The 288,358-nt window shown below is 49.7% G+C and overlaps 1 protein-coding gene across 2 annotated transcripts; it reads right to left on the reverse strand.

Moving 5' to 3' along the window:
- Positions 1 to 45,481: 45,481 nt before the first annotated feature.
- Positions 45,482 to 212,038, reverse strand: Mvb12b (multivesicular body subunit 12B). Of its 2 annotated transcripts, none has more exons than XM_077108808.1 (10): positions 211,908 to 212,038; positions 199,638 to 199,760; positions 152,557 to 152,664; positions 147,703 to 147,799; positions 140,332 to 140,461; positions 136,653 to 136,775; positions 113,537 to 113,631; positions 66,096 to 66,151; positions 63,423 to 63,482; positions 45,482 to 49,112 (listed from the first exon to the last, which is right to left on the reverse strand). In XM_077108808.1, the coding sequence occupies exons 1-10, from the start codon at positions 211,989 to 211,991 to the stop codon at positions 49,026 to 49,028; spliced, it is 963 nt and encodes a 320-aa protein (XP_076964923.1). In that variant the 5' UTR covers positions 211,992 to 212,038; the 3' UTR covers positions 45,482 to 49,025. The 2 variants fall into 2 exon arrangements, 1 of the variants encoding a protein (XP_076964923.1); XR_013155328.1 differs by lacking the exons at positions 45,482 to 49,112; positions 63,423 to 63,482; positions 66,096 to 66,151 and adding exons at positions 76,429 to 77,238; positions 77,806 to 77,938; positions 84,190 to 84,356.
- Positions 212,039 to 288,358: the final 76,320 nt, after the last annotated feature.

Here is a 288,358-nt window from a genome sequence, read left to right on the forward strand (position 1 = left end):
CAGAGCCACTTGCAGGTCACCTGGAATGAGGCATGAACAGAGGCTGGGAGAGGGCAGTATTCAGCTCCCCCAGCTCTAGGGTCAGCTCTAGGGTCAGCTCTAGGGCCTTTCTCGGGCTTCCTGAGGCTCCCTGGTGGCCTCTGCAGCACCCCTCTGAAATGCGGGGCTGTGGGACCAAGGTGAGCCCCCACACTGTGGCCAGCCAGTGAGGTGGGGCTTGCCTTCCGCTCCATTGCATGGGGACATTGACCACTCAGAGCCATAAACTCCATCCCCGGGCAAGGGCTGGCCAGCCAGTGCTGCGGAGCCCAGACCTGGAGAGGTGGGGGTCAACAAACAGTGCCCGGGGACAGGGGACAGTGCCGGTGCACTCCTTGGTGATGGGCATGAGTCTCAACTAGACCGGGACCGAGTGAATGTGGCTGAGGATGTGGCGGGACGGTGGTTTATGATGGCAGGACGGGACTCCTGCAGTGGGACAGTGCTTGGGGACATAGTGGGACAAAGCTCCGGGGAGCCTGACCTGGAGCTGTCCCTGGTCCCCTCTGCAGTCTTGGGCCCTCCCCACCCCCTGCCCGGGCTGCTGCGCTGCCTAGCTCTCCTTTGAAATCTTATCTCCCATCTTGTTCTCTGCTTCCTCCTGCTCAGGCCCGGCCTGGCTCCCGCCCCACCCCCGCTGCTTCCCATCTGTGCCCTCCCCACTCCCTGCTGGCCACTGCTCCTCCCGTCCTGTCTTGTGCTGTCCTGTGCTGTCTCCTGGCTCCTCCAGGGACCCTCTGCCAGGCAGCCTTGCTGACCCTCCCAGAAAAACCACCTCCCTTTCCCCCAGCTGGCCCCGCAGAGACCTCCCGCCTCACGCCTGCCTCACCGAGAGACAGACGCGCTCCCTCGTCCTCCCAGCGGCTGGTCTGTGTCCCCAGGGGTAAGGACTCCCCAGCTTCCTGCCCCTCACTGAGGCCAGGAGGCCCAGACCCTTCCCCTGGCCCAGGGGATCCTCCCTCCCATGCAGTCAGACTCCTGGTGCAGACCCAGCCTGCCAGGCTTGAGGTCCAGCTCTGCCACCTCGTAGCTGAGAGATCTTGGGCGGGTCCTTCTCCCCAGTCCTCCGTGTCCACACCTGTGAATCACGGAGGCTCGTGAGGATGTCAGGCTTGGGAGTTAAATGAGTTAATGCACTTTAGGACCTCGCTGCAGATCCTGGCATATAGTAGTCACTCAATGAACAGCCCTCCCATTCCCAGTGTGGGCACCGTGACAGCCACAGAGCAGCAGGACAATCAGGCCCCCAGACAGGAAGCTCACCCCTGCAGGACATTAACAATAATAATGGGATCTCAGACCCCCACTCCCCTCTTCCACACAAGCAGCCCAGGATGCCTGGACTCATCCGGATCCCACGAGCCTCCTGTCCACAGCCCAGTCTGCCCCGAGTCTGGCAGGAGCAGGGGCATGGAGACCAGTGGGGTTTGGGGCTGTGGGATCTCAGGCCTGATGTGGCTCGGGCTCTTCCCACAGAGAGCCCTGGGCAAGTCACGCTCCCTCTCAGCCTCAGCTTCACAGTCTGTAAAGTGGGGACCAAGGCCTCACCGAGCCACAGTGGGAATTCTACAGGCTTCCTCAGTGATCCCTTGAAGGACAGTGGCTGACCACAGAGGCTCCCGGCTGGGCCTGAAGCCCTGTCCACTCCGAGCCTGAGCACCCCCACTCCTTGGCTGCTGCAGTTGGGCCTGGAATGTCCCCAAAGGCCCACATGATAAAGGCTCACTCCCCACAGTGGCTCTCTCGGAAGGTGGCGGTATCTTTACAAGGCGGAGTCTCGTGGGGCCTTCTGGTCATGGCTGCTTTCAAAGGGGATGGTGGGATCTGGGCCCCTTCCTTCTTTTTCTTGTTCCCGACCATGAGGTGAGCAGCTTTGCTCTACCACACCTTGATGTGTCACCATAGGCCCAAAGCAATGGATCCAGTTGGTCATGGACTAAAACCTCCAGACTGTGAGCCAAAACCAACCTTTTTTTCTTTATAAGTTGATTTGTATGGGTAATTGTTATAATAATGGAAAACTGACTAACACAACGGCTCAGTCTTCTAAGAATGCATAGAGCCCCTTCCTGCTCTGCCAGGGACCCTCAGGCCCCTGAAACTTGCTAATGTAGTCTAGGAGTTTTGAGGAAGACACCCACAGCCCCATTGTGATATGATACAATTGGGGTCTGAGTCTCTTGGGCTTCCAACCCTTATTGAATCTACCTGAGACATTTTTATCTTGTAAAGCTGAGCAAAAAGGGAGGGCCCCTAAGGGGAGGCCTCCAAGGTCTTTGGGTGTTTTCCTGTCCACTCAGATAGTTTTGCTTGGAGGTGCATCACAGCCTGACCGCTCACTGGTGAGATGGCACAGGTGAGTTTCTGGGCATATGCCTGCTACCTCCCTGGTGGAATCTCCCCGTCGCCCCGCGGTCTGCTTTCCCCTCTAAAGATGAGAATCTGAGGCACGGGGGTGGGCAGAGGCAGCGTGCCCGGGGTCTCCTGAGGTGGAGGCGCTCACCCTGCAGCCCAAGAGCGGGTCAGCGTGACCATGCTGTCCTGCGGTGGGGGCCCCGGGGTGGCCAGTCCTGGCAGTCCTTCCCTGCACTCACCATCTTGCCCTGGGTGCAGAGCCGGGGGGGATGGGTGGAGGTGGCGGGGGGTGAGGTGGGAGAGGGCCGCTGTGGTCCCGGAGGATCTGAGACCTCAGCCCGCCTGCTCCAGCTTTGGTCCCCAGACTTTCACCCACCCAGGCCCCCGTGTTGCCCTGCACTGTGTCCTTGGATGAGTAAAGTCACCTCCTGGGCTTCTGTTGCCTTGCCTAGCCCAGGGCGGGCGGCATCACGGAGGGGAACCTAGCAAGAATTCTCTAAGGGTCCGGTGGGGCGACCCCCAGAGGGCCAGACAGGGGTCCTGCTCTAGTGAGGGCGCAGCTTATAATGAATAAGAAAAATGTGATTTGAAAACTGTTTCCCTCTAGGAGCCCACAAAGTCCTCACTACTCCCTTCTTTGAGAAGTGGCTGTGGTTCTGTCATTTTCCAGATGGGGAAACTGAGGGAGTGGCCCCAGGTTGTCACAGGGAGCTAGGAGGGGACTGGGAAGCCAGGCTGGGGGAGCAGACAAGCAGCAGAGCCGTTGGTCCCCCCCACGGCCATTCAGCCTGTCGCCCACCTCATCCTGTGCCCAGCACAGAGTGTGTCCTGTGGCCCCGTCCTTCTGCCCAGCGGCTCCATTCCCCGCCCTCTGCATGGTTTCTGGTTTGTTTTTATTGTCCTTACACTCGTGGAAATCAAATGAATGGTTTTCTTGCTTATTATTCATTTCTCCCATATGAATGGCAGCTCTCAGGGGACAAGAACTTTGTATTTTATACTTACTGCAACATCCCCCGTGCCCAAGGAGGTCCTCAGGAAATATTTATCCGATGATTTGATCATTTTCTAGCGAATGGAAGCACAACTGTGGGGCCAGCTGTGATGCAGTGCCCCGTTCCACCCAGCAGATGGCAGCAGAGAACAAGGCACCTGCCAGCCGGAGCCAGGTGAAGGTCCAGGTTTGACCTTCCAGGTTGGCGAGAGGGAGCCACCGGCAGAATGTGGGCCGGTGTTTATGCATCTTCTACCACCTCCTCTCCCTAAGTGCAGGCCAGGCCCGAGGGCCGGATAATACTATGCAGCTGTCATTGAGAAGGCTCAAAAGCAGTGTGTGCCCGGCACAGTTCAAGGGCTTTCATTGATATGTCACAACAGCCTTATTATAAGTCTCATTGTGCAGACAGGAAGCTGTGTTGCAATAACAGCCCCAGGTTACACGCCAGCGGGGTGCCAGGCCTGGAAGGGGACCCGGGACCCACTTCCTTAACCACCACGAGATAAGGTCTCTATGTTCTGTTGTCCCTCTGTGGACTCAATGAAGTGCGTCCCCTTGGTGGAGGTGACAAGCTGAGCCAGGCAAGCTCCTGGGGGCGGGGGGGGGGGGGGCGGCAGGAGACACTCCGCCTGGCCAGCCAGGGCCAAGAGCAAAAGGAGAAGGTGGGACCCCCTGCTCAAAGTAGTTAAGAATTTGAAGAATTAAGAATTTGAAGAATAACAGTAGAGCGGGCAGAGCGCGAGGTCCTCGGGAGGCTGGGGCTCCGGGTGACCACACAGGTCGCGGGTCCTGGAAGCCAGACCCTCTTGGTCTGGGGCGGGTATTTGAGGAACGGATCTCAGGGTCATCCCAAGGCTAAGGGCCTTGTAAATGGAGTGGGACGGAGACAGAGCGACCTGCCCTGGAGTCCAGTCGGGTCTAAGCCAAGCAGCCCGCTCCGCGGGAGCACAGGGCCTGGGCCTCTCAGTCTCTTCCCTAAGATCGGCCTGCATCCCACACCTTTTATCTTCCTGCCCTGGCTGTGATTTATCTCCAAGGCAAAAGGCCCTTTTGATGGGCCATGAATCTTCCCTTTGCGGATCCTCCGGCCCCTCTGCACGGTTGGGCGGACCTACCACTTCCTCTCTGCCAAGTGAGGATTAGGAAGCCATAAAACAAGGACCCCAAATCCCTGGCCAGGAGAGCTCACACATGGGCCTCAGATGCTCCGGACAGAGGAAGATGAGGGCTGCCAGATCTCAAATCCCCGAGGGGACCCTTTCCTTGGGAGCCCCCATTTCCAGCTCCCTGCCCCATGTGGAGCGGGGAGGGGGACATCCTGGTCAAGCTGGAACAAAAGCTGCTCAGGGCATCCCCGAATGGAGAAGGGATCCCAGCTGAAGCCAGGACTAAAAGTGCTCCCTCGAATATGCAGGGATCGAGGGAGCCCAGGCTGGACTGAGAGTGAGAGTGGCCCCGGTCAAGGCTGTGGGGAAAGCAGAGCACTTAGTACATGTGCATTCTTTTTATCCCAGGGCCGCGCTTGTCCACATCAAATAGGAGGACGACCTGGGGCTCAGAGGTGTGAGGTCACTGGGTAAGGCTACTTGCCAAAGTCACACAGCCAGAAAGTGATAGGGTTGGGATTCGAAGCCAGTGAACATTTAACAAACCCTTTCTCCAGAGAGCAACTTTAAAACCATCTTGTTTGAAGAACAGTTTATTTCTTAAATGCTACCTTTTTATTTTTAAAAAGTCATCTGTAAAAGGAATGTGGTACAGAATTCAGAAGAGCGTAAAATAAGAAGACTCTGCGGGTCTCTCCTCCCCAGCTGGCCGCAGGCCCTGGCTCAGTCCCAAGAAGCAGCCTCGGCGGCCAGGGATGGTGGCTGTCCAGAGACAGCGTGGACTAGAGATACCCGGGACTTCTTCCTCCTCCATTCAGATGGTGCATTCTGTGCACAATATCTGGACCTTGCTTTTCTACCTTAACATGACTTAGAGACTTCTCCCCATCAAGGGCTGCCTCCCTCTTTTTAATGGCTGTATTTGTGCCACTGTGTAGATGGGGTGTTTCAGTGAGTGTCGCCGAGTGACAAACAACCCAACAGCTAGTGGCTTCCTACTCGCCCTGTACTATCTCACACACCTAAGAGCTGCTGAGCAAATCTGCTGGTCTTGGCTGGGCGCACTTGGGTATGTCTATCAGTGGCTGGTTGGCTGGGGGCTGGCCAGCTGGGGTGACCTCAGCTGAGCATCCCAGCTCTCTTCCTTGTGTCTCCCACATCTCTGCATTTTCTAATAGTGAGGTTGGCAATGCAGGAGCGATGGCAGCCATGCTGGGGGCAAGAGGAACTGGGCAATGCTTTCCAGTCCTCCTATTGTGTCCCATCTGCCAACAAGCCACTGGCCTAGGAAAGCCACATGGGGAGGGCAAGCTCAGGTTGGGAGGGTGTCATAGAGGTACGGGGCAAAGGTGAGAGGCTATTAATTCAGGCCGTCGTGGTGACCAGTCTCCCACACGGAGCTTGATTCACTAGGCCTTAACAACACTGTGAATGGGCTGCACAGCACCCAGCACCCCCCACACTCCCTCCCCCAGGGACGACAGGTCCTGGCCTCTCCAATGTGGCCACTCCACCCTGACCAGAGCAAGGTCAGGGAGGGGCCCAGGACCACCCAGTGGTGCAGCCTGCCACCCCCAGTTGCAGGGCAGAGACGTGGGGAATGGCTGTCCTGCCCCTGGAGGTAGGTGGTGGCCAGAGCTAATGACAAGACCTTGTTCCCCACATAAGCTGAATGAGCCTGGCCAGCCTCACAGCCACTCAAGGTCCCAGGGAAATGGTCTGTCTCCCTTACTGTCTGCCCTGAGGGCTCTGGGGGCAGGCTCTGAGCTGGCCCAGGGAGGCCTGGACCCATGGGGGAGACGAATCAGATGACAGAGGACCAGGGGCCTCCCAAAGGAGGAGTGAGTGACACTCCTATCCTGGAGGGGCGTCTGGGAAGACTTCCTTAGGAGAGGGCGGTAGCTCTGGGCTTTGAAGGATGAATAGGAGTTCACTGCCAGGCCAAGGGAGGGAGGAGAGGGAATTCCAGACGGAGAGCCAGCCAGGGCGAGCGAGTGGAGGCGTGGAGTGGTCAAGAGGCCGCGGAGTGCAGGCGCCTCGAGGCTGGACGGGACAGCACCAAGGGCAGGAAAGGACAGAAGCCCTAGAACACCATGCCCAGTGTCCAAGGAGCATTTCACAGATGCGCAGGCAGAGGCCGATGGAGTGGGGCTTCCTCCAGGAGCCCGCCCCGACCCCGCGGAGAGCCCCGAGGGTCCAGCGCAGCCTGTTCCACTCTCGGGGTTCAGGCTCCTGAGCCTGTGCTGCCTACGGCCCACCTCCTCCCCTGGACGTGGAGGGTCCTGAGAGCCGGTGGGGGTCTGCACCAGGGGTGTCCCTGCTCCACGGTTCCCAGTGAATGGATGGGTGAGCAGGGAGGTGACAGGAGGAGCTGATCCAAGGGAGCGCCATCCTGGGTGAGCCAGCGCTCACGTCACCATCTCTGTCCTTGACATGGTTCGCCCTGATGGTATTTTATAATCGAGTAAAAATCTTTCCTGAGAGGATCTGAGATGTGGCCGCGGTGCCCAGCAGAGACCGGGAGGAGGCTGCAGGAGGCCGGGGGCGGGACCGACCGACACGAAATGATACTTAAGTGACCATCTCAAATGAGAGCCGCGTCACTGATGGCAGTGGCCCTACTGTCTTCTCTAATACCCCCCTTCCCCAGGGGAGGACCATCGTCTCTATTTTCTGGGTGGGGAGACTGAGGCTGGTGTCCGTTCAAGTCCAACCTCGGACATAATCAAGCTGCGTGATCCCCGTTGATTGTGATCCTCACTGCTCCTGCCCTAAAGTGGGGTGCTGTGGGGGGTCCGTAGAACTGTAGCATGAGGCAGGATAGGTGGGCACATGTGAGCTGACGTCCTAGGGTCGCTCTGCAGGATCCCGCCCAGGGCTCTTCCTGGTTCCTGGGGTGGGAGGCTCTCCCGCCCGACAAGGGCTCCGGGTGGCAGAAGCCTGGCACATGGCGGGGCTGGGGGAGGGGGCCCGGCCCAGAGTCCCTCCCTGGTGGTGCGGCATGGAAGGGGAAGGGTCAGGGATGCCAGCCCCGCGGGGGTTCGGGGCCCATGTGTCCTCGAAGGCAAGTGGCTTCCCGGCAGCCGTCCCAGAGCTAGGGGGCTCCCTCCATGACAATCTATTATGACAGATTTAATTAAAAAAGAGCTCGCACCCCCCACGGGACGGCAGCCCAGGGTGTGGGGCACCCCTGCAGGATGGCAGCAGCACAGGGCGTGGGGCCTGCCGCGAAAACAGCTCTGTGAAGTCAGGGCTCAGGCGCGGGTGACGGGGCCGCGGGTTTACTAAACAGAACCCCGACACCACCTCGTTATTTATTGAGTTAATTATGTCCCCTGGCCGCAGCTCGAACCAGCTCCAAGACCTTGGGCCCCAGTGCCCACTCTGGCTCCCAGGCTGTGCCGGGCACACACACCCCTGTACCCAGGGGCGAGGGCGGCGATGCCAGCTCTGAGCCAGGAAGACCAGGAGGGGCTCCCTGTGGCTTCGAGAGGTGGACAAGTGACATTCCTCTTGGATCTTCTCTTTGGGCCTCCAGAAGTGGCACAGAGCTGAAGCTGCCCCTGGAGGGTTGGCAAGGCCCAAAGGAGACAATGAGGACTGGCCTCAGCCCTGTGGGCACTCGGAGCATGGTGGCCACTGCTACCGTCATCGTCAGTGTTGTGACCACTAGTCAGGGGCACTGAGCGCAGGAGGCCATGGTGAAAGGGCTGGCAGGATGGTTGGGGAGGCCCAGCAGTTAAGAGTGGACACTTGGTCCCAGGGCTCAGGAGCCGGAGGCAGGAGGATCATGAGTTCAAAGCCAACCTCAGCGACGTAGCGAGGCCCCCAGCGACTCAGCGAGACCCTGTCTCTAAATAAAATATTAAAAAAAGGCGGTGGCTGGGGCTCAGTGGTGAAGCCCCGACTCAGTCCTGTTTTCTCATCTGTGAAATGGGGACAACGGCAGAACCTTCCTCACAGGGCTGTGGCCTGAGAAACCTGATCAAGGCACAACCCGGGACCAAGGGCAAGCTCAGAGGGGGTGGCCAGGAGAGCAGTGGCCCACAAGGATGACTCTGCCTGGCTCCCGCCTGGTTCCGGAGAGGTTCCCCAGAGGCCAGCAGCCGGAAGGGGACCTCCCACATGTTCACTCCCAGGTGTCTGCCCTGTCAGGCTGCGGATGGAGGTGGCCTCCTTGTGGCCAGATAGGTGGCCTGATAGCAGGGCCGTGGGGACAAAGCTATCGGAGGTGGCGACGGATACTGAATGGGCTTCTCTGAGCGGGTGCAGAATTGCGTTCAGCTTGGATTTAATTAAAAAGACTCAAATCTTCCTGATAATCCTCCCGGCAACGGCGGAGCGGGGCCTGAAGCCGGCTCCCTGGCAACGGCGCATCCTGCTGATAAAGGACTTGGGGGGGCCCAGTGAGGCCCCACGGCTGGCCCAGCACCCGCTGCTATCAGCCCTGCCCATCGCCCGTGGCCCAGCAAGGGGGGTCGGGAGGCAGCTGCGGCCCCTTCTCCACGGCCAACCCGCCCGCCTCGGCCCCGCTCGGGCGCACCGTGGATGTCTTTGTTCGCCATGAGCCCTCGGCCTGGCACCTTGGCATCTGGCTCTCCTCCCAGGCAGCTGCCCAGCCTGCCTCGCCCTGGCCCCGGGCACCCCCATCTTGGTGTTGTGGACGGGGCAGGAGGAAGCCAAGCACTCGTGTCCTCACCTGTCCCCACGTCCCAGCCTTTGCCTGGGCCCAGCCTCTCCTTCGAGGGGTTCCCACCTGTCCTGACCCCCAGCCCCGGGTCCCTCCCTGCCTCCCTCCCTCTGAGGTACCCACAGAGCCCCACAGAGGGCAAGAGCCTGGCAGAGGGCAGGGCTTACGGGCATCTGGCGGCCGGCTGACCGGTAGAAGGAGGGAATGGGGACGAGTCTGCCTCGGGAAGGCCCCCCAGCACCCCTGCCCACCAGAGCCTGGCAGGGAAGCCACTCACCCCACCCCGAGCCGTCACCGTCGTCACTGTGGGTCCCTTAACTGACTCCAGGAGGCCTCCACCCCTGGGTGACCCTGGAGAGTCGCTTGGTGCGCCTGCTGTGTGCCGTGGGCCCCGCAGGGCTGTGCTGGATACTGGCTCTGGGGTGCCCATCGCCGTGGAGCCCTGTGGCCCGGGAGAACTTGCCAGCTCTCTGGCCTGCCTCATCTACCAAACAAGGACGCCCATGTTCGAATCTGACCTATTTCCAGCTCGTGGTGAGCACCGGGGCCAGCCCCATCGCAGGGCTGACTGAGCCCACGGTACCTTCCAGGGGCGTGGATCCACCCTCCAGGGCAGAAACGGGGCCCAGGAGGCCGGGTTGGGTTGAGAGCAGCACTGGGGGCCAGCGTCCTTACCCTCCATCCCGACCTCTCTGGCCTCCCGGGGGTCACCTGCCCAGTGCTGCCCCCTCTGCCCACCAGGATGCCTTTGCCAGCCTGCCCTCGGGTCCCTCCCCCAGACCCTTCCCTTCTCTGGACCAGGAACTGCTCTAGTGCCCAGGAGGCAGCGGGCAGCAGGGAGGATATTGCTGTGACCAGCTGACGGTGCCACGGGACCAGGGAGCCGAGGGACAGCCTCACAAGGACCTGGTGGGATCCAAGTGCCCCCCAGAGTCAGGGGCCGTGGGGTCCTGGGGCGGGGGGAGAAGAGGCAGAGCCCGAGCTGGGCCTGAGGAGAGGGGAGGAGGGGCGGGAGGGGTCCAAGGACCTGAGCAGGGGACAGGCTAAGGGGACATGGTCAAAGGGAGCACAGGGGAGGGGTGGCCCTGTGATGGGGCCTGTGACTGCCAGGAGGGACTCTCACTCTGGATGGCCTGGTCACATGGCTGGCTCCAGGGGGCGCAGGAGGGGCAGAGGGGAGGACGGAGGGTCCAGGGATCAAGGCTCCCCCTCAGGGACCAGGGCAGAGGAATGGAGGCTGACGGGCCTCGGTGACTGGCCTCCCAGACCTGGACCCCACTGAGCTCCCTCATCTCCAGGGCCGGGGCCAGACTCTGCTCTATCCCACCCTTCGGCCGCCCTCCCGCCCCACGTACTCCCCGGGGAAGGTCATCTCCAGGGTAGGAGCCAGGGAACGGGTTTCAGAGACCTCAGACTACTGCTGCGACTGCCAATCATTAGTACTGTAAAGGGTGGGGCCAGCGAGGGGACAGGGAGGGTTCCTGTGCTCCGCACCAGCTGGAGCCAGCATCTACGTGGACATCTCAGTGAACCCACAGCATAGCCCAGCGGTGTGGACATGACCATTATGCCCAGGTAGAGGAGGAAACAGGTTCAGAGAGGTTGGGAGTTTGCCCGAAGCCACACAGCAGAGGAGCCTGTCCTTGGCAGAGGCCAGGTGTTGGACGGGCTTCCTTCATCCAAAACAGAATCAAGAGCGTCCCTCCTGTGGGAGCCCTGCCACACAGTCTCGTTCACTCCGACTTCGCGTTTGGCGCTGGAGTCTCAGGGGAAGTCAGGAGCCCCCCACCCAAGGGGACAGTCACCGAAGCTCCCCTGGACATTCTGTGGCTGTGCCCATTGCTGACGTCAGGACCACTCTCCCGCCTCTCTCCCAGGTGCTAGGCCTGGGCCATCAGATGCCCTGAGACCAAAACCAGAGGGACAGAGGGTGAGGGAGACCCAGGGTCAGGATCGTGCCACCGGTTCAGCTCACCCCCCCGCCCCGTGCCCAGAGGGGCCGTCCTGCCGTGTTGTGCACACGCAAGGCCATGCTCCAGCGGGTCCCACAGGAGCCCACGCCAGCCCTTGGGTCCTTCATCGGCCTCAGCTGACAAACGTCACCCTTTCTTCTGGTCCCCGTCACCAGGACATCTGGGGCTGGGCCTTCCTGCTGGGAGAGAGGGGCCGTGGGGAGAGGCTGGAGGATGCAGGCAGGTGCCAGGGCCCTGTCTGTAGGGTGCCGTCTGCCCAGCCAACCTGGAGGAGGGCCAGGGGAGGGCCAGTCCCCAAGGGCCAGGACCAGGCTCCTGGGTGGTCTGAGCTCTGTGAGGAATGGGCCCCCTCGAGCTGGCGGGGGGTGCGCCAGAGTCACCTGCTCAGGGGGTCAGGATAGTGCCACCAGGTTTAGCTCACCCCAACCAGGTGCTCCGGTCGCTCTGCCCCGATGGGGCGGGGCCGGGCATCTCGGGGGACTGTGAGGCACAGTGAGGTGGGAGGGGACAGCCTGTGCCTGGAGTGAGCCGGTTAGTAGGACCCCCTCAGACCCCAGGGTCCTCAGCCACCGCCAGGGGAGAGGCCGCGCTGGGCGGGTAGCCGGGGTGTTTCCCGCGGGCTTCCGGGGGGACCCGAGGCTTGTTCAGGACGAAGAGGACGAGACGGTGGGGAGGCTGCAGGGAGGGGTCCTCACAGGGTGCGTCCTGGGCTGGCTGGGCCATGGGACACCTGGCCCCTCCTAATAGGAAAATGTATTAAGTAAAGCACCTGAGACCTCCTGAGAAGCCGTAGGGAAATGACCACAGAGAAAATGGAAAGCTTCCAGAAGCCTGTCCCCTGCGGCCACAGCAAGTGTCACTGACCCAGCTGGTGTGGGGGCAGGGTGAAGGCATGAGAGGCAGGCCCCGCACTCACACACACACAGCCACACACACTCACAGCCACACACACTTTCACATACACACAGCCACACAAACACACGCACCATATAAACACTAGAACACACAGACACTCACACAGACACACTCTTACACACAACACTCACACAAGCCACACACTCTCACACACACTCATGCAGTTACAGTCTCACACACACTCTCACACACACATTTATACACACTCGCAATTGCACATCACCCCACCAGAGTTACACACTCACACACAAGTGAACTCATATACATATACAGTCTCTCACATAAAATCACACGTGAAAACACTCACGTAGACCCTCACACTCTCACATTTACACACATCATAACAGCCACACACTCAACCACACATTTACACACTCTCACCCTCCACACATACATACACACTCAGACACACAATCTCTCTCTTTTTAAAGATATTTTTAGTTGTGGATGGACGCAATACCTTTGTTTGATTTGTTTAGTTTTATGTGTTGTTGAGGTGAACCCAGTGCCTCACGCACGTGTGCTAGGCAAGCGCTCTACCATTGAGCTATATCCCCAGCCCTCACACAATCCCTCAAATGCACACTCACATAATCATACACCAGTACACACCTCACAGCCCCACACACATACACACAACACAGTCACACTCACATATGTACATAAACGCACACACATATACAACACCCCTACACCACAGGCACACACATACACTCACACACACACACACACAACCTTATACTCCTCTAATCAGACTCCCAGCTTACATGTACACAATCACATACAACTGCAATACACACACACTTACAAGTCACATATGCCCAGATACATGCAAATACACTCACACAAATATACACACTCAACACACACATCCACACAACCACACACACCTACATTCAGACATACACACTCACACTCATATTCTCACAGCCATATATAGTCTCATGCACCAATGCACTCACATGTGTACACACTCACATAGTATCACCTAATCACACACCCACTCACACACACATATGCACCATCACTCACACTCACACCCGCCAGCCTGTGCATGTGGCCCCCTCGGCTGCCTCTCCTGCGCCCCGGCACCCTCGGGTGTGCTGCCTCTGACTTGTGCCCAGGGGCAGAGTACAAATAATAACGTACAAAACTGTCTGCCTCTGGGTGTTGGTGAGATGGCCTCTCTTCCTACACGCATGGGCCATTTTGATTTCTTTCGCAAATGGCGTCTGTCACACTTGCCTTTCTGGATGTGCAAGAGCTACCCACCCGGGCTGCGTTCCCTCCCGCCTGTCGCGCAGCCAGCCGCAGCCCTGCCTCAGCTCGGAGCTGTCTGTCCATGTGCTCATTTCGAATGCTCTCAGACATCCAATAGCTGCTCATTTTATTTAAGAAACACATAAGCATTAACATTTAACTTTTTATTTAATAATCGATAGCAATCAAAACACTGGGTTCTCATCTTGGAGCTGCTCTGGGAGTCTTCCCGACCTCAAGATCACATAAATATTCACCAGTATATTTTCCAGTAATTAAAAAAATTTCTTCTAAAGCCTCGAACCTTGGAGCAATCTGGAATTTATTTTCACAAAAGCTAGAAATCTATCTTTTCCCAATGTTTTCCTAATGTCGCCACATTATTCAGTCAAAATTCCATTATTATTTCCCTACTGAATTGAAACCCGCCTTTGACTGGAGTCAGTTTGCTGCGTCTTTGGGTTGCTGTCTTCCGCGCTCTCCGCCAGCATCTGCCTGATTTAGGTCCTGCAGTTTTAAAACAGGCTTTGCTATCTTATGGGCAAAACTTCTCACTAATTCCTTCTTTTAAGAACTTTCATGGTGCAGCTCAGGAGGCTGAGACAGGAGGATCGCGAGTTTGAAGCCAGCCTCAGCAACGGCAAGGCGCGAAGCAGCTCAATGAGACCCTGTGTCCAAATAAAATACAAAACAGCGGGGGGATGGGGCTCAGTGGCTGAGTGCTCCTGGGTTTGATCCTCGGCACCAAAAAAAAAAAAAAAAAAAAAAAAGAAAGAAAAAGAAATTTCATGGTAATTCTAATATATTTGTATTTCCAGGTAAACTGTAGATTTAATTTAACAATTTGCTGATGTTTTCTTTGTGCTTGTGTTAAATTTGTAGATGACTTTGGAGAAGATGGTCATTGATACAGTAATCAATTTTCCCGTCCAGGAAAACGCTCAGTTTGAAATGATTTCTGCTTAGCTCTTTAGCAAACTCTCTTTTGGTCCTAATATATTTTCCCCCAAGCATTCTACCCCCGAGCGACACCCCCTTAGCCCCTTCTGATAATCTCCCATTTGCCTGTCTTGAGTTTTGTGGGCAAACCACCTCTTCATCTGCAAATAACGGTTCTTTGTTTTCTGCCATTTTTATGTCATCATAGATCCCTGGCATGTCATGATTATTTGAGCTGGTGGGTTACAGTCTGTGGTCCTGGAGCCACAGATAAGCTCAGGTTGGCTTGGTCACGTGCAGCGCCCCCTGTGACATCAGGGAGGAGAGGAGAATGTGAACCTGGGATTGTGCGGCGGAGACCACAGGTAGAGGACAGCCGAGTGAGTCAGCAGAGCCAGGGCCACATTACGTGGTAGCTGCCACCTCGGCATCCCTGGACTCCTCCGCCTCAGCTGGGGTTCCCACTCTTCTGCACAAAGTCCCTGTACTCTTGACCTTGGGAATGGACACTCAGTGTCATGAATCATACAAGCAGATTTTCCTCAACTGGACCCTCTTTCCTGAAGTGTGATTTATCACAGTATATCATACACTTAGTGTTCTCCTGGACTCTCTTGGATAGTATTTCGTTTTGTGTTTCCCAACAACAACTTATTTACAGAGGAACTTAATCTATACGGTGGACAGCACTGTTCTGTTAGGTTTGTACCAAACTCCTAAAATTATAAATGAAACGTCCCATCTTTTCCATTTCTTTGGAAAATTATAAATTACATGTGTATTATCTATTCTTTGAGAAAACTCATACAACCATTTGGGCCTGGTGCCATTTTAGGGTCATCATTTTTAGAATGGAATTTGACGATGTCACATGCTTTCGATAGCTTCTCCCCAATCACAGGATGAAATGCAAAAAGAATACATTTTTTGGTGTGTGTGTGTGTGTGTGTGTGTGTGTGGTACTAGGAATTGAACCGAGGGGTTCTCTACCACTGAGCTCCATCCAAAGCCCCTTTTATTGTGAGACAGGGTCTTGCTAAGTGGCTGAGCTGGCCTCAACTTTGCAATTCTCCTGCCTCAGCCTCCAGAGTAGCTGGGATTATAGACATGCACCTCCACACCCAGAAAAATGCAAATGCTTCATCATGACATTTCAGGGACACTATGATTAGCTGCATCAGCTCTCGTGACCCCCAGACCCTCTCCCCATACTCCAGACACACGCGGCTCCTGGACCCAAGAGGCCAAGAACCACACTGTTCAGTTCACTACAAATTCTCGGGCACCTTTGGCAGGAGTTGGCTGAGTTCTCGTGAAAGGCATCACTCCACTCTCATGGTTATCCTCATGCGCGTTCACTGGTCATCCCTCCTGGGCCTGGTCACATGCTGGCCCTGGGGATAAAGAATACCACCCCCCACTTTCAGTATCCTGCTCTCTGGCTACTGGGGAGGCAGGTGAGTGAATGAAGCCTTGAACACAGAGGAGACTGCTGGAGGGGACGCTCCTGGGCGTGCGGGAGCACCTGGAGGCCACCTGACCTAACCTGGGAGGGAGAGGACACACTTACCAAGAGACTCCCTTGCAAGCTACAGCTTCCCGGAGGAGGTGACCCCATTTAGTCTACATGATAAGGAGCTGGGGGTGGGGGGCAGGTCACTCCATGCTAGGGGGACCCGAACCAAAGACCAGAAAGGAAGAACCAGCATGGTGTCTGCCATGTCCACTGGGGGTGATTGCCAGTGACCCCAGGATGTGTCCTGGGTCTGCCCAGGACCCCACCAGCGCAGCAGGCAGAGTGAAGGTGTGATGTGTCTATCCCATCCGCGCTGTCTTCAGATGAAAGCCAGAGCCCGAAGCACGAGGAACAAGATGCTGCCTGGCCTGGTCCCTGTGTCCTTCTGAATTCGCCTGGTCACTGTTCCAGCCATTGTCCTTCCTGGGATTGGCCAGACCTCCCAGCTCAGGACCTCGACCAGCTATTCCCTCTGCCTGGAGCCCCACACCTGCACTTTCTCAGGTCTCCCCAAAGGTCACCAATAGGGAGGCTGACCTTGACTCCTGTCTGACACAGCCACTCCCTGTGGGGATCTCGTTGTCCTTAGTCTGCTTTATATTTCTCATATTAATGATGCTACCCAAGACAGACAGACAGACAGACAGACACAGACACACACACACACACACACACAGAGATTTGAATTTTGTTATATTTATTTTACCTACTAGAATGGGAACCTCAAAAGAACAGGGATTTTGCCTCTTTCTGTCTTGTAGCCCCAGTACCAGGCCCACATCTAGGAGAACATGCTCAGTAGCCCTCAGCAGCTGGGTGTGGCTGGGCACCAGCAGCAGAGAGCCACATAGCTCAGCAGAGCCTCCAGGATGGAGGAGGAGCTGGGGACGGTGACAGTGCCCACCAGGAGGAGGATGGGACAGATTGACAACCAGTGAGAAGAAGGGCCCAGTTCAGGCAGGAAACAGTGGAGGACTGGCTATGGGGCTGGGTGGAGTGGCCAGGCGGACCTACGTCCAGGCTGCTGGCCATGGAGGAAGACGAGGCCATTCCCTGGCCTGGGGAGTCCTTGAAGGGGAGATCCTGGTTTGGACATGTCAAAGCCTGGGCATCCCACTGCAGGTATGTGGAAGGTGAGGGCCAGGGGGAATTGGGGCCCAGGAAAGAGGCCTGGGCTGGAGAGAGAGGTCTCTGGTGGGAACATGGGCCATTCTGTACGTCACTCACTCATCACCTTGGTCAAAACAAGCTTTCGTTGAGTGCTTTGTATGGCCCAGGCCTTGGGCTCGGAGCGGAGGCAGAGTTGGACTTGTTCTGTGGTCCAGGGGCTCTCCACCGCTGAGCTCCACCTCCAACCCTTTAATTTTTAGTTTGAGACAAAATCTGGCTAGGTTACCCAGGCTGGCCTCGGATGTGCTCTCCTCCAGCATCTGGCCTACACCACCGTGCCCCACCATGATGGGTTCTTAGTGGTGCTTCTGTATGATCCAGTGATGCTCTGCTCCACGTCTCACTAACAGCTCTCTGGAGAAAAACGTCCTGATCTGTAGAGTTTGCCAGTTTCAGGCTACTGACATGATGTCACCACGGAGCTGGGAGATGTGTGACCATCTGCTGTAGTTTGGATCTTCAGGGCCCCCCACAGTTCCCTGTGATAAAGGCTCTGCCTCAGTGTGGCTCTCCTGGGAGCTGGTGGGGCCCCGAGGAGATGGGGCCTAGGTGACTAGGAGGTATTTTGGTCACTGGGTGTGTGTCCTTGGAGGGGACTGGGGGCCCCAGTCTTTCCTTTCTCTTTGCCTCCCTGGCTGCAAGGGGAGCAGTTTTGCTCTGCCAAGCACTTTCCCCGTGATGAGCTGTGTGGCCACAGGCCAAAAAGCCATGGGGCCAGTTGATCAGGAACTGAAACCTCCAAAACTATAAGCCCCAATAAAGCTTTTTTCTTTTTTTTTTCTTTTAAAGAGGGAGAGAGAGAGAGAACTTCAACATTTATTTTTTAGTATTTGGCGGACACAACATCTTTGTCTGTACGCGGTGCTGAGGTTCGAACCCGGGCCGCACGCATGCCAGGCGAGCGCGCTACCGCTTGAGCCACATTCCCAGCCCCAAGCTTTTTTCTTTATAAGTTGATTATGTCAGGTATTTGTTACAGCAGCAGAAAGTTGGCTATCACACTCCATCACACAGCATTTCCACCCCAGGAAAAACAGACATAGGCCCAAGAGCTTAGGTGACAGTGAAAGGAAGTACATCCTCAGGAATGGCCGAATTTGAAGTATTTATTACTTTTGATTTGAATATGACTTACTGGATTGTGAATTTAAACCTTGAACCATGCCTGTGTTGGATAACCAGCCCACAGAATTGATTCCTGAAACAAAAGGTTTACAAAAGGCTCTCTTGAAAGCCGGTACGACCATCCCAAGATGTAGATGCTATCATCAGGGAGACGAAGTGAGGACACCCAGATAGTGAATGGTACAGCTGGGTATTCTTTTTTTTTTTTTTTTTTTTGGGAGAGACAGGGTCTCGCTGAGTTGCTTAGGGCCTTGATAAGTTGCTGAGGCTGGCTTTGAACTTGCGATCCTCCCTCAGCCTCCGGAGCCACTGGGATTACAGGTGTGCACCACTGTATCAGGTCAGCTAATTACTTCTTGAGCAAGTAATTCCTCTCCGAGGGCCTCAGTTTCCTCATCCGTGAAGTGGAAACGGGGAAACGCACCTCCCAGCATGCCACTGGAGATTGGATGACCTGATCCTCATACAGCCATTAGCCTTTGGTCACTGCTCGGCAAACGGGCGCCCGAGTTGGTGGAGCCCCGAGGAGATGGGGCCTAGGTCACTAGGAGGGCACTGCTGTGATGGTGATGATAATCGGGAGCTTGGACCCTGCCCCACAGGTATTCATGGGCTAGCGAGTGAGGAGGATGGCGGTAAGTGTGTGCATATTCGTAGGATTCGGATTCAGAAGGACCCTGCGTGGAGGCTGCATTTGAACAGGACTAGCCTGGGAGAAGGCGGTCCGTGGGGTCTGGGCGCGGCTGAGGGTCCTCAATAAGCAGAGGAGGAGGCATAGGGGCATCTGGAGCTCAGGCTGCCTGGAGATGAGGCGGGAGCTGACTGGAAGCCTGCTGAGTGCTGGCTGGGGCCTGGACTTTCTTCTGAGGGCAGTAGGGAGCCACGGCAGACTGCCGGGCAGACTGTGTGGCAGACGCAGATGGGCCTCTTGGAACACCAGTGGGACTGCAGTGGGGGGGAGGCCAGGAGGGGCAAGAGTGGCCGAAGCGGCCATCCAGGGAGCCTGGCTGGGGCTGAGGGTGTCCAAAGACACAGGCTCCCTGGCCCCTCCCTTCGGGCACCTATTGGAAAGGCAGCCGGACTCCCTCCCCTTCTGCCCCTGCCCAGTCCCAGCAGCTAATCCTAGTGACACTGGGTCCTGGGGCTGGGGCGGGGCGGCCGGGCAGCTGGCCTCAATTAGCTGGGGAGCCGGGTCTGGACAGTGTCATTAGGAGAAAACCAGAGCCCGGTCATAAACTCTAATGAATGCATTAATGGAAGGCTTGTGCGCCTCAAAGCGGGGAAAAAAAAGGGTCTAAATAAAGTTATTAACACAGCCCACCTGTGTTCGGCCCTCGGCCTCTATTGTTCAACTAGCCCATTAGCTCCCGAGGCAGCCGGCCTTGGAAGGCAGCCTCCTCTCTGAAGCAGACTTTTAACTGCGTTCATATAATTCAGTCAGGTCCCTGATCCAGAGGCATCGCTGGGCTTTCATCTTGGTAATGGCCTGCAGGCTGGAGCGGGGCGCAGGGGGCTAAAAAGCCGGGCGGGAACCTGCCTGTGGCCCGACTTACCCCTGCACCCAGAGGGGCCTCAAGTGAGGTTCCCGGGGCAGCGCCCCGCATCCCGCCCACCTGCTCACGGATGCTCGCCCCTGCCTGGGATTCGCACTCAGACCCCCTCGTGCATTCTCCACCAGGTATGGGGCCTGTCACCCCCATTCCATCCATCCCCCTTGTCCGAGGGCCCAGCGTGCCGTGGCCCCCGACTCCACTCAGCCAGCCCTATTAATAAAGAGTTAAGAAAATTCATTAGGAAGTGGGCCTTTTATAGATTCTGTTAAAGCCTTCTTCCTACTTCTGTCACTGAGAAAGGATAAAAATCCTTTTATCACTCTACAACTTGTTAATGTCCCGCCCCGGGAGCACTTCATCTGTAATAAACATCTTCACAAAATATGCATCCCCGGGGAGCAGCGTTAATTTCCTCAAGGCCTCACACATGTGAGGGATTTTATTGCCTGCAGGTGCTTCACGATATTGCGTGGGCTTCTAATAATCGGCCAGTAAACCGCAGGTAGCGCCTCTGAGAGCGATGGCTCTGTGCACCTGTCCACAAAGGGCCTCCACACACCGCACCTCCACCTCCAAGGCCCAGCCCTGGCCCGGCCGCTCGAGAGCCTGACCTGCCCCCCACCTGCCCCTCAGGACGCTGACAGGTAAGTTCTCAAAGTCTCTCGCCTCCTTGACCCACTCCCAGAACGTTGGGGGAGCCGGGATTTGCTTCCCTTAGTGCCAGGAAAATCCCCCCCGGAGCCTGCAGGCTCGGCAGGGAGGGCAAACCCGGGGCACGGGACCTGCTCTCTCCAGCATTTCTTGGGTCTCTTCCCTCACTCGTCCCGAGTCCCTCCCGTTCTGCTCTGCCGAGGAAATGTGATTATCGACAGATTTAACTTCCCATTTTCTTAATAACTGAGATGGAGGGAAAAGCGAGCTTGCCTCTCTCCTAAGTGCGATTCAGACAAAATGGGTTTTGCATATCTTAAGGGCAATTTTCCGAATGTTAAAAATAATTGCTAGAAAAACGCGTCGTATAGCTCAGTCAGGAGGAAAAAAATCACTCAAGGAGTAATTAGAAGTTTGCATTTAATAAATATCTTTCTACTCTCTGGGATTCACTCCAAGTTTTGATCATCAGATGAATCTCGAGGTCCATGCTGGGTGTCGGTCTGCGGTCGTGGTACATGGCCAGGAGCTGGGGTGTCACTGGGACAACTGGGGACCAAGCTGCAGGCTCCTGGGGCATCTCAGTGGGTGGGGGTGGAGGGGCTGCTCAGGTGGGAGAGAGGACTGACAAGATGACCTCTCCAGCTCCCCCTGGGAGAGGTGGCTCTGAGGACCAGGGCTTGGGACAGTGCGATCACTTCTAACCAAAGGCAGCTTATGCTGTCTCTGGACACTAAACACGGGGCATTTCCAGGTCACCTCCAGGCTGGTGGGTCTCTGAGAAACAGGACCTGAGGTTGGGAGGTGGCGGGAGCGCCTGGGAGCTTGGTTCTTTGTTCAGATCTGTGACCCCAAGCGTGGGTGTTACGTCCCCTGGCCTTGTCAGCTGGGTACCCACGGTGACTTGGGCCATGCACATGCCACCCTGGGGAAGCCTGGGAAGGGAGAGGCCACTGGACTCAGCCCTCTCGTGGCTGGCAGGGACACCACACGGGTCCACTGAGACTTCCAGGAAGAGCCCTCAGATGGACCCGGGGAGCGCCGAGGGGGAAGCGCCAGCCTGGCAGGCCCCTCCTCCCGAGCCAGGGGTGTGGAATCCGCCAGGCCCAGCGTCCAGGGCTCCAGGGTAGAGCAAGCCCAGACAGGCCTGCACATGGCTGGCCCGGGTTGAGGAACGGTGACGCAGCCGCACTGTCCTCTGCGCGGCGCCAGTGAGGAGGTGGGTCAGGCCGAGCCTCGGGCTGTGTGTCTGGAATCTTCTTAAGTACACCTGACAGTGAGGGGCTGAGGTCTAATAGGAGAGGTCATTTGCCAAGGTCACCGAGGAGAGCCGAGATGTTGAGGATGGCCTAGGACCGAAGCAGAGGGCTCCACCTGAGTCCCCTCCTGGCCTCTCCACCGAGCCCCCCAGGGATGTGATAGTCCCCATTCTCCAGACGACAAGCTGAGGCTCAGCCGGCAAAGGTGGGGGCCTGGCTTGGCCCTGACAGTGGCCTCCTTTCCCTACACGGCTGCTCCTCCCCCACCTCCCTGGCTGGGAAGGGAGAGGGGTCATCCACCACCGGCCCACCTCCACTGGTCAGCCTGGCCTGGCCCTGCAGAGTCGTAGGAGGGCTGGGGAGCCTGGAGCAGCTTCAGAGTCACCGTGGACATGATGAAAGCGCTAGATCGTGGGGCCCAGCTGAAAGGTTAGAGGAAGCGGGATTATTCTGCCCAGGGAGCGGAAGGCCCAGGGGGCAGGGGCCCTGGCTAATGGAGAGCACCAGATGCTGGCCAGCTGTGCTCTGTCTCCCTGGAGGCCCAGCAGGACCAAAGGGCTTGTCCTACAGCAGGAGGGAGTTGGGAGGGATAAGAGAAAGAACTGGCTGAAGGAGTGATTAGGGTTGAAAGAGTGACGGAGCCTCACTCTGAGGAGCTCCTAGCTGGCTCTTGGGAGCTGAGGGGGTCCGTAGGCCAGGAAGGCAAATGGTGATGATAGGTGGCTTTTTGGCGGAGGGCCACTGGGAGAGTTAGCCTTGAGAAACTTGCTCTCGTCTTCTAAGTTCCCCCCACGCCCACCCACCTGCCATGTGGACCAGAGGCCGAGTCCCCGGGCAGGGCTGGTGAGCCTCTGAGGCCGTCTCCCAAGTTTGGTGCCGCCAATAAGAAGTCAGGGAAGCCAGAGGCTCAGAGGCCGGACCCCAGCGGGCTGGCGACAGGGGCCCACAAGTCATGTCAAGACCTTCAGTGGCCAAAGCCCCTAGAATGTCATGTGCCCTCACCCTCAGAGTCGTTAAAATAAGTGGCACTGCTCTGTGAGGCGAGTTTTAGGGAGGCCTGCGAGCTCTGGTCCCTCCACCAGGAATAGTCGGTGCTTTCAGCCTCAGCACCTCGCAAGCCCCCGACTCGGAACAAGAAAATACCAAGGGCTGGGACGTGGCTCAGTGGTAAAGCGCCTCTGGGTTCAGTCCCAGCACCACACGGTGCCCCTGTTCCGCTGGGGGCCTGAGCCCACTGCCATTTGTGGGGTGCCCAGCCCGGCCAGGGACGGGGTCTCTAAGCTGTGAGGCTGGTGGACAGAGGTGTGAGGAGACCTGGAAAGGCCCCTCGAGGCTGGCACAGGGCGACCCCCTGCCCTTCCTCTAGGTCTCGGGCCTCATCCCAAACCTCAACTGGTGGGTGCAGAGCGAGGAGGTGAGAGGCCCTTCACAGCAGCCCGCGGCCCGCCAGCCTTGGTTCCCAGCCAGACACAGCGGCTGTTTCTTCATGGACTCAGTTTAGCTTCTAGAAGAAAAAATGCGATGTCACTGCTCGGCTTCCTCAGCCCCATCTAGAGCCCAAGGCTAGGGCTCTCCGATAAAACCCAGGATGCGCCATTAAACGTGAATATCAGATAGAACAGCAGGACTCATTTTTAGCCTGAGTATGTCCCATGTAATTTTTGGGATACTTACACTAAAAAAAAAAATCACTTGTGTATCTGAAATTATAATTTAATGGGGCACCCTTATTTTTATTTGCCAAATTTGGCAACCCTCCCCAGAGCCCCTTCTTCACTGGGTGGCCCCATCCCCTCATCAGGGGAACCTTCTGGGCTCCTTCTCTGGCAGCTGAAACCCGGTCAGAGCCACTTGCTCTCAGCTGGTGGAGACTCTAGGAGGCTGTGACCGTCCCCTTTCTGCTGCAAAAGAGCAGAAAATGCATTTCCTTATGACATTGTTCTCGTGATATATATTTTTGGAGGAGAATTGCTCACGAGGGGAATGACTTTTCAGGGAAATGAGCCATTTTTGAGCTTGCCGTGTGCAGAGAGCTCGGCGGTGCCGGCCAGCGCTGCCTCTCTGACCTCGGGTTTCTTTGGAAGGATGTGGAAACCAGTGGAAGGGAAGCTTTCCGTCTGGTGCCTCTGGGATCGTCTCGATTTACAGTTTGCTAGGATACAGGTGGATTTTTAAGGGTTAAAATGGAAGGAAAAAAAAAATTGCCCCCAAGAGTCCCTGAGTGGCCCTGGGAATATGGTTTCTGGGATCAAGGGGATTTCATTTTTCAAATTGTTGAGGGCTTTTTTTTTTTTTTCTCTCCAAAAAATTATTTCCAAAAGGGCCATTGCAATTGCATAAGATATTCAGAAAGGCTTTTTCTTTCTGGACAAAGATGTTAAAGACAAATTGAATGGAACAAAAAAGGAATAAAACATTTGCAGCGTCAAATATCAACTGACCACGAAAAAGGGAAACACAAAAAGAAACAAAATTGCACACTAGACACAGCCCTGGCATTAGATTTTCTTAAAGGTATTTTAATGTTTGAATTTCTACTTTGGGATGCTAGTTTACAATCATATTTAGCTTCAAAAATGCCATAACTGAAACTTCAACCCTGGACTACTTTCTCTTACTTTTTCCAAGCATTTGATGGCTTTTTAAAAATTATTTTGAAAAATTAAAAAAAAATATATATATATTTTAGTTATAGACACAATACCTTTATTTTGTTTGTTTATTTTTATGTGATGCTGAGGATCAAACCCAGGGTGTCATATGTGCAAGGCAAACACTCTACTGCTGAGCCACAGTCTCAACCCCCAAATTTTCAAAAAAAATTTTGAAATTTTTAATGGATTAAAACTCATAAAGTTTGTAAATATTAATGGGGTACCATGTTTGATGTAAGTATCACATAATGTTTAAATCATTTATGTCCTCAAACACTTATCATTTCTTTGTGGTGAACACTTTCAAAATCCTTTGTTCTCTGTTTTGAAATGCACGGTACATGTTGGCCTGTATAGTCGGCCTTCTGTGCAACTCCTGTGCCTGACTATAACTTTGTCCCCATCAACCAACCCTTACCCAGTGTCCCCTGGTCACGACTGTTGTACTCTCAATCTCTACGAGATCAACTTTTCTAGATTCCACGAGTGAGATTTCCAGTATTTGTCTTTCTGCCCCGACTTTTTTTTTTTTTTTAACATCTTCCTGGACCAAGAGAAATATTCCAATGTGGGGAGATCATGTACTCAGATATTTCCTTTCTAGAATGGTCTTCAAAGGCAATCAGGTTCCGCTCTCAAGACGGCACGTTTTGCAAAGGCCAACAAAACAAAACAAAACAAAAACCTAAAAAAAAATTCCCAGTCCCAGTTTCCACCAGAATCCAAACCAGAGGTGTTTCTTCAGACTTGGCAAGGTCTCAACCATGGGACCTGTCACTGAGGGCAGAGCCCTGCCGAAACCCAAGGGATCAAAACCGGAGCCTGTACCCCACTTCCCGTCCCTCTTCCCTCTCGGAGCATAGACCCCAGATGGATGCTCAGCCCCAGCCCGGAGCTGGGAGGTGCCGCTGGATGTCAATTACAGCCCAATTCCAGAGGTGCCATCAAAGAGTTAACCAGGATGTCCCAGTGCGCAAATGTGGGATAATTGGGAAACAAATTCTACAAACATCTTGAAAGGGGCAAAAGACCTTTGATCTTGCCATGGAGGGGGGACATTGCCATGCTGTCTGCCTCTGGGGCCTGCACACTTCTCAGGCCGGCCTGGAGGATGGCATCTTTCGGAGAAATCAGCCGACACCTAATTCCATCGAACCTTAATTATCCTAACTGGTTTCGTATGGCCCAAGGCATTTTCCCCAAAGATTAGAGGAGAAGGAGGGACTGACAAAATAATTAAATATGCAATTTGCCAAGCGTGGACAATATGGCTTTGAAATCACCTTTTCAGGAAGTTTTACCGCTTGTTCATTGACATGTATATTGCAGACTTCAGACTTTTATTTAAGCTCTTTTGATTGCCTTAATGGATTAATACCCGAGTACCATCAGCGAGGGGCAGAGACTCGGGCTGTTTCTAATTTCACAAATATTGCACCCGCTTCCTCTGGTGTTATGACAAAAACAAGTATATCGGCCTTGCCTTCTCACTTCAAGCACATGCTGATCCCCCAAATAATTGCCTGATGGAAGAATCCGCGTCTCACACGTGTTGTCCGTTACAGGAAACTCTCGTGGTGCCAGGGCCGGGGCGCTGGCGGTGGCCTGGGCAGGCCTGGGTTGCGTTCTTTTGGGTCTTGGATCCATTTGGGTGGTATTCTCAAAATGAGTCTGTGTCTCCGGACAGCAGGACGCCTCTCAAACTAAGGCCCCGGCAGCATCCCGGGGTGCGGAGGAATGTGGTACTGTCCTTGCTTATAACTCCTGACATGGGTAAGAAACATTCCACACGGCTGGGGGTGGGGGAGGCGGCTCGTCGGGATTTGGAGAAGAATCTCGGCTGGGCTCAGACCCTGCAGCCTCCAAGGGAGGCATCCGGAAACCGGAGCTGGGAGTTTGCTCTGAGGGAATAGTTTGCATTCTGTACTCGTGATGGGGAGAGTTGGAGTCCATGAGGGGAATCGGCGGGAATGAGCTGGCTCCACTCCCATCTTTTGGCCAAGCTGGGTGTCTGGGGACAGTGTCTTGGGGCTGCCTCCGGGGACCTGGGGACGGGGCTCCTGGGGGGCGATTCCCTCTGGTCTGGGACACCTGTGTTATCCTGTGGGCAGGGGGAGATCACTGTGGACTTGCGGAGGCATCCGGTTCGAGGATGGGTGGAATGGAGGGAACCTAGAAAAAAGACCCAGAGGTGGAGGAGGGACCTGCGTGGCCGGTCGGGTGCGCAGACTGCGGGCTTGCCTTTGAAGGAAGGGCAGCGCCTAATTGTCCCCGGGATGTGCCCAGTGGCCTGGCCTTTTCATCGTCTCAGAACTCCCTAATGAGGCTGCGGCCTCTCCCGGTGGGAGCCTCCCTCCCTGGAATGGGCTTTGACAAGGCGGACAGACCGTCTGGGATGAGTTACCGCCTTTCCTCTTTCCCTTTTGAACCCTGCGGTGGTTTGGCTCTTTCATGGCAAGCAGAGCAGGGACAAAGTCTCTGGTCTCTGTCCTCGGGCAGCACAGGCCATCCCACCTCCTGGGACACCCAGGTGTCGGGGCGGGAGATGGTGGACCCTGCGGGGACCCTGGCCTAGGCCACTGGCAGCTGGTGAGAAGGGGGACTTGCAGGACTTTATCTTCAGACCCCAGCGAAGGCTCCACCCAGATCGTACTCAGCAAAGCACAGGCGCCCTGGGCCTGGCGTCAGGACACGCACAGGCCTACGATGACGGCGGCATTGACCATGATCATGCCGACTCCCGGTGTGCTCCTCCGTGCCAGGCCCTGAGCCAAGCGTTTGAGGGCACTGCTTACCACAGGAGTGCTCTGTGCCCTTTTATAGCAGAGCAAACGGGCTCAGAGTCTGGTGGCTTATTGGTCGGAGGCAGGAGGGGACCAGGTCTTGTCAACACAGAGTCCCCCTTTCAACTATTGGCCTTCTCCCCAAAGGGGTGGGAGCCCCAGCTGGCCCTCGGGCCCCCTGGACACACCACATTTCTAGGTGGACAATCCCGCCTGTGTTTCCTCTTGCCAGCCGTAAAAGGTAGCTACAGTCTGTATCATGGGCCCTGGATGCCTGCCCTTGCCACCCGACCTCCCACTATAGAACGCAGTGTCCAGGGGTCTCCCTGAGCCTGGGCGGGGGTGGAAGCAGCTGGGAGGGCAGGACAGGAAAGACCCTGGGTCTACAACAGCTGCCCCAGGAGGACCTGAAGCCAGGAGACTTGTCTTTGATCTCCGATGAATAAAACAAACACCCTGGGGTAGCCCCGTTCTGGGGGGGAGCCCCTCCTTCCCCCCAGAGAGGCTGTCCTGCCCGCGCTGGGGGTTCTCATGGGAGACGTCCTGGTTTCAAAGGCAGCTTCAAAACACCTGCCCCATCTCCTAGCCCAGCTGCCTTCCTGCTGGCCGGGTCCCACCTGCTGGCCCTCTAGGCTTCTCCCCTGGGGCGCCTCAACCTTCCTTAGGGAGCAGCCTCCCAGGAAGACCAGAAAGGCAGGTGGAGACCACCCCAGTCCCTTGTCCCTGCCAGCCACTCACCCCTGCTCTCTGCGGGCTGCCACTCTGTAAGGAGTGACCACCTCTTTAGAACTTGTGACAAAGAGGGCATTGGCTGTGAGGCTCCTTCATGCCAGGAGGGGGCGTGGTCCTGCATGTCTGGTGGGGCTCTGATTCGGACTGTCATGGTTTCTGTGCCACCCACTTCACAGGTGTTTGGGACATACCCAAAATGTGGCCACACCATGAGGGGAGAGCTGGGGACAGGTCTCCTATTGAAGTGCCTGGTCACAGCCTTCCCGGGGGTTCTCATGGGTCCCTAGAGGTGGAGTATGCGAGAAGCTTCATGACCGGGTCTTACTGGGCTCAATCCTCAGGACGTCTCCATGGGGAGAGGGAGGTGAGCTCGCATCCCACCAGAGGCAGGCCCTGGGGCTTGAGTCACTTGGTGGTGAGAACGTCAACACGTAGAAGACTCTAAAGAACAGTCATCCCCACTTCCTGAGGCGCTAGTTACCTGTGGTCCACCTTGCTCCAAAAAATTAAATATCCACATAACTTTTATTACAGTACATTACTATACTTGTTCTATTTTATTATAATGTATTTTGTTAATTCCTACTGCCCAATTTATAAACCGAGCTTTATCACAGGTCTGTGTAGACAAAAACAGCATGTGTATACAGCTGATATGCAGCACACATAAACCACCCATGGTTTCAGGCATCTCAGGACATGTTCCTGGGAGATGACGGGGCAGGGGGAATATACCGTGAAGGGTTAGGTGCCCACCCCTGGATTCCAAAGTCATAAACATTTCACTGTCTTTGCTTTACGATGTATACATACGTCTCCATCTATGTCTTTTTTACTGTAACTTTGAAAATAGGTTCTAGACATTATCCCTAAATACTTCAGTGTGTATCTCTGAGAGGAAGGATACTCTTAACTTGCCACTTGAGGAGATAATGAATAGTAATCCAAGAGGTAGGGATTTTGAGAGTTCATCAAGACATCAGATTGGTATCTTAGAAAAACAAGAAATCCTGCAGAACAGTATTATTTGAAAGAGTCCCTTTGGTTTTGGTCCTCTGCAGAGCAGCTGGGGAGAGTAGACTGACACTGGTTATAAAATCTATGCATTCCATACAAGTAAGGGCTGCATACAGTAGGTGCTCAGCTGTGTTGTTAATGGTGGGAACATGAAGGGAGCCCATTGGACCGCAGAGCTCATCTCCAAAGCTACCTCCATGCTGAGCGTGGGGGGCTGCTCTTCTGGCTCTGCCCTGCCCAGCCCACAGGAGGGGGCAGGTAGGGAGAGGGGGCCCCAGCAAAGTCCAGAGCTGGTTTGGTTCTCTGTGGGACCTGGGATGATTGGAGTACCCCCAGGTCCCTGGCTCCCCTTGGAGCATTAAAGCTAGGTTTTGGCAAGGTCTAGGTGTGTTCCCACATAGGTGAGTCCACACCCTGTGTGACGTTAGAAGTGGGGTTTGGGTACAAAAGAATATTATTCAGCCTTTAAGACAGGAGATATTTTGACCCATCCTATGACATGCATAGACCTAGAGGACATTCTGCTAAGTGAAATACACCAGCGGCAAAAAGATAATACTGTATGAGTCAACTTCTGTGAGCTCCCTAGAGAAGTCAGACTCAGAGACAGAAAGTGGCTTGGAGGTGGCCAGGGGCGGAGGGGGAGGAAGAATAAGGAGTTAGTATTTAATGGGGACTGCTTCAGTTTTGCAAAATGAAAACCGCTTTGGAGATGGATAGAAGTGCAGGTGGCACAGATCTGGGAGTGTGCTAATCATGCTGAGCTGCACTTAAAAATGGTTAAGAGGGCAAATTTTGTTATGCGTATTTTAGCACTTTTTTTTTTTTTAAAGTGGGATTTTGGTGCTTGTGACTAGGTACATTATACAGTTTCCCATTTCAGATGATGGTGCGTCCCCCTACCCCACCCCCCCTTTTGTGACATTACGGCTCACGGTTGTTCCTAGGGAAGCCAGAATATTGTCAACTGGAGACGATCTAATGAAGCCAAAGCCATGCTTTGGGGATGGTATGAACATAAGACCCCAGACTTGCTGGTTTCTGGAAATGCCACTGCGCTGGAAACGCGTCTCACCAGCCAGGAATGAAACAGAGGCATTTTGTCAAAGGAAAGAACTTGATGAAAAATTGGTATATGAAAGCCGATTTTTGGCATGTTTTCACGTTTTAGTTTGTCAGAACACAGGGTAATAAATGTTCAACATGTTGTTTATTATTATGTATGGCTGATTTCTTTAGGATGACGATCCTCTTTTACAGTTCACCATAGAGTCATGCAGGGTGGGGTGGGAGTTCTAGAAGAATTCTAGAATGGGAGAGATGTTTTACATTTTATCCCAGCAGGACCATGGGGAAAGTGGTTTTTATTTAAAAAAACAAAAAAATACAGAATAAACAGAGGAGGGGGCATCCCAGGCCCAGTCCCCCCACCATGTTTGGGTTGGGGGGGTCATTATGGCACGGGGCTTTCTGGGGCCCTAGTCAGGAAGCCCAGGATGGTGACTGTGGGGAGCCGGTGTATGCTCTTGCTGATCCCCTGGTGGCTGAGACTGAGCTCTGGGGCCGTCTTTGTTCCTGGCCTGATGTCTGGGTGGCTGGGAGCAGCCAGGCAGCCCAGAAGCCAGTTTCTCCCGCCCCCAATCCCCTGTGCTGTGTGGATTCCCCATTGCCCGTCCTGTAGGAGAAAGGACCAGTGCACGAGTTTGCTTCCTTTTCAATTCCTTCAGAAGATTTGGGTTGTAGCCATGGGTCCCACGGTCCTCAGTGCACCTGGGCATTGAGTCTGGGTGAGGGTCCCACGTTTGTGTGCTCAGAATCCATGCCTGGACTGGCTGAAGTGGACAGGAGATGACCTGGCATCTGACCTCAGGGTTGCAGAGGATGGGCAGGCTTCCAGGGACACAGGGAACTGGGCTCTGACCCGAGCTCCAGGATCCTGGTCAAAGTCAGGACACTTACTAAAACCCAAGAGGATCCACCTCTCCCTGGAGGGAGCTGGGGCCTGGTGCCCCAGGGCCAGGCTCTCGGCTGAAGTTTGTGTATGTGCCAAGTCATGGCTCCAGCCTTCCACTTCAGTGCCAGGACCCTCTTTGGGAGGTTCCAGACCAGGGAACCAGGATCAGGGTAGTAGGGCGGCAGGTTTAGGGAGCCTTCCTGGGAAGAGAGGCAAGGCACTGGTCTGCGGCTCTCCAAGAGTTTCCACGTGGGTTCTGAGAGGAGGGCACAAAGACAGAGGCTCCTAACCCTGAGGCTGGGTTGGGTGGGACTGAGAGCAGTGCAATACTCCCGACTCTGGCTGCACCTTGTCCTTTGGCATTTGGGGAGTTGGTGGAGGGGCCTGGAGGAAGGAAATGGGCCTCCCTCCCTTCAGGACCATGTGTGCTACCTTCCTGCTTTTGAGCATAGATATTGGCCAACAGGAGATGAGGAGGCTGGTTAGGGGACAGTTTGGGGTCCTCCCCCAAGATACAGTTCAGAAATACACCCAGCCAACCCTCCAGGGCCCCCTGTCACCACCCGTGGTAGGAAATGCTTCTGAGAAAGTGGAGGTGGATCTGAGAGCCCTGGCGGAGAGTGGCGTGTCCCAGCCAGGCCACCGTCTGCTCGCAGAGGGGCACTTGGCTCCTGCCCCTTCTGACCCGAAGCTCCTCTAGCGCCGCCACCACAGCCTCCAGCCGGGCAGCGGATCCTCCATAAAAGGATAAGGATCGCATTCTTCACTTTTTAAGTCGCACAAAAGCTGTATGCATAATTAATGTGCAATAAACGTGAGCGGCTGGAAATTAACTAAATGAAAAAAGGAATATACTTAATTGTGAAAATTTAATTTTGCCTTTATTCTTTTTCTTTCTTTCCCTCTCTCCCGCCCCTCTCCCCTAGCCTTTTACAACTTGTTATATTCTCGGGCCGTCAGATCTTGCTGGAGATCGGAGTGTGAAGGACTCGCCTCCTGACCTCTTGCCAGGGAGCCGAGGATGAGATTAGTTCTAAGCCGCAGCCCCGCAGAGGGTCCGAGAGTGCCCACGAGCGGGGTTATTATGTCACACAAAGGAATCTTGGAATCATCCCTCACGACCGTCCTTGGGGGACCTCGGTGCCTGATTTCCAAGGCTTTGGTAGATGCAATTTTGAGAGCTGCTTTTGGAAACTTGGAGAGCAAGCCCCTCACGGTATTTAAAATTCCTAAAAAGAATTCAGCGTTTGAGAAGTCGAAAGACTCCGTAAATTTACATACATTCGAGCAAAATATTTTAAGCAATAACAAAGGCTCCCTTCTTGTTCTCCTAATTTTTTAAAGGACAAGATCTTTTCTAGGTGGTAGGATTGGGTGGTGAAATTTCCCAGTGGAAAAATTTACTGATGTACCCTTATTGTCACATTTCTTAATAAAACTCGGGGATTGAACTTCAAGAAATAACTCATCTCCTTGAAAGAGAATTTAAAAAAATATATATATATTTTAAGAATAAAACTCTGTTAATAGAGATTTTAAAATGTGATTTATTTCACATACAACAACAATAACCCAAAATATCAAATCCTTGGAAATAAATCACTGCCGATCCCATCTCCCTATGTGCCAGCTGTTCCCTGCTCCTGCCCTCGTTCCCAGCCCTGGTCTATATCAGTAGACAATTTTTCAAGTAGCAGGAGAATCAGACGGAATCCAGAGTCATTTCAGCTGTTGGGGCAAAATTCTGTTTTTCAAAACACTCTAGTTTGTCCTGGACCATTCACACCTGGCCCTTCTCATCTTTGCAAACAGTAATTCAGGATGTCTCTAGGTCATCCTATCACCAGATTAATTAATAACAAAATAAGCACAGAAGTTGCTTGCTGCCACTTCCACCCAGGTGCCCGGTCCTGTTTAAGGTGAGCTGCTGTCATCCGGGAGCTTCCTACAACCAGATCTGCGGCCGCACTTCACTCCTGACTGGCCAGCCGTGTGTGCGCTCCACCGCAGCCCAGCCGGTAAATGTGCTGCCTCTGTGAACAGGTGGCCCTCAGGAGGCTGAGGACAGGCGGTGGGCTGGGGCAGCAGGCAGATTCTGCAACCATTTTTAAGGACCAGCTTGGTTCCAGCCCAGACCCTCCACTGGCACCCAGCAGGGCCCCAGACAGATCTGTGCATTAAACAGCTTCTGACACTAAAAATCCAGGTCCGATGGCTGTTGTCATAGGAATGCAATATCCTCTGGAGGTCCCCTTATTAAAACCAAGGCTCACTGCTGCTGCCCGGGATAGATTTCTATTCCATTTGTATTGATCACGGGGAAATGTCTCATTCCCTGGTTGACAAATACTGCCAGCAGGGAGTTTGTGTTGCGAGGAAAACATTTGTTTCCACAGTGATTTGGGAACCCTGCGCTGGGACTGTGGTCATATTCTGGGGGTATGAAGGGGAAGCGCCAGCTATGATACAGTATTACAAATGGAGAATTCCAGTCTCGCACAACAATAGAGTCTGCAGGGGGCTTCAGAAATCGTCTCCTGCAGCCAGTTCATTTCACAGATTCAGGGTCAAGGGAAAGGACTAGACTTACCTAGACTATGTCACGGATGTAGTAGTGCCTCTGGGAACTTATTCTGGAGATAACTCCTGTTGGGATAGGCAGAGGATATTCATCATCACAGCACCGTTGGGAAGGACATAAATGTGGAAAACCACCTCAATGTCCACCACAGAAGACTGCATAAAAATTATGGTATCAGAATCATGTTAAATTGATGTCTTTGCTGGTCAACAATGGCTGGACACTGACAGCCATACGTGGGTCCATCTGCTGCATCTATTGCCTAGAATGGCATGCAGTCTTAGAAATGAGATGAACAAGCTCCCAAGTATATTATTAAATGAAAAAAAGCAAGCCACAAGCAATGTACCTGTTTTGCTCCATGTGTATTTTTTAAATGCAAACATACATACATACATTGCTGGGATAAGCCTCTGTTGTTTGGAAGGAGAGTGAGAAATTGTACAAGCTGGCTGCCTTGGGGACCTGAAGAGGGGGCTGAGCAAAGAGTGACAGCAAGGATGACTGTGTTTTATAGCCTTTGTGCCTTCTGAATTTCATGTGTATGGTAGGTATCAAGTCGCCATTTAAAAGAAAGACCCAAATGTCAGTGGAAAGCCCCTCATCAGGAGTGAAGAACCTCGCAGGCCCTGCGGCCCCAGAAGTGGGCTTCAAGGCACTTCATCTCTCGGAGCCTCAGTTTTTTCATCTGCCAAGTGGGGGTAAATGATGGCTTCTACTTCCTAGAGTGGAACTGGAAGCTTCCTTGAGACAAGAATGAGAAAGCTCGGCCCCAGAGAAGTCAGTAAATGTTGCGTGTAATTATAAACGACAAATCATCTCGCACACACATGTGAGTCCTTCTACTGACTTGCTTGGCACTTGGGTTTTCTTGGAAGAGACATTAAAAATAGCTGCGTGTGTTCAGAGTCCAGAGCTGAGACTGCTGAGTGTTATGTCTGTTTGGGGGACCCTTTGGGGGCAGTGGCGACGGCCCACGCTAAATTTACAGGGTGGGTCTGAGGTTTTTTTTTCTGAACTGGTAAATGGTCTTCCGCATCTCTGTGTACACAGGCAGGTGAACTAATAGAATTAAGCTTATTGGTTTAATTCCTCTGGGCCCCCTTGTCGAGGGGAGAGCAGCTGGATGAATATTTTAATTAAGCTCTGACACCCAGAAGTCAAAGTCCCCGAGTGGTCCCATTGGGCCATGTCTCGCAGTTTGGGGTTTAATCAAGTGCGGCCTCAGAGTTCAAATTTCTTCCTGGACAGAAATATGTCATTAGGCGTCCAAGATTTCCACTGGAAAAAAAAATACAACTTGACTGCATTCTCTCTAGAGAATGACACGGTGATTCGATTAGCCCTTGTTCCTTGACATCGTGCCCACTTTATTAACTTCTGCTTTGCTTTTAAGCAGGCAACTACTGTTTCACTTCCCTGAAGAAGCTCATAATATTATAATTCAAGTGTCAGGACAGATTAGGTTAAACGAACTGTGTAATTCCCGAAGGAAAACAAACTTCAAAACGGACGCGGTTAGCCTTGTAACATGTCATGGGCTGCATTAGCGTCGAGCGGGCGATTCCGTCACCTAATGTGCTAAAGTTGGCTCAGATGTCCCCCCACTCTGCAAGGTGAGAAATTACTTAGCTAACAAAACATTTAGTTTTCCCCTCTTTGCATTCTTTCTTTATGAGATCCTGAAAGTGACATTTTCACCAAAAAATCTCTGCGCTTATTTGTGAAAAATGTATATTAAAACCAAAACCCATCAAATGGAAAGAAATCACAGATGGTTTTATTCACAAGCCGTAGAATTAATGGCCTCTCTTCTCTTTATAAATATTAGAAGCAGATGAGTTCATTACGATTTCACCCTAATAAAGAAAACCTGCTTGATTTTGACAAGACATCGACTTATCTAATATATCTACTAAGTAACAAAGCTACTTCCCGCCCGTAAAACACGGCCCGAAATCACCGGCGTTACCTGGGCGGCTTCTAAATTAATGAAAAACACTCCAATCCCCAATTCTGCAAGAGAAAGGGCGGGTTGGGTGGGAGGAGATGGAATCCAAGGGATTTTTGAAAATGTGACTGATTTTGCAAAGAGAGGGTTTTGAAATGTTTACTTTGTGGTGGTTTGAAATTTTTACATCTTTCAACAAAGCGGGCCGAGAAGTGAAACCATCTGAGGGGGCTTTTCAAAAGCGCGATTCAGCAGAAGCTGGAAGCCGAGGCTCTTTATCTGGGCGATCTGCGCTCAGCTCTGGGCCGCCCGGGGCCGCGTCCAGCTCCGCCCGCGAGCCGCGCCCCCGGCTTCAAAGCGCAGTCGGCGGAGCGTCCTGGGAGGGAACCGGACACCTCGCTCCAGGGTCCCTCGGGCCGGCTCCTTATCCCCCCGGCGTGGCCGCCTGATGCGGTCATCTCGCTAGTCCCGGGAAGCCCGGGGTATTTCTGTTTGTGCCGCTTTCAGCACTTGGGAAGCCAGACGTGGGAGGCTTCCCGAGAGAAAGTGACAAAGATGCTCTCCCCGGGCCGCAGCAGCCCGGCCGCAGCCTATCCATCATGGCAGAGGCCTCGGGCAGAAACCAGCAAGTCTGTCCTACGCGGGGTGGGGCGAGGGACAAAATTGAGGGGCCCTGGGGGCCTCTGGCCCGGGACCTTCTTGGCTTGGCTCCCGTGGAGAGCCAGGGCTCCGCAGTCTGGGAGCACCGGGGACAGCCTGAGCCAGGCAGGCCACTATCTTAAGAAGAAAGGCGAGCTGCTGCTGGGGTCCACATGTGCTGCTCAGGGCTCTCCACCCAGCCCCAGTGCAACCGGGGGCTGCAGAGAGCAGACACCTGCCCGAAGGTGTCTCTGCCGGGAAGGGGAGGGGCCAGTTCTCCCCACCTGGTGCTGGGATTCAACCCAGGCTTCAGCGCAAAGCTACACCCTCAGCCCAGAAATACTGCTCCTGAGCAGCTGCTTAGGGCGCAGGAGTCCCAGTACCTCCACGTTGTCCCAGAAACTGCATCTTTCTGGCTGTCCTGTGCTCTCTGCCTCCAGGCCAGGGGCTGTGAGTTCTCTGACACCCAGGTAGAGTTCTGAGATCATCAGAGCACCTCCTTTGTGTCTCAGTTCCATAAGTAACAAACTTCTGGGGAGATTTTTGGGGAAGCAACAGGTTTGAGCCAAGACCCCATGATTGGAATTCTCCAATAAATCCCTCCCAGCTGAGCCCTGAGGGTCTGTAGCTGCTTCAGCAGGAACGGCAGGGGGTGATGGCAAACTTCAAACAGGACCTGGGGTTGTGGGGGTGGAGAGGGATTGTGCTGAGAAAGGAGGCTGTGGATCAAGGACTCGAGTTAATTAAAGAGGCTGCGCGGTTGCACCCATAAACTCCAACCTTCTCATATTGAAGTGCCAGCAGCCCAGCTCTTTGCAAGGATGCCCTCTCGCTTGGGGGTGAACCTGGAGCTGGGGCAGGAGAGATGGAACCACCAGTCAGGGGGGACATTTGTTTGGCCCTCTGGAAAGCCCCAGCACGGACCTTCTACTCTTTTGTCAGCCCCACTGAATACTGAGGGTCTCCTGTCTCCCAGGCACGGGCCTAGGCACTCCGCCTGGGTGCTATGGGCACCATCTGCCATTTCTCAACCAGAGAGGACCCCTGAGGACCAAGCACACTGTGGTGTAAGAGAATTGGGGTTGAGACCCACATCCTCCCACTCATGCCAGGTTGGAGATGGGGCGGCTTCCAGGCGGCCATCACCTCAGCCCTGCCCCCTCACACTGTCCGTGACATTCAATCAGGTGCTGGTGATGTCTGGGCCAGCAGCGTAGGGGCAGGGCCTCCCCAGCTTCCCGCGACAAATGGTTCTCATTTGAAAGGGAGGTTATAAAAACACATGCCCAAAGACACTGTCGGGGAACTGAGGATTAATCTCATTTCAGTCAAAGACCATTCCAAATATTTTTCTGGGGGGGGGGGGAGTGGGGGTGGGCAGCAGCCCTGGCTGGGAAGGAAGTCAGGGTTCCTGGGGTGCCCCTCGGGTTGGCTGTTGGGAGGCACATTGTGGTGCAGGCTGGTGGGGTCAGGGGTCACTTTGTACCTGGCCAGGCTGACTCTGACCGAGCATGGCGCTTTGCTGCACAAGCCCTAGGCTGGCTTTGCGTGAGGCCTCGGCTCTGGCGTGTACGCGCACACTGCGTCCGACGTCTTGGCTGTGTCTCAGGGTGGTGTAAGCTGCCAAGAGGAAGGGAAGGGTTAGACTCCTGGGACATTCTCATTTTTATGGATGGTGTCAAAATCGGGGTGTTTTTGCTGAGTCTCTCAACCAGAGAGGACCCCTGAGGACCAGCTTGGGGAGGACGCTGTCACCAAGCCCTCTGCCCAGACACCCGTGGGCCACACAGCAAGTCACCTATTCAAGCCAGGGAGTGGGAAGTACCTGCTCTGCACTGAGCTAGCAGCTCCCAACATGGGGGCCTGGGTCCCTTGTGACTCTCTGGGCTTCAGGGCACAGGCTGGGGCTGTGGACAGGGTCTCTGCCTGAGTTTTCCCAAGAGTATCATAAAATGACCCTGTAAGGGCTTTCATTAGCCCATTTTACAGCTGGGGAAACCGAGGCTGGGGGGTGCAGCTGGCTGGCCTGAGGCCTGGAAGCCGTGCTTCATTTCCTTAACCTGCTCAACAACTTTGAAGTAGGGACCAGTGACCTCTAGGGTTTGTGGATGTAGAAGTTGTGGCTCAGTAATGTGACAAGTCCAAGCCCCCAGACAAGGGAGGGTGGAGCTGGGGTCTGTGGTCCCAAGGTGCTGGGCCCCGCCTGTCCTCCCTCAGGGGCCCTGGTCAAATCTGGCTGCTCCCCCACAAGCTGTGGGACCCCCGAGAGGCAAGGAGGGGACTTAGCTGTGGGCTGGCCTCCTTCCAAACACACTTCGGCAGCACATGAAGCAGAAGGATTTATTTTCCAACTGTCGGAGGAGCTTCACTTTCTTTGTGAGGGTGGGAGGCTCCCCATGGTGCATGAGGGTGGGGCTGTTCCTGGGGGACACAGCCAGAACTGGGGCTGGACGCGCACCTTGACCAGGTGCCAAACCAGCGGCCTGAAGGTGGAGTCTCTTGTAGTCCTGAAACTCTAAGGAGGAGGTAAGAGCACCACCCTCGCTTTACAGCCCAGGAAGTGCTGCAGACCCCCGTCCCCACCCACACTGCAAAAAACAGAAACGGAAAAAACAGGGCTCAAAAGGGGGGTTTGCCCACTGCAAGGTGCCTCTTACCTGGGACCTACGAGGGCTTGTCGCGGACCTGGCAGGAATCACCCTAGGGAGCCTCCAGTGGGGTGGGGTGCCAGGGACACTGCCCTGCAGCTCTGACCAAGCCCACGTCACTACAGGACCCCAGCAGGAAGCTCTGGTAGGTGAGGTGAGGCCGCAGCTTAGCCCAGAAGCAAATGCAAACAGGGAGCACTGGTCCCCTCTGTAAAAATCCGGCAGGGGGTCTGGAGGGAGAACCTGTGTGACAGTCGCACAGTCTCTGGACAGGCCGGGGGTGGGCCAGGGCCACCTGACCTTAGACGTTGGTCTCCCTGCCCTCAGTGGAGGGGCTCCTGCGGCCTCCCTCTGGGTTCCCCATCCCAGCCCCGTCCTGCACCCTGGGCCAAGCATGTGATAGTGGTCTGATCTCTAGTCCCCCTCCTGAAGGGTGGCTAGTTGCTGTTACCCCAGAGCCCCAGGGTCACATCAGGGGAAGTGGCAGACCTAAATGGGCCTGCCTGACCTCCTGAGCCACCCTCCTCTTTCCCTGCCTCCAGGACAGGACACCTCCGTGCAGGTGGAAGGCTGTGTGAGGCATAGTGCCAGAGTTGTGGGTGCCCAGGTTGGGGGCCCTGAGCTACCCTTGGTTGGTGGTGTGCTTCTGAGCACTCTCTGGAGCCTCAGTTTCCTCATCTGCTAAATGGGGGAATCCCTCGCTGCAGGACTGTAGTGATAACACACACAGGGAGCCACAGTGGCCCCCAAGTGTCGGCTAATGCTGAGTGGAATGTCTGTCCTCATTACCCTCACTGGGAACATCCTTCCCCCAGGCCCACCCCTAGAGCCAGGACCCACCTTGTCTCCTCTAGGAAGCTCCCTCACCTGTTTTCTGGGAGGTAGTGGCAGAAATAAGAGCCATTTTAAAAGGGGTTGGGAGGATGGGCAAAGATTTTTAAGACATTAACCATGAAGGAAAAGGTAGAAAATGGAATCATATTTATTCCTAACTTTTATTCATTAAAAGGTACACCCTTACGAGGGTAAAAGGCAGTCCACAGGGTGGGAGAAGATGTTGGCACATGTGTATGGTGAGAGACTTTCTTGGAGAGTCCATATATAAAGAATATGAGCCAGATTTGACAGTGTGTACCTGTAGCCCCAGCTACTGGGGAGGCCAAGGCAGGAGGATTGCTTGGGCCTAGGAGTTGAGGCAGCCTGGGCAACATAGTGAGACCCTGTCTTAAACAAAACAAGAGGACTGAAGTAAGGAAAAGAGAAATGGGCAGAAGACTTACCAAATCTTCATAGAAGACCCAAGGGACCAGTAAACGTATGTACATGGGCTGAGCCTCATCAGTCAAGAGGGAAATGCAAATTTCAACTGAAGTGAAATACAACTTCATACCTATTACCACTGCCAATTTAAAAAACTCTGCAAAATGTCTAGTTTTGTTCAGGATGTGGGGCAACAGGAATGACTACACATAGCTGGTCACTTCCTGTCCCACCCAATAGCTATAACCACATTAGAAATTGGTACGGCCACTTTAGGAGAATATTTGGAAATGTTTACTGACTCTGAAGCTTTGTCTCCTCTGTGTCCCAGCAAGGCCACTCCTGGGTACGCACTCAGCGTCATGTGCACACACATCCACCAAACAAGGCAGTTTCACCAGCCCACTTACCATCATAATACGTGTTTTGGGATCAGTAGCACAATGCTTTAAAATGTTTTATTTTTAAATTTTGGAACAGTTTTAGGTTTATAGAAAAATTTCACTTTTCCATAAAATCCATATCACCTTCCCTATTTGTAGCATTTTACAGTACCACTTGTTTTTAAAGTATCACTTGTTTTTATTAGTTTTTCAGTGTCTATGTCTAAAAATGAATCCCTCTTTGCACTATTTCCTTTTAAAAGTGTCTAATGTAGACTTTCATTATTCCATAAACATCTTAGAATTTTTGAATAACATTGTGAAATTCTGCCAGAAGTCTTACATGAATTTCTTTAAGAATTTGTGATTTTATTTATTTTATTTTTGCTTGAATTTGGATTTGAGTTGTAAATATTAGTTGGAAAAGAACTGGCATCTTCACGTTTAATCCAATGAACAAATATTTAGCAAGGGGCTATTTAGTGTCAAACACTGCTCTATTCACAGTGTACACACCAACAACAAAGGTTCCCACCCCTTCGGGATTTATAATATCCTAGTGGAAAGAGGTCTTAGAAAAGAGAAATATAGTATAACTTTCTGTTAATTTAGATATCCTTTGTCTTTTGAGTGTTCAAAATTTTCATAAAAGTCTTGCCTTTCCTGATTCCTAGATACTTCAGGGCTATTTAAAAGGTTCTCTTATTTTCTATTTTATTTCCTATTTGGTTGTTGTTCATATAGAGAAATACTATTCATTTCTGGGAGTTGCTTTTCTATCTAGCAACCTTGCCTAACTAACTCTATCATTCTAATAGTTGGTTCCATTTGATTCTCTACATACATGATTATTTAACTTGCTGAGAGTGGTGGCTTTGTCTCTTCTTTTTCAATCCATATACTTTCTTTTTCTTGTCTTATAGCATTGGCTTGGACCTCCAATGCAATTTAATGGAATGGTGGTAGTAGCATCCTTGACTTGTCCCTGTCCTGAAGATGGTGCTAATAGATATTGTTGGTATGGTATTTACCAAAAGCGGTCTCTGCACTGATTGAGGTGACTGTGGCAGCCTTATCATTAGTGGGGTGAATTGCGTGGGTGGACCTTCCAGTGCTGAATATTCTTGCATTCTTAGAATGATCTCTACTCAGTCTAAATGCATAAATTTTATATATACTGCTAAATTCAGTTAGATAATATTTTATTAAGGATTTTTATACCCATGTTTATAAGAAAAACAGGCCTTCAATTTTTTGGTTCCTGTGAATTGTCTCTATCAGGTTTGGGATCAACTTCTCTCTTGAGATGAGTTGGGCTGCCTTCCTCCTTTCCTTTGTTCTAGAATAGGGGTTGTATCAGAAGGGACTGTCCTTTTGGGGAGTCTGAGTAAGCTTGGCCATATGATTATTTGGTCCTGGGGGATTCTGTGAGGGAAAGGGGAGAAAACTCTGCTTTATTTAGATCTTTAATAGTTGTTCATTTTTCTTAATTTTGATGTTTTACATTTCCCCAAATGTTTAATGACATATTGTTACTAATACTTTTTAGTTAACTGTTAGATCTAGTTATTTCTTATTTTTCTTTCTTGTTTTTTTTCCTCCTCTTCCTTACTATTATTACATCTTTTTTCTTATTGTCAGAAGTTTGTCCATCGTTTAGTCTTTTCAAAGAACAGCTTTCTGTGGCTGTGATAATACCAGAGATAAACAACTGAAAAGAGGAAAGGTTTATTTTGGCCCGTGGTTTCAGTCCCTGGTCACTGGGCTCTGTTGCTCCGGGCCTGTGGGGAGGCAGCACAGGGGGAGTGAGCATCGGGGCAGGTCTACTCGCCTCACGGTGGCTGGGAGGGAACAAGAGGGAGAGAGAAGGGCCAGGGTCCCAGGATCACCTCAGGGACGCCCCAGTGACCTAACTGCGGCTCACTAGGCCCCACCTCTAAAGCCACCCCCCCCCCAACAGTGCCACAGGCTGGTGACCAAGTCCTTAATTCATGGGCCTTTGGGAGCATTTCAGATCCAAACCATAACACTGGGGAACCTGCTGAAGAATTTGGTGCTTTGTCTGAGCTGCCCATTGATATTACCTGGGGACCTTGAAAACAGCGAGTCCCCTACAGAGTCTCTTAATTGCTCGGGGTGTGGTTCTGAGCACAGGAATGAACAACCACTTGGGCAGCTCCCATGACAGCTGAGGTAAGACCCCTGCGCCCCTGCTGAGCACAAGGAGGGTGGAGACTGGGTGTGCCTGGTGCTCCAACTTGTGCCCACCTCTGCCTGTGGCCCCCCCACCCTCCACCCCATCAGAAGAGTCAGAGCCTTCCAAGACCTCTGCCCCAGCACCACCATCTCAAGGGTTGCGTCTCTGGGCGCCTCTCTGCCCCCAGGTCGGGGAGAGGGGAGGCGGGAGCTCAGGGCCAGTCCAGCTGCCTGGCGGGCTCTGCTGACACCTTGTCCGTGGCTGTTTTCTTACGCCCACTCAGGGCAAGATGGGAGAGATGAGTGGGTAAGGTCAGAAAATTGGGCCCCCATTTGTCACTGGGGATCCCCCATCTCACTCGGGCCTGCTGCTGGCCCCGAGACCCAGCCCCTTGCAGTTTTAGTGTTGGGTCCCGTGTTCCATTGGGCCCCTCCTCCCTTTGGCCTCTCCAGAGCTGGGCTCCAGGGACAGAACCAGCAGCCCACGGCAGGTCGCTTCCTGTCCCACCAGCACCACTGGCTCTTTGACTTGGAGCCAGTCCCATGCTGGGAGCAGGCTGTCCCGCTAGGCCTCTCATCTCTCTGGGGCCACGTCAGGGCTTGTCCAGGGAGGTGTGCTGGACATCACGGTCCCTGTACCCCTGGCATCCTCCTTGGGCTCCTTTGGTAACTGAGCAGAGCTCCTCTGTCTGTCCCCCTCACTCCAAGGATTCATTCAGAGTATTTGCTGATCCTGTTATTTTTCAGGCCTGCGCTGGCTGCTCTGAGTACTTCCGTAGGGAGCAGGACATGACACACGGGACCTCTTCCTCCAGGGGCACGGACTCTAGAGAGGATCCAGGGGCTACAATCTAGTGGCACTGGTCCCCTGTGCAGGGTGGTGGGGGGAGAATCATTTCCTTTGCCTCCAGGGGGTCAATCAGACATCACAGGAGGTGCAGGAACAGGGTCTTGAAGGCAGGGGGGGATCCTAGGTAGAGGGAGGAGCTTATGCCAAGGTGAGGAGGCAGCGAGAGTTAGGGTTTGAGGAACCCCAGGCAGCTCCGCAGGGATGTGCACAGGTGTGTCAGGCCCAGGAGGGGTCTGGACTTGGTTCTGAGGGTGAGGGGCATGGAGAGAGTGAAAATGGGGGGGGGGTCTCTCTAGCTGGGTGTGGGTGGTATGGAGATGGAGGAGGGGAAGATGGGAAGCGGGTGGCTCTCCTCTGCAGGGGAGGGTGGCTAAGGGCAGATGCTGCCATGTTGGGCCAACACTAGGGTCAGAGCAAAGCCAGAGAAACAGTGGCTGGGTTTGAAGACACCTGAGGACGAGAGCTGTCCAGCTGGAAGTGGGTGGATCCATTGGCTCCAGGTGGTGGTCTGGGGGCTGCGGGGAGTGGCTGAGCTGTTCAGAGGAGGAAGAGCAGCTCGGGTTCCAGAGAGGTCGGCAGGTTTGGCTGTGGGTACAGACGTGCTTACAGGGTCCCAGGTGGAGACCTCGTGGCAGGAGTGCGGGGAGATGGCAAGGACAGAGCTGAGCACTGTCGGAAACGCAGGCCACACAGAGGGGACAGAAATGGGGTGGCTCAGGGAGGCCCAGGGTCCCAGCTGTGAGTCTGGGGCTTAGCTGGAGTGAGTGGCCAGAGAAGCAGGGGAGAGCTGACTTGGACGCTGGTGCGAGGAGGACGGGGCACCTGGAGGGGCAGGCAGGCCGGGCTGCCCACTCCCCTGGGGCAGGAACGCCACCAGATTTGGTCACTGCTTCATGGCAGTGCTGGCACAAGGCCTGCACCTGAAGGTGCCTTACACAGCAGGACCTGGCTGCACAGACAATTGGGTGCCCTCGTCCCTTGCCATCCCAGGGCTGCTGCCGCAGGGTCCCGTCTCCCTGGAGCCCTGCTCCTCTCCTCCTCCTGGGAAGGACCCCAGCCCCACTGCCCAGCACCACCCTCCTCTCTAGCAGATGGGTCTGGACCTCTGGGACCTGTTCCGGGAGGCTTGTGTACATACCCTCATGCCACCAGCAGGGCTAGAGCTTCCAGGGGCAGAAGGGGTGACCCGGCCCAGCTAACCTGTCAGTCTGTCCTGGGCTCTGGATTTGGAATCATGAGACTGTGGCTTAGGGACAGATAAACATGGTGGCCATGTGCTTGTGGACCCTCTGATGCCGGTGTGCAGAGAGTGGGAGGGGAAGCCGGCAGATGTCCAGGCAGGCACAGGGCGAGGTGGAGGAACGGTGCGCCCGGGTCTGGATCCGAGGCTCAGCGCCATCCTGCTGTGGGTTCCGTGTGATCGATGCTTGGGGGCCATCTGCTCACCCCACCCCCACCCGGGCTGGTGTGAGTGGGTTTTGCCTATGGGCCTGGTGCGCCTTCCTGTGCTTTGGCCAGTGTCTCCCGTGTCCAGGGCCCCCACTTCGATGTGCTTCCCTGGTGTCCCAGGCCCAGCATGTGGGAGGGATCTAGTATGTTTGTGGACAGTGACAGAACCCTGGCACTCTTTGGGGACCCTTGCAGTGCCCAGGAGATGAGTGCTGAGCTCAGGTCGCCAGTTCTGGCTCCTTCCCACAGAGTCTGGCAAGAACAGAGCCTGCAGGCAGGGACAGCCCTGGCTGGGACGTGGAGCCCAGAAATGCAAAGGTCACTGCTAAGGGAGGCAGAGATGTTGATAGTGAAACTCGAGCTGCTGGTGCTCACAGGGGGCTGTGGGTGCCCGCCAGGACAGGGGCCACCTGGGCCGGCCTGGGGGGTGGCTTCCTGCAGGCAGGTGAGCAGTGGGGACAGCCCTGACAGCATCGAGACCTGCATCCTCGAGGCCAGGTGTGGTGTGCACCCCACAGACAGGGCGGGAGGCACCCGAGACGGAAGGGCACCCTGCGTTCCTCGCCGAGGTGTAGCTCTCAGGGCCACCGAGGTTCTTCTGCTTCACGGAGCACCCTGAGGGCTGCTGTGAGGAAGGTGGAGCCCCACACCCTCCTGAACCAGGTCGGGGGCAAGACGGCCTTCCTAGAAGGCTGAAGGCCAGGCAGTGGCTGTGTCCCAAGGAGCCCGGCCGGCCTGCGGGCAGGCTCAGGGCTGGTGCATGGGGCAGCCCTGAGAGACACTGACCTCTGGTGGCTGCAGATACAACAGGAGACGGGGAGAGGTTAAAACGGACGTTTATTTAACAAATTATATTAAGAACACAGACAACCACACAGTGAAACTTCCCTGGCCAAGTGCAGAGTTGCCTTGAATAAATATGCAGGAAGGGGGGCCTTCCTCAGGTCCTTGTCTGAGGCCAGTGGTCACACAGCAGCCATGCACCCTCCATCGCGGGGACAAAGCCCGGGCTCCTGGAGTGAGGGCTGCCGCTGTCCCAGGGGTCTGCACCCAGAGCAGGTGGAGGAAGCTGGGCTGACCTGAGGTTCCAGGCTGCTGGAGAGGGGGCCTTGTGCAGGGGCAAGAGCAAGTGGCCTGCCCCTCCTGCAGGGTCCGGGGTCAGGCAGACTAAACCAAACTCGACGGGCTCAGCTCCACGTGGCTTGGAGGCACGGGGACTCGCTCGGCGGGGCTCTGCCTGCCTGGGTCTCAGAAGCTGCAGGCTGGGAGCCCCCGACATGGCAAGGGATGGGGCAGCTGCAACGGCAGCCTGGGGAGCCCTTGCATAGGGGTGGCCCATACTCAGTGTGTGACCAGCAAGGCCCAGTGGCAGCCAGGAAGTCATAGGAATGCAAACAGGGTCAGCCCAAGGCATGTGCTTATGAGGGGACATTGGCCCAGTGCACCTTGGGGCCAGAGCCTGTCTCTGCCGCTTACCAGCCTGTGCCAAAGACAATCTTGGGTTTCCCATCGGCAACAGGCAGCAAAGAACGTGAACTACTAGGGAGAAAGCGTCTGGACTGCCCGGCTGTGCCCAGCAGAGGGCTGCTCGGAACAGGTCAGCCCCGTCCCCCCATGGCCTTCTGAAGCACTCGGGGGCCACCGACCAGTGTCCGTGGTTTTTTCCTACAAAATGAGCTTGGTCGCTGGAGACCACTCAGCTCTGGCCATGGGCAAGGGCAGTGCAGGCTGTGAGGTCTTCACTGAAACTCAGGGTGGGGTGGGGCTGGCATCAGTTCTTGGATTTGGGGTAGAAAAAAAGGCCTCATGATAAATTTGCAAGTGAACCTGGAGCAAGTGACACCTGCTCCTTGTCAACTTTGTGCCATTTGCTAGGTCTCAGAAGACGACTGGGTTTTCAGGGCGGAGGGCAGGGCTCGGGGATGCTGTGCTCTGGTTGGTCTTCTCAGGGGGGCAGGGTGCTGGGCAGGGACAGCAGCAGCTATGGGACATGCTGGGGGGGCCCAAGGAAGAGGCTGTGGCCCTTCGTATAGCCAAGGGCATCCTTGTCCCTCGCTTCCAGAAGAGGCCGGGGTTGGTGGACAGAGCATTCCCCACCTAAGACTCGAGGGGTCCCTCAACTCCTCACTCTGCCACAATCCTGTGGTCCGCACGACGCCATCGGGGTGGGCGTACACACGCACAAGCTGTGACCACACGCTTGCCCCTCCTTGTCCACCCCTCAGAAGGCAGGAGCCCGGGTGGGGAGCAGCCTAACGTCTACCAACCCAACTTGACCTCACCACTCATTAGCTCATGTCACAAGCTTCACAGTCAAGGTCATTACTAAACTGAGTCCATAATGCCACGGGGGGACCTCTCCTACCGGCCGGAGCCACAGTGTGCCCTCTTCCTGGTGGCCCTGAGGGAGGGTGGTGGTGGGGGCTGTGGCTGTCCTCTCCCTTCCTCCCGCCACCCTCGGCTCTACCTTCTCCATCCCTGACCAGGGATCTTGCCGTGGCCCTGTGGCCTTCCAGGACGGTCAGCGCTGTGCAGACGTTGCCTTCTCCACTGGAGAGGAGGACCCCGGTTACCTGCTGGGGACACTCTCACAACCTGGGCCTGGAAAGAGGTCGAACCACAAAGTATACAAACCAAAACGAAGTGCAGAGTCCCCTCCTCCACCCTCCTGCGGCCCCCAGGGCCTCCCTCCTTTGTCCAGCCTCAAGCTGTGCTGGCCGCTTGGTTCTGGATAAACTACCATCAAAAAGCAGCAGGGGGCAGGTTGTTGGGGTGCCCAGGCCCTGGAGCACAGCTGGCTTGTTCTGTGGGTGCTGGGCTCCACCCGCCAGCCCTCCTGGTGAAGCACCGGCCCGCGCGGGGCCTCCTGGGCCTGGCAGGGGCCAAAGGCCTTTCCCTGCCGTGTGCTGCCCAGAGGTGTGGGAGGGTCACCTCACAGGTGCCCTTAGGTCTTGGGAAGGGGCCAGGCAGCCACTTGCTGACACACAGAAACGAAGAGGGGCCAAGACGAGGAGCTGCCGAGGAGGAGGCTGGTCCGCCGCGTGCGGCTGAGGCCCTGGGGGCCGAGGGGCGACGCAGGTGGTGAGGTATTTGGGGCCCCCGGCTCCTGGCCAGCCTGTCGACTCTCTGGTTCCTTTGGCCTGTGGACCGTCCCTGGAACATCAGCTGGCGGGGCCTGTACTGGCCGAGGGCTGCTGTCCACAGCCCCCTCCATGGCGCCGCCTCCGAAGCGCAGCAAGCCCTCACGTCCAGAGCCCCCTCTGGGGACCCAAAGGAGTCAGACACCCGCGTCCTGTGGGCCTGGGCAAAGCAGGCCCCTGGGCTGAAGTCCTGGGCCCCGGGGATGGCGCTGGCAGCTGTTCTCGGGGTGGACATGTGGGGCCAGCTCGGCACCTCCAGTGCCGGGGACGGGGGACGCTGGTCTGGCTCAATCCAGGTCTGGGTCAGGGGGCTTTCACGATGACCTGTCTCTGTCAGCAGATGCCAAGGAGACACAGCGGGCTGAGAGCAGCCTGATGGCAGCGTGCCGTGTCCTCCAGTGCTGGGCACCTCTCCTGTCGCTGCCTGTGGCGGCCTCCTGGGGCATGTCCTGTAGTCACTGGGTCAGGGCCCTGGCCGTGGCAGGTGGCGCTGTCACTGACTGGAGTGCCCCACAGTCCAGCCCTCTGGGGGCGGGGGTAGGGCAAGCAGAACTCTCAGGCAGGTGCCCGGTCACACTGTCCTCTCCCGGGAAAGTGAGTCCCCCTCTGTGCCAGTGGAGGGCCTCTGGTGTCCAGTCAGGCACTGGGCGAAGAGTCCACAGCTGTCCACAGTGGGAGAGCCCTCTGGCCTCCCCGCTGCGTTTCTCAGGGCTGCTGTGAAGCACGTGGTGTACTTGAGCCTGTGGGTGGGAGGGACGTGCTCCCCCCAGCCCTGCGTCTCAGGTGACAGTGAGCCCGGAGGGTCCTATATGAAGTGGCCAGCCCTGTGGCCTTCCGGGGGGTAACGATGGCTTGTGGGATTCCTATGGTGGGTGACAGGAGAAAAGGAGCCAGTGTGTGTCACTGGGTGGCCAGAGGGACTGCGGAACCCTCAGGGCGACTCCAGCTGGGGAGGTGTTTGGCAGCACGACTGGTCATCACATGGACAGCTAGGAATGGCTGGTCACTACAGCACACACAGATTAGTCGCAGTTGTGAACAATGTCCCCGGGAGGCTGGGGTCTCGTCAGGCGAGCCAATGACCGAGGTCACCACTCAGCTGCCCAGGGTCTTGGGTGCTTGTGGGGTGGGAGGTGGAGGCAGGGCTGGGGGCAGGGCGGGCAGGGCGGGGAGCGGCCCCCGCCCCGTCAGTAGTCTGGGCACAGGGCGAGGCGTCTTCTCCCCGCGGAGGCCCCGCTCCTCAGGACTGAGGGGTCTGCTGACACCGGGTGGGGCTGGGCGGGAGTCTGGCGGCGGCACTCTGCTCCGTGCGGAAGCTGTACTCGTACTGCAGGAAGAGGGCGGGCAGGCAGTCAGTCCCGCTGCACCCAGGGCCCCCGTGCTGCCCAGGCCAGTGCCCGCTGGCAGTGATGTGGGCAGGTGTGTGCGCGCCAGGGCTGTGGTCTGAGCCGTGTGCAGGTGTGAACACACCTGTCAGGCGATGGGCTTGGGTGGTGACAGGTGACAGCTTTCACAGTCCCTACCTGCCTCTGCCCCGGGGTTCTGATACCAATGGTAAACCCGTGTGAGCCACCCTGTGCCAGGCTGAGCACCAGCCTGCTGCCTGGAGGCTGCCCGGCGGTGGACCCCGTCCCCTGCCCGGCTGTGCTGCCTGACCTCCCCAGAGAAGGTGAGTACCAGGACGGGCGCGGGCTCCTGCAGTTCACCCAGAGGCCAGGGATCTCAACACCCAAGTGGGGGGCGGGAGAGGAGCGCCCACCCCGACAGGTGGCATCCAGGGTGCCGCAGGCTCGGGCTGGGTGGGGTTGTGGGGCAGCCTGGAACTCACTGGGCAGCTGTGCCCTCGCTCATGTGGGTTTGAGGAACCAGGGCCTGGGCTGGGCCAGTGGTCACCTACGTAAAAAGGTTCAGCCATAGAAAAGCCGTGATGAAGGGCTCCCCAGGGTCACGGCGAAGCTGCCGTTGAACAGAGGGCTACCCAGGACGGCAGTGCCTCAGGACCAGCAGGTGGGCCTGCAGGGAGAGGGCAGCAGGAGCCGCAGCATGCTGTCCGCATGCCCCGGCACACTGGCGAGCCGGCCTCCAGCCCTGCTGACCCCGCAGCGGGGAGGTGCTCCCGGGGACTGCACGGAGGATGCTAAGCTGAGGGCTGCAGGGTCCACCCGGCTACAGACCACTGGAGAATGGAGGGGACTGCTGCAGGGCTGCGCTGGGGCTGGGGCTCTGGAGCCTCGGAGCCATGGGGGGCCTCAGGCAGGCCCTCCACTCCCAGGGATGCCTGAGGGTGTCAGGAGGCACAGTAGCTCGGACTCCTGTCTCTGGAAAGGAGCAAGCACCCACTGGATACCTGCCTGCCCATCCCATCAGCGCCCAGGCCTCTTGCTTTCCTGCTTCCTGGCCAGCGCTCAGGTGCCCACCCTGTGTGGGCTCACAGGCCGCTTGGGCAAGGGCTGGGCTAATGCTGCCACCTGGTGGCTGCTTAGGTACGCACACCGCAGCACACAGAGCTGTTCAGGTGGGCTGCACCCTGGCGTTGACCCTGCACTGGGTGCTGGGACCAGGCACAAGTCCCACAAAGCCCTTGTTCCCAGGGCTCACAAGGTGCCCAGGGAGGGACCCAGACACTCTAACACAGCCTAGCATGAAGGCCACATCCAAGGGCAGCCACACAAGGATGGGGCCACAGGAGGAGTCAGGTGGCATTTCTCTGGAGCAAAGCAGGGGTCTGCCTGGGGAAGAGCATGATGGGTACCCAGACCTACTGAGTAGAGGGCCTGGGGTGGTGGGTCCACCAGGATGGTGGCACAGCCATCAGCCCAAAAGGAGCGCAGCTCTGCCCCGGGCTGGGGCAGGTCCGCCAGGACACCAGGGAACAGCATGGAGGCAGGGCCCTGGGCTGCCTGGCGGGTAGCCTGGCCATGGCACATGAGTAAGCCACGAGTACACGTTCCCTTTTTCTGACTGCAGCCTGAGCACACACAGACCCCGAGGGGCCCTGCCATGGGGGCAGCGCACAGACGGCCCGTTCCCCACCCCTCTCCCTCGGGAGTTTTTTCCCTTTTTAGGTTATCTTGGCTGAAGAAAAGTGCTGCCCCCCCTCCTGTTTTCCCTAACTCCCCAAATGAAATTTCAACATATGTCCCCCGACATAATCCCCCTTAGGCTGCGGATAACCTTCCCACAGACGCTGTCCTCTGCCCAGGATTGCTCGTCCCCACAATGTTTGCCCAAGAGACTAGGCTGCTTCTGGAAGCCCTGTCACTCCCTTGGGCAAACAGTGAGTACCTTTGAAGGTGGATCTGGGCCTGGATCTGTTTACTCAAGACATTAGTCTCCTGCATAAGGAAAACCTGCACTCAAGTACAAACAGCAAATCCTTTTTGAATTAAAAAAATTTTCAATTAAAAAGCATTTGGTTGGCAGAGCTGAGTCCAGCTGAGCAGTGCAGAGCCAGGGTGCCCTCTGGTGGGTACAGGCTGCAATTGCAACCACCCCGCCACCCAGGCCTGGCCTCTCCCTGAAAAGAGCTGTCACTGTCAGGGGCTCTGTTGGGGCTTTCCTGGGGGCGGGTGGGGGCCTGCAAGCCCCAGCTGCCGCAGTCCTTTGCCCATCATGAGGCCAGTGCTCCGCCAGCAGGAGGTTTTGACTTCAGCTTCCAGCTGTACCTTGGAGGCTGGGTCACCTCAGCCTCAACCTCGCTGGCAAAAAGGGGTCATCAAACCACTCATGAGGGAGCTGTGAGAGCCCAGAGAGTACCCAGACAGTAAAGCCATCCGTCCTGGCTATGCACCAGAGTGGACGGTTCAGCGACAGCCACGCTGAGCCACGGTGGGGCGGGGCATTGGCATGTTGTGAAACACCAGGTGATTTTAATGGCTAGGCAGGTGGGGGAGCGTGGCCTTCCACAGTAACTAATTACACTGCAACAGGACAGGCAAGGGTGCTCTCCACTGCCCCCCGCCCCCCCCACCTGCCCCGCCCCGCCCCGCCCCGCCGGTCCAGAAATGACTGCATGGAGCAGAGGGCTCCTGGCAAGACAGGGTGAGGGACTGCTTCTGCCCCGTGCTTTGCGGTTGAGGAAATAAGCCTGGGAAGGATCTGACTTCCTGAGGCCCAGGCCTAGTGACACTGGGGGCCAGTGCTAAGCTGGCTGGGACACTTGCACCAGAAAGTGTCTGCAGCCACCTGTCACAGGATGGCCATTCAGAGGTGATATGAGCAAGGCAGCTGGCACTGAAGTGGGTCACAGAAGGGCCTGGAGGGGGTGGTCCAGAGGGTAAGGCTGGGGGAAGCAGCCGGTACAGGGTGGAGGAGAGTGGAGGGTGGGCTGCACAGTCAGAGGCCAGGGAGGTGATGGCCTAGCGTCAGCATGGACAGGAAGGCAGGTGAGAGTCCATGGGCCTGCGTCCCCGCCTGCCTGGGCTGCTCCATCCCTCCCATCTCCCAGGCAGCCCCAGGCCTGGGCCCGGCCAACGGTCCTCCACTTCTAAATTCTTAGAGCTCAGCCTCCCCCGAGGCTGAAGCTTAGGGAGCCTCCCAGCGGTTTCTCAAGCCCTTTCCTTCTCCTGCTCTCAGAAGTCATGAGAGAACTATTTCACAGGCATATTTTGTCCCCATCATGCCCCCCTCCCAATACAGTCAGTGATAAAACAGCAGCTGGCCCCTGCCTGGTCCGGCAGTGTTTGGGGAGCAGAGAGGACTGTGGCAAACGAGAGGCTGCCCCTCCCCCAGGAAGCAGGGCTGAGAGGAGGGTCTAGAACTGCTGTCACCTTGTGACAAAGCCTGGATAGATTTTGGCATTTTATTAGGTCTCCTGACTTTCCAGAGTTTATTCTTAGAGACCACTCAGGCCAACACTGTGAGCCAGCGGTGCCTAATCGTGTTGGTGCTCGGTGCCACCTCTCACGGCGGAGACCTGCCACCATGGACACGCTCTGGGCTTGTGCAAGTCACTGTGCTATGAGATGGGCCATGCAGGGTCATGCTCAGAGCACCCAGGGCTGGGCCACATGCTGCAGCTGCCACCAGGAATGACCTGCACAAGAACTGACTGCCCAACCAGCCGCCTTCTCTCCTTTGTCCCTTCACCCCAGCTGGCCGCCACCCACCCCTCATTCATTCTCCTGCTCCGGGCCATAACCTCCAGGCTCTGGAGCCACAGGAGTGGCGAGGCTCCGTGGCCAGCCTGTGTCGCAGCACTCTTACAAGGGGAGGGATGCTTTTCCAGACAGCGCCCCTTTAGCTGGGTGTAAAGGACAAGGGGGACTCCACCACCTAGGGATGAAGCCTGGTCCAGACAGGGAGGTGCTCTGAAAGGCAGGTGGGCGCCTGGCCCTGCCCTGCAGTAGGGGAGGCAGCCGGGTGGGAGGCCTGGGAAGCCTGCTGGGGAAAAGCCTCTGCGGAGGCTGCCTGGGCTGGCCATGGGGCAGGGGCTCTGGCTGCGGCCACTGTCTCTGCTGCTGGGACTCCTGGGGGTGGGAGTCCCTCATCTGCTCCTACTGCTCTGTGAGATGTGGGTGCCCTAAAGGGAGAGGGGCCCTTCTGCTCTGGAGCCCAGGGCCGTGGGTATTGCTCTGAGACAGACCCTTGGGGTGGCCACCCCAACACACTGGGGGCCCTGGGCTTGGAGCAGAAACGAGAGGCGAGAGCTGCAGGACGGGAGAGTGGGGACCTGACTGGGGGGTGGCGTGTTTACAGGTGCCCCTCAGCCTGGCTCTATGCCAGACAGGTGGCTCCTGCTCAGGACTCACAGCAGGCGGGAAGGGGCTGGACAAAAAGACTGCAGCCTGTGGAGGGGCTCAAGTGCATGACCCCTTCCCTGGGCCCCAGGGCTGGGGCTGGGGCTCCTGCTCCCCTCTCCCCTCTCCCCTCTCCCCTCTCCCCTCTCCCCCCTCCCACCTGGGAAAGCTCTGAGCCACACCCCTCAGGGCCTCAGGAGCACTGGCTGACCTCCAGCCCCAATGGCATGGTGGCTCAAGGCAGCTCTAGCTATGTCCCAACCCCAGGTGGCCTGGTGAGGTCACCCCCCCCCAGCTTCTGCTTGTTCCCCTTCAGCAGGAAGGACATCGGCTGACCTCACAGTGAGATGCGGGCTCTAGCCCAGACCCTGCCAGAGCTTGTAGCACCTGTTACTCTTGTCGCCTTCTTAACGACCACAGGAGCCACGAGCTGCAGTCCACAGCTCTGAGCTCCAGACCTTGCTGCAGGGTCTCCCCTTAAACCAAGGCATTGGGCAACGTTCTTCCCCACTCCCCAGTATTCCAGACACGCCCCCACGCATGAGGGCCATCCCTGCCTCCCCCACGTGCCCCTGGTGCCCTGGCCTCCCGGCTTTCTTCCGGTCCTCCCAGTGTCTCTGGGGAGCTGTGATCCAAGCAGTGAATAAGGCCTCCCATAGAAGGCGGGGCCACGCTGTGTCCCTTCCCTCTCTGGCCCCAGCCTGCACTTCAGTTGCCACAGGAGTAGGCATTTCGGGGTGCAGACCCGGCTGCTAAGCAGAATCACCTGGGCTCCTGGGCAAAGCTCAGGTGCCACACCTGCTGAGCCCAGTGCCTGGGGGAGGCCCTGGGATCTGGCTGCAAACCAGCCCGGCCCACCCCCAGGATAGCAGCACCAGGCCTCACGGGCAGCTCCCCCGGGTGCCCTGCTGTTCTCCTCAGGGCCAGGTATCAGGAGACAGCGAGGAGGACGTAGGTCCCCACCAGTGGGAGGGGATGCTTCCTGAGGAGAAGGAAAGACACTTGAGAAGGCCACGCATTTCAGGAAAGCCAGAGGAAGCGCCCTGGGGGGACTGAGAGCCACTGGGATTAATAAGGAGGGAACTCACCTGGCTCCTCCCAGCCCCTCCTGCCACCTGGAAGGCCCTGCAGACACTGCCCCAGCTTCTCTCAGGGGGCCTGGGTGGGCTGCGGCCACTGCCTCTGCTGCTGGGGAGCCAGGCAGGTCAGCCTCCGGCTTCCCCGCTTCAGCGTTCAGAATCGGCCTGAGCAGCACCTAGGTGCAGGCATCCCTCGGGTTTTCCCTCTGGATTACAGCAGGAAGCACTGGAAATGCTGGTTTCCAGCTGAAGGTGGGAGCTGTGAGGATGCTTGGGATGTCCTTCCCAGCCTGCAGGAGTCCCGTCTTGTGCTCCTCCATCATATGGGCCAGGAAACCTTCCTCTAATTTATTCTGGGGCATTACATTACTAGAAATATATCGGGCAAAAGTTTCCAAAGCCGTAAGGGGGGGAGAGCTCCTTCTCTGTAGGTTCTGGAAAGCCCTGCCTCCTGGACGTGGGCTCCGCGTGAGCTGCCTCCCGCCTCCCCGGGAACCGGGCAGGGGTTCTGCTGGTGCCGGCTCTGCTTCCTCTGCCCCTCCTCGGCCAGCCTGGGCCTCTCACTTGTATGGTGAGCATCCTGGGCCACCAGGGGACCGCCTGTGTGGTGGCTGCTGCCACGAAAACCAAGGGGCAGCGCTGGGAGGGGGTCCCTGGGACCCAGAACTGGGACACAGTCCTCTGCCTCTGCGTGCCCAGGGCGGAAAAGACGACCGTCTGGATGACGGGACATTATCAGGAGCCTCCCTCCATTCCTGACCAGGACGTTTGGGAAGAGAAATGAGGGCTGTTCTTTAACTCGATAGAGAGAGAGACGTGGATGAAGGGCCAACCAGAATACAGCAGCACAGGCTGCTATTGAAACCAGAAGCTCCACTCAAGATGGCAAGGCCAGGGCCTGGGGACTTGAACAGACAAAGGCTCCCTGGAAGGGGGCTTAAGGCTGTAGAGCAGGAGGGCGGGTCCGGGTTTGGCAAGGACACAGCTGCCTGCCTGGGGAGCCCAAGGAAAGTAGATGGGGTAGAGAGAGAAGATGGGAGGGGAGGGGAGGGGGATAGTAGAGGATAGGAAAGGTAGCAGAATACAACAGTTACTAATATGGCATTTGTAAAAATGTGGATGTGTAACCGATGTGATTCTGCAATCTGTATTTGGGGTAAAAATGGGAGTTCATAACCTACTTGAATCTAATGTATGAAATATGATATGTCAAGAGCTTTGTAATGTTTTGAACAACCAATAAAAAAAAAAAACAAAAAAAAAAAAATAGGAAAGCCATGGAAACCCATCGGAAACAAAGAGAGGTCAGCGAGATGGCCGGCGCCCTGTGCACACACGGCACCTGCTGCTCTAGATATGAGTGGCAGAAAACAGCAAGAGAAAAGATCCTGTTGGTGAGATCTACAAAAACATCAGCCTCGGAGGCGGACTCGCGAGAGGGAGTCTGTGGAGGCGCCTGCAGAAAACCCTTCTTCTCTGCTGAGCGACATGCGCAGACCGGGGAGGCAGAAGCACACCTGTCCTCGGAGACTCGGAGACACGCAGGTGAAACGCCAATCATCCCCCATTAACGGATGCACTCGATGCAGTTTTAATGCAAGTGTAGGGCGGGTTTTCAGACCCCCACCAAGAGTCCAAGAGTCCAAAGTTAAGCTGGAAGAATGACCACCCTTCATTTAGGAAAGTCACAGGTGCGGGGCAGGGGGCGGGGGGAGAGTAACACTACCAGATATGAAAGCTTATTATAAAGTGGAAAGATCCAACATGTGGCCATAATGTAAAAATAAAGGAGGGCAGGGCAAAGCCAGGAACAACTCCAACTTCCCGTCACGCATGGAAATATATGATACAGGTGGCATTTAAAAGTCAAGGAAGATCAAACTCTAACCTGAAGAACACTGGCTAAGGCCTCGGGATGAAACCGAGCTGGCTGCCATCTGACTTCCCAAGGCACTTCAGACAAATGAAGTACTCGAAGAGTAATTGATATTTAGTACATTAAAATATAAGAGTAGAAGAAAATAGGGGTGAATGTTTTCATAATCCAAGACAAAAGCAAAACACTTAAAATTGCCACAAAAGGTTTCATGAGCAGCACACACCATTAACAAGGAAAAAGACACGGGTTAAAGCACACGTGTGTTTGGAGAAAAGGTGGCTATCTTAAAAACATAAAGAGCTCTTAAAAATGAGTGTGAAAAGCTAAACAATCCAATACAAAACAACTGGGCTGTGGTCACGAAGCGGGGCGGGAGATGAGCCAGCCAAGGGACACGTGACGTTCAGCTTGGCAGCAGTCACAGATCACTGAGGCCTAGCAGCATGTGGAAAGGCCCTTGCGAACCTCTGGCGGGTCTGGAAGGTGAGACCTGGGGAGCACAGGCAGGCAGGCAGTGAGTGGACTGCCTGGGAGCACGTCAGGGGCCAGCCAGTAGGGGCTGCCTAAGCACATCATGGATGACCACAGAGGGGCAGCTCAGCGTCTTCAGGTCGGCAAGGCATACTGGACAGTGGGGCAGTGGGTCACAGGCCCCTGTGCACAGGGTGAGCTGAACGTGTGTGTGCTGTGTGCACTAACACATCTGTGATGTAAAACCCAATTCTGATTGGTAGGGTAGCTGCTTACGATGATAAACTGCTTGCAAGTTTCTCACTCTCTAGGGGAAGGCTGGGCCCTGTCTGCACGGGCAACAGCGGTTGCTGGTCTGTGGTCAGTGGGAAGCAGGACGGGTGGGTCCTTGCTCCTTACCAGGGCAAAGAAGGGGCCTGGAATTCTTTCATGCCATCAGAGAGGCCATTTAATTAATTTGTTAGACTTCTCTTAAAATGTTTTTTAAAATTTATTTTTAATTGGCAAATACTTATTCTGTATATTTATGGGGTTCAACATGATGTTTTGATCTATGTGCACATCATAGAAAAATTCAATCAAGCTAATTAACATATCCATCACTCACCCACGGATCACGTTTTCGTGGTGAGAAAGGTGGGTTTCTTTGTTTTTGGCTGTGGGGATCCAACCCAGCGTGGGCTTTGGGAGAATCTGGGCGGCAGCTCTCATCCCTGAACAGCACATACAAGGGGAGCAGGGCAGGTCAGCTCCCTTTGACTTAACCAGCTTTTACTTAGTGAATAAAGAAGCGTATTTCTACCCCAAACATTCCAGCTGCCTGACCAAAAAATAAAGCAATCAAGAGGGTGCTGGGTGGTGAAGATTCTGAATCAAACAGAGGGAAGGCACGTTATTATTTCCTGTTGCAATTTAAGACCTGACCACTAGATGGTGCAAAGGGACCACAGATTTTGTAGTTGCACGTAGCCCTCCACAAAATTCGTTAACAGTAATAAGCACAATGAAGGCTTTCCAAAAGTAGAAAGAATGAACAATTGTGTTGGGATCTGAACATTTTGCTTTTATAAAATTGGGACTCTGCCATTTCATTATTGATACAAAAATCTTCTGCCTCACTTTTTTTCCCTACAGAATGTAGATCCCAAATCCACCCTAACCTCGCATTTGAAGAGGCCCAGGCAAAGCGGATATTCAAAAGTTGGATTCGAAAATGCTTTTTACCTTGTGCTGCCAAAGGTAATTTCATTAATTTCACCTCAATGTCGTGACGTAAATGCTAGTGGAATCGGCCCCAAGCTAAATAAGCAATAAGCCCCATTTTTCAACACACAAACACATAAAGATGTCAGCTCAAACTGTTTACTAATTAACACTTAAAAAGACACAAATTAGATATGCGTGGCTAAGAGCAATTATAATCAAGACGAATTTCTCTAGTCATTTGGGAACTGAAAAAAATGCCTAATTGCTGGAACCAATGTTTTAAAAACTGAAATCACGCCAGTTAGCAAATATGTTCATTTAAAGAACATTCCACGTGACTACACTCTTGAGGATTGACTACAAACATGAGAACAAGGAAAATATTTAGGTATAAAATTAAAATTTTAAGCTCCCTTAGATTTATAACTTCTTCATTAAATATGTCTGCAAACAGCAGCCCATAAAAACCTGTAGCAATTAAGTGGTTAAATGAACTGCCTCCCTTGTCAATTTTAAGGGAGTGATTAATACGAGAACGTCCCTTTACTAATTAGACGCTCCCTCGTCTTTGAGCTTTCAAGTCCAATGAAAATGGAGGTTGTCTGCTCACCAGGAAGCGAGGTGGGCTAATGAGCGCTTCCCTCGGCCACGTCTCCACGCGCACTCTGGAGGGCAGGAAGGGTGTGCACCACGGCTTCGGGTGAGCGGGCAGCTGGGGGCAAGGGCTCTGCATGGGGCTGGCGGCTCTGACTCCCCACCCCACGCCGTGCATCCTAGGGGACTGCTCACTCCTATTTTAAAAGGCTGCAGGTAGTTATGCATGAAATGCACCCGCGAGGCCACTGCTGCCCGACTGATCCTGGAGACGAGGGATGATGAGGTCCCTGAGGGAGGCCAGGCTGGGATGCAGGGCGGGCAGGGTGGTAAGGAGAGGCTAAGTGGCCCAGCTCGGGGGTACTTCAGAGGCTGCCGCCTGGACCCGCAGAGCCAGGGAGGCCGGGGATGGCTGCGGGGAATCCATCAGATGGAGAAATGGGGCAGCTGCTTACGAGGGAAATAAAGAGCGGCAGGGAGGAGAATATTTATACGCCCGTCTTCTCACTCCGAGGGAAGACGCTTCATCACGGGTAGGCTGCAAAATTACACTCTTCCCTCTCCCGGCCAGCGCAGCTTCCTGGGGCAGTGGTGGACCACAGCCCCATAGGTCCCTGCTGCCCTCCTGCAGAGCAACATGACTGCTGCCTGGACCCTTGGGGCCCGGGGACAGCTCATAACTGTCAAGCAGCTGGGGGGACGCTCTGGTGGCTCCTGTGGCCGCAGGGAGGAGCAAAGGTTCACTTCCCCTCCTGGGGCTTGTTCACCACGTCCAGGGAGGACACAGAGCCTCTGTTCTGAGCAGTGGGTACATGTGGGTGACACATGGATGGTGGCTGCTGGAAAGGGGGCAGACGGGAGGCCTCAAGGCCATCACTGGGAGCCGGGGGTGACGGCAGTGGAGTGAATCTCTTTATTAATCATGGCTTCATTCTTCTTTAACCAGCCACCTCAGAGCGCATCTCAGCCACGAGAGGTCCCATCTTTCCAAGGAACGTGTGGACAAACCTGCTCACTGGCGTGTGCACTGAGGTCAGATTTCAACATGATCCTCCAAGGCTTATCCAGGAAGCCTAGCTCAAGGTGTGGCATGTACCATGTTGCCCAGGAGATGTGCCCTAGGGTCAGACCTAAGCACCAGATGGGCACCTACCCTGGGCATACAGATGGGACCTATGTCCTGTCCACACTGCCTCCACCATCTCCAGTCCATGGAGGTCTCTGTAGACCCCTGGTCTTGGTGCTGACCTGTGGCCCTGGGCTGCTGGCCTGTGCCTGTCCTTTGCTCTCAGGCGTCCCTGGCTGCCTGAGTTGAGTGCCACGCTTTCCCCTGAGCTCAGCAGCCTTCTGGGGGCCGAGGTGAACTGCCCACCACAAAAGGGCGAGATCTTGTCCCCTGCCACGTGCTTCTCAGTGCCAGGCAGCTCAGTGGTCCTGGCTGGGGTGGGTTAGAAGGGTGGTGCCTGGCTGGAGCTTACCTGAGGCTCTCCTGCTCGGGTCCCACCCACAGTGCTCAGGGCCGACAGGGTCAGGGGCTTCTGAGGTCATGGGGTGGGATGGGGCTTGGGATGAAATTCAGAAACGTCCCCCACCTGCACAGAGTGGCAGGAAAGCAACCTGGCTTGGGGCTAAAGGGACAGAATGACAAGCTGCCTTTGGGTGGACAGGCTACTTCCACTGAAGTCCTGATCCCCTGGAGCGGATGTGGCGTGTTCAGCCAGGATCACACTCAGCGCTGCCCCCACACCAAGTGCTGGGACCACCAAGCAGTCCCACTGGGCAGGTGGCTTGACTCCTTGAGTCTAGTGTCCTGCAAGGTGGGAGGACATTCTGCCCACAGGGCAGCCTAAGGCCTCTCCTGCCTGCCGAGGATGCTGGGCAGAAGTGGGAGGCGTCTGGGTGGACAGGAAGCCACAGAGGTCGGGCATCTGTGCCTGGGCCCAGAGGCAGTCTCCCACGTATTTTTCTGCATTTTCTTCCTCATTTATTGGTCTTGGTTTAATAGTGTAAGATACATGGGCTTCAGGAGCAAAGCAGATTTCTAAGCTGAGGTCTTGGGGCCCCCAACCGAGGCAGCCGGACTTGCTGGGAATGGGAAAAAAGGGACAAGAAAAGAAAACCATCTTGGGGACACCTGCCCTCCCTAGGCCCGCACAGCAGGGCCCGAGAGCAGAGGCTCCTCCTGGGTCTCCAGCTCCCACAGGCCCGACAGGCCACTGCGGGTTCTCTGTGGGCGGGGGACGGCTGAGCAAAGAGCCTCCCCAAAGGGTACCAAGGACTATCCAGCAGTGGACACGGGAGCCTGCTGAGCCCCGGCTGCAGCGCTCGCTGCGCTCCGTCTCACCTGGTCCCCACCGTCCAGCGCTCCTGGCCTCCTAAGCCCAGATGTGCTCTTCTTTACCCATCAATGAAGTTGAAGAATACGGCGAGGATTTGTCAACTGGGGTGACTCTTGGCGGCCAGCAGCTGGGCGTGTGCCCTGAGGGGCTGGCTGGATGCTGCGCAGCCCCTCCATGACCGGGGAGAACGGTGGGGGTGATGGTGGCCACACGGGTCACAGCAGCAGGCAGCACTGCTCCAAGCCACACAGGCCGTCTCAGTAAAGTATGTGAGTACTGTGAGCTAAGTGTCCTTGTCACCACCCCGACTTTACAGCAAAGGGAACTGGGGCTGGCAAAGCTCAGGTGGAAAGGTGAGGTGGAGCTGGGCCTGCTCCAGGAGCCTCTCCCCCCCCACGCTTTGCCTCAGGGGCTGCCACACCCATGCAGAGCACCTGGGCGCATTCTGGTGACCTGACAGCACTGAGGGGAGCCGAGCTTGCTGTCCTACCACACGCCCTGGGCCCTCCACTGGCCTCTCCTGGCCAACCCTGCCACTCCGCTGCCCAGCCGGGGCTGGAACCCAGGCTGCCTGGCCTCTGAGACCAGCTGTCCCCACCAGCCAGAGGATCTCCTTAGAGGGACATGGACCCACAGACCTAGCCTCATGGAGAAGAGTGGGTCTCAGTCTTGTCACTTGGAGCCTCGACGAGACTGCCAGTTGGCCGGGGTGAGAGGTGGGGATGACGGCACAAGCAGGAGCCCAGAGCTGTGACGTGGCAGGTACCTGGGTGCAGGACAGCCGGGGACCAGGGCACGCCGCTCCCTCCCCCCATCGCCCCCCAGCACGGCCTTCCTGCGGGGGCTCACTCGGCGGCCTTCTCACAAGGCCCCTGGGGTAAGCTCTGTTGTTCTCCCCTTTGAACAGAGCACAGGGGGCTGGTTCACATGTCTGTCCGTTGGACCAGACCGTGGCCTATCTTAAAGAGCCCAAGTCAGGCCCTCCACCTACAGCTGGAGCAGGCCAACCTCAAAGGCCTGCAGTACACATCCACTGGGCCCTACGCAAGATGGCGTTCATACGCAGGTGGCCCTGGAACCACCATGGCCGTCTGTTTTGAGAAGGGCAGACAGGAAATTCCATGTGCACCTGCCTGTTTAATGCAGTCGCCAGCTGTTTTTTTCCTAAGTTATCAGAAAAAAACAAAACAAAAAAAAACTATAGGTGACAATCAGGTTGGTTTTTATGATTTGCTGAAAATCAAAGACAAAGGGGGAGTTTTTTGTTTTGTTTTTGCTATGACAGGTTTAGAAATTTGTTGTACTACATTGATTCAATTTTCCTTGATTTCAGCCATCTTTCAATAATGCAACCTGCTTTTGCTAGCTGCGTACACTGGAGAAAACCCCAAGGAGCGGAGAATATTGAAATGGTCCTACCATTTCCATCTTTGAGACAAATGTTCGTCTCCGAGGAGAGCTGGCTGCACCACGTGGCTGCTTCACAAGCTACTAGACAGAAGGGGCGACGCACACTCTGATGCCGTCTTATGAAAACAGGAAGGAACCGGCAGGTCTGGCCTCCAGTCTGAGGCCACCATCTCAACCCCGTCTCCTCAGAGCCGCGCCTGGACTCTAATCCTGGACGGCTTCCTTTTTTTTCAATTAGAAAAACACCGAAACACTCCCAAATCAGCTGCCAAATGGGGTCTGATTCATCAAGCACAAGGTACCCTGATCCCTCCTTTGAGTCATAAAGAGGTATGATCACTTCCCTAGGACTCTCCTGGTGGCACATAGTATAACAGGGAGAAAGAAAGGTCATCCCCGTGCCGGACCCCGGCCTCCACCTTCACTGAGCTGACAGCTCCCTTTGTTACTCAACACCTTTAATTTAAACATGAAGATGGGATGTTGGTCATATTTGGCTGGAAGAATTAAGTACATTAAAGTGAGTAGGCCAGGCACAGTGGCCACACCTGTAATCCCAGCTACTTGGGAGGCTGAGGCAGGAGGATTGCAAGTCCGAGGCCAGCTTGGGTAACTTACACCCTTTTTCAAAATAAAAAGGGCTGGGAATATAGCTCGGTGTCAGGGCATTCCTGGGTTCAATCCCATTAATGAAGGGGGAAAAAGTGAGTTACTTTTACTTTTTTCTAATAGATTTAAATGATATATATATATGTATGTGTGTGTGTATATGTGTGTGTGTGTGTATATATATAATTTTTTTTTTTTTCTCAGAAGGGCATCCCACACCGGCTGTTCCCGGGGCATCCCACAGATCCCTTGCGGAGGGGATACCCTGTGGTGGACCAAGCCGGCCTGCCCTTCTCTGGGTAGCCTACTTACCTCTTTCTCAATTTCTGCTAGAGATTTGATGGTGATTCCCAAGAGATCAAAGGGCTGCATCTGAAAACACAGATCAACACCCTTTTAACCAGCTGCAAAACACGGCTTCACATTTGCACCTATGGGTATCAATGGGAAATCTTGAGCTACGCTGTGGGAACCCACATGCCTCCACCTCTTCCTCACAGGACTCCACAGTTGTCAGCGGGGCACAGGGATGAGTAGTGGGGTGCAGGGTGGCCGCAGAGAGCAGGCATGGCCCTGAGCTGCAGGCTCACTGCTGGGCCACCCAGGCGCTCACGGCCTCCGGAACAGTGACGGTGGCTGAGGACTCTGCCTCTCTTCTCCCACATTCAGAGGAAAATGTGGGCAGAGCTAGAGCTGTGGGGCTGGCGGTGTCTAAGGCTGTCACCAGAGGTCACCCTGACCCACTGCCCAGGGTGGCAGTGGGTCCTAAAGATTTCCAGGAGTCCGTGGTATCTGGGGCAGGAGCTGGGCGGTTCCAGGTCTCTGGAAACAACTGCCACCAACTATCATTTGTGAACTCAATGGTGATGAAAGATGATAACACTGCATTTTAATGGGAGTTTCTATAATTTTGTGAAAATGAGGACTTTAAAAAAAATTGCTGGCTTTTCAGCATGAAAAATCAAACACACAGGCAATGAGCGTCACAGACGCCCACGGGAGCCTGGGCTGGATACGGAGGAGCCCTCTGAAGCCCCTGGTGCACGTCCATTCTAACCATGTCGTCTCTGTATTTCTGAGAGGGACACAGGGCCCAGCCTCCTGGAGTCTGGGCCAGCTGCTGGTGGCCTGGGAGGAGCAGGTGGGCCCTGAGAGTCACCCACAGAACCTGGGGCCTTTGTGGTTCTGACCTGCGGCAGCCTGCAGGGGGCAGAGGTGACGCCCGCATGGGCTGCGGGGACTTCCTGGGTGGTGGTAGCAGGAAGCCAGCTCTGGAGTCCGAAGACCCAGATTCAGAACCAGCCTCCTGGAAATCCAGTGCAGATGTCAGGGTTTGGGCGGCAATGCTCGGTGAGATGCCTGGGTGGTGAGAGCTGAGACGCCCCGTCAGTCCTTCCTAGCTTGAAGGAACGTGGGGCGCGGCTGGGGAGTTGGGCCACTGGGGCGTGCCCTGGAAGGCAGTAGCTGCCCTGTGTTCCCGCCTCTCTCTCCGCTTCCGGCCACCGTGAGGTGAGCAGCCCCCTCCCCACACCTTTCCGACACCATGCTCTGCCTCCTCTCGGGCCCAGAGCAACGAAGTTGGCCCACCATGGACTGAACCTCTGAAACCATGGGCCCAAAATAAAGTGTTCTTTCTCCTAGGTTGAGCTGGTCAGGTATCTGATCACAGCGACCATAAAGCTGACTACCAAACAGCTCAGGCCACTCTACATTTCCTCACCTGGTAGAAAGTGGCTTGGGCCCGGCCTCCTGGCCAGGCCACCAAGTTAGACACCAAGAGCCCCTGGGGCTGCTGTGCCAGTAGTCCCAAGAATGCCTGGCTCTGTCTGCGCTGCCAGCCTATGTGGCACGAGGGCGGAGCTGCCTGCCTGCACCACCAGGTCCAGCAGGGGTCCAGCTGTCACGTCGTTAGGCCCTAACTACCCACTAAACTTCCTGACTGGATCTGGTGAGCGGGCAGCGGGCCTCTCCAAGGAGCCGTGGGAGAGGCGCCAGCATCTCCATGGCAACGGGGTCCAGTGGAGCCGAGGAAGTTACTCGAGCTCCTCGTGTCACGTCAGGAGCATTTTTCAAGATTAAGCTGCTTACCAGAAGGGTTCAGAGGAGGCCTATTATATTTCATGAAAATGGAAAGTACAGAGCAGGTCAAATTGCAGGCCGGGTGGTTTTAAGCTGGCTCCAAGAAAAACAGCGAGGGGCTCTTTAGCGGGTGCCCAAACTGGGACTTTGATTTGGAGCTACTCAAGGCAATCTTCTAGAGAAAGCATAAAGCCAGAAACAAGTTTACCAAACTGGTGTGGGCCATGCCTGCTGCCATCCTGGGGCTGGGGCATCTGCTGAGAGGGTCCCCAGGAGGGCCAAGCAAGCGGGCAGCCCAGCTCGGGCTCTTGTGCACGGCAGGCGCCTCTCACGGTCTGAATTGTGGCCTCCAGTCTCAGCCAGCTCACTCAGTCTGTCCCCCAAGAGGGCTGGGGAGTGGGGAGACCCTGGCCAGAGGTGCTCTGCACCCTCGGGGGCCTCAGAGCCAGAGCAGAGTACAGTTAGCACAGAATGCAGGAACTGCAATGGGGGAGTGGGGAGGGCTCTTTGCTACAGGAAACCATCATCATTAAACAAAAAAGAACAAAAATGACTAAGCTGAACAAGGAAACGACCTTCTCAACCCGAAGTGTGCCTCAATTTTGCACCACCTTTGAAACGAAAAGGCTCCCTGTGTGCCAGCCTCTGCTGTCTCGTGCCCCCAACTCCCAGGTCTCCCCATGCCTTCCTTCCACCTCTCAAGCACCTCAGGTGCAGGAACCAGCCAAAGGGGCCCAGCGGGGAGCAGTGCCACCCCAGCTCTCAAGAAGCTCTTTGGGTTCCACGTGTAGGCAGAAGGAATCTGGGGCAGGAGTGTGGGCATGCCCGGAACAGCCCGAGGGAGATGCCAAGGCAGAGGGGCTTCAGAGGGTGGCAGAAGAAGGGGCAAATGGGCACAGGACTTACACTTTCTGGAACACAGGAGAACTTCTCTGAAATCATGAAAGGCACACCATCCATTGCTGCAAAAAATAAAGGAGAGAAAATGGCATGAGGCTACCACCAATGTTCAGTGATATCACCCACAGAGAAGGTGCGAGTGAGCCAGAGCAGGAGCCCCGCTCCCAGGGCCACGACTGGCGGGGACAGGCACGCAGGCACCTCCAGCCCCTAGCTGGAGGTCTAGACAGCCACTCGGCCCTCCACCCAGGGTCTCTCCAGGCTGTCAGTGGTGGGAGCCACCAAGGGGCTGACAGCAGGGAGGGGACAGTGCTGCACTCTGGGAGGTGTGTGTTGGCTAGACGTCTGTGAGTGGAGCCAGTGTCTCCCCAGGCTGCTGGGCTCACAGGTAAAGCCTCGCTGGAGGAAAGAGGGGCTCGGGAGTCGCTGACTGGGCACAAGTCCCAGCTGGGACTGAGTGAGCAGCCGAGGTCACATGTAGAGGAGGACAGCCCCCAGCAGAGGGCTTGGCAGGCAGGGCGCATGCATGTGCACACAGGCTGGGCACTGTCAATGACCCTTGGTCACAGTCCCGGGGTTTCAGGGCTGAGGCAGGCCCCTTAGTCTGATTTTAACAGGACCCGAGGGCAGGGGCGTGGATGGGTATCCAGCCGTGAGGGGACCAGGCCCAGAGGTGCGGTTCCTTTCCTGAGTCCTCCCCACACTCCACCTGCCCTGTCCCCAGCTCTCACTTTCAAAGGCACGGGGAGAAAGCACAGCGTCTCTGCTGGCCCTGCGTCGTGACAGTGGACAGAGCACTCGGCGGCCACACTGCCACTGGCCATGTCACCACATGGGGGGTGGCCACGAGGGACACAGTGACAGGGGCTTCCTGGAGAGGGTGTTAAGCCCAGGGGCTGCTGGGAGGAGCCTGAGCAGCCAGGCCATGCAGCCAGGCGGCGGCCAGGGTGGCTGCCTTGCCAAGGGCCACAACTTTAGAAGAAATGGAGGGAGGGACAGACGCCTTGGTGGGTGGGTGCCCTGGGAAATGACATCCTCCGCTCCCCCAGGGTCTCCTCTGGAAGCCAAGGGCTGGACAATCTTTCAGTTCCAGGAAGGAAGAGCAGCAGACGCAGAAAGAAGGAGCGCGGAGGAGGACAGGAGAAAGAGGAGAGCAGGACGGCCGAGTGGCTCGCTGTGAGCCAGGCTCGTGACTGATCCCAGGGCAGGGGAGAAGGAGCTCTGCCCACGTGTGAAGAGGAGCAGGCAGAGCGAGGCAGGCTCCCACCACTGCCTGGGCACCTCCCCTCCCTGGGAGGCGCGGTCCTGAGCATGGGTGGGGATGGACACCGGCAGGCAGTGGCCATCTCCCACTGCAGCCGCCCTGTGACTGACTGTGATAGACCCCTCTGGGGCTGAGCCCTGAATGGGTGCCGGGGACACTCCCCCAGGAAGGGGGTGGAGCAGCGAGGGGCAAATAATATTCATTACCTGTTCAAGCACCCTGGTGGCCGTCCAGCACCTATGTAAGTTTGTTTATTTACACCTGGAAGCCATTCTGTGAATAAAGGATCCTTGAAAGTCCAGAGAGGGTCAGAACCGAGTTCCACCCACATTAGGGAAGAGGCCATGCTGGCTCTTGCACCGCTCACCGGCCACCACTCGTCCCCACGACACCTGGGTGCTCTGACTTCTGACCCTTTGATGCTGTTGACCCTGGCTGGGCATGCAGGACTCACGCCATCTCTGGTCACTTTGCAGATGGGGAAGCAGAGACCCCGGAGAGGATGGGGCTTGCCAAGGTCACACAGGTAGGAAGCAGTGACCCCCAAAGCCTAACTTGTAAAACTTGGATACCAATAACAAAGCATTTTTACGTACACAGGTATAATATGTGTCAAATACATAGTTTGAAAATAAACTGTGGTACACATAAATCCGAGCCACAACATGTGTATTTGGGGTGTGTTGTGTGGACAGCACGTCTACACTGGGTGTCAGGCACACTCGGTTCTCTCTGAGCTGCTGGAGACTGAAGGGCATGGATGGCGCGCACAGCCGGGATTGGGGGGCTGCTGGGCCATGGCCAGCCCCCCTCGTGAGCACACCCAGGAGCCTGCCTCGGGCTCACCTTCCGTGCTGACGCAGGCAGAGGGAATTCTTCACAGAGAAGCTCCTTGAGGCAGCGAAAGGTAAGAAGATCAGAGGTGACATCACTGTCACACACACCAAGAAGGCCCCGGAGAAGGAAGAGAGGAGCGTAGCCATGGTGCCTGAGGAGCGGAGGCAGCTCCGGGCACCTCAGGGTGCTGGCAGCTGGCGCACGTCCATCCGGGCTGGTGACAGAGGGGACTGGAACTGCCTGGTGAAGTGATGGAGCTGAGCCGAGGGCAAGGACCACCTGCCTGAGAGCTCACGCAGAAGGACGCACAAGTCGCCCCCACCCCCCCCAGTCTTCTAGAGCACAGACTTAACCAATGCAGGAGAGAAGGCCCAGTTGGCAGGATCTCGAAGGCTCAGGAGGAGCAGGACTCCCACCAGCACGGGAGGCTCTGAAAGCAGTAGAGTCAGGGGAGCCTCTGCCGGAAAGGAGGTGCCCTGACCAGGCTTCACAGATTTAACCAATCAGTGGACCAAAGATCCCGGCAGGCCGTAAGCAGCGAGCATCAGCAAAACCTTGATGAAACTTCTTGTGTTATCCACTAGACAGGCAGAGAGGGATGACTGGAGACTATTAAGGTTAGGAGACTGCCCACTGGCCTGGGCATCTGAGGGCAGATTAGCAGGACTCTGTTACCCTGTGCAACCTCTCTGAAGGGCACCCAGGGCGTCACCAGCTACCTGGTCAAAGATGCGTACAGGATGCCCATCTGATACGCACCTGGGGCAGCCTGGAGGGTGAGCCTAGACTGGGAAACAGCACAGAACCCAGGAGAGAGCTCAGAAACTGGGGTCCTGGGCCACACTACCCGGTGGAGCTTACTCAGGGTTATGGAAAGTCCTGTAGTTTAGCTCCCCAAATCCAACTGTATTAAACAGGATGAAAGCAACACAGATAACAGGGAGAAAGGAAGGCAGACTTTCAATCATGTGACCTGATGGACAGCAAAGGGGAGGGCCACCAGAAAGGGCACAGTGCCACGCTCCTGGTGCCAGGTCAGGGAGCCGCTCATCTGGGTGTGCTCCAAGCGTGGTATGGTCTCCTGTGCGGGGACTGCTTTGCACAGGGTCATCCCCAGAGCCTCCAAGGAGGCCAGGAAGGGGAGGGAACTTGAAGCCTGGCCCCATGAGGCAGAGGAGAAGCAGTCATAGGCCCGATGTCCCAGGACAGTATGAGCCTGTCCACTTTTTTTGCCATGTCCAACACACCCCAAGTCCAGCGCTGTGCCCAGCTTGTGGGAAGTGCAGCCAGTCAGGGGGTACTGTCTAGATAAGACCCCACAACATTCAGGACCCACAGGAAGAGAGGCCAGACAGATCTCCCGGTTTTGGGGAGACTGTGCTGTCCTGGAGAAGAGGCATGAGGAGGTAGAACAGGAGCTGCTGACCAGGGTCCAGCAGGGCCGCTTGTTGGAGAGCAAGGGAGGGGCCTGTGGGATGCTGGCTCCTTCTAACTGCACAGCACCGGCTCTCTCTCCTTCTCTGGGCAGCCTTTCCACATTTAAAGTGCCCAGCACTTGCCACACGTGATCCTTAAAACCAAAGGCAGGCACTTTTCACGCGTCCCTGAAGGCGCTCCTGGATCCTCCCTGGCTCCGGGGTGCCCTCGCTCCTCCCTCTCTCCTCTGGCCGCAGCCAGTGCTCCCTCACTACTCTCCCCCCCGCTGAGGCGCTGTGATTGCCTCTGAGCAGCCAGTCTCTCACTACCCTACTCCCAGGGAGTCACTCTTTGAGGACCTGGTGACATGCCCACACTGCACATGGTGGCTCTGCCAATCAGCAGGAGCGAGGGTGGAGCTTCTCGCTGAGACTTCTTGACCAGTCCCTAGTCACAACCCAGAGGCAAGGACGGTACTTGCCTTTCCTGAGCCAAAGGTGGCATTTCTGGGGCACACTGGCCCTTTCTCCAGCCCCTGTGACCCCCAGGGTGAAATACAAAGGCTCCCCCCAGTCTAGGAGGGGACAGAAACTGCCACCTAGTCCAGTTCTACAATAGAGAGAAAAGGAAAGGAAACCGCGAGTCCTGCCCAGACCAGGCCTCGGTCTTACGTCAAATGACCTGTCCCTCCACGCTGCCATCCCAGCTTACACTCCAGGACAATGACATGGAGGAGCAGCGGGCTGTGGGAGGATCCGACCTGGGGTCTGGCTGGCACTGTGGGGGGCTGTGGTGGAAGAGCGCAGGCCGGGAGCTGGCCCCTGAGTGTTCCTCCCAGCTCCGAGGCCATGTGGCCACACCCCAGCCACCGCAGCCACTTCACCTACTTCACCTTGGAGCCTTCGCAGCCCTGTCTGTGACATGGGGACGATGCCATGGCTGGCTCAGGAGGCTGCAGTGAGAGTGAGAGGAGGTCGGGGGCACAGAGGTGGGGCCAACGAGGAGGGAGCCTGCCCACACCTGGTTTCTGCTGGGACCAAAAGCCACACACGGGCAGGTCTCCTTTCAGCACCAGGCCAGTGTTTTCGAAAATTTCCTTTTTTTAAATTTTTGGTGGCAGTTTTAACAAAACGCTGGTCCACGGCACAGAGCAACATCCAGTGGATGAAAGTGAGGACGAGCCGCAGGCTCCGCAGCGCAATTAGCATTCTCCTAAACAAACGAGCTTCAGCAGAGCTGTAATTAAGCAGGCCTGTAATTAAGTATATGCCCTTTATCATAACGATCATGCTTAAAAATGGCACGATGCGTGGAACTCTGTTATTAATGCTGTAATCCCAGCTGAAGTGCGGGTACATGGAAATCAGCGTGTCAGGACTGTCACCAGAGTGTTTGTAAAATACATTAAAGAAAAAAACCAGAAAACAATGAGCTCATTCAACTGTTCTTTTTACAATCAGGCACTACAAGTCAAGAGGATTGTGCATGCTTACAGATTCTGCAGGGTCTAAACAAATAAAGCTCTCATCTGCTGCTGTCGGGGCCCCACCCCCTATTTTAAAGAAGGCAAGGGGGAGGCAGTGGTGTCTTTCCCCCACCTGACCTGAATACCTGTCTCTGCTGTTGGGGGAAGCAGTCCCATTTGCATGCTGCATTTGTTTGGACATAAAATTGGATTCCTGCTCGAGCAGATAGTCTGCCATGAATCTGCAGGAGCCCGCTTGGCAGCGGATGGGATTCCAGCTCCTGCCCCCGCCCTCCGGGTGGGAACTATAATTTTACTTGCCAAGGCGATCCCCCAGAGCCATCCCCGCATTCTTCCTTGAAACACACACCCTCAGGCTTCTCCAGGCTCAGCACAAACCCACCACGGACCAATTCCCAAGGGCTTCGGGCCTAGGCCCGTCCCACCCTCTGGAACACCCAGAGTAGCTGTGGGCGGCCGGCCCCTGCCCTCGCAGGCCCCTGCCCTCCCCGGCCTCTCCACAAGCAGCAGGGGCGAGAAAATCCTACAACTGATGCACGGAGTCATTTCAACATGCTTGATAGAGAGTCATAAAATCATGTGGTAAAAATGTAACACTTGGAGCGAGACCCCATCACCAGCACCTGGGCTGCTACCTGCTCACAGCGACCCCGAGGCTCAGCCCCTCCACGGCACCTGCGGAGGGGATGGAGAGCAGTGCCGCTGCCCGGCCAGTGATTTTCTGAATAAAATTAAATGCAGCGGAGGCTCAGCTGTAAATAATCAGCAACTCCAGCCCTTTTTTCTCCTGTCCTGTGATGGGGAGAGTCCTGTACCACTTGTGATGGGAAAAACACTAGCGGCTCAACAGCTTAGGGCCATTTCTCAAAATTCATTTGCAAACCAAAACCTGGAGGCCACTCTGCTTTGGAGGTGACTTCACTTTGGGGCTGTTCTTGGGGAGGTATTTGTAGATGTCTCCAGAGCTGCCTGCTCCGTGACATTCCAATTGAGTTTACACAAGGCCAACAACTTCCTTCTCGATCCCCAAAGTAATTTGCTTTGCCACGTTATTCATGAGCCAGAAGTGATTTATCAGCCACAGCCAGAGCGTGGAGCCCCACGCACAAGAGGCGGCTTGGGAAGGAGGAGGAGCGCCCCAGCCAGGCCCAGCACTTGGTGGCCATGTGGCTTTGGGTGAGTCGCTTACTCTCCCAGTCAGACTCTCATCTGTCACATGGGGTGATCACGCCACTCTCTTGCACTGCTGGGGGACGGGACAGCAACTGTGGAAGGGCCCAGCATGGCTGGCCCCACAGCAGCCACTGATACCAGCAGCGACTGTTCTTGGGGGAGGAAGTCCCACCAGGCCACCTCCCACCATGTGTGATTTAGGACGAGTGTTCTCCCTGAGCCTTTCCTTCCTCTATGGTAGGAGAAGTTTCAATGAGATAAAAACACGAAGCCCTAGGTACAAACCTACCGCTCAGTAACTTAGGCATCATTATTTTTATTCTTATTGGACAGAGGAAAATGCCCTTCCATGGGGTGGCCCTTTTCTACCTGCTTTTATATAAAACGGCAGGTGCAGCCTAACCCAGGAGCCTCGTGACCCATGCAAAGACCTCTGGGGGCACTGAAGCATCGTGTGACGAGTGACTCCCTGGGTCCCCACTGTGTCGTTCCTCATCTGTCATCTCTGGGGTTACAAGTCAAGCTCAACCCAGAAGCAAGGCCCCAGCAGAGTCTGGGTGGCTTGATGCCCCCTGGAGAAGAGTCCCCAGACCAAAATAAAGCAAGCCACCCTGGGGAATTAGGTTAATGAAGCAGAGGCATCCTTGCCAATGAATGTTCTCGGAAGTTCTATTTGGCATGGGCAATCTGGATCTCATGCACACACACGGATCCTCCCAGAGCCACCTCCACACAGGTGCTTGATAGGCACGGCCACCTTTATCCCCCTATCTGGCTCAAGGCCCAGGCCCAAGGCCCCACCCCTGCCCCAGGAGTCCCTCTCCCAGCCCCAGACCTCTGCTACAGACACCTGGACAGGTGCAGGAGGCTTTCTGAAGCTAAGGGAGCAGGACAGGAAGATCATACATCATGCCCAGAGAAACTAGAAATACATCAAGGACATTCCTCTAAGGAGTTTTAAACTTTATCAATATTTGATGGCTCCAGGGGCTGGGATTGTGGCTCAACGATAGAGCACTTGCTTAGCATGTGTGAGGCACTGGGTTCGAGTCTCATATAAATAAATAAAGGCCCATAAATGACCAAAAAAATTTAATGACTCCAGGCAGAGATCAGCTGCACTGCTCAAGGTAAAGACGAACTTCCTCTAAGGAACACTCTGCCGAGCACACGGAGCCTGGGTCAGTGCTCCGCCAGCTGCCACAGGGAGCAAACGCTCCAGCCCCCTGGCATGCTGGAGACCAACCACAGGTTCTGTGCTTGCAGGATCAACGGCAGAACTGAGCTGAGGGGCCAATGAGGCGTGTTCCCATGAGGAATCACAGCACTTCCTGAAACCAACTCAGGTGTTTTTAGTCTTCATTTTCTCAACTTCAACACAGAAACACTTTCTAGAGCAGCCATGCCCACAGGACAGCCAGGTGAGAGCATCTCTTGAACCCACAGCCCTGGGGCCCAGTGCCCTCTCCGGGCACACCCTGGTGGTGGGATGTGTACAGTCCCTGGTCCCCTCCAGTCCACTTGCTATGCATTTCCATATGTGTTTGCATGTGTTCAGAGACACAGAATTTCATGTTTGTTTTTAATGAAAATAGCATCCTAGCATAACTGTTTTGCAGTTTATTTTCACTTTACTGTCAGAGAATTTTCCATAGCAGTGCCTGTAGTTCTGTCTTAGTCTTGTTAACAGTTGCACAGAAATGGGGTGGAGAGACCAAGGGTCAGCTCCTAAGGAGCCTCAACTGTCATTCCAGGTGGCCTGAAGGACATCATGAGTTCCCTGGGAGGTCACTGAGGGTTTGTGGGCTGGAGAAAGACACAGATCCAGATATCGGGGATGTCATCCTTGCTGTGGGGCAAAGTGTAGATCAGAGGGGGTGAGGCTGGCACGGTGCTGGGGCGAGGGCGTGCCCTAACCTAGTGAGGTAAGCAGGTGTCAGGGAGGACTCTGCAGTGGGGACGGGAGAGGGGCGCAAACAAGGGGAATGTGGATGGGAGACTCGAGACTCGGGGCCCCTGGCTACAGAGGGCCAGGGGGAATCAAGGGCAATTCTGGGGTGCTGGCTTTCACAGCGGGGGAACGGGATGTGGGGTGTGTGCAGGTGAGCCGGGAGGCAGCAGGAGTGAACCCAGGGTTCCATCTTGCCCCTGCCAGGCCTGAGGGGCTTGGGAGACACCCCAGGAAGAAAACTGGTAAGGACAGCCTGGATGGCAATGGGAGGGATGAGGAGGCCACCAGAGAAGGGGACACCACCGGAAAGCAAAGAGGCAGGCCCAGGACAGAGCTGAGCGATGTCAACATTAAGTTCAGGAAGAGAAGCCGGGAAAAGGCAGAAGATCCAGGAGGGCTCTGCGGCGGGGGCCACACCTGGAGGAAGGAGGGTGAGCCCGTGTAATATGCAGTGCGGGCAGCTGTGTGCACACCGACACGTATGTGTGCACACAGACTTGTGTGTCTCTGCTGCAGGCCAGGAAGCAATGACACCTCGGGAGTGAGAGGCCTGGGACCCAGGCGGTTTCCCAGCCCGCCCTCCAAGGGGCTTTTTGGAGAAATGGATGATTCAGGGCAGCAGGAAAAGAAAAGCCCGGGATGTCCGCCTTCTAAGGCCAGAAAGTAATGACATCCTCAAAGAATCACTTAGCAGGCAGGACACGGGAGCCAGCTGGAGGGGCCCCGCCGAGCGTGAACAACCGGCCCACGCCCAGATGAACAAGCAGACACGCCCGCGAGCCACTGGGGACAAGGGAAAGCTCTTCTTTACCACCAAGCGCCAGTCACTGACCACCTGCGGATGGCGCAGTGACAAACCCCACAGGGGCTAGAGCTGGCGGGTGAACTAGGACAGGAGCAAGCCACTGGCATGGCCCTGGGCATCCCCACACTTCGCACAGTCATGGACGGAGAGGAAGGAGCTCCACAGAGAAGCAGCCCAACAAATACCTTCTTAGCAGGGGACCAAGCTAACGTCACCAGTCCTGGGCACTGCCAACACCACGGGCTCCTCCTCCTGTGCACTGGGAGGGACAGTGCGGCTTCCATGCTGTCCCCGTGGTGTGTAATATGAACCCGATCACTGAGACAGCGAGCAAGCGCAAAGTGCAGGACACCAATGTGTAAGACAAGACTCTCACCACAGGACCTCACAGCCTCCTCACGAGGTCCCCAGAAGGGTGACGTTAGGTTAAAGTTAGCTTAATCAAATCTCATTTCCCACAAAGTCAGGGGCACATGCTTGGTGCTCAAGGATACACTGGTGAGTCTACCCCAGCGCCAATGCCCGATTTTTAGGAATTATCTTAGACACTAGATTTACCCATCTCTTGGGGCCCGTGGAAAGTGCTCTGCAGTAGATGGAAGTAAACAACAGGACGCTGGCCCTTCTTCCCTAGCAATGCCTGGCACCAGCCAGGAACCACTGGAGTCAGGACCAGACGTCTTCTTTGGGAACAGGCCGTGGTGGTGGATTAAAAAAGCAGCCGCTAGTCCCTCCTATTCTCATATGCACACCCCTTGCCATATGACTTTGTCCCTTCTTCCACCAAGAAGTGTGGTCCATTTCTTCACCCCTCGAATCTGGGTCTGGCCATGAGACTTGTTTGCCTAATGGGATATTAGCACGTGTAACACCAGCAGAGACTTAAAAATGCCGTGCACAGGGCTTGCCTGCTCGACTGTGGAGGCTGGGCTGGCCACGTGGGGCCCAGAGAAGCTTCCTGGGAGATGAGACGCCACGTGGGACAGCTTCAGTTGGCCACACTAATGGCCTGTCAACTCTCCCATAGGTAGGCGAGGCCATCCCTGACCACCCAGTCCAGCAGGGCTGGCCACACCAGAGTAACCACCCCCTTACCCAAAGGACCATGGGAGACTGTAAATGTGGCTGTTTTAAGCCCTCAGTCTCAGGGTGATCTGTACACAGCAAACACACACACACACCAGTGGGGGCCAGGTGGCATCTTTGAGAGGAAATCCAGATGTTTCCAGAAACTGACTTCTTTGTATTATCTTTACATCACCACCAAGCCTCTCCCTCTGACTAGCCCGAGGGAGAGAGAAGCAAGGACTCAGAGGGAGAAGGCATGTCAAATGCTCGTCCCATGTGTTAGCTGTGACTGCCACCACACCGAGGTATACAGACACCAAGGGAAGGTGTTGTGGACCAGCTGCTGGATGGGACCATCCTGCCCCCTACAATCTGGGGCCACTGTGCATTTAGAGCTCCATGACAGTTGTGTCTCCAGCTCCTAGAGTAGTGCCCGGCACTGAACAGAATCTGCACATAACTGCTGAATAAAAACAATGAGAAGCCAGGCGCGGTGGCCCATGCCTGTCACCCCAGAGGCTCAAGAGGCTGAGGCAGGAGGATGGAGAATTCGAATCCAGTCTCAGCAAAAGCGAGGGGCTAAGCAACTCAGTGAGCCCCTGTCTGTAAATAAAATACACAACAGGGCTGGGGGTGTGGCTCAGTGGTCGGATGCCCCTAGGTTCAATCCCAGTACCATTGCCCCCCCACTCAAAAAATTTAAAAAATGACAATGGGAAGATGCGTGGCCTTGGAGTCAGGGGCCCATGTGCAGGACTCAGAGTCCTGACTGTGAGTCAAAGGCTTGGGCTAGACAGGTGACTGCCGTCCCTGTGCTCATCTGCCGAGGTGTGAGACATCACCGCTGCCTGCTGCTCCTCCCACTCGGGCTCTGATTGGACCAGTCTGAGGTGTGGGCTCAGGGCCTCAGTGTTTGTCAAGGCTCCCTACTGCCCCTCTGTTTGGGAATTCCTGGGCTGGACGAGGTCTGAAGTCCAGCTCTAACATCCTCCAAGCTCACCAAGGCAAGGGTCGCCACGAGGATCGCAGATGCACGGGGGCCTGGTGCCTGAGGATGAGATTTACCGAGTCCATCAAGTTGCCTCGTTCCAGGAACAGTGGACCTCTTCTCCTCGCCAAATCCACCTGCAGGGGTCTCAAACACAGCACCTGCAGGAAATAGCTGGACCCAGGCCTGGTGACCCCTCGCTTCCCCAGGACCAAAGGGCAGGAGAGACAGGTCTTAGATCCCAAGCCCAAGCGGGTGGTGCTCCTGCTTCAGAGCGCAGCTGTTGGGGCCAGAAGAAAGCTCTGCTTCCAAATGGGAATCCTTCAGGATGCTGTGACAAAGGGACCATCTGAGTCCCTTTACTCTGATCTAATCGCCGTTCACCTGCAGTAAGACAGCAGGCCTGAGTTTAGCACCAACTGGAAAGGCACAAATTAGTGGACCTGAAGAGCATACCCGTGGGTGGAGAAAAGAAAAAGGTTCAAAATGTGATGTTTTAGTACCAGAGCCCGGGATCATCTGACCCTGACCAGCGGGCTCAGGCTCCCCAGGCCCCGGGGTCCCTCCGCAGCACTGAGCCTGAAGGAGGAAGATCCCAGGCAGGAGCGTGAGCCCTAGAGGACAGCCAGCCAGGGGTCACTGCCTGTGAGGACCCAGGCCTCCACCGCTCTGCTCTGAGCACCCAAGTGCTTCCCAGAGGCCAGCTGTGGTGACAGACAGGCACATACCATGGTGACAGACGGGCACAGGCCACGTAGAGAAACCTGCCAACAGCAGATCTGGCCGTGGGCTAAATCCCAGCTGCGTTTCCCATAGGCCGCGACTGCTGGGGTGCGTTCAACAGGGTCATCGTTCATCAACCTGAGGGGGGAAGAAAACTTTCTAGGCTGATGTTCCCCCAACTTGTTAGGAAGCTCAAATACTGGTCTCCCGGGTCACATCAGATACCTGGCTGTCCTACCGGTGCTGCTAGGCTTGGAGCACCTGGTCACGGTGGACATGGCTGACGGTCCTTGCACAGTGAACACTCAGGGCTGGCGTGGAGCTCAGGGAAATGAGTGTCCCACCTACACGGAGGGGCATGTCCAACTAGCTGAATTTTCCAGAAACACTTCTATGCCAAGGACTTCTTTTGGAAGCAGTACAAGCCTCAGCCACCAGGGCACCAGCTCTCTGGGTCGTGGTGACGAGGGATGAAAGAACAGCTGGAGACAGAGCCCTGACTGAAGTGACATCCACTTTGATTTGGAAATACCAGGGACTGTGCTGCCTTCTATCCAGTTGTCTGTCTAGGAAGTACAATGCCATAAATTACCCCGATTTCAGTTAATATTAACCTTTAAAGGGCATGCCACAAAAAAAACTGTATCCTCTAAATATTGGTTGTTAGTTCACTTTGTAGGTCTTTCAGGGAAAATAGGTGTGAGGCTGCCACCGTCTCTGACTGTACCTGTCATGTATATCTCCTGCCACCTGACAGTAATTCCAAGGGAACGCAGCAGTCCCAAGAGCGAACAATTCAGCCAGCCACTCTAGCTGCGGTCTAAGCGCAACCTTAAGACTTAATAATAGAGCCTGTGAGTATTACTCTAATTTCCAGAGCTGATGAACTTTCAGAGGCAACATGAGTTGAAATAATGAGCGCAGAGATGACAAAGGATTTTAATCCATGGTTCTTTGAACTATCCAGTATAATAAGCACTTGTTCCTTTCTACAATGGGCACATAAAAGAGAAATCTAAATAATAATTGCTGTAATTATCTTGAAAAATATGCAGAGATTAATGGTGATTATGAAAATCTGTATAATTGTTCTCTGAAATCATCGCTGATCAAGTGGTATCTTTCGATGGCCGCTGCCAGAGGACTTGTGACACTGCGCTCCAGGTGGGTGCGGGAACACGACACTCTGGCTCTCTCCCTGTGGAACGTTACCCTGTGTTTATGAAGTCGGTTTTCATCCTGCCCTGGCCTGCGTTTTAACTCTTCCTACCAGTGCCCGAAGAGGTTTCCGAGGCACCCTTAATGGGATGCGGGTGTCACTGTGGTTCAAAGCCCCAAGTTCAACTTGTTATTTATTCAAATAATTAATTACTCTTGTATCCATCGAGCAGTTTGTCATGACACATTAATGACTTGATAGACTTCCATGAACTGGTGAACACAGAACAGCAGAGCGTTTTTATCGTCATTTAATTTTAAAACGATCCTGTGTGAAATTATCTCGTCGTGAGTGATGGGCGCATAAAGAACCGACTCAGCAGAGCCCCTTTTGGATCATTGCTTTATTAATGGTAACGTCAGGGAAATGAAAAATGCTAACATTGTCATATTCCGCTGCTGGGTGGAGATGGATGGTGGGGAGTGGGCAAGGGCTCTGTGGGCTTTCTCCGTGGGCACGAGCCCACCCTGGGGCCACAGCCTGCAACCCCTGCCCACCCGGCCACCGCCTGGCCCAGGCCCCCTTTTTGCATTTATAGCCCCTGACATCTACTACTTTGTGTATGTGGGCTTCTCTTTTTTCTGAACTTGAATTTTCCACTGATGATATAAAGCACCCTCACGAAAACATTTCGCTTTATTGCTTTGAACATTAAACGTTATTAATCCAATAGAAAAACGTTAAAGATATTGCTGTCACCTTTAAATGTGAAATGATATTAGGAGCTAAAAAATGCTGGGTTAGTGGAAAAGATGTTCCCTTAGCCTCTTCCGAGTCTTGAGCTGGGCTGATGATAAAATGATCTTTCTACATGGCTCACAGCGCAACATCTGCTTAAGAGAGACTTCCGCTCGGCTCTACTTCTCCTCTTCTAATATGGTGGAAATTGTTTCTTGACTGTTTTAATTACAAACTGGGGAATCTATGCACGCTGCTCCTCAGCAGTGTGATTCAAAGACTGCAGACGTAGCTGGCGATCCCGGCGGGGCCACCAGCGCCAGCCCGTGGAACTGTGGGCTGCTGTGACAGCTGCGCAGGTCCACAGAGGGACAACCAGGAACAGGGGACCGGGAGCCAGGTGCTGCTCCTGGCCTCCTGGATGAACTCCCAGGAATGGCTTCACCACTGTCCCCGCCCTGAACACAGGTCCCCAGGGCTTTAGTTCTCAAAGAGGGCAGTGGCAGCAGGCGCGGCTTCCTCTGCTGGGCTGTAGGCTGCCACTTTCTGTGCACTGACTGAATCCTCAAGATGACTCTCAAGAGCGAGATGGGTGTGCATGTGCACATTGTCACCATCAATGACAATGATGGTGTTACTGACACCCAGGCGAGGGCGGCCAAGCTATTGCGGAGTCACATGGCTAACAGAGGTGGAGCCTGGTTCTTTCCTGCCCCACAGCCAGTGGCTATGGGCTCTGCCCAGAGGTCTCTGCCCATGTCCACGAGGGTGCTGAGGTCTGACCCCCTCGGCCCTGCCTGGCGTCCTGGCTCTGCATCTCCTGCAGTAGAAGGGGAATCAGAAGCAGTGGAGTCCAAGCAGATGCTTCCACCAGAGATGGCAAGTGTCAAGTGTCACAAAGGCAGAGCCCTGGGGGTGGACACTGGCACACCTGCAAATACACCCCAGTTTTTCTGGCAGCAAAACTGCCTCACGCAGTGAGTGCTGGTTGAAATGGGATGCCAGAATCCTGACACACAAATCGTGGCAGGGGACAGGTCCCAACCAGCATAGGGAGGGTGGCTTGTTCTGTGGAATGCCTTTCTTTGCAGAAAGAGACACTGAGGCTACGTGGTCACAATTTTCCCAGGGTCTGGTGAGCTGGCAGCAAAACTGCCTCAGGAAGTGAGTGCTGCTCACCACATGGGGAGCAGAGCCTCTTCCACCCCACTGGGCAGGGAGCCACTGAGCGCTTGGGTGAGGGTCTTGTACTGTAAGGGTCTCAGTGCAGTTCTGTGGAGCTTTTCTGCACAAGCAGAGCTCCTGGTTACTGTAAGGACCCTGTGCTGGGGCAGCTGGTCCCGTTCACGGGTCTCAGCTGACACCTGGTGGAAGCCTTGGTTGGTGCCAGGCACTGTACTAGGCCCCTCCCATATGTCACAACCCTGTGAGGCAAACGGGTCTAGCCTGTTTTATGACAGTGGGAGGCAAGGGGACCAGGTCAAAGGGGAGGTCAGCACTGATCACCATTTGGCAGGGCAGTTGAGAAGGCCAGGATTTTCACACCCTAAATAATGTAAGGCAAGACGTAAAATAACTCCAGTGCCCGAGCAGAGCCAGGTGCTTACTGATCAATTACCTACCACTCACTGTGGAGCCAGCCTGGGCCCCTCTGGGTCAGACCTTTTGAGAACTGAGCCTCTGGAACTTGCAGGGTGGGAGGACCCAGGAAGGGTCCCGTCTGCCTCTGCTTCTGAGGTGAGTTTCCTGGATTCTCAGGGAGCCTGAGAATGATGAGAAATGCCAACCCCTGGTGACTGTCTTTTCTGGAATCCAGAGAGTGGCGTCCACCCCCACCTCTACCTAACTCAAATTGAACTCTTCATATGTTGTAGCTAAGGAACATGATGATTCTAACTTATCCTGGACTCTCGAACCTCCTCCTCAAATTTTTCTGTGCTTTGGTGAGTAATCACTTCCAGCCACTTGAAAATCTGCCTTGAATATTTTTCAAGGGACCCTTTGGCCAGAACAAAGTATGAAAGGCCCCATTTCCACAGCTTGAAAGGAGGCCCACAGGAGACGTTCCACCATGAGGCTTCCAGAGCTGGGCCGCACTGCGGAGGAGCGGCAGGTATCCAGGGACCACCAGGGAAATGAGGGCCGTGTGGGAAACAGGTGCCTGTGCTGAAAATGCTTCTTATTTTAAAATTGGTGCTTATGATCGTACACGGTGGTGGAATGCACTGTGGCAGCTTCATGTGGGGGCCTAACACTTTGGTCAGTTTTACTGCCCAGTCTTCCCTTCTCCTGGGCCCCCAGCCCCATCCTCTACTCTAGCAGTCCCCCTTCTATTTTCATGAAGAAAACCTCCCCCTCTTTTCTCTCTGGCCTCCACATAGGAGAGAAAACACCGCCCTTGGCTTTCTGAGCTGGCTTGTTTCACTTAACACGACATTCTCTAGGTCCATCCGTTTTCCTGCAAAGGACATGGTTTTGTTCTTCTCGATGGTTGTGGAGAACTCCATGTTTCTTTATCCATTGGTCTATCAATGGGCAGACAGGCTAGTTCTATAATTTGTTTACTGTGAATTGTGCTGTTGTAAACAGGACTATGCATGCTACAATGTGCTGACCTTAATTCTTCAGGATAAACACCAGGAGTGGCACACCTGGGTCATTGGTGGCTCCATGCCTAGCCTTTTGAGGAACCTCACACTGATTCCCACAGTGGCTGTACGAATTTGCAGTCCCACCAACAGTGTAAAAGCATCCTTTTTTCTCCACATCCTTTCTAGCATTTATTATTTGTACTCTCGATGACTGCCATTCTGGCTGCTATGAGATGAAATCTCGTAGTTTTGATTTGCATTTGCAAACATTTTTGATTTGATATTGAACATTTTTTCATGCATTGTTGGCTATTTGTATTTCTTTTGAGAAATGTCTGTCAGTTCATTTGCCCATTTATTGATTGGGGTTTTCGTGTGTTTTGTTTATTTTGGTGTTGAGGTTTGAGTTCTCTACATTTTCTAGACACATATGCTTGGTCAGAAGAGTAGCTGGCAAAGATTTGCTCCTATTCTGCAGGCTCTCTCTTCAGGTTTCCTTTGCTGTGCAGAAGCTTTTTAATTTGATGCCACCGATTTACTAATTCTTGGTTTTATAAAAATACTTTCTGTAAAGCCTCAGGGAGGGGAGAACATCTCCTGAATCAGAAAGCCCAGCCCTCTCTGAGGCAGAGAAACCCTGCAGGCGACAGTCAGAGGCCAGTGTGGAAGGGAGCTGGCCTGGGAGGGCTCAGGAGCTCACCAAAGCAAGGAGCCTGGAGGCCCTGAACAGCCCAGGGAAGTCAGGCAATCCCTAAGACACACGGGTCTTAAGAGCCACGCGGTGCACACCTGTGATGTCTCCCAGGATCTGCTGGGCTCCTGGTGGCTATCCTGCTGCCTCGTCTCTGCCCAGGGCCCCAGTGAGGCTGCCTGCCTCAGCTTTGCCATGCCAACACTGGGCACAGAGAGGTTTACTGCTTTGCTGGATGCCACCCTTTGGGCTAGTAACAGGGCCAGGCCTGGGATGTGGGTCTCCTGGCTGCTACAGGAGCATTAACTGAGTTAGTGGGAAATAACTGCAGCGCAGGCTTGGCAGGCACCCCAGAACCAGAGTCCGGGGCCACCTCCTGGAGAGACTGTGGGAAGAGGGCCACACCTTTCTGCTTGGTGGATGTCAGGGGAAGTCGCCACACTGCCTTTGGACAGATACGCTCTGTAAGCAATGAGGTCTGCTCCTTCTTGTGTGTGGTTCTGGTGGTGTCGGGGCGCGGGGGCTGCTGACGGGGCTCTCAGCTTGATTCCATCCAGGCTGCTGGATAAGCACCAAACCATGATTTCATTTGTGCCTTAGGTGGCTGAAAAATCCTGAATGGTCAGAGGTGCTGCCCGTGCACATACCTTTTCTTCCCTGGTGGCGTGAGACACTTGTTTTCACTAAACCTCTATCTTGTGAGCTGACAAGACTCAGAGGAGGCCAAAGAGCTGAGCGTGTCCTTTCCCTGGAGCCTGGCTCTCCCTGGTATCTGAGATGGTGACACTGGTGGTGGAAGGTTTGATGAAGGCAGTCTGAAGGTCATGACATGAAATACTTTGTCCTTCTGCAAAGGCACACTGGGATTCCATGGCGAGGGGACCTGCTTGGGGTACTGGGCAGCGGGCAAGCCTGCTGGACGCTCAGTGCTGGTTGTAGCCCACCTACAAAAACTAACTTTTGAAGCCAGAGCTTTTGCTCATTTAGAAACTGATTTCACCAAAAGCCCGCTGCTAGAGCAAGAGGAGAGGAGAGGGCCTCCCAAAGGTCTTGTAAAGAAGGGGATCTGGGGTGGGGTGAGGAAAGGAGTCCAGGTGGGTGAGGGGCTGGAACGCGGCCCAGGCGCCCTCGGCCTGCTCCTGAGGGGGCCAGCTACGCGGTAGGCTAAGAAAACTGGACTTATGAGCTTGCGGGGTAAGGGCAACTTTACCTGTGGACACTGCTCCTCCTGGGACACAGAGAACATGGGTGGACGCCATGAGCTGTTAAACCCGGGCTCGAGGAGATGAGCAGAAAATCCAGCTTTCCCAGAGGAGGCTCGGGAGGAGGCTGGGGCTGTGGTAACTCAAGACATGGGTGGCTTCCGAGCTCTGTGGACTGAGGTCGAGGTGCTACCGTCAGGCTGTGCTGCTGGTGGGCAGACGCGGCCTAGTTAAGGAGCCAGGGGGAGGGCGTCCAGCAAACCAGGGCTCGGGGCGCCCACTGGGCCTGCCTCTCACTCCTGACAGCCGGGTGAGAGGGAACCTCCAAGTTCAAGGTGGCCACCCAGCAAGGACCCCTCCTCCCTGGCCCGCAGCAGTCTTGAGGACCCAGCCACGCTTACCCCGCCACAGTTTGCACATCCTGAGGGACGCAGGGAGGGGCCGGGGTGAGAACCCACCGCGCACACGGACTGCTTGTCTTAAAAACCCAATTCTCTTTTATATGAAGAAAACTCACAGTTAAAATTGTTATTAAGAATGATGTAATATATAGAGGAATTTATTTAAATAACTTTATGAATGACGTAAGTTTTTACTTATCAAATCATTAGTTCTAAAAGTTCACCAGAATGTCTCACTTCTACGTTACTACATTTTGTGAGGAAAATCATGTGTTCAAGAGTCTTTTTTTTTTTTTTTTTCTTTTTTGGCAGTACTTTTTTTTTCTTTTTTTACTGAATCCAAGGTCTTGCACATGCTAGGCAGATATTCTATCTCTGAGCCACTTCTCCAGCCCTTTTAATTAATTAATTAATTAAGTTGTTGAGGATCTTTGTTTTTATTTACTTATTTGTATGTGGTGCTAAGAATCGAACCCAGTGCCTCACACATGCTAGACCAATGCTCCACCACTGAGCCCCAGCCCCAGCCCTCCAGCCCTTTTTATTTTGAGACAGGGTCTTGTTAAGTTGTGAGGCCAGCCTTGGACTTGCAGTCCTCCTGCCTCAGCCTCCCGAGTGGCTGAGATTGCAGGTATACACCACTGCACCTGGATAAGAGCCTCTTTTAAGTCTGGAGATTTGGGGATATCTTGAGGGAGTAGCCTACAAAAACACTTAGGGCCTAACTACTGTACTGGGAAGTGGTGATCAAGACGACCCACCAAACTTCATTGTTCTAGAACTACCTACAAAACTACAGCACAGTGCATTCAGGCTCAAAAGGCCACTCCTCTCCTCATGGGGCCTCTGTGGGGCTGAGGACATGCAGTGGTCACACACACCCAGGCCACATCCAAGCAGAGGCCTCCTTCCCATCCTCCGCGGCCACCACGGCACCTGGCTCTCCAGGGCAGAAGCTGCACTGCAGTGGACGGAGAGCCCTGAGCAGCACCTGAGCAGGACGCACCTTCCAGCAAAAAGGACAGGAGAGCCCGCTGTCCCATGCATCTCTAAACCAGGGGACACAGGCAGGAGGCCGAGCCCACGAGTGGCGTTGAGGGGCGACCCCACCCCCACCCGGCACATGTGTAAAGCCTTTGGAATTTCACTGCCGGAACTTTATTTCAGAAGTGACCTTTGAAGTTTGGAAATGAAAGCAGAAGGGCCTCTCCAGCCAGGAAGGTGGCGCTGAGCTGCAGGGAGGGGGGTGCTGGGGCGGCGCTGGGCAGATGGCGGAGGGCTGGCGGGGTCGCCTGTGCTGCCCCCGCCCTCGTCGGCTCCCACGCTGTCCCCTGCCTGTCTGGAGAGCCCACGCCCGGGCTCTGGAAGGGGCCACTGATGGTGCCGAGAACAGAGGGCACGAGCGTGTGAATATGCACGAGTGTGCATGGGTGTGCGCAGGTGTGAGGAGGCAGACATGCCAGAAGCCTGTCAGGCAAGTAGGGGCCAAGTGTGACCAACGCCACTTCCCAGAGCAGCAGCTGACCCAGGACCCGTGCCGTGGGAACAGGCCTCTCCACAGACCCCACGGGCAGAGAGGAGACGGTCACGGAGACTCCCAGCCTCAGTTGGAAACAAAGCCTCAACCAGGGCAGATGGCGGCTCTGCCACTGCGCTTCCAAGCTCTGGGGTCCTCTTGCCCTCTCCAGCCCCGGTTTGCCCCTGTCTGGGAGCTCCCCTGCCCACATCAGGACCTCCCCCTGGTCCACGTCCACGGCGCCCACGTCCACGGCCACACACTGCAGGTGGCAGCAGTGCTCACGAGGAGGCCACGCCTCCCTGGGGTTTTGTGCACACGGCACAGCACAGACCCAGGCGAAGTAGACGCTCAGTGAGGGACCGCACTGAAGAGAAGGGGTGTCACCTACTGGCGCATGTCACAGTGGACAGTTTCCAGTGTGTCATCTCTGCTGGTTCCAGGCTCAGAGCCGGAGGCAGCATTCACCCCCATTTACAAAGACAGGCCTGAGGCTCAACAGCCAGTGACCTGTCTGGGGCTGAGCTCGGATCTGAGTTCAGAGCTTTTACAAATGCAAACCCCTGTGTCCTAGAGTCACCATCCCTGTCCTCATGAGCAAGTCAAGAGAGACCAAGAGAGGACCGGACTGCGATGTCCAGAAATGGCTGCGGAAGGAGGGAGGCTGGCAGAGGTGCTGGCCTTCCCACGGTGCTTTTACTTCTGGTGTAGTCGGGTCACCTTGCTCTCCCCTCCCGCCCCCCCCCCCCGGAGACGGCCCAATCACTTCACTTCAAAAACTCACCAAGCTCCCATCACCCCGCTCCCGCCAGGAGCTGGAGATCAAAGGCTGGTACCCCTCTGACAGCTGCTTGCTGGCTGGACACAGAGGCGCCGCCCCACCGTGTCCCTCCAGCCCCAGCGAGCGCAGCCCGGAGCCTGGGGCCCGCAGATGGCTGCCCACTGCCCCAGGTCAACATGGGCTGTGCCCAGGGAGGTGCCTCCGCCTGCAGGCCGAGCTCTGGGCTGCGGCCTCCCCCTGGGGCCAGCGCTGCAGGCCTGCTCCACTGGGGCAAGGGCATCTCCTCAGAGTCTCCTCTCCCAGAGTCAAGCAGAGTGACCCAGAGCCAGGAGGGCCTCAGGGTTAGGCAGGGACTGACCGCCAGCCCTCGCCCCACACCAGGAGCCAGGCTGGGTCCACTTTGTAACATGCGAATTCTCCTGGGAAGCCCCTCATGTGTGTGTGTGCCCTGCAGGCGAGTGTGTGCCCTGCACACGTGCACACGGAGCATTTGCCCGCTTTTCATCTGCCAGAGAAGAAGGTGCCCCTGCTGGGCACCGTCCCCTCGGGTGTCGGAAGAGGCCTGGGTGCGGACCCCTGCCTCCCACAGGCCCAGGGGCTGTGGGCAGGGGCTCACTGTGCTGCACAGCTCACACCCAGTGCGAGGGCCGAGGAGTGACATGGTGCTGCTTTCGTGCCCGCCAGCCCCCGCGTTCCAGGTGTCAACCCACCAGGCTGCTTGAAATTCGCAGGTGCCGGGCAGACAGCTCGGGGCCAGCCGCACAGCTGACCTCACCTGCTCTTTAGATCCACCTGGCCTCTCCTCGCCCCCCTGTGACCAGAGGCAGGAATTCAGGGCATCTTTAAAGCTAAATCAAAAAGATAAATAAATCTCTTCCAAACGACACAGGTCCTGGGTGCCTGGCCCAGGCCCCGGGCCCTCTCTCTTCGGGCATCTGGGAGGCAGAGCTCCCTTAGCAATTCCCAGTCCCTCTTCTGGCCTCCGCTCTGGGGCCCCAGGAGGTTGGCAGTCCTCTGCCAATGGCCTCCATTCCTCCCTGGGCTTGCACCCTGCTCCCAGAGCCCGCCTGTGCCTGGTCTCTGGGGCCCTCCAGAGGACTGTTCACACAACTGTCCAGAGGTGTCCCCAGGACTCCTCCAATGAAGCGTGCCAGGGGACAGCGGCCTTTGCCCGGCTCCACCTCACTGCTTCCCCGGGCCCTGCAGGGTGAGTGCCTGCGAGGCCGGCCGGCTGGACGGCTTCGCCGCTTACCCTCACCCCGATTCTCTGAGGAGTCTCCAGGGCTGGGCCAGGCGGTGCCAGGCGGCCTCCTGACCCAATCTCAGCATGAAAGGCTGAGCTGGGCACACGGCGTGCCAGCCCCGCCTCCTCTGACTAGCTCTTCTGGGGAAGCAGAAGCCTCATCCCGGGGGGAGACCCCTGGCTCCCCACAGACACGTGACTGGGAGAAAGGCCAGACCCACAGACACCTGGCTCCATGCCTCCCTGAGGTGGCACAGCTGTTTTGTACCCGAGGTCTGTGGGACACCCTGGGTTCCTGGGTCCCGTTTCTGCTGCCTCCCAGACCCCTGGCCTAGAGCAAGGGGCAAGTGCCCTTTCACCGCAACCCCACACTGGACAGTGGGGTGCACAGGGAAAGCACAGAGGCTGGGCTGGTGCCGAGAGCTGTGTGACTGTGGGGCAGTTAACTAAGATCTCTGTGCCTCTGTCTCTGCAGAGGGGGACTGCTCAGACCCACACGGTTAAGTGTTGCTGAGACAGGACAGCACAGGGATGGCACTCAGAATGGGCTGGCGCACCGTGGATGCAGGGTGTACGCTGTTGTGTTTCATTCCCAGAATATGAAAGACAGTGAGCGATGCCTGTTCTGTGCCCTTCCTCTCTGCCCCCATCCCCATAAAACGCAGCTTCCTATAAACAACGCTCATGGAGGGGAGGTGGGGGAGGGTGTCCCTGATCCCTGAGGCTGCGTGACATGAGGACTATGCTCAGGCTCACGCCTCCTAGGAACACTGGCCTCTACTCTGGGCTCCCCATCGGGCCTCCTGTAAGAGGCTGGCCTCCCAGGCTGCGCTGGGAGCCAGCAGGAGAGTCCGCCAGTGCCCACAGGGTCAGCAGGCTCAGTGGCCCCCGGCAAGGATGCCAAGGGGAGGAGACAGGGATGACCCTGGGCCCACTGGAAGCTGGTCCTTCCCAGAGCAGGCAGCGCTCAGCACCCGGTGGCCAAGGCCCAGGTTGGTGGCCAGAGGGGACAGGAGGCTGCCATGCAAACCTGACGGCAGAGCGCTCATGTCAGGAAGCCGGGGGCACAGAGAGGGAAAACGCCCAGCACAGGCTTTGTGGAGGACAGTCTAGGATCGGACAAAGGAACACTCAGAGAGAGAGAAGGCTGTGGAGGATCCTGAGGGAGAGCAACCGAGGTACTGGGCAGAGGCACTGTCTTCATTTGCTGTGTGATCTTGGGAAAGTCATTTAACCTCTCTGAATCTAAGCTCCTCACTTGTAGAATGGAGATAATAGTAATACCATCTGCTTCCCTGGGTGGTTTTGAAGATTACATGAGTTTGTACATGACGGTGATTTAGCTCTTGAGCACTGACTATTATTCCTGAAGCCAGACACGAGTCCCTTCTTCTCTGTGGTAAGGCTGGTCAAGAGGGGACAAAAGCCAGCCTCTCACTGTAGGTAAGGACACAGTCATCCCAAGGGGGCTGACTGGGCCCAGGCTCAGAAACGCTGCAAGGTCTAGGCAGGAAAGGGAGGAAGGGGCCAAGTTTTTCCCAATTACAAGCTGTCTTTACTTTTAACCATGAAGGATGACTTTCTGCCTCTCCCTGAAATGAGCCTCAGCCAGGAGGTGCTGTGGGCACAGTCACACCCGAGACCATTAGTGACAGGAAGCCAGGGCAGCTGTGCCGTCTATCAGACAACCCAGGAGGCCAGGGGCCCGCGAGTCTATGGCTGGTCAGCCCATCTGGCAGGGTGAGCCTGTGGACGGCTGGGCTATGTGCCCGAGGCCACCATGCCTTCTCCAGTGGCCCCAACCTGCTGAAGACCACGTGAGGCCCAGCGACTTGCATCTGACCGCCTGGGGCAAGGTCACATCAGACTCCGGAGTCCTCTGAGCACCACCTGCCACCTGGGCTCTCTGCTGGGCACTGTGCATGCTATGACTAGACCTGGCTCCCCGCCAGGACACGCAGGACCCCCAGCCACTGCGAATGACCCATCCCCACAGAGAGCCCTGATGTCCATGGTGCATCCGAGGGTTGTGGGATCTGCCAGCCTGGAAGGTGGCCCAGCACCAAAACCCTGCTTGCTCACGTGCCCTGTGCCACCTCTGTCCTTGTATGGCCCCTGTGGTGCCACCAGGCAACATGGGCAGGTTTTCAAATAAGCACCGGCAATGACCAAGCCCCGGGAAAAGCGATGTTTGGACCATGAATCGTCCAGTGCCTCACGATGGACTCCAGGGATACAGCCAAGTAGTCACAGCTGTCGCCCTCCAGCAACAGGCGGCTTTTTGGCAAAGGAAGACGGAGGAGCCCAAGGCCGTGCTCCGAAGCATGTGCTCAGTCCTGTGTGGCTGGGGACTCTGAAGGGGCTCCTGCCCTCGAGGGGAGTCAGCCAGCGCAGGGCAGCTGAGGTGTGCGCAGGGCTCAGGCAGAGGAGCCGCCAGACAGCAGTCTCAGGACACGGGTGGACACAGGGAGGGGGGCGCTGCAGGGACACTGGAGGGGACATGGAGGCAGGAGGAAAACCAAAGCCAAGGTCCACGTAGGCAGCACTGGAGGAGGAGCCTCGACGGTCAGAGCGGAGGGAGGCGCCACAGATCTTGCGCCAGGGCAGGGCCGGGCAGAGGGCCCTGGGAGCCAGCCTGGGCCAAGAGCATCACAGAACTATGGCTCAGTGGGTGTAGTGGGCACACCCATTGTCCCAGCCCTCGGGAGGGAGGCTGAGGCAGGAGGATTGCAAGTTAGGGAGGCCTGTTTCAAAATTAAAATAAATAAATAAAATAAAATGGGGCAGGGATGCAGCGCAGTGGTGAATCCTTGCCTAACAAGTGCGAGGCCCTGGTTCCACCCCTAGCCCTGCAAACCAATGAGATGACGATTCCACCCAGGACGTACGTAAAACAGCAAACTAAGCCAAAAGAAAGAAGAAGAAGAACCCAAACAGATAAAGGTAATGAGATACAAAGCAGGCCCAATGGCGAGATATGTGATAAAAAATAAGCAGAAATAAATCCCTAGCAAGGATAACCAAGAAAAACGGGGAAAGTAGCAGGATCACGGATGATCACAGGTTTATTAATTTTAAAATAATAATAAACTCAGGCCCAAATTTGTAACATTAAATTTTGGGTGATTTTTTCCTCCACAAAAAATATAAATGACAAAATTGACTCAAGAAAAGGCAGAAAGCCTGAAAAAACAACATGAAAGACCCTGAAAGTGATCTCCTCCGCCCCAGATGCCCAGCTTCCCTACATTACTCCAGGGCAGCTGAGCTCCTATGGGTCACTTCCTTCATCCCCACTCCCAGAGGGGAAGACACAGAGTATTCTAGAAATATTTTTAGGTTTGAAAAGAAGTAACTCAAGAGTCCTAGATCACTTGCAAAACTATATTTTGTCTAATCTCACACCATAAATGATAAAATCTTAAATTTTAGCAGCTCAGATCTAGTACTATATTTAAAGAATAATGCATCATACCAAAGCAAGATGTATTTTAGAAACATAACAGTGTATCCATAGTTTAAATGAGAAAAAACACACAATACTGTATTAATAGTTTCAGAAAGTTTTTAAAATATGAAATTCAAGTTAGCACCTGAATTTAAGTAGAGAAACCTCCCCCAGGAAACAGGCATGAAGAATCGTTGCTTTAATGTGATCAAACACTCCCAAACCAACAGCCTGCGTCAGATTGGACCTGGCCACAGCCAGGAGCCGGGGAGCAGGGTGAGTTCCTGACTGTGGTCAGCGATGGTGGCTGCACTTGGTGCTGTAGCCATCAAGACAGAGCAAGAAAAGGAACAAGCAGGAAAGTTGTCACGGACACAAGATTAGCTACGCTTGCAGATGATATTGTAGTCTATCAAGGAAACCTCGATAAAACAGTTTGGAAGCTACTGGAAATGAAAGACACAGAGTGTCCAGTTACAAAGTACTCAAAACCAAGGGTTTAAAATATATATATATGTATAAGCAACCATCAGTTACAGCCCAAAGGACAAAGCAACAACTAAATTAAAACCTAAGGGGCTGGGGATGTGGCTCAAGCCGTAGCGTGTTCGCCTTGCATGCGTGCGGCCCAGGTTCGATCCTCAGCACCACATACAAACAAAGATGTTGCGTCCGCCGAAAACTAAATAAAATAAAATAAATATTAAAAAGTTCTCTCTCTCTCTCTCTCCTTAAAAAAACAAACAAACAAAAAAACCTAAGGTAGGAGACAAGGAAAACTGGCTGGGCAAGTGGCCAAGCCTGTAATTCCAGCAGCTCAGGAGGCTGAGGCAGGAGGATTGCAAGTTCAAAGCCAGCCTCAGCAATTTAGTGAGGCCCTCAGCAACTCAATGAGACCCTGTCTCAAACTAAAAAATAAAAAGGGTCTGGGAATGTAGCTCAGTGGTTAAGGCCCTGGGTTCAGTCAGTACCCTTCCCTGCCCCAACAAGAAAAACTGTGATACTTTACTAAATAATATAAAAAGACATTTGGATGAAGGGAGAATCACATTATATTGCTGGATGAAATGATCAAGTATTTTAAAGAAGACCATTCTTTCTAAATTAATTTATAACTTCAGTGTTTTTTTTTTCAATAAAAATATTGAAAGTATTTTCCTTGGAAATTCAAGAGATTCTACATTTCATCTGGGTAATAAAGAAATTGAGCTATAACTATTAGGAACATGTTGAAAAACAACTACAAAAATAGTAAGATAGGAAATCTTCAACACACTCATAATAATTAAAAGTGTGATTCCCCCATTAAAATATGTGTTCAAGTCAATGGAACAGAGAACACAGGCCACAAAACACATCACAGTCCACAGTAAGAGCTTATGAGAAGACTGCTTTTCAGAGAGAGAGAGAGAGAGAGAGAGAGAGAGAGAGAGAGAGAGAGAGAGAAGAAGAAGGAGGAGGAGGAGGAGGAGGAGGAGGAGGAGGGGGAGGGGGAGGGGGAGGGGCTGTAGTAAGTGGGGCTGAGACCAACTACTGGGACCGAGGACAGGACGAAGGTGGATTCTTCAGTCTTAGACAGAAGTACAGGAAAATTTAGACTTAAATGTTGAAAAAAGATACCGCGAGATAGAGGAGGTTTTCCACAGCGTGACAGCAAAGACACAAAGCACAAAGGAAAGCAGAACCCTAGGTCAAGGACAGGACTGGACGGCAAGGGCCTCGCTGCCCAGGGGCCGCTGGGCAGAGCAGGGGGCACCGGGTAGGGCAGCAAGCCCCGGGGAGATGGGAACCCAGCAGCCCTCCCCACCTGCCAACCCCTGGTGGTCAGTGAGGAGCCTTTCACGGGTCCTCAGTGAAAGAACCCATCATATGCGTTGGTTCAGGTGATCCAACCCCTGCGGCGGGCAGGCCAGTTGTCATTGTCACAGCCAAACCTTCAGAAATGAGCTATCAGTTGATCCAAAGGAATGCTCACCAAGGAGCAGGTGACCCTGAAGGAGGGGTGGCCCCGCCCTCCACAGTGGGAACTGTCACCTTTGTTCCCTCTCCTGCACAGCAGATGTTCCCCAGGGCCCTGTATGTGTCCCCATGTACAAGTTTGGATTAGTTGTAACTTTTTATATTGGACTTTTATATAAAATTTTTTTTTATAGTGGATTTCACAGTAGTCAATGATGAAATAGGCCATGATCTCCTTACGTTTCCGCAGTCATGACAGAGTTTCCTTAATTGTCCTCTATAGCTCGAGGCCGTCAGGATCATCTGTGGGTTTTTTCCAAATTTTCACAAATCTCAAGAAAAGGATCCACGTGCAAGTGGACAGGTGTGGGCAAAGATGTAGCAGACAGTGGGACAGAGCACACTGTCCCAGGAGCACTGTGCAACAGTGCACAGCACCCTGAGGACTGAGTTGGTGCTGAGTGCACAAACTGTCTCAAGACAGGATGGGCTCGGCCAACTGAAAGGAGCCAGCCACCGACACAGGTGACCACGGAGGGTCTCACAGATCAGGCTGAGGACAGACCAAGCCACACCCTATAGCCCTGTTCAGTGACAGGGGATGGGCGGGTTGCCAGGGAGAGGCCGAGGGACTGGAAAATGCTCAGGAGTGGGTGCAAGTGAACTTCAAGGGTGACAGGGACATTCCAGGTCTTGCTCCTGGAGGCAGCTGTCATGTGGTTTGACATTTTCCAGAAAGGTGGATTCACTTATCTTTTACTGTGTTCTACAATTATACATAATAGTGGGGTTTGTGTTACATATTCAGATTTTTTTGATGTGTATGTCAATTACACCTCGATAAATTGGACTTAAAAAAAAAAACCAGAATGGACAATTAGGAATATACTTTTGCATGTAAATATATGGTCTAGGAAAAATGTTGAGAAAGGAGAGGCCCTAACACACTTGTGTCCCTGGGTGATGGGATTATGAGTGGTATTTATTTTCTTCCTCATGCTCTTATGCATTTTCTAATTTTGCTACAATGAACACATTGCTTTCATAATTCAAAAAAGAAAATGGTTTACATCTGGTTTTGATTTAACCAAAAAAAAAAAAAAAAGAAAGAAAGAAAGAAAGAAAGAAAGAAAGAAAGAAAGAAAGAAAGAAAAATCTATCAATGAGCTGTTCTGTCCAGCAACAGACTTATTAGGCTGTCACAGGAAATGTCAGGCAAGTCACTCTAGTTGGCACCTCAGGCCACCATCCCTGAGGCAGAACTCCTGGAGCACCCTGTTCCAGCTCCTGCAGGTGCCTGGCTCTCAACGGGGGTGCTGAGGGGTACAGGCAGGGCACAGCAACAAGAAGCACAACCTGGTCTAACAGCTCTGTTTGCTGTTAGGAAAACCAAATTCCAGAGGAAGGAAGCCACCGTCTCAAGTCTGGAAGGTCAAATGGACTAAAACTTGAAGGTCTCAAGTTTGATCAAAACAAGTCTTTAACACTGGAGAGCAGTGCTAATTCCACTGCGCTGGAACACCTGCCCAAATCCCTGGGCTCTGACCCCAGGAAAGTCTGCAACTGGCCAGATGCCGACAGCCACTTGCTGCTCTTCCATGTTGCCTGCCCTTTCCCTCCACTCTGAGAACAGCACATCGCATCAGCTGGGCTCCCAACTGAGAAGACACATGGAGTGGGGTCCCAGCAAACCCACAGCCAACTCACAGTCACCAGCTTGTAATTTGAGTGAGCATGCTACATGGCGCTATTATAAATTACTGCAATTTGGGGATTGTTTGTTGCTGCAGCATGACCCAGCAAAGACTGATTAATATACCTATCTTATTTTGAATGATGATATCCATTGTGTGCTATTATAAAGTAAAAATAAAAGATTAAAAAGGCCATCTCTGTGCACTCTAAAATCACCCCCTTGTCCTGAAATACATACCTTTGGGAAACTGCCACAGCTCAAGGTGGGAAAGAGATGAGGGTCAGGGAAGATGATGACAAAGAACCATCTCTGAAGGGAGGATCTTTGAGGGCCAAGTGGACAAAATCCAGACCTGAATCTCCAAGAACCGAGAGCTGCGTCACAGACCGTGCTCACGTGTGTATCACTGCTTTAAAAGTACTTGTCAATTTTAAGACATCTGAAGTTGGGAATAGCTGAAATGCACAGGGGAAGCACACAGAGGGGCGCTGGGATCGTGAGAGGCATGGAGACAAGAGCCTAGGAGCCACCTCCCTGAGCTGGATGCTCCGGCCACGCATCTCCTTAGCAAAGTCCACCTGACCTCCAAGGTGCAGGCGGTGCTTGCCGACACCACCTACTTCAGGTATCTGGCCTAATAGGTAACATTCGGCTATCTAGAACTTCCATGCTCTGATCAGTAATGGTCCACTTGTCTGGCTCAGGTAAATTACATTTGCATATGCAAATCATGTCTAAATATTCTGTACTATTAATGTTATCACTAATTACATAATAATAGTTACCAATTTCCACACGGATCAAACTTACAGTTTTGTAGCTATTAGGGAAATTGTGCTTTGTAATTAAGATAATCCTCATTTCCAGATGCTAATTAACTATATAATAATTAGTCTCATTCACTAATGCAAATTAAGGATTTTCATCTTTATTGATAAAAGAGTTGCTTCTTATCGGTTAAGGAACGGTAGCTCCAGAAATCTTGCAGAGAAATACTTTTCCTCCTCTAAAGGTTAAAAGGTAAATCCATTTTTATCAGTCTCATTTGCGAATGCAAATTAGGTCTGATTAATCAAGTCCAAGATAAATGTGCGAGTCTTATTTGGGGACAGAATGTATAGCTTCTTGAGTTCAGCTCTCTCCCCTATAAACACACAGATAAAGGGACGTGTGCACGGGAGCGAGGCTCCTGGTCACAGGAGCACTGGCCCAGGCTCTCTAGACGCCACTTTTTGCTTCCCTCTAGGGCAGCAGGATAGATCTTGAAACAGTTGTCTTAATGCTCTAGCCACAGTGCGAACAAGGGAGGAGAGATTTTTGTGAGTAAATACAGAGGAGAAAGGGAGAGCCACATCCGTCTGCGTTATTAAGTTTTCTGTGCTCCAAACAGAACACAAACTGGCACCTCCCATCGTGACTAATGAGGGCCGCCTCGGCTAGAGCAGAAGGGCTGACAGCCAGCGAGGCCTAGTTGGCAGCCGCAGCCCGGCCTCGCCGCATTCATCATCCGATAAACCAATCCACCAATTCTGCACCACCATTTGTCATTAATTATGCTAATCAGCACACCATTACTCTCTGATGACACTGTGGCTGTTATTAGCTAGTTATGGCTTTTCAAACGCACAACTTATTGTGCATGCACGGGCTGTGCCGGCATCAGCCTACAGGGAAGAAACGTCCAATTATGAAGAGAAGAAATTTGCTATTATCTTTTTATAACAAACCAATTTAGTAATTAGAAAAGTCTCTGAACTCATAGGTTCTTCCCCCCTTAAAATAATTGAAACCCCAAAAAATATGTTTTTCAATATTTCTCTGAAAGAAAGGGAAATATCAACTCAGAGATTTTTTTTTTTTTTGCTAAACATCTAAAAGTGGGGCCTGGGAACCACTGTGCACGTGCGTGTGGGACAGAGACTCCCTGCAGGCTTGTTTCCTTTCTGATTTTGAATTGGCATGGGTACTTCATCTCATATATTTCAGCCTCTCCAAACGCCTGGAGGATGGAAGCACACCCAGGTGACCTTGGCGGTGACCTTCCCACTCTCGGTGAGCAAAGCTGTGCACATCCCTACCTGGCAGATGCTCCCTCCTGGAGCCATAACAGCTTCCTTTAACCCCTAGTGGCCCCTGGTGACACTGCCATGGACATCCCATCCTCAAATGACCTTGGAGAGGAAAGGGCTGGCCAAGTTAGCACATGGCCTGTGCAAGCTTGGGGTACCATTCTCGGGCTGGCGGAAGAATGGAGTCCGAGGGGGTCAGTGGGCAGACCACATCAAGGACAGCCCTTTTCAGAAACTCCGGACTCCAGGACTCACCTCCAGGCACTTGTCCAAACTAGGCACTAATTCCGAGTTGTTGTGTTCGGGCTGGGAGTCTTTACCACTAGTTTGAGAAGCTTCATCTGGATTAAGAGCTCATTAATATCATCAGAGCAAATGGGCCTATTAAAACATCTTTAAGCAATATCTGAACATAAATCTCCCTAAACTATATTTAATGACTGTACTTAAGATACATTATATGCAAGTCTTAATGAGACATTAGATAGCATTTTGAAGATTAAAATTAGAGAATCCATATAAAGTCTGTCCACTTAATGCAGCCTTAAGCTACCCTGATGAAAGCATTACTACCAAATTATCACTGCATTAGAACAAATATTTTTAATCATGTCTGATTTATGCATCCTCTTTTTCACATAGTTTTCCTTTTCACAAAAATACATTTGGAGTTGACAAAAGAGTACATTAGGAAGGTTTCGAGTTCTGGAGCAGGCCGGAGGGAGGAGAAGGCAGAATTCTGCTGGCGCAGCACCCCAAGCCCGTTGGCATGGTGTCCTCAGCCATTCCAGTACCAATGGCAGCCAAGGACACCTGGCCTCACCACTGAACCCCCTCCAGATCTGACCAGGCAACACAGTCGCATTCCACCACAACTCTGAAGGCAACGCAGTTCAACATGGTGCAGGGCATGTAACTCAGCCAGCAGCCACATCTGGGTGCCTGACACCCTGCCAGCAAGTAGCCTGCCCTGCACTGGGCCCCAGCCCAGGGGACAGGGACGACAGGCACTCCAAGCTGTAAGGTCTGTGACCTTCTACTTGTCTTTATTCTCCAGAGCCTGCCTCAGAGGCGTCAGTCAGCCCTATTTCCACTCCAGGGCCCCCTGTATGAACAGCAGTCAGTGCTGCTGGTGAAGAATTAAAAAAAAAAAAAAAAAGTTTGACTCTTCTGGGGCCAAGGGGATTTAGACTCCTTAACCAGATCCAAATCCTCCTCAAGGCTGTTCAAACAAGGAGGCATCCTGAGGCCTGCAGAATGCTGGGGGCAGGATGGGAGCAGGACCTGGGCTGCAGAGAGGTGCTCTCTGCATACAGGCTCTGCTCTGTGGAAAACAGGAATGTGTATCCTGAGCCAGTGAGAGCCTGGTGAGACTCACTGCACAGACACATGGGTTCTCCTGAAAGCATGTCCAACTTCAGATGAAATACATAAGGTTATTTTTTTCGGTATATTTCTCTGCTATATTTCAAACCTACATGCCCAAATTGTATATATATTTTTTCTTTGCAATGCTAGGGATCAAAGCCAGGGCTTCGTGCATGCTAGCCAAGCACTCTGCCACTGAGCTGCATCCCCAAAAGCCCCAACCAAACCAGAGTTTTGATGCAAGAGAGAACTTCTGCCTCCACCCACCTAGCTGCTGCTCTGGAGGACACCCCTCCAAGGGGCAAGCTGCATCCATTCCTGCACAGAAACAGTGGCCTCAGTCCTGCGCTGTGTCTGCAGAAGACTCGGGACCTCACTGCCGGCTGAACTGGACAGAGAAGGTGCTCCAAGGGGCTGCACAAGGATGGGACTACCTGAGTGTTTCCTTTCTGATTTTGAATTGGCATGGGTACTTCATCTCATATATTTCAGCCTCTCCAAACGGGGATCATGCACAGCCTGGACTCGGGTCTGACAAGCACGAGGTGCCTGGTAATAAACTGACACTTGGAAAACGTTTGAGACCAATTATCACTGGGTTTTTTAGACTTTTCTCCCTGGTACTTTATACCAAAGTGTAGCCACCTCTCCTACATACTATTCAATTATGAAAGACTTTGGGATTATGTAAATCTAGGCCAGTCGACCCATGACGCCTCTTTTAATAGAATGAGATTATCCAGGTCTCTTTCTTCCTTCAAAGAAGAAAGCAACACAGTTTAAACACACTGGTCATTGAAAGGCGACTCCTCCTTTAGCGTGTAAAATTGGTAGTGACAAACCCATTTCTATTTGCTCTTTCTAGATATTCTCTCCCCAAAAGGAACTACTTCATGATACAATTTTGCATTTTTAACTGTACGAATTAGGCATTCTTCATAAATAACAGCCTATGTGCTATACACAGGAGCTCCTTTTTATTAGGGACATAGTAATGAACAATGAGCAATGTGTTCTATTATTCTTTGTCAAATCACAAAATGCTACATTAGAATAACTGTGCTGGTCAATGTAATATAGTAGATTAAATTCAACTTCTGTGGAAAAACCACTGTAAAACAGCATGATAAGAAGGCTATAAAAAATTTAATTTTACTCCAAACTCCATCACAAAAAAAATGGTGTGAAAAGTAATTTTGCATAATCAGTACACGCCATCTGGAACAATTAACCGATTTCTATAGAACTAGGAGGATCAGTCATATCTGCTTATTAAAGATCAGAAATTATACAAGTAATAAATCCTTGAAAAAACTATGCGCACTCCCGCCTGTCAACGCTATTTTAACTTCAAATACTGAAGAACGCCTGATAAGGCTGAAAAGAAGAGATTAATATATGCAAATTACATCCAGCATTTAAAATCCCCACAACTGTCTCCGGTTTTCTGTCCCTTATTGCTGCCTTTATGTTTTATTCATACACCAACTCACCTGTCACTTCATAAGCTATAATATTATGGGGGTATTATTAAACAGCATAAAGCCGTGCTTTAATTGGAAAGCTTCATTGCATTTTCCAATTATTTGGAGTAAATTAAAAGCAGATGCACATAGTTTAATAAGGAGTCTAATATCAGTTCCGGGAAATCAAAATTCATTGTCATTACTATGCCGCGATAGTTTTGCAAACTGTACTCAATTTCAGAGGTTTTCAAAAGAAAATCTGTCTATGCAATCTGTTAATTGTCATTCGGTTAATAACTGTTTAAATATCCAAACTACACAGCAGCTTCCTATTAAAAAAAATTAAACTACAGGGTTTCTGCAAGCAAACAAATAACAGCGCGAGGCTCCTGGGCTGGGCTGGCTGGACTTGCCAGACCTGCAGGTTCACCTCCCAGCAATGGGAAGGCTTGAGCGCCCAGCCCCACCACCGCTCAGCCCCCAGCCGGAGGACAAAGAACGGCAATTTCTGTACTCTTCCGAGCACCGAGGTTACAGAGCTCCAAGACAGTGCTCCGCGGAAAAGGGCAGAAGCCAGATTATAAATTGTGCTTTCAGAGGTCTGCACTGCTCAGCAAAATATTAGCCTCCAAAGTTTTAATTGGTCCATCTAAAATAAATCCTTTTAATGAGTGGATTAACGGATTCAGGACACAAACATGGAAAAATCAAAGAAAGCAAATGTCGTGAGCAATTTGTTTTTAAAAAAATTGACCCCTGAAGGGCCATTCCGTTCCTGGCTCATGACCCCCTAAGTGGGGCACTCCTTGGGCTCTGCAGGCACCCAAGTGGGCCAGGCTGCCAGACAAAGGGCTGTACTTTAAGCCATCATGAACCTGAAGGACCACATCTCAAAGGTCATTCTTCCCAGGACTCTTGCTGGCAGCTGTAGCTCCCCACAGCTCTGCAGCTACCAGTTGCACACACACAAACACATGTAGCAGAAGCAGTTACAAATGGGAAGTCAGAGGTGGACGCCAACGGTACACGTAACCTTTTCATTTTTACACTAAGTGACAGACTTTTCCAAATCCTTGGTGTGTAAATTATAATAGGACAAGCAGTAATTGACTTCTAAACTCCTCCCACAGCGAGGGCTACAATTAATCTGTTTTTAGCAGAAGAACTGCTGCTCTGCAAAGTTCATAACTTGTAGGCTCTTTCCCCGATCCAATTAAGACCTGAGCTGGAAAGGGAACAGCGCAGAATTTGATCTGCAGCTTGCCTTTCAAAGGGGGGAGCAGCCAAGGTCCCAATCAGGGATGGGCAAGCCCCTCCAGGCCAGATCAGACACCAAGGGCCCATGGGGGAGCTTTCTGCAAAACAACTGGAAACTATGCTCAAAGATGAAGATAAAAGCAATTCTTGTGCAGTGATCCAAAAAATAGCATCTCTTTCCCCCCCAAAATTACCTGTTTTAATAAAGTAGACACACTGTGCCAACTGAACCATTTAATTATCTGCAAAAATGATGAATCAAAACAATCGTTTGCAAAAATAAATGACTAACCTCTGATTAAAATGTCTGTCCTCATTAAGTCCAAATAAAAGGTACAATATCTTTTTGAAAAAATGGAGCCTGAAGAAATGAGCAATGCTTCAGCATCGGTAGCCTCTCGCTGAACAGTGGTGGTGGCTCTCACCAGACAGGACATCTGAGAAAGATGCTCAGTCTACTCCCGATCCCGAGCACAGACACTTGGGAAGGACCCGCAGTGTGCGTGCCCTTTGGTCTTGAGCCTGGAGGGCTGCTGGCCTGGCAGTGCGCTCCAGCTCAGGGAGAGGGGCTGTGGCAGGACACGCTCACTTGGTGTGCACGGTTCTGCAGCAAGGAAACGGACCTTTTGTTGTTGTTATGATTTTTCTTTTGCCAGAGGGTCTGGGGAGGGGAGAGATTGGGAAGGCAGCAACTGTAAACCCAAGAGAACAGGACAAGAGGCAAAGGAGAGAGAAAAGTCACAGAGAGGGCCGAGCAGCACCAGGACCAGCAGCCTCAGACCAGAGCTAATTTGGTAAAAACGGAAAGAGAAAATCGAGGCCGGCTTAAACCTGAGGCGGTTTTAGCTGCTGCAGACCAACACCTCAAGCAGTTCCTGAGTTCTGATTAGCAGGGAGGGCTGGCCTTGCCCCGCGTGGCAGAAGGTCCCCTCCAGGGAGCTCCCAGTGGCAGCTGCTGAAGCGAGGGCTGCCCCTGGTTGACGTGTTCTTAGGTGTGCTTGTGGGAGATGACGTCAGTGCTTCCTGGGAGCACAGGAAGTGTCCCTGCAGTGCTGGGCAACTCATGCACATATTTCTCACCCTCAAAAGTCAGAAGAGAAAAATGTGACTCAAAATTACACGAGGAAGTGCAGTGACTCTTCCGTAAGCCATCTGCAGCATGCAGCAGGGGCGGCACACACGAGAGGGCTGGGCCGGGGCCAAGACCAGCTCCTCCCCAGAACCCATCCAACACCAGTACTGAGCACCTGCTGTATGCCAGGCCCTGGGCTGGGCACCAGGCACGTGCCAGTGAATGAGCATCCTCATCAACACTCCCTCATCGAACCCCGAACTCTGACCAAGATGGGTCTTCTTTCGCCAGGGCGCGTTCTCACAGGGGCAAAGGGGCATTTTGCAAGCAAAGGGCATATTTCAGGCAAATGCAAGGCAAAGGACAGAAAGACAGGTGCATTTATTGCCTCTGGGTAACAAGCAATTAAAGACGCCTCTGAGTGTCACCAGGAGCAGTGCCGAGGGTCAACCAGTAAGCTGTACCTTCTCATTCAAAGTTATGGGTGCTGCCTTGCGGGGGATCATGAGACCACTCGAGCCATAAAACAACTCAGGTGTGAGAAAGCGCTCTACGGCAGGGTCTCACCTTGAGGAGCTTCCGCATCACTCACCTCTCAGACAACCGTGAGACAAATCTGAGCCCAAGGAGCGTGCTCTCCGGACTCAGCATAAGTAATTCCACTTGAACTACAGGCCAGAATAAAATAAAATAAAATAAAACATAAATAGATTTAGGATTGCCATTGACCATTACTGAAGAGAGGGAAGAAAGCATTTGGTATTCAAGACACCAAGACCAGTGAGGGTCAGGGGATGGACTCAGGGACTCTGTCCATGCAGGAGAGGTGGCTTCTCTGTTCTAAGTGGATCCCAACCTCCTTTGTCCTGCCAGATGTTAAACGCACTTATTCTGACATGGAAGGGAGGTGCTCATGTTGAGTGACAGCTAAGGGTGACTCTGGATCTCATCTCCACCCCTGGCAGCCACCCGGCTCCTCCCCAGGCCCTGCCAATGCCCACATCCCCACACCGCAGAGCCCTCAGGGACTAAGTGCTAACTGGGGTCTCAGGACCTGCTTCCACTCGCGAGGCTGAAGCAGGGCGTCATGGACTGGGCCGTTCCTGAGAGCTGACTGGCGTGCACAGGGCGGGGAGGCTCCAGCATTTCTGGGCTTGGTGTCAGCAGAGGCTGGCTCTTAGGAGACCCAACCTGGAGGCTGAAGCTTCAAAGCAGGGAGGCAGGTGGCACTGGGATGGCTATTGCTTCAAATGGGAGCCCTGCTCAAGGGGAGTGCGGCACAGGAGAGCTGGAGTGGGGGAGAGAAACACTAGTGGTTCAGTCTCCGAAAGTGACATGGTGGCCTTGGGCCACTCATCACCACTGGAGGGCCTGGAGAAGACCATGGAAAGGGGGCCATCTGGTGTCCAGATCCCCAGAGGTCTGCAACAGGAGGGCTGGCCTACCCCTGAGGACTGATGGGGGCCAGCAGAACCCCTTTCCTGGTGAGAAGGCATGGGGAGGGGCTGCAGACAGTGACCAACATGGGGACATGCCCCTAGCACGTAGTGTGGCACCTGGCACAGCTCTAACCCACCATGTGTCACTTCACAGACGGGAAGCCCAAGGCATGGAAAGGCTCCTGCCTGCCTGAGGTCACCGAGGCCAGAGGCCTGCACGCCCTGCCTGCCATCCGTGATGACTCCACTCCTGGGGTCCTCGTCAGCCCAGTGCCCTGGCCTCACTCCAAGGAGATCCCAGAGACAATGGTCATGGGCCACCTGAGACTTCAAATAACCTTGAGACCCAACATGGCCAGTAGGCCTGTGTCCTTCCCCATTTCCAGCATGGTGTGGGCTGGGTGGTCTGGAGTTAGGGTCTGGGGACCAAGACGGTGCATGGCTCCACCCTGTGCTGCAACATGGGCATCTGCAGCCTCTCAGGACCTTCCTCCCACCTGCAAAAGGTCTTCTCACCCGGGACACGTTGGGACTAATGACAAGACGTGTGGACGTGTGTATCCAGCACATACAGGGCAGGGGTGGGGGGCAGCTGGGCATCAGTAAATAAATTAATCCAATTAATGTGATCCATTTTAATAAAGCAAAATCAACTTCAGCTCCCTCATTGTGCTCAAATGAAAGAAGTTGCCTTAATTGTACCATTCCCCCCTTGCAGCCCCTAGTTTATTATTGTGAGAAAGAGACAAAGAAACGGGCTGAGTGGTCACAAGCTGCCCCGGGCAGGGGTGTCTGGTAAGCCCACCACTTCCTCCCTCCACAGCAGACCTCAGAAGAAGTGCGGAGGCAGATGAAGAGCGGGACCAAGCGCCCTCCTGTGTCCTCAGCGCTTTCCCCAGGTCTGATGGTGCCACCTACGCGGAAGGGAACCGTGAGGGGGAACGGGGCATGTTCCCGCTGGGAACCAGACGGGAAGATGAACACCCAGGGGGAAGGAGTCCCAGAGCGCTTCCTTCCCCAGCAGCTCCAGGTTTAGGGCCACATCTGGCCACCTTCAGCTGGGGGCCTGCGGCCTGGAGCCTGGACATGGCAGACCCACACAGGGCGTCCTCAGTCAGTGCTAGCTGGACTGCTGTGGCTATGACAGCTGGTGTTGTCACTGCAGTGTGACTGAGGGGACGCGAGAGTGGAGACCCCGACAGGCAGGGCCCTGTGCCTGACTTCAGTCACTTCTCCCGACCAGCTAACCTGGCTCCTGCCGCGCACCCAGGCCCTGCCACCGGCCCAGGCTGGAGCAGGGCTGAGGCCCATGAACCTGGGCTGCCTGCGCCGCGCCACACTCAGGAGCCAAACAAAGGAGGAGGCACAGGGCACTGACGTATCTGCCACCTAATAACATTTTTATTTTTCACGATGACGAAACTGGAAAGTCTTGCTCTCCCCTCTGTGCACAGGGGGAGCAGAGAGGAAACCTGCAGCAGCCCCGGCCCCCGCAGAGTGGAGGCGGCTACCGAGGCTGGCCTCTCCCTCCTGAGTGGCCGTGCCGTCACCTCCCCGAGAAAGGGCTCGTGGGCTGCTTGCCACTGAAAATAGCCCACTCCTAAGTGATGATGCGTGACAGACCGTCTCGGCTGCCAGGGGTGTGCGCCGAGCCACGCCAGACAGCCTTTTATTGCAAGTTTCTCTGGACTGAGGAAGAAATTTTCCCCGAGTGCTCAGAGAAGGCATCTTATATATCAAAATTATATAAGGAAGCACGAGGCTAAGGAGGCGACCTTGCTGGGCGCGAGCCAGGGAGCCCGAGTGATCATTCTCAACCAATCTTTGGGTTGCTCTGTGGACTGCACCCCTGCAGGGGAGGTGAATGCGGAGGAAGTGACACCACTGCAGCACCCTGGCTTACACAATGTTCTCACACACCCCGGTCCTCGCAACAATGCAGGGGAGCAGCAGGTAGTTACTGCGTTCTGTTACAGGTATAAAGAAGAATATGAGCTGGCCCAATACAGGGCTTGTCCAAGGTAGCAAATACATGGCTCCAGGGGCTGCCATTCACATGTGTTGTACAGTGCACAATCCGGGCAGCTACTCGCAGCAGCTCTGGATGATGATCAGTATGTGTCAGGGCCAAGACTGGAATCTGTGCTTCTGACCCCCGTATCCCATCAGTCACATGATAGCCCTTTCAACAGGCTTCTGTTTAGCTCAGAGGCACAGAGCCCGGCACTCAGCCGCTCTCAGGGTCTGAGGAAAGGGTGGAGAATGAAGAGCCTTGCTTTCTTCTGGCCCTTGTTTATTTACGTCCTCCTCACTTCAAAGGGACGGAAGGCTGCCTCTGTCCTCTCTCAGTGGGGTCTCGCCTGGCTCCATGTGCTCACAGGGGAGGTCCCCCAGCACCTGCAGAGTGGTGGACCAGGAAGAGCAGCGGCCCCAGGGGAATCAGAGGGCTTGTGGAGGGCAGTCCCAGTTCTGGCCTTCACAGATGGGGACAGAGGCCTGGGGGGGGGGGGGCACTGCAGTGCCTGGCACAGATGTGCAGACACAAAGGTGAGATGGCTCCGTGGGATGCAGGGGAAGGGTCACAGGTCACAGACATCGCCAGGCAGGTCATGGGCCGGGGCGTGGGGTCATGAAGCTTTGACCTGAAGAGCAAAAGCCAAGCTGAGCTTTGAGAGGCAGCTCTGTCCCCTGGTGCCTGGACGTAGGCTGGGAAAACCTGGTGAAGGAGGAGAGCCAGGGAAGCGCGTGGCCTGGCCTGAGCAGAAACACCGGAGGGTGGAGAGGGGGACACTGGTGGCTCCCCAGGACTCGCTGAGAGGGCGGCCAGAGCTCTGTGCAGGGTCTTTGGGCCTTTCCCTGTGACATCCCGGCAGAGGCACTGGAAGCAGCAACCCTCCGAGGCGAGGGCTCCTGAGTGCCCCGCGCGTCTGCCCGCACGCGCCGTTCATTAACTCCGGTGACACCGCCACCGCGGAGGATGTATAAAAGCACATCCAATTAGCCGGGCCTACATGAATATTTGCACTCTTAAATCTTTTGCATTTCGAAAGGGTTAAAGCTTATTATTAGCATATAATTTACAGTCCTTTCTCCCAGGAAAGGAATAATGCACAGTAAATGCCACATTCATTTTAATAATACATGTTACAGTCTGTGCCCAACATCTGCACAAAGGTAAAGGAGACAGATTTTTTTGACATGTCCCACTCTGCCATCTAAACACAGGCTTTTTGTTTCTTAAGTGACGGAAGGTTTAATCAAGAAAGCAGGCAATTCATCAATCGAAACAAGGCAGCGTGCGTGCGCCTGACAGCGCACACATGGCTGTGTGCAGAGCAAACCTGGCCACCTGTCAGCCGCACCTCTACATCAGGACGCACAGGCGTGCCTGCGACCGAGCCCCCCACTCCCACGCGTTTCTTCTGTCCTCATTGTATTCCCTTTATACGCGGTCTCCTTGTCAGTCAGGGCCAGGGCAGATGGATGGACAGGGGAGCAGCGGCTGTTACAGGTGATGATAGAGATTGATAAGCCTCTGCGATGACCTGGCTCCCTTGATGTGAGCGCCACGATCAGGAGGATTTTTCACTCGTTCAGGAATTTCCCCATATGTGACTATCTGTGGCTCTGCCAAGCCGATGTCCCTTGCTGGGACCTTTGTCACCCTCTGGAGCTTTGTCACCCTGCCCACAACCTACCCCAGGCGGCTCTGAGAAATCCCAGTGAAGGAAGAAAAGGGAAGCAGAGGCCTGGAATCCAAAGCCACAGCAGGCCACAAGAACACGTCACCAAAGACAAAGGCCACGGAGACCCGCGAATGCAGAGGCAGCCGTCACTCAGGCACCGCCACAGGACGCAGCGGCTCTTTTCCTTGCTTGAGCTGACGCCCAACCCACGGGAAGAGGAGGCCTTCAGCGGGCATGCTCAGAGCCCAGTGCGAATCTGTCCAGGGCTGTGGCTGTGCCCCTCACAGGTGGGGGCATCTTCTATCCCCCAGTCCCTACTCCACAGGGCTCCTCAGTCGTGAAGGGTTGCTGTTTATTTTAGATCGTCCCCTCATCTAGAGACTGGTCTCAAGTAACCACATGTGAAAGGAATCGCGTCTGCACCGTGGGGTCTGCAGCAGGTGGGTTTTCAGATCCCACCGTAAGGAGCTCAGATCTGCTGCATCGGGAGATGAAGAGCTAGGGGCAGGAGTTTTATCCAATGGGATGAAATATATAAATCACGAATTTCACAATGCTGATAATTAAATGTCCATCTTCCAATTTAAATGAGGACTAGATTAAAACTGCATGCAGGAGGCTGATTCTCAGAAATCATTAATTATTTTTAATTGCCTCGTGCCCTCCCGTCCAACGTCAGAGCTGCACGACTTGTCCACGGCTCTGCAGATCAAATCCTCCTCGGCCCCGATGAGAGGGATGCTGGCCGCCGTCTGACCACACTCACACCTTCCTGGTGTCAAAGGTCTTGAAAGGGGGCTGGATTTTAAGGGGAACGGCTGTGGGGTAATAAGGGGCTTCCCTAGCAAAGAGAAAAAGACAAGCGCCATGGGTCCTGGCCACTGGCCCCGAGCGCCCGGATGGCCCTGTGTGGCGCTCGTCCTGGCACCTGGGCGTTCCATTCACGTTCTCAAGTGGCATGCCGGTGGCACACGAGGAGCCCCACAGCCTCCCAACTGCTCAGAGAAGTGCCCTGGCCCGTCCAGCACCCCCGGGCCTTGGCAGTCTGCACCGCACTGCGTCCTGGTGCGAGGGGGTCTGGGAGCCTCGGTCTCACGGCACGCCGGTTTCAGTGGCATCTGCTCGATTTTCCTGTCTTACACCACCATGCCACTTTTTTTTCAAAAGGGAGGAAATGTAAGTTTTTTGTGGTTAGGAAAACCTCCACCCTTGGAGAGAAACTGGCAGTCTACAACAGTGGCAATGACGGAGGGCAGTGTGTGTGGCTTCCCGGCCTCTGGTGTCTCACGCCTGAGCAAAGGCTGCCAGGGACCGAGGGGAGGGAGGCATACCTGGGTTGGGAGGGGCATGTGGAGCCTCCTTGCCTGCCCAGCCTCAGGAAGTGGCCAGATGCTTGGCAGGTGTAACGCCCGTCCCTCCCGCATCCCAAGGCCTCTGGTCCCCTCACAGCCCTTTACTCAACTTTTGGACACCCTAGGGACACTTCAGCCTGAGTGCCCCCCGAGACACAGTCTGTCTTTGCCAAACTCACGGTCACTGCCACTGGGCCGTGTTGGAATGCTGCCACGGTACTGGACAGGACCCTCCCCACGGACAGTGCCAGGCAATGCGGGGACTGGGTTAAGACGCATCTACAGGGTCACCGCTCACAGGGAGCGTGCTGCAGCAAGGGCGGAGCTGAGGAGCGTCTGTCTGAAAATAACAAACATAGCTGGCCGCAGAGGCCTTGCCCGGGCTCCATGTGGTCTTCGGCACTGAGCCTGGGACCGCTCGGAAGGGACACGGCTTCCGGCTCAGGACCAAATCCTGAGACCTGGCACAGCTGCGCCTGCTTCTGTCCCGCTGCCAGTGACTCTTGTGTCTAGCGTCCCTTCCCGCTCTGCTCTGTGTCTGAGGGGCTGCTGCAGATCCTTCAGGACCAGGTGAAACCGAGACGAGTGAAGGTGCACTGTCCGGGGGAGTGAGGGAGGCTGGGCTTGGGGCTAAGACGGAAGGCTTCAGGAAGGGGAGGCGCTCTTAGAGGACAACGGCGAGCAGGAAGAGACTGAGGAGGACGTCTGGGGGCAGGCTGGAGAGGAGCCCTGAGGAGGGCCCCCAGAGGCAGACCTCAGGCACGACTGAACCCCCAGGACCACAGGGCCACTGGAGAGGGACAGCACAGGAGCCTGGGAAGCACAAGCCACCACTCACCAAAAGGGAGAACGGGGAACACAGGTGCTTTCCCAGAGGAGTTCAGATAGGAAAAAAGAGCAAGGAGCAGCGCGCCCCCGGGACCCCCGTCAGGCAGGTGCTGCAGACGGGGCCTGAGTTTGGGGGCCATGTGGTTTCTGCCCCAGTGGCGTGGGGGCACAAGAGACAACCAGGTACGGCTGGGCGCCAAAAGAACTGATCTGGATTTTGTGTCATTTTCACACACCACTAAACACGACTCCCCTTTTCTGGACTATTTACAAAGTGCGGATCCCAGGGAAGGCTGTGAGAGGGAGGTGGCCTCAGGCTGAGGCTGGCTGCCACTGAACACAAAGGGACAGCCTGAATCAAGCCTGGAGCTGCCACTTCCCTCCCAGCTCCTTCTCTATGAAGGCCACCTCCAAACCAACGAGCGGTGACGTGGGAACTGACCTGGACCCAAGAACAGAGTTGGGGTGACGGCTCCACCAGCTGCTGGCCAGTGGGACGTGAGGGTGAAAGTAGGAGCCAGGGAGTGTGGAGGAGCCTCGCTGAGCAGGGCTCAGGGGACAGGACGACAAGCGAAATTATATTCTCCAGGCAGGACAAGAAAGTTATTGATCTGTGGTCTGGAAGCAATTTCCAGTAAGCCCTGAAAGCACAGTGCAAGCCAGGCAGCTTGTGAGCGCTCAGAAAAACCTGGGTGATCTTTAGGGGCCCCTGGGGTTTACCGAGAAGACGCCACATTAACGCCAGGTCTGTGTCTTATTATAACAGCGACACACGCTATTACAGAAAAACGGGAAATGGCCAGAAAGCTGGGGAAGAAGACAGGACTGGAGACTCGGGGCAAACCCCACCACCCTGGGCGTGGGCCTCTAAGACCTTCAGATGTGCGCATTTCACAAGAAATCACTTGAACACACTGGCGCTCCCCCTCACCTTTCCAACTAAGCCGTCCCCCTCCGGACAGCGGAGAAGTGAAGGCCACTGGCTGGCACTTACGCTCCAGCACCTGCCTCCATCCCTCTTTTGGAGCTGTGGTTTTCAAAGACAGTCGTGCTCATCCTCTGGATAAATCTGTCTGCATATCTGTAAGCATTTTCTAGAAGAGACTCCTAGAGAAGGAAGCGTGAGGACCAAAGGTCTCCTCCGTGGCCATTCTGACTGGGGAAAGAATTGGCAAGGCAAGGGACATGGGCGTCTCAGGATTCCAGCACTGGGCCCATGCAAGTCCCTCCCCTCTTCTGTGGACAAGAGAAACATCTGCTCCACTGTGGAGACCAGCTGACAAACTTGGCCGATGGAACGCAGAGTGCCCCAAGCTGCTGAGTGGCTGTGAACACGCAGGAGACAGAGGAGCTTGAGGAGCAAGGGTCTGGGAGACAGAAGGGGCTGCTTCCGGAAGGAAGGGTGTGGCCCCAGGCTCTGGGGGTTGAGGAGGCCAATCAGGTTGATCACCTGCCCCGGGGTCCTGGAGGGTGTTCCTGGCAAGGCAGATGCTAGGTTAACTCCTTTCTTCCACACACATTTCAGGGGCGCCTCGTGTGCCGGGGACAGAGCTGAGTGTCAGGTCTGCAGGTGCCTCCAGCGGCCCAGAGCAGTGGCTCTGCCTCGCAGGTAATGCGCAGGAGGCCTGTCTCAGCACAAGGTCCAGGAAAATGAGTTCTTAACAGGCACGCCACTGAGACAATAACTAAAAGTAAAAGCCCACCCCCGCGTGTTAAATATGGACTGCTTTTCAAACTTCTGATTCCACTGTTTTGAGATCTACTTTCCCTAGGACGGGGCCACAAACTAGGGAGCACTAACCAGAGGTCCTCAGGAGGAACACGGTGTCCCAGAGGCTGCAGCAAGAGCTTGGGGCCTGGAGTGTGCAGTGAACATGTGCCAGGGTCGCTCTGGAAGAAGCGCTTGACGATTCGTTTCATCAGCAGCGAGACTCCAGCCATGAAGGCGCCAGCGCCGGGCAGGGGCTAGGACCTGGGGCACACTCTGCCGGAACTGTTTTGGAATAAACTGTTGCAAACCCCAACTTTGCAATACCAAATGGAGATGTGCCACTTGGCACCAGACACTCTTTGAGGTGGGGAGAGGGGGTGGTCTTTGCTCCCTTCTAGCCAGAACCATGCACAGGCCGGCTGCCAGGGGCTGGGTGGGCAGGCTTCCCAGTCGCGCCCTAGTTGCCCAGTGCTGAGCTTGCAGGCCGTGTGGAGCCGGTGGGTCCTGCAGGGTATTTCTGGCAGCATCACTACAAAGCAGCCCTGGGCCCTGGCAGAGCAATTTGGAGGCCTGCAGCCTCGGAGGCAGTCTGAGCTGCCCCTGACGTGGGCTGGGGCCCTAACTGCCTCTGGAAGATAAAATCCCATTGACTGCCACTCACATAAATGGAACAGGAAGTTTCTGAATGGCTTCCCCTGTGTCTTGAGGCAGTCACCTTGGTATTGCTAAACTAACAGCTGAAACGCACCGGACAACACCTCATCAACCGCAGGGCGAGGAAGCAGCGGTCCAGAGGCAGGCAGCAACAGTCTTGCCAAACCAGAGATTTCACTCCTGGCTCTTTGCTGCAGAAACGCCAACAGCTGGGAAAGCCATCAGAGGATGCGGGGAAGGTGGGTGCAGCCCAACACTGCACTGGAAAGAGAGCAGAGGCTGCAGGCGAAAAGTCATCTGTTTGATGGGCTGTCCTTGCGTGCACTGCGACCAGCCCTGCCTGCTGGATTTCCTGGGCCTGTTACACGCCACTCTGCCACTAAACATCTGGGGACATATTCAGCTTTTCTACAAAATAGGTCATCTTTCCACACTTGTTCTGCTCCCTGTCGACTCTGGCGAAATAGCCACAGCATAAAAGAACTCCCTGGAGAAGCTGCACTTAGACAAACACGCGCCTTCTCCCCGGGAGAGCCTGGCTCCTGGCGTGGAGCCAGGGCGGGGGCTGAGAACACCCCTGTCCTCCCCTTCCCAGCAGGAGCTCAGCCCGGAAATGGAACAACTGGCTTTTGCTTATACTTCCAAACCTATTAGGGAGTGATCATAACGAGAGAAACTAATACTGACAAGAATTATGCCATTGTTCTATTTCATCTGTTTAGTAACCTGAAGTTGCAATTTTTAGAAAAAAGATTACCTTTTAAATAACCGATTCATTACGGTACATGAATGAATGCCATGTTCCCGCGTTCAAAACGTCACTCACCATTAAGGGCGTGCGCGGGTAAGTGGCACCGATTTACCACTTCCCCCTTATACACAAACACCGACTGGCGGCCCCGGACAATCAGAGGCAAGTGTGGTTTCCTGGGCTCTTGGCAAGTGGCCTACACTACCCAGGGCATAAGGACGCCCACACCTGAAACAAGCCTGGTAAACTGCCCCTCCCGGTGGAGGCGAGGAGGGGGACCAGGGATGATGAGGCTCCTGCCAAGGTGACACTGTCAGTTTCAAGGCTGGGTTGAGAAATCATGGACTCACACTCTGGGCGCATGGGGGAGACGGCCGGTGCCGCCTTGGGACACAGTCTGGCTGTGAGACACGAGCGGAGGGTGCTGGCCCCACTCAGCGTGGCACTGCTCCCCATCCCGGGGGAGACGGGGCCCAGCAGGGGAGGGTGTTCTCTGACCCTCCCTTCCAGCCTGCGAACCCCACACGCTGTTTTCCATCATTAATTTCAAAGCCTGCTGAGCACTTGGCCTCTTCTCTGTAAGTGCCGCGGTAACACAAAGGCAAGGGGAGGCGGGGTCCCCGCAGGGCAGATGCCACCGGACACAGACCCCACGTACCTGATATGGCATACAAGTTGGAGTGCTGGTACTCATAGTCCGTCCGGCTGCTGTTCCTGCCTCGGAAGGTGGCGGGGAGCGTTAGAGAGATGTGCCTGGAAAGAGGCAGAGGGGAGAGAGGCGGTTACTGGAGCCTGGAACGTCCCCAAGGCTCCCACTCACCCCCAGAGCTGTCGCCAGGGTCCTGCACACCCGCAGGGGAGCGTGCGTGGGCCAGCCGCTTCCTCCTCCACTTCCCCACCAGCCTCCGGGCCTCCCCCCAAGGATCCAGAGGCTTCCAGACACCAACAGCCTCCTTCCCCGCACTGCACAGGGCACCCAAGGGAGGGAACGACTCCCCAGGCGTGTCCCAGGCACTCTATGGAGGCGGCAGTCTGACCCGGGCCTCTGCGTGCTGGGCATATGCACCAGTGGCACCAAGACACCAGCTCTGGACACGAGCCCGGCCTGCTCAGTGTCCACCCTGTGGCTCCACATCTGCCTCAAGGTGGGGAGGGCCATGGCATGTGAAGAAACACTCGGAGGTGAAGGTGCCAGGTGTTATTCCCAGGTGAGCTCAGGGACCAGGGACCTCTGCCATCAGGAAAGCACTCTGCTCTGGTCAGCTGGGTCTGGGGTCCCTGCAGGTGAAGCACACAGTAGGTGCTCAGGAAAGCACCTCCACCTGGGCCACTGCTGTCTTGCGTGGTTCAGGTGTTGTCCGTGGAAGCACCTGATGAGCACTAAGCCGAGCACTCAGACCACGGGACGTGCTCCCGAGGTGGGGCTGCGAGCCACCTCAGGCTGGAAGGCCACGAGTGGCAGTGGAGCAAGCTCAAAACCCTGCAGGTCGGGGAGTGCCTGCCACCCGCACCTCGGGAGGGATGGCTGTGGGGGCGTGCAGGGCTCAGCAGTCCCACTGTGGCCACACCTGGGCTTTTCCAGAGGGGAGACGGGGGAGCATTTATTACACGGGGGAGTTGTCACCAATGTAGAGCCTTTTCACCTGATACTGTGAGACAGTCCAGGACCCCTGCTGGGTGTGGGGACCTGCAGGAAGGCTAGGTGACACCCGCCATGTGTGGGGACACTGGAGGAAGGCTCTCAGGCAGGGCTATTCCCACGAGCCTGGGACAGAGCTGCAGTGGCAGAAATCTTTTTGGGACAAGGTAGCACTGTGGGCTGCCTTTACAGGGGACCCCTGTTCCACAGAGATGTGTCCCTGAGGCACCCTGGAGTGCACCACCTAGGTGCAAAGGGGCTAACCAAGGAGCCTCGGGGCGCTGCCAGGGGAGCTCCCAGGCTGCAGGGATCAGGGGCTGGGAAAGGTCACTGTGCCATGTGTCCAGTGCCAGAGGAAAAGGAAACATGGGTGCTGCTGAGCACGGGGGAAGGACCCCTGAGAGGAGGGCCTCATGACATCTTGGGGGGTGGGTGAAGGAGTAGAGGCACCCCCAGGCAGTCAAGGAAGGCAACGCTGTGGTGTGGGTTACTGGAGCCTGGAACGTCCCCAAGGCTCCCACTCACCCCGGAGCATGGCATAGAAAGTGGGGTGGGGGTGGCCTGGAATGGATGCCAAGTGCCACATAAGGGGGTCTGGGTTTTATCCCTGGGGTAGAGGTTCCCAACCTCTGCCACTCATCATGGCACACAGATGAAGGTGTCAGGTCTCTGGGGACGCTAACAAGAGAGATGCACAGGCCTGGCCCTGAGGTGCCTGGTTCAGTAGCCTGTTGGGCTACAGAGCAGGAACCCATTTCTAACAGGCCCTGGCCCAGACTTCAAAGCGGGTCAGGGCTAGGAACCTGGAGGGTCAGGAGTGCGGCAGAAGGTGGTGAGTGGTCTGTTGGAGCTTCATGGGGGAACGAAGCGCTGCCCGCGGCCATGGCTGAGGGAATGGCAAAGGTGGCCCTGTAGGGTGTCACCAGGTGCTGGCTGGTGGGAATGTGAACATCATATGTTCTCCATGGTGCCTCACAAGGCCCTGGTGGGCAGTTATGGGGCACTAGCTGAGGAGCAGGCACAGTGCAAAACGGAACCATGGATGGCTCAGTGGCTCCCCAAGTGGCCACAGAACAGAAGCCAGCGTGGGCCCTTCATGACAGCAGATGTCATGCCCGAGACACGGGCCCGGGGTGCACACTGCTACTGCATCCCCTGGACCAATGTGGGAACGTGCAGGAGCTGGGGAGAACTGGGCTGCCAGATGCTATGATTTCTAAGCTTTAAAGTCCTAAAAAGGTGCACCAGGCCTCGCAAGGGCCACAGCCCGGGTGGTGCAGCGACACTCCAGGGCGAGAGGGAGGCCCAGGAGCAGGCAGTCCTCGTAGAACTTGGGAAGACGTGTGAACAAGGAGGCCGGAAAGGGCCAGCCTGAGCACCAGGGTCAAATGCATGGACACAGAAGTGTGGGAACTTAGCAGTGGCAGAACAAGGGGGGCCCAGAATTGTCACAAAGTGATGTGAACACCTGCTTCCAAGCATGAGCTCCTGTGGAAGCAGGAAGATGGTGGCGCTGGGGAGGCAGGCAGTGGTTCGGGGAAGGCTTCTGCCAGGACTTGGGCTGACGTGGGGACCTGAAGAGTCTGGGGCAACATGGAGGAGGCCGTGCACTCCAGGCTCTGCAGGCATCTGGGAGGAGGAGGACATTGGCCAGTGGGAAGAGCTGAGGGGACCAAGCTGGCCAGGGTGGAGCATGGGGCCCCACAGCCTGGACTTTATCCTGAAGCATTTTTAAGCAGAGCTGTGACAAAGACCAAATGACAGTTATAAAAGTTCACCTCTAGTGGAACCATGAAGAACTAGACTGAGACTCCAGGTAGACAGGGACGGGAACAAGCTGAAGCACACTGTTGGGGAACTTGTGCAGAGCCTGAATCACTGTCAAAATGACCTGCCGCAGACCCCTAAGGGGATAGTTTTGTGGCAATTCTGTGGCAAACTAGACTTAAAAAGAGGTGCATTCTAGAGAATCATGGAGCCTAGCTCTTTGGCTGCCCATCCAAAGAGGAGCTTGGCATCTGAACCTCCTGGCCTCTGGGGCATGGGAACAGCTCGGCTGCCCACCCTGCACGCTCCTGACTGGGCCCGTTCCCCTTGCACTTTAGGCACGTCCGCTGGGCCTCCCTCCTCCTCCTGCCTTCCAAAAGCTGCCGTTTGCAAGGGTCCTGGCACGCTCACAGCCCACGTCCACAAGGTCCAACGCACAGCCGACCCACCACAGCCACCTCTGCCAGCAGCCGGGGAGTCCTGGAGGCCTCTGAAGGCCCTGGCTCCTCAAGCCTGGGCCTGATTCCGTGCCCATGCTGGTCCTTCTTCCTCCACACTCTCCAGACCCCTTCGTCCTTCAGGACCCCCCAGCCCTCTCTCTCTGCTAAGAGCCTTGCCTGGGCTTGTCTCGGGCTGTACTGAGCTGCGTGTCCTCTCACCACTGGATCCTCCTCAATGCGAGGGCCAGGGCTCTACTTTCTAGGGCCATTCTTCACAGAGTGGACGCCTATTAGACATTTGTTGACCAAATTAGGGGAGAACTCAGTCCACTGAGGCCCTGGGTCCCTGTGGTGAACTGCTGTTAGCTCTGTTTGTTTTCCTCACTGGACCCGAGGGGTGTCTGCAGGGCACCCCACTCCCACCCACCTTTGCTGTGGAAACGAGGGCAGAGCAGCAGGTATTCAGGGGAGGGGCAGTTTCTGTTTATACGACAGACGATGTGTTGTTGGGTGGGGGGTGGGAAGTTAAAAGAAAATTCACGTTTCAGGCTGATCTCTGACAGGCAGCTGCTCTACCGGAATCTGCTGAGCTGAAATCAGGTTTCAAAAACTCCAGCCAGAGAGGCTGGTGAGAGCCCCGGGGTTCAGGGGCTTGAGGGCTTGAGGCCGGGCTCCTCTTCCCTCGGCAGAGCCTTTTCCTGTGTGTGCTTTTTGCTCCCACTCTCCTGCACCGAGGCAGCAGGAACACAGGGGACACAGGGATAGGACAGAAAGGCCCACCAAGGCCTCCTGCTGCTGAGAATGAACACTCTGGGCAGAGGGGACGGTCACCTGGGCTTGAACAGGATGAAGTCCCTGCTGAGTCCCAGAGCGAACCAAGACTCCAGGTCCCCAGAGAAGCACCTGCCAGGGAGGAACTGTCCCTGGCTTACCTCTCGGCCATCTTTTAGACAGGAATAGTCATTCTCACTTAACTGAACAGGAAACTGAAATTCTCAGAGGTGAAGCCAATGAAGAGAAAGCCAGGGATTCGGGAAAGGTCAGCCCGTGTCCCGCATGCTGCTGTCTTCATGTCTCCCTGGCCTATCACCTGGACCCCATCAGGTGTGGAGACTGAGGTAACTCAGCCAAGACCGCGTGGCTGCCCTCAAGACACCTCTGAAGATCAGTGATGCCAGGACTCCATGCCTGCCACCTGCCTGCGTGGTGGCCCTCCAGGACCCGGTGCAGCCCACAGGCAGGTAACCACAGCATGAGGCCCAGGGAGGCAGGGAGGCTGCAGTGGTGAGTCTGCCAGACACAGGTCCAGACCCCAGCACCAATGCCCGGCAGGGGCGCACTCTGGGGGTGGCAGGGAGGCAGGCAGGCAGCGAGCCCGACAAGCACTGTGACCTCCAGTTCTGGTCAGCTCTTCCCATCCTGCCACCTGGCTTACGCAGGTCCTGCTCATGTGGGCCTGAGTGCAGGACCAGAACAAAAGCCCCCGGGGATCTCCCTCTGCACCAAGAGGAAGTGGAAACGCGCCACGGTGGGAGCCTGTCTCCCTCTGGCAGCCTCTAACCTGTGCTCCTCCACACAGGTCCGCCAGCCCCACCTGCAGCTCTAGCCCCCTGCCCCGCTGGCTCCCGCTCCTGCCCCAGGGCCTCTGCACTTGGGTCCCTCTGCCCGAAACACTCTTTCTCCAGCTCCTCAGAAGCTGGCTCCTCCTCCTGGGCCAGGCCTGCCCTGACTGCCTTTTGGGGAGACACCCACCCCCAGTCACTCTCTTCCCTCCCTTCCCTCTCCATGGGGAGGTCTGATTTGGTTTGGGGTCACCAGAACATAACCTCCATCACCTCCCCTCCCCATGTCCCCAGTGCTGAGGACAGTGCCCAACATGGTGGGTGCTTAGGAATGTTGAGGAAAACCCTATATGGTTACCCAACTTGTTGAATGAACAAATGCCTTTGATTCTGACTTGTAATTAGAGATGATTTGGGAATCTTCCAGAAGCCTTCCCACTTGTCTCCTTCTCATCCCCAGGACTGGGCTGGTTAATGGTTTGGAAAATGCAACTATTTCTGATTCATGGACACTTTTACATAAACAGTAAATACATTCTTCGTGGCATTGCTTATAAAGCCCCAAACCAAAATTGAATGAAATCTCAAACAAAAGGGGACTAGTTAAGAAGATTATGGTACAAATGTGCACTGAAATATTCTGCAGTCTTTTAAAACATCTTAAAAGGCAACTTCCTGGCCAGAGCCTGTGCTCAGGCTCAGCAACAGTGAAGAGGAGGAGACATCCTTCCTCCTGCACCTGGACACTGACCAGTCCACCAGTTCAACTGGCTGAACGGTGGCACGAGAGCCGCTGCACAGGCCTGTGCTGGAGGACAGACAAGGAATGGAGTTCTTCCTGGGGTGGCACATGGGTGCCCAGTGTCCCTGCAGCACCCAGAAAGAACAGGGCCTGGGCAGCTTCAAACACGGCAGAGGCGGCCGAGAACATGCTGGTGCCCCAGGGACAGCAGTGTCAGTGCAGTTTCAGAAGAGTCCCTTCAAAGGCCCCAAAGGCGACCATTCTGCAGGCAGACCACAGGAAGACTAAGGGAAATTCAACTCTCTCTGTCCAGGATGGCACCTGGAGGAAGACCCCTGGCACCATGCCCAGGAGGTCTTGGTGACCACCAGAGGCCAGTAGTTCTGCTACCGACCGAGGGATAGATTACTATTCCAACATCTGTCTGACAACTAGAGAACGGAATCAGAACAGCTGTTCTATCTGAGGTGCGCTTTCCTGCCGTCCTCGCCCATCCCCTGCCCTGCACCCTGCAGGGCTGCTCCTGATGGCCACTGCCTCTCGGTGGTAGGGACAGGCTGTTCTGTAACAAATGGGTCAGCGATGCACACACTGCTAGAGATGAATCCTGCTAAAGAGATGCAAGGGAAATTTCATTTTTCTCCCCCAAGTCTGTCTGAGCACCTTATTCAATTAACACGGCTGTGGAGCTGGAGACAGCTCCATGTGAAGCCCTTCAGTTACAGAATACATTTTATTATGTGACAATAGTTGCCAGCACGATTTATTTCCTTTGATGGGATTCTGCTTTTTCCTTGTTAATTTAAATCTGTATTTTCTAGTGCTGATTCCAGGTCTGTGTGAATTTTTAAAATGTTACCATTAATCTTGTGGAGCCAGTGGCCACATATAATGAAGACGGCTCTGCCGGGGCACTGGAGGGGCCTGCTGTCCTCAGGAGATGTCAGGGGGCAGCAGGCAGTGGTGGTGAGGCAGGTAGAGGCTGGTCTCCTTACCTCCCGCTACACACACACACACACACACACACACAGACACACATCCCTCATGGCATGAAACCTCACTGCCATTCTACTTTCCTGGGACAGTGCTCCAGGGGTCAAAGACTTTCAGGGGGAACACAAAGCCACAGTGATTTTCACAATACTGAGATATCGCTTCCCTTCATTTTTTTTTTTTTTTTTTTTGTACTGGGAATTGAATCCAGGGTGCTTACCACTAAGCCATATCCCAGCCCTTTGATTTTTTTGAGACAGGTTTCACCAAGTTTCTGAGGTTGGCCTTGAACTTGTGATCCTTCTGCTGCAGCCTCCTGACCACAGAGATTACAGACATGCACCACCACTCAGTTCTTCCCTCATTTTAAAATAGGACACTGAGAACACAAACTATACAAGAAGAATAATTCAATAAAATGAAACTTCAACATTTAAAACTCTTGTTCTTGAAAACATACTGTTACAAAAATGAAAAGGCAAGTCACAGACTGGAGAAAATACGTATAAAACATATGTCCAACTCACACCTAGGACAGATACAGGACTCTGAACTGAACGGAAGGCAACCCAATTTAAAGAGGGCCAAAAAATTTAAAGCAGACACTTCATTAAAGAAAACACAATGGCAAATATGCACACGGACACACTCAGCATCATCACTCGCTAGGGAAACACACGGTAAGTCACAGTTAGATATTACGCATGTCCACAAGAACCGTGAAAAGTCAGGAGCTAGACAACAGCTGGAATGTGTCATAGTGCCACCAATTCAGAAAATGGTTTCTTAGAAAGCTGAACTTACCCTGTCGTAAAACCCAGCCATCAAACCCATCAACACTCTCCAGATTTTACCCAGGAGGTAAATGAATGCCTATGTCTATATGGAGATTTATCCACAAATGCACCTGTCAGCTTTATTTATAATAGTCAAAAACCAAAACCAAGCTGGATGTCCAATAACAGGGCACTAGACAAACGAGCTATGTATGACATGATGAGTGTCAGTCAGCAATCGAAGAGGAACTCAGATCAACACACACAAGATGATAAATCTCAAGACAATTACGCTGAGTAAAACAAGGCAGGCAGAAAAAGGCACAGGTGGCCTGATTCCATTTATAGAAAGTTCTAGAAGTACACGCTGTTCACAAAAACAGATCCTGGTTGCCAGAGGAGGGAGGGGAGCAGAGCCAAGGGACACAAAGGACTTCCAGGTGCAGATATACCTGTGACCTTGATGTTGGTTTCGCAGGTGTATGCATATGTCAAAGCCCATCACCTGCAAACTCCAGTGCATGCAGTTTACCATACACGGATTACACTTTGGTAAAGTTGAAAATATGCTCCTGATTAAAAACAACAACAAAAAAGACCTATCTACACAAGCCAGTGAGTTCACTGTACCCAAAAGAGCCAGGGAGAAGTTCCTCGGCTAAGTCCCAGCGGACACTGAGGGTGACTTCAGACTGCTCCTCTGCCCACTCAATGCCTGAGGACAGTGGGGCCACCAAGGTCTGAAGTCAAAAACAGCTGTGGCTCAGAAATGTTTACTCCTTCAGGTGGTCCTTGCCGGTGCAGACGCCAGCACAGCGTCATCGGCACAGGGCCACAAGCATGGCTCTCTGTGGGAGCAACACGCTCCGGCAGCTCCAAGGTGCTCGTGGCTCTACAAACGCTGGAACCGTGCATGGGGATGGGGTGCTCCATGCGGAGTGTGCCCAAGGTGGGCCAGGCACAGCCCAGGGGCTCAGGGCCGGCCTCGGCAACACAGCAAGACCCAGCTCCAAAAGACAACGAAACACTCCAGATCATTCCGACCCAGACTCAAGAGTCCAGGAGCAAACGGGACGAGGACTGGCGTTGACTCTTTCTCTTTAGAAATCTGAGGAAAGAAACTTGAAATATGGGGAATGCCTTCTAAGGTGGAAAACATAACTCTTGAGGGTTTCGCCTTCGCACATACCACGGGGGCCCTTGGCCCCCTCCCACGCATGATGGGAGGTCACCCACGGCAGATGTGGGCAAAAGGGGACTCAGAGTCAGGTGGCGCAGGGCAGGGACATGCTCCTGCTATTGACAACAGAAACTGGGAAGGGGAGCGGGCAGACCTCTCACCCCATCTTTCTGTACATTTTTAAATGTTAAATTTTTCAACAAGAAATTGATTCTCTTTATTGGAGAGGTGGCAACACTAGAGGAACCCCTGTCAGAGAGGTGGGGAGTCACAGTGGGTGTGCATGGAGGTGGCCGCAGCACTGGGGCACAGGGTGTCAGGTTCTGCTGGGGCGCAGACAGGGACCAGGTGCAGAGGAGCGACCCGACAGGGATGGGGCTGGGTGTGGCAGAGGAACGTGCAGAGGCTGGGGAGGGGAGGGGACGCAGCAAATGGCCAAAGGACTCCCTCGCGCTCCTGCACCCCTGCTGGGAAGGCAGCGTCTGTGGCGCACAGCTTCAGGGCCAGGTGTGAGGATGTGCTTGATGAATGCCACTTAATGGAGGAAAGGCTCCCTCGGAACACCTGGCACGAGCAGGGCCCGGGAGCCACTGGAGAGGACCTCTGCCGCACCTGCTGGCATTTTAATAAGCACCTTCCAGAGTGCCCACCCTCTGGGGCTGGTGGACAGTGTCAAAGAGGTCCCTGGCCATTGCCCATGCTCACTGACAGCTTGGGAGCCTTATTTCTTAAGGACCATATGCTCAGGTACTGGCTGGCTCTGGGAGGTAATTAAAATGGATCATTTTCAGCTGGAAGGGCCTGACCAGTGTGCGAGTCCTCTTCAGTGACTTCACAGCCTGAGTTCCAGCTCCAGGTCTCCTGTGCTCCACGCGGAGGCCCTGAGTCTCAGGAGAGACCTGGGAAGACCCAGGTGTAAGAACAAACCGTAGCTTTTCCTTGTAAATTGGCACCAATAAAACAGAGAATTATTTTAGTGACTCTAGGCCTGAAAATATCTTAAGCTGTAGTGCTTTTCCTTTCCGGATTGATTTTGGAGCCAACCTCAGAGAGAAGTCACCATGTCCAAAGTTTCCTGCCACTTCTCAGGGTGACGAGACACTTTTCTGTTTTTGAGTTGACACTGGCAAAGGAAGGTGAGGTTTTTGTACAACCTAAAGAGAAGCTCATCCTCTGGAATGTCCTTCACTGTCTCGTAAACTTCCATCGTCTAGACTGGAAACTGAACTCAACCAAACCTGGGGACACGACCCGTCCAAGGAGAGACTGCAGTGCAGCAGCACACACCCCACAGCTGCCATCAGTGCGTGGTGACCGAGTCAGGCAGGTCATCGTGACTGAGCGTCTACTATAAGCTAAACACTATGCCCGACACTGAGATAGTTTAGAAAACCAAGAATCAGATTTTTCCTTTTAGGAATTCATCTATAAGCACTTGAAACACATACATAGGTCTCCTAAATACTCTAAGACGTGCCATAAAGGACTTTACAGCCATAAGCTTCAACTTAAAACAATGGCACGGACTAAGAACCAAGCAGTCAACATCTACTGAGAGTCCTGAGTCTAGTTAGTGGTCCCCACCTGCAGACAGGGAAGAATGGGGGGTACAGAAAAGCCCCCACCAATGAAACAGTGATTTAGGTGTCAAGACAGTGACCCCGAAAATGTCACACAGCAAGACAGAAGTGGGACCTCAGTCTGACTCAGTCGGGAGTGGCTTTTGGCAGGTGGCAGGTGCTTTGTTCCTGCCATTTACTGAGCATTGGCACTATTCTTCATGCTTCACCTTCATCTCTAAACAATCGGGCAAGGTAAGCAGTATTGTACAGTACAGGTAGGAGAAAAGTGGCTCAGAGAAGCCAAGGAACTTGCCTAAGGTCACACAGTTAAAAAAACTGACTGAGGCACGATTCGAGTCAGCTCTTTCTCCCACGCCATGATGCCCTCTTAACACACAGCGCAGTGAGTACAAATGCAGACTGTTGGTTTCCATTCAAGCCGCCTATTTGCCAGGATCAATATAACGTCAAACCACAAACCTGAATATACAATGAGTTTCCCTCCTGGGCAACCCTCCCCCCAGCCAAATGCCAAATCACTCTGCACTGGAGAAGAAAAAAAAAAAAAAAAGAAAGAAAGAAAGAAAGAAAAGAAAAGAAATAGCTATCATAGGAAGACTAAGGAAATCGCAATTCCAAACTCCCCAAGTTCCTGAACGCACAGCTTTGAAGTGCATGCAGCTCCACGGCATATGGCAAATCAATTACTAGTTTAAATCTTAAAACAAAAACATGGCAAGTGTGGTACAGAAATAATCAAGAACAACGGTTGGGTTTAGATTACAGCGGGCCACTAGAGTTTTGAATACAATTAATCATCATTCCAGGCAATGGGAAGCCATATTGACACTTATTCCTAATTTGAATATTTAATTAGGGTGAAGTTCTTCATCAAATTATCGTAGAACTGGGAGAGCGCCTGGAAGACTCACAGTCCCCACCTTAACCCCTTTCCCGCCGCGCCCCTGCAAGCAAAGCGCCCAGCCCAGCCCTGCAGGGGGACACCGGCCCTGGGCTGGCCACAGCCACAGCTGTGGCAGGGGAGCCCAGGCGGGCAAGAAAGGTCTCCGGTGAGCTCAGACAGTCAGAATGAGCCGGGATAAGACGAAGGCCCCGGTGCACCATCTGCGGACCTCCTGTCCCCATTTAATCCCCCCCCCGTCCTGCCCACCCTGTGGGGGCACTCCTGCAAGTCACCAGGGAGCAGGGCCCGCGAGTGGGCAAAGACACCAGTCCCTCATCACACACGCAGTTCACTGAGAACGTGTCAGGAAACCTGCAGGCCAGCCGAGGGCACCAGAAGCAGTGCTCGGAGGGTCCCCTGCTGAGTGGGCTGGTGGCTGGGGCACCTGACCTCCTCAGCTGGATTCTAAAACCTGAGCCCTGGGTTCAAGACGCGACCCTGGGATCCTCGAACTGGAGTCCCATTGTTGTTGCCACCAGCTGCTCAGGAGACAGGAGGTGAGGCACAGAAGAGCTCAGGGGAATGAGACAAGGGACAGGGCGAGGCTGTCCAACCTGGGCGGGGGCTGCGGCGTGGCACGGTGGGCCTGCCCTGTACCCAGGAGGGGAGCCACAGCAGGCCGGGAAGCAGCAGCGGCGTCTTCTCTCCGAACAGCAAAGGCTCCACGAGGCATTTACAGCCACAAGCGGGTTTAGAGGTCTCATTTCCTTACTGTTCTCCTGTTTCTCTATAAGAAAAGACTTTCGCTGACGTTTCACAGACACCACGTGCTTCCAGCTGCTGTATGCCTAACAGTAACGCATTTCCCCCCAGGGGAAGGACCAAGGGTGGCCGCACCTGCACTTGGCCAAGGGAGGTGTAGAATGTTTCTCCTTCAGACATCTCTGAGATGCTCAGAATGGGGACATCTGATAGCTCAGACAAGGGGCGGTCCCTTAAAAGCCCAAGATAGGTTCAATCACCCTCTGGTAAAAAGTCACAGCTACATTTGCTACAGCCATTTTTAGCAGAAAGTGGATCCTGGAACCGGAGGAAAGAGCCGCCTGACGCAGTGTGGCAGTGTGGCACAGCCCCTCTTGCCATGTCGCGGCCCAGTCTCGGCCCAGCCACCACAGGAGACCCTGGGTCCAGCAGCCTGCTCTGAGCCTGCCTGTGACGGGAGCAAATGGCGTCGGGAACTCTGGAACTTTCCTTTGTATGTTACATTAATCCATATAAGAAAATCTCTTTTAATGAGGAGTGATGTAGTTACAAACTCTCCAGAGCCATAATTAGAGCAAACTAATTGAAGCTGTGTTTTGACACACTTTCCAAACTCACGGGCGCAGGCGACACACTCACAACACTGCTGCAGAATCATTAGGCTAATAACGCTCGCTCGCATCCCGTGAAGCTCGCCCTCCCTCAGACGCTGTTTCTGCACCCGCCTGCCCTGTGGTCTCCACTGAAGATATTAACTGTGATTATGAGCACTTTTGTGGAATTCTAATGTTGAGAGTAACAAGGAGCATCAGCATCCGCTGCTGCGAGGCACCTCTCCCTGACCCGCTGTCAGCAGGTCTGGGCCCTTTCCGTCCCCACCACCTCACAGCCAGGGTGACCCAATGCAATCTCAGCGGTACTTAAAACAGTGCTGAGGGACCACGTCCAGTGGGACCCTCTGAAGCCGGGGTTTCTGCACTATTTGTTTCTAATGTTTGGTGAGAAAGATCTTTCTTGTTTTGTTAGGTACAATAAAATGAAATAGTTAAGTAGAAATTTTTTCCAAGCAGTTAAAAAAAAAAAATCTCAATTTACAACACAGTCCTTGGTAATAATACTAATGAATTCCAGGAGGACGTGCCTGGGCCAGTCTCTGTCGCCACCCTGGTGGTGACTGAAGGCAGACGCGGCTGCCCTGGTGTTGAGCCGGCAGGGACTGGGGCAGCTTGGGCTGTCAAGACGGAGCTGCTGTTTGCCACCAACAAGGCCAATTTTTTGGATGCTTAACTCAGACACTCACACACAGAGAGGAAGACGCGACAGTTCTAAATAATGGTTATTAATGACGCTCCCTGCTAAAGTGACAAATTGCTTGTGAAATTTAGAATCGAAGAGGTATGAGAGTGAACGTGTCCTGCTGCATGTGACAGAATGCCCGCAGCACCAGGGCCCCTGGGTATCTCCCTGCAGCTCATGTCACCTCTCAGTGAAAAGTGCAAAGTGGGGCGCCATGTTGAGGGTACCCTCAGGGTCAGGTGGCAATGCTCTCAGAGCCCAGGTTCCTGCCAATACCCTGGGGTTAAGAAAGCCACCACCACCCCGTTCCCCATCCACCACCAAAGGGAAAACGTCTGACCACTGAGAGTGCAGCCTGTGCGGCCGGATGGCGCCACCTGGCCAGCTCCGAGAGGGGAGGAAAATGCTCCTTGGGAAAGTGCCAACGACCAGATACTTCTTTGAAGCTTGGGAGTTTTCTGTTACTTAAATTACAATCCTTGCACCAATCTGCTATTTTTCAAGCCTCTGATTACTTTCAAAAAAATAAAATTTAAAAAGGAAACTAACTTTCACTGCTGTAGCAATGCTCCCAGTCATGGTATTTATTCACTACATTTAAGTTTTATTCCACTTGAACCCAGTGATGCCAAAACACCGAGCTCCCACATAAAAGAAACGAGACAGAAGCCATGCCTGGGACCCGGCACCACACTTCCACTCCAGACGCTCTAGTCTAATCTCATAAACGGAAATATTGAAAGAGTCTCTAAACCTCGCTGACCTTACTTCTAGAAACCAGGAACATATGGGCACTGCTAGCTTTTCATCTCCTTCCAGCCTACTAAAACGCCTGCTTCTCCAAAGTCAGGAGCTGGGGGGGGGCTGCCGAACTCCGATCCACAACGGGCAGCACACCCCTCCGCAGCTGGGGACCAGCGTGAGCAAGAGGAGGCTCTGAGGGAGCGGGTGCAGGCCAGGCTGCGGCTGTGTCTGCCCCTGGCTGAGGAAGCACTGAAGTCCTAGGTGGCCTGGAGGGTCTTCGCATGCAGGCAGAGCATGAGGTGAACCTGGCTCAGTGCTGGCTCCTCCAAATCCCAGCTCTCTGCCCTTGACAAGTCACCAGCTCTCCAAGGTCAGTCTCCTCACCTCTTAAAAGTGAGGACACGATTATTTACCTCACAGCATGGTTATAAAAATGAAAACTGTATGTATGTATGTATGTGTGTGTGAGACACACATCCACACACACAAACACACACACACACACTCACATACCCCTCGAGAATTTACACAATACCTGGCAGAACATGTTCAGAAAATTGTGGCTGAATTAATGATGATGATGATGATTATATTTATTCTAATAATTATTATTAATATTATTATTCAACTGGAAACAAAACATCTGCTGCTCAAGAAGGAATTTCAAGTTGAATTCTACCCTACCCGTGGGCAAAAATCTCAGCCCAAATAAACTCAAAAGGCCTTTTGAAAGTTACTGCAAGCAGAGGATTTTATTAAATACCCAAATTAATAATTGAAACCCTGCCTTGCAATAGAACTGCAGAGCGCTGGGGGTGCAGTAAGGTCCCGGGAATAGTGGGGGAGAAGTGCTCATTTCTTCTTTATTTGGCGGCTAGATTTACACTGAGAGACCCAGGTGAAATATTCCATGGGGCACCTGCAAATAGACTGTCAGCTTCCACTCTGATGGAAGGTAAAATACCCTCCTCTAAATGGTCTGGTTCACAAAACCGACCCTAAAGTGAACTGATAAATCTGTTCTGACACACGGAAAACTATTTTCATAATCCTGAAAAAGGCCTTTCTCCAAACCCTGGAGCTGCAGCCACTACACAAAGAGCCCTCCACCTCGGGCTGGGAGGGCGGCCTCACACCCAGAGCCTGCTTCCCGGGACAGCCAGCACCGAGAGCACACGTAACATCACAGCCACCAAAGAAAACAAGACATCCACAAGTCACAGAGGTCGCCAGAATGGCACATTCACAAGCAGCAAACGCCTGGTCGAGGCCTGTGCAAGGCTGAAAGCCCAGGCCGCCCAGAGGGGGAGCCGCATCGACCACGAGTCAATCCTTCATTAAGCAGGAGCTCTGACTTCCCAAGAAGCCATATTAAAAATTAATATCAAAAAGTGTATTGCTCAGCCTAAACTCATCATTCATATCCAACAATACCAAACTGCATTCTAATGAAATTCCTCCTTCAAAATTACCCTGACACCAACCCTAAGTTTGGTGCTGCTACAGAGGTAGCCACGCGCCACTCGCCAGGATTCTGAAAATATTCAAATGCCCTCACTCTGAAGGTCTCTTTCACGCCATTCTCATGACCCCCAGAATAAACCACACTGCTTGGGACCGTGCTAAAGCAAGAGCTGTGAAGCCATTCTAGGGGACGGTGATGGGACCCTCTGTGTATAGACACCACATGTTCCCCATGGTCAGCATCCACAGCTCCTGTGCACAGGCCCCGGCGAGGTCCCATGTCTGAGGGTGTGAGTGTGACTGTGCAGGCAGTTCCCATCAGGGCATACTCAGGAAGTCCTTAACAGCCAGCTGTGCTGGTCAGGAGGCTGGAGAAGCTGCCCATGAAGACAGCTGGGCACCTGGGTGGCTGCACCTGATCAGGCACAGGCTCAGCTCCCAGCCAAAGTTTCCCAACCAGGGACCCTGTGACCACTAGCACAGGGGCACAGAGACAGTCTATGAGCCAAAGGCAGATGGAGTACGGTTTAGGTCCTAACTCTGACACTAACTAGCTGTGTGACTCTGGGTGGGAAATTTACCCTCTGACCTGTGTCCCCAGTTTTGCACAGGGCTGGTCACAGCCCTCACCTCAAGGAGCGACAGTTGGGATGAATGGAGTTGTTATTTCTGAAGCCCCAGGGCAGAGCCTGATGCCAGTCAATGCAATGCAAGCTTCCACTGAAGGGAGGAATGGACAGATATACAGATGGATAGATGGGTGGATGGATGGATGGACAGACTGACAGATGGAGAGACAGGTGAATGGACAGAGAGGTAGAAGAACAGATGGAAGGAAAGATGGGTAAATAAGGACATGGTGCCTGGTCCTACAAATGTACACTAGCTCACTTTTATACATTCAATAAATATCTTCCCAAAATAATTCCCATGTGCCTGGCACCTGGAGTTCAGAGGTCCCAACCATCTTGGGACCACACAGTTCTCACTCAACTATTCCTGGGTTGAATGAGATGATGCAGCTAAAAGCACCTGCAGGTTCCGATGTGCAGCAATGCAATGTTGTCACCTCTGTGATTTCTCTGGGACCAACCTTTAATGGGTTCTTAAAGGAGAAAAAGCACCATGATGAGTAGGAAAATATCTAGTTAGAGCCACTTGGAACAAGCAGCAGTGACAGGGAACCAGGAGATGCTGCACATGACATGGCCAGGACGGGCGGAAGCATCCTGGGGGCTCAGGGGAGAGGGGCTGGCAGGAGGCAGGGTGTGCAGAGTGGCTTCTGGAAGCCACATAATGAAGGCGGGTGGGAGGCAGGTCAGACAGCAGGGAGCCAGACTAAGGAGTCTGAGACCCCAGGGGACGAGGCCAGGCATCGAGGGCCTGGAGGTCAGGGACAAAGGATGCAAGTGTGGTCTGCTGGAGTGAAGTCATGCTGGGCCCCAGGAGTGCCCCGCCCAGCTCTCACCCTATGCTCTGGGTGGGGCGGGGGGCTCTTCTCTGAAATAGCCCTGCTACTGGTCCTGTCCAGGGCGTGGGCAAAAAGCAGCCCCCCTGGTGCAGAGGATTCAAACCACAGTGCTAACGTCTGTGCTCTCTGGGCAAAGAGCCCTGATCTTCAGGCTGTGTCCTAAAAAGACAGTCACATCAAGGAAAGAAAGGAAAAACACGTGCCCATCTCAAGAATCAAACAAACAAACAAGACGTGTGTATGGCTTCTGTGTGAAGGAAAAGGAAATGGAATGGACCTGTGGAGGGGCCAGCATCCCTCAAGCCGAGCAGCAACCCAAGCCCTCCATCAAGGGGACCAGGCAGAGCCCACCTACTCCCAGCTGTCTCTTGCCACTATGGTGAGCAGCGTAGACTGTGCCAGTGTGTTCTCCTCTGGGGACAACTTGGAAAGGCCACTGGGGTGGCCTTGGCCTTGCCTTCTAACCTTCCTCCATGCAAGACACACATGAGCCCCAGGCCACACACGGCTTCCGGCTCCAACCCTCTGACTGCGCCCTCCCTGTGAAGCCTGGGGAGAAGCCGCTGGGCCCGCACAGGCGAGGGCCTCCAGCGCCAAGCCTCTGGCCACTCAGAGCAGATGGGAGTCTCCACCACGGGAAGAGAAAACAGTCTTCCTGGTCTGAGCAGCATGGACCTCTCATTCTAGTCCTGCCAATACAGGACAGGTGACAGGTGTCACCTGAGGTACAAAGACCATCCTGCAAATAAAAACTGACAGAAAGCAGCCTGAGGATTTGAGGCTATCAGATAGACGACGGGGCTCCAGCGGTGACCTGCAGCTCGGCCTGCGCCCCTGACTCACTCTGCCTGTCCATCAGGAGGAGCGGGGCTGGTCCCTGGTCAGGCAGGGTCAAGGAGGCAGGACAGAGCACGGCCCGCTCGTGGGCCTTGACAATGTGTGTGACGGGGACGAGCGTGGGCGGCTTGGCCTGAATTCCAGATCACCGCGGTGGGACTTCCTTTCTCCTGCAGGAAGGGCCATTAACCTTCAGATGACAGCCCTGGGGCCTGAGCGATGGAAGGGTTTTGAGGTCAGCAAGGATCTGTGTTCTCAAAAGCTGACATCGACATGCAAAAGTTGTGACTGAACCCTGGTGTCCCTGAGAGAAAGACTAAGTGCATGTGACAGATATTCTGCAATCAAAATGCCCCATTTCCCAGAGTATCTGTCACAGATTGATAACATCCATGCAAAAAGTTAAGTACAATTATGTCTGTCACCAAGAAACAGACTTCGGAACCCATGACTGACAACTTGCCGGGGCTGACAAATCACCGAGAGATCACCGAGCCCCAAGGAGCACGGGCCAGCTTACAAATACCTCCTGGGTGAGGCTCCCCGGAGGCTGCACACGAGGGGAGGCTGGGGACCAGGGTGTGCTGGTGGCTTCCAGTGTGAAGCTGGCATTTCTCCCGAAGAGGGTGGTGCCAGGCAAGGGGCAGAGGAATTGCACACAACCCCAGGGCCTGGGGTCACGGGAAGCTCTTCTCCTTCAGGACCACAGAGCAGGTGACTCTACACCCTGGTGACGGGAGGGTGAACTGCCACTGCTGGAGCCACACAGCCAGGCCTTCCAGGGCAGCCCAACCCAAGGGCCACCTGGCATTAAGTATCTGGAAGTTCTAGACGTTTGGGGTCCAGATCACTCGTTCCAGATAGACTCTGCAGGGGACAGGACCGTTCTCGTCAGCTCACGGGTGCCAGCGCTGGGTTGAGACACGGGCCCTCCTGGGGATAAGGCCACAGCAGCACCTGCCTCATGCCAGCCTCCTCCCCTAACATCGGCGCTGCAAGCAGGAAGGGTGGTGGCTGCAGCCGCTCAGGCTGAGCTCTGCAGCCAACGCCCACTGTGTGTCCTCCCTGTCCACTGGCCATCTTCAGTGCTGCTCTTGGGACGGGGAAGGTGGCACATTTTTTAAACCAGCCTGAGAAACACCATGACCCCAGTTGTCACCGAGGTCTGAAAATCTGACGTTGTTTGGCCATCCCAGGCAGCAGGGAGCTTTCGACCCCCAGGGAGCTTCTTCAATGCCACAGAATCTCCACCATTGGTAAATTTCACTTTTCAATTTTTTAAAAAGTTGAGTCCAAATCTGCCTTCTTGTAACCCAAGCCACCTGACCCTACCTTGCCTTCAGTGCTCCCAGCGGCCCCCTCTCCAGCCCCACCCAGAAATACCACACTGGCCACGTGGACCTCAGAAGCCAGCTGCTTGTGGCCGACCCAGGTCAGAGCACAGCACTGCACTCGAGTGACTTTTAGGTGGTCTGTGTGGCTGTGGGTGACTCCCTATGTACCTGACAGGTGTGACGGGGGCATGGCCTCCAGGCATCCCCTGCTGGGCATGGCAGGCTGCTTCCCTAGCCATACTGCACACACACACTGCTGGGCCCAGTCCAGTCTCCTTGCTCTGGCTCCTGTGCCATGGACTATGGGGACTCAGGGGCACCTCTATGGGTGCCTTCACCTTTCATCTCCTGGTCCCCAGGGCAAGGGGCTGTGGAGATGTGGTGTGTTCATTCTGTCATCCACACATCAGCTCTCCCTAACGAGTCCTTGTCATCTGCGGGTCTGAGCTCCATGTCTCTATGTCTTTGTCAAGTCGCTGACTCCACTGCTTAGCAGGCCAGGAGCAGCGGCCCACCAGCATCTCCTTCCAGGTGACACAAAACCATTCATCTGTCCACATTTGGGGGCTCCTGGTACTTCAAGATCTGCTTTAGATCCTCTGCCTCCTTGAGCTTTTCCAAATCTTCATCCTAAAAGCAGAAGAAGTCCCTTCCCAGCAGAATCAAATGAAAGACCCTACTGTAAGAGGGGGTGGTGTGTTGCTGGGGTGAAGCTGGAAAGGTGCTTTCTCTGCGGGCACACCCTCCCCAAGGCGGCAGCACTGAGCAGAAGCAGAAAACCCCAGAGGCTCGCGGGGGCCCAAGCCAGCCCAGAGAGGGGTGGGCAGGCAGGACGCTCCAAGGCCAGCTCCACCCTGCTGGTCAATGTGCACGAAGTGAGCAGGCAGAGGACTGAGCGCCTCTGCCCGGCCAGAGACACAGGCTCAAGTCCTGGGAGCAGCCTGCCCATCTTCCCTGTCTGTTGTGTGCAGAGATGCTTGTGTGTGAGCTGACTCTCTGCACAGGAAGAGGAACCCTGTGGAGCCATTTGATGCCCCCTTTTGACATGAACTACATCAAACACAGCATGTGATTCACTGGATACAGACAAGAAGCTCCCTGGCCCTCCAGGGACTTGCCCGTGCTGGGAGGGGACTCGTACCTGGTTTCACCATGAGCACTTTCTGCGATATGGGAAGCTTTTGTTCCCAGGGGCAATGTCTGCCTCTGGAAAGAGAAGGCAGCTCTGTTAGGACAGGAGGTGCTCAGGTGATGGCCAGTCATCTGTGAAAAGATCCACCAAATGCCCCTTTTGTTTGAAATAAAGTTGGGGGTGACAGCACGCCCTCAGAACAACTGGGGATTCTTTGAAATCTAAGTGATGACAAAAGAAATGAAGGCAGAGCACACTGTTGTTTTTGAGATGAGGGCAGCACGTTGTCTAGGGACCCCAGCCTCTTCCTTCCCGCCCAGGGATGGGGGGAGAATGACTGGCACCTGCTGCTCCCTGCCACCTCCTGGTTGGTCAGTAGAGGGCGCTGTGCCACCGCTCTCCTGCAGCCCAGGCGTCCACACAAAGACCACACTGGAAGAAGTGTTTCTAGTGTTTGTGGCTTAATAGGCCACGAGAAAACAGAGCGAGCCACCAGCTTGCTATTACATGCTATATCATCACCTATGTAAAAAGCACACAGAAAAAAGGTCCTGAAGAAAATACAACAAAAGGTTATGAGCATTCACTCACTGGAAATGGAATTTGTTTTTCCATTATTTTCTACATTCTGCCAATTTTCTACAAAGCTGTATTTCTCTTGCAATTGAAAAAACCCTACAGTGCCCAAGGACTGGGGAGTCATCTGGAGGGGCTACAGAACAGGGTCCTTGTGAATTCGTGCCAGGATCCAGCAGCATGCTGGGGACATAACGAGGGACAAGACCTGGTTCCCACCCCTGCCCCAGAGGGGCACAAGCACAGCCCAGCATGAAAGAGCAGAGCCCAGCCCAGAGGCTCAGGGAAAGCTTCCTGGGAGAGGAGACCCAGGGCGGGGGTGCAGGACACATGATGCACAGAGGCCCAGAACAGGACAGCAAGAAGAGGCTGCCCGGTGGGCCTGGGGGCTGGGAGACAGAGGCAGGAAACCGGGGAGCTGGACGAGGAGGCCCAGAGTCTACGGAGGAGCTCCGCCCTTACCCTGTAGGTTGCTGCAAACACTGCACCACACCCACCTCCGGAGAGAAGGCTGTCAGTTCCTTTTCTGGGGGATTGAGAGAGACCGGACACCTCAAGGAACTAAACAGCACACTCCCCTTTCCTAAATCTTTCGTGCCAAATTCAAATAAGTCCTCGGCGTTTCATTTGTTTTAAGTCAAAGATATCAGATAGGAAAACACAATCCCAAACACCCCCAAGCCCCATAAAAGGAAGGAACCTCTAATGGATCAAGAGGCACACGAAGCTGTGCCCACCACCTGCATGTCGCCACCCGGCGAGAGAGGACAGTGTGGCACAGACAGTGGTCTTCACCTGGAAGCATTAACGCACCTTCAACGATCCTACTGCACACGGGCAGACTTAACTCAGCCAAATTAGAATACATTTTATATTGACTATTTTGACATTTGTTTTATTTGGCAAGTAAAACAAAACTGATCCAATTTCCTTGCAGCCATTGTAAACCATAAACTGTACAACAGAGGTTATAAAATATATAAGCCTTATAAACACTTTGTTCTGATGTGCTACCCTACAACTCTGCCTGGCCCCAGTGGCCGGGCGTCCAGGGCCACCTGCTTTGGTTGCCAGTGACCCTGCCCTCCTGCTGTGGGACAGCACTGTCCCCACATCACCTGGGAGCTCTGGTGCTCCTTGTTTATCCAGCAGTTTAACACCTGTCCTGAGGTGGTGCTCACCCTGGGCCCTTCCAGGCCCTGTGATGTCAACAAGGGGCCACTCTAAGTACCTCAGAGCAACAGAACCCTGGGGCTCTCCAACCCCTACAAGGAGCCCAAACTGGAGCCGACGTCAAGCATGAACTCTAGTCCAGGTGATGGATTGAGATGACATCCCTGGCACAGGTATGGGCCTCAGCTGGCCTGAGCTCTGCTGATGGTGACCCTCAGCAGTGCCCTCCAGGCAGAGCTATGACAATGCTGTTGGCCAGCCAGAAAGTAAGGAACAAGTACTGCCAGCCTCGCACTCCCGAGCGGGGGGAGACGTGGCTGCTCAGCCCGCAGCTCTGGGAAGCTCACTAGCTCTCCACACCTGCTTGTACCAGGGAAACTGCAAACTGCTTCCAGAGCTTCAGGCAGTTCAGGGGTAGTCTAGTTTAAATTCCAACCTTCGTTGATGAAACTGGAGGAAGACAAGAGAGTCCTTGGAGCTGAGGGGTTCCTTACAGTGGCCCAGCATGGAGGAACAGCAGCAGAGGGGGAGACTGGGGGGTGGGGTGGGGGGTGATGTGGAGCCCAGGAGGACACCCCCACCCGAGACTGTTTTGCTCTGTTGCGGCAAGGCTCTGCTCAGCATTCACCCCTGCGTGCTGTCTGCGGCAACCTCCTTTGTTATGTCAGCCCCCAGATGCCGTGTCACCAACCCTCCTTGCTTTACCCACTGCTGCAATCCCAGTCACCACGGCTGTTTGTCACGGCCCTCAAACTATTTACTTCTAGTGATGCACAGGGGTTGTGTCTGATGCGGCTCTGTTTATTCTCTGCTTTTCGCAAAAAAGTGCGGAGACAATCACTCCATCTGTTGGGACTGAAACCAGCTGCAGAGCACCCAGTTCCATTACCCACGCATCTCTGTGGGTCAACTATTAAGATCAGCACCATCTCCTGAGAAGCTTCCCACTTGCCTCTAAAATCCAAGGTACCCACTTCTCAGTCTGGGGCTCACTGGGAAGGAACAACATGAGAATGAACAGAGTTGCCAACTGGCCCTCCTGGGTCGTAGAGGACCGGCCGGCTGAGGAAGAGAAGCCACCCTTTGGAGCAGGTGACTCCAGCCATGTGGTCACCACGCCCATGTCTGCACACCTCTGAGTTCCTTCAAACAGAAAGACGATTTCAGTCGCATATGTTGTTTTAGGACCCTGCATCATGTGCACGGAGACAGGAAGGCCTTTCCATTCATGTCATGCACAGATTTCTAACTGGGTTTTTAAAAAATCTCCTCTAGAGGCACAAGTTTAAACTAAACTTGCACAAGTGCTCAGTGACACCGTGCACTATTTCATCAGACATTAAGCAGGTGTGTTTTAAAACATGCCTCAGAACCCAAGACCACGTGAGCAAGCACATCAGACAACCCGACCAGGCCTCACCTGGGGAGGTTGGGGGCTGGGGTGGAGGCGGCCGAGGACTGCGAGGGTGTTGTGGGTTGAGATGAGTCGTGATTTCTAGGCACTCTGCCCATTCGATACCAGATCCCCATGCTGTTCAGTTCCCTGCAGGAGAAAAGAGAAATCTTCATGGTGCTGTTTGGCCTGGAGCATGAACCTGAGCCGCAAAGCAAAGGAGTCATTGCCTCAAACCCCAGAGGTCAGTTCTTGCCCAAGTGACAGGTCCCATCACTGCACCTTCTGCCCTGGGCCTCACAGTGAGAGCACCTGTGCTGCAGGGCCGTCTTACCCGTCTGGGCTGGCCTCCCACCGCAGCTGTGTCTTCCTCGCCTCTCAGCTCTGAACTGCTTTCTATTTTACCCTCCCAGGATCAGTAGCTTTGTGACAACCCCTAGGAAATCCCCCTGTTAGGGTGAGGCTGATGGAAGAGTAGTCCCGTGGACGAGCATGCCTGGGTTTTAACCAGGAGAGGGATCTCTCCACACACCCTAAGATGCACCCCAGTTTCAGGAGGCAACCCCTTGCACAGATGTCACCTGCACTGGCTTCACCCCAAGATCAGCTGAGAAGATGACTGCAAACCACAAAACCCGAAGCACATGCCCCACAAGCCACCACTAGAGTGGACATGCGCATGACATTTCCTGCTACTACTGTGACAGCCACAGTGGCCCAGCCCACAACACAAGGCCATGCTTCTGAGACAGGTGCACCCTTGGGAACTTCACAGTACTATTTCAGTCACATCCAACTTCTCCATTGCCCTGCAGAACTTGCACAGGAGACAGGACCACCTTTGGGACCAGAAAGAGAGGAAGACCACCTCTTCAAAACTTGAAAAAAAAATATTCTGTAGATATTTTTGGTAAGGTTTTCAGTGCACCCCAGAACTATTCTGAACCTCAATTATAATTTCAATCAATTGCAATGATCTCACTGCATCGGGGCCCCAGCCTCAGGGGCTTTGAGGAAGCCCTCTTGAATGTGAGGTTTGTGCCTCCTGGGTGGATGGCCCCGCGCCTTGTGAAGCCACATAGGAAGTATGCCTATTTTGAAAAATAAGTGACTCTGGGGCTGGGGTTGTGGCTCAGCAATACAGCACTTGCCTAGCACGTGTGAGGCACTAGGTTCCATCCCAACATCACATAAAATAAATAAATAAAATAAAGATATTTTGACCAACTACAACTAAAAAAATAGTAAAAAAAAAAAAAAAAGTGACTCTGTTCTGAACACTGAGTTCTCTTCCCTTACTTAAAACTAACTAACACTGGAATTGTCTTCCCCTGGGAAAGAATTTTTGGCCCAAGATGAAGTGAAACTACACTTTAACGATCTTTTCAAAATGATAGGGGAAAAGACTCTAGTTTTGATTATCAAGACAAACATTAGTAAAAACCTATTCTTCAGAATTGTTTCAATTGGTTAAAATTACATCTTCTTACAGTAGCATAGTTGGTAATTAAAAATACTAAAATTAGATTTTGAAAGTTCATTACAAAATTGTTGGTTTCTACCACTTGCAAGTAACTGCACGCCGGTACCGACCTGTAGTTATTCCCGTACCTAGTTCTTACTCCTGCAATCCTACCTCTGTAATTAAACCTTGCTGCCAAACAGGAAGTCTGAGAGTATAAAGAAAGGAACGATCGCAGAGTCCATTTGTTTTTGTCTGTCTGTCTTCTATGTGTTGGTGCTGGGACTGAACCCAGCGCTCGTGTGTGCTAAGTCAGAGCTCACCTCGCAGCTACACTCCCAGCTCGAGTTCCTGCTAAGAACCACAAAGCCTGGATCCCAAGCATCGGTGTCCCCAGCTGAAGAGTGAAGAAAGTGCTGCTCACGCACATGGCAGCACGCACGGCCACCTCTGTGGCTGTGGCCATGCCACGTCTGCGGGAGGGAAGGCCCTGCTTAGAGAGTGACGGCAGCTCTGGGCTCAAGTGAACAAGAGCAAGACAGAGTACAGACCACCCGGGGCTGACCTCGGCCAGGTGGAGGGTGCTCCCTCAGTGACAGGAGTGCCTGGCCAGGGGCAGCAGCATGGGGCCCAAGAGCCAACCCTTGACTGCACACGGCTCCCGAGATCCCCTTCCACTGATGGAACACAGCACACGTCCACCTTCTGGACGTCTAGCACCTATTTCCTCCCCTTGCTGGCCCTCCCCTCCCCTCCCAGGTCAGGGGCAGACACCCCCTCGCTGTTCATCCTTGAGTTCCAGTGGAGCTGACCCTGCTTCTGGTTCAGCCTGGGCCATCAAAGAATGGCATCTTCCCGATACCAGTGTCCAGGTAAGGGTGCCCCAGACCCTAGTTAGATCAGTCAGACAACGAGACTGAACTCCAGAGCTTCTGTGTGAACTACCAGGAACGTAGGTGAAGGTGTGCACCCTGATGCTTCCCACAGAGATCAGGTATCAGATGGGGTCCTCCAGAGGACTCTAAGCAAGGAGGAAGACATCCTGGGCATCCTGGGAAACCCTCTGACCACTGAAGCCAATCTTCCCAGAGCTCTTCTGCTGTGTCAGGCAACAAATTCTTCCTTTTGCTCAAGCTACCTGGGTTGGTTTCCTGTCACTTACAATCAAAAGAGCCCAAAGCTGGGCACGGTGGCACACGCCAGTAATCCCAGCGGCTCAGGAGGCTGAGGTAGGAGGATGGAGAGTTCAAAGCCAGCCTCAGTAATGGTGAGGTGCTAAGCATCTCAGTGAGACCCTGTCTCTAAATAAAATACAAAATAGGGCTGGGGATATGGCTCAGTGGCTGAGTGTCCCTGGGTTTAATCCCCGGAACCACAAACAACAACAAAAAGAGCCCAGAGTGAAACCTGCGATTTCATGAGAGTTGGTATTTATGACGTGGCTCTGGGGCCAGGCTTGGTGCTGCAGCTGTGGGTGAACCTGACACAGCCTGGCCCTGGCCCTGGCAGTTCTCTGCTCATCAGCAAAGACAAACAGCTGGCCCAAAACTGCACAGTGAATTATCAGGGCTACTACTTGTGTTTCGTCCTGACTCAGACCATCTGATGGCTTCCCACTGGGATAAAACCCAGACAGCCACTACGTCCTGGAGCCCTGCAGATGGCTTCCCTCGCAGCCCCCACACCCTGCCCCTCCATGTCTGCTCCGGCCACACAGGGATGCTTCTGTTCCCAGAACACAGACGCTCAGTCCCACCTGCCTACAGCTTGCCGGCTCCACCCATGGGCTTGGTCTGCTCATGTCCACGGTTGGACTCTTTGACACTGAGTCTCTGGTGCAATGCTGCTGCCCTGACCCCCTCATTGAAGCAGCCCATGCCTCACCGAGTTCCGTTTTCTTGACCATCTGAAATCATTTCATCTCTTTTCTTGTTTGTTGTGTGGTGAGGACGGGGTCTTCCCCTCGCCTCTGCACACACAGGGCCTGCTCTCACACAGGAGGGGCACACCATAAATCTGCAGAGGGATCAGGGGTCCTGGGTGGCTGCACAGGACAGGGAAAGGGAGGTCCAGATGCGGCAGTCCGCACCAGGCGAGGCACAGGGAGGCCAAAGGCCTGCCACGCTGCACAGCTGCAGCACAGCAGGAGGGCAGAACGAGGCCCGGGCTGGGAGGGCCTCACCCGAGGAGGGTCCGAGCACTCACAGCGGACAGCAGCAGAGGACACCTGTGTTATAAACTTACCCAATAAACGTGTACTGAGGAGGGGCCTGCTTGGTCCGGCCCATGATCCGAATGTCACAGATGGCAGCTTCAGTGGAATCCCGGGGGATGAATTTGATACACAGCCTCTTCTTTCTAAAAGCCACCTCCTCTAAAGGAAAGGACAACAGAGAAGACATGAGTTTGCAGAGATGCCCCCTTGGTCTCTGCACATCTTCCCGAGCGAGTGGCAGGACGGACAGCTCCACCCTGCCTTCCTGGGGCCACAGGCTATGACAAACAAATGCACAGTCACACTGCCCCACATCCAGGACCTGACCCCAGATGTGCCCGGCCTGGGGCAGCTGAAGGCCAGGACCTCCATCTGCAGAGGCCCACCAGGAGGCCAGGCACCTGTGCATTCCACCACACAGGGTTCTCTTGCTCACATTTTATTACAGACATCCTGGAACCCACCCAGAGTGGAGGGAACCGCAGGAAGAACCCCCGTGCCTCATCATTCGGCTTCATGCTGCTGACCATGGACAGGCCAGTTCCAACTTTCGGCCGCCCTAAGTCTAGCTGGATCTTCAAAATGAGTCCCTGATGCCACATCCTGTCCCATGTCATCATCTTGGCAGGCATTTAATCAGACGCCTCTTTTCTACAGGACCACATGCCATGACTACTCCTGATGAAATCAGTGAGGCTCCCGTGGCAGCCGAGGGGGCCCATGTTCAAGCTGCACTGCTGGCTGCTCTGGATCCTGCTCCAGACCATGTCTGTGCATCACATTTGGTCAGGTGCCCTGGTCCCTTTTGTGCTCCACGGACCTGCCCATGATCCTTTTCTTCAGGGCATGGGCAGCCCAGGGAGATGGGCTGTCCCTCCCATTGCTGTGAGATGACGGGGCTGAAGGCTGGACTGGGCTCAGGCCAACCTTCAGGAGAGGCCACCTCACAGGCAGTATGTGTCCCCTTCAGTGTTGCATCTTGGGGATGCTTCCACGGTTTTGCTGGGGACCCTGCTCACAGAGTCCCCAAGTGCAGCTCTGGAAGCCATTTCCTTATCACCAGGTGCTACTGCTAAGACCTCTGAGGGTTCCCAATGGTGCCTTCTAACTCTGCCCTTCCTCTGCGCTGGCTAGCTGGAGGTCTTCTACATCAAAACAACCTTTCTTCGTCAACTATTTGGTCTTCCCTTTTATGGGAAAGGAAGGACACAGCTGGCAATTCTTTCCTCTCACTTTTCAGGTCTTGGCACAGCACGGTGGTGCCCTCGCAGCCCTGGGTGGTGCCCTCGCAGCCCTGGGTGGTGCCCTCGCAGCCCTGATGGTGCCCTCGCAGCCCTGGGTGGTGCCCTCGCAGCCCTGATGGTGCCCTCGCAGCCCTGGGTGGTGCCCTCGCAGCCCTGGGTGGTGCCCTCGCAGCCCTGGGTGGTGCCCTCGCAGCCCTGATGGTGCCCTCGCAGCCCTGGGTGGTGCCCTCGCAGCCCTGGGTGGTGCCCTCGCAGCCCTGATGGTGTCCTCGCAGCCCTGGGTGGTGCCCTCGCAGCCCTGGGTGGTGCCCTCGCAGCCCTGGGTGGTGCCCTCGCAGCCCTGGGTGGTGCCCTCGCAGCCCTGGGTGGTGCCCTCGCAGCCCTGGGTGGTGCCCTCGCAGCCCTGATGGTGTCCTCGCAGCCCTGGGTGGTGCCCTCGCAGCCCTGGGTGGTGCCCTCGCAGCCCTGGGTGGTGCCCTCGCAGCCCTGGGTGGTGCCCTCGCAGCCCTGGGTGGTGCCCTCGCAGCCCTGGGTGGTGCCCTCGCAGCCCTGGGTGGTGCCCTCGCAGCCCTGAGTGGCTGATGCAGTGTGAAGCTGCTCATTTGTGCTTCTGAACACGGGTTCCAGACAGCCCGTGAGGAGGCTGGATTTGCTTGACTTCCGCCACTGCTGTGCTGTGGCTCTGTGGCCTTAGGAGCACCCTTACATCCTCTGAGCCCTGTTTCATCATCTGTGGGAAGGAGCTGGCAAAGCCCAACCTACTGGGGACATCAGGTGGCTGTGAGTTGTGACAAGTACCATTCACCTGCCCTGCCCTGGCACACAGGAGGCTTCAGTAAAGATAAACCATGAGGAAAATTCCATCAAAATCACAGTCGGTCCCGGTGTAAGCGTAGCATCTGTGCTTGGTATTGACCTTCAGGCCGTCCAGTTCCGGGGCGGGAAATCTGCACTGACAGCACATTCAAACTTGGGAACAGATGGGGAGGGGGTCCTGCCCTGTACAGCCATGGTGCTGCTTGGTGGCTGTTAGTTTTTTGGATGAGAGGGAGTTTTTTAAAAAGAGCTAGATTGAAGCTTCTGTGGTTCCTTCCACAGGTGCAGAAGCCGAGGGCTGGGTCAGACCTGGAAGCCAAACAGCCTCCCGAATCCAGACCCAGAGCACTGGGTTCAGCAAGGCAGGAATGGTGCCCTGGGCTGGGGGTCACACAACCCTGCACCTTCAAAATCTGTCAGCTGCCAAGGTCAGCCTTTGAGAGCATGAGGGGAGGCCGCTCCTCAGGGGCACCCCAAGTGCAGGTGTCCTACGGCGGCTGCCACTCGGCTCCCGACCGTGCTCCCTTCCTGGCTGCCGCAGTGCGGGGTGGGGAGGAGCCGCTCGCTCACACGCTGAAGCAGGCCTAATTTTAAGTAAACATATTCTACATAGTCAATAGAAATGTGCTCAGTCATGCTAATGAACACAGAGAAAGTACACAGCACTTTACTAAACAAACACTCTTCCGCTTTTTAAGTGCTATATGACTGCCACAAACTGTGTTTTAAATTAATTACAGGAGTCTCATCTGTTTGGCTGACTTTATGAAATCAGGGCCTTGAATACACTCACATGACACAGGAATGACCATAAAGCTCTCCTGTCCCCTGGGCAGAGCTCCAGGAAGTAGCCCCATGATGGGAAATGAAGAGGCTCCCTGGACCGAGCCTCTTATGCAGTAAGGCACCCGAGGGAGACCTGGGTCCTGACTCCAGAATGTCCACGGCTGGACAATGCCCAGTGCAGCCCAGACATGGGGACAGACGTCCCTGATAGAACACCTGGCTCCCCATCGCCAACCATGGGCTCTGATGGAGCTGTGCCCTGGGCCCCCCAATGAGCTGGCTCAATAAGAGAAAAATGCAGGATGGGGAACCCTTGTGGCTCTGTAGTGTGTCAACATAGCGTCCAGCTCGCCAGCGAGGAACGCAATGAGGTCACTACATTAAAATAGTAAAACTCAATAAAAAACTGAAAGCCTATGCTGACGCAGACTTGTGGAAACCAAGCCCAAGCTCATATCACCAGTGGAACTGTGGACGGGGGTTCTGGACGTCCACCTGGCAACAGAGAGCAACAAAGCTCACCTTCCCCGAGGCCACGCTGCATGCAAAGCACCACGTGGGGAGGTGCAGTAGTTCAGCTAGGAGGGCCCCCAAGGCTTCTGTGGGGGACAACACAAGAACTTCAGGAGTAGAAGGCTTAGCTGAGGAGAGCTCAACCTCATCAGTGGACTCCCCCACTGGTAGGTTGAACTGGTGGTCACTGTGGGCAGGTAGGGGGTGGCTGGAGGAAGCAGGTCACTGGGGTGCGCCCTCGGGGTTCATATATTGTCCCTGGTGAATGGAGCTCTCTGCTTCCTGGTGCCATGTCCTGAGCTGCCTTCCTTTGCCACAGCCTCTGATGTTCTGCCTCACCCCAGGCCCAGGGCCAGGGTCGACCGACCATAGACTGAGACTTTTCCTCCTCTGTTGTTCTCGATAGGTCTTTTGGTCACAGTGATCCAAAAGCCAACAAAACAGGCAGGTACCTCAGGTGATTAAGAGATGATCTAAATATGATCTGTCCTAAAGAAACAGACGAGTGGCAAAGGCAGGGAGGCACGTGCGTGGCTGTCGTGCATCAACCAGCATCATGGAGTCAGTTCACATTCTTCTCTGTGGCAGGGAGGTTTTAACGAGGCCCAGGAGGGAGAAGGATCTACCTGGAGCCCACAACTTCAAGGACAGAGCCAGTCTGTCCTACAGTGAGACAGACTCCAGAGTCCCGGGTCCTCCACCTACACCATGTGGCCATTTGTCCTAACAGAGGTGAAGGTGGGAATTGGGAGGTGGAACCAATGGCTCTCCTTCTACTCCTGCCACGCTGCCGGCCTTGGCCCGCCTCTCCCCAGCCTCAGCAAGCTGCGCTGTGCCAGGTGTGCGCATGGCAGTAGAGGAGGCAGACCACGGCCCCAGACAGGTCACGCTGGCTGCAATGCAGATCTCTGCAGCAGCCTGGCCTCCACAGGACCGTGCTTCCTGAGGGACGGTGCTGGTCACCATCTCTCCCGCTGGAGCCTGCAGCGCCTGACCCTGGCTGTGTGGAGGGAGCGCTGGCTTCCTTCCAAGTGGATCTAGGATCAGAGGTGGTTTCCTGCAGCGGGAACCCTGATGCTCACTCAGGGTGTGGACTTTTCAAGTGGAGGAAAGGGAACTGCGGGCAAGGGGAACGGCAACCCAAACTCCTGGAGCCCCGAGAGAAAGGGGCACCGAGGAGAGACAGGTGGGGTCTGCAAAGAGTCTGAGCACTGGACACAAGGGACTGGCCTGGAGAGTCAGAGTAGAGGCCGACTGTGGACAGGACGTCCTCTAGAACCCCACGCACCCCAGCCACGACAGAGCAACACCAGCCCTGCCAACCACCCTGGCTTCTTTGCAGAAACTGACAAGCTAATCCCAAAATGCGTGTGGCCACTCAAGAGACCCAGAATGGCCAAAACAACCTTGAAAATGAACAGAGGTGACAGAGTCATGTGTCCCATCTTGAAACTTGATACAAAGCTCCAGTAATTGAGACTGTGCACAGACCTAGGGGATGGAACCAGGTCCAGAAAGAACACGCTGCACTCACGGTCAGCGCCGCTCCACAGGGTGCCAACGCAATCCAACATGGAAGAGTAATCCTGTCAACAAATGGGGCAGGGACAACTAGATGGGTCCAATATAATAAAGCTGGACCCTAGCTCATAAAAATTAGCTAAATATGATCAGACCTAAGTGTAAGAGCTAAAATGATAAACTCTTAGAAGAAAACTTAGGCATAAAACTTGGTGACCTGGGTGGGATTGGGCAGTGGCTTCTATGACACTAAAAGCACAGCCACTAGATAAGCAGAGTTCCAGCAGAGGTGGAGTTCATGTTTCAAGGGCACCATCAAGAACATGAAGAGAAAAACCACAAAATGGTAGAAAATTTTTGTCAATCATCTTCTGATAAGGAACTTCTACTTAAAATACTCTTATAACTCAATAATAAAAGACAACCTATTACCAAGTGAGCGAAGAATTGTAAGGGATGTCTCTGCAGAGCAGGTACATGAGTGGCCAACAGCACCCCGGGCACTAGGGAGGTGGAAGTCAAGACCACAAAGAAACCTCACGTGGCCCCCACGAAGACGGCTGGAAACAGAAGGACTGACGGACAGGTGTGTCAGACGTGGAGAAGTCAGAGTTTCACGCACAGCTGATAGGAACGTAAAATGGTGCCACTGCACTGAGAAACAGCTTGGTGTCCCCTTAAAAGTGAAGCACAGAGATGCAGTGACCCAGCAACTGGGCACAGACCCGAGAGAACTGAAAACGTGTCTATTCAAAAACCTGTGCACGAATGTTCCCAGCAGCATTGTCATAACAGCCCCAAAGTAGGAACGACCAAAACCGGCAGCCGAGTGAGTAACCAAAACGGGACACCCGTGGGGTGGTGTGTTTGGCAATGGAAGCTGGAGCTCGGGGCCATGGTGCCACCTGCTCTGGCCTTGAACACATTCCGCAGAAGAAAGAAGCCAGACACCCAAGACAACATTCCACCCACAGGAAACACTCAGGGTAAGCAAATCAGTCAGAAAGCACATCTGAGCGGCCGTCCAGGAGTGCAGGGGGGGCGACGAGGGCCGGAAGCAGTGAACAGCCTTGGCTAAGGGTTCAGATTTTCCTTTGTGGTGATAAAATTGACAGTGGTCTGTAAATATTCTAAAAATCACTGAATCGTACTTAATCGGTGAATTAAATGATGTTTGAACTGTATCTTAATAAGGTTGTCACAAAAAAACCCCTCTGTATAAATATATGAAATCTATCTGTACAAGACAGTGGTACTGTGATTAAAAGTGGCCGAGACAGACTGGAGTGTGCACCTGGTATTGTGTGCACAGTGGCGGGAGGCACTAGGGACTGAACCCAGGGGCGCTCTATCACTGAGCTATAACACCCAGCCCTTTTTATTCTTTATTTTTACATGGGGTCTCACTAAGTTGCTAAGGCTGGCCTTGAAACTTGCCATCCTCCTGCCTCAGCCTCCTGAGCTGCTGAGATTACAGGCTGCGGCACTGTGTGGGTTTCCACCTCTAAATGTGTGTGTGAGACTTTACTAAATTCTTTGAACCCTAAATATTTACTAGAACTCAACTTTTTATATGCAAAATGGGTGTAATGATACGGATCTCTAAAGAGGGGTCTTTTGAACATGAAACGCTGTCAGGGAAGTAAACCCCAGGGGCTAATGCATAGCAAACACACGGTCCACACCAGCCAGTGAGAGGGTAGCTTGTATAACATGACGACGACACTAAAAACGACCTGGAGTTACAAGTGAGGCCACTGAGAACGAAGGTAAGGCCAAGCAGCGGGTTCACCTGCTTCACTGGAACAGCAGTCGCCGTGGGTCCACTCAGAATGCCAGCAGGAAAGTGACAACAGGCCACGGCGAGCCCAACTGGGAGGCCGAGAGGGTGTGCCTGCTCCTCCTTCCCTGCTCCACGTGGTGGGCGAGGCACACCCAATGAGAATGAGGAAACTCCAGCGCCCAGAGCTTTCCAGCCCTGCCTACCGCCACCGCCACCGGACCACAGGCGCCCAGCATCCCGAGGCAGCTCTGTCCATCAGCAGGTCACTGATGCTCAGTGCTCCTTGGTGGTCAGGGTATTCAAACCCGGCTCCCGTGTGTGCTTCCCTGGGGTCATTCTGGTTCTCACTGGTGTTGTTGGCTTTCCGAGCCCCCAGTGGACACAGGGCTGCACGTGAATCCCCTGGCTATCTTTGATTCTCCTCTTGAGCTCCTGGTCTCAGGAGGAGCCTGGCTTCAGCAGCATGACTGTCACCAGCTCTGCACTCTGACCTGGCTAGGCCAGCTCCGGGGCCACCCGCTGAGGGAGAGGGGCCTCTGCTTACTTACAGGCTGCCCAGGATCTCTGCCAGCCCTGGGGAAGCAAGGAGGACACACGGAGAAAGCAGCAGACACTGTCCATGGGCACATAGCAGGACTTCCTAAATGTTTCCAAAGAAAAACGCACACAAAAAATCCCTCAGATGCTACTTGGGGGAAGAAGACTCGCGTGAGAACCAGCGCTAAAGGGAGACTCACGTGTGTCCACCGTCTCCTGCATCGGGATGAAGCCCACGGGCAGTGTGTCCTTGATGTCAATGAGCTTCATGTCCACTAACACGTTCCCCAAATGACTCTTGGGAAGAAAGAGAGACACAGACTATTAGGCTGAGCACGCCTGCAGCAGGTTCGCCATTTTGGCTTCAAGATGCACATTTAACACAATGACTTGTGCAGCTTTACGACAGCAGGTTAATTAGAGGAGGTGACACTTAATGTTCCCTAGCGGTTACGAAGGGATTCGGTGGCCGCCGGGAAGGAGTTTCATCTGCAGAACTTCAAAGCCATTCACTCAGACTGGCCTTGGTTAGCCAGGTGGGCCACCCAGCAGATGATGTGGACAGAACCCAGCAGAGGGCAGCTGTGCACACCAGTCCCTGGGCCTGGCTGCCACTCAGCCTTGAGCACCAGATCTCAGGGCAGTAGGTTTTAGAAACAGCAGATTCCTGGGCACCTGCACGGGAAGAGCTGCACCTAAACTGAACAGTGAACCCATCAGACTCCTGAGCAATCACCAGCCTGCTACCAACACACATTTCGGTCGCTAGATACATTTAGCAAAATCCCAGGGATCATAAACTAACACGGCTGCCTCAGCACCGCACGTCTTCTAACACGAGGGCCTCTTAAGCTCCTGCTTAGTGCTGGTATTTGGGGTCCACAGTGCGCGGTTTCCGTAACCAGTGTGGACACATCTTTCTGAGGCAGAGCGCCATTCTGTAACCGCAGGAGAGAATGCTCTTGAGCACACTGGCACTTGCAGCCTGTACTTCATGCTGGAAACAGCCCTAAAGAAATCTGCCCTACAACTTAAACACACAGGACCACCACTGAGGTTCATTAACATCCTCGGAGTCACCCACAGCCTCGTTCCCCTCTCTCTAGTGAGAGTCAGTTATGGAGGGAATGATGGGTTCCCATTCCAAATCTCTCCTGTTAGGATCCCAGCAATGCACCCTGTACGCCTACTTCCTGGACGTGCCTCGCCCCCGAGCCCAGCATGAGCACACTCTCAGTGTACTTCTCTGTGTCCCTGGACCAATGTCCAGGTGGTCAGCGCATGACTTTGGCCTCGGCAGCAACCTCTCAGGCTACTGTCCCCATCGTTTAGTGAGGAAGGGTCTCAGCCCCACTGTGTGCAGGGCCACCTCTGCCTGCACAGTGCTGGGCCTATGAGAAGCCACCAGGGAATCCTCACGCCCTATCTGAGCCGCGCTCTCTCGAGGCGTTCTTTTCCCTCATGTATTTGTGAGGCTGTGTGCTTGGTATCTGCCTCTCCCCTGGGGCCTAAGGACCACAGGGACCTCTGCTCCACGGCAGATCACAGCCTAGCATGGCGCCTGCTCACGGGAGGTGCTCACTAATGATTCACTGAATAAATTAATGTGTTTTTTTTCTTTTTTGATACATTTCTTTCAACTGAGTGGGTCATGGAGAGTCAGAAATCAAAATGGATTTGCTTAGAGGGCAAATCTAAACCATATCATAAAAATCATGAAAGTATGTTTACAAATGCATCATAAATCAAAAGCAAACAAATAAAATAAATTCTTCAAATTGAAACATGAAGGTCAAGTGGCTAGTGTAACCTACAACCGGTGTTTTCATGGCCCTGCCAGCACCAAGCCCTTCTCCCTCTCTGCACCACGTGCTCACCAAGCCCGAACACGACGTGGTCTCAGGGAGCTGGGCCTCAGAAAGACAATGCACAGAGCGGCCCGTGGGTACAGAGGGGCCCGTGTCGCATGGAATAAATATCTGAGCTCGCAGGAGGGGTTTGAACCGTTAACCTGACTCATGAACATCAGCTGCTTCCAGAATCGCCTGATCTAATCTATCATCATTTTTTTCCATGGCAGTTGCTTTTCCACGTCGTCACTGCTTTCTGCATTGAGGAATTAACAACCAGGCATGTTTGCTGCCCCGTAGATGGATGGGAATTCATCAGTATCCTTCTCAAATGTCTCCTCCTTGACAAGTTGGGCTTCCAGAAGTCAACTGCAAACCACTTAGCGACCTCGCCCTCCACACTCTCTACAAATGTCCCCGGTCATAAAAACAGAGCACCAGTGGTGTGGCCATTAAAAGGAGCCTGGGAAAATCCTTCTGTGCATGCAAAATGGAAGGCTGCACCGTGGATGCTTCCGCAGCCCAAGTGGCCCCCCACACACAGGGCTGGGGCTGCCACCGCTCAGGGTTTAATACGATAGGGCTGCGACACCATTAATTTTGCTTGTTCCTCTCCCCTCCCCCACCCGTGCTCTCTTTCATTTCCTCCTCATAAATATGAAGAACGTATTCCCAATCCTTGTTGAGCAAATGATTCATGCCAAAAGCCCAATATGCACTGACTCAGGGTATTTATATTGTCTCTGGTAGCCAGTATTTGCTAGTATACTGTAATTATTTTTGACAACCTTGCATTTAAGGTAGCCACAGATAACCAACTTAATATTCAAATGTTCATAAATCCTTCTGTTTAATATCCTCCCTACCTAATCTATGTACATTATTATTACAGGTAATGCAGAAAGTACAGGGCATGAAAAGTGCAATTAATCTCGATCCTTCCCCAGGAAGCAATGTCACTCCAAAGCCAGGTTTCTGTATTAATAGCATTATTGGGGGAAAGGAATTTAGGTTCCAGAGGAGGCTCCCAAAACTCCTACATTGGGAGTCTCAAGTCACCTAATTAAGACTCTGCCCAGTCTGGAGATCCCACACCCTCCTGCACGGCTGTAAAAACCGCACTCTGCACAGCCCTCGCCCACACTGCGGGACTAAGACAGACGACTGTAAGGACCAAAGCTCACCTGGCTCCTGCCTCACTCTGGGGCAGCAAGCCACCTCCGGATTTGATCCCAAACCAAATTCAATCTATTGATTTGATCATTTGGAACCTCTACAGGACCCATTCATTCTTTTTCCAAAAATGAGATGCACCTGCTCCTCACACTGCTGGGGGCGGGGTGGGGGCTGCTCCCGCTGCCCTTGGCCTCTCCCTACCCGTCGCACCGACACACAGCTGCTGGGTGACCAGCCAACAGTGAGGAAAGCAACACATTTTCTATAAGACACTCACTCAAGACACCCAAAACAAACAAGGCCCTGTGACTTCTTTGTCATGTTGGACTCGACAAAGTCCAAGGAGCCAAAGTGATCACAGAGCTGTGACCAGGAAGGAAGACCTAGAAAGCAGCAGGGGACAGAGGGCAGGAGTCCTTGGGAGCCTTCCTTGCAGCCCCAAGCCTCAGTAGCACACTGACCTCCTGCAGGAAGCAGCGGATGGGATGGCGGACAGAACAAAAATGACAAAAGCTAAAAATAGAACTAAGTTTCAAAAAGAGTATAGGTCAGCCCCAGGGACAAAGGGCAAGAGGAGCGCCCCAGGGGGCAGTGAGGAAGCGCTAGGATGGGCACCACCCCCAGCCCCATGAGCCCAACATCTGGAAAGGCAATGCCACCTCCTGGCCTGCTCTGTGGTGTCCCCCAGGCCACAGTGAGCCCAAGGCAGCCGTGTGGACAGGCTGCCAGCCTGTCCACCGTGTGGACCAGCTAACGGTGAGGCGTCCCCCAGCTCAGCTGATACCTTCCTGGTATTGAAAATGTGTTCAAAAGATTTCCAGCACTTAGTGCCAGGACTTTCCCTACTCCATTATAAGCTCAGTACATTACAACGAGCAAATATGTTGCTCTTGAAGGTGGGGAAACCTAACCAAGTTCTGAACACATTAGGAGTAATTCTCCCAACAAAGAACAGGAACGGGTGGAAGAGGGTGGAAGCCAGAGAGCGGGATGGCCCACCTGTGACCACACTGGAAGGGACACACCCAGGTGCGTGACATGGCACCAGGCTGGGGCCTGTGATGGAGAGGAAGACTCCTCCCTGCCCAGGCCTCTGGGTGACGGTGTTTGAAGTCATTGTTATGGTTTGGTTTTGTTTTTTTAACCATGAACATACATTACTATTTAACAAAGTTTATAAAAATAAGTTGGTAAAATGTTTCCAAAAAAAAAAAAAAAACAACATTCGCATTAGAAAGAGAAGTAACTATGTGGGCCAGCAATAAACTTCCCCACTGAAAATGAGAATCGGGCTGCTCCCCACCTGAGGCCAGGGAAGAGCGTGGCCTTGGACAAGCCTTAAACCCAACTCTCAATGTCCGTCTTTGTGGGGAGGGCAATGCTGAGGGACTGGGTGAGGGGCCAATAAGGCAGGCCTGATGCAGGGGAGAAAAAACAGAGCTATTTCCCTCTTTTCTAAGCCGCCCATTGAAACACCTTATTGGGAAAGACTTAGTAGGGATAGTTAAAGTTTCCTAATTCACAGATCCAAGTAACAAAACCCAGCATATTAAGAGAAATCTGCACAAGTGAATACCTATCGACGGAAACAATGGACTGTCTAATGTCCACAGAGACTCAAGGGGGAGTCCCTTTGGGAACCCAGGAGCAGGTAGGGCAGGCCCCCTTTGAGTGGGGCTGCCATTTGCTGGCCAGCATCAACTCCAGCTCCACGGGAAGGCGGTCGTGTCCACAGCACCGTGATCTGTCACTTGAAGGAAAGTAGGCAAATGAGAGCTGTGAGAGAAATTTCCTGGCTTCCTTTTGAGAACACACTTTAATGGAATTCACTGTGCACTTGGGTACATGGTTAATAATATTGGTAATAAATGAAACCCAGCGCCGGCTGCCGATTCTACCCAATTCACTAAAACCTTAGATAAATTAATACAGCAATGAAAGTAAACCACAACAAAAAATGAGGAAATTCCAAACAGGAGTGCAATTATCTGTGCCCACTCAGCAAACAGAAACCACCCCTACACTTACATTTTCTTTGGAAAACGATCTTGTGAAACACAGGTATCTGGTAACCTTGGACTTGAACAAGCCGTCTTTCCAGAGGTCAGCGTCCACGCCATCTGCTGTCTGTGCCACCTGTGCCGGAGAGACGGGGGAGAGGATCGCAGGTGAGACAAGATGGAGCTGAAGGTGTGCACGAGCCGCTTCCTCTGTACCTGTTCCAATTAACACGGCCCAAGTCTCCTGGCATCTCATTAGTCCGTTTCACTAGGCAGGGGAAGAGAATTTCCAAAAGGGGAAAAGGGAGAGTGTGAAAAATACAACTTCTAAAAATACTGTCCCTGGGGAAGCCACTGATTAAAGACACCCTGACAAAAATGGTTCTAAGGGAAAAGAGCCACTTTATTGTAATGGACCAAGAAGGGCTGGGGTCAGTCAGCACATTGGGGTACTCATTACCACTTACTCAGGGTGTAGGGTGCAGAAAAGCCCAATGGGGTGTGGAATGCATCTGGGCACCCTGTGGGGTGACTGGCAGCCTCCTGCCTGGGTGGTGCCAGCAGGCATGTTATTCAGGGGGTTCTGCTGGGGACCGAGGGGGCACAGGTCAGTTACACTTGTTTCCATACTGTGTCTTCTTGGAACAGCCTTGAAAGTGGAATTCAAGGTCAGAAATGCATCGTGATTGAAAAATGAAACCAGACTCGGTACCCCGTTCCTAGTCTCACTGGAAGCCATGTCCTCTCCTGCAGCTGAGGGAGTTCTCCTGCAGGGAATGCTCAAGGGTGAGGCCTGGATGTGCACAGCGAGGCGAGGCGGGGCGGGGCGGGGCTGGCCTGGGTCCTTGCATGGTGTCCATGCTGGGTGAACAAGAGGCTGCAGGAGGCCGGATGGAGGAGCAGGAGGCCTGAAGGAGCCTCTCCCTTCTTCCTTCCTCTCCAGGCTGCCCCATCACTAGATGGCCAGGGCTTGGTCTGCGCTCTCACCCAGCTGCCAATGTGACCACATCACATAGCTGGTGAGAGCGACTAGCCTTGCACCCCATGGTCAGCATCACAAAGGGGGTGTCCAGAAAGCCAGGGGAGCAGAGCCAAATGTGGGACACACAAGAGGGGACTGGAAGCCATTGCCTTCTGAATGCTCTTTGTTGTGTCTGAGGTTTACACGGGGATCCGGTCCTTGATCTGACATGTTCCTGACAATGCTAACAAGCTGCTGAAAGCGGCTCCTTTCCTTACACAAGCCGGCCTCGTCCAGCCCATCCCTGCCAACTGAGTGGGGCCTACCCCGCAGTCCACAGCCCCCACCATCGGAGGCCAGGGTGGGCCAGACAAGCCTGGAGCCTGCCCCAGCCGCCTGGGAGGCTGCCTCAGAGGAGCTAGAAGGCAGCTGGCAGTAGAAAAATGCTTGGTTTTCAAACTAAACAAGTGTAAATTAGCAATACACTGAAGGGAAAAGACAGGTCCGGATGCTAAGTGTGCAAGTCTCTTTGACCTGAAAGCGGAAGGAGGACTGGTGTGGGGATAATGCTCCAAGTGTGTGTGTAGCCGTCCTCCAGCCCTGCAGGGAGCCACACCCTGGGACAAGACGGGGCTAGAGGGCATCTTCCTGGATGGCCCGCACCAGGATTCCAGGGAAGCACCACACGCAGCAGCTCCCCACTGCAGCAAGGTGTCCCAGACCTTCTTCCAGATCTAGTCACCAATGGGGCTATCAACCCAGTCCCTTTCCCTAAGTCAGGAAGACGAGCTACAAGATCAGCGCCACAGTGTGAGGAGAGGCGCCCTTGACTGACCCAAGGCAGCATCGGAACCCAGAGTGCACACCCCTAGGGCACCACACAGAAACCTTCAAACCCCACTGTCAGGCAGCAGAGCCCAGGAAGGGAAGGCTCTGGGGGGCTGGGGTACAAGGTGGAGGACCAAAGGCCCTACAGGGAACAGGCAGACCTCACCTGGAGCCCAAAGGCTTCATCTGTTCAGGACTAGAAGCTTCCCCAAGACACTGCTTGCCATTTCACCCATGGACCAAGCACAGTGCCTGACACAAGTGGCTCAATGAAAACCCCCCAGAGGAGGGAATGAGCAGCCGACCACCTGAGCACAGCCCAGAGTGTGCAGCCACGCGCCTGCTGGCTCCCCTAGGTAAGGCAGCAAGCACACTTTTAAATGAAGCTTCCAGGACTGAACCCCTGAGCTGCATGGGCATCTGGGTCCTCTCTGCCTCAGGGGCTCACCCTCCAGCCACTTCCCAAGTGACCATCCATGAGGCAGAGACCCATACTAACACTGAGGTCACTTTTCCTCTGGCTAACCTCCCTGTTTCCTGCCTTGTTCCCTAACCATTTGCTCTTTCCAAGGCTGCTGATGACCACAGTGCCTGCAGAGCCTGGCACGGGGCTCACAAGTACCCTTGCACACACACGCACACACGCTTGTGAGAAGCTCCCACTTTTCTAGCTTTTTCCCCAGGGTGCAGGAACCTGTGAGGAGGAAAGGCAGGTGGGCTGATAACCAGGCGTGGCAGATCTCTCTTCCCTGCCAGCATCCCTACAATGACCAGTAGCCAAAGCAGGAGTCTGCCAAAACCAAGAGCCAGAGAGGAGCACACCAGCAGGGCCCGGAACTGTGGAATGCGCCAGTGGGGGCCTCACAGGGGAGGGGACTATTACAAGGGCCCACGTGGCTGATGCTCAAGGAGGTGGCCTCCAACCCAAAGCCCAGGCCCAGACACTACAAGCATGAGGGTGGGAAGCAGATCTGAATTTAGGACCCCAGTGGGTGGACCAGACCAAAGCAGCAAGATCCCAGTCCCCGCCCCATTTCTGCAGAAGGAGTGCCAGTGAGGCTCAGGACTGCAGAAGCCCAGCCCGGAGGGGAAGCAGGTGGGGGAGGAAGTGCAGCTCTAGACTAAAAACAGGAGTTGGCTGCACACTGGACGGTGCCCCCTCACCACGCCTGGGGCTCACTGACCTCCTTCCCACTTCCCAGTGTCTCTCCTAAACGCTGGACATTGGAAGCCTGGTTACTGAGAGGCTGAGCGTGCCGGAGGTGGACCAGCATGGACTTTGGGGGCATCCCCTACAAAGGTGCCCCACCATGCAGCCCACCAGCTCCAACCCACCAGCCAGCGTCTTGCCCCTAAATGTCAACTGACCACCTGGCTCCGGGGGGAAGGTTCAAACATGAACAAAAATAAAAAAGAGAACTGGAACCTATCACAGATGATAGGAGGAAACCAGAAAGCTAGGGATGACCACAGGACAGCGGAATCCTTGGGAACAGTGGACACGCAGCATCCAACAAACAAGAAGAGCACCCTGTAAAGACTTCTGAAAGAGGAGCCCTGGGAGAACGATATAAAGAGATGAGAAATTTAAAAAGTAAAATAACTAAAATTAAAAACTTTTAAAACTACTGAAAGAGAAAGTTAAGGAAATTTTCCAGAAGGTAAAATGCAAACATGAGGAGCGAGATTAGGGGAACGAACCAAGAAGGTTCTTGAGGAGCCAGTCAAGTTCAGAGAGAAGTCAAGGGAAGAGCGCGAACCTGGCCCTGAGAGGTCCTGAGTGGTCCAGCCAGAGAAGAGGGAGCCCCACCCCAGAGCAAAGCAGCAAATCACCCCGAAACCACCTACACACCCGCAGAGGGAGTGAGCAGGTGCCCTACAGCAGAGGTGGAGTCAGATTCATCATGCTTCAGCCATAGGTGCAACTAAAAGAAAAGATGTCCTCCAAGTTCTGAGGAATGCTGGGGTTCCACACCTGAGCCACTGTCAGGTGGCTGACAGGAGGCAAGGTAGAGACCGTGTAGATGTGCGTGCCCTTGGAAAGGTCGCCTCCAGGGGCTCTCTTAGGAAGCTGCTAGGGACAAGAACGCAGAACCTGGGACTCAAAGGACAGGGAGGAAACCACCAACTCCAGGAAATGGGGCCCACAGGGCAGCAGTGAGGACGGTGGCACACCCAGCCACAGGGGATTTCCTGTGGAAGAGAAGTCAGGGCCCGCCACCTCTGGGGGAGCGGGTATGGATCAAAGGCCGGGTAAACTGCACTTAAGCAGCTGGAAGAAACAGAGACAGGCAGGGGACAAAGGTGTTGGTGCTTTTAGAAAAGAGAAAACAACAGGCATAAAGTGACTGAAGGAATATCACTCACTTCAGCGGCACCAACGGTTTGCACCATCGGCATTAAACAGGGAGCCTTACCTCCCCAAACTCCGAGCTGCTGCCGAATGGGAGCTGTAAGAGGAGAAAGGCCTAGGGTAGGCTGAGTGAGAAGCGCAGCACAGTCGAGCTGCTGGGGACATGCAGATAAGGTGGCGGAGCAGGAACACTGCGGAGAGCTGAAAGTCACTGCCCAGGGAGGGAAGCGGCAAGGGGCCTGGGCGGGCATTATCTTTTCTCATAAGCCTTTTGGTGCTCTTTAATTTTCCAACTGTGTGTGCACATGCCACTTTGTAAATTTTTAACTTTACGGGTCTGAGAGCTGGGGAAATGACATGGAAGATGGTAGGGAACAAGATTCCTTATAGATAAACCGCCAGGGTCACCACCATCAGGGACAGTCCCACCGTGTCAACGGGCTCACTCCTAGTTCCCAGGCAGGTAACCACGTCCAGAGCGGCTCCTACAGCAGGGTCCAGCCTTCCCCACGGCCAGAGTCCACCACAGGATAACCTTCCGATGGCCCAGGAGAGGCGCAGCACCAGCCTGCACAGGACTTTCAGGACAGGGCTTGGCCTCTGTCACACAGCTCAGGCCTCCCATGTCCTTTCCTGGCTTAAGGACAGAGGTCCCATTCTAGCAGTTACAGAAGGAGATGTGCCTGGACACCCCAACAAGCCTCTGATGTGGGACTGGCTGCCTCTGAGACACTGCACTTGTGGGAGCCCTGGGGAAGGTGTGACCTCCTGCTGGGGGCAGGGCTGCAGGCTCTCCTGAATGCTGGCCAGCACCTCAAAGCCAGTCACCTGCATCTTCAGATTCCTCCCCACAACCCATGACATGCACTCTATCTCCCCAGTTTACAGAGGAGAAAATGACAAACTTACTCAAAGTTGTTCAATGGGGCCCTGCCTTTGGTAAATGCCTTTAGGACAGTTGACCAGCCACTTGCAGCCTCTGGAACATACCAGAAGGACCTGCCCATACAGAAAGAGTCACTGAGGGGCACCAGGTACCACCATGGCGAGAGGAAGCTGGGAGCCCAGAACATCAGCTCGACTGCCGCAGACACGCGGCTCTTGAGGGCACTTTTGGGTACATGTGTGTTTCAAGAATTCTGCTTTGACACAGTAGCATATGAGAAGACTGTGAGCTAAGGTTTGAATGTCCCCTCCAGAACTCACGCTGAAATGTAACTGCAACTGTATGAAGCGGTGGCCTTTAAGAGGTGACGAGGCCACAGGAGTTGTCCTGACAGTGGGATGAGGCTGGCCTCGTGCATACTCTCCTGTGCATTCTTGCCATGTGACATTTTCTGCCACATTAAGACACAGGGAGAGAAGGCCTTTGCCAGAGGTGGCAAAAACTAGAGTAAAGCACAGTAGCACTAATTTTTACACCACATGGCTTACTTGTTTTGTGACCTCCGTCCCAGCCCGCAGCCCTGTGGTTTTAAAAGGCCTCCCTCACACATCCAGGAAGGGCCAGGGTTTTAATCAAGTTCTTTTGGTTGCAAGACACAGAAGCACTCAAGATTACCTAATTCAGGGAGAAAGCATAGGACGTGTACCCAGAAGCCAAGAGTAACCAGGCCACCAGCCTTGGAAAGAGAAAGCACCTTTGTCCATGGGGGCCAACACGTGGCCCCTCAGGCTCAGCTTTCCTGCTTTCCCTGATCAGCCCCCCTCCAGCCTCCGTGTCAGCCTCCCACCGCGTTTCTGCTCACTCCAGCACCGCTGATCCTCTCAAATCATCAGTGCCGTGAGTCACGTGCCGTTACCATCTGATTTTAGCAGATGAGAAGCTGAGGAGCAGGAGTGTCAGTCCCAGTGTGGGGTGTCCCCATGGTGGACCTCGGCCTCAGGACGATATGTACGTGTGGACCTGAGTCCAAGACCTGCTACGCGGGGAAACTGCTTATCAAAAAGTATACAAGAGAATACACTTAAACAGCTCCCACGGGGCAAGGTAAAGACACGCGCTCAGGCAGCACCAGGCTGAGGCCGCCCACAGCCCTCGGCAGCTCTGCCCGAGACACATCAGTGTTTGGCCTGGGTAGTTACGAAACCAAGGGAGAACAACACGATGTGACTATCCTTCGTCAAACTGTTAAGGACACTTTGAAAGGGAGGGGACACCAGTGCTGAGGGGCGCAGCAGTCACCCCTGGGGTGAGCATCAAGAGGTCCCTTCGAGTCACATGAGGTGCCGTTTATCACAGGCCTTAGAATCAGTTTTGTGCCCAAGTGTGCACCATCACCTGCCCTTCACTGCAGGTGTGCTGAGCTCAGGGTACCCCAGGCTGCTCCGGTGCTACAGAGCGCTGAAGGAAAGGGGCCAGTCACGGACCCCAAGAGCCACATTCCAGATGGGGGAGGGTACACAGTAAACACAGAAGCAAACCAATCTTGGGGCCTAATTGCCTTGTGTATAAAATGCAACAGGATGATGGGGGTGGCAGCTGGCCAGAGAGGGATGGGACCCCCTATGTCAGGTGGGCTGGGGGTGTGCTCTGCACAGGGGGGTGGGCTGGCACTGGATGGAAAGAAAGAAACCTGTGAGATCTGTGGGGCAGGGAACAGCTACTACACAGCCCTGAGGGGGACACCAAGTTGATGGGCTAGGGGACAGAAAGTGGGCTCCCTGACCAGAGCCCAGTATAATGGGAAGTATGTCACCTCTGCCCACTGGGCTCTGTTTATAAAGGCAGAGGTGAGAGAGGATAAACCGCTGTGAGACCAGCCTCACAATGAAGACTCGGGAGCCACATAAGCAACATGAGGGGCGCAGAACTGAGAACACAGCTCAGGGGTAGAAGTAAGCCACAAAGTGGTTCATACAGGACAATTCCAATTCATTGTTTTAAAAACTGTATAGAAAAGGATCTAGACTAGTATAAAGCAAAGTGCTAGCTAGCTGCTGTTTGGCTCTGTGTAGTGGAGATTATTGATATGTTTTTTAAATGTTCTTTAATTTGTATGTTTCTCTTTTTTTTTTTTTGGTTAATGAGCATATACACCTTTTATAATGAGAAAAATCTTAATTGTAAAGACTTCACTTGTCTAATCTGATGAACTTAAATTTGAGAGATCTATTGTATCTATCAATCAGCTGCCCTGCTAAGCCACCCAAAGAGAAGCCGGGCAGTCAGTCATTAAGCACCCAGAAGGTTCTGGGCATCCAGCTCCGGCTCTAGTAACAGCACCTGACTCTGGAGAGAGACTCTCCAAAGCCACGTTCACCACCTATTGCCTCAACCTCTTCACACCCCGTGTTTAAAGAGAGTCCACCCACAATTCAAAGGTACACCAGGCAGACAGTGAGCAGCCAGGGGGCAGGAAACTCTGCAGACATTCTGGGGGAAATATCTGGCTGACAGGATGCACAGGAAGGAAGTTCAGTGGCCTCTGGACATACTGGGTCATCCACTGTGGAGCCACGCAGGGCCCAGGCAGACCATGCAGCAGCTTAAACTCTTCAGCAGAGCAGTTCGGCACGGCAGGACGGCAGGAGCCTAGCTGTCCATCCTGCCAGTCCCTAGCAGGAATCAGGCTGCCCCAGACTGTCTGCAACCTTCCAGTAAAGTGGAACCAGCTGGTGAACCCGGTGACCAGTCCAGGAGCTGTTCAGTGCTTTTCAATTCTGATTTGATTTACATCATTTTATTATTTTGTATTCTGAAAAGAGAGCGCGAGTCTGCCAGACCTTTGGCCAAAATGTCTAATACTGTAGAGCAAAAGAGATGGCGTGCAAGTTTCCTCCGTGAGACTGGTCTCCGGCCGTCTCTGGGTCATTCTCTCAACAGACACGACCACCCGCCCCTCTCTGGGCTGCCTCGCACACAGCCCACTCACCTCTGGCTCTTTCCTCAGATGGACCTGCCCTGGCCTTGTGGCCACGTCCTGCCGCCTGAGCGCCTGTACCCCTAGTGCGTCATTCATGTGGACCTGGTCTCATCACTCGGGCTGACTGAAAGAACCTGCCACTGCGGAGCCTCCCTGGAGACACCAGCAGGAAGAGCTTGCAGTCTTGGGGTCAGGTGGACTCGAGTTCAAGCCCCAGCCACGTTCATACGGGGTTTCCCAAAAGCACCCTGTGACTCTGAGCAGCCTCGAAAAGCAGGAAACAGCAGTGACAGCCACCCCATGCAGGTATTTGTGAGGATTAAATGAGAGAAAACACCAAAGCACTCAACCACAAGGAGAATCCACGTCAGACCCACGGTGAGAGCTCTCAACACAAAGACTCAGGTAAGAGATGTTGGCACATCAGACCCCCGAAACTCTGCTGGGGGCCTTGGAACATGGGGTGGTCACCTCAGAAAGCAGCCTGGCAGTTCCTCAAAATGTTAAACACAGTTACCACAGGATCCAGCAGTCCCGCCCGCAGGTTCAGACCCACCAGAAACAAAAGCCTGTGTCCAACCACAGCCTGTGCCCGCGCTCAAGACAGGTAGCAGAAACAAATGCCCACCGCCTGACGAATGACACGGGGCCACCCGTTAGCACACTGCAAAGTGGATGGCCTTGAAAACACCATGCTGATCAAATAAGACGGTCAAAGAAGTCCACAGGCTGCACGATTTTGTTCATATGAAATGTCCAGAAAGGGAACGTCCACAGCGAGAGACAGTAGACTGGTGGCTGCCAGGGGCTAGAGGGAAGCTGGGGGGGACTTAAGGGAGGACAACTGCTCTGTAATCAGACAGTGGTAATGGCTGTTCAGTTCATGAATATACTAAAAACCACTGAACTGTACACTTAAGAGAATGAATCTTATGATATGTGAACTGTATCTCAATAAAGCTGCTATTGTTTTTAATGCACTCAGCACAAGGCCTGGCACCTGGCAGACATGTTAAAAATGTGGTTATTTATCATTATCTCCGGTCCTCAAAAAAAACTGTTGTAGTCAGTGGCTATTCTTCTGAATACCAAGACAGATCCCCCGCTTAGGCACACAGTCAGATCCATGTCGAACAAACCGCTAAAGAATGCACAACACAAACGGTGCCCAGAGACTGACACTGGGCATATCAGCATCTCGGGAGGCAGGACTTTCTTCACTCCACCTATTGCCCAGGTGCCTGGGCCACTGCAGGCACTAACAGATGGCTCCTGAGATGGGCAGGGCAAAGAAAGCAGAGGACAGTGGTCACAAGTCCTGGCTGTGCACCTCCTAAGGGGGAAGGTGGTCACACAGGGTGGTCAACTCCTGGGACTGAGAGGCCCACAAAAGGGGAGGTGGGAGACACACCAGGCAGGACAGCTGAGTCCCCTCCCTGTTCCAGCTCACAGGAGGGAGGCCTAGGCCAGAAGTGCCCCTGCTCGCCACACCAGATGGCCAGGTTGGGACGTGGCCTGGGTCTGCAGAGACCTGTGGGAAGCAGTCGCAGCAGCCCAGAGGATGCCGCGTGGCTGGTGGGTATTTAGGTGATGACCCCCTCTCAGCAGTGTGACATGGTCTTTCCCAGAGCCTCTATAGATGACAGCGGCTAAATACTCAAGCATAGCATTCAGACACCTGGCAGCCATTGATCACAGAACAAAAACCCAAACAGAACCTCTCTTCAGGTCAACAAATCTTGGTGGATTAAAGACTAAATATGAAAAGCAACTTTAACACTTTCAGAAAAATATGTCATATCTTTGTTTATTTAATAGAAAGAATTATTAAAGAAACAGACACATGTACAAGAATACTGGGGAATTCTACTCCCCTAAATTAAAAACTTTGATACCACAAAGATTCAAAGCACTGAGACGAGCCTCAGACCATCCCCACAACGGATTAACGTCCAAATAACAAAATCCAGAACTCCCCCAAAGAAATGAGGAAATAATCCACAAGAATAATGCTGTGCCATTACCTAAGAAAACATTCCACCTCTCCACTCCAGGACATGCACACTTAAAATGACCATGAAAAACTGTTCATGGAAAAACCCCACAAATGTCCAACAGGAGACCCACTAAGCAGACTTCCTCCTCCACTTAGTGAAGCCCAGACCTGCACCCCACCCTGAAGAGCACATTAGTACAACCCGCCAATTCCACTCCTCAACTGCTCCCTAGAGAAACTCTTAGCACAGAGAAGGAGGATATTATCTGCAACATTGTTTGTAGTAGTAAATTATTGGAAACAACCCACAACCTCATTAACAGAAGGACGAATAAATAAGTTCATGAAAAAGATTTCTACACAGCCTTGAAAATACACAAACCATCAGCAAGGACACATCCCAAGAACAATGCTAAACAAAAAAAGCAAGTTGAAAAATATGTAATCTATAAATTTAGAATCCATATGAAGTTTGAAAACAGGGAAAAATTTACAGGAATGACAAACACCAACTCAGAACAGTATACACTCTGGTAAGGAAGTGGGTGTGGGCATCAAAATTTCAAAACATCTAATATCAACTTGGCGAAACATCAGTACATGGAAAAGCTGCAAGGTGGTTGCCCAAGCATGTCTTAAATGATTCTCTACACTTTCCATATATTTTAATCGTCTCAATTTTTAATCAGATAATAAACCTGAAATAGAAAATATTTTTTTCAATATGCTCAAAAATGTGCATAAGGAATAGAGTTATTAAAGACAATCAAGAAATGATTTTTTCAGAATTTTCACATTGAAATGTCTTGTGGCATTTTGGTTTGCTAAGTCTGACCACCCTAACCAGGGGGCAGTGCTCCGGCTTTGTGGAGCGAGCACTGGAGGACACGGGTGGGGGCCTCACGCCACGGGGAACACGGCACCCCAGTTAGCAGGAGGCAGGAGTGCACATGCAAGACCTAAACGTCATTCGTAGAAACGGCACTGCCTGAAGCATGATCTCACGCATTTGAGAGATGCGAGCACAAGGACGTGTTTCACAGAGGTCGAGGAAAGATCAGGAGGAATAGGCAGAGTCAGGGCAGGGACAGAAGCCAGGGCTGTGGCCGAGAGGGGTACAGCTTTGGCTTCACTGCTTCATGATTTTAAAATAAGATCTTCGTACGTTCCTTTTCAAATTAGAAATAATAATAATAATTATTATTAACTATATTTATATATTATTTTATTTATTATATTATCATTATACATATATATAACATATATCATATATCATATTATATCATATACTATTTTATATATTATATATTTATATAATAATAATAATAATTATTATTATTATTATTATTATTTGTAAAAGGAACAAAACAAGTCCAGTAAGTATGTCCAAACCACCCACAGTATGTGTGGAGCAGAGGAAAAGAAAGCTCACATTTTCACTCTTTAGTCTAGATAATTCTATAGGATTTTGATTTTATGAGATGAGCTTTTCTAATTTCGCAAATATCCTGAGTTATCGTTCTCCTTTTGTTTTAGGCAAGGTCCCCAATCTCTTTCCCCACAGGCCCTGAAGAACTGACGTCACTGTGGGTGACACGTGTGCCGAGCAGGGAAGGCAGGGGAAGGCTGCTCAAGAGCACCTGGACTCTCAATGGCCGCGGCCCGGGTTCCAAACCCCCCTGGCTGGAATCTGGGATCACGATTCGTCCTCCCTGTACCTCCCCTCCTGGGCCAAGAAAGCTGACGATGCGGTCACTTAAAACATGGGCCTGTGCTGGACCGATATGATCTGAGGCCTTGCCTGGCTTTGAAGGAGCTGTGTGACCTTGGCAGCTTCTCCAGCGCAAGCCTCAGCTTCTGTCTCTAAATACAGACAACAGATTCTGCCTCACAGTTATAATAACAATTAACAATTCTAAGTAAAGTGCTTTGCCCAGTACCTAACGTTACAGTGATCACAGCGATGACTTGACCACTGGCGAACACCAATACTGCTGGTGTCCCTGGCGCGGCTTCCCTTCCCCACACAGGCAGAGCCCTCTGCCCACACCTGCAGCCATCAGCAGGGTGCAATTCAACTCTTCAGGCCACAGATCTTTACTTTCCTTTCAATAAACATTTATGAAGCGCTCATGATACGCTGAGCTCATCAGATGTGAGCAGACGTGCTCAAGGCAAGCTGAACCCGCGCTGTGGGTACCTGGGGAGAGCTGGACGTGGAGGCCAGAGACCTGGCCTGGAGCTCAGCTCGGCCACGCCTACCATGTGACCTCCAGAGGAGCCCCTGGGCCCTCTGTGGCTTTGTTTTATTTGTAAAATAAGATTGTAACTCCACAGGACCCTAATGTGAAATAATGCCATCTGGGAAACAAGTAGCACAGTGTCAGTCATTCTAAGAAGGTGCCTCAGGGAGGACATCTGCAGCCGCGGTGGGAGGACCACAGCCCTGCTGAAGAGGCCATCAGCCAGGATGGGTGTGAGGATCTGGCTGGTGTGGAGGCCAAGGCCAAGAACTATGCTGCAGAAAGTGAAGAAACTCCCTGGGAGGAGCCCCTGGAGGACTCTGGCTGCACTGGTGGAAACAGCTCAGAAGAGGGACGGACGGCAGCGGGTTAGCTCTTTCCCAGCGGCGGGGCCTGGGTGGAAAGGAAACAAGACTGAAAGCTGAGGTCCAGGATCCGCCAGCCGGAGGCAGGGAACAGGCCTGCCTGGTGCTGAGGAGAGGGCTGCATGGGGACAACAGCCCGGCCTGGTGCGGCTGTACCCAGGAGGGAGGAGGGGCACACAGGAGGCTGGGTCAGCGCCTGCAGTGTGCACTGTGGGGAAGTCCCCTGCAAGAAGGGGACATTGGGAGGAGTGAGGCAGAGAATGGGTGAAATCAAACCTAAGGGCTGTGTGTGAGAGGAAGGAAAGAGGGACAGATAGAAGGACAACTGATGACCTAAGAAAAGACTGCAGTAACACAGCAAGAAAATGCAATGCAGTGAGCAAGTCTAAAACAATAGGAACAACAGAGTGCCACTACTGTGCATGTGTGTGTGTGTGTGCACGCGCACACACACGTACACACACACAGGGGAAACCCAGGATGCCTGTCACGGGTTAAGAGTCGTTTCCTCTGAGTGGTAGGACTAGGGGTGACTTTCCCCTCTTGCTTGTGCTTTTCGTCATCTTGTAAACATTCTACAACAAACATGGATTGGTTCTGTATTCAAGAAATGAGTATCTGAGGAAGGAATTGGTTAACAGTGTCCAAAGTTGACACAAAGTCTAAAGAATAAGGATCAGGAAAAGGACAGGAACCAAGGGGAGTGGGGAGAGAAGGAAGGGGAGGACACGTGTGGCAGAGGGGGCTTCAGGGCAGCAGGCGGCGGGAGGGCAGGGGAGGCAGCAGCAGGTTGCTGAGGGAAGAGTCGAGGGGGGGAGAACTCCACTGCCACCAAGGCAGGGTCTCAAGTGGCCGCGAGAACTCATGGGGACTAACCTGGGGAAGGAAGAGGGCCACCAGAAGGGGCTGTCCTTTCTCACTTTCATCCTGGGAACTGAGGCTCCATGCAGGGACCACTGTCACCACTCGGTTCCAAGTACCTAGCCCAGGACCTTCGTGTGGGACCTTAGTAGGTAACTGCTAACACAGGACACAAGCCCCCAAGTCTGACAGATCTCCCTCTGATCCCACGGCTGGGTGCAGCCTACTTAGGAGCCTTCAGAAATGGTCAGTCACAAGCCCTCAGAGGGGGCTAAAAGTTTCTGGAGACTCAAGACTTCGGAGTGCCTTCTTAAAAACAAGAAGGAAGTTCTTCCATAGAACCAAGTCCACCCACCTCAAGGCAGGCCCAACCACTGGACAGACAGGATTTCTGAGTGCAGTCCAAACAGGCTACAAGGACAGCGGGACTGAGAAAAGGTGGCCTGGCACTGACAGCAGCACTGTGTGCACCTCAGCAGGCCCCCGCAGCATCTGTTTCAAAAATAGTGGAACCAGGGCTCCTGGGCTCAGCAGGAATCCAGCAGCCCTCATGGCCTCCTAGGCCTTGGGAAAAGACGCTGCCTGCACCTGGCCTGGAGGCCCCCTCCCCTGGGCACTGCCCAAGCTCTCTGCATAGACCAGAGGGAGTGGGGATACAGCCTCCTGCTGGAGCCCATCAACTCAGCCTGCAAGGTCTGGCTCTGGTTTTAACCAAGGGATCCAGAAGAGACCCAATGATACAGGAGGGCGGAAGAGCGAAAGTGATGGGGTTTCAGAGAAGATAAGTTGAACTCCTGCTGTTCATGAGTCACCCTCCGTGACAGAAAGCAAGAAAGCACGGGAGATGAACTGACCCGCGTGACTAAGTCACTCTTGTTATTTACTCTATTACTCAGCTCTCAAACCACATTGCAGCTGTAATTGCATTTCAATTCATGTTTAACACAAACATAACTTAGCTGGATGCTGGCATCCAATATCCTAGACACAGGAAGGCAAAACAGAGAAGAACCAGCTAATTCAATTGGATAAATGTTCTGTGCCTGCCTGGTGGCGTCGGTATGCAGCCAGGCACTGTGTGGGTACTGGGGGTGCAGCTTTGTGGAAGACACTGCCCCATGCATGCGTGCTGGGGCTCAGAGCACAGGGAGAGCCACACGGGACCAGCAGCTGTCCTTAGACAGGGCAAGAGTTGCAACACAGGAAAGTAAAGGCGCTGTCAATGCAGAAGCACAGCTTCCCAAGGAGAAGGATGAACGGCACGCCTCAGTGCTAAGGCAGAGGCAGGCAAGGCGCCAGCGCCTTGGGGACTTGGAGTTCAAGAGGTAGAGCAAGGACTGTAACAGTAGGTAAGGGATGAACCAAAACCAGTCTTAGATGCCAGTCAAGTCCATCCACTTGACAGACACCTACTGAGTACAAGTAGACAGTCACTGGAAAGTAAAACAATGAATTTGTTCTTTTACTTTTTTGGTAAGGGGGACTGAACCCCCAGGGGTGCTTAACCACTGAGCCACATCCCCAGCCCTTTTGAGTTTTTGTTTTTGAGACAGGCCCTCACTAGGTTGCTTAAGGCCTCACTAAGATGCTGAGTTTGGTACTGAACTTGCGATTTTCCTGCCTTAGCCTCCTGAGCCTCTGGGATGACAGGTGTGCACCATCGTGCCTGGCTCACGAATTTGTCTTTGAAGCTGAAAACAAAGGGCCAGAGCACAATTTTAAACAGGGGCAATTACCAACTCTCATGGAACGTTTCCACTGACAGTTGGTGAAGAAGACTAGAGAAGGCTGGGGTACACTGGGAGGGCTTCAGCAGGTGCACTGGGGCAGGGTCAATGGTGTCTGCTCAGTCGACATGGCCAATCTCTCCTTCCCCTCATCCACTCTCACCTGCCCCTCCCCACAAACACAGCGGAATCTGCAGTGACAACTTCCCAACACACGATGTTGCTGACTTCTTATCCTGAACCATGATCCAAAGGGTCATGAACGGTCAGGAAACAAAGTGGAGAATTAGAAGCAGTAAGAAAATTCAGTGAGGTTGTTGGATATAAGAGAAATTTATTTTTTTAAAAATCAGTTTTCCTCTATACAAAACACACAAACCATTACTGATAACCATCAGAGAACTCAACAAGGAAAACAGCACTGACCCAACAGCAGCGCCAGTCACATCATGGAGTCAGCTCTCTGAACCTAGGAAGTTTACCACTTTTTTTTTCCAAAGCTTTGGGACACGTGGGAATTACCTGTTCCGTGGAAATCTGGGGAATGTTAACTGAAAACATTTTGAGCCTACTGCTCTTGTTGGAAAAAATATCTAATAACATTTCGAATTTCTTTCTTGGATAAACTTAAAAAAAAAAAAACAGGTATTGAACCACTGAGCCATACCCCCAGTCCTTTTTTGTTTTTCTTTTTTAATATTTTTAGTTGTAAATGGACATAATATCTTTAATTTACTTATTTTTATTTGGTGCTGAGAATTGAACCCAGTGCCTCACACATGCTAAACAAGTACTCTATCACTGGGCTACAACCCCAGTGCCCGGTCCTTCTTAAAAAAAAATATTTTTTAAAATTTTGAAACAGGGTCTCTCTAAGTTGCTTAGGGCTAAGCTAAATTGCTAAGGCTGGCCTTGAATTTGCAAACCTCCTGCTTCCACTTCCTAAGCCACTAGGATTATAGGCATAAATCCCATGGGATTATAAGCATAAGTCTATGGCTTAGATACAGGTTTGTTAGAGGATTTCTTCATAAATAGCAGTAGAAATAATCTAACATATCAAGAGTTTCAATTTTAGTCACATATGACTGCATATAAAAGCTGAACAGTATCTTCTAATTTTCAAATGTTCTTATACTCTTATTTTCCTTTTTTCAATCTAAATTTTGCTTATCATTCTTTCCTTTTACCATTAGATCTGCCAGTTTTATCTATTATGCTTTTTATAAAGACTCAATTCTCAATCCCCACTCCTTTTCTCTTACTTTTAATTTATGATTTTATCCTTTTTATTTCCTTCCATGCATTTCTCTATCTACTTAACCATCAGACAAACATCAAATGGTCAATAGGCATGTTATTAGAGGACCATTGAAGGAAGACATGAAAAAGAAATATTTTAGTAAAGGCCAGAAATTTTTCAAATATGAGAACAACTATAAACCCACAATATCAGGAACATCATTAACCACTGAGCAGAATAACCATTAAGAAAACTACACCAGTAAGGCACAGTGTTTTGCTCCTGAAATCCCAGAAACTGAGGTGGCTGAGGCAGGAGGATCACAAGTTCAAGAGCAGCAACTTAGCAAGGCCCAAAGCAACTTAGAAGACCCTACCTCAAAAATTTAAAAAAAAAAATAATTAAAAGAAAGAAAGCAACAACAAAGCATATCATAATCAAAATTAAACCAATGATAAAGAAAAGCCTAAAAAGTAGGCTGAGAAAACCGACCCATAGGTACAGAGGAAGATAAGGATGACAGCAGACTTCTCATAAGAAGCAATGCAAGTTACAGGATAATGGAGCAACATCTTTCAACTAGAGGAAGGAAATGCCACTGAGAACCCTGTACCACAAAGTTGAAATAAAAACTTTCCCAGGCATGTGAGAGCTGAGAGAATACAATACTAACAGAACAATAAAAGAAATGTTCAGAAAAGTTTTTCAGGCTGAAAGAAAATTATAATAGATGAAAATCTGAATCTACACAAATCAATGAAAAGCACCAGAAACAGTGATATACAAAAACAACTATAAAGGGCTGTGCTACATTTTTCAAGTCTTTTCATAAGACAATAAATTTTTAAAAGCAGAACTGATAGTAATGTGTATACATGGAAGAAAAAGATATGAAAATAATAGTACAAAAGCCAGGAGGGAAAAATAAATGGTATACTATACACATTAGTATCAGTTCTGCTTTAAAAATTTATGTATTTTATTTTCCACCATGTATTTGATTATTTCTTTTTATCCCATTCTCTTTTTCTCTACTGTCTTACTACTTTGACTTTGTTTGTTTGCTTGTTTCTTGCTAGATTCTTTGGTAGATTCTATTGCACCATATATCTCCAACTTATCATGGTCTCCCTTTAAGTAATACACCACTTCGTGTATGGAATTTATGGCATACATGGTGGCTACTTAGAAGGCTAAGGCAGGAGGATTTCACCTCCAAAAGAAAGAGAGAAAGATAGATGGTGGTAAAATAAGGAAATAAAACAAACAACAGATTGGGGGGAATCAGAAAAGAAAGAGCAAGATTGGTAGAGCTCAACCCAACCACATCATTAACCATGTTAACTGTAAATGATTTAAACTCGCCAATTAAAAGGAAGAAATTTTTAGACTGGATAGCATTCTGTCTATTAGAAACCCACTTTGAACATAAAGATACACACAGTAGAATCCGGATATGTACTTCAATACTGTGTGTTGTTTTTGTCCCTCTAACTGTGAGTGCTGGGAACCGACAGGGACATTAATAGTTCACAGGCTAGAGATCCTGCCACTGAACTAAAGATTCTCTGACATTATTCCAACTCAAAGAAGTGAAGACACAAAAGCCCCAAACCAACAAGGACCCAAGGAGGAACAAGCAGGGAAGGAACTGGGCTTCCATCCCTTGGCATCTACTCACAACATCAAAAACGGACAGAAGTTCCACAACAAATAGGTAATTACACACAAAGGGACACACCTAACAAAAGAGGAAGGGGAACCCACCTAAACAGATGCACAAGTCCAAGAACTCTGAAGACCTGAGAAAACTGACAGACAAATCTCCCCATAAAATCCACATCCCCCAACAAAAGACCCCACAGATAGTAAGGGGGATAAAAGCCCAGAGAAGATTATAAAACACAGATTATTACGTTCGATGAACTAAAATGTTCACTGAACTAAAAGATATAAGGAAGGAATTAAGAGAGCAATTACAGGAGAGGAAAGACCACTCCAGTAAAGAACTCGAAATGGTGAAAAGAAACCAAGCAGAACTCCTAGAAATGAAAGAAACAATCAAATTAAAAACTCACTTGAAGGTATCACTAACAGATTAGAAAGCACAGTAAATAGAACCTCAGCCCTTGCAGACAGAACTTCAGGCCTTGAAGATAGGGTACCTGATCTTGAGTGCACAGAATGTAATAACTGGGAAAAATCATTGAACATGAGCAGAATATACAGGAACTCTGGGACCACATTAAAAGAACAAACCTGAGAACCATTGGGACAGGAGAGAACATGGAAATACAAACTAAAGGCATAGAGAACGTTTAAATGAGATACTTACAGAAAACTTTTTCTTTATCAGAAATAAGATAGACAACCACACACAGCAGGCTTACAGGACTCCAAACAGTCAAAAGAGAAGCTTGTCAAGATATATCATAATCAAAATGTCTAACAGAGAAAATAAGGAAAGAATACTAAAAGCTGCAAGAGAAAAAAGAGGGATAGCTGGGCGAAATGGTGGTTCCATTCCTAGTTTTCCAAGTTCTTCACACTGCTCTCCATATTGGCTGCACCATTTTGCAGTCCCACCAGCAGTGTATGAGTGTGCCTTTTCCCCCACATCCTCACCAACACCTATTGTTGTTTGTCTTCATAATAGCTGCCATTCTGACTGGAGTGAGGGGAAATCTTAAAGTAGTTTTGATTTGCACTTCTCTTAATTGCTAGCGATGATGAACATTTTTCACATATTTGTTGGTTGATTATATATCCTCTTCTGAGAAGTGTCTGTTCAGGTTCTTGGCCCATTTATTGTTTGTTTGTTTGTTTGTCTTTTGTTTTTTGGTGCTTAGCTTTTTGAGTTCTTTATATACCCTCAGATGAGTGCTGCTCTATCTGATGTGTGAGGGGTAAAGATTTGCCCCCAAGATGTAGGTTCTCTAGTCACCTCAAAGATTATTTCTTTTGCTGAGAAGAAACTTTTTAGTTTGAGTTAATCCCATTTATTGATACTTGATTTTAATTCTTGTGCTATAGGAGTCTTACTAAGGAAGTTGGGACCTAATCCCACATGATTAAGATTAGGGCCTACTTTTTCTTCTATTAGACACAGGATCTCTAGTTTAATTTCTAGGTCCTTGATCCACTTTGAGTAGAGTTTTGTGCATGCCGAGAGACAGGGGTTTAATTTCATTTTGTTACATATGGATTTCCAGTTTTTTCCAAGCACCATTTGTTGAAGAGGATACTTTTTCTCCAGTGCATGTTTTTGGCACCTTTGTCTAATATAAGATAATTGTAATTTTGTGGGTTAGTCTGTGTGTCCTCTATTCTGTACCATTGGTCTACAAGTCTGTTTTGGTGCCAATATCAAGCCATTTTTATTACTATTGCTCTGTAGTATAGTTTAAGGTCTGGTATAGTGATGCCACCTGCTTCACTCTTCCTGCTAAGGATTGCTTTAGCTAGTCTGGGTCTCTTACTTTTCCAGATGAATTTCATGATTGCTTTTTCTATATCTATGAGGAATGCCACTGGGATTTTGATCAGAATTGCATTAAATCTGTATATGCTTTTGGTAGTATGGTCATTTTGATAATATTAATTCTGCTTATCTAAGAGCAAGGTAGATCTTTGCATCTCCTAAGGTCTTCTTTGATTTCTTTCTTTAAGGTTCTGTAGTTTTCATTGTATAGATCTTTCACCTCTTTTGTTAAGTTGATTCCCAAGTTTTTTTTTTTTTTTTTTTTTGAGGCTACTGTAAATGGGTAGTTTTCCTCATTTCCCTTTCAGAGGACTTGTCACTGATATACAGAAATGCCTTTGATTTATGGATGTTGATTTTATATCCTGCTACTTTGCTGAATTCACTTACTAGTTCTAGAATTTTACTGGTGGAACTTTTTGGGTCTTCTAGGTCAGCAAACAGTGCTAATTTAAGTTCTTCTTTTCCTATGTGTATCCCTTTAATTTCTTTCATCTAATTGCTCTGGCCAGTGTTCTAGGAACAATGTCAAATAGAAGTGGTGAAAGAGGGCATCCCTGTCTTGTTCCAGTTTTTAGAGGGAATGCCTTCAATTTTTCTCCATTTAGAATGATGTTGGCTTAGTGTAGACAGTTTTTACGATGTTGAGATATATTCCTGTTATCTGTAATTTTTCTAGTGTTTTGAACATGAAGGGGTGCTGTATTTTGTCAAATGTTTTTTCTGCATCTATTGAGATGATCATATGATTCTTATCTTTGAGTCTATTGATGTAATGAATTACATTTATTGATTTCCATGTGTTGAACCAAATTTGCATCCCTGGGATGAACCCCACTTGATCGTGGTGCACAATCTTTTTGATATGTTTCTGTATTTGATTTGCCAGAATTTTATTGAGAATTTTTGCATCTATATTCATTAGAGATATTGGTCTGAAGTTTTCTTTCTTTGGTGTGTCTTTGCCTGGTTTTGGAATCAGGGTGATACTGGCCTCACAGAATAAGTCTGGAAGTGCTGCCTCTTTTTTTATTTCCTGAAATAAATTGAAGAGTGTGGTATTAGTTCTTCTTTAAAGGTCTTGTAGAACTGGTCCTGGGCTTTTCTTGGTTGATAAGCTTCTGATGGTGTCTTCTATTTCATCACTTGAAATTGATCTGTTTAAGTTTATATATCATCCTGATTCAATTTGGGCAAATCATATGACTTAAGAAATTTGTTGATGTCTTCAATATCTTCTATTTTATTGGAGTATAAGTTTTCAAAGCAATTTCTAATTATCCTCTGTATTTCTGTAGTGTCTGTTGTGATATTACCTTTTTCATCATGTATGTTAGTGATTTGAGTTTTCTCCTTCTTTTCTTTAGCATGGCTAAGGGTTTGTCAATTTTATTTATTTTTTTCAAAGAACCAAATTTTTATTTTGTCAATTTTTTCAATTGTTTCTTTTGTTTCAACTTCATTGATCTCAGCTCTAATTTTAATTATCTCCTGCCTTCTGCTGCTTTTGGTATTTATTTGTTCTTTTTTTCTAGGGCTTTGAGATGTTCTGTTAGGTCATTTATTTGTTGACTTTTTCTTCTTTTAAGGAATGAGCTCCATGCAATGAACTTTCCTCTTAGTACTGCTTTTATAGTGTCCCAGAGATTTCGATATATGTGTCTATGTTTTCATTTACCTCTAAGAATTTTTTAATCTCCTCCTTGATGTCTTCTGAAACCCATTGTTCATTCAGTAGCATATTGTTTAGTCTCCAAGTGTTTGAGTAATTTTTATTTTTTATTTTGTCATTGATTTCTAATTTCATTCCATTATGATCTGATAAAATACAGGGTAGTATCTCTACTTTTTTGTACTTGTTAAGAGTTGCTTTGTGGCATATTATATGGTCTATTTTAGAGAAAGATCCGTGTGCTGCTGAGAAAATGTATTTGCTAGATGAAGGATGAAATATTAAAAACGGCATACTACAGGGACACAGCCACATCAGTGGTATAGCAGCACAATTCACAATTCTAAACTGTGGAACCAACCTAGATGCCCTTCAGTAGACAAATGGATTAAAAATGTGGCATTATATACAATGCACTATTACTCAGCAATAAAAGAGATTAAAATCATGGCATTTCAGGTAAAAGGATGAAGTCAGAGAAGACAATGCTAAGTGAAGTTAGCCAATCCCCCCCTAAAAAAAACAATGACGAATGTTTTCTCTGATATAAGGAGACTGATTCATAGTGGGACAGGGAGGGGGAGTGTAGGAGGAATAGACCAACTCTAGATAGGAAAGAGAAGTAGAAGGGGAAGGGAGGGAGTCAGGGGTTAGAATGATGGTGGAATGTGATGAACATCATTATCCGAAGTACATGCATAAAGACACAAATTGTTGTGAATATACTTTATATACAACCAGAGATATGAAAAAAAAAATGTGCTCCACATGTGTAGTATGAATTGTAGCATTCCGCTGTCATATATTTTTAAAAATAAATTTAAAAATCAAAAAAATAAAATAAAAGCTGCAAGAGAGAAACATCAGATCACATTTACAGGCAAACCAGCAGGCTCACTTCTGATTTCTCAGCTCAGACCCTAAAATCAAGAAGGGCTTAGGGATGTTCCAAGGCCTAAAAGAAAACAACCACCAGCCAAGGTTACTATACCCAGCAAAGCTCAGGTTCAAATTCGAGGAGAAAAATAAAAACTTTCCATGACAAGAATAGACTAAAAGAATTCATGAGCACCAAGCCAGCACTACAAACAATACTCAACAATAAACTGCACACAGAGGAACTAAAAAACAATTCCCAAAGCTCACAAACAGAGGAAGTTCAACAGAAGAATAAGCCACTAAATGAGAATCCAGACAGGATAAAATATACCAAAAAAAACCAAAATGGCAGGAAACCACAAACACATATCCATAAAAATACTGAATGTTAATGGTCTCATCTCAACTCTCCAATTAAAAAATACAAATTAGCAGAATGGATAAAAAAACAAGGTCCAACTATATGCTGTTTACAAAAGACTCATGTCTTTGCCTATGAGGTAAAAGCATGGCAAAAAAAATAGCCAAGAAAATAAGCAGGAGTAGCTATTCTCATATCTGGCAAAGAAGAATTCAAGCAAAATTAATCAGAAGAGAGAAATAAGGCCACCACATCCTACTAAAGGGAACAATCCAACAAGAAGATTCAATAGTAAACATTTATGCTCCAAATGTCAATGCACCTCATTACATCGAAAAAAATACTCCATGACATTAAATCCCACATGGACACCAACACAATAATACTGGGTGATTTCAATATACCTTTATCACCAATAAACAGGTTACCTAAATAACACTTTAAATCAAGTGGACCTAACAGACATCTACAGAATATTCCACCACAAAACAGCATCCCCTTCTCAGTTGTGCATGGGATTTTTTTCAAAAATAGATCATATTCTAGACCACAAAGCAAATCTTAGCCAATACAAAATTGATATAATCCTATGTATCTTATCTATGCTAATGGAATGAAGCTAGAAATCAAGAGCAAGAAAAATAATGGAAACCACATAAACACATAGAGATTGAACAATACTCTCTTAAATGAAGAATGGATCAAAGAAGAAATGACAAATCAAGAAATTCTTACAAACAAAGGAGAACAGAGATACAACATATCAAACTCTCTGGGACAGGATGAAAGCAGTTCTAGGAGGAAACTTTATAGCACTGAATGCCTCCTACATTAAAAATTAGCCAAAATAAATAAGCTTGTTGTCCCACCTCAAGACCTTAGAAAAATAAGATCTAACCCCCAAACCATTAGAAGATAGGAAATAATTAAGATCAGAGCCAAAATCAATGAAATTGAGCATACGAAAATAATTCACAGGATCAATCAATAAAGAGTTCATTACTTGAAAAAATAAATAAGAACGACAAACCCTTTGTTGAGAGCCACAACCAAGTCAAGATGGCGCCTGGCATTTTGCCAGAAGGAGTGGTTGAGAAGTAACACCAGGGAGCCATTAAGATGATGATAATTAAGTTAAGCTGTGTATAATTATTAAGATAATGACTGATTGCTGTAACTGGATGATGCTAAATTGAAATAAGCTGTGTATTCAGTTGTGTATATAAACCTCTGCTGTCCGGCAATAAGGCGGCTCCTGTTACCTCGGGTGCCCACTACTTTTGAGTTCTCGCGGAGTTCCTGTTGAGTTCCCGTTGAGTTCTCTTGGAGTTCCCGTTGAGTTCTGGCAATAAAGTAGTTCCTGTCTGAACCTACAAGTGGCTCGTGACCTCCCAGTTATTTGTGCCCAGCCAGACTTCGGCAACCCTTACTCAAACTAATCATAAGAGAGGACTCAAATCAACAAGATCAGATATGAAAAAGGAGATATCACCACAGAACCTTCTGAAATCCAAAGAACTGTTCATACCTATTTTGAAAATTTGTAGTTCAATAAACTAGAAAATCTGGAAGATATTAACAAATTTCTAGACACAAATGACCTGCCCAAATTGAATCAGGAAAATTTAGAAAACATAAACAGACCAATATTGAGTAATGAAATTGAAAGGGTGGGAACACTCCCAAATACATTTTATGAAGCCAGCATAACCCTGATACCAAAACCAGACAAAGACACACCAAGGAAAGAGAACTACAGACCAATATCCCTGATGAACATAGATTTTAAAAATCCTTAAAAAAAATTAGCAAACTACATTCAAAATACATCAAAAAGATAATACACCATGATCAAATGGGTTTATTCTAAGGTGGGTTCAACATACACAAATCAATAAATGTCATTCCACTTAGAATTAAGGACTTAAATCACATGATTATCTCAACAAATGCAGAAAAGGCCTTTTAAAAAATCCAGCACCCATTCATGTTAAAAATGCTGGAGAAGCTAGGGATCAAAGGAACTTACCTCAATATTGTAAAGGCCATTTATGACAAACCCAAAGCCAACATCATACTAAATGGAGAAAAACTAAAAGCATTTCCTTTAAAATCAGGAACAAGACAAGACTGTCCACTCTCAGCACTCCTATTCAATATAGTCCTCGCAGCCAGAGCAATCACTGTCCACTCTCAGCACTCCTATTCAATATAGTCCTCGCAGTCAGAGCAATCAAGCAACAAAAGGAAATCAAAAGGATACAAATAGAAAAAGAAGTCAAACTATCTCTGTCAGCCTTCAATATGATCCTATATCTAGAAGGCCCAGAAAACTCCACCAGAAGACTTCTAGAGCTTATAGGTAAGTTTAATAAAAGCAGCAGGATACAAGATTAACACCCATAAGTCAACAGATTTCCTATATGCTAACAGTGATTCAGATCAGGAAGAAATCAGAAAAACCATCCCATTCACAACAACCTCAAAAAGAAAAAGAAAACCTTGGGAATTAATCTAACCAAGGAGGTAAAAGATCTCTACAATGAAAACTACAGAACACTGAAGAAAGAAGTTGAGGAAGACCTCCCATGGTCTTGGATAGTCATAATCAACACTGCCAAAATAACCATACCACCAAAAGCAATATACAGATTCAAGGAAATACCCATCAAAATACCAATGACATTCTTCATAGAAGTAGGAAAAAAAATTCTCTTAAATTCATTTGGAAGAATAAGAGACCCAGAATAGCCAAAGCAATACTAAGCAAGAAAAGTGAGGCAGAAGGCATCCCAATACCTGATCTGAAATGATTCTACAGAACTGTAAACAACAATATTACGGTAATTGGCATCAAAACAGACTCACAGACCAATGGTACAGAACAAAAGACACAGAGACAAATCCATGTACCTATAATATCACTCTGATATTTGACCCAGGAACCAAAAATGTATCTTGGAGAAAAGACAGCCTTGTTAACAAAGGGTGCTGGGAAATGGGATAGCTCTACGTAGACAACTGAAAGAATCAGACCCCCTCCCCCTCCCCCTGCACAAAACTCAAACTGCAATGGAGGAAAGACTTAGGAATTAGACCAGAAACATTATGACTGCTAGAAGAAAAAACGGGTCAATGCTCCATCATATAGGTGCTGGCACCGACTTCCTTAACAAGACCCTGGAAGTGTAAGAAATAAGACCAAGAGTCAATGGGTGCTGTGAAACCAGACGCAGCGAAGGAGCCGACTGCGAGCCTGGAGAGGACAGCTACAGAAACAGAAAATCCTGGCTGCCCGCTGCTCAGACAGGAGATTGGTATCCAGAATACACAAAGAACTCAATGTCAAAACAAGCAAACAAAATCAAATAACCCAATCAATAAATGGGCAAAAGAACAGAAATACTTCTCAAGAGAAGAAACACAACAGCCAACAAATATTTAAAAAAAAAATGTTCAACATCTCTGGCAATCAGGGAAAGACATCTCACTCCAGTCAGTATGGCAATTATCAAGAATGTGAACAAGAAATGCTGGCAAGACTGTGGGGGAAGGCACACCTGTGCACTGTTGGTGGGGCTGCAGACCAGTAAGTGCAGTCACTCTGGAAAACAGTATGGATAGTCCTCAAAAAGCTAGGGATGGAACCACCAAAGAACCCAGCTATCCCTCTTCTTAGTATTTTCAAAAGATCTAAAACCAACATTGTACAGCAACACAGCCTCATTGATGTTTACAGAAGCACAATTCACAGTAGCTAAATTACGGAATCAACCCAGATGCCTGTCAATAAATGAACAGATTAAGAAATCGGTTTTTTCCGTCAGCCATAAAAATGGAATGAAATTATGGCATTTGCTGGTAAACGGATGCATATGAAGAATATCATGCTAAGTGAAATTAGCCAAACTCAGAAACTCAAAGATCTAATGTTTTCTGTTGTACGTGGAAGCTAGAGTAAAATAAAGGAAAGGGGGAGGGAAGGGTAAGATGACAAAAACCAATCGAATACCAATTAATAGATGAACGAAAGGAAGTCTGGCAGAGTAGAGGAAGAAGAATGGGAGAGGGAAGGTCGGGAGGGAAAGAAGAGGATCATGAACTGAAATCAGTTTCCATGTGAGTATGAATTTGTCAGAATGAAACTGACTACTGTATAACTACAAATCTCTGATTAAGAAAGAATGAGAAAGACAAAAGAAAAAAAAAGAAATTTCAATTCCCATCTCTCAATAATTGAAAGAATGGACAGACAGAAAATTAATAAAAGCACAGGAAACTTGAATAAATACTATCAATCATTGGGGCCAAGTTGACATTTGTAGAACTGTCAACCGCAACAACAGCAGAACACACTTTCTTAAGTGTACCTGGAACATCCACCAAAGCATCCCAGTCCAGCCTGGGGTCAGCGAACCAGAGCTCACAGGCCAGGTCCAGTCATCAATCTCTGTTGGGTCTAAGAATTAAAAACAGTTTTTATATTTTTAATGGTAAAAAACATAATAATATGAAAAAGGGATCATATGTGACTCACAAAGCCAAAAATTTTACTCTCAGGCCCTTTCAAAAAAAAAAAAAGTTGGCTTTCCTTATTCTAGGATATGTTCTTTCATCACATGGAATTTAATAAATTAATAACAGAAAAATATTTAGAAAATCCCCAAATATATGAAAAAAATCATACACTGAAATAAATCAAGATCAAAGAAGATATCATACAAGAAACTAGACAGTATTATAAATGGAGTTTAAAATTATAAAAAACATGATAGAATTTGAGGAATACAGTTAATGCAGAGTTTAGAGGGAAATTCATAGTATTAAATGCTAATGTCAGAAAAGAAGTGAGGTCTCAACTTGATGATCAAAACATCCCACCTTAAAAAGCCAGAATGAGCCAGGTATGGTGGTGCATACCTGTGATTCCAGTGACTCAGGAGGCTGAGGCAGGAGGATTGCAAATTCCAGCCCAGCCTGGATCAGTTAGCAAAACCTTGCATCAAAATTGAAATAAAAAGGGCTGCAAATGAAGCTTAGTGATAGAGTATCCCTGGGTTCAATCCCTAGTACCACAAGAACAAATGAAACGAAGAAAAAGAAAATCAATAAAATCAAAAGCTGGTTCTTAGAGAAGATCAATAAAATTGATAAAAACGGTAGGCAGCCTGAAGAGGAAAACAAGAGAGATGACATTTGTCTTCATTTCAAATGGAGTTGGAGAGAGGATATCCCACATACCTTACAGACATTAAAAAGACAATAAGAGAATATTACGAACAACTTTATGACCAAGAATCTTCAAACATATATTAAATGGAAAATTGCTTGACACACACAAATTACCAAGGCTCATTTAAGAATGAAAATCTGAATAGCACAGTTATCTATTTTAAAAATCAAACTATTGCTAAAAAAATCTTCCCAAATCCAGGCTTAGAGAGCTTCACTGGTGAATTCCTCAAATACTTAAAGAAGAAATAATACTAATTTTACACTAAATCTTTTTTTTTTCCTCTACACTAAATCTTGAGAAAACAGAAAAGAAACACCTCTCAATTCATTATACAAGACCAATATTACTCTAATATAAAAACTAGACATAGACATTATAAGAAAGAAAACCACAGACCAATCAATACTTCTCACATTATGAACAAATGTTATGAACACACATAACATTTCTTAACAAAATTTTAGTAAACTTAAAAGAAATACATAAAGAGAACAACATATTATGTACACATGATATTTATTCCAGAAATGCAAGTCTTAGATTAACATTGAAATATGAATCAGTATAGTTCATCATTGTAAAAGTTAAAAAAGATAAACCATTTGATCATCCAAAGAGATGTAGATAAAGCATTTGATAAAATTGAACATCCATGTATGATTAAAATTCTCTGGAAGGGTACTTCCTGTTATAAAGTAGCTACAAATTAACCTTCAAGCAACACCATACTTAAGCAGTCAGATACTGACTTTTGTTCTCAAATCTGGTACATGGTGAAGATGTCTGATTTTGCCTCTTGTGGTCAAAACTGTACTACTAGATGCTCTAGCTGGTGTAGTAAGACAAGAAAAAGGAATAAAAAGGCATACAGGCTGGAAAGGAAGAAATAAAAGCATTTTTACTCACAGAAAAATATTACTTTGTAGAAAATTGTAAGAAATTTTTTAAAGTGCTGAGAATAAGTAAGTTTAATAAGGATGAAGAATACCGAGTTGATATGCAGAAATCAACTTTATTTTTATAAACAAGAATGAAGTAAAAATAAACATCATTTGTAATAGCATCAAAAATATTAAATGCCTAGGGATAAACCTGACAAACAATCTGCATGAGTTGTACACTAAAAACTAAAAGACTGCTAAGAGAAATTAAACAGGACTTAAATAAATGAAGAGCTATACCATATTCATGGATCTGAACACCCCAAATTGTTAAGCTGTCAAATATCTATAAATTCACCCACACATTTAATACAGCCTCACTCAAAATCCCAGCAGGCTTTTTTTTTTTTTTTTTTTAAGAAACTGGCAAGGTTGTTTGCAAATTTATATTAAAATTCAAAAGACCCAGAACAATCAAAAGTACTTAAAAAAATACAAGAGAATTTGCCCTACAATACACATGTATATACATGATCAACTGATTTTTTCAATTTGTTAAAGTAGTCCATGAAGAAAAGATAATCAGTAAAGAAAGGGTGCTGCAATTAGACCACAAATGACAAAAGTGACCCTTGATCCATATGTCATACTATATATAAAATAAACTTGAAATAAGTCATTGTCATAAACTTAAGAGTAAGGCCATAAACCTTCTAGAAGGAATAGAAGGAAAAATCTTGACTGTGAGTTTGTAAAGATTTCTCAAATATAATTAGCTACAAAAGAAAAAAAAATAGTAAACTGGATACCAAACTTTAAAACGTTGCTTTTTTTTTTTAAAGAGAGAGAGAATTTTTTAATATTTATTTTTCAGTTTCCTGCAGACACAACATCTTTATTTTTTTTTTTTATGTGGTGCTGAGGATCGAACCTACCACCCCGTGCATGCCAGGCGAGTGTGCTACTGCTTGAGCCACATCCCCAGCCCCAAAACGTTTGCTTTTTAAACATACTGTTAAGAAAATGAAAAGGCAAACTACCGACAGGGAGAACATATTTGCAAAATATACATCCAAAAGATTTGTTCTTAAAATACACAGAACCTTTAAAAATGAATAATTTGACAACCCAATTAAAAAACAGGCCAAAAAAATTTGGACACAACACCAAAGAACATATGCTAATAGCAAAAGAGTTTAATAGCATTAATTATTCAAGAAACACAAACTACACTCATAAACACATACCTACTGGCCTGGCCCCATTAAGAAAGACCAGGTCAAGTTGGCAAGGATGTAGAAGAAGTGAAACTCTAAAGGTGGGTCTGTAATGTGATGCAAGCCCCTGGAGATAGTCCAGCAGTTGCTTTAAAAGTTAGACCTGGGTCTGCCATATGATCCGGTCATTCCACTCCCTGTAATGAATGCTCATAGCAGCTTTATTTCCAGCCCAGCCTGGAAGCAGCCCAGGTAATCCAGGGGTGAATCAGTGCCACACAGGAGAACAACAGAGATCCACTCATTAAACAAACAAGGAAGCACTACCGGCACACTCAACCATGTGAAAGACCTCAAAATAATTATTCTGAGAGAAAAAAGCCCGCCCCAAAAAGAGAAATTACATAAAGTTCTAGAAAATGCAACCTGGTCTACCATGACAGTCAACCAGTGGTTTCTTAGGAATGGGTGAGGGGCATGAGGGATGCATTTCAAAAGAGCCAACCAGATGGGGCTGGGGGTGTGGCTCAAGCGGTAGCGCGCTCGCCTGGCATGCGTGTGGCCCGGGTTCGATCCTCAGCACCACATACAAACAAAGATGTTGTGTCTGCCGAGAATTAAAAAATAAATATTAAAAATTCTCTCTCTCTCTCTCTCTCTCTCTCTCTCTCTCTCTCTCTCTCTCCCTCTCCCTCTCCCTCTCCCTCCCTCCCTCCCTCTCTCTCTCTCTCTTTAAAAAAAAAAAAAGAGCCAACCAGAAAGGCTGGAGTCAGGGCAGGTTCATTATCTTGTGGGCATACAGCCCTGTGTCCAGATGCATCCCAACAGTTCGCGTCCAGTACATGCAGTATACTGTATATTGACTACCTCTCAATAAAGCTAGTTAAAACAAACCCATACACAACAGAAACAAAAGGAAAGCATGTACAAAAATAACAGGAATGACATGACATATGAAGAATGCCATAAAACCTTACTGAAGGACAAATAAATAAAACAAACCAGGTTCATAGATGGGAAAGCTTGATATTATAAACATGTTGATTCCTCTCAGATCAACTTGTTAATTCAGTGCAACTGCACTGAGAATCAAAACGTAATGTTTTATATAACTGGACAAGTCAAACCTGAAGTTCTTTTAGGAAATATGGGATAATAACCAAACATTTATTAAAAAGAGAAAAAGGAAGGAAATAGCTGTATCAGACATGCTATAAAAACATTATGCTAGGGGCTGGGGCTTATTGGTAGAGCTCTTGCCTGGTATGTGTAAGGCACTGGGTTCAACCCTCAGTACCAATTAGATAGAGAGATAGATAGATAGATAGACAGACAGACAGACAAGGGTCCATCTACAACTAAAAATACATATATTTTAAAAATATGCTAACTGAAAGGAGCCCCCCAAAAGGTTCTCAATACATGATTCAATTTATATGAAATATCCAGAGTAGGTAGCTCTCTGCAGAGTGCAGACTAGGGGTGGCCATGGTGGTGGTGGGGAGGGGCAGCTTCTTATTGGGTAGAGGGCTTCCTACTGGGGAAAAAGAAATGTTCTGAGTTTGGATAGAAACAGTGATTGCACAACCCTAAATGGATTCAATGCCACCGAACTGTTCACTTTAAAATGGTTAATTTTATGTTATGGGCAATTTCACCTCAATTTTTAGAAAATCAAGAAATTGCTAACTTTGAAAAAAAGTGCTATGAACTTACAATAATTGAAACTATGCTACTATAGAATAGTTTCAATAGATGAAGGCAACAGAGTATGGCTGAGAAATAGCCTGAAAAATGCAGCTCTTTGGGGCCCAAGCACATGCCACACGGCAAAAGATTCTTCACTGTGGTCACCAGACTGCATTCTAACAGGGAAGCCTGCAGGCCTGAGGTCATAAGCAAGATGCCGTGACATCATCTTAATGCAGGATTTGGGTTAAGCACTAAAGCTCAGCTCTCGGTATGATCTGACTGAACCTGAGAGTTTCCAGGGCCCCTGCAGGCAGGCCTGCTGCAGTGTAGCTGCTGTGACTCCCACTGGTTGCTGTAGGTCCCATTCCTGGCCTGCACAGCATCTCTGCAGACCCTCAGGGTCAGCCCACGCCCAGGCAGACCTGTTAGGGTGGACAGGCCTCTGAAGGAGGCTACTTCCTTATGACTACTTCCCTGTGGCTCAAGTGCAGGTCTCAGCGTGAGGGCCTCACCCGCAGGGAACAGAAGCTGCGCAGGATTTCGCCTCAGGGATGGGAAGTGAGCTTTGGGAGGAGCTAAAGCACAAATCTGAGCTTGCAGGGGCCTTGGACAGGACTAGGCAGCCCCATATCCCACAGGGAAAGGAGGTGCTCAGAAGAGGGTACCCTGGGGGTGAGGAGGGGTTAGGGTCAACCTGAGGCTTGACTCCAAGACACAGACAGGGCTGGGCAGTAAAAGACACATCAAAAAAAACAGATGAGAGGAGAGCCGCAAATACACACAATGTCTTCATCACCCTGGGACAGACAGATATCTCTTAGTTCCCTTAAGTTTTTTAAAGCTTTTGTATTAAAATAATTTCAGATTTAGGGATAAGTTACAAAAATAATGTGAAAATTGCCTAAAATCCTAACGTTTTACCCCATTTACTTTCCCCTTCTTTCCTATGTGTTACACATGTACACATTTATGTGCACGTGTGATGTGTACAGTTTTTCCACGTTAATTCATGTGCTGTGTCCTTCTCGGGAGGACGTGACAGCTGTTCTTCTCATATGGTGGCGATGACTCAGATCACTCATTTATGAGGATCTGCTTGGTTTCATGAAGAAAGTCCATGAAGAAAGTTCTGTTATTAATCCCTGTGCAGAGGCACTACAAGGTGAAGTGACCTGACCAGGGAACAGAGCCAAGGGGCAGAGCCAAGACCAAACGCAGACAGGCTGCCAGAGCCTAGGCTTTTGACAGCTAAACTAAACAGCCCCCCAGGTAGGAAAAGGACTTAAAGATCTTCCCTACAGGAGAGACCACAGGGTGATCTTGACCTCAAGGAAGCTCTTCTCCCAAATCCTCCACGTCAGCTGCATCTGCTCCTGCCAATGTGCTCCACCCTCCCACAAACAACTTTCAACACTGCAAATGCAAACCACAAAAAACAAGAAAGGTGGCCCAAAGCACCTGCAGTTTTGAGGACTTTAGGGGGTAGCTGGTGAGCATTTTGTAAGCAGACGCTAGCATACTTCCTACTTGTGTGCAGAACAGCAAGGGTGAAACACATGCTCTGAAAAGACTTCCGACAGGCTCAGGAATGAGCAGATTCTGGTTAACCCTGAATTAACATAAAATTAAAGCAAGCCAATACTTGTACTTCTAGGAGTATGGGATGGGTATACTTTCCCCTATTTCTCTTACTGCTTAGAACTAAAACCCCTGGAATTGTAGAAAACAAACAGAAGACTCTCAAAGGTGAGAAAAGGCACACCTGCAGGCCCTCAGGACCCAAGGAACACATGGTGGTGAGCTCCTGGGGCTTATTTTGGCCTCATGTATCCCAGACTGGGAGCTAAAGAAACCAGCAACCTAGACACAGCAACAGACACAGACCAAAAGATAAAAGCAGGGGCTGAGGTGGTGGCTCAGTGGCAGAGCGTTTGCCTTGCACCTATGAGGCCCTGGGTTGGATCCTCAGCACCACATAAAAGTAAATAAATAAAATAAAGGCATTGTGTCCATTTACAACTAAAAAAAAAATGTAAAAAAAATATAAAAACAAAAAGACCCAACAACAGCCTGCTCTTTTTATTCTAAGGCAGCCAAGCAAACAGAAGACTTTATGGAACAACTACTCTACTCTGGCAAGACATAAGGCCCTGCCCCACTCACACCTCTAAGGAGCCCAGACTTCCAGGAGGTGTCAGAGGCGGCCCGTAAAGAGGGGGGGCTTTCATCCCCACTGGGCAGTAAGGAGCTCCCCTCCCCTTTCCAGCTCCAGTGGGTGATACTGATACTGACCGAGGCTACATTCCAGCCCCATACAGGCAAGGGGAGGCCCAAGGGGAGCTGCAATGAGCAGCTCCTACCAGGGAGGTCAATGCAGAGGCCAGGGCAGCTAGAACTCCCGCCTCCACCCAGTAGTAACAGGGAGCCCTGCCTCCTTGGGTGTCAATGATGTCCAGCAAGGAAACTGGACTTCTACTCCTACTTGGCAATAAAGGGGTGGCACCTCCCACCTTTTCCAACCACAGCAGTGTCACAAGATGGCTAGCTAAGCCAGACATGGTAGTGCATGCCTATTGGAGAGGCCAAGGCAGCAGGGTCACAAATTAGGGGTCAACCTGGGGAGCTTAATGAGACCCTGTCTCAAAATAAAATTTAGAAAGCTAGGTGTGTAACTAAGTGGTTACCTAGCATGCACAAGGCCCTGGGTTCAATATTGAGTATCACAAAAAGAAAAAAAAAGTATAAAAGAAGCATCTAGCTAAGAGAAAAGATTTTAAAAAGATCCAGTCTTACAACATAATACCCTAAATGTCCAGGTTTCAATAAAAAATTTATCTGTCATATCAAAAAACAGAAAGATATCAGATTGAATAAACCATGGCAATCAGATGCCAAACCAGGATGACAGAGACATTAAAATTACCTGGAAAAATTTTATTCTTTTAAGCATAAAACAATGTAAGCATAAAAATGCTCCCTGAGCCAATTATAAACACACTTAATAAAAAAGAGTCTCAGCAAATACATGGTGTATGGTCCATTTTCTGTTGCTAATAATAAAATGCCACAGACTTAGTAAGTTTTAATGAAAAGAGACTCACTTTGACTCATGGTTCTGCAGGTCAAAGGTTGGGAGGCCACAGCTGGTTATGACCTTCTTGCTGGCCGAGTCCTGGGTGGTGCAAGGCCAGCACCAGGAGGCCATGTGTGCACCTCTCTGGCCTCTCTCTCTTCTTACCAGGCTGTGAGTCACCTATGGCTCTGTCCTAATGACCTTATCTGACCCTAGTCCCCTCCCAAAGGCCCCACCTCCGAACACCACCACAGTCAGAACCACCTCTACTCTCAATGTCTCCTGAGGGGAACTGAAGTTCAATACATGAAGCCCTGGGGCACACACTCAGACCACATCCAAACAGCACTCAAAATATAAAGAAGAACAAACTGGAACCTCAGAATGGAAAGGAACTCAGTGTTTGGGCTCCGCAGAAGGGGACAGAAGATGACAGATAGTGAGCTAGAGACAGAGCGGGCACCGCCCACACCAAGAGCAGAGAGAAGAGAGACTGCACAGAGCCCACAGTCCTCAGGCGCCTGCAGACACGACAAAAGCACTGGCAGAATTAAAAGAGGGGAGATGCTGAGGACTGAACCTGAAGAAATCAGGACTAAAAACTTCAACTTGGCAAAAAGCATGAACCTACAGAGTCATAAAATTAAGAAAATCCCAAACAGGATAAACCAACACAAATCCACACATTCTAGTCAAACTCCTGAGACAAGGAAGAATTTTGGAAGTAGTGAAAAAGAAACGGCACCTTACTTACAGGGGAAGAGCAATTCAGATTCCAAGACTTCTCATTAGAGATCACAGGGGCCACAGGAAGCCACATCGTTTTTCAAGCACTAAAAATCATCAGCTTGGAATCCTCTAAGCAAAGAAATTTCCTTCAGGAGTTAAGGGGAAATGAAGATATTTTCAGATTAAAAAAAAAAAACATGGTAAGCAAAAATATGAGAAATAAAGAAGATCTTCTTCCTCTTGTGTTTTCTAAATTAGGATTGATGGTGGAAGCAAAAGTCATAACATTATGTGATTGGTTCTAAATGTATCTATAGGAAATATTCAGGACAATTACATTTGTCAATGAGGGAAGGTAAAAGGACATACAACAAAGTAAGAATTCTACATTTCATCTGAACTGTTAAAATGACAACAGTGGTAGAGACTGTTATAAAAATGGTGGTAGAGATTGTTATAAAAATGGAAGACAGACCGACACAAACACACGTGCACATACACACACAATGTAAAATATGGACTTACCACTAAAAAAATGATGCAAACAAATTCCAAAATGGAATTCTAACAATGTCTAACTAACCCATAAGAAGGCAAGAAACAGAAAACAAAGACAAGAATGAACAGTGAAAAAAAAAATGGTATTCTTAAGCCCTAACATATCAATAACCACAATAAGTGTAAATGGTCTAGAACACCAATTAAAAGACAAAATATTAGCAAAGAAAATTTAGCAACTGACCAAGTGGGATTGATTCTAGGGATAGAATCAATCAATTGTTGAAAAAAAAACAACAAAAAACCAAGAAATATAGCCTACATGTTAACAGAAAAAGGACAAAATCACATGATCACATCAATTGATGCATTAAAAACACTTGACAAAATTTAATATCTATTAGTGATAAAATTTCTCAGAAAATCAGGAATAGAAAGGAACTTTTACAACTTGATAAAAAGTATCCACGAAAACTCAGTAGGTAACATTATACTTAATAGTGAAAACTACTTTCCCCTTATAATCAGTAGCTACTACTCTTAGACAAAGTCATGTTAGAAGTTCTAACATTTGCAATAAGACAAGAAAAGGAAATAAAAGGCATACAGATGGGAAAGGAATAAAGAATGTCAAGGTAGAAAATCCCACGAAATCCACAAAAATAACTGGACCTAATAAGTAGTTCAGTAAGATCACAGGATCAAGAAAACCATATGAAAATTAACTATATTTCTACATAATAGCAACAAATACTTTCAAATTTAAAGGACAATTCCATTTACACTCACTCAAAATAAAAAAATACAGTACATACATTTAAATCTACCAAAACATATAGAGAGCTTGTTGGCTAAAAACTGTAAAATGTTGGTGAAAGAAATCAAAGAAGAACTAAATAAATATTCATGAATAGAAGACTCAGTATAGTAAAGATATGAATTCTTCTCAAATTGATAAACAGATTTCACATTAAGGTCCATCAAAATCCCAACAAAAGATTTGTTAATAGATAAGATTATCCTAATATTTATGTGGGCAGACAACTTGAATAGCTAAAGCAATTCTGAAAAAGAAGAATAAAGCAGAAGGAATTATTCCATCCAATTTCAGGACTTATTATATAGCTGCAGTAATCAATACTGTATGGTACTGGCAGAGGGACAGATACATAGAAGAGAACAAAATATATAACCACACAATACGTTCAACTGCTTTTTAACTAAGGTTCAAAAGGAAAGTTTCTCAGTTCCTTGACCCATTTATTGATTGGGTTATTTGGGTTTTTTTTTTTTTTTTTTGGTGTTAAGATTTTTTTTAGTTCTTTATATATCCCAGAGATTAGTGCTCTATCTGATGTGTGAGGGGTAAAAATTTGCCCCCAAGATGTAGGCTCTCTATTCACCTCACAGATTATTTCTTTTGCTGAGAAGAAACTTTTTAGTTTGAATCCATCCCATTTATTGATTCTTGATTTCAATTCTGGTGCTCTGGGAGTCTTATTAAGAAAGTTGGGGCCTAATCCAACATGATGGAGATTTGGGTCTACTTTTTCTTCTATTAGATGCAGTGCCTCTGGCTTAATTCCTAGGTCCTTGATCCACTTTGAGTTGAGCTTTGTGCATGGTGAGAGACAGGGGGTTAATTTCATTTTGTTGCATATGGATTTCCAGTTTTCCCAGCATCATTTGTTGAAGACACTTTCTTTTCTTCAATGTACATTTTGGCACCTTCGTCTAATATAAGATAACTGCAAATATGTGGGTTAGTCTCTGTGTCTTCTATTCTGTACCACTGGTCTACAAGTCTATTTTGGTGCCAATACCATCTGTTTTTGTTACTATTGCTCTGTAGTATAGTTTAAAGTCTGGTATAGTGATGCCTCCTGCTTCACTTTCCTTACTAAAGATTGTTTAAGCTATTCTGGGTCTATTATTTTTCCAGATGAATTTCATGACTGCTTTTTCTATTTCTATGAGGAATGGAACTCAACAGACACTTCTCAGAAGAAGATATACAATCAACCAACAAATACGTGAAAAAATGTTCAACATCTCTAGCAATTAGAGAAATGCAAATCAAAACTACTCTAAGATTTCATCTCACTCCAGTCAGAATAGTAGCTATTTAGAATACAAACAACAATAAGTGTTGGTGAGGATATGAGGGAAAAGACCACTTATACATTGCTGGTGGGATTGCAAATTGGTGCAGCCAATACAGAAAACAGGGAATGGAAACACCATTTGACCCAGCTATCCTACTCCTCAGTCTATACCCAAAGGAGTTAAAAAGAGCATACTACAAGGACACAGCCACATCAATGTTTATAGTAGCACAATTCACAATAGCTAAACTGTGGAATCAACCTAGATAGATGCCTTTCAGTAGATGAATGGATAAAGAAAATTTGGTATATACACACAATGGAATATTACTCAGCATTAAAAGAGAATAAAATCATGGCATTTGCAGGTAAATGGATGGAGTTGAATAATATAATGCTAAGTGAAGTTAGCCAATCCCAAAAAACAAAATGCTGAATATTTTCTGTGATTTAAGGATGTTAATTCATAATGTGGTTGGATGGGGGCATGGGGGTAAGAAAATAGGGCAAACGGAGGGAGGGGAAGAGAAGGGGCATGGGGATAGGAAAGACAGTGGAATGAGATGGTGTCATTACCCTAAGTACACGTATGTAGACACGAATGGTGTGAATTTACTTTGTGTACAACCAGAGATATGAAAAATTGGGCTTTATATGTGTAATATGAACTGTAATGCATTCTACTGTCATATATAACAAATTAGAATTTAAAACAAAAAGGAAAATTGCCTTTCTCATACATGGTCCTTCCAAAGGTATTTAAAAGGAAGCAATTAAAAAAATCATGTAAAATATGGATCACAGGCTTAGATGTTAAATGTAAAATTATGAAACCTATAGAAAAAAATAGGAGAAAATCTACAGCAATATACAAATGGCAAAGAAGCTTATAAAAAGAACATAACTAGCTGCCAGGAAAACACAAATTAAAACTAAATGAGTTATTGATACCTGTCAGAAAGGCAGAAATACACACACACATACACACACACACACACACACATATATATATATATATATATACACCTTTTGTCACTATATATATATATATATATATATATATATATATATATATATATAGTGACAAAAACAAATGCTGGAAAGATATGGAGAAACTGTACCACTTGTACTTTATAGCCACATGGGCAAGTAGTTTATCATTAAAAAAAAGAAACTAAACATGCAACTATCATATTATCTAGCAAATGTACTCCTGAACAGTTTATTCCAGAGGAATAAAAACTTAGATTCATACCAAAGCCTGTAAATGAGTATTTACAGTAACTTTATTGATAATAGCTTCAAACTAGAAACAACCAAGATGTCTTTCAGTGGGTGAATGGTCAAACTGATTATGGTTCATATGTACTAGGGGATAGCTTTATCAATAAAAAGGAACCAACTACTGATACATGCAATAGATTCTCTGGATGACTCTTCAGAGAATTATTCAGAGGTTTTGAAAAACTGCTAATAATCCCAAAAGGTATAATTCTATTTTTTTTATTGGTTGTTCAAAACATTATGAAGCTCTTGACATATCATATTTCATACATTAGATTCAAGATGGTTATGAAATTCTATTTATATAACATTTCTGAAATGACCAAAGGATAGAGGGAGAGATTTGTGATGATCAGGTTACAGAGGAGGTGGGGATGGGAGTATAGTGTGGCACTAAAGGGGCAACATGAGGAATCCTTTGGGTGATGGGAACCATATTATGGGTTTTTTCCATGTTCCCTATGATGCTTCCATGCCTTAGGGCTTTGCAGACTCAGGGAGGGACCAGCTCTTCCCATCAGCTCATCCGTCCCTAGAGGCAGTTAGGGACTTGCTATTGCCTGTCCTGTTGGGTGCCTTTGACCTATAAGCCAACCAATCCTAGGTCTAAACTCCCATCAGCCTCCTGCAGCCTCCTGCATCAGGCCCCTGCAGTCCTGGACCCTCTCTTCTGCCTGTGTCAGCTTGGGGCAGACACCTGACACTAGGGACCACCCTTGCAGCCCAGAGCCCACCAAACTTATCCAATCTAGACAGCCCTGGGTTGGCGGGCCCTTCTGCCTTGCCCGTCCCAGGCAAACCGCCACAGAGGCTCTTGCCCCTGCTCTCCTGGTTTCCTCTGCCTCTGCCCCACACTGGTGCTTCTCCACGTGGTCCTGCGTGGCCTGGCATGTCCACTCTGGAACCGAGTAAGGAACTAGCTCCCTGATCTATCGGCCACACCACACCTGAGGAAAATCAAAATCCTGGGCATGTTTTAGGACAGAAATATTCTATGTCTTGACTGCACGATGTCAATGGCCCAGCTGTAATACTGCACTAGAGTCCGCGAGATGTCCCCACCGGGGGAAACCCTACACAGGACAACTCTGCACTGCTCCTTAAGGGGCACAGAAGTCTACCATTGGCTCAAAATTAAAAGTTGAATTTTTAAAAAAGAGAAGTTAAACAAAGCTCCTCTTCTCTTCCTTCAATTATTTGAGGCTTTGTTGTTATAAGCCTTTCTAAATAATGAATAGGACACGGGGACCCTTTGCTGTTCCCCACCAGGCCCGGCACCCAGCTGTGAGTCCTCAGTGGGAGCCCAGGCCTCTGTTCCGCTCTGGTGGCAGGGGAGGGAGGCCTAGAGGAGGCAGGCCCGCTCCTCCACAAGCAGGCAGAGGAACCTGGTTTCTGAGGGGACAGTCAAGAGGTCGGGCAGCATGCTGGCTCCCCTGGACGCTGGCACTGAGCTGAGGGGGCATGGGACTCCACCCAGGGGGGCTCGTCCCTGGGGACAGGTTCAGTGGGACAAGGGGGACCAAGGAGGGGAAACATGGGACAGTTAGCAGCGGGTTGCTAATTCAGGCCACAGGAAACAAAGGCCAAGGGCGGTTGTGAAACCACTTTCCGTGTTTTCAGTAAACCTCGGTTTAATGTATTTTCTATCAAAACAAAAAGGAGGAACACCTGGTGCCTTTTATCAAAACAAGCTCTAGTTCTGAAAATAAACCAATCTGGGAGGCGGGACTCATGTCCTGGCTACTTCTGTAGCGAGACTGGCCCTGGCCAGCAGCTCTCAGAGCCACAGGAACAAGCTGCTGCCCCTGGTTCTGGCACCTGCGGCTGGAGACAGGAGGGCGGCAGCCTGAGGCTCTGGCCAGGAGGAACAGAGGGGTTTTCCTGCCCCGCCCATGGCCCCCCACCAGCTTCAGCTTTCCAGAGACCATGTGACAGCGGTGACCAGCACACACATTTTCCACTGACAGCTATCATTGCTTTTAACAAGATATTGCCACCGTCTTCCTGAGCTCTTCAGGATTTTTTAATTCCTTGAGCACCACATGAAACACAAGCCCCTAGGAGCCTGTTTCAACAGGGAGTGATTGTGTTTGTTTTGTTTTTCTTTTCCTACTTTGGTAAGAGAAAATCAGGCCTTCCTTGGCCGGTTAGGACCCTTCCGTCAGCTCCCGGCATTGCTCCCCACCCAGCCCACTGGCCCAGAGAGGCGCTGCTCTGGCCTAGTGCCCCTAAAGCCCCTGTCGAGGTCTGAATATGAAGTGTTCCTCAAAGGTCTGATCCCCAGTACAGCAATGTTCAGAAGTGGGGCTTCTGGGATCCTGGGGGCCCTGGCCTCACCCATGGATTAATCCACTGAGGGATTCACGGCCGAGTGGATTATTAGGTGGGAGAACTATAGGAGATGGGGCCTCTCTGCAAAAAGTGGGTCACTGGAGGAGTGCCCTGGAAGCCCACTTCTTGTTCCTGACAGCTTCCTTGTTTGATTGCGCTCGTTCGCGCTCGATCTCTCTCTCTCTCTCTCCCTCTCTCTCTCTCTCTCTCTCTCTCTCTCTCTCTCCTGGCTGCCATGAGCCGCACAGCTTTCTTCCACCATGCCCTTCACCATGATGTTCTGCCTCAAATCAGGCCCAAAGTGATGGGGCCAGCAGACTATGGACGGAAACCTCTGAAGCCCTGAACCCAAATAAGTCTTTCTCCCGTTTAAGTTGTCAGTGTTGGATATTTTGTCACTGCAACAAAAGCTAACTAACACGACCCCTTCCATCTTACTGTTCAAGCATGTGAAACTCCAATTATCCAGGAAACTCCTAATACATGTTGGGCATATATAAATTATGTAGGCCCAATAGTTTCAAGTAATGTTTTATTGCCTAATTAGTTTCAACACTGTTGGAAGAAAGGGAGAAGGGAGAGGAGGAGGAGGGAGGGAAAGCACTGACAGCTTGTCCACACGCTGCCCATGGATACGGTGCGTGGCCAGAGTGTCACCAGAGGAAGGGAGGACATGGGGTAATCTTAGGTCCTCATAGGAAGACCTGCAGAGGGAGTCAATAGCACAGGTAAAGATTTACTTAAGGACAGCAAAGAAGGTCACACTCAGAGGGAGTCAGGTTTGGGCTCTCTGGTGACATGCATGATCTTCACGGGGTGGAGTCTTAAGCGCTCGAGCCATCATTAGATTCTGATGATTTGGAAAATGTTTACAAAATTCCTTGGAAACCAAGTCCCATGACCACCACCTACCCTTGGAAGTCAGAGGCTCCCCTTTGGTCCAACAGTCTAGCCATTAATCACTCGTGGGCATGTTGTATAGGTTCCCCAGGTGGGTGACATTTTAATTTATGATATATCCAATATCTTACAAGCATATACTGAATGTTCTGTTGATCTGAACCTGAAGACACAGCCCAACTAACTTGTGTTTTCAGAGGTCTCCATTTTCTAAGGGTCTCTCCCCATGGGCCTGTGTGGATTTAACTGTCTCAGAGGCCGTACCCGAGGATGGCTTCCCAGCCCATGCAGCAGGATGGAGCAAAAGCTAACCAAACATAATCTCCTGGACCCCTGGTCCCAACCCCTCTGCCCCTCCCTCCCTGAACCTGCTCAACACTCGACCGCCTGTAAGCCAGGGACAGGCCCAGGATGCCAAGCCACCCTCTGGCACCACCTTCCCGCCTCCTCCCCTTCAAGGCCTCCCACACTCCTCAAGTCCACCCAGCCCTGCTCCTGAGACTGCTATGCCCATCCTCCATCCATGATTATCTGTGGGACTCGATGTGACCCTGTCATGACACATAGTATCTCCTGGCTCCCCAGCCCCTTCCTGGCTGAGGCCGGCTGTGCCCAGTCCCTGCTATATAAGAATGACCCTCAGAGCTCTCCCTAGACCTCAGGACTAGGGCTCCGCCTGGATGATGCACGAGCACGTCAAACTGAGGCGTCCAAGACAGCCCCGCTTCTCTCCCCCCCACCCCACCCACATGGCTATGCTCCTGTCTCAACAGAGAATACCCATGGCCACCCAGCTGCCTCGTTAGGGATTCCTGTGTCGCTCTAACCCTTCCCTTTCCTCACCTTTGCACCCAGGGCCAGCACTCAGAGATGGTGCGCCTGGTTCCCCCAGATCTTCTACCTCTCTCCTCTGCCACTGTCAGCTGCCCGTGAGGCCCCATCTTCTCTCTGCCCTAACAGCCTCCAAACTCACCCACCTGCCTCAACATCTATCCTCTCCGACCATTTTCCTTCCTGTACTTACCTGTGAACTCCTGAAACACAAACTTGACTAAGAACCTCTTTTCCTTAAAATCTTTCACTGACCCTAACCCTCCAGAATAATAACCATGCTCCTCAGTATGGCTCAGAACTCTGTTGTAATCTGGCCTCATCCGTCTGTCTTCATCTCTGACCTTTCACCTCCTGGAGCCCAATGCCCCAGAATATAGAACTTCTAGTGTCTTGTACAGCAGTAGGTGGCCAATAAAACCTGTGAAGCCAAGTAGAGTGTCGAAAGAGCACCGCTAACAAAGAGTCTCTCCAAGGTACGGTGTGAGCTGGGTTTCAAAGGATGGTCACATTTTTACCAAAAGTGAGGGCAACGTGGAAAAGCGGCTTCACAGGTATGACGGTACAGGGCCACCTCACACACACGATGTTGTGACGTTGGTCTGAGCTGTAAGCATTCGTGAGTGTATGTAAAAGGTAAGACATGTCACTGGGAATACAGGAAATATGCCCCACAGTGATCCTCAGTGAGGTCTAGTCCGATGCCCCTGAGACACACGACATCCCAGTGTGGCCTGGAATTAGAGGTTTCATTCTGGGTGATAAGCTGTAGCATGAAGTGTTTCTCACTGCATTACAATCCTTCCAAAATTCCCCGTCCCCATAAGATGAGATGGCACGCGCTGCCTTTGGCCAATGCCAGGCACCTGCAGCAGAGAGTCATGAGGCCAGGTGCTGGGGCATCCCAGAACCACAAGACCCACCCAGCTCCTGACAGCATGGAACATCAGCCCCAGTCATTCCCAGATTTGAGAGTGGGGCTGCAGGACACAAAGAGGAGGCCATTTCAGAAAAGACCACAGAAATGGGACAATAAGTTGAGAAGTTTAGCAAACAGTCCCCAGCCTCCTAACCTAAGAAGCTACCCTTGACTGGAAGGGAAGTGAAGTCATTGAATTAGATTTTTATAAATGAACTTTTGTCAATTTTAATGTCAAGCAGCAATGGTGCCTAAACCCACTTTAAAGCAGCTGTGTGACAGGGCCAGCCGCCCTCGGGTGCCTGACTCGCAGGACTTCAGGGTCATTGTGCTCAATATACCTGTGCAGGGGGCTAACCCTGAGGCCCATGTGACAGACAGGGAGAGGTCTCCCCACCATCGGCAGCAGGGCACCCTCATCCTCTGGACCTCCTCAGGGTTCCTCCCGCACGGTCACTATCAAACTCCACAACTTCATATGAAACTCCATATGTGAAGAATGGGGAAGCACCCCTTCTCCCCGGGCCCTTCCCACCATCCCCCTGAACCTGGGGCCAGTCCTCTGGGGAACAAGATGCTTATCTGAAAAGAGACCAGAACAAAGAGACAACTCCCACCCCTCTCCCTCTTAGAGGGAGCCCACAGACATCTCATCCTTGGCCGCGCATGGAGGCTGGGTAATTACCAGGCGATCTAGCTCAAGCCCCTTGCCCTGCTCACCTTCCACTAAAATGCATGGTACAGCATGATCATGAAATGTGCTTATTAATTTTATTCATTTGACACCGCGCTCTTCTGCCCTGAGCTAGATGTTAGGAGAAAATGATAGGGATGGATTGTGCTCCTGTCAGGCTCCCCGAGACTTTCAGAAAACCAAACCATCAAAGGCCATCTGCCACCCACTAGCCAAGCATTCAAGATGACCCCAAAGGTGCCAACAGAACGTTATAGATGCAGATCAACAGGGGACAACAGCAGGACAGCAAGCCAGGCCCAGTGTTCAAGCTCCCGAGGCCTCCCAGGAGAGGGACCCCAGGGCCCATCCTCCCACAGGGCGAGCGCTCAGCCTGTCTTGATTCATGATCCAACTCATCCAAAGACACTTTGGCTTCTCAAATCAGAAACATTTTTATTAGCTTTCCTAAAAGTTTTAAGGCAAAAGTCATACCTAGTGGTTCTACTTTATGGAAAGTTATACATTCCAACAGGGCTTTGAAGACAGGCAGCAGGTAACCCTCAAACCTTTGTCAAAAAAGATCCCCTCGTTCTTTCACTTTTAAAATGTTTAAAACATTCTGAAAAGTTTGGAAAGTGATGTGGAGCACTTTAACAGGCCCCTCTGCCTGCACTCAGACCCACAATGACCCACCTGGCACAGCCTGTGTGACCGAAGCGGTTCTCAGTTGGGCTGATTTTACCCACCCTTCCCTCCTCCTGGGATCATCTGGAAATATCTGGAGACATTTCTGATCATCTCCACTGGGGGAAGAGTGGCAGCTGCTACTCCCTGGACGGGGTGGAGGCCAGGGACGTTCAGCTCCTGTGATGCACAGGAGTCCCACAGCCCAGAGCTGCAGGACTGTCTGGCCCCAAATGTCAACAGCACTAGACTAAGAATCCGGGACTCAGGGCTCCTTCAGGACCAGGCATCCGGGCCTTCCCACCCCAGGACGTTAGATGCTGATCTAATCACTGTGAGGTGTTTTTTTCTGTGCTGGCTAAGGAGACCAGCACCCTTCTATTTTTATGTATTCTTGATATACATTTTTAATGTACAAGAATAAGGTGTAAACAAAATAGGAAGTAAAAATAAGATCACCTTAGAATCTCAAACACAGGATGACATTCACCATTAACCCCCCTGGTGTCACTCTGCACTCCCGTGTGAGAATTTGTCACTGAACTAACAGAAGGGCCAGTCCTGTCGTATGGGACTACTGCGCACAGCACGAGGTGTGGGGCAAAGCAAGTGCTCCACCAAGCGTGTGTCTGGAGGAGGTTTGGTCCTGACTAATCACCATATCCAAGGATGAAGACTCTGTCACCTCACTTCTTAGAGCTTAAGTTCTAATTGACAAGGCAGAGACAAAACTGTGTGTTCTCCCAGACTTCCAGGGACTCAGAGAGCTAAAAGAATTCACAGATAGGACATTTCTGTGAACTGCAAAGAGCCATTCTGCGTATGACAACATGTTTGTAGCATTTATACATGTATGACAACCACCAGGGTCTTTCACAGAGCTTTGGATCCTTGTCATGAAATGTCACAACTAGAAGTGACTTTGGAAATCAGTGAGCCCAACCCCTTAATTTTTCAGAAGGTGAAAATGACCGTCACTGAAGTCAAATGACTCAGCCACAGCCAAAGCCAGGATACAGCCCTGACTGGCTCCGTCTTCTGACTCCCAAACCAGCACATTCCCAGAGCCCTCCCACTGGCACTGGTCTCCCACCTCTGATTAAAGTTCCTAGAGGGAAGAAGCACATCTTACACACAGGGTCAGAAGATCTCGGACACAGGAGGTAAATATTTGCTGAATCAGTGAGCAAAGTGTACAAACTAGTGTCTTGACTCACTACATCATAGCCTGCTGGGGCTCGGTTCCGGGAAGCCACCACCCCGACTCCCGTGATGGGGTCCATGGACGTCTCTGGCAAGGCTTCCGAAAGGTCTTTGACTTCAGGCATGGTGGATTGGTCCTGGTTCAGAAAAAGAAAAAGAAAGCACAGAATTCAAACTTAGTGTTTAAGACAAACAATACAAAGTCTCAGCAACCAGAACCATAATACACGGCAATTGTCCCCAGCCACACGCCACACACCTGAGCTGGCTGACCCTTCACTCAGACCAAGAATTCAATCACCTCTGGCCTCTGCTCTCCTCAAGTGAGCTTTGAAAACTGAGGGCTTGTCCCTGCCTGCTCCCAGGAGGAAATTTCGACTCAAACCCAAAAGCACATCATTCTTAACTCCACCGTCCAGCTGTCTGATTTTGTAACAGATACCAGCAGCTCCACTGAGGATCGCTCAGACGTGGCTATGTCTAACGACAGCCTCTGTTTCTCTCCCTTCTGCTCACTCCTTCTGGAGGTGTAGGCTTCCAAGCGCATTGCCTCCACCGTGCCATGCCAAGGCTGAGCTCTGCAAACATGCAAGCAGCTTTGCAAATACAGAGAAGTGCTCTGGGCACTGGGCAAAGGCAGAGCATTGAGTTCAGGCTCTATCACATTGTAACTGGTGACCTAGAGCAAGAAGCCAAACCTCCTGGAGCCTCAATTTTTCTCTACTATAAAATGGAGTCGTGATACTTACACTCTGAGAATTGGTGCAAGAACTAAGAGCATCGAAGTAAAAGAAGGGCTTGGAGAGGTCCCTGACATGGAGTGGGCACTTAATAAAAAAGCAGATGAGACTGGCAGAATTGGGGCAACAGACCCAGAGTGACTGGCCAGAAACAAAGGCAGCACCACCCCTAGATCCCTTTGTTGTGTTTAACCCCAGGTCACGTGGGCACTTACTCAAAACTAAACACTGACAATGACCCTAATTCTTGCTGGTGAAAGGGAGGGGAAATGGAATTATTCTGCTGCTGCAGACTGCCTCTTGACAGGGCCAGAGGAGACAGGTGTAGCGTGGACAGCGCTGTACTCAGTCCAAGTGGCCAGTGCACCAGAAAGCAAATAAAGAAGGCAACACCTTATGTAAATGAACTTAAGTACTTTTAAAGAAGCAGCAGTGAAAAGAGCAAGTTAAATTCCACCTCCTTCTGTAACAATTAAACTCCACTGACTATAGTTCTGCCAGTTCTCTTAAGGCCAGTTACTACTTCAAAAGAAAACCAAACACCCTGCCTAACTAGGCAGGTAGGAGGAACATTCTTAGCCTGGAATCAGAAAAGGCAGGGTTGAAGGATGTTGGCTCAATGGTAGAGTGCTTGCCTCGCATACACGAAAACCTGGATTGCACCCCCAGTACAGCAGCAGGGAAAAGAAAATCAGAAAGAACAGGGGACCACTAGAAATGACTACAGGCTGCTAATTAGGAACAGTCAAAATGCTGCATGCAAGTCACACATGCAACCGGTGGAACCCACAGAAAGCTACAGAAACGGACTTGCCAATGCATTGATAAACTTGCCCAAGTCTAGGGCAGAGGTAGAAACCATACTGCATCATTTCCTATTTTCAAATTTCATTAACCAGGCAGGTTTATCTGCATAAAGCACGAAGGTTAGTGCTTCCTGTATCCAGTAGGCATTAAATAAATATTTATTGAGTGGCTATGCATGCAGGCCCCCAATACAGATTTTGAGTTAAATATCTGTAGCTGCCTGATTCAAAACAAGCACTGATCAAATAGTCTGCACTCAAAAAATCGTGTCTTATTGGGAACGCGAAAACGACTTTGCTGCAGCGTACAAGATACTGGTACCTGCTGTCGGTTACCAAAAGTGCTTTGCAAAAGCAACGACTCATTAACAGAATGGACGAATTCTGCCAGTGCTCACTACCGCACTGAGGATTGATAAAGAGCATGCGGGTACTTGTTTGTTAAGACACTACTGCCTCTACTATCAGAGCGAGGGAAGATGAAAGAAAAGGGGTGTGCGGGTGGGGGACCGGGTGAGCATACATCAGAGGCCTGGGATTCGCCCGCCCGCTCGCCCCTGTCAACCGCGGCCGCTGCCAACCGCAGGAGGTGGTCTCCCAGGATGCACCGGGCGGCCCAGCAGCCTCCAAGATGGCTGCAGGCGGCCTCCAGCTGGGGCGGACAAAGGAGCCTGGGCGTCCGCGCAGCCCTGGCCTGGCCAGCCTGCAGGGCCCTGCCGCACGCCCCCGCCCTTCTCCCCTTCCCCCCAGTTGCGGTGCCCTGGGGATCAAGGCAGCCTTTGTGCAACAGAGACAAATGGCCGCCCTGGGTGCGGGGCTGCGGCCCACTCGCCGGTGCAGGAAGCCCCACCACAGCCAAGGAGGCTTTTAATGAGAAATGCGCAAGATATCCATGGCAGAGGCCATCGCTCAAAGCAGCTTGCCCTGAATTACATATTTTCTGACTGCAAATTACTTTTAACAGCGTCTCCACCGTCACTTCAATTGACCTTCCTAACAAAAGGCCATTTATTAACTAGCACTCCACGCTGCCCAAGCTGCTGAGCCTCCAGCCAGAAGGGAGGGCACCGTGCATCCTCTGCAGCTCAGGGTCGCAGGCCAGGCTGCAGCCAGGGGAAGAAGAAGGGTGGATGTGAGCCTGCACATGGAATCTGAGGGGTGGGGGACACGGGAGCCTGGGTGTTTAAGACCAATTTTAACCTGCCTGGCAGGATGCGATACTGGAGAAAACACCAAATCCTTAGGCCTACTTGCAGCAGCTCCTCATCCAGTGACACCAAGACTGCACAAAACACGCAGACATACCTCTGCTTTGTTTGTACAGCACTTTGCAAACCTCAAAAAACTTTCTCAGGCTCCTTTTCAGTTGATGCTCACATCACACCTGGGATGTGACCGGGGGGGTGTTATCTCCCTATTTTACAGGAGAGGAAGCATCCTGAGTTCTCAGACACTGCAGGGATGGTGGCTGCAGAGACATGGCCTCCCTAGTCTGGCCTGCTTTCCATTGCACTGTGCGCAGAGAGCAGCGACCCGCCCAATTGGAAAAGCAGTTTCAACACTAATTATATTTTAAAATGCCAAAGCTCTTCTTTCTCTGGCCATAGCTCAATAAGTCAAGTAAGGGGGAGAAAAGTACAGAAAGATAAAAGTAACAAGGGATTAATTTTCCTCACACCTCAGTTTCAAGATTCAACATTCCCCTCATAAATAATTTACAACAATAAAAATGAGCTAAGGCCATGTTTGTGTAGGATGGAGGTAAATTCAGGCCTAATGAGGGAGATCCGAGCACAGCACAGGAGGGAACAGGTTGATGAACGGCCTGGTACATGCAGGATCGACAGCACACAGGGGCTCCATTACCAGCCACAAGCTGCGGGGCCAACCAGGAGTAGGGGAGCCCACTGGGAAACCTTGCCATCCAGCTGTGGTGCAAGGAGGTCTCTACAGGGAAAGCAAAAGTGGACCCAGTGTTTTGAACAGCAAGACAGTAGAACTTCAGTGTTAAGCAGGTCTGAATCCAAGTCAGTTCTCAACAAAGGCCAAGGAAAGAAGGAAGGTGGGGCACTGAGGGTCCCATCTGCTCTGTCTGCTCCAGATCATAGTGACACTGACCTTGAGTTGTCCTAATTTAGCCTAGGGGTCATCTGGTCTCAATCCCCATCCACCTTCTACCCTGAGTAAGCATACAGCCTCTACAAGGTCATTTGCAAGCTGGGGGCTGCAAAGCTTAGCTCCAGGCAGCTGTTCTGTGTCTGATCAAGAGGTTCTACCCCAAGGCATGAGCGGGTGTGTCCCTGATCATGTGCGCATAGGTGTGGCACGGACTGGGCAAGATGAGGAGGGTTCATCTGATCCATTGCACTTTGCCCGGCACACCATGTTTGATGCATACCCTACGAGGGCCGGGAGGAACCTGCTGCCCGCTCTTGCTTGCCCTGCTTCCAACAGCGCTGGGAGGCCCTCATGCCAGCATTGCGGCACCTCACCAATGCTGTCATCTCAGGTTCACAGAGAAATGAACTTTAACTATGAAGCCCCTTCACACAGCCGGCACACTGCTCCCTTGTAGCTGATCAAAGAATTACCACAACAGTGTGCTTAATCCCTAAAAGTCAGCAGCAGGGCTTCACTGATGCTGAACATTGTTTCGGAATCAAAGGCCTGCCTCCCGGCCCCAGTCTGGGAGAAAACTAAGCTACTGTATCACAGCTGAAAACTCAGGGGAACTTTGATATCATCTCTGTTTAATTTCCACGGCCCTAGTGAGCCTGGGTTTATCTCATTCTATCAACTCCAGTACTGAAATCCAAACCCAACTAACAACACGCAGCCCTCTCTCCACCGAGGCCCTCCCAGCAGCGGGGTGTGGGTTGAGTTTAAAGTGCTTTCGGGGGGCAATGACTGCAGGGGGCAGGGGTGCTGCCTTCAAAGGAGGCATCAGGCCTCCCTGCCGCGCAAGGGAGGCTGGCTCAGAAGCAGGGCCAGCAGCCCGCCAGGGCCAAAGGCATGACCGCACAACTTTTGAGGAGAGTGATTTCAAAGTATTAGGGGGTAGGTCAAATCGGGCTACTGTAATTGAAATGACAAAACCAGTGGGTTAATTAAGTCCCTACAGAAGGATGAACTTGTGATCAGCTTGCTTGAAATCCAAAGTCAAGGGCACCAAAGACTTTAACTGCCATCCCCTGCGGGGCTGGGGAGGTAAGGGAATGAAAACTTAACTCACCCTGGGGAAGGACACAGAGCAGGGTTCCCACCAGGCCTGGGCTGTCCCAGCAAACACTGCTGCCACAGCCAGTGTCCTGGGGAGGTTCTCGGCCCGTTTCCCAGCTGCAGCAATGGTCTGCAGGAATCCTCGTCCTCGTCCCCTTTGGTGCCTTAAGAGTACTAGCACCTTTCTCCTGACAGATTTGCAAGAAGGGTCAAGAGGACATGGCATAGCCTCAAAGGAAGGAACCAGTGGCCAGGCTTCACCAACATGCACTGCCACACACTCACACACAACCAGGCCACCTCCTTGAGGCAATGGTGCAAAGACCCACTTCCTCAGGAGGCTGCGGACTGAGAGCAGGCGCCTGCAGCACTGCCTGCACTCTGACCTGGGCAGATGACCTCATGACCAGCCAGAAGTCAAATCCTTCACACATGCTTTCTGGTTCTCAGGTGGCTTCAGGCCATGGGCTGCTGGGACATTGGGGAACTGAAGTAAATATAATTTTAGGCTCTCCTAGATCACAAAGAATTTTCCAGCTAAGAAACTAACAATCATGAGCACTTCCTCCCATCCCAGCAATATTTGTTCTGTTTCTTCTAATAGAAGAATCTGGTACCTAAACACATCAGTTGAATCTGACCAATGTTTGGATTTATATTAACCATCTTATGATTACAGTCCATAAACTATGTGAGGCAGGTCCCGGGCTTAGGCTGCATCGGTCCATATAGTGCAACTCTAGATCCCAGAATTCCCTCTTGAAAAGTAAATCCAGGATTAAGTTCGACAGCACTGCCCTGGCCCAAGCCCTGCCCTATACAAGCCCAACTTGACCAAAGCAAGGGAACAGGGCTGGAGGGTGCGCCATCCTGTAGAGCATGTGTATCCCTACTCTGACTTGCTCAAGATCACTGCAAATGAGATAGTCCAGGTCTGACCTGGTGATACCACACTGTCCCCTGGATAGCAGGAAAAAGGAGGACCCCAACAGAAACAGATGCCCTACAAATGAAACCATCCTAGGAGGCCCCAAGGGCAATGGCTCCTGATGTATTCAGTACTGTAAGATAAGTCACACCCCTGTCCTGATGGCCAGTGTCTGCAGAGTAAAAGTTCCATGATGTCAATTCAATTCTAGGCAAATGGGCTGGCTCTCTTCATCTGCATGTCCCACCCACACCTCCAAATGCAGCTGACCTCCATGCACCCACCACATTCCCTGGCACACAGCAGTCCACAGATGTCTAGGGAGAGCAGGGATGGAGGGGGACAAGACTGCACTCAGGAGTAGGAGTCATGAGACTGTAGCACACGTGAGAGTCCTCTGGAGAGGCTGTTAAGACAGACACTCCTAAGCCCCACCCCAGAGACACTGACAGCAGGTCTGGGGGCCTAAGAGGCTGCATTTCTAACAAGCTCCCAGCTGACACTGAAACAGCTGGTCCATAGTCCAAAATGTAAGCACCTAAGAGTAGGCACTTTCTAAGTGTTTAATGAATGATGAATGAATAGAACCAACCTGAAGGTGACCTTTCATGGAACAAAGTCTCAAAATGAGTCCCCCAGTCTTTCCCTCCCATCTTAGGTCAGCTAAGAAGGCACAACTGCTCTCCTATAGACACCCACCCCACCATTCAGAATCTGGGCCAGGTTCCCACCTCCACAGACTTTTACCAACTGCCCAGCCAGCCAGGTGCTGAAACACTGAAAGAAAAAAAAAATAAAAATAAAAATAAATAAAATTCACAACCTATCTGCCCCCCTTTGCCATTTCTAAGAGCTGAGCAATGATGCAGACCTATAGGTGCCCCAATGGTCTGAAGGAAGAGAGTCCCAGGCCTTCCAGCTCAACACCGCTCCCTCCAAGGCCACTTCCTTCTGACCCAGAGGCCTCCTCTGTCTGCTATTAACATAGCAGGCAGAATAGCAGGCAGAGCTGAGGGGAGGAGGGGGGCAGGCTTTGCAGTTAGATGGACCCAGCTCCAATCCTAGCTGACACCTACTCCTGTATAACCCTTGGCACATCAACCAAACTGGGCTGGAGTTGGTCACCCCCTAAAAAAATAATAGAATAATAGACAAAGTGTTCTCAACAGGGTTACAATGTTTAGAAATCATCTAGAATTCGCATCAAAGGACACAATCAATAGAGTAAAAAGACAACCCAAGGAATCAGAAAAAGCACTGGCAAATCTTATATCTCGTGAGAGATTACTATCCAGGTCCATGAAGAACTCCTACAGCTCAACAATAAAATCAAACTAACTAAAAATTGGGCAAATGATTGTTAGAAGAAAACATGGGTACAGGCATAGACTTTCTCAATGGGATTCCTAAAGTTCTAGAAATAAAACCCAGAGTTAATCAGTGAAATGACATCAAATTAAATTCTTCTGCAAAGCAAAGGATACAATTAGAAGTGTGGAGAGAAGCTACAGAATGGGAGAAAATCTTTGCTGGCTACTCTTCTGACAGAGGATTAATATCCAGAACATATAAAGAACTCAAAAAATGTAACACTAAATAAACAAATAACTCATTTAATAATTGGGCAAATGAACTAAAAAGACATTTCTCAAAAGAAGGAATACAAATGGCCAATAAATATGTGAAAATTTTGTTCAATATCCTTATTAATCAAGGAAATGCAAATCAAAACTACACCAGCTAGGCACAGTAGCACATGACTATAATTCTAGAGGTTCCGGAGGCTGAGGCAGGAGGATCTGAAGTTCAGAGCCAGCCTCAGCAACTTAGCAAGGACCTAAGCAACTTAGCGAGACCCTGTCTCAAAAAAATAAAAATAAAAATAAAAAGGGCCAGGGATGTAGTTCAGTGGTTAAGCACCCCTGTATTCAATACCCAGTACAAAAAAAAAAAAAAGAACTACAGTACTAAGATTTTATCTCAGTCCAGCTAAGAATGGAAGCTATCAAGAATATAAATAATAATAAATGCTGGCAAGTGTGCAGGACATATAGGAACACTTATACACTGTATACACTTACTTATACAATTTACAGTGGTAAATTAGTACAACTACTATGGAGATCAGTATGGAGGTTCCTCAAAAGACCAGGCATGGAACCACCATATGACCCAGCTATCCCGCTCCTCAGTGTTTACCCAGAAGAATTAAAGTCAGCATACTTCCACAACGCACGCATATCTGTGTTTATAACAGCACAATTTGCAATAGCCAGGCTCTGAAATCAGCTTAGATGCCCATCAACAGATGAAGGGACGCAGAAAATGTGATGTATATGCACACTGGAGTTTTATGCAGCCATAAAGAATTTAGGTCATCATTTGCAGGAAATAGATGAAACTGGAATGAAATAACAGAAAGTCAAGTATTCTGGGTTCCTCAAAAGGCAAGGAATGGCTCTAGCATACATCCCAGCTAGAGTATTTATCCAAAAGAATTAAAGTCATGACTTTCTCTCATCTATGGATGCTAGAAAGAAAGGGGAGAAAAGAGGCTTTTCCTGCCAACAGAAGGGAAGTCAGTAGAATAGAGGATTGGAGAGAAGCAGGAGAGAAGTGAAAGGGGAAGTACTGGGCAAGGAAATGGGCCACATTATGTGACATGCATACATGGATATTACAATGAATCCCACTATTATGTATAAGTAAATGAGCCAATTAAAATGGGCAAAGGACTTGAACAAACATTTCCCCCCAAATGATATACAAATGGCCAGTTAGCATATGAAAAGACATTCAACACCTCTAGTCATTATGGAAATGCAAGTTAGGAGCAAAACCACAGGCTCTCACCTCACACCCATCAGGACAGCCACTACCAAAATATGAAACAAAGCACCAAGAAACTACTGGCAAAGCCGTGGAAAAAATGGGGAAGCTTGTTGACAAACAAAAAGGGCAGCCATCATTTTATGGAAAACAGTGTGCTAGTTCCCCAAAAAAATAAAAAATAAAATTTCCATATAATAGAATTGAAAATGGGGTCTCAACGCAATACTGGAACACCTGTGTTCATAGCCAAAACATGGAAGCAACTCGAGCGCCCACCTGTGGAGGGGTGGAGGGACAAAGCCTGGTAGACACATTCAACAGAATATTAGTCAGCCTCTGAAAGGAAGGAAAAAATCTGACCCAAGCTACGGTATAGAATATTTTGCTAAGTGAAACAAGCCAGTCACAAAAAGTGAAATCCTATATGGTCCTGCCTGTTCAGGAAGGCACAGAGTCAGAAACTCAGAGGGTCACAGCAGAAGGGTGGCTGCCAAGAGCCAAGGGGAAGGGAAATGGGAAGTTTTAGGGGGTACAGAGCTTCAGTTTTGCAAAATGAAAAAGTTCTAGAGACTGGCTGTTCAACAGTGTGAAATGTACTTACTGCCACTGATCCATTCATTTAAATATTGCTAAGATGCCAGATTTTATGGCATGTGCATTTAACAATTTTTTAGAAAGTATCCAGAACTGTGGTTTTCAAATTTCAGCAAATATAAGTACAGCCTACAAATATAAGTACAGTCTGTTAAACTTGCATGTTCTAGGGCTCCTTCTCCAGAGAATCTAAATCAAGAGTCTAGGTCTGAAACCAGGGAATCAGCATTGTCATAAACACCCAGGTGACTTAGCTCATTAAGAACTCATTTATGACTTTCTTCTGAAGGATAAGGGTGATCTTTTGAAGACTCTGCGCTACTGCTCAACATCCATGTTTTAAGCAAGTGTGTGCATGTGGATGTATATCCCCATGTACAAAGGGCAAGAGAACAACCTCAGGCAGGTTCCAGCCACAGCAAGGAGGTGGCTCTCCCGTCCTGGGGAAGCTGGAGCTGTAAAGCCCCTGTGTGCGGCCTGGGCTCCAAGCCCACAGGGCTCTCACATTTCTGCCTGGACGAGCTCCACATCTTGCCAGAAGCATGTCAAATAAACCAAACACATGTCCACAGGATGTCCCCAACAAGGGAGGTAATGTCACACACACCCCGCAGTGGCCTTGCTTCCCAGGCAGCTGGAGAGAGATCTGACTCAGGCAAGGCCACTGCAAGCGGTGCACACAACACAGGGAAATCACAACTCCCAACAGTGGCCCTGGGAGCAGAAGGCCAAGGAGAGCCCTGAGGCCAGGGATTCACTGGCCAGGAGGGCCTGGGAGAGGGAGAAGAGCCTGGGAGGAGCAGCTCTTTCAAGGAACCCCTCACTGCCTGACTGGCAAAGGAGGCTCTGCTCATTCAGCCATGGCCACCAACCAGTGCCCTCAGCCTGAAGACATCCCAGCCATGAAGTCATTTGTTATCTTCGTAATGGCACCTCCCAAGCTCCACTCCAACACCACCATTACTTTGCAGTGCGGTGAGGATGTCGCTCTTTGGGCATGAAGCAAAGAGCACTTCCAGCCTCCTGCAGCCAGGGCCCCTAGGGTTCCGAAGCAGAGAGGCCACAGAACTCCCTTACCTCTTCCAAGGCCCTGAGAGTTCACATGGCCGAGTTTTGTAACACATACAAAGCCACAACATTCCTGAATTCTTTTGCTGATAGTCCAGTCATTGCCAATAAATTATTTGAGTATTAGACCCATAGAACCGGAACCTACTGCTGGATACTATTTAAATTTCATGAGGACCCCTACCTCTGAAAGGGCCAAGTGCAGTCACATCCATTAGCTCATTCAAATCTTCCCTTAGGGGTAGATTTTATTTGTAAGTCATATTTACAGTTAAGAAAATAGAAATTCAGAAAAGTTCCATGACTTCCCTAGGGTCACCTAGGGTCCCAGAGATAGTCTGAAACAAACCCAAACCCAGTGTTCACTCTACAATACCATTAACTCCTAATGATAAGAATGAAATAATCCGCCCTCTGGATGGGTGCTCTGGGTCTGGAGCGCACAAACAAAACACACTCTAAAAATAAATAAATAAATGAGCTTCTCTTTGGATCAGTCCATTAACAAACACTTAATAATAACTGCCAACTTCTATTGATTGCTTGTCACATGATAGGTACTGAGCTAAATTTTTCTTGCAATACTTTATAACTCACCATGATCCTATAAAAATAAAACACAGACATTAGCCTCACTCTGCAGATGAGGAAACTAGACTCAGAAAGGCTTATTAATTTGCTCAATGACACACAGGTCTAATTCTAAAGCCCTTGCATTTAACCATGATGCAATATTCTAGAAGTGGAGAAGGCCCACCAGCAGTACACAGGCAGGGTATGGAAAATGCCTTTAGCCTACATCAGAGACCTAAAAGCAAAAAGGAAAAGAACAAAAAAAATATAGATTACATGATTTTAGGTTCTAAGGGACATCACTGCCACATCAACTGCTCTAGGTGGGTATTGCCCAGGTCCCTGCAGAAGCCCCATTTCTCAGAGGCTCCACTTAGATATTCTGAGTATGGCACAATTCCTCAAAGCACCCCACAAGATTTCCAGCAAGAAAGGTGTCACCAGCTCTTGTAACTAACCTTTCGAGTACACTAAGATTTTTCAGTTAGTCTGGACCTATGCAGAGCTTATCTTCTAACTTTTCTAAGGCTTTTCTGGTGCAGCTGATAAGATTTGCTAGCCCTGTTAAAATGAGATGAGATCCAGCCAGCTGTCGAGAAATGTACAATGAGATTATACTGAGAAGGAACCACCAGAGACAAAGGCCCCTAAAGAGGAGCTGGCCTGCTGTCTGCTTTTGTGGCTGAAATCCAGGGGCCTCTGGTTCTTGGGTGGGGGCAGGGAGAAGAAGAAGGGGCAACAGCCATTTGCTTTATGCTTTCCTGTGGTCTTCCTCTATGCCCTGCTGTTGGAGGACAGGGGATAGAAGCTGCATCTTTAGTGGAGAGAAAGGCTGATGATTTAGGAACAGTTGTGTGCTGGTAACAAAGAGGACAAAGATGATCCTGGGTCTACCTTGTTCTCCATGCCTGTCTCTTAGGTTCTGATGTTCCCTGGTCCTATGTCCCAGCCCCTGGCCCTGGTGCCTCACTTGCACTGGAGCGACTGCAGGGTGCTCATCAGCATGCCCTTCCTGGATGGGTGCTCTGGGTCTGGAGCGCCCCAGCGGGACATCTCACCTTGCACACAGGTGCCCTAGGTGTGAATGTTCTCTGCTGCGCCCAGGTCACACAGGCCAACGCCCCAGAATATGCCTAAGGGTCAGGTGCACTCCTGATCTGCACCCACGTGACCGCAGAGAGCCGGACCCCGGGCCTGGCGGGTCAAGCGATTGTGCCCAGCCCATGCCAGGTGGGCCCCTCACCTGCGCCGGGCCCGGGGATGCTGCTTCCACCCGGTCCCCCAGCTCCCTCCCGCCTCCCGCCGCGAGGCCGGGCCGGGGACGCGAAGCCGCGGCGCGCGCTGGGCCCGGCAGAGGCCGCCCGGTCTGTCCCCGCGGCGGGCCGGGCACGGAGCCCGCAGGCCTCGGCGCGGCCCGGCTCCTCCCGCCCGCCCGCCCCTGGGCCCGCGGCCCGCCCGCCCGCCCCGGGGCAGGCAGAGCCGGCCGGGCAGAGCCTCCGCGGCGCCCGTCCGGCCTCACTTAACTGTTCCCCGTTGGGGCGGCGGCGGCGGCGGCGGCTGCGGCGGCGGCGGGTCCCGGCTCCGTCTCACGCAGAAGCAGCTTCTCATCGCCCGGGCGGCGCGGGAGGGGCCGGGCCCGGGGCCCAGGCGGCGGCAGCCGGCGCCGCAGCTCGAGCGCGAGCCTCACCGGGGGCGCGGCGGCGGCAGGGGCGGGGCGCGGCCTGGCGGCGGCGGCGGCGGCTCTCTCCGCGGGCCGCGGCGGCGGGCCGGGCTCCGGGGGAGGCGCTGGGCGCCCGCGGCTGGCTCGGGCGGGCGGGAGAGCGGAGCCCAGGCGTCCGGAGCCCGCGCCGCCGCCGCCCACCGCGGGCCTCCTGGGCGCCCCGGAGCTCGGGCCCCGCCGCCTCGGGCGTCGGCTGCTCGCCCCACGCCGCGCCTCTCGGGGCCTCGCCCGGCTGGGCTCGCCTAGGCCTCGCCGCCCCTGGAGCCGTCCTGCTCGGCCGCGGGTTCCAAGCAGCCCCGGGGCCGAGTGGCCTCTTCAGGGAGGGACACCCGCCCACCAGCCCTTCCAGGCCTCACTGACCCCGGGCAGCCCCTGGGCTCTTCCCACCGCCCCGCTGCCCTAACGCGGGCTCAGCCTGGCCTCCTTGACCCCGATCTCCCAGCGGCTCTCGGCCTCCCTGGTTTTGGGAAATGATTTACCCACACGGGCCGAGAGCTAGGTTTGGGAGGCCGGCCTCAAGGAAGCTCTAGAGCAAGAGGTTTAAGCAGGAGTCCTGCCCCTGCAGTACTTGGAGAAAGGTACAAGCCAGAGGACGGAATAGAGCTGGCTGAGGAGGGGGGCTCCAGAGCTGAACCCTCAGCTAGAGCGGCTGGAAGGAAAACCAGACCAGACCTTTCCCTGCTTAACCAAATATGCCTACAAAGCCCCCGCCAGCAGCCCCAGGCAGAGGGGTGTGTCATTTCAAAGGGTGCTGGCCAGGAAGCTGGCTCATTTGGAGCAGAGGACCATGCAGGAGTGATCAGCATCAATTTGCTAATGCATTTAGTCTCATTTTCACACATTCTAGGCTTTTCCAAAATAGCTTGATCCTAAAGAGAAGGATGCCAAGCAGAATTGGCTGTCTAGGAAAACATCCTGTGGGGAAGCCACTCAAGTGCACACATTCCAAGCATCTGTATCACTCAGAAATGCCACTGGCTCACATGGTTTTATAGCAAGTTCTATCACACCATCAAGGGACAGACCACCCTTGTGTTATTTAAACTGTTAACCCGGGGAGGAGGGGGGGGGGGAGAATGAAAAAAGACAATTTTTTTTTTTCATTTTCCAGGTTTAGCATAAACCTCATACTAAAATTCAATAAGGATAATACCAAAAAGGAGAACTGCTGATAAGTTTAGAAAAATACTCCCTGGAGAATTTAATGTGTGCTTATTGAAAAGGGGCTTCTGTAGTCTAATAACTTAAAAAGGTACTGCACACTTGTAGTTTACCTTTTAGAGAATCACAGTGTTAGTATATTGAGGTCTCAGTGAAGTCTAGGAGTAAAGAACCCTGTTTGATTTGTTTAACCTGGCATTTTCCCAATTCATCTGGGCCAGAACCACCATTCCAAAGCTCATTGATTAGTCTCTAATATGTGAATCGACACACTTAGGCATATAATAGTTGTAACGTGTTTAAATAAAATTTTATCAATTTGAATTCAGTTGACTTGAAAAACAAGTCAAAATCCACCATGATCAATCCATATATATTCCGGAAGTGGAAAGATTAAATTCAATATTAAGGAATCTGTGAATATATTGTCTTGTTAAAAGTAAATAAGTCATGAATTACTACCAACAGAATAGATACTTTAAAAGTATTTGTTAAGTCTCAACATCAATGACTTATAAATTTTTAAAAATAGTAAACTAGGAGGAAAATTTAAACTTCTTATGACAAAGTTTTGTATCAGAAGCCAGTAACAACACTAAATACCAGTGATTTAGAAAGTATGATGGAAAACAAGTATAATGGTGAAATAATAAAAGTATTCTCAGTTGAGGGCTGGGCTAGTGGCTCAGCAGAGAAATGTTCACCTAGCACATTTGAAGCCCTGGGTTCAATCCTCAGCACCACATAAAACAACAAATAAAATAAAAAATAAATATTAAATAAATATTAAAAGAAAAGTATTCTCAGTTGAATCAGAAACAAAATAAGGATGCCTGCTATAATTGTTACAACCTAAAGCCAATGCAATAAGATAAGAAAAATAAATAATAGATATGAATACTGGGAAGGAAGAGAACACTTTCATTATTTGCTCATGATTTAAGTGTTTCTCTAAGAATAAAAATCAAGAGAATCCAACTAAAAATATTACAGACTTAGATAAGAATAACAGCAAAATCAATGTCTTTTCTAAATGTTAAGGGAGAAGTTTTCTTTTCCAAATAGAGGAACTTACATTAGCATTTGACTCCTGCCCTTCCCACCTGGGAGGATGAGTGAGTTTAGAAGAAGTGATTAATGAGTTTAGGAGAAGGAATTGGAGAACAGAGGATTCTGAGTTCCCTTTGTGAATCTGGATTTGGCTGACTGCAGAAAGCAAATATTTTTTTGTGCTTTCACTATTCAGTAATTGAACCTGTTTCTGAGAAAGAGAGATATTATTGTCCTGTAATTCCTGCAACTATAAGACTAACTCTATCTACTTCAAGGAGGAATATGCTAAACCTACTTAGCTACAGATCAAAAGCTACACCTTTTAATCATACTTATCAGTAATACAGGTAATATTTTTATGTCCTATCCTCTCTTCTATCTATGCTTCAGTTTGTTCTAAACTCAGAAGGGAGGGAGGCATTACTTGTAGGATTCCCCCATGTATGACACTAAAGACTAGGGATTGCCATTTAGGAAGTGTGATGCAAAAAAATATATTCACATTAACAATAAATATTCCAAGTCATGTGTTAAACATATGCTTAACAAGAAATAGTAAGGTACATTAGAAAACTATAAAGTCTTATTGAAGGGCATAAAAATAAAATGTTTTTAAGTGGAAAAATATAACAAATCCTTGAATAGAACGTCTCAACATTTTAAAAAATCATATATGCCCAAATCAATTTATAAATTTATAAATCCATATCAAAGGATCAATGTGATTTGGGGGTGAAGAGTGAGCTAAAACATGGAAAAATTACTTTAAAGCTTGTTTGATAAGTAAACATGGGGAAATACCCAAAAATGTTGAAATAGAAAAAATGAGGGATTATTTCTCTAACAGATATTAAAATATAAAGAGAAACTTCAATAAATAAAATTATGGACAACAAATGTAGAAATATGCACTTTCATCCCATGTTAATTTCCATTTATAAATGTTTTCTCTTTATACATTGATCGGTTTGTATATTCCAATACGAATAAGATATACAAACTTATACATTCCTGGATACCCTTATTTGTTGCTTTCGTATGAAATAAAATGAAACTTGAATGCTCCAGCATGCCCCACAGGGCCTGGTGCTATCTGGACCCATCCTGCCCCATCCTTTCCTTTTAGCTTGTTAAGTATCAAAGCTCTTTCTTCCCTGGGAGGTTTGCCTATGCACTTAGTCTTTACAAGGCCTGGACTCCTCATCTTTAAACTCTCAGTTTGAATATCACTCCTCGGAGGCCTTCCCTGGTTGCTTATCTAAATAGGTCCCTGTTGTTTCCACACTGCATTTATGTACTTCCTGCTTATCACTGATCACCATTTGCAACTATCCATCATTTACCTCTTCAACTGTGAGTCTTTCCACCAGACCCAAAGCTCCACCCCAGGCAGGGGACATATCTGTTTGGTTCATCAAGCATATTTATGCCACACACTCAACATTCTCCATTCCCCTCAATCAACATTCTCATAGAGGGGTCAACGTTTAACAATGTGCAACATTAAAGATATGCATTTAATATGTGCACACAGATGTATGTATGTTCAAAAATAATTATTTCAACATTGCTTACTATGAGAAAATATTGGACATACCTTAATGTCTAGTAATAGAAGACTTGAGTCATTAAAAAAAAAAAAAGGCATACTAACATAGAAATATGCCATGGTATCTTGTTAAATAAAAAGCAGATTATAGAATAGAATGCATTTATTATATGAACCCATCTATTGCATATGTATGTGTGCTAATTTATAATGCAAAAATACTTGCAAATATTTACACTAACTTGTTCTAGTTGTAGATAGACACAATACCTTTATTTTATGTTGAGGGCCACAGCCAAGTCGGGATGACACTTGGCATTTTGCCAGAAGTAATGGTTGAGAGGCAAGGCATTAAGATGATGCTGGATTGTTGAGAGCCATAGCCGAAGGGGCCCCAGCAAACTTCCAGCTGCCAGCTGATGATTGGCTTACAGCTGCCCCAGCAAACTTCTAGCTGCCAACTGATTGGCTCCTCTGCGTTGATGCTCATTGGGTTGTTTCCCCGCCCTTTCAGACTAGGGAGCTGCTCATTGGGGGACTTTTTTTGGCTCCGTCCATGCGACCCAGCCAATCGGCCTCAAGAGCAAGAGGAGTGGGGGAGGTTGAGAGGCTTGTGGGAAGCCGGTGGTGGCAGTTGGGCTCTGAAGGTTTTCCTGAAGAGCTGTGTGATTTGGTGTATGTGTTCTTAAAATAAAGTTAGTTTCTTTTGGGAAAAAAAAAAAAAAAACAAGTCCCCCAATGAGCAGCTCCGTGGTCTGAAAGGGCGGGGAAACAACCCAATGAGCATCAATGCAGAGGAGCCAATCAGTTGGCAGCTAGAAGTTTGCTGGGGCGGCTGTAAGCCAATCATCAGCTGGCAGCTGGAAGTTTGCTGGCAGCTGGAAGTTTGCTGGGGCCCCTTCGTCTGTGGCTCTCAACACTGGATTGATTCAATTGTATATAGACCCCTGCTGTCCGCTTTGGGCACCCGCTACTTTGGAGTTCTCCAGAGGATTCCTGGGGAGATCGCGTTGGTTGGTGAAGTTCCGGTGGAGGGAGTTCCCGTTGGTGTGGTGTGCCAGAGAGGAGCCACATGGGTGGCGTTGGGGAGAGTTCCCCGGGAGTGTGCGTGGAATGATATTGGAGTTCAGGCAATAAAGTTTCCTGTTTGAACATACAAGTGCTTTGTGGCGGCTGGGTGATTTGTGCCCAGCCAGACTGCGGCAATTTTATTTGTTTATTTTTTATGTGGTGCTGAGGATTGAACCTAGTGCCTCACACATCCTACGCAAGCACTCTACCAATGAGCCACAACTCCAGCTCCCCAATGTTAACTTTTAACCATGGCTATGTCTTCGGGATGGTTTACACAGAAACTACCATTTCTTATTCTAGCATATTCATATCACTTAGAAATAATAATGCAAATAACAGAAAACCCAACAGTAGCTTGAACACTAGGCATCTATTTTATTAGTCAGAAATCATTGACTTTCAGTGTTCTTGTAAAGGGAATGAAGCCATTAAGAACCCATGTCCTTCCATTGCTCTTTGGCATCCTCAACATTATGACTTTTATCTTCACACATGTTTCCTCACAGGCACAGGAGTGCTCTCTGGGCTTCCAAATGTCAATGGTCTTTTTTTCAAGCAGGGGATAGGGAGCAAAAACTTTCCCAGAAACCCCCCAGCAGACCTGCTAAGAGTTTATTGGCCAGAAATGGTCACATGGCCACTCCTTGCTGCAAGGGAGGCTGGGAAATTGGCTTTGTCAATCATGGTCACCTTCTGGGACTACCCATATCATCAGATCAATTAAAGAAAAAAAAAATCACTGTTCCATTATCAGAGAAGGCAGCAATTAAGATTTTTAAAATTTTTAATAATGAACATATATGACCTTTTCAATGGGGGGGGATAACATTGTGTTTGAAGCCTAAGATCCCAGGGGTCATTCAATGCCACAAACAGTACTTTTTCTGGAAGAAGTAGATGAAGCGAGGGGAAAGAGCGAGAGCAGGTCTCTATGTTTACTAGGCTTTATCTGCACAGGTGGAAGACCTCCGCAGCAGCTTCCTGAAGCTTAGATCCCTGCATTTCCCTCTTTGGCTGTCCTAAAGGGCTTTCTCAATTAATAAATACATCATTACTCCTAGGTTGTTTTCTGTATTGATTTGTGGGAACTAGAATGGATTGATTCTGCTTTAAAAGAGCAAGGGCAAAATCCCATCAGTTATCAGTCTTGTTGGCTAAACAGAACTTTCGCCTGCTCTGCACCATTTGGGGTCTGATCTGTGAGCTCAGATTGCACACAGGTGCTTGTAGGAACTGAAGGCAGGCAGGTGGCATTAACATGTTTACAAGACAGGTGTGCAAATGTGGCTGGTTCTCTTTCACAAGAGTTTGGATAGATGTAAGAAATAAACATAGAATCCCCACAAACAGCACTGTTGAAACCAAGAAGCCGGGAGCATGTGCAGTCCTCATTTTATAGCACAGAGACACTGCATGATGACAGATCCAAATTGTGAGTCTTTCAATACTGTCCCTAATCAAGAGGAGCTATGACCCAGAAAGCTGGCACAAAGAATGCATTTAAGACACACTACTTCTTTTTTTTTTTTTTTTTTTTTTAAAGATTTTAAGCTTCCAGAGGGCTGCTGGCACCTTAAGGACCTGGTGCCTCTCATTTAACCACTCCAGGACAAAGTAGGTACTCAACAAATATTTCTTGAATGACTATTAATCCTTGTCATGGTTTGGATATGAGATGTTCCCCCAAAGCTCCTGTGTTAGTGCAGGAATATCCAGAGGTGAAATGATTGGATTTTGAGAGCTACACCTAATCAGTCCAACCAGTTAGTTCAGTCAATGAACTAACTGGATGGTAACTATAGGCAGGTGGGGCATGATGGAGGAGGAGAGTCACTGGGGGTGTGCTCCTGAAGAGCTCCTCTTCCCTGGGACCCCTCCCTTTCCCCCAGCCGTTTTTCCCTCTGCGATGCCCTTCCACCACGATGTTCTGCCTCACCTGGGCCCAGGGCGATAGACTCGTTCATCTATGGACTGAGACCTTTGTAACTGAACCCCAAATAAACTTTTCCTCCTCTAAGTTGTTCTTGTCAAGTCTTTTGGTCACAGTAACACAAACTAAAACAGTCCTCCTGGCAACTGTTAATTTCCATTCACAGGATATTTCCTCTGTGCCAGGCGCTGGGCTAGTCCTTCTAACCAAACCATTTCACTAAATATCAACATTATTCCTATGAAGCAGAGAGCGTGGTTCTCACATTAGACCTATGGTACTTGGACATAGAGAGATAAAGCAGATATCCTAAATCCCATCTTGGGACATCACCCAGTGGGAGGCAGGAGGTGGAGATGTCACACTCGGAAGGGAGTGCTCGGAACTTCACTCTACAAAATTCTGGACAGATTTCCAGAGTCCTGGGGAACAATGTGTTGGGCAGAGTCCTGATTCTGTAGATGATAGTTGGTCCTTCACTCCCTGATCGGGAATGCTGGTCAGACTTCTAGATTTAGAGAGATGAGCAGAGAGTCAGTTTTGCCTCCAAGATGCTGAGTCGACACGTTGATGAAGAACCGTTTTATTGTAAGTAATAGAAATACACTCGAACTAGCCTAGACAAAAAAAGAATCCATGGAACAAACTGGGGTTCTCATGGAAGCAGTCAACAGGTGGGAAGACTTCCAGGGCCCCCTGGATGCTCCTTCTCCCTATGGGTGTGTCTTAGGCTTCTGCCCTTCCCAACAGGCCACCTTTTCTCCTCTTCGGTCCCTTGTTCACAGACCACCATGGCTGCCATGATGGATCCTTTGTACTACATCGATCCTGGGGACCAGGAGACACTGATGACCATCTCTAGTCCCCAATTCCAGACTGATGGGAAGATAACCTGGTAGATCTCATAGTAGTCAGGTGTGCACTGGACCAGTGAACTGGGACCACAGACAGGTCCTCCACTCACCTGTGCCAAGGCACGGAGCAGGGGAGTTAAAGGGCACAAACCTCAGGAAGGTCAGGGCTGCAGATACACCCAGGGAGAACTGAAAGCAGACACCCAAACGCCAGCAAGACTTCCTTTGTCTTGGTGCACGCTGTGCTCTGTCTCCTCCCTCCTCACAGGCCTTTCTCCCGCTGCCACAGCAGAAAGGAACTGCTGTCAGCTCTGGGTCTTCTCGATGCTTCTGCCAGGACACAAGAACTGGCAGTCTAAGAAGTTCACTTTGAAAATCCTGGGAGTGATTCTGATTGGCCTGCCTGTGGCCAGGTGACCACTCTAGCCCAATCAAGGCTGTCTGTAGGGACTATGTCATAATTGACATAAATTGACAATTGCTCCTGCAGAAGGAAAGCGGGTGGCCCCGGGCAAATCCACCAATGGACTCGTCCAGGCTGGGTCCCTCTGCTATGCTCCCCCCGCCCAAATTACCTCAAACTCAGAAAGCAAAGCCATGTCATCTCTATGCCATCGCACCCCATGATTAGGGTCCAAACCTGCTGACTCTACCCTTCTAAGGCTTGCAGCCTTCCTACCCAACCCTGGAAGGCAGGCTAGCAGCCACCAGCCTCTTCCTCCCTTCCTTCCTTCCCTCCCTGCTCCCTCCTCTCTGGGTCTACATTGTGGGTGTTTAGAGAACTGTGTGTTTTCCTCCTATTTCCAACTATCTGGTTCTTAATATGCCAATCTTCCAATAAAAGAGTCCAAATAACCACTTCTCTTTGAAGAAATTGGCTAGCAAAGCAAAAAACAAATTGTCTTTCAGACCATTTATCTGCCATGGATTTTCTTTCTTTTTTTTTTTTTTAAGAGCAGTTTTAGGTTCCTGGCAAAGTTGAGCTGGAAGTACAGAGACGTCCCTTCCACCAGCAACCTCTGCCCTCCCCATACAGTCGGCTTCCCCACCATCCACGTTCCCCACCACAGTTGGACAAGTGATTACATTGATGAGCCTGCATTGACACATCCCTGTCCCCCCAAGTCCAAAGCTGACATTAGGGTTCACTCCTGGGTTTGGACAAATATATAATGGCCTGTGTCCACCATTATAAGAGCATACAGAGGAGTTTCACTATCCAGAAAATTCTCTATGCTTCACCCTTTCCTCCCTCCCTCCCCCAAGCCCCTTGACAACCACTGATTCTTTAGTCTGCATAGTTTTTCCTTTTCCAGAGCCTCCTGAGGTCAAGATCATGCAGCATGCCACCTTCCCAGTTTGGCTTCTCTCAATCAGTTCCATGTATTTAAGTTTCCTCTGTATCTTTTCATGGCCTGAGAGCGTCTTTCTTAGCGTTGAACAATATTCCACGGTGGCTGTACCACAGTTTATTTATCCATTCACCAACCAAAGGATGCCTACTTGATTCTGAGTTTTGGCAATTATGAAGAAAACTTCTTTCTATAAACATTCATGTGTACATGTGCAGTTTGTTTGTTTTTAGGATATGTTTTCACTTCCTTTGGTTAAATACTAAGGAGTGTGACTGCGGATCACATCGGAAGGGTATGTTTGGTTTTGTAAGAAGCTGCCCAGCTGTCTTTCAAAGTGGCTGTACCATTCCACATCCCACCAGCCATGAATGACAGTTCTATTGCTCCACATTCTCGCCAGCATTTAGTGTGGTCAGTGTTTCAGATTTTGGTCATTCTAGTAGGCCAGTGGTAGTAGCTCATGGTTGTTTTAATTTGCACTTCTCTGATGGCATATGAGATGGACCATCTCTTCACAATCTTATTTGCCATCTCTACATCTACTTTATATCAGAGGTATCTGTTATATTCTTTGGCTCATTTTTTAATCAGGTTATTTTCTTCTTCTGAGTCTTGCAAGTTCTTTGTATATTTTGGATAATAGTCCTTCATCAGATATGTCTTTTGCAAATATTTTCTCTCATTCCGTGGTTTTTCTTCTAATTCTCTTGATGCCATGGATATTAGTCGAGAAAATTTTAAAACTCAAAGCCGAGAAATTCTCTGCTTTTGCTGTTTTCTTGCACTTATCTGTCTCATTTCTTTCTTTGGGCATGAAGTCTAAAGAAGGAAAAGTCTCAGAATAAGGTGCTGGAAGGGATTTCCAAGAGAAAACACATTAATAAACTACCTATCGATGACGCCGGTATTATATAATGAGTAGGAATTTGCAAAAAGCATCAATATATAAAGCCAAAGTACTTTGGGAACAGTGTGGATAGAAATATTCGTTCATCCAGGAAGAAGTAACAGGGGAAGGACGTAAGTCTGCTTCTCACCTGGGCAACTCCACGTGGCTCTACGGTGGTCGCGGCACAGACCCAGCCATGTGATAAGAGTTTCTCATGGATAACTCCAGGAAGCCAACTAACGTCCAATACCTGTGCCTGTCCAGATGGTGTGTCTGAGCATGCTTGCATTGCAGGATATATATAGAAATTGATCAAACATGTTCACTATGAAAAGAATGTTCTTGATTACAGGGCTGTTTCCTTCCAGCTTGTAAATACTAAGATGCTCTTTATTCTATGGAATGGCGGTGACTGTGCATGTACTTGTGAGACAGACTCGTGCTTTGTTGGTTTCATTGTAAGCAGCTCTTTGTTGATTTCTGAGTTATTTTTGGAATTTGCCGGTCCATGAAAGCCCACGGTCTGGGAGTCAGGCCCTTCCTGATTAAACATTTGATTTTGAACACTTTACTCCAGCTTTGACCTGAGTGTCCTTTTAGAACACAACTTTCAGCAATCTGTTGTTGTTGTAGGTTCCAGGAGGTAAAATTTGCCCCGCACTGAAGGCCACGAATGACAAACTCAAAAGGGGAAGGAACTGGGATACCATTTCACATCACAGGGGGAACTCTCATGGCTCGTGGTTCAGTTTTCACACACTAAGCAGACTGCCAATTAAAATGTAGATTTGTTATGTTATTATCTGCAATAGAGATGGTTGGGACCCTTCAATGTAAGTCTGTGGTCTTTTACATTTCTCTCCCAGCCTCCCTTGTAGTTAGGTTGGCCATATGGCTAGTTCTGGCCAATGGGATGTGAGCAGAAGGAATATGTAACACTTTTAGGCTACTGTGGATAAGTATCTGCTACGCATTCCCCTCTTCCCCTTCCATCTGTCCCCAGGGCCATTGTAAAGCAAATAAAAGCAACAAAAGGTTGGTGGAAGCCTGAGTGCCTGAGTATACCATTTAAAAGAAATCCTTTAGAAATAAACATCTGTTGGAGCAAGACATTGAGATTTTAGGACTTATTCGTTATTGCAGCAGCTCCTATACTATTCTGACTGATACACCATCTTGCTAAAATACTTGCCATTGGCTTTCCATTGTGTTTAGAAAAAAATCTGAAATCTTTTCCTGGGCTTACAAAGCCCTCCACTTGGTGGTCCCTACTGCTCTTAGACCTCCTCTCTTGCCTTCTGCTCCCATGTTCACTCTGCTCCAGCCATACTGGCCCTTGAAGGTATTCAAACATGCCAAGCTCATGGCCCCCATAGGGAGTTTGCACTAGCGAATCTTTCTGCCTGGAATGTTCTCCTGCCAGATCTTGCTCCCTCTTGACATTTACCTCAATTTAAATGCCACCTCCTCTGAGTCTTCCCCAGTCCCCTAACTGAAAGGCTTCCTGGGCTGGTCACTCTGTATCCTCACGTTCTTTTTTCATCTTGGTACTTATCATCGTTTGTCACTACCTGGCAATTTCCTTATTGAACTGCTTGCTTTCTGTCTTTCCTGTCTGTCCTTCCTGTTTACCAGTGAAGTCTCAGTGCCTAGCAAAGAGCCTGGGGCACAGATGTTTGGTAAGTGAATGGATGAAGAAACGGATGAGGCGGCTTGGTTTCCTCATTTCTGCCCAAGGATTACCTGAGTCTGGCAGACAACAGGACCAAGTCCCTCATCAATTACTATGCGACAAACCTTCCCCAAACATTTACTTATAATAACCACGATTTTTTACTTTGTTCATAAATCTAGGGGTTCTGCCATGCAGTTCTCAATTGGGGTCTATCATGGGGTTGTATTCAGACGGGTTGTTCTGAAGACCCTTCACACACATGTCTGGCTCCTGGGCTAGGAAGATTGAAACATCTGGAATTTAAACCACTGACCAGCTGTGTGACTTTAGACAAGTTACTTAATCTCTCTGAGTCCCAGATATTTGTTTGTAAAATAGGAGCAGATATATAATAATAGTGCTTATCAATTATTAGGCACCTATTATGTTTTGGGCACACAAAAACTAGCCCAGACTTACAAATAAAGAAGGACAGCAGCTCTACCTACCACAACTTGTAGGGAAACATTTTTCCAACTGGTCTGCAAAAGACGCGGGAAGGTTTGCCATCCACCTGGACCAGGAGTAGAAAAAAGCAAACAGGAGTCCTGGGGTATGCTGTGTTCCTGCTGGAAGCCTGGAACCATGGGAATCATCCTGAGAAATTAATAAGTATGCATATCTGGACCCAGAGAAACAAGCCTTGGCTCCCCAGTAGAGGCAAGCTTCCAATTGCTCCAAAGACAAAACCCAGGGCATGCAGGAGGCCAGAGAAAACAGGCTCAGCCTAGTGAGAACCCACAGAGCATGCCAGCAACCAACCACGCGGAGAAAGACCCTGTGGGTGCAACCAAGGGGATCACTTGTCCCCCACATCCTGGAAAGTGCGCATTGAGCCTGCTCTGTGAGTCGAGGAGTGAAACCAGGAGAGAAAGGAACAGGCAAGGCGGGGAGCAGCTGGGACTCTCGCCCACGTCAGAGCCGAGCCAGCCAAGATGAGCCTGAGTCCATGTGTGAGGGGGAGGCAGGTCCCTGCCCTGCAGCCCCTTCCTGCTGGCTTCTCCAGGAAAGGTCTGTTTCCTAGGCTGAGGCCACACATGGCCACCATTTCTTATCTGCCATCAGTTTTCTAGAAAGAACAAATCAAAGTATCTATCAAAAAATCAACTCTGTTTATCACAGAGGCTGATGAGTACGGAGGAGAAAGTAAGGGTCAGCTATTGTCCTCGAGGGTTTTAACCAGGACCTGGATGTAGATACCACCTCAAAGTGCAGGTAGTAGCATGCATGCATCCACCCACCGTCCACCCATCCGTTCGCCCATCCATCCATTCAGTCATCCATCCCTCCATCCATCCATCCACCCATCCATCCATCCATCCATCCATCCATTTCTTAACCAAACACCATCTGTGGAATCCTGGGAGCCGTCAGAGCCCTCAGTGCAAATTCCTGGCTCCTAGAGTGTGACCAAGTCACCGTGCCTTCTTGGGTGTCAGTTCCTTCCACTGGCAAATGGGGACCATAACGCCCCCCCTTGCAGGCTTGTAGGGAGGACAGAGCAGACGCATGTGAAGCCCTGAGCACATGGAGGGGGCTTCTCAGTGAGCGTGATGCCCACCCCAGGCCCAGGCTCAGGGTGCATAGATCTGTGGCAGGACATGGCAGAGACAGAAAGGGCTCAGCGTGGAGGGGCCGGCTGTGGCCCGGTGGAGTAAGGCTGTTAAGCTCGAATTCGGGACCCCCAAAGACCACCAGAGACCCAAGATCGATGTAAGCAGCAAAGAGGTGTTTATTGGAGCTAGCTCGGTCCTCCGCACGCACACAGCAACTGGTGACGCTGAGAGGCCCCGAACCCAGGGTTTGCAGCATTTTTATACATTTTTTGGAGAAGGCAGGGACTTCACATACATCATAGCATCTCTTAGCAAATCATCACACACCGTGGGAAAATCAAATAACAACTCTAAAACATGATTAGCACATTCACTGGTGGGAACAAGTTGTCTAGGGGTGATTGGTCAGTACAAAGGGGGTATTCATTTGAACTGATTGGTTTAAGCCAAGAGGGGTGTATGTGCTGAACTACATGGTTTCCCAACATGTTATCAACCACCATAAACTACTGGGAGGGTCATCTGGCATCCCAGGTATTTCCCTGTCTCATGCTGATTGGTGGCTGCTAGGGGGCTGCTGTGGGTCCCCACCTAGCCTGACTGAGTCAGGGACACCTGGCCCAGCAGATCTCTCCTGTAGATAAACCACTTAGCAGGGTGGGAATGTGCCTAGGAGCGCTCTGTGGGTTTTTCCAGGGACAAAGGTCATGTCCCTTCCTTGGACAGGCTTTGCTCTGAGATAGAGGCTGGTTTTTCAAGGCAAAGGCTCTGCAGGGCGGCTGGCTCACCCTCCAGACCCGCTGCTGCCGCCCCTGCCACCCCCACCAGCAGAGTCTGCTCTGCCCCATTGTTTTGCTCTGTATGTGGCTTTGTCACCGTTTTAAAGATGCCAACACGCCACAGAATCACCCTGGAGCCAGCCCAGCTCGTGGCTCCTCTCGCCCCGCAGGGCCAACGCATGCTGGGCCCACTCTCCCTCTGCTTCTGTGAACACCGCCTCCTTCCAAATCTCAGATGAATAGGAGCCTCCCTTCCGGCCACATGCCCGCGATGGGTCGGACGGAGGGTCACCGCTGCTCACAGGGACCCAGAGGCGAGCAGATCCCATCCCATGGGTCCCAGTCCCCCAGGCCCCTGGCGTCAGGGATTCCACACCAGAGCCCCCCAGGTGGGCCAGGTCTCACGGTCAGATGCAGGACAAGACCCCTGAAGGTCTCAGAAAGACGCGCACACATGCCGTGTTCCTGAGGCAGAAACAGGTTGTCGTCACATGTCACAGGGTCACGGGTGGGGAGGGGGCTTTAAAGGGTCACCAGGGTGGCCCTAACCCAGTAGGACTGGGGCCCTTCTAAGAAGAGCACACTGAGCCACGGTCCCACATGGGCCAACCAAGTGAAGCCACAGGACAAAGACACCACCTACGGTCAGGGAGAGAGACTCAGGAGGGACCCCGTCTGCCACAGGCTGTCCTTCCCTGTAGCCTGCTGAACTGGGAGGAAGTAGCCTTCTGACGGTTAAGCCCCTAGTGTCTGGCGTTTTGTTAGGGCAGCCTGAGAGACCAGTGCAGACTTGGAGGCCAAGCAGTCCTGACCTCTGCCCAAAGTCAGGGCCTGCCAGCCTTCCTCAGCCCAAGGACTGACCTTGGGCCCCATCTACCAGCATCACCAGCACGCAGGACAAGAGTATGCACCTGGGAGCCTCCTCCACTGGACAGTGGAGAATGTGGAGAATGTGGAGAATGCTGGGCCGAGAATAGCTCACCCGTACCAAGTGCCAATTGTCAGTACCGAATCCTCTAACTTTCTCAAGAACCCTGTGCAGTAGGTACTGTTATCAAAATCTCCAGCCAAGAGTAGCAAAACAGAGGCCCAGAGAGAGGAAGTAACTTTCCTGAGATCACACAGCCAGCAAACAGAGAACTGGGATGGGAATCAAGGGAGCCTGGGTTCAGCCTAACCCTGAACCACCAGGAGCAGAGACAGAAGCAAGATAGAAAAGAACTCAAACTCCTGACAAGGAGCTAGTGAGCCGCACACATTGCCAACAGCACAGCACATCCCCTGGGGCTTCCGGGCCGGGCTGAAAACCCGCACTCAGGGTGGGCAAGGCGAGTTCCAGGGCCGAATGCAAAAGGAAAACACGAGCCCCTTGTTCAGAAAGCAGGAAAATATTAAAACAAAGAGGGTTTGTGTGTCTTTGGTGTGCTCTTCACTTTCTAGTTTGCAAAGTAGGTTAAATGCAGCAGAGCATTTAACCTACAAGGAAGCACCTAAATGACGCTGTAGCTCCTGCAGACAGAGGTATTTTGTTCTTAGTGGAAGGGTAGAAATGCTGCCCCAAGCTAAGCCACGCTGCTTTCATTTCCCTGCTCTGCGAGCACACACCCTCCTCCCCAGGACGGGAGGAAGGACTCAAGGGAAAGAAACCGTGGCTGCATTTCCTTCCCTTCCTCTGGTCCTGGCTTCCAGCTCACACGGCTGGCTGACACTGCCGGGGGGCCAGGGTCATTCCTGTTTCCTAGAACCCTCCTTCTACAGCGCTGGTGATGCAGCTCGGAAACAGAGCACTTTGAGTGAAGCCTTGGGTTTGCTCTCCAGCGCCTTAGAGGGGAAGAAAAAGGGAATACCATACCTCAAGTTTGAAGCAAGTTCCGATTTGAGGGAAAACGTGTGGCCTTTTGGGGCTACTGGTGCCCACTTAGTCACAGAAGTAGCACACTGACATGGGGAGCCATGGCACATGCCTGTAATCCTAGTGACTTGGGAGGCTGAGGCAGGAGGATTGTAAGTTTGAGGCTAGCTTCAGCAATTTAGTGAGGCCCTAAGCAACTTAGCAAGACCTTGTCACAAAGTAAAATATGAAAAAAGGCCTGGGAATGTGGCTTTATGGTTAAATGTCCCTGGGTTCAATCCCCAGTAACCCCCCCGCCAAAAAAGTAACACACTTACCTTCTCATTGCTTTGAGTCTTACCAGACTTGGTGAATTGTGTGTCCAGCCCAACTTTTCGCTCATGGGGCATGAAAACCCTCCATGTGAATGGAAAGACAAGGAACCGTGGATTTGCATGTGACCTGTCACCTCCACTCTTCACATGCTTGCCTCGTGCTGTCCCATTGAACTTGACCTCTAGAACACAAGTTCAGAGATAAAATGATTCAGAATCTTAAAACAGCTTCCCTTAGCCCAGCACAACAAGGGAATGCTGCCCCTGGGGGGAGTAGACCCCTGGGAACTACACTTGGCTCCGCAGGGCCAAGACGCTGAGATGGGAACAGAGCCTAGACCTAGGCTCAGAGGATGGCCAAGGTTGAAACCCCGTCAAGAGGACAGTGTGAGGGAGCCTTGGGGAAAATGGCTTGGTGGATAGAAGGTGAGGGAGGGTGACTTTCAGGACCACAGGATGGTACCAAAGGACAGCAGAAGCACAGTGCGAGATGCCATTCCACGAGATGTGACTCCACGACAGGGTGCAACCGCGCCCCCTGCCCACTGACTTGAAAGTGAATCATGGGGGTGAGGCTTTGTCTTGTGGAAGGACCCGGCGGTTGGCAGTGGGGATGGCGGCAGGAGTCAGCTTGTCCTGACTGACCCTAACCCTTTCTGCCTCCACTGCTTCCTGGAAACGCCCACCCATCATTGGGGGTGGGGAGGTGAGGCCCTGGCTCCCGTCAATGGGAGGAGAGTCTGCCCTATTTTTCTCTTAATAAATAATTAACTTTTAATTATATAAGCAGTCCATACACACCATCTCCCTTTTCCTTTATGAAAAAAAAAAAAGAAAGAAATATTAAAGTTCAAGCCTCCCTGACCCCAAACCACCATCCATACCATCCTTTCCTAAGCCTCAGATGTTGTCAGATTCAAAATGGATTCACTGGGGTCAAAACTGACAAAACAGAGCTGGGGAGGCCATGAAGGGAGGGTCCTCACGCACAATTGGACTGCAGCAGGAATGAGCGCAACACGTTTTTCCAACTGTAACTCACTTCGTGAGTCACACACTTACACCACCGCTCACCACTAGCTCCTCAGGGTTTGCCGGCTCCCAGAGACTCTGCTGCACCAGTGAACCTTGCTTCACAAGAGCTTTTGTAACTTTTCTCTTTCCCAATGAAACCTCCACCTTTTTCTTTGCACTTTGGACGGACCAGAGGCCACCCTGGCCTGTGTTTGGTGTGTTCCAAATTGCAAGTCTAGGGCTGGGGATGTGGCTCAAGCGGTAGTGCGCTCGCCTGGCATGCGTGCGGCCCGGGTTCGATCCTCAGCACCACATGCAAACAAAGATGTTGTTGTGTACACAGAGACTAAAAAATAAATATTAAAAAAAAATTCTCTCTCTCTCTCTCCCTCTCTCTCTCTCTCTCACTCTCTCTTAAAAAAAAAAAAAACAAACACAAAAAACAAAACAAAACAAAAAAACCAAATTGCAAGTCTATTCTTTGTATATTTCCAAATAGATCCTTTGCTTGGAGATTTGTCTCTCTGCTATTTCCTGTTGAAAGTATTCTTCTTCCCATTTGAATCATTCTTTCAACTTTTGAGTGCGTTTTTATCCATTTTGAAAAAAGCATCGTGGGTCTGCTTCTTGTTCTCTTCTGTCCTTGCGTATAAAGTGTGCTCTCTTACGTATATTTTTGCTCTTTGCTTCACTGGTCCAAAACCTTTTCATGTGATGCCATTCAGTCACCTCCATGTGTGGAGCACGTGAACAGGACTTCACAGGATGGCTCTGCTGAGGTTCATTTAACGAGTCCATTCTGTTGATGGACATTTAGATTTTCTCCAATTTTTGACCCTTCTGCACAACGCTGGTAAACATCCTCACGCAGGCCACCTAGAGCTCGGGGGCAAATGTCTTCTCTAGAGGAGATCCAATTTCTTGTCCTTCAAAGTGCCTGTGCCAATTTGCATTGTCAACAGCAGTTTTTAAAAGGCCCCATTTCCCTGCGCTCTCACTACCATTATTTGCCAAACTTTAATTTTTTCCCAATCTGAAGAATAAAATATGGCCCATGGTGGTTTAATGTTTTATTTCCTTGATTACTGGTGAAAATGAACATTCTTCAAGTTCATTGGCCATTTGAATTTCCTTTTCTATAAATCGACTTTTTTTTTTTTTATCATTTGCTGAGTGTTCTATTGGGCCATTTGTCTTTTTCTTATTGATTGGTTAGAATTCTTTATATATTTTGGATGCTAATCCCTTATGGGTGATATAAATCGTAAATATCTTCTCGCAGGCTATCGCTTGTTTTGAGCTTGTTTATGGTGACTTTCGTCATTTAGAAGTTTTACATTTTAGTGTGGTGCCATCTATCAGTTCCTGCCATGCTGCTTACTTTGGGCCAGTCTGTTTCTCAGTGGTGACACTGTGAAGCAGAAAAACAGTGGCCAGGAACCCAGGCTCTTCTTCTGGTGGACAAATGAGATTTTTCTGATCCTTTCTGTGAGACAACAGTAGCCTCAACTGATTCTTGCTGAGGGACTAGGATTTAGCTTAGGGCAAAGGGTGGCTTGGGGGTGCCATGAGGAGAGATGACAGACTCTTCAGATGGCGAGGTGGGACTTTGCATCCTCTCAGCCCGATACCAGACATTGGGCTTCCACACCACGTCTTCCCTGATGCAGTCTCTTCTGTCCCCTCTTCTTGCCATCACCCTCGTCTCTTCATTTCAGTTACATCAAATTCCTTACCAATAACACAAAATTTCTGCTTCTAGGCCTATTACTGTGACTCTTTGGCTTTCAATAGATAGGAAAGAAATAATGATGGCACCCGTCCTGAACCAAGCTCAGGGAGAAGCCATTTGCATCCCGTCTTGCCAGCCAGCATACGCCAGGCTATGTTGCAGGATGAAAGAATTCCCACCTCCCAGGGTCGCAGGCCTGCCAACATCTATTTTTCATTCAAGCTACCTGTCCGGGTCCAGTCAGCGGTGGCTTGGCAAAACATTTGTTTTTCTTCCAGGATTCATGCTGCTGGAGCATTTTCTATCTGGAAATAAGTGCTGGTTGTGATTGTCGTTTCGATAGGAAAGAGAATGTGGCAAAACACAAATTGGCTCTAACAGTTTCTGCTTAGCGTGACGTGTCACTTCCACTCACATTTCATCAGCCAAAGTAAGTTACGTGGCCAAGACCGACTTCAAGGGCCTGGGACAGGAGTGACCAATAAAGTAATCTGGAACGGTCCGTTCTTCTGTGGCCACAAGCGCCGATCCTCGTACCTCCTGTACGCAGGACTTGCTCCTCTTTGGGCGAGCAACCCAGAGTCCCAGCCAGCCACAGACCAAGTTCAAAGTCCAGGATCTTGCATGACATTTGGAATTCCATTTATTGGAGAAAAAAGACAACTGCTTCAAGCAAGACAGGCAATCACCGTTAAAGATGCGCTCTCTGAAGGGACAGGAGAGGGAGACACACGCCGTGGCAGACCCAGCTCCATGGAAATTCTGAAATCTTGCTGGGTATACATTTCAAAGGTCCCTTCCCTGGGCACGGGACATCTTCTCTTATACCAGGTTCCCTTCTATGTCCTGGGATTGGAAGGTCCTAGCCCAACATTCCCCACGACTCTTTGCTCTTGGGAAATCCCTCTAGTTCTAAGGTTGAGTCATATGGAAGTCCTCTTTTATGAACCCCAAATGATTGAAAATTGGCCATTTCATATGCACCCACTCATCCTTCTTCCACCTTAGTGAATATGCCCAGTTTGGAAGTTGAACAGATTTTTTTTTGGGGGGGGGGAGTTCATTTCTATCCGTGAAGGATGGGAGACCCAACAGTGTGGGTTGTGCTAATCTTCAGCAGTCACCATATCTCCTAGACTAAGCTGTTCAGTGAGGATATCATGAATGGCAACACAATGTACCATGACATCTCACTCAATCCACACAACACAGGTGCACATAACCACTGAGCCACAATCCCAGCCCCGTTTTTTATTTTAATTTCTAATTTTGAGACAGGGTCCCACTAAGTTGCTTAGAACCTCACTAAGTTGCTAAGGGTGACCTCACACTCATGATCCTCCTGCCTCAGCCTCCCAAATTGCTGGGATTACAGGCGTGTGCCACCACACCCAGCTATGATGAGTATTTTTATGGTCCCTCTTTTACAGATGAGGAAACTGAAGCTCAAAGAGGTTAAGTATTCTGTCCAAACTCACACAGCTAGTATGTTTTTGAGTGAGAAGTCAGATTTACTGCCTATACTTCCTTCTCAGAAAAAAATAAGACTTCTATCATAGGCTGGGGGCTGGCTCTCTCCCTGTGTTTAGTTATAATTTTTATTCTGCTGCACAAGACTGTTTACATCAATGGAACGTTCAGCATCTGCCCTTCCTGCCAGTTCTTTCCATAGCTGTTCAATCAATCACCAGAGAGGAAATCTGCTTGGTCCAGCATAGGTCATAGGTCAGCCTATGAATAGCTCTTCCTGGGTCAGATATTTTCTCCTGGTCTTGCAGCTCAGGCTGAGGTTATGAAATACAAAACGTGGCTTCTGAGGCAGCAGGGTGCGGTGGAGATGGCATTTCCACCTTCTAGGTATATGCAGGAGTAACGCACCTTAGGGAATGACCTGTGCTAAGTACCTGACACCTTTACACTAACCGCACCCTATAGGCAGGACATTGGTCTCATTTGAAAGAAGAGAGGCTCAACCTGTCTCAGATCTTCAGCCTCACAGCTGGGACTTCGGTATGAAAACGCTCACCACCCTACCATGAGGTCCCCAGGGCCTTTCCTGGAAGCCTCCCCAATCGGTGTCCAGTGGCTCCTCCTTGCTGACCTTCCAGGAACCTTCTGCTTTTAGGAGCTGAGCACCTTTCACCTCGCACCGTGCGGGCCGAGGGATCCGTCCCCCAAGTCCGCCCACGCCTTCATTCATTCTCTGCATATTTACCCAGCGCCAGGCTCTGCGCTCAGCGAGTCCCCGCTTCCACGCGGTTTATTGTCCAGTGGGGAAGAAAGACGTTAAACAGATAATGACACCAATAATTATTTAATTACAATTGTTATAAATGTTATGAAGAAGTCCAGGGGGGCCCTGCAGGGTGGGGATGATGGCTCTGAGAAAGCAGTACTTAGGCCAAGCTGTGGAAGGGGAGGTAGCAACCGACCAGCAGGAGAAGCTGGGGGCCAGGAAGAGGGACAGGGAAGTGTTGGAAGCCCTGGAAACAGCTGGAGCCCAAGCCCCGAGGCTAGAAGAATTTGGTGCTTGATCCTGGGCAGGGGCAGGAGGCGCCCCGTGCGCCTGGCACTGCTGTTTACTGGGTCCCCTGCATTTTCGCAGCCCAGCCAGAGTCTAGCGTGATGGCTGCAGGGGCTGGAGCGGGGTTGTGGGCGTTCATCTCCGCGGAGCCAGCAGCTGCTAGCAGCTGCTATTCTGTGGCCATACCCCGTGCTCCTGGGTCAGGAGGAGGGAGGCGGCAGAGGACGCGCACTGCACACTTTTTATATATGTGTGGCCATAATATTTAAGTGTCTTGGCTGTAAGCCTGCGACTAGGTCCCCCGACAGCCAAGCCTTGCTCCGCACGCTCTAACAGCTGTCTGTAAAACCCGTTTATGGAGCCGCCATAAATTTCCCAGCTGCTGCAAAACACAGGGCTGGGGACAAAGAGTCGGAGGGAGGGAGGCATTGGAGAAAGGCGGCCTCTGCGTCTCTGCTGGCTCGTCCTGCAGGCCCGCGTGCCCCCTGCCCACCTGGGGCTGCCTTACCCTAAATTCTTTTATTGAAGCTGATCTTAACGTCAACCCCGAGGGGGCTGGCTGGGCAATCCGGCTCAGCTCGCATGCAGACCCTTTCAAGATTGCAGCAAAAGGTACAGTAAATCAGAATTAAGTGTCATGATAGTGATTTGAACTGACACTGTTTTCACCTTGTCCATTTACTGGGAAATATATAACAGGAATAGATTGAGCCTGTCATATTGTACCTGAAAAATACAGCTGTTAGGGTGGAAAAGGCAGCTGGCATCGGGGCAGGGTCCCAGTGGACAGTGGAGGGGATGGTTGGTGGGGGGCTCCTCAGTATCCTGGTGGGCTGAGAGCTTGTGGGGCGACAGAGGGACAGACTCTGCTTTTCCATGGGTTCTTTCAAGGTAGAGTCCCCTGACCAGCCTCCCAGATGGGTGTTGCACCTACCATGGGGACCCAGGAGCCAGCTCTTTTGCCCTCATGGCCCCACCCGCCCAGCCTACAGGACATTCCAGAGAAAGTATATCAGATACAGGAAAGTACTCACGTCATAAATATATTGCCTGATTAATTTTTCCAACTGAATAAATACACCTGTGTTCCCAACACCTTACAGAATGAAATTCGCCAGCCCCCCCAAACTACCCCCAACCTCCCTGCTGTCTCAACCTGCTTCCCCCACAAGGGGGACCACTGTTCTGATGTCTGAAGTGGTGGATTGATTTCGTAGATGGCATTTTAATTAGGTCATTTGGAAATTCCCACCTGTTTTATGAAGGACTTTTTGAAATTCCCACCTGTTATTTGAACCCCCAAAGAAAAACAGGCACCTCTGGACTTGAGTACCATTTTGCAAGAGGGCTGGGGCGGAGCTCGGTGGTAGGGCCTGACAGGCACCGAAGGCCCAGGTTCTGTCCCAGCACAGGGGGAGGGGGGGGAGGGGGATTCCTAAGGAGCTGGAGTCACAAATGCCCTCCGCTGAGGTCCCCATCTGCTTCCCCAGGCAGGGCAGGGAGCACCCAGGGAGAGATGAGGGTGGGACAGGAGTCGGGAAGGAGTGACCAGATGGGGGTGGGTGAGCTCAGGACTGGGGTGGATGAGGAGGGAATGAGAGGGAGAGGCCCAGAGGTGGAAGTCCTGTCAGGATTGGGGCGAGGCTCAGGATGGGCATCAGGACAGGGTAAGGGTCAGGTGAACTGCGGGTCAGGCTCAGGGCGTGCTCAGAAAAGGGTGGAGCTGAAACCGACTGAATCAGGTGGGGCAGGCCAGGAGGGTGTGAAGGGCAAGAGGGTGCCTGTGGGGTCCCCAGGTCAGACCACTGCAGTGGAGCCGAGGAGCAGGCCTAGGCAGCCAGGACCCTGGCCCGTCCTCCCAGCCCCAGGCCCACATGCACTGGGCCAAGGGCAGTCAGTGGGCCCAGCGCCACCAGCAGGTGGCCCTCAGGGTTACTCTCATGCCCTGAGTGCCCTCCCGCCCTTGGACTCCCTTCTCCTGCTGGACCTGGAACCCAGCCGGCTGCTGGTGAGGGACCCTCAGGAAGGAGAGCCCTCTCAGGAGTGGCTTCCTTCTCAATCTCACCGCAAGCCAGCCCACCCAGCCACCCAGCCAGGGTCCCACAGCCGGCACCTCTTTGGGGCAGGAGACCCTCTTCTTCAGTGGCTTGCTGTTTGCCCACTCTGATCTCCCACTGTCGGCCACTGATACCTGCTCTTCAGGGTGGCCCCTCTCTTTCCCTTCAGTGCTTGGGCCAGTCAGCTTTTCTCCCTTTGGCCACCTAAAGGGGACGTGTCCTCCAGACCCACGCTCAGGGGTGGGACTGCTTTCAGCACCCACATTCCTATGAGACACCCCAAGCTCCAGGAGAGCAGGACCCACGCCTGTCTCGTGTAGAAGCCCCAGCGTCCCTCCCAGGACCTGGCTTAAAGATGCCCTTTTACAAATACCAGTCGAATGTCTGGGTGAGCAATGACTGAACACACAGCTTTGAGGCTAAAGAACTCTGGGGTTGGATCCCGCCACCTCCACTTGGACTAGCATTAAGTGCTCTGGGCCTCACTTGTCTCATCTGTAAAATGGACGATACCTCCTTACTCTCCGGGCTCTGTGAGCCTCGAGTGCAATAATGCAGAGCCATGTTGGCACCAGGCCTGGTACCTGAGGGTACTCCCTAAGTGGCGCTGGGTGCTACTTCTGTGTTCTCACCCCAGTGCAACCACTACTGGTGTTTCTGTTCCTAGAACCACTCTGTTCCCCTCCACAGACCCTCAGAGATCCTAGGTTGCCTGAAGCAGGCTCAGGGGAACTTCAGTCAAGGGCCTCCCCTCCCCTCGGGGCCGACTGTGCGTGGCGAGACTGAAGAAGGCCTCTTCCCCTCCTTGGGGCCTTCCCCCTCTGCTGGGCCCTGACCTGCTTCCCCATCCTGGTGGGCAGCCCAGGGCCAGCCCCAGGGGAGCCGTGTGGAGAGGGGAAGCAGGCTGGTGGCTGACGGGAGAGGCTGCGGCCCTGATGAAGAGCCTTCATCGACCTCCCTCCAAAGACATCACTCACAGGCCCTGGGACGGGAGCCCATTCGTCTGGGGCACAGAAAGCGAAGGGCTGAGATTTCTCATCCCGGGGCAACACGAGTTCACGTTGGGAGATGTTAGTCTGATGAGTTCCCCGCGAGTGCAGGGACTGTCAGGCATTAATCACGGCCGAGGGGGAGGTGATGTAGGCCCTTGGGCCAATCCCCGAGGGGCTCATCCTTTCTGGGAACTTGGGAGCCTTGCTGGGCCTGAAGACAGGGATGGAAATCACCTGGAGAGGCCCAGGCTTCTCCTGTCACCCTCCAAATCCTCACTGTCGGGGCTGGAGCCCTTCATGGGAACTTGGTGGGTGACTTCACCCCCCGTCTCAGTTTCTCTGTCTGTAAAACGGCTTGGGAATTCCCTTCTAACCAGGGGACCCAGGCCAAAAGGCACTCATGCGTGTCAGCAGCCTGACTCAATGCCTGGCATACAGTAGGCACTCCATACATGCAGTCCCAGTTCCTGCCCCTTCCCTTTCCTCTACTGCACGATCCACCCCTGGGTGGTAGGACCTGGCTCACTTCTCACCCGCGCCATGGTGGAGGACGCCTGAGTGAAGGGAGGGGGCCTGGCTTTGTGGCGGGACCCCAGTTGCAGGCACTGTTCTTTTGACAAAAAATGGTGGGTGGGGGGCTGCCACATAGTCCCTGCATGCAGCCAAATGTCTCCCCCATTTTTCTGTTCCAGTCCATCTCTGCACTTCTGTACTGAAATAAGAGCCATGTGGGATGGCAAGGGACACGGTGTCCAGTCAAGTCACGTCACTCCTTTGTTTAAGACCCATCTGTGTTAAGTTAAAGCTCCAAATCCCTGTTTTGGGGTGACTCCATTTGGGCACCGCCTGCTCTTCTGCCCCTTCCCACCCCTCACCCCTCCCTGTCTCCTCCAGCCCGCCTGGGTTTCTCTCCCACCTGGAGCTCAGCGTGCCCTCCGCCGCCTCACCCTCTGTTGTGATGACCCTCGTTGGCAGCTCCCTGGCTGAGTCCCTGGACAGACTGTCTTCTCTCCAGCGTCCGGGCTTTTGGACGTGTGGCATGGGCCCCTTTAGTCTTCCCTCCACTTCCTGATCCACACAGGATGTCACTCAAGGGCTCCACGTGAACGGGAAGACCAGGAAGCTGTCCTCTCGGGGTCTCCCACCTGGGTGCTGGGATGATGGAGATGTCCAGGCCCCTGAGGACTTCATGGCTCAGTCTGGAGTCCTGAGCAGGCCAGGAGGGAGCCATGGTCAGCCTGGCTGCACCAGCTGCTGGGCTCTGGGGTTGGTTTGCTGTCCGGGGTCTGGCGTCACATGGGCCTTGGGAGTTCAGGTCCCAGAGGAGCATACCTGGGGCCAGCTGCCACCTCAGCCCTGCTGGTCTATCTGCCTCGCCTGGTTAGCCACCTCCCTCTGCCGTCCCCCCACCTGGGTCGCTCTCCCACCAGGTGGGCAGCCTGCTGGGAGCTCTGGGGTTTCCCTGTCTTCCTCAGCTCCTTCATCTCGGGCTGCAAGGCCACTGCTCTTGGCATTCAGGCACTGCCCCCGAGGCAGGGTGACCGCAGAAGCAAGAGTGACGGGAGCAGGGGGTGCTGAGCCAGGCATGTTTTACAGCTCTGCCCAGACCGCTAATGGCCTCGGTGACATTGCTGCTCCCAATGGCAGCCTCAGAGCGGTCATAAATCCGGGGGTGCCTGCCCCGCAGCCCCCACCTCCTCCCAGATCATCTGTCCTGGGAGGAGAGAGCTGCCAGGAGGTTTGGGGGTCCTCCTAGCCAGGTGCTGTGGAGTGTCCCAGCAGAGCACGCTCAAGCCAGGCTTAGTGTGAAGGCTGAGGTCGTGCATGCCCGTGTGTGTGTGTGTGTGTGTGTGTGTGTGTGTGTGGTGTTTATTCATGTTGTATGCTTAAATCTGTATTTTCTGGTGTGTCTACAAAAGCGTGTGTGTGTGTGTGTGTGTGTGTGAGACACATGTCTATGCATGTCAGTGTTTGTATGTATGTGGATTAAGAAATGCATATAAAAATTAATGTGTGCTAGTGTGTGAGTCTGGTGTTCTCCTGAGAGTGTGTGTTCATGTGTCTATATGAGCTGTATATTTGTGTGTCTGTTTGTGGACGTGTCTGTTGATTCCATCTTGCTGTGTGCATCCTCCATGTGGCAGTGTGTGTGTGTGTGTGTGTGTGTGTGTGTGTGTAAGCTTTTTCACCTACATGTATCTGCACTGTGAATGCCTGCATCATTTCCTTTAGTGTGTATCGAGTGTAAGTGCTGTCTCTGCTCCTGGGGCTAGGGACACAGCACCCAACAGACAGTCTCCACTCAGGGTACATGTTCTGTTCTACCAGGGAAACAAACGCAAACTCAGAACAATAGTTAAGTTGGGTCAAGAGAGACTTTAGGTGGGAATGGGGATGCTATTTAAGGAATGGTGAGTCCCGATCTAAGTCTTAAAGCAACCATTTGGGCATCTCGGTGAGAACGGGCGCAGGTCAGGGAAGGAGCCAGGACCAGTAAGGGGAGTGGAGGTGAGCAACAAAGGTGGCAGTGGAGGGGTGACCAGTGACCAGACATGAGACCTAGCTTTTCTACAGCTTAAATTGTGAGAGTGTTTGCTCCTACAGAGAAGTTGAAAGAAGATATAGTCAATGCACTCTGGCTTCACTATTTGCTAAAATTCTGTAATATTTGTTCTCTTCCTCTCTTCCCCCGTTGGGGAGTTAATTGCAGATATCACAACATCTCACCCCAAAATATTTGAGGATATCTTCTAAGAGCAATGACTTCCTCCTGCGTAACCACAGTACCATTTCCACACTAAGATTAACACCATTCTAGTAATATCTAATATAAAGACTACACTTATGTCTGTCTGCCCAATTATCCCAATTCTATTGTGCTGAGAAGCAAGAATGTCATACGAGACTGCGGAAGACACTCAAAAGGACACAGAAGATAGTGTGAAGGATTTGGCCACATTTTGAACAATTTGAACATAAAAAGATGGTAATAATGGATTATAGCATAGGAATTGAAAAGTGATCCTTGAACCTATACCAATACTCAAAGAAAAGGAAGAGAAGCTCTTTACAGAAGAATGTAGAATATTTGTAGAAGAAATGATAAAATTAGGAAAAAGCCATTCTGCAATGACCCATGGAATATTTTTTTATCCAAATATGTAGCCCTAATAGATGCTACAATCTTTGGATGAAATTTTGGATGAATACCCATACAATTTCAATGCACCATTCAGCAGATTATTTCTCACTTTCAAGTAGGAATTCTTTGCCAAGATAGAATCTGGCAGGTGCCACCATAACCAAGGCTCCAACTATCTGGATCACCAACAGTGGGCTTCGGAACATAGTTCAAACCTGGACCCATACAGGTTGCCCTGGGATGAGGCATGGAAGAGAGCAAGAAGAATCAGGACAAAGTTTCGGATTTGGGGCTTGATCAATTGTTTAAATGGTGGTGCCGTCTCTGAGATGGAAAGTTTGGGGTGAGAGCCTCAGTCAAGTTTGAGATGCACATGCAGGTGAATTGTGGAATAGGCAGATTGCTCTGTGACCCTGTAGCTCATGGTCATGGTTAGCACATGGTTAAAGGAGGGAATTCAAGAGTCCTCCAGGCCCAGGGAACCAGGGGACGGGATGCTATCAGGGAGGGATTGCTGATGGCGGTGCTCCAAGGGCTTGGGCTGATCCTGGCATTTATCAAGAGAAGGAGCCCACAAGAAAAAGGCTGGAGGCACCAAGAGAAGGTTCTGGAGCCACATGAAGAAAGTTTTCAAGGTCCAGCCGTGTCACCGGCTGTAAAAGGGACAAATCAGATGAGGATAAGAATGGATACTGGACTCCTGGGGAGAGAGATGTTGGAGCCCTTGAGCTGAGCAAATCCAGGGGTTGAGAAGATGAAATCCTGGCAGGGGGAGCTGGGGGGAGTGCCAGGTGACAACAAGCACACACACTTTGTGTGAGGGATTTTGCTCAGAAGGGAACAAATAAATGCAGAGCAGACAGAGGGGTTGTCCACCCAGGGAGGATGGAATCGATGGCATGAGATGTTATCATGCAAATCAGAACAATATACAGTTTAAAACTTATAAATTGTTTCTATCCCAAAGATAGTGGGGGGGTTTTTGAGACAAGCACTATAGAAAGATCACTGGAGGCGGAGAACAGCGAGGAGACAGGTGAAGGCTGGTGGCCGGGAAGGCAGGTTTGCAGGCCGTTGTGCCCATGGAGAGAGTGTTCCAGTTAGATCTTGTGTGGGATAAACTTCAGAGAGTGGACTGGAAAGACGTTTAGGAATGGACGTTAGATGTGGTCAGGTAAGGCTAGGAAGAAGCCAAACATATTCTAGGGTCTTGCTACAGGACTGAACTATTGGCCTCGCCTCCCACAGAGCTGGGGAGGGGCAGATTTAGATGGGGAGAGAGTGGCAGCCAAACCTAAGCTCCGTTTTGGATGTTGCAAGGTTCAGCTGGGCTGGGCAGGACTGTTCAGCCAGGTCAGCAGTTCCCCAGGTGCAGTCCAGGGACCAGTAGTAGTAGCACCACCGCAGCTGGAGGCTTGTTGGAAAGGTAGAGGCGTGTCTCCTACTTGAGCTTACGTCATGGGAAACCCTGGAAGAGGTTGCCCAGCAGTCTGTTCACCTGAGCCCTCCAGGTGCCCATGAGGCTCACCTGAGAATAACTGGTCCAGGTGGCAATTACCGTCATGGGCATGGATGAGGGGAGAGGGCCAAGGAGATGGAGAAAGACGCGGTCAGGGAGGTGAGAGGAAAACTACAGGGCCTAGACCTGGGGAAAGAGAGAGGACCAAGGGGGAAGGTCAAGGATCCAGATGCTGCTGTAGTGACCCGAGGTGAGGCAGAGGCTAGGGCTTCACAGCAGAGTGGGCAAGCTCCAGGGATGTGTCTGCTGCTGCTGTCCCCTCTACTCCAGGCCAGCCCTTCCCTCTCTGGTCATGTGGCTTTGGCCTTCAGATCTGAGAACAATCCAGGCTAGCAGCTTTGGCCCACCTAAGGTCCAGTTTATGAGTAGTCAGCGTGGGTTGCCATAACAGACTGAGTGCCTTAAACAACAGAAATCAATTTTCTCACAGCTTTCCTGGGAAGTCCGAAACCAATGTGCCTGTGTGTGGTAGGTAGCCACCTTCTCACGGTGCCTCCTGGCAGAGAGTGAAATTTAGTATCTCTTCCTCTTCTTATAAGGGCGCTAATGCCATCAGAAGGGCCCCACCCTCCCGCATGACCTCATAATTGTCTCCCCAAGACCCATTTCCAAATACCATCACATCGGGGGTTAGGGATTCAATATATGATTTTGGTGATCTGGGGGCGGGGGACACAATTCAGTCCATGGTCCCATTCGTGGCAGAGTTTCAAACCACCGGCTGCAGGCATTGTGCTGTTCCAGGCTGGGGAAACTCCTTGACGGACACTTGGCACTAACGGGCAGGAAACAAACTGATAACCCCAGAAAACTCACCAAGCACCTTTTGATGGTCATGCCCCAAACACCTGCTTCTCTACTTTCACACGTGCATTAATGTATCATATCACACATTTTTATTGTTTCTTTCCATGTGCACTTTAAAAACGGGCTTTCTTTTCCTGACTCTCTTTTTCATCTTTCTGATCTCTCCCTAATAGTCTCAAAATCCACACTAATAACCTGGTGCACATCTTTCCAAACCTTCCACGGGCTGTACATCAGATACATACAGGGCTCATGGATCATAGTTCAGCAAAATGAATCTTGTTACAGGTATTTCTTGGTTTTATCAATTAGCAATACATTGTGGAAACCCAGCCAAATCAATCTATTCTTAACATAAGCTGCTTTTTTTTTTTCTATGACATGAATATATTGTGATTCAAACACTCTCCTCTTCTGGATTGTTCCAGCTCTTTGGTCACTACAAATATTGCTGCACTGAACCCCTTTATATATTCCTATATCCGAGTGCTTTTTAAAAACATTTCTGAGACAAATTCTTACATATGTGGGATTATTGGTTGACAGGTATGCATGTCTGGGTTTTTTAAACAGATAATTTTCCATATTGCTTTCCGAAATGGCAGCACTAACATTTCTGCCAGCTATGTATAAAAGCGTACTTTTGGTTTCGCTCCCGTAGGTGGTAGGTGGGAACATCCTTTTGAATTTTTGCCAATCTGATGGACAAGAAGTGATACCTCATTGTTCCTCTAATTTGCATTTCCCTGAATACTAGGAGCCTCAACCATATGTTTATTGGCCATTGGGGCTTCCTTTTCTCTGAGCCTATTCATATCCTGGGAACATTTTTCTATTGGATGCTTCATCTTTTTCTCAACAATTCACAAGTGCTGAAAATTAACTCTTTACCCATCACAGGCATCACAAACGTATCCATCCCCGCAACGTAGCGTCTGTCTTTGAAGTTCGTTGGTGATCTTTTGATGGTAACCGGTTGCCATCTAAAGAAGTTTAAATTTTCCATCGTGAGTTCCACTTCTAATAATGACAGAGTACCTGGTGAAGGACAATTTCTCCCACAGATAATAATTAGAAACACTGGAAAAGATATTTAAAAGGCTATGTGAACGCACCAGAAATGACCAGAACCTGGCAGAAACCAGAGACCCAAGTAGGCAACATGATTTCCTGTTTTTTTACGTTTTTGTGCCCCTGGGAAGTGCCCCATGGATTGGTTAAGATTTGGTTGGAAATCTGCATGGTGACTGTTGAGAAATCAGAAAGCAGAGTTTGGGACTCCAAGAAGCGGGGAATCCTAGCAAAGAGAATCCATGGAGGGGGTGTCCTAAACTCTGCTTATGAGTCCCAATCAAATCTCAGGTTGTTTTCCGGACTCTGAATTCACTTGGGAAACTCCCAGAATCCTAATTGTAGCCTAAATGACTGAACTGAGAGTTCAGCAGCTTACCTACCACAGTATAAGTTCATCCAAGTTAACAGCCTGATTTAAATAAAAACACAGTATTTCTTCAGAGGAATGTAACAGAATCCAAGAGTGTCTACAGCTATTATTGGTAGTGCACAGAATACACTCCAAAACTGCTGACATGTGAAGAAATGGGAAAATGTAACCCATATTTTTTTTTATTGGTTGTTCAAAATATTACAAAGCTCTTGACATCTCATATTACATATATTAGATTCAAGTGGATTATGAACTCCCATTTTTACCCCCAATGTAACCCATATTTAATAGAAAAGGCAACCGAAGGAGATCAACCTCAAGATGTTAGAATTAAGAAGCATTTTTTTTTTCTTTTAACCATTCTGGGGATGGAACCCAGGACCTTGCACATGTGAAGCAAATGCTCTATCATTGAACTATAACCCCACCCCTAAAAAGCAAATATTTAAAAGTTACTATTATAACTATGCTCAAAGACATGAAGGAAAGCATCATAGTAATGAATGATTAAATGGAAAATATCAGCAGAGAAATGGACCCTAACAATAAGTTCATGAGAATTCTAGAAACAAAAATGTAATGTCTGAAGCAAAAAAGCAACTGAGTGAGGTTAAATTTTATGTAGTCAAGAATAATTCCTTCTGTATAGATTCTAGGCTTCCTGTTATAGGTAAAAATATTCCCTAATCACTGGATTATGTATGTAATCATCTAAAATTTCTTTAAAGAGTTGTGTTTTATTTTTATATTGAAGACATGTTTACTACTGGAATTTATTTTATTTTTTCTTGTGGTATGCAGTAAGGATTCAGTTTCATTCTTGCAAATAGATAGGTGCATTTGGCCAGCATTGTTAATTAATTGAACTTTTTTTTTCTTATGGCAGTGAAACACTTATTGTGTATTAACTTTTCAATATATGAGTATGCATTTCTGGATTCTTTATTTTACTCTAAAGTTTCCTCTAAATTTGTTAATCCTATGCTAATGCTATACTGTTGGATTCTATTGGCGTTACAGTATATTTTAATATCTGTAAGACAAAGCTTTAAATAAATATATTACTATGTGTATATGTCCATACATATATAGTAATTATTAGACATGTATTCTTTTTTAAAATTTTTTTTAGTTGTAGATGGACACAATACCTTGGTTTTATTTTTGTTTATTTTTATGTGGTGCTGAGGATCGAATCCAGTGCCTCACATGTGCCAGGCAAGCGCTCTACCACTGAGCCACAACCCCAGCCCCAGACATGTATTCTTTCACATGAACTTTATGATCATTTTATCCAGTTAGAAATATTATTGTTATTAATTGTAATTACATTAAATTTATACATCAAAATTGTGAGAATAGCCATTTTATGTCAAGGTTTTCCATCCAAAAATATGGTGTATGTTTTCCATGTCTTTGTGTTACATTTTTAAAATTTCAATATATTATCATAACTCAGTGGAAAGTGAATTAGGGACTAGAGAATTTATCTTACATATTTTTATATTATTGGAATAATAAGGAAAACACATATTTAAAGTAGTTTATTCTCTCAATCAATAAAAGTAATATGTGCCTTAAGCCAATGGGTGGCTTCATGCTCTGTCATTATATGTCTAAAATGTTTTAAGAAAGCAAAAAAGGCCAGAATGCAAACCTGGAAAAAAATTTGAGACAATGCATAAATCCATACAGAAGAAAACAAACAGTATCTGAAATTCCACTAACCAGTGATAACCATTTCAATCACTAAATGTTTGGTCTATTTGATTTCAGACTACTCTTCATTTTCTGCGTACACACACACACACACACACACACACACGCACGCACATATATATGCTTTTATGTGTCACGTGTGTATATGTATCTTTAGGTGCACACAAGATATTTGTATGAATCTAACACACACACACCTTGGCCCACTATTGCAGTTTTAATAACAGTCCTTTCTAAATACTGTGTTATACATCTTTCTATTTTCATACACATACATCATCCTCGTTTTTAGAAGTGTGTCAGTCCTCTTGGGTTGGATAACATTTTACTTAAACATTTTTTTCAATCAATACCCTTATGAATGAACACGTAGGTTATTTTTAATACCCACACTATAAATATCACTGTGATCTTTTGCTCTCTTACCCCTTAGCACTAACAAGTAAATTTGAAGAAGGAATTCCCACAGTTTTTATCCCATTCTGAGGAACTGTATTAACAGGACACAGGGGTTGGAGAAGTGGCCAGTAGGGACCAATTACTTGCCAATCCTAGAAAATTCTGTGTGGCCCAGGGTACCCAGAATTGTGGCTTTCTTACAAGAGTCAGTGCTTGATGGGGATCAGGTGGGGGTGACCTGATCTTTGGTCTCCAGACTTTCAAAGATTTTAAAAAAATGTATCGTGCTTTCTTGAGCACTTACTGTATTCCAGGAAGATTCTGCCCATTGTCTCACCAATCCTTACAACAGCCCTACGAGGTTTATACTATTACACAAACCATTTCACAGAGGAAGCGACTGAGGGTCCAAGGGCACTTCCAGGATACTGGAGGCTAAGCTGTCCAGGCATCCCAGGAGAACCCTAGCCTGGGGTGATAATCACAAAGTGGAGACATCCAGGATCCCACCAGACACGTGAGAAACTAAGGTTGAAGAAGTTCTGGAATGTTCCATACAAGAGTCCCAGAAGCATGGCTGAATCTCAGTGTGGGCTCCAGAGCACCTTCTTCATGAGCTTCATGTCCTATTAGTGAACTTACATGTTACTAATATGGGTATTGATTTTAAAATGTGTTTGTTAAGTAAAATATTATACAACCCAGCAAAGGAATCTCCCCCCGAGGAGCCCCAGCCTGATAACTTGCATGATAGAACTGACTGGCTCCCTCTATGCCCGTCTTGGCTGCAGCCAGTTAAGGACAAGTGAGCTGGCAGTGCTTGCCCTGTCCTCGGCCACAGAAGCACGGGTCTCAGCTGCTGTTCCCAGGAGACCCATCATCAGGCTTAGCTCCTTAGTGGCACTGGGCAGGAAGCACCACTTGAGGACATGGCCTAAGCAGCCACAGCATGCTACCTGAGGGTGGAAGCTGTCCCCTAACCCCCTGAAAAACAGCCCCCATGGCTACCCCCCAACCCCTAGCAGAGCAATTCAGCAATTACCCTTAGTCTTTGCTGAGCACCCCAGACAGCCACGGGAGGCTGCGGAGGAAGGCCTGGCTTGAGACTGGCCGGAGGCACCTCCCTGGGGCCTCACCCTGCCCTGCCCTCCCACCCTCTCTGCCCCCTTGTCCCCTAGGGCTGGCAGCACCACAGGAGCCCCGTGTTAGTTTCTTCATGTCCCTGTGACCTGTAGAAGGGAAAGGGAGGAAGGAGACGGGAAAGAGACACCGAGAGTGTATTTGTCAGAGCTGACGGGTGAAGGCCATGGCTCTACAGAGCCGCAACAAGGCTTGGGTTCAGGGACTTGTGGGGCAGGCTCAGGAATCAAGCTGGGCGCGTCCTGGTGGGGGTGGTTGGGGTGGGCGGCGTGGGCAGTGGGGAGCCTTTCTCAGAAGCGCCCTTGGGTGGGAGAGCGAAACTTTTCCCTTAAAATGGTGGCGGTCACTTAAGATGGCCGCCCAGAGGCTAAGCAAGGACCTTGTGCATGTCACCGCACTCTCAGTGGCTTCATCCGTACAAATGTTCCCTCTCAAGTTCTGGAGGTGGGAAGCCTGCGGGGGTCTTCCAGGGGGAGCCAGGTCCAGGGGGGCTGCGCGCCTCCCGGAGGCCCGGAGGGGTCCTTTCCTGTCCTTCCCCAGCTTCTTAGGCCCCTGGGTTCTTCAGGCCAGCGCCACAGCACTCCAGCCCCACCTCTGCCGGCCTGCGGTCTCCACCCCTCTCCCCCTTCCCCTTTCCACTGGGACTGTTGTGCTTGCAGGAGGCCACTCAGCTGTCCCCAGGTCCTGAGCCCACTCACACGGGCAAAGTCCCTTCTGCCATGAAAACACCCGCCCAGATTCTGGGGATTGGCATACGGGCATCGTTGGGAGGCCATCCTTCTGCCTACCACAGGCCCCCATTCCTGGTTTGTTGGTCCAGGTGAGGCGGCCTCTTCCACACAGTGACAGGGCCGTGTTTCCGACCCCAGGCCGCAGTCTCCAGAGCTCAGCTCCAGCTCCTGGGCTGAGAAGACACTTCCTCAGGCGACAGGTACAGTCCGAGAACACAGTCCCTCAGCACAGCTCAGTGACCAGAGTGGCTGCGAGCTGGCCTACACACACCATGAGCACACACACTCACACACTCAGACACACACAGTCACATGCTTGCACGCACCAGTGGGGTTAGCTTGAAGGGAGGGTTCTGGATCTAACCATGGGTGCTCATGAACGTGTGCACGTAAGCGTATGTGTGCAATTCTGAGCTGTGTGCAAGGGAATGACTGTGAGGGCGAGTGTGCAAGCTGTGCGGGAAGTGCTCCTGTGCAGGGGCTGAGAAGGCCCAGCATGCAGCCAGTGTCCCATGTTGGGGGAGGGACAGGATTCATCTCAGGGAGAAGGCTCTGGGTTCTGTGAAATCCTGGGGGTTGGGGACATGGTGGGGCTGCCAAGGTCTGCGGGGTGAAGGAGAGGACCCAGAGCCAATTTCCCAGCTTAGTTTCTGAGGACAGCCTAGGGGCAGTGGAAGAAGGGCACAGAGAAGCAGAGATGGGAGGAAGGGCAGAAAGAACCCAGAGGACCCCAACCTGGAGCCAGGCGGGGATTCCAGGCAAGGTCAGGGCCAGAGAAAAATTCCCTAAGGTGGAAAACCGCGGAAAATTTTCTGGGAATGGTGATGTCTGACTCGATTTAACTTGTTTCTGCTGCGTGCTGTTAACTGTCCCTACTGCCCCAAATCTTCAGCAAAAGTCTCGCTACAACACAGCGACCTTTGTTCCTGGGGTTGGTGGGGAGAATTAAAGGGCCAGGGGCTGGGGTGGGTAGAGCAGCCTAAGGTGAAGGTCAGAGCCAAGGCAGGGGCTGGGACACTCCAGAGAGTCTCCGGAGACCCAGCGGAATATGGGTGGAGGTCCTCGGGGCGCGTGGGAGCAGAGCTGGAACCATCTCACTCTGGGTCCTGAGTGTGCCTGCAGGGCCGCTGTGTGCGCATGCCCCGCCAGGCTGGAACCTCTGCTGCAGGGAGGCCGCGCGTCGACCTCCGGCCATCTGCCTCCTCTTTGGGCGGTTCATCTCGCTCCGTTGAACGTTTGACCTGACCCAGAGCCGCCTTCGCACCAGGCTGCAGCTGAGTTCACCACCCTCCCGTGCGCTGACCACAGCGGTCAGCGCATGGCTGAACTCCTCACCCAAGGAGAGGAGCAGAACGAAGCCCCGCTCGGAGCCCCCACCGTCTGGCCCTCCCTTTATCCCACCCACCAGCAAGGCCTGGCAGGAGGATCTGGTGCTCACTGCCCCCAGGGCAGCCCAATAACCTGCTGGACTCTCCCGGGCAGTCTCCTGGCGTCTGTTCTTGATCTCCTTCAGTCAGACTTCCACTCTGTAGCCTCAATAAAACAGCATTATTTCAATTATCTCAAAGTATTGTGTGCACTGTTTAAAAAGGTTAGCTCTCCACCCCCTTCCCACCCCAATTCCCTCGTCCCCATCTCCGAGGCCACTTCCGCTCCTCTAGCTACTATTTACAGATCACCGATTCTTTCAGTAACACGCTTCGATTTCTAATTTTTGATTTGTGTATCTCACACATTAGTCATTGTATGACTGCTGTGGTTCATTGCTGAGCCAAGTACTGTATTATAATTATAAATATTATTTTTGTGAATACCATTTCCCCCTGGAATTTTTACCTGCCTCCCTGGGTCCCTGTGCTATTTGCTACTATCATGACTTCATTTGTTTCCAGCCTCCCAGCCAGTTCTGTGTTCTATCACTTCTTCCCTCTCTAGTACACTCCCTCTCCCCATGTGGGCTGATTTCTCTCCTTAAATCTGATGCCTCCCTTCTCTTGTAGAATTTCTTTTTGCTGTTTTTCTCAGTTGACTCATTGTTTCTTGGATATTCTTTGTATTCCTTTTCCTTTTACGCCCTAATTTTGCTGGAGCACATCCTTAAGTAATTTTCTTTAAAAAATGATGTACTGCAGATAAATTTTCTGAAGCTATATTTTTCTTCTAACCTCATATTTATCAATAGTTTGGTTGGGTATATAAATTCTACTTGAAAATTGTTCATTTCATAACTTTGATAATATTGAATCTATTGTGTCTATTCTATCTATAAGAAATTTGAGGGTTGGGATTGTGGCTCAGCAGCAGAGTGCTTGCCTCCCAAGTGTGAGGTACTGGTTTGATCTTCAGCACCACACATAAATAAATAAACAAACAAACAAATAAATAAATAAAATAAAGGTTGTGTTCATCTGTAACTAAAATTATTTTTTTAAAAAAGAAATTTGATGCTGTTTTGCTTCCCAATCCTTTATATGTAACAAGTATTTTTCTTTCTTGAAACATTTAATATTGTACCTTTATTTTTGGTACAACATTTCATGATAGCATATCTATATGTGGGTCATTTGGCATTTATTTTTGCCAAACATTCAGTGATTTTATATATCTTGGAGACTTGTATTTTGCAGTTGTGAGAAAAATCTCAGGCACATGTCTTCATTAACTGTTCCTTCTCACTCCTTTTTCTAGATTATTTTTTTTTTCTGAAACTACTATTAGTCAGATATTGAAACCCTGAAATAAATCCTTTATTTTTCTTATTTTTCCCCCCTCTTTTATCTTGGTCTTTTGCCATGGGAGAATCCCTTGAATTTATTTTTTAATTCTTTGAACTTTTCATGAAAAGTTTTTATTTTTTAATTTCTCATTTTTTAATTTCTCAGAGACCTTTCTTATTATTCAATCGCTCCTGTTATGTTGACAGTATAGTCTGGTCTCATTCTCATCTTTAATTTTTCTGAGATACCAATTTGATTCTTCTTAAATGCTCTCGTTACTTTAGATCCTCTGGGTCATGCTTTCTATTTGTACATTTTGATCTCTTTCTTATCTTGGCTAGCTGTTCAAATTTAGAGACAGACAATTTTAAGCTGACTGGGGGCCCTGCCTGGAGAGGATTTTGGGTGCTTGAGCTAAGACCCCAGATGAGGTAGGGTTAGGGTGGGGAGCTTCTCTGCTGGGAGGGCCTCCGCGGAGGAGAGCTTGGCCCCTGCCTGCAGTCTAGGCTCTGGGCGGAGGGCACACTGTACACGTGTAGAGGGAGGGGTTGGCGCGGGGCATGCTGGGTGTAGAGGGAGGGGTTGGCGCGGGGCATGCTGGGTGTAGAGGGAGGGGGTTGGCGCGGGGCATTCTGGGTGTAGAGGGAGGGGTTGGCGCGGGGCATGCTGGGTGTGGAGGGAGGGGTTGGCGCGGGGCATGCTGGGTGTGGAGGGAGGGGTTGGGAGAGAGGGCAACAGGTGGCTTCATCTGCTGGCTGTCACCAAGCCTCTGGTTTAAGCCCCATGTGCCATTCCCGCTTTCCTTTGCACGTGGCATCTTTGAGGCCAAGCCTCCCCAGGGTTCCATGGGACCGTTCGTTCGTATCCTTTGGATATTATCTGAACTTCTGTGCAGTAGGTCAATGCAGGAATACACCTCCACGGTTTTGTTTTGATAAACTTTCCACCTTTTGTTGGGAATCTAGGTAGTTTTGAGTTTTTGACTCTTGTAGGTTGTGCACATTTTAGTTCATGTCTAGGGTAAACTTAGTGTGATGTGTGGTCAGGAGAAGAGTTTTGGACCAACGGTGTGTACACATGCAGCTGAGGTAGGTAGTACCAGTTTGCCAGATAATACCAGTATGCAGTCTCACCTGCCAAACTGAAGGCTTCCTGTTCTCCCCTCCCCTTCCCTTCTTGACATTTTTATCTTTTAAGTTTCAGCCAGCCTGGTGGGTGGTAAAGGTATCTTATAATTTTAGTTTGCATTTCTCTGAGCACAAATGAAGTGTAGAACCTTGTCATGTGTTTATTGGTGTTTTGAATATTGATCTATCTATAGATGGTTTGGCTTTTTTTTTTTTATTGAGGGGGGGGGTAGATTTGTTTTTTGGAGAAAAGTCTGTTAAAGTTTTTTCCCCCTGCTTCCAAAGAAAGAAAAGAAAAACAATTGGTTTGTCTGTCTTTTTCTTATTGATTTGTAGAATTTAAAAAAGTATCTTGCAAATCCAAGTTCTTTAATAAATGTACGAGTCTTAACACCTCCCACTCCAGCAGTGAGCTCCTCCTTACTCTGTTGCTGCTGTACTTTAGGAATGGATGGTCTTGATTTTAATATGCTCTTGTTTTCCCCCAATGTGGTCAGCCTTCTGTGACCTGTTGAAGACACCTCTGCCTATCCCAAGGTCACAGGCATGCCTTTGGTCTCCCACAGGCCTCATTATTTTGTCTTCCACATTTACTCTGCACATGGCCTGGAATTGATGCTCGTGTGGGGTGTGAGGTAGGGGTCACACGGTGTTTTCCTATGGATGCCTGTGGACCCAGCTCAGCTTATTGAAAAGGCAACTCCTTTCCCACTATAGTATGCTTTGTCATAAACAAGCAGTCAGACCTGATGTGTGGATCTGTTGCCAGACTCTCTGCTTGGTCAGGCTGTCTGTGCTTGAGTCAATACTGCGCTGCCGTAACTACCATGGCCTTATTGAAAGTCTTGCATCCTTTGGTACTTTCTCAATTTGCCTCAGCTATTGATGGGCACTGGTCTCCTGTTAGATTCACATATTTGCTGCATTCCCTCTGACCCCAGGGCCTTTGCACATATTCCTTCTGCTGACACACCCACCCTTCTCTTGCCACCTGCTAGTGCTTACTTCTCTGGTTACACCTCAGTTGTCACTTCCCTGCACTCTTCAGCAAGGCCAAATGCCCGGTGGAAGTGCTCACCACACCGCCCACCTTTCATTTGTAACTTTGATTACTATTTGATTCTACATTTATTCTTGTATTTGATCAAATGCTTTCTCTCGGGGAACTCTGGGTGTGCGTCTGTGTGCCTGTGTGTCTATGTGCGAGCTCAGCTCTGCCTGGGGAAGACGCCCCTGACCATCCTGTCCCTCGCCTCCGCCTGCCCTCCCCTCACCTCTCCTATCGCGGTTCCTCTCCCCTGCTGCACTGTCCCCCGCAGCCGCCCCTCTCCTTTCTGAGTGACTGGAGGAAGACGCTGGTCTCCAGCTGCCTGCGCTCCGCTGCCCTTGTGCAGTTGTCTGCCAGTTGTGCACGCCGATTACTATGAACGCCACCATCTGGTACGCCACGTGGACATCATAATCTTTTCTTAATTACATTAGCAGCGCAATCAGTTACTGCATTACAAGGCCGGCGATGAGCTTTTAAATCTTGGTGGAAATCATAAATAATTGCACTAAGTACCAGGCGCCAGATGTGTGTGCCAACTTCGGTTGCACTAGATAAATAGTAACCTTACAAGAGTGTTAGACAGCAGGCGATCGGCCGGCCACCGGCCGCACCGCACCTGGGCCCTGCTGCAGGAGGCCCGCCACCGAGCACCCAAAGAGAAGCAGCGGAGGAAGCACGAGGGACACTCTGGGACCTCAGAGTGGGCCAGTCCAGGGAGCCCGAGCAGAGGGCCTGAGCCCTGTGGAGAAGGACAAAGGGAAGACCAGGTGGTCGGAAGGGGAGGAGGAGAGAGTGGGGAAGACAGGTGGGGGGGAGGGAGAGAGCAGAGGACAGGGAGAGAGACACACTGAGTGACCAGGACCCAGAGGAACAGTGTGACTAGACAATCCAGAGGAGTGGCGAGGCCGGGAACAAAGGGAAGTCCTTGTTTCCTGGAGCTCTCTGCCCTGGGGAGTTGCCAGGCCAGGGGACTCAGGTACTCAGGGCAGCAGCCCCGTGGCCAGGGAGGGGCAAAGCCACGGCCAGGCTGGGGCTTCCCGCAGGGTGCTGGGCTCTGGCAGGAAGCCTTTCCTTTCTGAAAGCTTGGGGGGGGGCGAGGGATGTGGGGAGCAGCCATGGGAGCTGCCTTAGGTGGAGGGGGACCCAGGACTCAGGGAATCCCTCTGAGGTGGCCTCAAGTGGAACGTGTCTGAGAAGTCACAGCTAGCCAGGGGACGTCAGGTGACAGGAGCAGAGCCTCTTCCTGGAGGAGGGAAGAGCACCTCCAAGACTCAGGGAAGGCAACAGGGACACAGGGAGGGGACCTCAGGAGAAATGGCGTGTTTGTTTCCTCTCACTCCAAAATGTCACCCAAATGGACTGTAATGGAACTTGAAAATGTGGGACTCCCCTGGGATAAAGAGAACAGGGAGGAGACCAGATTGGAAACTGAAGGGGGTGGATGAAGCCCAGCCTGCAGCCCTGGGGAAGAGCAAGAACCAGGCCACCAGGCCTGTGGCCCAGGAAGGGAGGCTGGAACGGCCCACGGAGGACAGGGAGGACAGGGAGGTCAGGGCAGAGCCTCAACCAGGGACTAGCCACCCAAGAGGTGGATGGACCCAGAGAAAAGCGGAGAGAATAGTAAATGCAGAATTCAAGTGTGCCTGGCCCCTGCTCTCCTCCCGGGGGCTCCCAGGGGGCTGGCAGATGGGCTGAGGCTGCCCCAGTTCCCCTTCCCCTTCTAGGTCAGGAGTCGGAGAATGACTCCCTGTCCTAAGAGAGCAGAGGCCATCACCAGGTCCCTCCCAGGACACGGCCAGTCTCTGCCAGATGCCTGGGGGTGAGAATCTAACTTCCAGTCATCGACCTACACCACACAGCTAACTGTGAACAATGGCCAAGTACCAATGAATATTTGTGGAAAACCCTAGGGTAAAAGACAGAGGCCAGAGATTTAAGAAAACAGAGGCAAACAGAAGAAAATGAAGACAACACATTTAAATAAACACCTGTAAATAATATCCTCTGAAAGATGAGAGAAGGCATTGCAGTCCCGAGTAAGACAGAATGATAGAGTTGGAGGGGAAAATTGAGGGGACACAGAAGGTCGGAAGGTCAAGTCAAGGTAAACCCAAAGTTAGAAGAAAAAGAGATGATTTTTTAAAAATTGTAAATCAAATATGAGAAAATTAGAAGAGCAATCTAGGAGGTCCAACATCTAACTAATTGGAGATAAAGAGAAAAGAAATGATCAATAGGTGTTCTAGGGAAAAAAGAAAACAGAAAGGAGGATGTTCTTGAAGAAGTAAAAACAAGAAAATTCCCCCAAATTGAAGAACACAAATTTCCAATTGAAATGGAACACTCCAGCCCAATGAAAAAACAGACCCTCCCTTAGTCATATCATTATGAAATTTCAGAGTTGCAACAATTTCAGGAAAATTAAAAAGTTATACACAAAGAACTGGGAACCAGAATAGTATCCAAATGACCCCTACCCAGCCTGGACGCAGGAAGATGGGAAGAAAAGACTTGAAAAATCTGAGGGAAAATTACTTCTAACTAAGAATTCCAAATCTTTCCCAGCTATCAGTGAAGGAGAAGAGGAGCATTAACACGTTTTCAGATGTACAAAATAAAAATAAAGTTGAATTCTATGCATTCTTTCTTAGAATGCTATTAGAAGACATGCTATAGGTAAATGAAAGAGAAAAGCCTGGAATCCAGAAAAAAAGAACTAACAGAAAAGGAAAACCTGGAATGAGAAATAGGCAAATGAGAAAAGCAAAGCAATTATGAACTCTGGGAAAAAGAAAAGTTGCACAAGAGAAGAATAAATTGATAGAACTCTGCGTGGCTCATCTAGGACTATGAACCATATCTGCATAGTCCTAATTACACAAATATTGAATGCTCAGTTAACAAAAATTATGATATGACTATTAGATGGAAAGATTGGAAAGGAGTAGTGTGGCATAAAGAGAACTGAATGCCCACCTTTCTTAGTAAAAAGTCAATAGAGTTTTCTTCAAAATGTGAAAATAACTGTAATAAATATGAAGGTAAATAGCAGAAGAGAACTAACAGAATTGAAAGTGGTTGTATAATCAGCTTCCCCTCACTATAATAAAAAACTGGAGGCAATTAATTTATAAAGATAAAAGGTTGATTTAGCTCACTGTTCTGGAGTTTCAAGTCCAAGACCACACAGCCCTTTTGCTCTCTGGGACTTTGAAAAGGGCAATATACCCTGAAGGAAGTATGTTAAGAAGTAAACCACTCCCAGGATGAGTGTGGGGCAGGGGGAGAGGGGACTGGTCCTTCAAGTGCACAGTGACCTAGCAGCCTCCCACCAGGTTCCAAGACTTAAAGGTCGGAGCCTCCCATTACCACCACCCTGGGAACCAAGCCTTCACATAGGGACCTTGTGTGGGGCGGAGCGGGGATATTGGTCCAAACCCGAGTTGGTTGTCTCATGACAGGGAAAACTGAGGCTGTAGCAGGGACCGTTTGTTGTTGTTGTTTTGTTATAAACTTTATGCTGTATGCGTGTGTCCTACAGTTGGCGGAATCTGTTACGAAGAGATGAGCTCTCTTGTTAGGTTCACAGAGGGAAACTCAATAGCATTATTGAAAACCTAAAATTACAGGAGGAGATAAGGAACCGGTCCACGGAGGATCCTGTGTCTGAGAATGAAAGAGAATCAGCGTATGCACAGAAGACTTGCTCTCAGAGCAGAGAAGAAAGGAAACAATTAAAACCCCCCACAGGGGCGGGAAGGTGCCTCAGTGGCAGAGGGCTTGCATGAGGCGTGGGGTCAGTCCCCAGTACTTAAAAAAAAAAAAAAAATTAGCTCCGGTAAGCTGGAGGAAGAAATTGATTATCTTAAGAGAAAGATTGGGATCTTGGGAACAGGCCAGACGGATATGAAATGGCAGATGTGATCCAGAAGGCTGGTGCAGGGTTCTCAAATGTGGGCAGGTCTCAGAATCACCTGGAAGACTTGATAATCATGAATTCCTGCCCCCCTCCCGAGAGTTTGATTCAGTAGAATCAGAAGCTGGAGCTTGAAAGTTTTTGAATTTCTAACCAATTCCCAGGTGAAGCTGAGAGTGCTACCCAGGACCCCCACTTTGAGAACCACTTTTAAAAAGAGAATGCACGGCAAAATAAGGTAGATTAAGGGGGAGGGGGAGGCTCAGGTAGGACCAGGGCAGGTGGAGGCAGGGGGCCTGGGTTCGCTGATGGAGAACCTCTCCTGGGAGGGGCTGATGCACACAGGCAGTGGAGTCGGGCAGGGTTAGTTTGCCAGATGGGCGCTCTCTGCAGAGCCAGAGCTGCCCAGTTTCATCATGGCTCGCTCTGGAAGATACCACAAGACAAAAACCAGGCCTTTCTGAAAGAAAAAGGGACCCCCAGAGGGGCATGAAACTATAAGGACATACTCTCCAATGGCAGAAAAGTGTCCTCGACACCTGAAACATGCCAAAGCCAAGGGAAGTCTGCTCTGGGAAGCCCACAATAGAGACCATGGTCCTCAGAAGGCCCCAGATGAGTGGCGGGAGCCTGGATCACGTTGTTGGCTAAGGTGCCTGTTGGGAGCACAGACGGGAGGGCAGAGTCGGGAGGCTTCTCCTGGACGGTGGCCCTCAAGTTCTGCTGTGAATCTGAATCACCAAGAGAAGAGTAAATAGCTCCCTGTGTAGGTCACAACCCATACCAGTTAAATCAGAATTTCTAGGGTGGTATCCAGGTATCCATATTCTATAAAATTCCCCAGGAGATTCCAAAGTGCAGCCAAGTTCAAAGACAGGACCTTGCTACTCAGAATGCAGCTCATGAACCAGCAGCAAGTTGGCCTGTCAGAAATGCTGGCTCTCAGCTCGTACCCCAGGCTGACTCAGAATCTGCCTTTTATCCACATCCTTCGCAATGTGTGTGCATATAAATGCTGAGAAGCATTGTTCTAGAAAGCAGGTATCTTAGGCCTAGCACTCCCTTCAAAGCGAGAGGTACGGCAACAGGAGCGGGTGTACAGCTTTGAAAACCCCACCCAAGACACCTTGGAGGTTGTGTCATTGGATGGAGCCCATATTCAACTTATCACTGACCTTCCAGAACCAGGAGGCCCAAGGGATGATGTTAGAGGGAAAAAAAAGCTTACCATGGAGGAAATTTGCCAAATTGTTAATGGTGGCTTCATTTGGGAAGAAGATAGTGAGTTAGTCAGTTTTCTGTCATTATACCAAAATTCCTGAGATTATCAACTTATAAAGAGAAAAGGTTCATTTTGGAGGTTCCAGTCCATGACTGATTGGCCCCACTGCTTTGGGTCTGTGGTGAGGCATAACATCATGGAGGAGCACAGGGTGGAGCAAAACCACTCTCCTCATGGTCAGGAAGCAAGAAAGAGAAAGGGGAAGGGGATGGGGGCTCCACAATCTCCTTTGAGGGCACGCCCCCAATGACCTAAAGATCTCCCACTAGGCCCCACCTCTTAATAGTTCCATCACCATCCAATAGCCGTAGCCCAAGGACCAAGGGTTTAAGACGTGGGCTTTTAGGGAACACTCAAGATCCAAACTATAGCAGATAGCAGAGCAGGAAACTTGAGTTTTTAATTTTTTATGTACAATTTGAATGTCCTAACCATGTGTGTGTTTGGGAGGTTGTTAAGGGATTATGTTGATGGTTAGATTATGGGATACTCTTTTAACATTTTCTATATTAAAAATCTAATAAATGGTAGTTTTAAAAAGCAATATACAAGCAAAAGCTATTAGAAATACCAAGATGAATTTGGCATAATCACGATGTTAATGGGATACCTTCAAATTATTGCATTGCTTAGTCTTTGTCAAATTGAGTAGGCGAAAAGAAAAACAATATATGGAAAATATGAATAATCTCATTAATAAGCTTATTTACTAGATATATTTCCAAATCTGTAATCTGCAAATATAGAATACATAATCTTCACGTGTTCCACTTAGCATTTTAAAATTTAATCATTTTCCCAACCCACGAAGGAAATGTTAATAACTTTAAAGAGACAAGTATAAGCCACAAGAGGGAGGAGAATATTTTTGTCTCGTCACCACCATGAAGACTCAGTGCCTAGCACAGTGCCTGCATAAAATACAGCAAATATTTGTTGTTGGTTTAAGTCTATGTTTTCTTACTTGGAATGCAAGAAAATTAAAAATTCATTTAAAAAGTCTAAGCAAACAAAGAGTGTAAAAAAAAACCTCGATAAATAAAATAAATTCTCCTCAAATGATATTTCAAATCAATGCATTATCATTTACAATTCAATAGGATTTTTCATGGAATTTTCTAGGTTTGTTTTGAAATTAACATGAAAAAGCAAATATGTGTAAATTGGCAAGATGAATATTTAAAATCATCTTTATTTGTTCTATCAGATTCACAACTTTTTTTGTGGCGCTGGAATTGAACCCAGGGCTCATGAATGCTAGGCAGGTACTCTATCCCCGAGCCACGTCCCTAGTCCACGACTCATAATTGTATAAAGTTAGACAAGTATTTTTAAGTGGTGTAATATTGGTGCCAGAGAAGACAACTAAATTAATAGAACTGCACGAATAGCTCAGATATATCCTGTCTAGAGATGTTTTTAATCTAAATGAGATAAAATGTCCGATGCTTAAGGAACCAGGCAGTATTTACTAAGTGAAACTGAGACGGCAGCTTCCCATTTGGAAAAAAAAAAATAGAATGAGATCCTGACCTCACACGACCCACAAGCCGAACGTTCCTTGTTGAGTAAAGTCCTAAAAGCAAAAAGTAAAACAACGGTATTAGAAGAAATATAGGGGCCTGTATCAGCCATTTGGGGTAGGGAGAGAGTTTTTCAGTCAAAGGACAGAAATTGAGAGCACAAAGGCAAAGCCTGACAAATTTGGCTGCACCGTAAGCCATGATTCTGGGCAGCAAAGGACACTACAGAAGTTTCTGGAAATGACAGATGTGCTAAAGATATTGGCAACCTGATAGGAAAAATGAAAGTCAAACCATCTAATAGGAAATGTTGTGGGCTGGGGATGTAGCTCAGTGGTAGAGCTCTTGACCACGTGTGCCAGAGCTTTGAGCCTCAACACCGCAGAAAAGGATGGAAGGAAGAGAAGGAGGGAGATGAACAGGCAGTCAGAAAAGGAAGGGCAAATGGTCGGTCAGCATAGACAAATAACGCTTCCTTTCACTAGTAACCAGGGAACCAATGGCAAAGTAAAACAGAGATGCTATTTTTCACTAATTAGTAATATTTTTTCAAGTTCCAATACAAGTGCTGGTGGGGTAGGGTTAGTAGATTCATACATTAAGAGAAGAATATAAAACATTCCTAAAAGTGTACCTAAAATAGCCCTCCCCTTTGAAAGGACATTTAGGACCAAAATTAAAAAAAAAAAAAAAAAAAAGGTCTACTCTGCAACATGACAATTCCACATCTTTGCTTCTACTTAAAAAAAGAAACATCAGCAGGCAGCATTCCTAAGGTGGCCTCTATGGGGTGGATATTGTAGCATTTTCTATAACATGGTTCAATAAACCATATTAAATTCTACTATGCAATGTACTGAAATAGTTAAAATAAATCAGTTTGGTGTATAGCTATTAACAGGAAAAGAAGCTTATTACTGATGGAAAAAGAAAGATGCAGGATAATATATACAATAGGAAACTCTATATGGTTAAAAAACTAACAAAGCAAACTATATATTTTTTTAAGTTCATATGCATATAAAGAACTAGAAAAGTCTGGACGAAGCTGGGCATGGTGGCACATGCCTGTAATCTCAGTAACTCAGGAGGCTGAGGCAGGAGGGTCACAAGTTCAAAGCCAGCCTTGACAACTTAGTGAGATCCTAAATAACTCAGTGACTCCTTTTCTCAAAATTTAAAAATAGAATTTTAAAAGGCTGGGGATGTGGCTCAGTGGTAAACTCTCCCTGGGTTCAATCTCTAGTTCAAGAGAGAGAGGAGAAAAAAATCTGGATGAAGATAATTCAATACAGCAAACTGACTTGTTGTTGTACCCTTTTCTTCTCTCACCTACAGTCCTCTGAGACGTGCTGCATAAAATATTCTACAAGACTTTCAAAATGCAGACCTATTCTCTCTCTCTCTCTCTCACACACACACACACACAAATACCCAGAAATGAGAAACAGAGGCATTTTTTTCAAAAGCCAGAGCTTCAGGAATACAGCCTGAAGTTCACTGGGCATGGGGTGAGAAGAAGAGATATTAAATAGAGAATTAATTTGGAGAAGCTTTAAAACAACATTATATTAAATTTCTACATAATAATGACATGGACAAAATGGGAGGGAGTATATATCAGATCAACATTTGGGGACAAGCCCATGGATGTAGATAAACTTCAGACTTTGATAACTCAAACATGCATCACAAAAATTTAAGCATTACCCTTGAAAGAAGAAAATAGATGATGAATCTTGCAGACCACTAGAAAGGAGGGAATAAAGAAATCCAACCAATCAAATAGGAGGCAGAAAGTGTGATGGGGAAAAGAAGTAAAGAAAAATCATAGTGAACAAAAATCCCAGAGTAAGATGTTAAGAATATATGTTAGTCCTCAAAATAATTATAAGTGAACTAGCCCTCCCCATTAAAAGGCTAAGGGGAGCAGCAAATAGTTCTACAGTAAAGGACTAGGTCTCAGAAAGACTGAAAAAAAAATCAGATCAGAAAGTGTATTGTTATAGAAATTTAATCCAAAAATAAATTTACAAGTTGGTGCAGCTATTTTAAGATCTGGTAAAATGAGTCATGAGGCAAAAACACTAATAGAGATAAAATGTGATATGTCGTAAAGATAACGAACAAGGAAGATGTTATGAATCCTAAACTTGTATGCACCTAACAATGATCTCAAAAATCATAAAGCAAAACATAACAGGAATTTTTAATTACAAGAAAAAGTAGACAAAACCACAATCAGAAGGAGAGTTTTTTTTTTTTAAAGTCTTCTCTTTTATTTATATGTCAAGCAGACAAAAAATAAAGTAAGGTAAAGATTATTGACAAGTTTGAAGTTATAAAGTTGTTGAAAACCCAGAATTCAAAATGTAAAGGATAACCAGCCAAATCAAGCATCTATGGAATATTTATAAAAATTAACCAAGTAGGAAACCAGGTTAGTTAAGCAGACCATATACTCTAATAACAATGTAATAAAATTAGATATCAATCATAAATAGATTGCCAAAACACCCCATTAACTTAGAAAATGAGACAAAGCTAAAAGTAACATATATTAAAACTGCATGGAAAACAATTAAAAGGAGAAAATACTTTAAAGAGTTAGAAAATCAATGAAGCCAAACATTCAATTCCAATAGAGACTAAGCAAACTCAAAGGACGATAACAAAACTAAGACGATAATAGAAATCAATTACACACAAAACAAATTAACAGTAGAGAAGATAAACAAGATTCTAATTTGGTTCTTTGCAACGATTAATAAAATAGAGAAACCTGTGGCATAATTTGTCAAGGAGGAGGAGAGAAGGCACAAACAGATAATGCTGAGAATGAGAAGGTAGGAGATGAGACCTCAGGTTCAATCAATCACGGGAGGATACTATGAAGAATTTTCCAGCAAGAAGATAAATGTTTGAACAATGTTCTGGTTGAATGTAATTTATAAAAGTAACCAAAGAAGAGAGAGACGCCTAGATCTTTATCCATTAATAAAATCATGTCCGTATTTTGCTCTCTCATCACAAAAACAAAACAAAATTACGAGGTACTCATGATTTTGTAAGTGAGATGAGCAAGCCTTCAAGGAATACAAACACCCCTCCCCCTGCACCTCCTCAGGTACTGGAGGTGGTGCTCAGGGCCTTGTGCATGCTAGGCACGTGCTCTACCACTGAGCTGCACCCTCAGCCCCCGAGAACATCTTCATGCTGGAGACCATGCTCTGGTAGGCAGAGGAAGCTTTCACTAAAACTCCCTAACACGTTTTATAAAGCTGCTGCCACCCTAATGTCAAAACCCACAAGGAGACTAGCAATACTGCCTGTTATGGGACCTTATGGCCATAGGCCTAAAAGTCCTCAATAAAATATTATTGAGACCAATTAGTAATGAATGAAAACCAAGTACTTTATTTAACTAAGTAGAGGGTATCTGAGGGATGCATTTAAAAAATTAGCATAATTAGAACTGGGGTGTAGGGCCGTGGTACATTTCCTAGCATGTGTGAGGCCCTAGGTTTCATTTGCAGCGTTGTGAAAGAATAATAATAAAAATAATGTAATTATTCCACTATGTTAAAAGAGAGAGAAAAAAAAGAGAACTGTGGAAGGAAGCATTAAGAAAACTGTTCATTGACAAAAAGTGATCCAGAGAACAGAGGCACACACTTGACCTCCTAAGGGGTATTTCTCAAAAAGTTACAGTACAATAGTAGCATTTAGTGGCCCCTAGCAAACGGCATTCCTATTAAATTCAACAGCATGTAAAAAGTGATTTCTATGATCATTTACATTCAATATTGTATTAAACAATACAATTAATAAGGCAAGAAAAAGGATAAGCTAATAGGAAATGACAGGATTGTCATCATTCCCAGATGAAACTATCACTGCCCATAAGAGGAAATCTACCAACTAACCATCAGGATAATGGAGCAAGCCCCAGCAATACAGTTCCACACGTAAGAGCAGCAAAGGGTTAGGAAGTGCAGTATTTAAAAAGATCCCACTCATGGCGACACAACCGAAGAGATGGGCAAGAACTTTTAAAAGAAAATTACATAGCACTGTTGAAGGATTTCACAGCCCTCAACAAATGGACGGATAAGTTGGATAAGTCGTGCTGGTGAAGTCTCAAGGTCATGGAGGTGGAAACTTTCTCCAAAATGAAGTAGCTGGATTTTATGGGGGTGTGCAAAGCTGAAGTCTCAGTGATGTGGCTCCCTCCTGCCAGATAGGAAGAGTCACCCTGAAGCTGCAAAGAGCAAAGTAATGTGGCACCAGCCGAGGACAGACAAAAAGAAAAGAGCCGGAAACTGACCCCTGTGTGGGGGACTGGCACAAACGGTGGCAGGAGGTTGGGCTGCCGGTCAGTGGAGACTCCATAAGTGATAAAGGAGTGACAGAAAAGAAAATCACCATTTTTAAGCTCCAATGAACCAATGGGTCTAGGTAATGATGGCCTGTGGTCACTGGCATCCAGAAATGGGGTGATGAACATTACAGACCCAGCCACGAAGTGCTCCAAACCCTGCAGGAAGTTTCCTGGCAAACAGGCAACCCGAATCTGAGCAGACTGGAGACGGGGGCAGTGGGGACGGCTGAAGGACATCATGGGGGCAGTCAGAACCAACAGCCCAGTTTCTTCCACTAGAAGTTTCAAGGGTAAAGAAGAAGAGAGAGGGACTTACATTTTGTTTTAGTGAGCTTTTCTGCTCTGGGACTAAAGGATCTGACCAGCACAGCTGTAGGAGGAAGTTCATCTGAGGGTCCAGGGTTCCAGAGGTCTTAGTCCACAGGAGGCTGGCTCCATTCCCCAGGGCTCCAGGTGACCCAGCGCCGCATGGCGGGACAGTGTGGCGGAGGGCAGCAGCTCACATCAGGAAGCAGAGAGACTCCAGCCCCAGATACAAAATACACACCCCACAGTCCTGCCCCCAATTAACCGCCTCCTCCAGCCACAACCACCTGCCTCTAGTTACCACTCAGTCCCCTCAGGGATTCATTCACTGACTCAGTCCAATCCTTTGTCCTCTGGCATTGTCTCCCCCGGGAGCTTCTGGGAGGCACCACAGATCCAAACCATGACAAAGATCAACATAGACTCGGGAAGCTCGAGATGATTTGCAATAAATGAGCAAAGGATTTATTTGGATCCTGATGAAAACAAGCTGCAGGAAGCAGGCTGGTGGGGCGGCTCAGTGGTAGGGCCCCGGTCTAGCATGTGTGAGGCCCTGGGTTCAATCCCGGCACCAACCAAAGAAACACGCCTCAAAACAAAGCAAGAAAAATAAAACAAAAAAGAAAAAGAATTATATAATCTATAGAAATTCATTTATTAATGTGGAGAATTATTGTTATTTTTAAGTACCATAATGCTATTGTAGTTAAATGAGAATTGATCTTGTAAAATTCATGCTAAAATATTAACAGAGGGGGCTGGGGTTGTGGCTCAGAGGTAGAACGTTTGCCTAGCATGTGTGGGGCACTGGACTCGATCCTCAGCACCACATAAAAATAAAATGAAGATATTGTGTCCACCTATAACTAAAAATAAATATCTAAAAATTGTTTAAAAAATTTTTTAAAAATATTAACAGATGAGATTCTATGATGTTGGGATTCATATGGATAGATAATTGGGACTCGTATAGATATACAATGGGACAATTATTATTTGTCAATCGAAAATTTCAAAATTGGAAAACGTTTCAGTATGGGGAGTGTTTGGAGGAAAGCACAAAACAACGTTGCTCATGATTTGATCATTGTGGAAGCTGGTGGTGAGCACGTGGAGTTTATGACTTTTCTTCTCCATACTTCTGAGTATGTTTGACATTTTCTTTTTTTATTTATTATTTTTTTATTGGTTATTCAAAACATTACAAAGATTGCAGAATCACATCGGTTACACATCCACATTTTTACATAATGCCATAATAGTAACTGTTGTTTGACATTTTCTAAAATGCAGGAATGACTTGATATCCATACGAGGAAAAGACAAACTTAGATCCTTACCTCACCTGTATCAAAAATCAATTCTGGGTAGATGACAGACTAATTGTAAGTTGCAAAATCTTTTATACGTTTAGAAATTAATGTAGGCACACGCGTTTATTATTTTGGATGGGAAGGGTTTGCTAAGCAAGGCAGAGAAAGTACTTACCACAAAGGCAAACACTGATAGATTCTACTACACAGAAGTAAAATATTGGCATATGATTAAACACACCTTTAACAAAGCCAAAGACAAACCAGTCCGGGAGAAATTATTTGCAATAAAATATTAGTGTCCAAATATATACTGATGTTTTACAAATGAACATGAAGAAAAAGAGGGAAAGGGGCAAAGGTACTAACAAGGAATTCAAAGAGAAAATTCCAGATAGTTAAAAAAAAAAAAAAGAAGTGTGAAAAATAGCAACCACAGTGATAATCAGGATAATGCAAATATGAATTTTCACATCAATCAATCAGCAAAACTTAGAAGTCAGATGACCCTGAGTGACGGAGAGGATGCCGGGAAATGAGAACTCTGACCCGGGGCTGGAGGTATTTTGATAATACTGGACCTAGTCATGTTGAAGGTGCAGTAACTTGTGAGTTAGCAATTCCATGTCTACATATCTCCCTAGATAAGGTCTCTTCCCCTAAGACTTGAGTAAAAATGATTATCATGTACCTTGTGGAATAGTGTAAAAACGGAAACAATTTGACTCTACCTTAGAAGGGACTTGGGGAAATATCCATATGATAAAGTACTAGCAAGTAATTGAACACACTTGATCTATATATAGCAACATTGTGGATTTTAAGTCTGTAAAGACACAGACAGTACGCTGCCGCTCATGCAAACTCACAAGGACGGTAAAGACCTGGATGTCCTGTTGGGATATGAACCTAATTGTAGGCACACCAGTGACCTCAGGAGAGCGGTGTCCTCGGAAGGCGGCACTCCCATGACCAGCTGTGAAGCTGAGGCTGAAAAGGGGGATATCTGCCCCCATTGTCTTTACTTTAACATACATTTGAAATATTTCTTAATTTTAAAAAAATTATAGAAAATGCATTAGTTTAATATCCTCAAAACATTACCCTGTCATACGTTAACTAAAGAGGATGTGATTTTTGTACGTGGGAAATCCTGGATAATTAACCAAAAAATAGTTAGAACTAAAAAGAAACACTAGTTGTTCCCTGGGGTAGAATTATTGAGGTACTTCTGCTTTCTATTCTTTCAAATGTTTGAATTTTATTTCATTTTTTAAAATTTTTAACTCTGATTTGTTATATAATGACAGCAGAATGCATTGCAATCATGTTACACATATAGAGCTCAATTTTTCATATCTCTGGTTGTACAAAAAGTATATTCACACCATTCGTGTCTTCATAGTGTACTTAGGGTAATGATGTCCATCTCACTCCAGCATCTTTTTTATCCCCTTGCCCTCTCCCTTCCCCATCCTCCCCTCTGCCCTATCTAGATTTCATCTAATGTTCCCATGTTGCCCTCCCTATCCCACTATGAATCAGCCTCCTTATATCAAAGAAAACATTCAGCATTTGTTATTTTGGGATTGGCTAACTTCACTTAGCATTATATTCTCCAACTCCATCCATTTGTCTTCAAATGCCATGATTTTATTCTCTTTTATTGGAGAGTAATATTCCATTTTCTTTATCCATTCATTTATCCATTTTTTATTTTTTTATTTTATTTATCCATTATTTATTCATTTATCCATTCATCTACTGAAGGGCATCTAGATTGGTTCCACAGTTTAGCTATTGTGAATTGTGCTGCAATAAACATTGATGTGGCTGTGTCCCTGTAGTATGCTGTTTTTAAGTCCTTTGGGTATAGACTGAGGAGTGGGACAGCTGGGTCAAAAGGTAGTTCCATTCCCAGTTTTTCAAGGAATCTCCACACTGCTCCCCATATTGGCTGCACCATTTTGCAGTCCCACCAGTAATGTATGAGTGTGCCTTTTTCCCCACATTCTCGCCAACACCTATTGTTGTTTGTCTTCATAATAGCTGCCATTCTGACTGGAGTGAGAGGAAATCTTAGAGTAGTTTTGATTTGCATTTCTCTAATTGCTAGAGATGTTGAACATTTTTTCATATATTTGTTGATTGATTGTGTATCACCTTTTGAGAACTGTCTATTCAGTTCCTTGGCCCATTTATTGACTGGGTTGTATGTTTTTTTGGTGTTTAGCTTTTTGAGTTCGTGCCCTAGAGATTAGTGCTCTGTCTGATGTGAAAGTGGTAAAAATTTGTTCCCAAGCTGTAGGCTCTCTATTTACCTCATTGATTGTCTCTTTTGCAGAGAAGAAGCTTTTAGTTGAATCCATCCCATTTATTAATTCTTGATTTTAATACTTGTGCTATAGGAGTCTTATTAAGGAAGTTGAGGCCTAACTTATGATGAAGATTTGGGTCTACTTTTTCTTCTATTAGACACAGTTTAACTCCTAGGTCCTTGATCCACTTTGAGTTGAGTTTTGTGCATGGAGAGAGAGAGCAGTTTAATTTAATTTTGTTGCATATGGATTTCCAGTTCTCCCAGCACCATTTGTTGAAGACGCTTTCTTTTCTCCAGTGTATGTTTTTGGCACCTTTGTCTAATATAAGATAACTGCAATTATGTGGGTTAGTCTCTGTGTCCTCTATTCTGTACCATTGGTCTGCCAGTCTATTTTGGTATGCAGTTTTTGTTATTATTGCTCTGTAGTATAGTTTAAGCTCTGGTATAGTGATGCCACCTGCTTCACTCTTCTTGCTAAGGATTGCTTTAGCTATTCTGGATCTCTTATTTTTCTAGATGAATTTCATGACTGTTTTTTCTATTTCTATGGGAATGTCACTGGGATTTTGATTGGAATTACATTAAATCTGTATAACGCTTTTGGTAGTATGGTCATCTTGACAATATTAATTCTGCCTATTCAAGAACAAGGTAGAGCTTTCTATCTTCTAAGATCTTGTTTAATTTCTTTCTTTAGTATCATGTAGTTTTCATTGTAGAGGCCTTTCACCTCTTTTGTTAGGTTGATTCCCAAATATTTTGATTTTTTTGAGGCTATTGTAAATGAGGTAGTTTTCTTCATTTCCCTTTCAGAGGATTTGTCACAGATATACAGAAATGCCTTTGATTTATGGATGTTGATTTTATATCCTGCTACTTTGCTGAATTTATTTACTAGTTCTACAAATTTTCTGGTGGAATTTTTTGGGTCTTCTATGTATAGAATCATATCATCAGCAAATAGTGCTAATTTGAGTCCTTCTTTCCTTACTGTATTCCTTTAATTTCTTTTGTCTGTCTAATTGCTCTGGCCAGTGTTTCAAGAACTATGTTAAATAGAAGTGGTGAAAAAGGACATCCCTGTCTTGTTCCAGTTTTTAGAGGGAATGCCTTCAATTTTTCTCCATTCAGAATGATGTTGGCCTGGGGCTTAGCATAGATAGCTTTTATAATGTTGACATGTGTTCCTGTTATCTCTAGTTTTTCCAGTGTTTGAACATGAGGGGTGCTGTATTTTGTCAAATGCTTTTTCTGCACCTACTGTGATGATCAAATGGTTCTTATCTTTAAGTCTATTGATGTGATGAATTACATTTATTGATTTCCATGTGTTGAACCAAACTTGCATCCCTGGGATGAACTCTACCTGATTGTGGTACACTATCTTTTTAATATGTTTTTGTATTCGATTTGCCAGAATTTTATTGAGAATTTTTGCATCTATGTTCATGGGAGAGATATTGATCTACAGTTTTCTTTCTTTGGTGTATCTTTGCCTGGTTTTGGAATCAGGGTGATATTAGCCTCACAGAATGAGTTTGGAAATGCTCCCTCTTTTTCTATTTCCTGAAATAAATTGAAGAGTGTTGGTATTAGTTCTTCTTTAAAGATCTTGTAGAACTCGGCTGTGTATCTGTCTGGTCCTGGGCTTTTCTTAGTGGTAGGCTTCTGATGGCATCTTCTATTTCATCACTTGAAATTGATCTGTTTAAATTGTGTATATCTTCTTGATTCAATTTGGGCAAATCTTATGACTCTAGAAATTCATCAATGCCTTCAATATTTTCTATTTTATTGGAGTGCAAGTTTTCAAAATAATTTCTCATTATCTTTTGTATTTCTGTAGTGTCTATTGTGATATTTCCTTTTTCATCATATATGTTAGAGATTTGAGTTTTCTCTCTTCTTCTCTTTGTTAGCATGGCTAAGGGTTTGTTGATTTTATTTTTTCAAAGAACCAACTTTTTGTTTTGTCAATTTTTTCAATTGTTACTATTATTTCAATTTCATTGATTTCGGTTCTGATTTTAATTATTTCCTGTCTTCTGCTTTTGGTGTTGATTTGTTCTTCTTTCTCTAGGGCTTTGAGAGGTTTTGTTAGGTCATTTATTTGTTGACTTTTTCCTTCTTTTAAGGAATGAGTACATGGATGCAATGTACTTTCCTCTTAGTACTGCCTTCATAGTGTCCCAGAGATTTTGATATGCTGTATCTGTGTTCTCATTCACCTCTAAGAATGTTTTAATCTCCTCCTTTATGTGTTTTGCAACCCACTGTTCATTCTCTAGCATATTGTTTAGTCTCTAGGTGTTGGAGTAGCTTTTATTTTTATGTTATTGATTTCTAATTTCATTCCATTATGATCTAATTGAATGCAGGGTAGTATCTCTACTTTTTTGTATTTTCTAAGAGTTGCTTTGTGGCTTAATATATGATATATTTTAGAGAAGGATCCATATGCTGCTGAGAAGAAAGTGTGTTGGTTCATTGAAGGATGAAATATTCTATGTAGGTCAGTTAAGTCTAAGTTATTGATTGTATTATTGAGTTCTATATTTTCTTTGTTCAGCTTTTGTTTTGAGGACATATCCAGTGGTGAAAGAGGTGTAGAAGTCACCCAGCATTATTGTGTTGTGGTTTATTTGACTCTTGAACTTGAGAAGAGTTTGATAAGTGTAGATGCTTCATTGTTTGAAGCATATAAATTTGTTATTGTTATGTCATGTTGATGAATTTTTCCCTTAAGTAGAATAAAATATCCTTCTTTATTCTTTTTGGTTAACTTTAGCTTGAAGTCTATTTGATTTGATATGAGGATGGCAACCCCTGCTTGCTTCTGCAGTCCATGTGAGTGGTATGATTTTCCCCAACCTTTCACCTTCAGTCTATGGATGTCTTTTCCTATGAGATGAGTCCTTGGAGGCAGCATATAGGTGGGTCTTTTGATTGTTGAGTTTAGGCCATTAACATTCAGGGTTATTATTGATGGATGATTTGTTTTCCCAGCCATTTTTATTTATTTTTGGTATTTAACTTGACTTTGTTTTTCCTTTGATTAGTTTTTCTTAATGTAATACCTCCCTATGCTAATTTTCATTGCTGTTTTTCAATTCCTCTTCGGGAATATTTTGCAGAGGATGTTCTGTAGTGCCGACTTTTGAGTTGTAGATTCTTTTAACTTTTGTTTAACATGAAGGTTTTTATTTCATCATCAAACCTAAAGCTTAATTTTGCTGGATATATGATTCTTGTTTGGCATCCATTTTATTTCAGAGCTTGATTTATGTTGTTCCGGGATCTTCTAGCTTTCAGGGTCTGGGTTGAACAATCTGCACATGATCTAATTGGTTTCCCCCATATTGATCTGATTTCTTTCTCTCGTAGCTTTTATATTCTCTTCGTATTCTGTATGTTAGGCAGTTTTGTTACAATGTGCTTGGTGTGGATCTGATGTGATTTTGTACATTTGGCATCCTGTAAGACTCTTGAATTTGGTTTTCCAACTCATTCTTCATGTTTGGAAAATTTTCTGATATTATTTTATTGAATACATTGCTCATTCCTTTGGTTTGGAACTCTATATCCCAATAACTCTTAAATCTGGTTTTTTTAATGGTAACTCATATTTATTGAATGTTCTGCTCATGGTTTCTTTCCATTTTCATTGTGTGGTCTACATTCTTCTCAAGATTATATATTTTGTCTTCATCATCTGAGGTCCTGACTTCCAAGTGGTCTAATCTGTTGGTGATGCTTTCAGTTGAACATTTAGTTTGTTTATTTATTGTTTCTTTCATTGCAAGGATTTCTGTTTTTTTTTTTTTCTTTTTTAGACCTCTATTTCCCTATTGAAGTAATCTTTGCTTCCTGTATTTGTTTATGTAGCTCTTTGTGAAAATGATCTTTTGCTGCCTGCATTTGCTCTCTTATACCATCCTTTAATTCACAGAACATTTTAATCATGTTCATCCTGAACTCCTCTGTAATTTCTTCGGCTGTGCTGGCCAAAGGTTCTATAATGTGGAATCCTGATATGTTTGGGGCACTTTCTTTCCTTGTCTTTTCACGTTGCTTGTGTTTCTTCCCTTCTAGTTCTGTGGATCCAGGATTACTGTTTTTACCTTATAGGCTTATGGTGCCCCTGTAGGCATCGATATCTCTCCTTGGAGATGAAGGACAATGTTAACAGATCCCAATATAAATAATATACACCCTAAAAAGAAATGTTTGCCAATAAGACATTTACAGTTTGGTCATAATGTACAGAAATGGTGAATTTAATTATTATCTACAACACACTCAGTAAGTTTGTAAAAGGTTCATAGTTTCTGACGGTGGACAAAGAACCGGGGGTGAGGAACAGGATGATACGCTGAGGAGGTAGGAGATGAGGATATAGATTTGTGTGAAAGAGAAATCTAAAAGAAGAAGGTTAGTAGCAGGAGAAGGGAAGGAAGTAATTTTGGGCCAACAAGTAAGTAGGAAGACAGTAGAGTACATCGAATAAACACACATATATATTAAGAAAAATGTAAAATGTTAAAATAGTAGAAATTGAAAAAAAAATTAAAAAACAAAGGGAAAAAAAGAATTTACAGCACAACTGTAATATACTATTCAGACACCCAAGTCCTCAAAATCCTAATTCATGCAAAGTACTTGGTTTCACATATGTTGGGGATGTGAGGGAGGGAAAATAGAAGGGAGAGGGGAAAAAAATCTTGAAGGAAGAAAGAGATTGTTTGGTTGGAAATCCGCATCTCCCCTGCTTCCCTCTCACTCAATAGGTGGGGTCTCTGTTGTTAGCTGGTATCTCCACCCTCGGGGTGGTGAAGGTAACTGGGTGTCACTGTGCCAGGGTGGTGCCTGCTGGGGAGGGGGGTTAGAAACTGGGTACCTGGCCAGCCCGAGTTCCACACTGGGAGTTGTCCCCCCTGAACATGATGATGAAGGTGGCCCAAGATGGAGGTGCCTGCTTTCAGCCATGGGTGTGGGTCAGGTAGGGGGAGCTGGGCGATGGACGGTGACTTTAGAGACAGCTCTGTGGCCAGCAGTGTGTGGCTCTCACTGACTTCAGAGCCTGTGTGAGGTTCCCAGGTGCAGGCAGGCTACTGCATAGGGGACCATCTCCACTGCTGCAGTTCCAAGATGGTGGCCACCTTGGGAGCCCCACGTTGGTAGCTGGGGGTCCACACGGGAGTGGCGGGCGGAATTCCTGCATGTGCGAAGCTACTGGGTGTCCTGCTTGGGAGTGGCCTCGGTGATTTCTGCTCCAGTGGGCCTTGATGGTCCCACTTGGGCACCTGATCGTCCTGTGAGGGCGAGTAGTTGGAGACCTGCTGTGACGCTGAGGCCGGGAGCCCAGGACAGGCACCAGCCGTGATTCCTGCATGGGAGCAGGAGAATCGCTCCTAGAGAAGCTTGAGTCCCCAGGTCACGGAGTGACTCAGAACGCTGCCTCCCTCTGGCCCGCCATGTTGGATCTCAAATGTTTGAATTTTAAAATGATGAACATGTGTCACTTTTATACCCAGAAAATAATAATGATAGTCCCATTTTGAAAATTAAATAAAAGGAAGGGGCAAAAAGTAGAAAAGCTAATAAAGTTCAGTGAGGTGGCAGGTTATAAAGTAAATGTGGCCGCAATAAGAATTAATAAAGTAATGTTGGAGTAAAACTGCAATTCAAAATCAACCCAGATTATTAAGTAACAAAAAGCACAGAGACCTACATGAGGTAAATGACAAAACTTCACATAAAGGAGACTTTAAGAAGCTAAAAATATGCAAAAATGTCCCCGAGTGGGAACAGTTTACATTCTGCAGATGACAATTCTCCTCAAATGAATCCAAGCATTGTCAAAATCCCAAATAACACATGCAGGATTTGGGTGGAAACTTTCCTCTCAAAATGATTATAAAACTCCTCTGGAAAAATAAATGGATTCAAACAACTAAAAGATTATTGGAAAAGGCGATTAATAATAGAGATTTGTCTTGACAGTTAACATATTCTTTCCAAAAATAGCTATTGAGCTAATTATATTTTTTCTTATTACAAAACTGAAACATAATTAATGTACAAAATACAGACAAAAAGAAGAAAATACACATTTTCCATAATCCCACCATTCAGAGGTTATCACTGTTGGACCATTTTAAAAAATAACACTACAAGAGGTTTGTATATTTGTGTATACACAAATGCACACACGTGTGTGTATGCACAGAAATGAACTAAGTGAATATTTCTATCTTTATGTCAGTGCTTCAAGCCAGGTGCAATGGCACACACCTGTAATCCCAGTGACTCAGGAGGATTGCAAGTTCAAGGCCCACCTCAGCAACTTAGCAAGACCCTGTTTCAAAATAAAAGATAAGGGCTGGAGATGTCACTCAGTGATAAAGAGCCCCTGGCTTCAATCCCTAGCACCAATACATACATACATGTGCACATGCATATGCATGCACGTACGCACGCACACACACACACACACACACACACACACCCTACTGCTTTATCTTTAATGACAATTAGCAAATACATTCCATATCACTGAGTATTTTACAGCAGAAGCTCCAACCCTGAGTCACAGGGACTCCTGGTCATTTAAAAAATTTTTTTTAATTTGTTGATAGACATTTATTTATTTATTTATGGTGCTGAGAATTGAACCCAGTGCCTCACACATGCCAGGCAAGTGCGCTATCACTGAGCCATAGCCACAGCCCACCTGGTCATTTTTAATCCACTAAACTCAAACTGAAACTTGTCCATGGTGTGGACTCGACTGGAGAGAGTATCCTTAGATTTCCAGAGATCCCAAAGTGACCCATTCCAATAAAGATAAGAACCATTATTGTGATTTTATTTTGGTAACAGCTTTGTTGTAACCGCATACCACCCAATTCACCCACTTTAAGTACATGTTTAACTGCCTTTTAGTCTATTCATAGTGTTGTGCAATAATCATTAAAACCAGTTTCAAAACATTTTCATCAGTCCAAGAAGGAAACCCTGTACCCTTTAGCTACCGGCTCCCAAAATCTTCTTTACAATTAGCCTCTACTCTACCTACTTTCTCTCTGTATGGAATTGCTTACTTAGGACATTTCGTTTAGATAAAATCATACAACAGGACTTTTAAATGGTCACTGGTGACTGGCCTCTTTTACCTACCATAATATTGTCAAGGTTCATCTGTGTTGCCATACAGATCAGTGCTTTTTATGGCTGAATAGTATTCCATTATATGAATATACCATATTTTCTTTATCTAACCTCCTGGTGAAGGACGCTGGGCTATTTCCATCACTTGCCTTATGGTAAATAGTGCACCACGGACATTCGTGTAAAGTTTTTGTGTAAGTACATGTTTATGTGTTCAACCACCATCTTTATTTCCTCCTCTTTCAATCATTTGTTTAGCTTCATAGTTCTTAACCCTTTTTCATTATCAACCTCCTAAGGAGACATTTTTACTTTAATTTTATTAGTCGATTAAATTAATTTATGAATTAATTTTAAATTATAATTACCACAGGTGAGAATTTATGTTATTGTAATTAATAAATTAATTTACTTAGTGTGTGAGTTAATTGGATTAAAATTCTTACTAATGGGATGAATTAAACAGTGAGGCGTCTTAATTTATTCCTTAGGGTTGTGCTTCGGGGGGCCACAGACTATTGCAATATCCAAGATATTTTCTCCCCCAGGAACAGTGTCTGCTCTCTGGGGACGTGTCGGAGCCTGTGCCTTTTCCCCACATGGGATCACTCCTATTCCACACACGTGACAGGGACCCTCTTAGAGAACCTGGTTCTTTGTCATTTGAGTTGCAGACAACAGCGCCACCCACACGTTGTCATTTCTTGGTATTTAACTTAGCATAGATGGTTTTGGAACCATAATCATGGATTTTTTTTCAGTGTAGTTGAATTTGTCAACCTTTCTGTGGCTTCTGGGGTTCCACCCTACCAAGGCCTCTGCCATTCCCAGATTATAACCACGCGTTCCCTCAGCTCCTGGTTTTGTTTGCCGTGTTTAAGTATCTGATCCACTGGAATTAAGTTTGATTTCATGTACAAAGTAGGGGTCCAGCCTTTTCCCCAGATGACTGCCCAGTGATCTCAAAGCCTGTTACTGAATGATGACCCTGTGGTTTGAAATGCCACCTCTGTCACACAGGAGCTGTGGATTTTCAGTCTGTGGCCTGATCAAGCTGCACGGGCCAGTGCCATGAACACACCCGTTTCTTAGCGTGTGTTTCAAAATCTGGTGTTCATTTTATCTAAGCTTCTTGACATTTAAAAAAAATTGGTTTCCTCTGTTGCTTTGTTCATTTAATGGAACTTTGTTGATTGGTGTTGTTTCATGGTGCTGGGTCTTGAACACAGGGCCTTGCACATATGAGGCCAGCTCAGCCACCAAGCCCTGTCGCCAGGTCCCTCAGCCAAACTTGGCCATGAGCTGCCTTTATTCAATCACACTGCTGACGTCTTGGTGAGATCCCTTTACACTGGAAATAAAGTTAAAAAAGAGCTGATCTTCATGTTGAAGCTTTCTACCCAAGCACAAGAGATAACTTTACAGTCATCATCTGACACTGCTTCAAGGTTTTAATGATATATTACACATTTCTCTTTTTTAATATATATTTTTAGTTGTAGGTGGACATTGCTTTATTTTATTTTTATGTGGTGCTGAGGATCCAACCCAGTGCCTCTCATGTACTGGCCGAGTGCTCTACCACTGGACCACAACCCCAGCCCCTTTTCACACTTCTTACTATGATAAAATACTGACCTGAGCATTTTATTTTATGTGTGCGTGTATTCTAATTTTGAAGCATGCCACTCGATTAAACATTCTTATGGTTTATGATAGTTTTTTATTTGAGTCCCTTGGTTTTCTAGCTATACAGTAATATCATCTGCAAATAAAGATAATTTAATGTCCCACTTTCTTATTTTCCTACCTCTAATGTCTTTCTTTAATTACATTGGTGATTTCTTTCATAACAATGCTAAATAATTGTCTAATAGAGTGATATTGGACATTTTTGTTTTATCCTGACTTTAATGGGAACGCTTTTAGTGTTTTCCCCATTAAGTGCTAGGCATAAATTATTTTTTCCTAATAAAAGTATCAATTAAGCATAATGCTGGCTTATCGGTTGAGATGAATCTATTTTATCTGCTAAAGAAATAACTATCTCGTCCTATTTTATTAAATGCTTTAAAAATTAAGAATAGATATTGAATTCTGTCAAATGCCTTTTCAGGGTTTGGGGAAATGATGGCGTGATCATTCTCCTTAGGCCTATTAATATGATGAATTATATTAATAGATATTTTCCCAACCTTTTATTATGAAATTTTTAAAACATGTACCAAAGGTGAAAGAACATTAAAATGAATGAGCTACATTCAACTGTTAACATGTTACCATACTTGCCTTTCACATAATAAATGATTGATTATTAAAGTTGATTTTAATAGATTTTAATCGATCTTAAAATACTGAACCATTTTTATTTTAACTATAGTAACCTTCACATGGTCATAGTGTATCAATTTTATTTTATTCTTATACACTAGTGTTTTACTTACTATTTTCATTTGGACTTTGTATTAACATTTATAAACATATGTGCATAATACATGCATATGGTGTGTCTTTATTGGGTTTGGGTATCACATAGTTTTTCTTTGCAAAAACAACTTAAATATGTATATATATATTTTAATAATTGTAGGCACTGGAATATTTTAAGTGTAAGTGAATTACATGTCCTTTAAAAACTGGTAGAATCCCCTGTAAAACTGCCTCAGGTTATTCTTAGGAGGTGAGTAAGTCTTTTAACAGCATTTTCTTTTCCCTCTATGGTATTTTGTCTGTTTATTATTTCTTTATCTTCTGGAGTCAGTTTTGATAAATTATTTTTTCCCAATAAAAGTATCAATCTCTTCCAGTTTTCAAATTTATTTGAATAAAATTGAGCAATGTGTCACTTCCATGCTTATAATTGTCTCTCAGTTTGTGTTTATTTTACAATCATGATTATTATTTGGTGTATTTTTACCTTCTTATTTTTGGATTTGATGACCAAACCATTGCTATATTGTTGTTTGTCCCAAAGAACCAGCACCTGGAAACCAGAGAAAAGGTAGAGAAAGCCACCTGGCCCATGTCTGTCCCTTACATAGTCACTCTTTTCTAAGAATCCAGAGGGGAAAAAAAAACTGTCTTAATAAGAAACAAAAAAGAAACACAATCTAATTCCAAACAGATGTTTTTACAAGAGAAAAAGAGATGGAAATGTAAATAAATTGAATATATTCCGCTAGAGTAGAGAAAGAGAACATATGTGGGCCCAAAGCTAAGTGAGCCGAAAGCAATTAAGAAAACTTGAGAAGCTTTGGAAGAGCCACACCCAGTGAAAGGGCAGTGTCCAGCCCTGAGACGTCCAGATGCGGAAGCTGGGTAAAGAGCTGATGGGACCCAGAAACTAAGAGGACCTCCCCCAGTGAAGTTCAAATTAGAAGGAGCCCCAGAGTGAGTGAACATCTCAAAGGACCTGGAGAGGAAATTCAGATAGAAATGGAAGGAAAGTCAAACAGAAATAAGGAGGATTTTAAAGAAAGCAATCAACTGGGTTCAGTGTCAGGGGCTGGGTGAGCTGCTGGGGTGGCTCAGGAGGCTGAGGCAGGAGGATCCCAAGTTTGAGACCAGCCTCAGCAACTTAGCAAGACCCTGTCTTTAAACAAAAAATAAAAATGAGCTGGGGATGTGGCTCAGTGGTAGAGCACCCTGGGCTCAATCCATGCTGCCAGGAAAAAGAAAAAGAAAAAATGATTCAAGTCAGGAACAGGAGATCCAACAGACATACAATGGAAGGCCCTTAAAAGAAAGACTAAACAATGGAAAAGACTAAATAATTTAAAGCTAATTTAAGATTTGTTTCCTAAAATATAGGAATATTTAAGGGTAGGATTCAAAGAACATTTTCTGCCCTTTGGGAATTGACAGAATCCTTGACACTGAGACTTAGGTGAGTGATGTTATTGTTCCTAGATGATAAAAGGAACAACAAGGGAAAGAAAATCGGATGAAATCACCATCCTGTACAGCAACATTTTATGTTTAAAAACAGGGCAACATTTTAAAGATACTGCAGAAAAGAAAATGAGCCAACAATTTATATCTGGGCAAACTCTCCTTGCAATACAAAGGCAATCACACAATCACAAACATGCAGACCCAGAGACTCTTGCTCCTATGAGTCCCTGGAAGGAGAATTCTGAGAAAGATACCCAGACAATTAATAAACAGGTGGAGACATTTTTGACATAAGTCTTGTGGTGAGCGTCGAAAAACCTAAGAGGAAATGATGGGATAAAGGTAATAAAAAATGTACGGATCTAATTCTGGGTCCCAGCAGGAAATGGAACTCATATTGGCAAAGGAGTCATTTGAAAGGATGTGCTTAAAGGGGACAACTAAGGATGTGGGGACACAGGGAGTCACAAGGAACGGTTCCCTTCCCTGAACTTGCCACTAAATTCCAAGGATAGGGGTGGTTTCTGAATCTACTGTCAATGGCTTTGAGAGGGACAGTGACAGCCAATCTAAGAAGATTGGAAGGAGGGAACCTGGGCAGCCAATAGCCTAAATTCACTGTCATCCCCTCCCTTCAATGTCCTCTGGGCTCCTCAATGGCTGAACCCACACGGGAGGTGGAGACCCAGGAAGTTGCTGAGGTAAGGTCCAGGGGGAGCGGATCCGGAGGGGCCGAGGGAAGGTGTCTGGAACGGCATGTGCACGTGTGTGCTCTGGTGGAACAGAAATAACACTACGACCAAACGCGGGACACAGGAGAGAGTTAGTGGTGAGCAGGCCAGCTGCCTCCAAACCAAGACCTAAGTGAACTGTTCTCACCAGCTCAGAAACGAACACCAAGCTAACAAGGCGACCAAGGCTAGACGTCAGGGGAAGTGGGAAGAAGAGGTCTGCAGCCCACGTCGGCATTCCTGCATTTAGAAAGAACACAAAAAGAAAGGGAGTCCACAAAGATCGTGTGTGGTGTCTGTGGGTTTGTGCTCACGTGGGCGTATAAACCCAAGTGATGTGATAAAACGCAAGAAAAAACATGCCAAATTAAATTGAGACAAACATGCCGGTGTGAAAAGCCTTCCACTTACCTAGTAATTGTAGGAAATCAAACCACAGGAACACTAGATGACATTCTTCTCACCTTGGGGGTGGATGGGGCTTCACAGACAGGGATTTCTGAGCCCACGTGTGAAGACTGGTATCTCTAAAGAAATTGCTAGTAAGTTTAATTAATAAACCTTATGAAATAGAGAAACTGGACTTCTTAAAAAATGAACTTTACTTAAAAAGCATTTTAAGAAAACAAATATGAGAGACTTTCTGGGTCTGGCTTATTTCACTTAGCAGGATGGTCTCCAGTTCCATCCATCTACCAGCAAGTGCCACAATTTCATTCTTCTTTATGGCTGCGTAAAACTCCATTGTGAATATATGCCACGTTTTCTCTAATTTGGCCCAATTATGCTATTTACATGTGAATATACCACAGTGAATTCACCTTGATGTGTATAGCTATGAAGCACCAATTTAAAAAACAATAAATAAATAGAAGGAAGACCAGGGGAGTGAGGAAGGGGCCCTAGGGAGGGAGGAGGGACGGAAAGAGGACGTACTAGGGACTGAAGGAGGTAAATCATATTCCATGTGTGTATGATGTCAAAATGAGCCCCATTATTATGTAAAACTATAATTTGCTAATAAAAACATTAAAATAAATATGTATGTATATATTTAAGCATGGTGTGTGTGTGTGTGTGTGTGTGTGTTAAAAAAACAAATAAAATTACAAAGCAAACAGCCAGGTAAAGAAACCTACTGTCAATAGTAGACAAATAGAGAATCAATATCAAAACATAAGAGCTCTCACTAATCAGGAAAAGAAAAATGTTCAACATGAAATAACCAAACAACAAACACCACAAGAGGTCACAGAGGGGAAATACAAATGGCCTGCAAACTTCAGACTTTAAAGAAATCAAACAAATGACTATTAAAATAACAACATAGACAGATACAGCATGCACACCGATAATCCCAGTGACTCTGGAGGCTGAGGCAGGAGGATCTCAAGTTCAAGGCCAGCCTCAGCAACTGAAGGAGACTCTGTCTAAGGACTGAAGATGTTAGAATACCTCTGAGTTCAATCCCCAGCCCTAGATAACAACAATAATGATCTCAGTTTTTGCCTAATAAGTTTGAAGGTATTTAAAAATTCCCAATAGTGAGATCATTCTTTCACTGTTCAAATAGGTACCACATTTGGGGAAAATATTTTAAAATTCAAGTTATATATCCTTGACTCTGATAGTACACCTATAAGAATTTCAGAAAGTATTCATGAATTCATTATCATTTCATTATTCCATTGATATTAATTTATTAAAACCAGAAATGTGCTTGTTGCTAGGTACTAATGCTCACAAGGTCTTATAAAAGAATATTGCCAATGGTCTTGAAAAAACAGGAAAGTGGGTCACTAAATTTTGGTCTCCCTGTATGTTAGAAGAATAAAGACTAGGTATCAACATGTGTTTAAGAATGGCCATCAGCCTGGGAAGGGGCATCCTGGCGTGGTGTGTGTTCCTCAGTGAGGAAGGTGCGGCTCAGGCTGGCTGGTGAGGAGAGCAGGCACGCGGGAGGCGGGGAGACCTTCAGGGTGCGTCACCGGGTCACTAGTGATTTGCTGGACCGAGTACAAAATAAAGTTGCAGAACCCTTGTCCCTAAACCAGGAGGAAAGGACAAAGGTACTAAAACATAAGCCTTTCCCTTTCTTCTGGGGTCTCTCTATTGACTTATGGTATTTTTAATATGCAATTTGCTGCCATTTTAAGTAAGTTACAGTTTAAAATTTTAACCTACTAGCATTTATTTTTCTCTTCATCTTTATATTGGGCAATGCCCATTTTAAATGCAATTATAAGATGATTTAACTAGAATACAGAACATCAGAATTACTCAAAATTACTCAATGCTCTGGTCTGTATGAATGTGCCTGAAGGTCCATGCTTCCAAAGTGGATCTTGGGCCTCCACTGTCCAGTCATTCTCTTTTGCTTCCTGGATGATGAGGTGAGGGGTTTTGCTCTGCCACACACTCCTGCCATGATGTACTGCCCGACTGCAGGCCCAAAGTGATGGGACCAATTGATCATAGACTGAAAGCTCCAAAATTTTGAGATAAAAATAAATCTTTTCTCTTTATAAGTTAATTTTCTCAGACATTTTGTTATAGTGATAGAAAGCTGACCAATACACACAGCTCATAGTGTGCAGTGTGTACTTACAAACACATTTTATTCTTACAAAAAAATGAAAAAAGAGCAAACAAGCACAATCCCTAAGGAATAAGGAGAAAAATAATAAAGATTCACACACTAATCAACAAAATAGCAAAGAAGAAAAATAGAGAATATAAAACCAAAAGTTTATTCTTGGAAAAAATTTTAAAATATAGGAGACTGGAAGGAAAAAAGGAAAAGAGATAGAAGTTAACAAAAATTAAAATATATTAGGAAGAGCTAGTTGCCAGTAAGTTTAATTAAGAAACCTTATTAAATACTAGATATTCAGTACATAAAATTATAAAATGCCAAAATTTGTGCAAGAAATAAACTTATATGGACATACAAGTAAATATGAACAAATATTAAAAATAACAAAATTATAGTCATATATCCCCTCTTTCTACATATTCTCCACAAACAAAAATTAAAAACAGCCTAGGCCAAGATGGATTTAGATGGTTCTACAAATGAATTCTACGAACTTCTAAGGAATAGTTATTTTTCTATTTTAATCAAGGTATTCCAGAAAACATAAAATTAGAGAAATCTGCCCAGTTAATTTTGTTATCTAATCCTATTCCAAAACCAGACAGGACTAAGCAAGAAAGGGAAATTGTGGACCTATTTCACTTACAAACACAGATTCAAAAATCCTAAGCAGTGGGTTGGAGGTGTAGCTCAGTGGAAGAGTGCTTGCTTAGCATGCATAAGTCCTTAGGTTTGATTCCTACTGAAAAATTAAAAATAATGCATCATTTTTGAAGAATGCAAGGATAGTTCAATCTCAAAAAAATGTTCATTTATTTCAACACATAGTAGAGGGAGAAAAATAATATATTATAATCTAAATTGATGTGGAAAAAGCACTGGATGATGTCCAGTATTTTATTATGATTAGAAAATTATAGGACTGGGGTTGTGACTCAGTGGTGGAGTGCTTGCCTGGTGCACGAAAGGCCCTGGGTTCGATCCTCAGCATCACATAAAAACAAATAAATAAAATCAAGGTATTGTGTACAATTACAACTAAAAAATAAATATTAAAAAATTATAAAAGTTGGAGTAGAAAAAAAATTACTTAATTTAGATAAAGTTTATGTACCTCAAAGCAAATAACATATGTAATAAAGACATTTTGTACTTAGAGCTTTAAGATTTCAAAAATCCTATGACTGATACTGTTTAACATAATATTAGAGATTCTAATTAATACCCCAAGAAAGGTAAAAGGCTTGTGAAGTTTGAAAGGGAAGACAGAAAATTGCCATTATCTGTAGATATGATTTCCCATCTTCATGGGTATATGAAGCTAAATGACTCATCATCAGAATCACTGTGAGAACTCAGCTAAAGTTGCCCAGATACAAGATTGACCTACCAAAATCAGTACAATTGTCTAACCAGAAATAACCAACTAGAAAATGTAATAAAAGATCCAATTCAAAAAGTAATAAATATGATATGTAAGACATCATAAAGAAATTGTAAATGTAAGAAAAAATAGAAAAGATAAAATATTATCACAGAGTAACAAAAATCACAAAGTATCTGAGAATTAAACCAAGAACATATAAGACTTCTTTGAATTGAACTTAAAACTTTGAGTAATTGACTTCTCATGGAGAGTGATAATATTATGACCAAGTCAACTCTCCCAAGATTAATTCAAAAATTTACTGAATCCTAATCATAATTACAGTTAAATGTGTGTATATTGTGTATGTCTATACGAATATATATATATATATATATATATATATATATATATATATATATGCAACTTGGAAAATCTACTTCAAAAATTATATAGAGTAATGGAAAGTCCATGAAGAACTAGGTCAACCTTTTAAAAAAAGAATGAAAGGGGATAGTTTTCCCCACCAAATATAAAAATCCAATATAAAACCATGGCAATTAAAAACCGTTCGGCGCAGTGGTGCACACCTGTAATCCCAGCAGCTTGGGAGGCTGAGGCAGGAGGATCATGAATTCAAAGCCAGCCTCAGCAAAAGCAAGGCACTAAACAACTCAGTAAGACCCAGTCTCTAAATAAAATACAAAATAGGGCTGGGGATGTGGCATGGCCGAGTGCCCTGGGTTAAATTCCCCGGGAACCTCCCCACCCCCACCACAAAAAATGTGGTATAGGCCCAGGAATGGACCAAGATACCAATGAAATAAATGGAGAACCCAAAGACCTACCTAAGAAAAATGGGAATTTCATGGGGATAGAGAAAGTGGCATAACAAATAAATGGGAAAGTTGATTGTTTTGCGAGTGAGCGCGCGCACAAACACACACACACACACACACACACACACACATAGGGAAAACTGGCTCACTTTACCAAAAATATTATCACAGGATCCCTGTTTAGCACAAGTGAACTCTTGGTGAACTAAAAATTTAAATATCAATGTTGAAAATTGTGAGGTTAATAGAAATAAATGTGGGAGGAGACCTTTGGGCTTGGGAAGAAGAAAAAAGGTTGATTTCACCAAACTTGAAAAGCACAAACCACAATGAGTAAATGTGCTGAATGCGGTTACATCAAAATTAAGAAATTGTGTTTAACAAAGAAATAGCATGGGCCAATTAAGAGCCAGATGATAGGATTAAGAGTTTTTTCAAAGTCTCAAATTGACAAGGGATTAACACCTAGAACACACAAGGAACTCTGGGACACACCAAGAGGAGGATGTCGGCTCCAACAGGAGAATGGCCAAAGGATATGACAGGCAATTTGCAGAAGAGGAAACCCTAAAAGCTAATAAGCACATGAAGAGATGCTCAAAACTCATTAGCAGTCAAAGAAATGCAAATTAAAATAAGATATCACTTTACACCTCTAGACTGGCAAAAGCTAGAAGCAGGGTAATGCCAATTAAGGGGGAAGTGAGCAAGTTAGGATTCCTCACGCATGGCTGATGGATGGGAGGGAGTGTAAATTGGTAAGGCCTTTTGGAGAGCCCACACTAGTTATGCAAATTAGACACACACGTACCCTAGGACCCAAAGAAATCCTTCCAGAGGTGCAGAGCAGGAAATCTACTAGGATGTTTGCTGTGGGTTTGTTGGAGAAGAGATGGTAGCAACCTGGATGGACCCCCACAGTTACCATGAAACAGAGGATCTTATAAGCACATAGTAAAGCAGAGAGATCTTAAAAACCCAGTGGAGATTTTTTAAAAATAACAGAATGGCAGTGTTACAGAGTGCCATATACCTGTCTCAAGAGTGTCCTTCGCAAACCTCCAATGAACTACAAGCCCAATGGCTTGTGCTTATCAGCATGATGTCGTTGATGCAGTGTTCTGGGTGGCATGGAGCTGGTCAGATACCCTTGGACTATCTTGTGGTGGAAATTTGGAGTGTTAATGTAGACCCTGGGCAAAACTACAAATAACTGGGACTCTTTGTTGCAGATCCTGGTTTCTAGCAGGAATAGAAAAGAATGCGTTCAGCAAACCCATGGTAGCGCAGCGCGTGGCCAAGGCGTATTAACCTTCTCCAGCAATGATGCCTCTCCATCTGGCAGCTGCCAGCAGCGTCACGGTGATTGGTAGGAGGGACGACCTTCCTCTAGGGGTGAGGAGGCGCCTCAGAGAGGGGTAGAGATGGCTCCTCTGTTCAACCTGGCAGGAAGAGTGTCCTCACAGGCACAGAGGCTAGCGCCAAGCTATCTGGTAGCTGTGAGTTGAGGGTTATGCAACTAATGGCTCTTCTATGAAGGATGCTCGATCAGCATTCTTCTCATAATTTATTTATGGAGATTTTTTTTTTCCAAATACCTAACTAATTCTTGAAGACTCATGCCATTTTTGCAGGCCAGCCTAGACTCCATCCTGTGGAGTCCCCTGTGGCTGGCTCGTGGGCGCCACCTGGTGCGGCTGGCACTCAGCCTCCGTCCAGGGGAAGCCCACCACCTGCAGAACCTCCTTATGTATGAGATCCTTCCCCAAAAAAGTCACAGAAACACATGCATATGGAAACACACTGCAGAAACCCGGCCAGGTTCTTCTTAAAGATAAGATGCCCATCCAGAGACACACAAAAGCCACCGACCCTCCTGGGCACATGATGCATCCACACACCCATGCAGACAGTCACACACACACACACACACACACGTGCACAGGGTGACACACGAATGCACACATACCCTGAGCCCTCCCCCCCACCCCTCCCTCCTCCATCTTGGCCGGTCATGACTCTCTCCATCCAGGTTCTGGAGTCAGAAATGGAAGAGCCATCCCTGACTCCTCACTCACACCCCACGTCCCACTCGACCAGGAAACCCTGCTGCCTGCACCTTGCAAATATATCCATAATCTACCACTCCCCCGCCCCCGCCCCAGCCTATGCCGCTGTGCTGGGCCGGATGGATGGTGGCAGAGGGTTCCTGGTCGGTCTCCCTACTCCAGTCTTACCCCTGGAGTCTCTTCTCACAGAACCAGAATGTTTTACATTTTTGTTAGGAAATATCATGCTCAGAAACATGCAATAGTTTCTACAATGGAATAAAAGTTGAGTCTGGACGGTGGCCAAAGGGCCCCGCCCCAGCTCACCTGAGGTCTCCCCTTGCTCTCTACCTGCCCACCCCACCCCTTGGCTGATCACTGGACTTGCTGCTGTGTTCCCATCATGAGTCCCTCGTGTTGGCTGATACCCTGCCTGGACCACTTGTCCCCCACATCTCCAAGTCACAGACTTGAAGCAATAGATGATAAAGGATCAAGGCCTGAAGGTCTGTGCACACGTATGTGCATGTGTGTGCATGTGCCAGTGATATACGTGTGATGTATACAGTGATGTTACGCAGACTAGGGCTGTGTAACAAAGTACCACAAACTGGGTGACTTAAAACAAAAGGAATCTGTGGCCTCCCAGTTCTGGAGCCAGAAGTCAAGATCAAGGTGTCCACTGAGCCGTGCTCCCTTGGAATAGGTATAGGGGAGGATCCTCCCTTCCCTCTCTGCCTTCCCGTATTCGCAGCAAATCCTTGGTCTTCCTTGGCTTGTAGACACATCATCCAACCTCTGCCTGGGTCTTTTACGGCCCTTTCCCAGGTGTGTCTCTGCCTCTGTGTCTTTTCCTCTCTTGTAAGGACACCAGTGAGTTAAGGCCCACCCTGCTCTGGTTTGGGCTTTTCTTAACTAATTGCATTCCTAATGACTCAGTTTCTAAATAAAGTCACATTCTGAGCTCCTGGGGGCTAGCACTTCAACAAATCCTGTTGGGGTGACATAATGAAACCCATGGCACGCACACTTTCGGATTCTTCAAGGATTTGCTCCAATGCCCTCTCCTCCGAGAAGCCTACCCTGACCACCTCATATGAAACTGCAGCCCAGCCCAGCCCACCGTTCTCCCCACCCAGCCCCCATCCAGCTCTGGTTTTTACTTTTCCCATGGAAGTTGTCACCATAGAACATGCTGCCGGGTTTCTGTTCTCATGACTAAAAGGCTCAGGGGTCACTCCAGTTAAACTGGGCTAACTGGGCTGCACGAAATAACCACACAAGAGACACAAATACCTTTTTCTTTGGGGTCGCTGTGACAGCTCCTCTGACCTTAAGGGTCCGCAGGAAGAGAGAGGGCGAGAGCACGCGCTGACCCCTTTTATTGAGGAGAAGCTATTCAAATGAGGCCAGGGGTCAGGTTTCAGGGGGCTGAGTCTATCTTCATGATGTCCACTGTCAGCAGGTTGACTGACACCTGGGTAGGCCACACCCAAGGGCACAGTAAGAGGAGGGGACACACACAAGGCACTTCCATGGAAGATTCTATCCTAAACAGGGCAAGGGGTTATATTACAAAGGAACAGGTGAGTGTAGCTCTACCCGTGGGGCTGTAGCAAGACACACCCAGGCATGAGACACCTACCCTCGAACCCAAGAAGGGTGGGGAAAGCTCTGCCACATTTCTGTGACTGAGCGCCTCAGCACCCAGCCGGGGAGGGTGACCCAGTCACATGTAAGGTTGGTCTCCCACAACATGCCATGTTGAGTAACGTTTTCCTTAGCTCTATTCATCAGAATGAAAGTTGCATGAGGATGTTGGTCTTGGCTTTTTCCTGACGTGTCCTGTCTACCTAGAAGAGAGCCTGACACAGCAGGTCTCAGTGGGGTGGAGTGGAGGAACAAACACCTGGTGCACACGTACAGACAGACATCGCTGGTGCACACACACACACACACACACACACACGCGCGCGCGCGCACACGTGCATAAACGTTCAGGTCCTGGCATCAGCCATGGCTGCAGAGAACCAGGCTGATCTTGGTGACATGAAGCAAGACCAGGCCACTGTGCTCATGGATTCTGTGGGCTCAGAATTCATTCTCTCTCTTCTCTCACATGGTGGCCTCAGGACCCCACAGTACTTGAGCTGCTTCGGTAGCAGCTCAGGACCAAGTGTTCTGTGAAGAAGACAGAAGCTGTGTGGCCTTTGTGAGCTCCTCTTAGAAATCTCAAGGAGTCACCTCCATCATAGTGACTTGGTCCAAGCAGTCACAGGGCCACCCATATTCAAGGACTGGGAGACATAGAGCCTGTTTTTTCCCCCAGTTCTAGGGATTGAACCTAGAGGTGCTTTACCACATCCCCA

This window comes from Callospermophilus lateralis, chromosome 2, assembly GCF_048772815.1.
Source record: "Callospermophilus lateralis isolate mCalLat2 chromosome 2, mCalLat2.hap1, whole genome shotgun sequence".
Classification (NCBI taxonomy): Eukaryota; Metazoa; Chordata; class Mammalia; order Rodentia; family Sciuridae; genus Callospermophilus; species Callospermophilus lateralis.

Bases quoted from the DNA above. Each gene is read 5' to 3' on its own strand.
- Mvb12b (XM_077108808.1), bottom strand. From the start codon at position 211,991: ATGAGAAGCTGCTTCTGCGTGAGACGGAGCCGGGACCCGCCGCCGCCG. The intron at 152,665-199,637 runs GTGAGTCAAGAC...TCTCCGGCACAG, and splicing joins CCCCAGCAGGCTATGATGTA to GTGGCACAGACAGCAGATGG. The intron at 136,776-140,331 runs GTAAGTTTATAA...TTTCTCCTGCAG, and splicing joins CCTCAGTACACGTTTATTGG to GGAACTGAACAGCATGGGGA.